General features: G+C 46.3%; 9 protein-coding genes, 1 long non-coding RNA gene and 1 other non-coding gene across 18 annotated transcripts; 7 read left to right on the forward strand and 4 right to left on the reverse strand.

Annotated features, from left to right (window-relative positions):
* Positions 1-6857: 6857 nt before the first annotated feature.
* Positions 6858-35884, reverse strand: LOC135914075 (ornithine decarboxylase-like). The gene is made up of 5 exons (XM_070532024.1): positions 35544-35884; positions 22644-22797; positions 15492-15592; positions 13612-13931; positions 6858-6987 (listed from the first exon to the last, which is right to left on the reverse strand). The coding sequence occupies exons 1-5, from the start codon at positions 35859-35861 to the stop codon at positions 6984-6986; spliced, it is 897 nt and encodes a 298-aa protein (XP_070388125.1). The 5' UTR covers positions 35862-35884; the 3' UTR covers positions 6858-6983.
* LOC135914046 (uncharacterized) lies at positions 29842-103258 on the forward strand. Its single transcript, XM_065446786.2, has 3 exons — positions 29842-29979; positions 69898-70001; positions 100921-103258. The coding sequence occupies exons 2-3, from the start codon at positions 69936-69938 to the stop codon at positions 102709-102711; spliced, it is 1857 nt and encodes a 618-aa protein (XP_065302858.2). The 5' UTR covers positions 29842-29979; positions 69898-69935; the 3' UTR covers positions 102712-103258.
* On the reverse strand, positions 48069-160062 carry LOC135914055 (ornithine decarboxylase-like). 7 transcript variants are annotated; one of them, XM_070532021.1, is made up of 12 exons: positions 159992-160062; positions 130498-130566; positions 66944-67112; positions 62246-62335; positions 61699-61795; positions 61488-61564; positions 61132-61298; positions 57764-57898; positions 56089-56254; positions 53829-53982; positions 50929-51032; positions 48069-48506 (listed from the first exon to the last, which is right to left on the reverse strand). In XM_070532021.1, the coding sequence occupies exons 2-12, from the start codon at positions 130563-130565 to the stop codon at positions 48159-48161; spliced, it is 1575 nt and encodes a 524-aa protein (XP_070388122.1). In that variant the 5' UTR covers position 130566; positions 159992-160062; the 3' UTR covers positions 48069-48158. The 7 variants fall into 7 exon arrangements, with proteins under 7 accessions (XP_070388122.1, XP_065302866.1, XP_070388119.1 ...); XM_065446794.2 differs by lacking the exon at positions 159992-160062 and adding an exon at positions 132640-132785; XM_070532018.1 differs by lacking the exon at positions 159992-160062 and adding an exon at positions 132640-132785 and having other exon boundaries at positions 130498-130627.
* LOC135913412 (uncharacterized) lies at positions 107319-109480 on the forward strand. Its single transcript, XM_070532017.1, has 2 exons — positions 107319-107359; positions 107469-109480. The coding sequence occupies exon 2, from the start codon at positions 107563-107565 to the stop codon at positions 109282-109284; it is 1722 nt and encodes a 573-aa protein (XP_070388118.1). The 5' UTR covers positions 107319-107359; positions 107469-107562; the 3' UTR covers positions 109285-109480.
* Positions 135376-135558, forward strand: LOC135915095 (U2 spliceosomal RNA). The gene has a single exon (XR_010568511.2). It is a non-coding gene; the product is annotated as a U2 spliceosomal RNA (small nuclear RNA).
* Positions 149416-191526, forward strand: LOC135914080 (uncharacterized). Of its 2 annotated transcripts, XM_065446821.2 has the most exons (11): positions 149416-149620; positions 150251-150400; positions 150508-150570; positions 176459-176548; positions 177409-177477; positions 178160-180132; positions 181954-182592; positions 183054-183154; positions 183623-183686; positions 187141-187311; positions 190425-191526. In XM_065446821.2, exons 2-11 carry the CDS (start codon positions 150328-150330, stop codon positions 191109-191111), a joined length of 3930 nt encoding a protein of 1309 aa, XP_065302893.2. In that variant the 5' UTR covers positions 149416-149620; positions 150251-150327; the 3' UTR covers positions 191112-191526. The 2 variants fall into 2 exon arrangements, with proteins under 2 accessions (XP_065302893.2, XP_065302903.2); XM_065446831.2 differs by lacking the exon at positions 177409-177477.
* Positions 191527-199736: 8210 nt separating this feature from the next.
* LOC135913422 (uncharacterized) lies at positions 199737-203764 on the forward strand. Its single transcript, XM_065446004.2, has 2 exons — positions 199737-199995; positions 203123-203764. Exons 1-2 carry the CDS (start codon positions 199759-199761, stop codon positions 203705-203707), a joined length of 822 nt encoding a protein of 273 aa, XP_065302076.2. The 5' UTR covers positions 199737-199758; the 3' UTR covers positions 203708-203764.
* A 4632-nt stretch (positions 203765-208396) lies between these two features.
* LOC135913434 (uncharacterized) lies at positions 208397-210468 on the reverse strand. Its single transcript, XM_065446010.2, has 2 exons — positions 210112-210468; positions 208397-209266 (listed from the first exon to the last, which is right to left on the reverse strand). The coding sequence occupies exons 1-2, from the start codon at positions 210416-210418 to the stop codon at positions 208530-208532; spliced, it is 1044 nt and encodes a 347-aa protein (XP_065302082.2). The 5' UTR covers positions 210419-210468; the 3' UTR covers positions 208397-208529.
* Positions 210469-211778: 1310 nt separating this feature from the next.
* Positions 211779-218628, reverse strand: LOC135913446 (uncharacterized). The gene is made up of 3 exons (XR_010568014.2): positions 218331-218628; positions 217610-217699; positions 211779-212409 (listed from the first exon to the last, which is right to left on the reverse strand). It is a non-coding gene; the product is annotated as an uncharacterized lncRNA (long non-coding RNA).
* Positions 218629-223706: 5078 nt separating this feature from the next.
* LOC135913452 (uncharacterized) lies at positions 223707-225415 on the forward strand. Its single transcript, XM_065446022.2, has 2 exons — positions 223707-223900; positions 223982-225415. The coding sequence occupies exons 1-2, from the start codon at positions 223757-223759 to the stop codon at positions 225092-225094; spliced, it is 1257 nt and encodes a 418-aa protein (XP_065302094.2). The 5' UTR covers positions 223707-223756; the 3' UTR covers positions 225095-225415.
* Positions 225416-229221: 3806 nt separating this feature from the next.
* On the forward strand, positions 229222-234940 carry LOC135913464 (domesticated amidase effector 2-like). The gene is made up of 5 exons (XM_065446027.2): positions 229222-229336; positions 229678-229779; positions 230243-230328; positions 233255-233523; positions 234799-234940. Exons 3-5 carry the CDS (start codon positions 230277-230279, stop codon positions 234901-234903), a joined length of 426 nt encoding a protein of 141 aa, XP_065302099.1. The 5' UTR covers positions 229222-229336; positions 229678-229779; positions 230243-230276; the 3' UTR covers positions 234904-234940.
* Positions 234941-249350: the final 14410 nt, after the last annotated feature.

The raw sequence follows: 249350 nt of genomic DNA on the forward strand, positions 1-249350 counted from the left end.
AGCTGGACGCCGCAAATACGGGTTCGGGAAATGTACTAGGGGACATTCTTTCACGTGACCTGAGCCCTAGCCTGCCAGGTCCGCGTCAGAGACAGGGTCATTGTGCCTCACTCTTTCCCTGTTTGAGCACATGATGAACGTATGTTTAAGGCCACTCCATCCTGCGAGGAAAGGGCCCCATAATCTCCAAATTGGCGGGTGGTTATACCATTCTTCTCCTAACGCCGGATTGGGGGATGGCGACGGAAACAGGACGACAGAGGGGTTAAAAGAGGAGGGGTACGCTTTATGAAAACGGTCAGATACTTGTACGTATCTTATGTTCAGTATTCCTGCGTAGTTCTTGTAAGAAATTTGATTTATACGTGTGTGTTTAAAATGTCCTAGATGTCACGGCGAGTAGCACGTTCCCTCATTCCTCCCCGGTGACTGAAGATCTCACACCTTCGGACCCCCGGTTGCAACAACTCAATGGGAAGGCTAACGTGCGCAATTCTTTCGGTGAAACCTCATGACCTCGCTCATTCGACAACCGCAAGTCGAACTTTCTCCCCGGCATCGGCGGTGACCTGCAGCTTGTGCTGCCCTCTGTTCGCCACTCTGTCGAGTCTGGCGTTACCTTCAGGCCGCCTCACGTTTTGGAGCCTCAGACTGCAAGAATTCCACGTCACCGTGATCTAGTAGCTCAGACGGAAACAGCAGTGAGAAGGTACTCAACTAAGATGCCTTCTCGAGTACTTGGAAGCAAGGCCAACCTGTGTCGCTATAATGTAAAGACATTCCAAACTGTGTTTATTCCATCACTGCAATCCACGATTGCTCAAATATCTTTCGAGAAAGTGCCATTGAGCCTGTCTGTAACGGACGTTACGAAACCCGCTAACACTCCTGAACTGATATGACGTGGGCGCACTGCTCATGCATGATTAGACCAAACAAAACATTTTTTTCCGGTCCTACCTCTTTCTCACCAATAGCCTTTGGTTATTGCTCAAAACCTTTCTGGGCTGCGCCCAGTTTGCCTGTCTGTCTGTCGCGCGACGTCAGAAAGCCACGAAAACTCACCCCGTCACAGTGACCTGTACGCATTAAAGGTGCATCACTGTTCCGAACATTGTAATCATCATTGTAATTTTTGTAATCGCTGAAAACTACCCGGTTCCTTAAGGACTACAAGATGTGTGCCCATCAATCACTCCAGCCCTGGCTATTTGCTGCTGCCGGGGAGAACGTATTCGTTTGTGTATAACACAAATTGTTGCGTGGTGGTCTGACATTGTCGAGCCATTTCGACACGTATTCGACATCGCTTTGGCAACTTTCCTTCACTGAGGTTCCGTTTCTGCGGTTGTAGCGACACTTTTGTTCTTCCATTGCTCGCCGTCCTGGTTTAGACCAACCACCGCAAGCAAAGTAACGGGGTAATGGGAACGAGGTCAAACGCGGACGCCCACGCCCACATTCCATCTCCGGTTAACTTATTTCACTTCCCTAGCTCGACACTAACGAATCTCTCTCCACTTCTGCGGGTTCATTACCTCTTGTCAGCCAAATAGATAAGAGCCTGTCAAGGTAGTCAATGCCTGTTTTAGGCTTGTAGCGCAGCTCGGAAGAGCAAAAAAGGAAGGAGGTAGGGGTAATCAAAGGGAACGGAAAACAGAGTGAGCACTAACTTCCAACTGACAGTTTATTTCGTGACACAAGACTACTTATAGACTCGGCAAACCATATGACATCAGGAGATAACAAAGAAATGAAGCAACAAAACCGATAGTAACCAAGTGGTAACATATTCAGACAGCCTGTGACTGCAGTCGGAGATACGCCAATTCATTGTTTGATAATGATAATGAAGGTGAGCTTACACATGCATGGCCCAGACCAATGATAGCCTTTGCTTCGATGATTTCCCTTGTGAGCTGATTACGACTGCGACCAAGAATGACGCATTCCTCTAAGACAGTTTCGCAACCACACGTTTTGCAGTGCTGCGCGAGAAACCCCCCAGCTGTAATACAATTCTTGGCATTGTAACCATGTTCGCGCAGCCTGTCATTCAGACATCGGCCAGTTTGACCAACGTAACGTTTTCCGCACTTGAGTGGAAAACAATAAACGACACAATGTGTGCACTTAACAAACTTATTTTTGTGGTTCTTGTCACAGGAAAGAGGAGCTACCTTATTGGGATTAGTGAGTTTGCAAATCCTCATTAGCTTGTTAGGGGCAGAAAACATTACACGAACGTTCGCTCGCTGGGCGATTTTCTTAAGATTATGTGAGACGGTGTGAATATAAGAGATGACGCTAGTCCTACCCCTAGTAGTTACAGGATTATCTGCGTGCTGGTTGTCTTTTCTACGCTCTCTTAGAATTCGTTCTGCTATTGACACTTGTAGGGACAGAAGTGCTTATCGCTGTTGGCTGTACCTAAATCAGTCTTGAGATGGTATTTTTCGCTATAATCAGAAGACGTGTGCTTTCTTTGGTCCTTAGCTCAGGGAATACAAAGGAAATCCTCACACATAAATATAATATTGGTGTGCCCTCCGGGCGTAATGCCAAGGGGTGTTAAAACAGTCTACATTACGTAAGCTAGTCGACTCGTTTCGAAACCTGCGATTTCTATTTTGATGCATGGTGGTGCATGTTGGCCTTTATGGGTGGAGCCTTTGTTCTTATCGAAAGCTAATGTGGAAGAGAACTGATATAAGGCAAAACAACGCCAAGACTACAAGCTTAATATATGCTGGCAGGCTTAAAGTGTCACTAAAGAAAGGAACTTGAGCTGTAGCAAATGACCCTCCTACGATATCTAAGAAGCATGCCTCACCATCGGAAAAGGTCTTACAAAGCCGGAAAAGACGGGATAGCATGGGAGCGATCGCAACACCGCCTTGAATTTCCCACACCAGGTTTCCGTGAGACCATAAATTTTGCAAGCGCCTACTTCAGCATGGTTATTTGTTATCAATGAAGATCAACTACATTATATCGTAAAAAAAAAGAAAGCTGACGGCTGAACTTATCAAGATCCACGACTTTTTACATAAAGCCAAAGGCCCATATCGATAAAAAAATAAAACGTAGTTTGAAATTTAGGACGTCATAATGAAGTACTCGTGCTCGGGTTTCGGTGAGAAACTTATGAAATGAAACTTTCAGCTTCATATAATTCTTGTTCTAGTAATCAGCCTATTAACATGAAATTAACGAAAATAGCGTTTTGAAAGAATACTTCAAAGTCTAAACAGATTGTGCCTTTAAGAAGCGCGAAAGACGGGCGTTAAATCACATCAGTTATGTGTATTAGTTCTTGAGAGTAACATTGGCCGCACAGATACACCAATACTGAGAACCCGAACCATTAATTGGCATTGAACTTGCGTATATAAACCTATGGGATTTGCAGTTTTTGCTCTTTGGGATATGTTCTTTGATATAAAATGCGTCCATTTCATGTCGAGTATTTTAGCACGTAAGTGAAGGTCAAGTTACTCTAAAGTACAGCTTGTTAAACTGAATATTGGGATCTGATGGTAAGTGCAGCTATGTTTCATGTTCATCTTCAGCTTAAGTTTGCTCAGAGTGGTTTTTCAATATATTGCAATCGCATGCGAACGAAGAGGCGATTCGGAAAAAAATCCGTTGACTGCCTTCGTGTATGTGGTTATAGCAGTTTTATGATGTATGTCGTGAAGAAAATGGATATATTTAGATTGCACTATCCTACTTGCAGTCAAGTCAGTAGAAGAAATTCTTTATACTGAATGATGCTAAGAAATGTGCTAGTGTTTGGCTGGACACATTTTGATCATAACTACTGATCAGGTAGCATAAGTAGAAGCAGTGCTATTAATATTGCATGTATCAATCAATTACAGCGCAATTTAAGACGGAACGCCACAAGTTGCATTGCAAGAGCAACTTTTTATTGAGACCTGAAGGTGAGTAATGCATTCCTTGACGGCTACCTTGACGGAACACGCAATCCAAGGTTCAATGTGTATTGTATATTTCATAAAGATAGTCGTAATAAGAAGGGTCAACAATCATTACAGCTGATATCACCTATACGTTCCCATTTGTGCGTAAAAAAGTCCCTTTTGAGACCTTTCTCCGGTTGTCTATATCCGTTTCGCAGGGTTGAATGCTCTATCACTTGATGGACAGAAGACACTGCATCTGGTGTGACAATGTAGTGGACCATCTAGAATCCAGTGCCGTTGAAGCCACACGCAATACTTAGCGTGTAAGCCCCCCCCCCCCCCCCCCCCCGTTGTCCATTAGGAGCCACTCGTCGACCTTCACGTCAAAGAACAGTTCTCTAGGCTCAATGACCTCAAGCGGGTTACAGGTGGCACCCCACAACGTGGTCAACACATCCAGTTTTCTATCTCTTGGCTCCTGCAGTAATGGCAGACGAAGCGACCCAGACAAAACTGTCACTTTACATTCGTACTTAATTGTGCTGTGGGTTTCAATTATCGCGTGTAAGAAAAGAGGCTCAACAGGATTGAAGCGATGAACAGTGTTACCCGAGATGTTTAACATGAACAAAAGCAAGTACGCGGAAGATTTAGCAAGGGTGCCGTGAAGCGACTCTTGATCTTGAAGAGTAATATCACCCATCATATTAACTTGCGGTTTGTGCTACAACAGCATCTCCCTTATATAGGACGTATTCATACGACCAACGAACGCTCACTCTGGACCACAAATCAATTAGGCATTTTAGCTTCTTCTGCCATTATTCTCTTGTGTGTGTTTGGCTTCTAAGCTTATCGTATAACGTTTTAAGCACTAAAAAATTATGAGGATAGCGAAAGAAACCCGAAGAACAATGTGCCTTCCCGGTCTTTCCTTAGCGGGAATTACGTCACACAGTAAATATCAGCTAAGAGAAGTTGAACTTGTTCTAAAGCACATTTGTAAGCTTGCGGTACGCTGATGAAATAAAAAAAAGGTTTTAGCTCAACGTAGGACTAGCATAAGAACCGTCTCGGTGTTCAACCACTTCAAGGAAATGTGAGCGGCGAAACAAAACTAGTGCGTCAAGGTGATGCTTGGAAAGATTGGTGGCAGGTCGTTTGCGCAGAACTCCTTCTTCAAATGTTTCGTGAAGCAGCGAGGTAAATGTATGTTGGAAGGCTGTGAGGCTTTAGGATTCGTCTACTTTGATTTACAGAAATGACTTTTCATTATACTTAGCCCATCTACCTGAATATTCACGGCTACGACAATACTAAAACAAATTTATGCGAGCGCTTAGTAGGCTTCGTAACTAAACGCCGCCCCGGAATTATACTGAAAATTAGCACAACAATAAGTACGTTTATTACGTTTTTCTCAAACAATAAGTAAATTTCAACACTACATATATTATAGTTGCCGTGAAATAATAAATTCACCTGAAAAAGCTGTGTTTTTGACGGCTGATGTGAACAAGAATTTATATTTCCATATGCGATTATTTTTTTTGTGTATCCACGCTTAATAATACAAACTAAGTAGGTCACATTTCCATTTAAAAAGCCTCTTAAACTTTACTATGTGTTCTTTTATATTGATTTTAGCTGCGGAACCTGTTCACGGCATTTCACATGCCTTGCTCATTCATTCCCAGTGTTAAACACCAAAATTACCCTATACAAGTTATAATGATTCCACCGGTCATGCCCTTCTCACTTCGTACACAAAACACACTGCCATTATAACGCTTGATGACCAAGTATTCCCTAAGAATTCCTGGATGCAATTTGCGCTGCAAAGCTGTATAGCAATACACAGACGAAGAAATCCCGGTCCCACACATATACAGTATAGTGCCCTCTTGCTGTGTCTCATTAGAGCTCTGCAGCACCCACACGCAACCTTTTATAGAAATTCAGCTTTGTACATCGCTCATTGAAACACCCCAGTACCTCCTAATAATGGGATTCGATTCCCGTATTTCTTTTCTGCTGGATTCGACCTTCACTGACTAACGTCTTATTACTTAAACTAGGAGCTACTTAAGGTAAATTCCCTGAAAATTTACATCGCTACAAAGCTGATTACCTGTTGACCTCAAGTATTATGGTTCCGGTGGCTCATTCAATTGAAGTTGCACTTGGAACATTTTTGTTTATTTGTGTGCTGCGATGTTTATTTATGCAGCTGTGAAAGCTGTGTATAGTAACACGCCACGTTAACCCAGTGTCTAGATGCTGTGCTGCTGAGGTCGCGCCTTCCATCCCGGCCTCGATGACCGGAATTTGATTATGCGCGAAAGGCAAGAACGCTCGTGGATTTAGATTAAGGAGCGTGTTAAAGAACCCCAGGTGGTCGAAATTATTTCGGGGTCTGCTAATAGAGCGTACTTATAATCAGTTCGCGATTTTGATCTCATAACTCCAGAATTATTTTTTTTTCGTGGAACTAAGTGCAGCAGTAAGCTCATTTGCGACATCAAAGCCAGATTATCTAAGCGAAGTGTTTTCTTAAATGTAATCCAGCCCTTAATATGTACGAGTAAGAAAACAAAAAGTGCCACCTTCATTATCATAGCTCTACCACAGGAATAGGCATTAAAATGTTGATTTAATGCCGGATATCATTCGGGATCTAAATTGTGAAGCGCACAATTACTGAGCAGCAATTGTTTGCTTTGAAATATCACTGCACAGAAAATTAAAATCAGGGGGAGTTGGTGTGTGAGAGTGCACATTCCATATACCTGTGAGAATGAAAAAAAAACAGTTACCATTCTTGCTTAACAATTTCTTATATCTGTAAACCAACCAGCAATACAACGCTTGATGCCGATTTCATGTGCATTATTTCTTACACCAAATGCTTTTATTTTCCTTGAAAAGCTTCTATGCACCCGCGGCAACCGCACGTTGCTGAGGAGTGGACACTGACGTGGCGGATACAGTGACAGATGACACGGCTTTCCTCACTCTGCACGGAGCATCTGACGAGGAGGACATCGAGTCTTGCTAACTGCAACGGCAGAAACGCCCAGGAAAAGTGCCAAGGTCGGTGTGCTGCACACGCTGACAGCGGTGGGAGGATGTATAAATCTTCGATCATGGCTTGTTTCCTGAGGAAATGCACTATTCCAATAATATGCTTACGCACACCAAAACATGAAATTCTGTGTCTACATCGAAGGCATAATACATTACGTGCCTAGATTGTATGCGGATAAACAAGTACTTTATGTTTGCACTTACTTTTGGGCAGCGCCTAACCAAAAATTTTTTATGCGTATCCGTAGTAGGTATAGCATACTTATTCAGAGTAGCAGTCATGATGCCCTTTAATACAATGACACGCCGTAATAACATTACCTTTTTTCTTTCCTTATTTTCACATCTGACGAGATTCATATGACAAGCACCCGAATAATATTCGAAGCTTTTGAACCTATTAGTGGGCTTTAAAAAGCTCGTTCCGGAAAGTTGCGAGCACGAGAGCTTCAGCTCTGTTCAAGATTACCCATAAGCAAAAAACGTATAGACAGGATCCTGATTACACAAAGACTGTTCACAAAGCCATCCAAGGAAACCTTTCATTTTTGGAGTACTGGCAACCTGCGTAACAGCCTTTAGACTGGAGTGGGTCATAGAGAACACCAACAGCGAAAAGTCTGGGGAAAAAATGACACGCACAACCCAGGTCATGGTGTGGACAATTAAGAATGCAAGTAATGCAATGAAAACAATATGACTGGAAATGCCAACATACTAAACGACACACAAAAAAATAAAAGCAGATAAATAATTAAGCGTCAGACCACGTTCTAGACTATTTCATAACAGGAGATTAAAAAAGGGATAATTTTAGCACCTGACGCAAGCCCTAGAGGATATCGACCCTTGGCTGAACATACATAACAGGTGGTGAGTTGTATGTCGACAGGAAAACGCAACTGAAGTCTTCATTCTAGAACGCTGACGTTCACGACAGTGGCAGGAAATAAATGTAGCAATGCAAAACAACATGATAAAAGTGGCTCATTCGAAAATATAAATATAAAGAGGACAATGTGACACGCGTTCACCATATTGACCTAGCAATGCACATGTTTCACAAAAAAAGGTGCACAATAACTTAAAGCAACTGGGTAACGTGACAGACATGAAGCACTTTGAAGTCCCAATGTCTGTCCTAGTTCAAGTTACTTCAACATCACACGCTTAAAGAGCGCCAAGAACCAGGAAAGCATTTCACGAACTATTAATTTACTAATAAAGTAACACTTTACTAATATCAAGCGAAACTATGCGTTAACCCTGAATAAAAGCACAGCTTTCAAGTCACGCTTCCGCGCTTAAACAATCAATAAGTAGGATAGAAACCCAACAACACTCTTCCTGAGGTACTTCCCGGACAGTGGACCAGTTGAACTGCGGTTGCGACGCACAACCAAAGGCATCGCAGAACTCTTCGAGGTGCCGAATTGATATGGACAGCCTCAGCCCAACATCGACATTGTTCAACTCGAAAGTCTGGCCGGAGTGGAGCAGGACAAATAACAGCAAAAATAATTGACTGGCCGAAAAGCTTTCGAGGCCGAACGCCAGCAGCATTCGGTGCCAGATCGGAGTGGTAATGGGACGAGCCATGGAATGTAGCGATAGGAGGAGGTGTTTGCGATCAGGTGCCAGGATTCGTCCGAGGATCTCTATCATACAGTACGCGTTACCGAACATTTGTTGACCTGTCCTGAAATTCCAGTTCTTTTTGCCGGTCAGCGCATTCCAGAGAGCGTCGGCGAGCAGAATTGCCAGCACATGAGGGTTGTTGACGCCAGCGCCGTTGACACCGCCGCCGTTGACTCGGGTACGATCACCTCTGCGGGTGGCGTCGAAGTTAAGGAGCGTATAGACGCCAGCCGAGATGACGATATGGTTGCCGCCCTGCTGACGAGTGCGTCGAATAAGTTATGTCGGAACCTGCGCAGCCCTCCGAGACCACGCGCAGCGTTGCTGCGTCTCACCTGATAGAGTGAGAATAAAACTTCCTTACATCCCTTACGAGCGCAGGTACCGGTCTTGTATGTGGCTAGATGTTCTGTTAATCGCTCATAGAGCTGGTCTGCCTAAATCACACTTCCTGGCTTCATCTAAATCATTTTAGCAACACTACTGCGTCAAAAGAGTTTGAGGAGACACATGCATCGTGCTTGTACGAATATCATCATAGGCCTTTACTGACGCAGCCACCTGGGTAGGCCCGTTTCAAAACGCGTAGGTGCCTTGAATTTCGGATCCGAGGAGAGTTCTGTACAACGTGTACGCTGTAGAGAGTGGCTGTAGTTTCCAGCATCAGTGTGAATTTCTCTGGCCCTACGTCGGGTAAGCGGAACAAGTGACTAGGATACTCGAGGACTGCGATAATGTTCCACTGGAATCCGAAATGCTATTTTATTGAGTAAACATTCGAAGCGTATAACAATACGTGCACAGCGGCGGCTTTGTCTCGAATACTATACTTCGCTGTGTGATTGGTATTCTGCACATAATTTCTTCCTTTTTTTCAATCAGTCCGAGAGGTACCCACGATGCGAGTCCTGGGTTTGTGGCTACAGAGCGACGGGAGAGCACTACAGACACCCAAGACCCTCAAATCCACAGCCAACAACATAGCCCAAATGATACGTCGCGTGACGTATCGAAAAGCGGGAATGCGAGAAGACGATACCCTAAGGCTCGTACAGGCCTTAGTGGTTAGTCGAATAACGTATGGCTTACCGTACCAAATCCTGAACAGGGAGGAGGAAAAGCAGGCTGACCCAATAATCCGAACCGCTTTCAAAGCTGCTCTGGGCCTGCCTAAATGTACTTCAACGGAGCGCATGTTAGCTTTGGGAGTGCGCAATACTTTCGACGAACTGAGGCAAGCCACCCTGATGCGACAGAGGGAGCGCCTCAGCTTCACAAAAACTGGTAGGGCAATATTGGCTAGACTGAATATCCCAGCATACCCCATTTATCTCACAGAGCAGGCCGTATCTCTCCCTCCTTCAATGAGATCCAAAATTACAGTAGCCCCAATTCCAAAGAATATGCATCCAGAGTACAACAAAGAAAGGCGCAAAGCACGTGCACAACACATTCAATCAGCCTACTCTAATAACCATAGGTACAACACGTACTACACGGACGCAGCTCTGTATGCAGAGGCGACCGGGCAGCGCTACCAAAGGAGGTACGCCCTGGCAGTCGTGAACACTATCAGCCAACAGCATATTACCGCGTCGGCCATGGCGGGATCCCCAACCTCGGCTGAAATATTATCAGTGGCGATCGCACTCGCTCACGCCGAGCGTTCGCAAAGGGACTCGCTCGTGGTCACGGACTTCCAGGAGATATGTCGCATGTTTCTCAAGGGGCACGTGACTGCACCTAGCCTCGCGATAATCCCCAAATCCTTCAACCACCATCATCGCCTACTCTGGTGCCCGGGCCACGCGGGGGTACAGGGGAACGAAAAGGCTAACGCGTTAGCTCGAGGGTTCACTAACCGAGCGACGGCGTCCTCTTCTAACCCCAACCACCCGCACTACCCCTCACAAAATTCCACCAATTTAAATGCCAAAGACATCCTTGCTCATCAGCGTGGAGTCCGAAGCAAATACCCGCCGCCTCAACCACAACTTAACGGGGAAGAAGCCGCCGATTAGCGTAAAATACAGACCGGGGTGTTCCCCCATTTAAAATTGCTAAACGCCATGTATCCCACTCGGTATAGGGCCAACGGTCCTTGGTGCGGTGGCATACCTACACTAATGCACATAACCTGGGAGTGCACTAAGCACCCTCATAGGCCAAATACCAGTAGGACAATGGAGCAGTGGGAGGCACAGCTCGCCCGCTCCGACCTGACAGGACAAAAGTCCTTAATTAGCCAGGTCAGGCAAGCGGCAGAGGCCAGTGGGGCCCTGGACTGAGAGACTCCGACCACCCCTCCTTCAAACCTTTAAAATTACAATAAAGTTTCTCTCTCTCCTTTTTTTTGCTCTCAAGTAGGCGTGAAGAGCCCTTGCCATCCTCACTTACAAATACGGTAACGTACTACATAGATGTGCTAATTAAGTCACGTGATTGAAGCGGGGCGATAATGACCGGGTTTGCTAATATTATTTTAGAGCGATCAATAATTGTTCAAGAAGGAATGCCGCTGAAGTCCAGCTCTGGCTCAAGCAGGATTCCTTGTTGGTTGAGTGTTGATCACTTTCAAACCTCCGCTTACTGAGTGAAATTAGGTCTTTCTCATTAATTCTACTTTAGACATACAGAGTATTCCTAAGGAAATGGAAACTGCGCCTCTCTATCATGGAGAAGGTGACTTGAGCATCGGCAAATACAGCGTCTGCGACTTTGTGAAATAACTGCTGCACGAGAGTGCCTCGATCTGGACAAGACATTCCCTTTTTGTGCATTGTCTATAGAATATTTAAAAGATACTTCGATTGTGTGTAAGTGTGGCGGTAAGTAAGCTTATGTTTAATTTGTATGCTTTATGTCCGCTTTCCGATCTTCATAAAGTCAAAGTGCCATTGGGAAAGATGGTAAGGCACGCTAAGAAAATGAACAGTCTTTATGATTTCAGGTAGTTTGGTTACCTACTATGCACCCCATTCCCTTACCCCGGCTTTTCCTTCCACCTCTTGTGGAGTATCCTGGGCACGCCAAGCCTGCGCGTTTTGCCGGACGCGCTCGGCCTGTCTCCGCTTGCGTCACTGCTCCGTCTTTATTGCTCGGCGCTCGGCCTGCTCAACCTCTAGATCGCAAGACCAACCCGGTGCGTCTGTAGCGCACAAAGAACCCGTAGCAACTGCCAGAGGAGATCGACACAGCGTGCATCCGCCTACCCGGCTCCTCCTCGACGCTTCACTTCCTTTCTTAGGTATACTTTGTGGCGCAAAATGCACTTCTTGAAAAGAGACAGAAGAAGGGAAGACAGTCCCTTTTCATGAAATGTATTTTGCGCCGCAAAGTACACCTAGGAAATATAAGCACCAACTTGCCCAAGAATAAGTGCTTTTGGAAAAGCTCCTTTCTCCTTTCCCGCTCCGCTCAACGCCACCTAGATTTTCCTCTAGGTGGCGATGCTTTGCCGCTCGTTCGATGCGCTATTCCATGCTTTCCCCAGCGCGCCATTCTCTTCTCCACCTCCAGGCGCCTTGCACCTTTGGTGTTCGCTTCTCTCGTGGCGACACACTGTTAGGTATGGACGGACACCACGAGCGATACATCATCCCCTTACCTCCTACTTGGTCGGGCACAACGGGTGATACGTCATCCCCTAACCTTCTACTTGGTCGGGCACCGCGGGTGATACGTCATCCCCTTACCTTCTACTTGGCCCGACCCCACGGCGCCGAAGAGGTCATTCACCCGACCTTCTCCCAGGATTGATCGAAAAGAGGATCGACTTCTCGTTCCCGTGCTCGGTAATGCAGGAGGAGGGGCCCTCTCTTTGTGCCTGTCACGTGTCATCAACGGAAGCAAGATCCCGCCCACACTTGTAGAGAGCCTATTTAAGGGGCTCCGAAATGTACTTTTGATATACTTCATACTTGATACTTCATGCTCTTCTTATTTTCTTTCAACTACCTTTGAATAAACAGCGCAAGTTTCGCACTAGCAAATCGTCTCGCCCTTGCTCGGTCGCCATGGTCTACCGGATGCCTGCAGCCCGCCGACAACGCTACGCTACTGAATAAGTAATGTCGGTCGAGCTTCGTTAGGCAGGCGTCGCTACTTCTCGGCAGCAGTACGGTACGCTACCCTGGAGTACGCAAGAAACTGGTTGCTAATGGAGGGATCGCCTACAAACGCAACAAACTGGTTGCTAACGGTGGGATCGCCCCTGAAGTGCAATAACACATAATGTCGCCCATTTCACAGATGGGAGATGTACGCTGGCGTGTAAAACAACCGAAACTGAACGCCTTAAAGCGTGCCGTTCGATAACTTGGACTATCGGGACCTACTAAGTAGCACGACTGCGTGTCATTAGACCAACTACTTCAGCAGCAGGAGCTGTGTTTTTGTTTTGATACATCACCGGCGCCACCTTGAAATCTAACTAGCGAAGTCTTGTCGATCCGTTAGCCGTAGACCACGCCAGAACCACGACACAAACTAGCTGCTACATTCACGTCTTTATGCTTACCATATGTAACAGTGTTCGGAGGATATACTATATAAAATGCTTCACCTCTGCACGTCTTTCTCTGTAAACAAAGGTCCTGTCAAACCGAACATAATTATCCGGGCTCTTTAGGTTTCCTTTAATGGTGTTCTATTATATAAACAAAGTGTGGCATCATGCCACTAAATAAAGAAGCGAACGTTGCGAGACACGAGATAGGAGCGACGTCCTTGTTTGCAAGGCTTGCCTGAACCTACTTCGCCGACAAAAATGTTTTTCTTGATGACGTGGAACATATGGAACATAACGAGAGCTTCAGTCTGCTATTAGTACATCAAGTAAAATGAAGTGGGTGTCGCGATCTGATCAGTTTTAGTGCTGCATGTATTGTAACGAAGTTCGTGCGGGTGACTGCTGGAAACACCTTGACGTCACATGATTGTACAGTAATTCCCCTACCCAAGTTCTGGTTTGTCCAAGAGAGGCCTCATCTTGAGAGCTTCTTTTGGCTGGTGGTAGCCACTGCGTATGGGAGAACGTTGAACTGTTTCTTTAACGAGGTTTATGGTCGAAGGTGCTGCTATGTAGTGAACAGGGGGAAATCCAATTCCGTTGAAGCCGCTCACAAAGCTCAACGTGTAGGCGCCCATGTTGTCCATCACGAGCCACTCGTCGACCTTTACGTCAAAGAACAGCTTCATATCATCGATGCGGTCTAGGGGGTTGCACGTACCACCCCAAAGTGTGGTTAACACATCCATGGGCCTCTCCCGTGGCTCCTGTAGTGCCAAATACAAGAAAGGGCAGAAGGACCTGCTGTAAGAAGTATGGTTCAAATATGTCTTTCTACATCAGAAGTCAGTCTTAACGCTGCTATCCTGTACCAGTGACATGTTGATCGTAGGATAAATGAGAAATTTTGCACAATGTTTCTTTACCAAGGTGTAGACACCAATAGGATGAAGGGGATGTTCTAGTTACACTGCGTAAATTCAGTAAAGCTTTATAGATAATGTCGGTGGAGGTTTCTAGACCTAAGGTAGAAATTAGGTCCTTTATATATCCCTATTAAGTGTTGTCAGGGACAACTGTTTATCTTTCAGTGCTGGTTACGGTATCGTTTTAGTTCAGCGTACCTTAAGTTTCATCAGTATTTGAACCAGCGAAATATCTTTTGCTGTTAGCAGGTGTGCTTAATGTAAAATTATTGAAGTATTTTTGGATTCTGTTTCTTTCGTTAGCCCACCGCAATTCGACAAACATTTTCTTGGGCAAAGGCCGCTTCACTTGCCTTTCTCAAGACTGCACGAAAACCGTGAAAACTGCCCATCACGATATGATGTTTACAGAATGATTATGCTTCATTAGGCCGAACAAACGAAAGAAATTCGTTCCTGGTTCTACTTATATGTCACCATTAGCTTTCTGAAATTGGTAAAACTGTTTTCGCGCCTCGCCTACTTCGCCTGTCACTAGACATCACAAAACAGCGAAAACGCGTAATGTCAACTTGACGTGCATACATTACACTACATGGATGTGCAAGCAAAGATTGACTTTTTCCTAAAAGACAGAGAGTAGGGGCCGAGTTCCGAAAGGGGTAGAACACGGCTGCCTTCCGAATGCCCTGGCACTGGCTGCTCGGAACTGCCAGCGAGAATCGATTTCTTAGCGTGTAACAAAAAGCTTGCGTGACACTATAACGTTTTTTGCCCCCTTAACGCGAGCGAGCGACATGGTTCCTCCAAATTTTCTTCGCGAAGCATCCGTTCTAGCAGCATTTCTGAAGCCCCGTTGCACCCTGCAGCAATAATCGGCAAGAACCACCGCAAGCTATAAGCTAAAGGAAGCGGACCAAGCGGAGACGCACACCACCACTCGCCTCACCCGATTATTTATTTTCACTGCGCAAGCTCAGCCTCAGTAAAACCCTTTCCTGTTCTGTCTGCTCCTCGCCGCTCGTCAGCCAATTAATAAGTATGATGCTGGCACAGTAGTAAATTCTATTTGCCTTGAATACAAACAAAAAATCACATCTTATGAACGAAGAGAGCGTTTGATTGGGCTGTTAAACCTAACTTGCGTGTCACCGCCCGTTCTTGCGCTGGCAGTTACGTAAAGTTGACGTCAGGAAATCGGAATAAAATCAGAATGGAATAGCTTACGTTATAACGTCTCAGGATTTAACATATTCGCCGAGTGTTTAGCATGTCGAACTTCAAAATTTACTCCAGTCAACCAACATGGTAGGCAAGGCGTGGTTGGTTTCGAGAGGGTTAACTTAACCAAATTGAATGCCAGAAATGTCATAACATGCGTTTGTTCAACGCTAAGCTTACCTCAAACGGCATTATCTTCACGTCTAGGTAGTCGCAGAATGGAGGAATACAGTTGTTCTTGCTCTCATTGAGAAAGACGTCCTGATGTCGATGAGAAACCCCTGTTTCAAATATAACGGAAGCAATACAGAGTAAATGAGTTTATTTTGATGAGCCATCGCGATAAAAAATTTGGCGAAAACTGCAGAAGCGAGACATTTCAGTTCTCTTCTGGCGTAGATGTGCAACCTCTAATATGTGGCATGCCCGGCGTTGCTGGTGCAGGCCAAACTTGCAGTCTACCACTCCATTTGAATCTACCGGCTAGTTGTGAAAAAGATAACTGTTTTGTTGGACATGTTTATTTATTTATTTCACGTACTTTTAAGGCCCGAAGGCGTTACAGAAAGGAGTGGAGTCAAAACAAGAAGTAATGCAGTAAAAAATAAAAAATACAAACAAGTATTAACAAAAAATTTACAAAAGATATTAACAAAAGGCATTCTGAACGGCGGTTTTGAAGTTTGTAGGGTCGGTGATGAGTGCGATTGAGGCGGGAAGGCGATTCCAGTCCGTGCTTGTCCTGGGAATGAATGAGTCACTGTACCGGTTAGTACGGCACAATGGCACCCCGAATTTAAGGCTGTGGTCAGTGCGGGCAGAAATATATGACGGAGGGGTAAGAAGGGTCTCTTTTAAAAGGGGGTTCAAGTGAAAAACTTTGTGAAAAAGGGAGAGACGGGAAGATTTGCGGTGTGACGAAAGATCAGGTAAGTTAAGAGTTCGTTTCATTGAAGAAATACTTGCATAGCGAGAATAATTAGATAATATAAAGCGTGCACTGCGGTTTTGAATACTTTCAAGAGAAGAAACTCAAATGGCTGAAGCATATGGAAATCCCAAATGGCTGAAGCATATTCCAATTTGGAGCGAACTAAAGTTTTATAAAGAGTTAGCTTCAGGGAAGAAGGGGCAGAGCTAAAATTACGGCGTAAGTAACCAAGCATGCTATGAGCGTTTTTAGTAACATAGTCAATATGCGAGTGCCAAGAAAGGTTATTTGATATGTGAAGGCCGAGATACTTGTAAGAGCTAACTGACGTCACAGGTGCACCATTAATAAAGTAGGTGTGCGTGGCAGTGTTACGAGATATACGCATGGCCTTGCATTTATTTGAATTTAGTTGCATGCACCAATAAGAACACCACTCAATTACGCGGTTAAGGTCGTCCTGCAGCTCTTGGGAATCTGAAGGATTAGTAATTTTACGGTAAAGAACACAGTCATCCGCGAAAAGCTTTATGGAAGAGGAAAGAACGCAGTTCGGAAGATCGTTAATATAGATTAGAAAGAGAAGTGGACCCAGGACTGACCCTTGAGGAACACCTGCTGGTACGTTAGAAAACCGAGAATTACAGTTATTAGCGTTTACAAACTGCGTCCTGTTAGAAAGAAAGTTTTTTTATCCACTCGAGTACATTTGCGTCCAAGTTAAGTTGAGACAGCTTAAGCAGAAGTACATCATGGGTCACAGAGTCAAAGGCCTTCGCAAAATCAAGAAATACGCAGTCAATGTCGGTACCTAGATCAGAAATTGCAAAGAGATCATTAGTAAATGTTAAGAGCTGTGTTTCACAGGAAAAGAACTTACGGAAACCATGTTGACAGGGGTTGAAAAAGGAGTTTGATTCTAAAAACTCATCCAAATGTGAATATATTATATGCTCAATAATTTTACATGAAATGATGTTGTCGCTAAACCTTCGCTAGCGATTCATATTCCACAGATTTTTTTATGCCAATTTCATGCTGTTACGTAATTAATGGTTGCTCCAATAAGATAACATTTTGCGTCGCACAAGATGTAAACCTCAGCAATGTTATACGTAGAGGTTGAGCGCAGCTGCGAGTGGTATCTCATCATGTACAGCGACATGAATTATAAAAATCGGCTACGATATAATTATATCATAGGGAGAAAAAATACCCCAACACCTACAGTCACATAATTACCATCATAATGAAACTAAGGCCCCACTTTAATTATCGTGTGCTCCTGAGAATTCACAGTCATTGCAAGCACGTAACACTTATTTTTAGGAGATTTGTTAGTGCACCCAACTAATGCGTCCATGAAACTGAGACCAGGCCAAATCATTCGCGTGCGGCAAATGCGAATGTTACCGCGACGCTGCACAGGAAGCAACTACTGTTCGGCAGCAGAAAGAGCCCCCTGCCTGGCGTAGGGAGAATTCACACACACACACACGCTGAAGATTTGGCCTATGAAGGTTCCCGGTACGCTGCCGTAGGGCGGCTCGACGTTATCCTGGACCGGCGCTCCGTGTAGGTCGATTATGCAACTTGCCTATATCAGTGAGGCAGTGTGTGAGAGAGATTTATTCAATCATGTACAGGTTTGCGTGGAGGCATGCCTAACCCGCTACTCTAGATGAATAGGACGAAACAATGAAAGGATGTGGACAGTTCACAACAAAGAAGCAAGATAGTGGTTTCAGGTGTAAAATTTTACCTGACACACAATCAGACTGAATTAAGTGATTTGAATTCATGGGTTTTACGTGCCAAAACAACAACTTCATTATGAGGCACGCTGTATATTGGGGGAGTCTGGATTCATTTTGACCACCTGTATATCTTTAACGAGCCCCAAACGCCCGGGACCCGGGTGTTTTTCTATTAGGCGGCAAATGCTGATATCTGTCCATGGGCTAGCCAGTAAGACCTGCGTCAAAGCTGCTCTTCAAATAATGAAATTCTTGTACTTCACGTGCCCAAAACTATAACGTAGTTATGAGGGGTGCCATGGTTCGGGAGTCTTGATTAATTCTGTGCACCTGAGGATCTTGATAACGTGGACCCGATGCATGGCACACGAGCGTTTTTTTGCATTCCACCCCCGCCAGAATGCGGCCACCGCGAAAGAGGTCGAACCTGCAACCTCAAACTCAGTAGCCCAACGCCGTTCAAGTTGTAAACTGTTTTGTTTTGTTGACCATCTTCTGGCAAATTAAATGATGCGAATTGACGGGTGGGCCATTAAATATCTTATGCTGTTTGTGTCATTTCTTTCAGAAACTTCTGCAATTGGGAAGTAATTGATAACCATTGCCCTCGTAGCACCGTTGTAGCACCAGGGGATGTTTTGCCTGTAAGGCCGCGCGTTCTATACCTATCGCTTCGGGCTCATTTCTTTGGGGTCAAAATACAAAACCGCGGGTGTACTTAGATTTATGTGTATATGTGTTACAGAAGTCAAGGTGGTTGAAATAAGGCGTTCCTCATAATAATATCAAGACGATGAGCAAAACGAGAACAACGTGAAAGCAGAGGCCGACATTTCGACAAGGGGACTTCTGCTCTTCAAGGCGACATGACAAGTCTTCAAGACAAGTCCACTTGTCGAAACGTTGGCCCCTCATTTCAGGATGTTCTCGTTTTACTCATCGTCTGGAATTTCCATCTACCGCCTTCCCCGTGTTTTCTCATAATGGTATCGTGATTTCGGCGCAAAAATGCCCCGAAATCTTATATACTTAACCATTACCGATATTCGTTGCATTAAATAGAAACGATAAAAAATGTCCTTCACGACGTATCGCATAAACGCCTCAGCAAGTCGCAGCTCTCTATTAAAGAATTACAGCCCGTAATGCTTAGAAGTAAGAAAAGGAAACTAAATGTGAGATCTTTGCGTCCCTAGTACCACTAAAGAGAAAAAGCAGCAAGCTGTAATTCCGTTTCGGAAAGCCTTTGAGTTAGGCCAGCTATTCGTGATCTAAATGGCGGAAGGCTTGAACACTGGATCATGTTGCTCTTCCTTGAAATGCTACTACGTAAAAAATTGAGAAACGTGTTAGAAGGGGAGCTGTGAGGATGCCAGTTACACTTTTTTAAATAGCTTTTTTTGGAATTTCATAAAATTGTTAAATGGCAAAAAGACAAAAATAGAATCCCTTAATTGCTAACCCAAAATGCTGATTTTACGAGCATTACATTCTGCACGAAATGCTGATCTGTCTCTCGAAAACCTTTCTTTACACTCGCACGTCCACCGTGCACTACCGAGGAGTAGCAATCGACATGTCGGACGCCCTAGCAGACGACGTGGTTTCGCCACATCCTCGGCACGTTTGCCTGCACGGAGTAGGATGTGAGCAGGACACAGAGTTTTTTTTTTTGTATAGGAGAGCTTCTTTCTCGTATTTTCCCGATCACTGTTCGCATGCGCGAGTTGCGAGAGAAGCCTGTACCTTTCTTTCTCGAAACCTGAATTTCCCTAGGTGCTGCGAGCAGTAGTGGTACTACAGCGAAGGACACACTTTGTTCCGTGTGTCCCCATCCAAGCAGCACTACGCAACAGCGGATAAATTTTGGGAACTGAATTTTGTCTCCGTTCGCTTTATTTGGCACCGCAAAAAAAAAAATGCATTGCGTTCATGTCTGGGAGTTCTTCGGTTCGACTTGCGTTTTCAATAAACCTTTACTTGAGATATCAATTATATCGACACTTCAGATGAATATCCGCAGTCGTCATTTCTATGGCCGCGATATTCCGCATAAAGTACATGTGCGATAACATCACGAAAGCGCGCTAATAACCCCTACACTGAACCCCTACACTGGAAACTGCCTTAGGCGTGCGTCAGCACCAACGAAAGGATTAGATAGGTTTAGCTAGATTCTTAAAGTCATTTTGGCTCAAACCGATGTGTGTATCATGGTGTATTTGCACACAACTGATCAACACTAACGTTAGTGCTTGTGTTCAGAACGCGTATGCCGTAGGCTGTATGCAGAACGCTGCCCTGTCTCCCCTGCAGATCCGATTGAGCTGAGCGTGACAGAGCGTTCATTTGGCTACGTCGGTTTTGCTGCACACGCACTACGTGTCGTTCGCGTCTCTGGAGACCTTATATCCATCCACAAATGTGCCGCGCCTGCGTCATCATTCCGTGACAGCAACGCGGCGATAGCAAAAGCGCGCCTTCAATGTCCGTATAATTGTAAAACTACTCGCAGTCATAGATGTCACGGCAGTCTTGAATCGGAATGGGAGAAGCTACTTTGCATTGACAACCGTCATTAATGAATAAAGGAATGGAGAAAGCAATTACAGACAACACAAGATTAATAGAAAAGTTGGGCCGCTGTGCTTGTGGGCTGAAAACCCTCGAGAGAGGAACTACAACCGTCTGGTTCTCATTCTGCATATAATGAGCATCCTTGAGAGCGCAGTCTGTGCCGACAATGCTACATAGATTTGAAAGTGTCCGAATGACGATGCTGTGCCTTTTCGCCGAGCATGATCAAGCGCCTCTCTCATTTCAGACAAGAAGTGATCGTCCTGCAATGAAAAGTAGATTAGAGACTGTGAAGGCGTCTCTCGAGTCGCAAAACACGATCCATTTTTTCGTCGGCTCCGCAGTCACATAGCTCGAAGTGATAAGGGCGGCACAAAATGCTGTTGCCCTCCTTAACGTAGTGTATGAAAGCTTGAATATTAACTTGGGATGGGGGGAAAGCCACAGCTGTTCATGTTACGGTCGCAGTAGCAGCGTTCATAGAAATAGACACACAGCTTCTGTACTTCTGGTACAATAGTAGGAGGGAATCTTTAAAAAAACTCAGTGCCCTACCACTCTGTGAAGAAGGATGAGGAGCGATGCTTTGTATGTGGGCCCCTTAATGGAGAACTGCGCCTCCTCCATGGGTCGGCCCGGTATTGCACAATCTTCAGAGAAACTCACCTATGGGGAGCGCTTAACGCTTGCTTCACCTCCGCCGCTGGTCAGCCTGGCATTGCACTACCTCCGGTATGGACCCACGTGTAGGGAGTGCTTAACGCCTGCTTCACTTCCACCGCTGGTCGGCCCGGCACTGCACTACCTTCGTGATCGGCCCACCTATGGGGAGTGCTTAACATCTGCTTCACTGCCACTGCGGGGAAAAATTTCTGTTGTCGGACGCCGAAAGTAGTTCAACGGCGCGTTACAAGTACCCGAGCCCACAAGGGCAAGCGCCATTGAGCTTGGAATCTTTCTGCACTATAACCAGAATCGGCCCACATGAAGACCTTTCTTTTGACAGACGCCGAAAAAAACTACACTAGATTAGTCATATACAGCTTTCGCTGTAAGAGCGAACAGTGATAGTTGAAGAGAAAAGAGCACCTGCCTTCATTGATTCAATCTTCTGCAACCTCATTTACTGCGACAGCAGTAAGCTATCGCTGCCAACGCGGCTATCTTTATATTGCTATTGTTTCTTGAGCAATTGCTTTAAAACGCAGGCTGGAATGAGTTAATTAATCCAAACAATGGTGCTTACCAACTACCGTGAATTTGCTAAGAATCGGACGGTTTTAAATGTGTTGTTTCATAGATAATATGTTATCGAGAACTTTTTTTTTTTGTGGTGTGCCCAACGTTGTTCGTGTCCGCTAAAGTATTGTTTATTGAGACTTCCGAGATAAATACAGAAACGCCGTCACCATCAAAGATTGCGTGGGGCGCGAAATCCGGCCTAAGTTGGCAAGCGCAAATTTTGCGCGCTTCCGCAGCGAACTCTCGTGTCCAACTTGCAAATGCGCTGCCGCTGGGTTTCGCATTCGGGGGGTACGCAGCAAAGCTTTGTTTTTCTCCGATGGATAACGCGATCTGACGACGATGATGGCCGTTGTTGTCACCGTCTTCTTTAGCGTAGCAGAAATGACGCCCGAACCCACGAAGACAGGAACCCCAACTTAAGGGTTTTAACTGTCGCGACAGGAAAATTGACGATATCAAACCACCGCCACTTGCATCGCGCTCTTTAATAGGAAGATCAGGGAAACTCTGGTGCGCTAAGGCGATGGCTCGCGTTAGCCCGAAATGTTTGCGTACAATACGCATTCGCTTGCTACAAGAAAACGTTTATGCCGTTACGCAACACTGATTTGATCGTGCGTTTCTTTAGAATTCAGATTTTCCCGTGCGTTTTGGTGCGTCAACTATATTACACGTTTTCAATAGTTGTAAATGCAGTATTCCGTGAAAAGTTGTTTCGCCTACGTGTCTTTGTTACTCACTTCGTCCTTAGTTTCAGCTGCAGGTTAACGAGCCCCCTCAGTCTCGCACAACGCTGCCGACACGCGGCGCTCCCACACTCACCGTCGATTACTACGTCACTGCGTCTCTTGCCAATGACCCTCAGAACGAGGAAGTAAGCAGATGTGCAGAAGAACTGGCCCGGCTCCGCGATGATCTGAACTCCACTTGTTTCCGGAAAGTGTTCGTCGATTGACCGCTGGATGCACTCGCAGATCTGTTTCAGCAAAAGGAATGCACAGTCACTATGCAAGCTGAACGAATGCTACACAAGGCATTTGATCAGAGGATTCACCACTGCACAGTTATATGCTCACACGCCAGAGCGAATGTGCCATGTAGATAAGATCAGAACTTTTTATTTGGAACGCAGCCTCCATATTTCTCATTTCCTATAAGTACTCAGCTCGTACATCATTTTATGTATTATTGAAAAAATAATAGAAAAATGTTGATGCTATATTTAGCTCACAAGCTTTGCGTAATTACTTTTACACTATCACACATTTATATATGTTTATAATTTCATTCCTGTCATGCATCAACTTACTAGGTAAGTTGCAAACTAAGCCAAGAAGCGCAGAATATATATATATAACGAAAATAACCTGCATAAACTTATGATCGCCACCCATAGCACCTGGAAAACCACCTCCTAGGTTCAGCAGCGTCAAAGGTTTTCCGATATCTGCTGCTATGTCGAACACGATCCTGGCCTGCTCTATTGCTCTGCTAAATCTCTCCGGGTACTCTCGGAAGGATCCCACGTGGAACCTAGATTAACAAGTACAGTTTAAGAATCATGACAATGAAAGACACGGCATTCCCGATTTCTTCCCATTATGCTGCGCCAAAATACAGAATACTTCAAATGTTCTACTCAGCCTGCCAACTTAAAATTCTATGTAATTTAAAAAAAATGGCTGTGGCTTAGCTAAGGTTAAGCCCAGGATGCGAAGCATACGAGCCTTTATTTTAGTTGTTGAACCACTGTTTAGCCTGGTGAACTGCTGTTGCTTGGCTATATTTGGTTCCGCTAGACGAAGAAACAACTCATGCGTTACTCTGCTTCGCCTTCAAGAGTGGAACGCGACAGCGTTCCCGTCGACCCGCCAAGGGGTGTAAGACAATGGGCTACGGCGCAGCGACTACGCGCCCCGCATTGGACGCGGTGAGCGTTGAGCAACGCAGCGTTCGGCGCGGCAACGAAATGTGCGCCTGAGCAAGCGACGCACGCCTGAGCCTTAGAAACAGCTCGTTTCTAAGGCAACACCGCATTCACTAGAGGCGCTTTTGTACCGCTTTGAAGCATCGTACTCGTGGCTCAGTGGTAGCGTCTCCGTCTCGCACTCCGGAGACCCTGGTTCGATTCCCTTCCAGCCCATCTTACAAGAGTTGAGCTAAAGCCACCTAGAAAATCAGTCTCTGTAGCACGCCGCAACCTTCGCTTCTCATTCCAACGAGCAGCTCTGTCTCCAGGAGGCATCTCACCTCGTGAGTGTCTAGCAGAGGCAAGCGCAGCTGCTTATATACCGCCGCGACGCCGCGAGTGACGGCGCGAGTTGGAGCCCCGTTTCTCCTCTGTCGTGACGTCACGGAGTCACGTGGTCAGCCTTGAAGGCGACGCCGCGAGCGACGGCGCGAGTTGGAGCCCCGTTTCTCCTCTGTCGTGACGTCACGGTGTCACGAGGTATTGAAGGCGACACCGCCGCGCCTGAGGAGCTGGGTTCAGCTCCAGTAATATGCTTCGCATAAAACATATAAGTTTACTCGAATTGTTGTGTAGGTAGCTTAGACTGCACTCATCAAGGCGCCGCTGCCTGTTGACATTGGCGCAATGTTCAAACCATCCACCACGCCACCACAGGTAAACGAATGGAAAACATAAGGCCCAAACAATGAAATGTTCCTTTCCTTCGAGTGCTTCCTAACCTTACGTGAAGGCTCCATACAGCGAAGCACCGATGGAGGAAGCAAGCGTACTCTGAAAGCTCCCTTCACTCGTCCTTACGTAAGGAGCGGTTGCCGCACGCCTGGGTTCGAGATTATCTCTTAAAAAGCTTTACGCGAACCCCATTATTCTATAAAAAAATGTTGTAACGTCGCACAATCTTTAAATTGAAGAGGTAATATACAGAATCGTGGACGCTTTCTTCTAGCTTTCTTTACTAAAGTTTAAAATTAGCGCATTACAGTGCAAAACTTGATGTGCTCCATCAACGCTGGCACGCCGGCGTCGTGCAACGCCTAGCAACGCTTTCATGCCGCACGCGTGACTAAAACGAACATGCCTGGGCAAGACCACGATGGGCAAGGCGTACCGTGCTCGCGCTTCTCCGCAGGTGGGCGACAGCGCGCATGCGCAAGCAAATGTCACGTGGTTAAGCAGTAAGGTGAAGCGCTCGTTCAGGGCCAGGAGCGGCGTAAGGACGCATGAAGGTAGCTTTGGAGCTACCTTAGGCTGAGGATGCACCAAGGAAGTCTTCACCGAGGGCCCCTCAGTAAGGAAGCTTTCAGATTGACATAAGGTAGCCTCACCGCAACGAAGGTTTCCTTACTGAGGTAAGGAAGATTTCATTGTTTGGCCCTAAATGTCCCCGATGGGCTTAAGATAGTGCACATAAAATTTGCCACATCTCGCACAGAAAAGAATTCGCTACATAATAAGTACTGCGTAAGGTGGAATTCAGATATGGCTATATACATACACGTAGCGTAATGTTAGGAGTTAATCTCCTTCGAAGCGTGTCACTGAAGGGTACATAATGTTTTTGAGGAGTCACAGGTTCGTGGCGCCTTATCACATTGCTAGCCTGTCGCTGTTGTTTTGGGCGCTCACACAACCTCTAGTTTAGCCAGTGGCCAGATCTTGTGCGCAGCGCAAAATATGGCACAAATATCGGCGTACTCGTAAACTGTGTCACTGCTTCGTTTCCTATCACTGACGCTGTTGCTGGTCGCTAGTGTTAATTACTTCAAAAGGTGCCGGATACATTTAGAAATTTCAAGCAGATTAAGGTAAATTCCTTGCAGCATGGCTTGCCTTGGATTAACTTTAGGACTACTTACTGCGATAAGATCCAACAGCATCTACCTGGCATCTGGGATGACGCTGCACACTGCGTTTTGCTTGTAAATTTACGAATGGCATTGGCTTAATTCTCCCAATTGGCAGTAAACCGAACCACAATAAGCTGCTGAGTGACAACACAGAAAAAAATCACACGGACCCCTTTGTCACTCGAACACCTACACGACAACACTTTGTCACTTGCGCGAGGCATGATTTGTGTATGCAGGCCTAATATTCAGATGTCTCTGCAAAAGAGGACACGAAATCATCAGAGGTATTATGGAAACACCTTGTATCCTCCTGAATTTCCTAAACAGCGACGGGTTTTCGATTTATTGTTCAAATACCTGACAGAAATTGGTCAAATAGGAAAGCTTTAAGAATTGCATCCTTCCTATACAAAAGCATAAGTTTACCCGCCATGTCACCTGTAAAAATTAGTATCAGGTCCACTCGGACATTTTATATTTATTTTTATCCTTTTTTTTTTCTCCCACTCTTTTCTGGAATCTTTTAATCCCATTCCCCATCCCTATACAGAGTAGCATGCCAGCGGTTATATACGCGCCGGCAAAATTGTCTGTTTTTCTAATAAAGAGCCCTCTCTCTCTCTCTCTCTCCTGAATTTGGTTTTCAATTTATCTTCCAGAATGGTGCTTTAAATCTTAAGAAATGTGGCTAACTATACTTCCTCACATTCGAATTTCCTTTCACTTTGTATCATTAGAAGGTTTCACAGTAACCGATTATACAATAAATGCATTTGAAAGTGAAATAAAGGATCGACATTTTTCAGCACTTGTTCAAATAAAGTGAACAAGTGTGATCAAGCGTACGCATTACTCACGTGACCCCGATTACGTTGCAATTAAGGTCAAGCGCCGACTTTAAAATGGGCCTTGCATCGTTCATGGAGCAGCCGAATTTGCAACCCTCGTCGTCAGTTTTTATTCGAAGAAGCAATCTGGGGAGGAAGTAACAGTTGACAGAGTACGATTACACTTTTTCTGAAATCCCGATTTTTATGGTCTGTGGAAGAGCTATGGTCGACCAACTGCATCAGTTGGTTCTATTTTGTTACAGGAAATATTTCCCGAATTCGGACGTACGCTTCATATTCTTCATTTGACATCTACTATGTTGAGAAAACATATGCGCTTCCAAGACGGGGCTAAATCAGTATTGCTGGGGGAGGCCTATGTTCTGCAGTGAGCACAAAGAGGATGATGGTGATGAAAAATGGCAGCATATGTGAAAAGTTATAATTTCAGCCATGCTTGAAACTGATTTTTGTCACCGGCGCTTTAAATTAGATAAGTGAGTTGCTTTCGGGATGACTACTTCGTAAATATTATTGACATAGGTATTGCTGTTACATCCAGTGTAGATTAATGGGATAAATCGTAGTATGAACAAGTCTTTAACTGGCCTTCTTGTCTTTGACCTTGTGCAATTCCTCGATGCAATCAAAAGACATCAGTGTGACGCCCTGTTCCTCAGCGAAGTTCATGTGAGATGTGCTTTTTACAGGGTGGGCGTAAATAATGCGATCCGGATGGACACCCATTTCCAGAATAGTCCTTATTTCGTTCTGATGCAGAGAAAGAGCACCGTTGGTGAACAATACATCGGGGAACAGTGCATGGGTCATCATTACAGAAGATGGACAGTGTCATGCATTGCTAGCAATAAGACATACAAAAAAACGTAAACGAAGAAAAAATCGCACGTGTTTTTAAGTACGGGCTAACCTGAAAAAAAAAAGGTGCAAAGAACGAGATAATTGTAGGAATACATTGCACCAGCTCAATAATACCGGACGTCGCCACAACGTCATTTTGAATTTTACGCTTTTTCGTTGCATTGCATGCGATGGGCTATTTCGTTCTAGGAAAATAAACAGCGTAGCGTCTGCACGAGGATGTAAAAACTGTATGAGATAAATGGCAGATGGATTAGCCCGAGTTCGACTACTCTATCATGCTACTCTGCTTCAGAATAAATGTAAGGTGAGATAAAGATGGTTATGCATAAAATGTCGACAACACCCAATGCTGTCCTACACGTGTGATAGGTACGTACGGCTACCCACGGTTTTACGGGTACCTACGGCCGCGGCAAACGGCACAGTTTGAGGCGAGGCCTCGCCAGACGACAGATTTTTGCCTCTTGCCTACAACTTCTTTGGGGGGGAGGCAATAAAAAGAACGAAATACGCTTTGAACTGCATACTTTAAGAATTAAACCCCATGTAAATGATTCGAGGCCTCTCGTCTATCTGTTGTCTTTCTTATTTCGCAAGATTCAATTGACATAAATTACATTCAGACTCCACTTTGGAATGAGGTTCACTTCGTGGTTGGTCAGGAGAACTTCATGTGATGAATAGGCCATTACTATGCTTGTTACCCTCTCTCTCCCTTCTTTCTACCCCCTTCTCTGTTCCCCCAACGTAGAGTAGCCAACCGTACTATTGACTGGTTAGCATCCCTGCCTTCCTTCTTATCTCGCTCTCTACTGCGCTCAGCTGCATGTTCGCTTACTTAACACATTTATTTGTGAGATCAAGCGCCGTCCCCCTTTGGATTTGGTTATTGAACAAAAGGGGTTGTTCTCCCCAAGGAAATGTAAGGTTCCTATGTACAGGCAACATAGAGAAAGTCACTCGATGAATATTTGCCTTAGCAATTTCTCTATCCACCACGCATTATAAGGTCAATCACCGATTCGTAAATTAGGAATTATACTCTGACATGGACTCGTCCTTACCGTGTTCGAGCAATCAAAATTCACTCCAAGAGAAGCTAGCACAGCCACAAGGACGGGGTCTGTATTTGTTTTGATTGCTGGAAAGCAAGAAAGAGTGGAAGTGCAACGTAAATACTCCCATGGTCTCCTGGCAGCTACCACGCCCGGCCAAGGTGTGGTAGCTGTGCTACTAAAATATTTTACAAGGTTGACAGTTTTCATTACGTGGATACTCTATACGATGAAAGTAGCTCATAAAGGGTCGAGCAGCTCACCGTAAAAAGGCGTCACGCGTGGTAAGTTCTGGCGCCAGAGTTCCACCTTCTGAACGATGTCTCTGACATCACAGACGAAAAATGAGTCGTCTTCTTTCTCTGGCAAATGAAACGTTCGGCGAAATGCCCACGCGCTTTGGTATAACATATTTATCGGCTGATTTAAAAATTCAAGTTAGGCTCATGCGATAGGCCACTCGGATCTTCCATACATCTCTTAGCTCGGTTGGGCTAAACGACTCCCACCTTTTTATACAGGGTGTTCCAGCTAATTTTGGCCATAAATTTAAAATGTGCTGATGCACCCTAAGACGACGCCACAAAATGCAAGTTACTGACTATTGTATGGAGCAAGCCACACTATTTTTTGTATTCTGCTTAATTGCATAATTAGTCAAGCTTAATTAACCAACTTCGGAAGCAATGAAGTTACGAAAACATTTCTATTAGAAAGTGGTAGAGCGCTTTGAAAAACGACCGACTTGACATTTGTTCATGCACCTTTAAAAGCCTTTCTACTTGCTTTTGTATGAAGAATATCTTTAATCACACCATTGACATATCTTCTTCTCGCTTTTGTTGAAATAACAACTTTAGTACTCCGTCAAAAGGTTTTTAACTTTGGGTAAAAAATGTTTTATTATATACATCATCAATATATTTTTTTTGTCTGAATGACATGTATCCTCAGTACGTCAACAGCTCGTACCGTCTGCCAACAAATATTCAGAATGGGAAGTAATTGAGAGTTTTTGATACATTTTTCTAACAGGCATAAATGCCGATATATGGCATACTCAGGAATGCTCTTTGTTTTAAATCACAGTTCAAATCCCAGTAGGTGGCGAAGTGTCGATGGAGTGCTACTAACATGTTTAAAGAAATATCTTCGCAAACTGTTAGAACTAATCTTTTTCATGGTTGTACTGGACTACGTGAACGTGCGGTGACTTCAGCACACTTCGAGAAAATTTGCCTGCGCTGCACCACCTGACCGGTGTGATAGCGGAGTAGTGTGCAGGCCCGCGCACCAGTTCCACAGCTTTATCACGCCGTTGGGGCTGGTTAATGAAAGGCCGATTTACGCTTAAGTCGTGACACCACCCGCTTGCCGCACGCGTGCGGTCGTGCGGAAAACCGCACATTTCGCCGGCTAGTTGACACATCTTAGTGTACACTGTGCTCGCACATGCAGTGTAAAGCAATATATGTGTACCAGTCTGCGAGCGTACCGGGCGAAACCCCACCTTAACGCGCCCTCCTATCGCAAGGCCACCAGTTAGCGTTGCAACGACATGATCAGGTCAGTGCACTCCGCGATATAAATAGTACACCCTAAGCTGGAACACGTCAGCACAGTAGCGCCACGATATTTGTTTAAAAAAAAGAAAGAGAGCTGAAACTCAGAGTAACACGGCGCTGGAACGTTGCCGCTCAAACATCCAAAAGGCTGCAAGATACAGCTGCTGCTGAGGCAGAGCAAGTGTTGACCTGAGGAAGCGCACAGGTCAAATGCAAAGAAAAGCTGAACTCTTTGCAAGTGATACCTTGCCGTGAAAAAGAGAATGAAATTAGCCGTACTGTATAAAATTCTATAGCTTTGTTCGCGTCCCTTATTCGCGCGCTCTCGTCCCTGCCTCCTACCGATGGCTTCCGCACATTAAAGAAAACTAATAGGACGTTGCGTCAAAGTGAAGGTAAAGTAACTATGCCAACTGATATGCTTTACGGCGATGGTTGCTTGCTGTGTGAAAAAACAGATCGAAAAGGGATAATTAAGCATTACTAATATTCAGTGCTTTCGCTTCATAACACGGTGACAAAATTCCAAGCTCCGACAAGGTTTCGCGGTGCCCTTATGACATTCGTAATCATGAAAATCCAGGTACCAAGAGCCAGGATATCACAGGCCATGCTTTTGCCGTGGTTTGGGCGTCTGAAAACCACTGACGTCACAGCCGCCACGCTTTGGACATCTAACCATAAAAGTACTACTACAATAGATTTGAGCGTCATTCTGCGCTGGGTGCCATGCAGCAAATTGTTGTCTTTGAAAGCGCCAAGTTCTAAAGGATATTTTTGCGGAAAATATAAATACCGCACAATTTACCCTATATGATTTTATTTTTCAAATTTTATTACATTTGCAGAATAGAACTCGATTTTATGAACAATAATTGTCTTTAAAGATAAAATTATACAGCCATTAAGCCGGCTGTCTTGTCAGGTTCATTTTCAACCTCGGCAGCAACGTACATTCCTCCCTCTGAGTGCAGTTCCCAGAAGGGGATGCACACACAAAGGCCCGCCACCCCAGTAACCTAGAGGTGATGAATGTCTTGGTGTCATTCAATACTCGCAAGGTAGGGGGTGAGGGTACATGCAAAGAGGGGCTTTAGTTTGGCGGTAGTCAAGGCGAAACGGCTGGGTTGGAAGAATGCCACATGACTCTCTCGCGCATGCGCACACATTTTGCAGTGGTCCTAGTCGAGGCAAACAAGGAGACCATCGCCATCGATATCATTTCTTTTGCGACGCCGGCTTGGCACGGTCGGAGTGATGTAGGTGTTTTTGGTCGTGTATTGTAGCAGCAATCTAGATATTTTTGCTGCTGTTTGTGCTTATGCTCTGTTGTGGCTGATTGATCGATACACGCCAACCAGCACCGTGCTTCCGAAGCCCACGGCGCTTTCTTCGTTACGTGATGTGTACGTTTTTGCGCCTTCTCTGCCAGCCGCGATGCAGTGTCGTGTAAAATGATAGTGATTTAATATACGCACTGCCCGTGTTTTAAAGTGCACACTGCACAAGTAGCTGCACAAGCTGTTCCCCAAGACAGCACTGCACCGAAGTTTTGTCTGTCTATAGATTATAATAAAATGTATCTTATCATCATCATTATCATTTATTGGTCCTTAAAGACCCCTGGAAGGGGCATTACATAAGGGGGGGAAACATTGAACACAACAACGCAGGTCACTAGCAAACATTGTCACAATCAGTGATCAGCAGGGTATATACAGAAAAAAAAAAGAGTACAAGAACCCTTTAAGCATATACAAATATAAAAATAGCAACAGAGGCAAGCAGAAGAAGACAATAATTTCCACATCATGTTTTTAAATAGGATGTCAGCAATTGCCGGAACTTAAATGGATCGCGTTCTATAACAATATGATCTGGTAATGAATTCCATTCTTCAATTGCAAGAGGCAGGAATGACTTGTTAAATGCGTTAGAGGAGCCGTGCAGAAGTAGAATGCTCATGGAGTTGAAAAGACGGCGTGATGTTCGGAGAGGTGGTAGCAGAAGAGAGTCCCGAAGCGAAGGAAAACAGAAGTATAGTTTATGAAATAATGCCAAACGGGCGATTTGTCGTCTGTGTGTCAGAGGCTCGATGTCAAGCGATAATTTTATATTGGTAACGCTGGAGTGAGTGTCGTAATCGGATGAAATATATCGGGCTGCACGGTTTTGAATGGCTTCTAGGCTATCGATTAGATAAGCCTGATGTGGATTCCAAATTGGGGAGCCAAATTCTAGTTTGGTTCGGACGAAAGTTTTGTAAGCTAGACTGCGAATAGAGGGAGGGGAGAAGCTGAGGTGCCGTCTGATAAACCCAAGTGATTTCGATGCATCAGCTGCAATCTTCGCGATGTGCTCGGACCAGGTGAGTTTGCTGGAGATGTGAATTCCAAGATAACGGTAAGATTCGACTTGAGAAAGGGTGGTTGAGTACAACAAATATGCGTAGCTGAGGTTAGTGCGCTTGCGTGTTACCTGCATGTATTTACACTTTGATACATTCAGCTTCATTAGCCATGTCGAACACCAGTCTTCAATTCTGTCCAAGTCATTTTGAAGCAATAACTGATCGTTGGATGTGGTTATGCGGCGGTACAAGACGCAGTCATCTGCGAAAAGACGAATGCTCGACGAAATACTGGAAGGAAGATCATTTATGAAGATTAAAAACAAAAGTGGGCCGAGCACCGAGCCCTGCGGGACACCAGAAAGAACTTCAGTTGTGGGCGAATGAACATTATCGATGACAGTGAATTGACAACGACCGGATAGAAAACAACGGATCCATGTTAATATCAGCGGATCAAGACACAAGCATGAAAGTTTGGCTAAAAGGCGCTCATGGGGTACACGATCGAAAGCTTTCGAGAAGTCGAGATATATAACGTCCGTCTGAAATGAGGAATCTAAATTTAGGTGAAGATCGGTTGTGAAATGGAAAAGTTGGGTTTCGCAAGAGTAACCGGGTCTGAAGCCGTGCTGGTTTGGAAAAAAGAAGCTGTTGGAATCAAGGTGAGATGCAACTTGTGAATATATTATATGCTCCAGTAGTTTGCAAGCAATGCATGTTAGTGAAATCGGTCGGTAGTTAGAAGGATCAGAGCGGTTACCTGCTTTAAAAACCGGTACTACTTTGCTCAGCTTCCAGTCGTCTGGAAGTGAGCCGGTAGCAATCGATTGGACGAATATTATTTGCAGAAACTGGCTTGATATGTCCTTGGTGCATTTCAGTATCTTAGACGATATATTATCCGGTCCAGGGGCGCTGGAAACTTTGAGCCTTTCAATAAGTTTTATGATACCATGTGTAGTGATGATAACGGGCGGCATCTGTGAAAACGGAAACTCAGATAGGGGAAGGATACTTAAGGTCGGTTCATTAGTAAAAACTGAGGAAAAGTAAGAATTCATTACATCACTGCGTTTGTCTGGTGGAACTTCAGAACCGTTATTGCTAACCAATGAGATGTTATGTGATGACGTAATGGCGGGAGTTAAAATTTTCCAGAATTTTTTTGGATTGGAGCGAATAATGTCCTGTAGATCCAGATGATAAAATTTTCTTTTTGAGCATCGCAAAAGTTTTGTGTAATCGCGAAGACAACAGAAATACTTTTCCCAACGCAAAGCGCTAGCCGAATGCTTTGCTGCTCGGAAGAGTCGTTTCTTTTTATTTGACAGTTTTCTGAGGGCATTAGAAAACCAGGGTCTGCTGGCATCACCTCGAATGCAAACAAGGGGTACATATCGGTCAACGAGTGATAACAATTTTTGTTTGAAAAGCAGCCAATTTTCATTTACTGTTCTGGAAGTGGAGGACATGCGGAAGTAATGAAAAAACTTGTCCAGCTCGATGATAATATTCTGAATGTCAGCCTTCTTATAGTCTCGTATATATTTGACTGATGGTTGACGAGTAGGGATGGGTACGGACAGTTTGAATAATAAGGAGCAATGATCGCTGAAACCGGGAATGCATGATAATGACTGAATGGATTCAGGGTTCGAAGCAAGAACAAGGTCAAGAGTATTGTTTTGGCGGGTTGGCATGTCAACTATTTGTGCAAGATTAAAGGTAAGAACTAAATTAATAAACTCTTTCGATTGGCCACTGTGCGCCGATAAGTCGAGCCAGTTAATGTCAGGGAAGTTGAAATCGCCACAAAGTAAGCACCTCGCGCGGGGATAGCGGGCCTGAAGGTCCAGTAGAATTGAATACAAATGGTTAACAAATGAAATGTCGGCGTCCGGGGCACGATAGCATGCAATTAAAATGATTGTACTGGAAGGCAGTGTTAATTTCAGAGCAACAATTTCATGATTACTGATTGGTAAGACACAGAAAGAGGGCACACTCGACCTCACGAAAACAAGCACACCACCACCCCTCCGCCCCACTCTGTCGCACCTGTACACCGTGAAAGATCGCACACCGTGTAGCAACTCATCATTCGAGATATCAGAAGTTAGCCAGGACTCAGTAAATATTGCTATATCTGTACTGCTATCATTTAGGAAGGCTTCAACAGCGTCTTTCTTCGGCAAATAGCTTCGAATATTGGCTAGAAGAACCGCCAAATTATGACAAGTCGGTGCGAAGTATCTCCCGCAGGGTGGCTGCGGTCGGGGGCGTGGCGGCGACAAGTAAGCGGGTGACGGTTGCTATAATTGCACTTCCTGGACAGAATTCGTTTCGGAATTGTATATGAATTGTCTGCCGTTCATGGTGAGCTTGTCGAATCGAATCTTAAAGTTAGTGCTCCTTTCTCGGGCGTAATTGAAAAGCATTTTTCGGGCTGTTTGCACGCGTGTTGAATAATCATCACGAATTGCATAAGACGTATCTTTAAGCTTAGGTCCCGCTGATAGAATGTTTGATTTAACTTTGAAACGCCCGAATTTCACAACTATAGGGCGCTTTTTGTCTGCCTGGAATCGCCCCAGCCGGTGCGCTCGCTCAATGTCGTCAGGATTTAGGTTAATGCCAAGTTTCTCTGAACAAAAGGAAATAATCTGGGTCTCGGACTCTGCCCATGTTTCGCCTTTATTATCCTTTATTCCGAAAAAAATCAAATTTGACCGGCGAAGGCGATTCTCGGCGTCATCACATTTGTTGGTAAGAGCTTTGATTTCCGCCGAGAATTTCTCAATACTTGTTTTCAAGGCGCAAGAAGACGAGTCGTTCGATTGATTATTCTCGACAACTTTTTCCAGTGCGTCGACACGCGAAGACAGGCGGCCGACCAGACCTTCTATATTAGTTTGGGCAGCGCGGATTAGCGAAAGTTCTGCGAGAACAGTGGTTTGGGACTGCTCCAGGCGGGAGAGTGTGTGTGAAATTGAAACAAGGGATACAAGTTCGTCACCGTTAGAAGGGCCGGGATTCAGTTCCACATCCCCTGACATGACAAGCAAGAGAGATACCAAATTGACATTGAGGCAAAAATAACATGAAAAACACAACAATCTGCGGTAACAATCAAGCAGGTCAGAGGGGCATGACAGTGCGACCAAAAAAGGACTACTGGTTCGGAGGCAACTATCGAGAGGGAGGTAACTAACCTGCGCAAAAAGGAGCGGTTTCATGACCTCGTTCGTCGCAGCGGCATGCCCCGAATGGCCCCAGAACGGAAGCGGTATTTGTAGGCAAGGCAAAGCTGCTGAGGTGGCAGTACTGCGTGGTTGCCAGGCGAAGAAATCGACTGTAGCTGGATGCGGAGGATTCAGCCAGTCTTCTGCTGCTCGGTCGCCATCCACAGGAGGCTGTGTAGCAGCGTCATCGGGTTGACCAGCGGTGGCGGGATCGATGAGGCCGAAACCGGAATGTAGCGGAGCAAGGGTGCATAGCAGGAAAGCCTGCGCAAAAAGGAGCGGTTTCATGACCTCGTTCGTCGCAGCGGCATGCCCCCTTCCTTTCCATCATTTTTCATAAGCATATTGTTTTGATATTCTATTTATTTAAGTTTAGTATGCCGCATTTTGGGTAGGTTATTATTGCGCGAACTGTAATGACGTGAAATGTATTAAGAACTATTTTCTTACATGCTTGAACTGCACCGCGTCATGCGGTCCGCTTGAAGTTGCTATAAAGACGAAACGTACAAACACTACCTTCTCACAGTGGTCGCGATGGCTTAATGTGGGGTAAATATTGTCTGATCATGAACCCATTCTTTGCTCTTTTCTAATCTGGCTGTACAGGATGAGAGGTAGTGATGTATTTAGCGCATAGTTTCACGGTTCACAATGACATAGTTGCACCGGTTAGACAAGTGCGAATGTGGTGACTGTCCATGTAAATGACTTTTTGAGTGAGTAAGTTATTTATGCAGACAATTGGGTAAGGAAACATATTGGGAAACTGAAATTAGTGAGGCCACAGCTTTGGGGGGTCATAAGAATAGTTTTAGAGTGTTCCATCTTTTGCGGAAACGACCTTGCAGACTTTACTAATTTTAGTAACATGCAGCAAACACAACACAGCAAAGGATATGCACTGCATTGTGTGCCCCATCCTTGCCATTTCCCCGACAAGTGTACAGCGTTGTTTGCTACAATTTTAGCATTCATGTGAACTTGCATGTGAACCTTGTTAAAAAGCTGTTCTATATATGTGATGCGCCAACCTGAACATGATGTTAACACTGACCATCTTGTTTCTGTGCAGGGTTCACTCTGCAAACATTCTCAGAGACATCAGCTCTGAATGTAAAAAATACGTTATCATCGATGCAGGCTAGAGATTATGCGACAGCTGCCATGACGTAATCAACTGAGTAATTCTTATTTAATCTTTTTATAAATTTCACTATTACATTACAAACATTTTTAAAAATATATTATTGTGGGAATAAACTTCTTTTATTGCGAACTTTCATCTGTCTTATACGAGAATATTGACACATAGTGACAAATGTTTACGCTATGCTACTAGGTCGTATGTAGGACAAATGTTACTAGAGGGTTAGTAAAACGTGTGTAGCAAGTACATAACCACTTGCAAGTAAAATATTGCCACGCTGTTTCTATACAGCCTAAAGAATTGCGTTATTTGACGGTTACTAGAATGTTTTCAGACCATCTACGAACGTGTTTCAATTGAAGTACCGTGGCCAGGCCAGTTGTTGGCAGGATGTTACTAGGTGATTGTTAGGAACTTGACCGAACGTTTGCGAACATTCTTCAATTGGAAGAATGTCAATATAGTGTATAAAGAAGCTCTTATGGAGCTTCTTTATATACCATATTGACATTGGTAATGGGAATGGTATGGAATGGCACCATGGGAATTGGTATGGAGTTGGCAGAACGTGTAGAAACATCCTTCAATTGGAAGAATGTCAATAGCTGGTTGGCAGGAAGTTGGCGAACGATATATCAACATTCTTCTTTTCAAAGAATGTTACTAGTGTTTATAAAGATGAATTTTCATAGAAATTTGGTAAGAAGTTTAAAGATATCCTATGAACACGTTAATATAGGGAGTTGGTGGCCAATTATTTCTACGGGGTTGGAGCGTTGTTAAGATGTATAAACACAGTTGGTAAGACTTCGACTGACTGCTGGTAGGTTCTAGTAACAATAGTCTAAAGACGGTCTAAAAAATGTTGATAGAAATTTTATAAGGGTTAGCATAAGGGTTACTAAGGGATAGCATGTGTTACCTGTTTCTGCACAATATGACGTGCCACTTCTTGAACTGTGCCTCCCGTGAGGATGAACGTCTCACCGGTGCCTTCACAAGACATTCTTGCCTGCACAAAACAGATTTTAACATTAGTCAAAGTGCAGGTATTGCAGAGTATGGATATTACGGAGCACTCGAAGAAAACTCAGAGCCCAAAATCATTATACATTCCTCATATATGAAGCACACAGTGCACAGGGGTCGATATTGTGGCTTTATAAACACGACATAATATCGCAATAAATTGTCCATATTTTTGTGACAAAAGAAATAAATCTTTTCCGAGTGGCACTCCGCCTGCGTTATCACCAGTTTTGGCTGGTCTTTGGCATGTAATAATAAGAAAGAAATGGAATGGAATAAAATGTATCGTTACATTTCACTTGCTCAAATTTGCTTTTCTTTCATTATCAAGTGCCTATAGAAACCAACGTCATTCTGACGATGGTGCCTTTGCGGCACAAAGAGATATCACCAAGTTCTGGAGTATTCAGATCCTTTTCAGCCGGCTGGAAAAAGAAGTATGCGATGGCTACCGGTATAAATTTTTGATCATTTCTGAGTACGATGAATCTACTAAGAAAACGAACTGGCCTTCAATACACGCAGCAGAAGTTTACGACGTCACCCAAATATGCTGCGAAAACCTCTAGGCGGTGTCTTAATTATTCCTCCCCCTAGCGTTTTGCTTGCAATCAGCTACGCGTGTAGCGTGCGAAAAAACGCTGATGGTTTTAACTCATCGGCTATGCCCCATGTTATCTATTGATCCAACGTCCTTCGAGATTACATTGAGTGTGAACATTATGACACTGAATTCCAAAATGGCCTTAAGAATGGTTTACAATTAGGAATTAATATATTATATTTTTTTTGTTTCCTATTTTCATAACTAGCATTACCGGAGGTTCCATAAGGACCAAGCTAATTTTTTTTGGCTTTTGGCTGCTATCTTTTTCTTGTCACTGGTTGCGAGCGTTTTTACAAGTTTACGCTTTTGTAAATGACGATGTGTACCTTGTGCCTTTTTCTTTAGTGCGTGCGTGCGTGCGTCTGCGTGTGTGCGTGTGTGCGCGTGTGTGCGCGAGTGTATATGCGTGTGCATGTGCGTGCGTGTGTGTGTAATAATACGCTTACTTGTAGCGTTAACTGTATATTTGTTGTACACTCCCTGCATGAATGCTTGCTGCATTTTTATTGGTGTATTTTACAGGGTATGCTACCTATTTACTTTTAAGATAAGGGGTAATATTGCGCTTACAGCGCGTCTCCCTGTCCTGATAACTATTTCTTTAATTATCTGAACGTGTGCTAACGCTGTGCCATGACGACTCCGAATATATAATGCGTGCGCCACAATTAGGTACGCGACATTTGTCGAGCCCGTGATACAAAATCTTGTCGCTAATGGTTGTAATTAATACATTTACGTTCGAATGGCAACATGCTCACCTCCGGCAAGCCATCGACAGCTTAAGTAATGCGCCATCCTTACCATGTGAATTCCCGGCGCGTGTCAGCTATGACGCACAAAGGCTGGCAGAGGGCACGAACTATCGCTGCTTGGAATGTTCGAAAAAGTACTGGAAACTACAGTGCCGCCAACTTGCGTGCTTGACAATCTTCTAAGCATGCGCAAAGGCTCAGAGGTGAGCGCTGGTGCTATTATGTTTCTCATGCCTCAACGTCCACAGAAATACGCGTGGCCGATCATCGAATAGGGATTCTGCATGTACAGAAAATGAAATCAGTGTTTTAGTATTCGTTCGTGAAGTGGAAGCGCGGTAACAGCGTCTCACTCAGGCTCAAACAAGTCAAAAGGAATGCGTTGAATCCTAAAGGTTTTGTAATTACGTTTTGGCACGCAGCTTCGCGTGTCTGCGAATTCAAGCCTGTTGGCGCAGAATTCGATTAAGCGAACCAATAAGACCACGTTCTACTTACATAAACAAAGTGCACGACGAGTAGGAATCGTGTTGAAGCGTGCAGGCAAATGGCAATATCCTCAGTGAACTACATGTGCAATATCCACTACGTTATGGCCCGCAAAAAATTACGCAAGCCTGACACATACTATGCTACGAGAGACTCGCGACTACATCGAGGGTAGCCGCAGAATGTTGGTCTGATGTTCTCCCTCCCAATTCGATGAATCTATGTCGATATTAACCTGTAGTGCTTACCGGACGGTATCGAGAGGAGTTTCTTGTCCTTGCTGAAACTATGTTGGCATAAGAAGGCGCAGCAGGTTATGGTGATAAAAATGCCGTGAAACGAGGTCGCACTTGCCACAAAACTTAGCTCAAGGCGTTTGCAAAATGAAACAACAGAGAAAATCAACGGCGCCAACATGCCTTCCTCGCCACTCCGCAGACGCCTCTCAAGCGAAAATGGCGCTTAAGCGCGACTGTAAGCAAACGAAGCCGGCGCGAGGGCCCACGTGATGCCATTAGGCCAATAGCGACGCGGCGTCGGCCTCGGCCCGAGTGCGCGAGGAAGAGACGGGATTCTTCAAAGCGTGGCACCACTTTACGAAGTTTAAGGGGCATTAGGTACACGCAGTGGCGAACGGCGGCGGCTATGCGTTCCGGCTTGGACAGCAGCACATCATCGAGATCAGCAGCCACCCAGCCGGCGCTCTGATTTCCTTGGTTCTTTATTCTATGGCCCCAAAGGGGTGGCAATGGAAGATAATAATAATATTTGGGGTTTTACGTGCCAAAACCACTTTCTGATTATGAGGCACGCCGTAGTGGAGGACTCCGGAAATTTTGACCACCTGGGGTTCTTTAACGTGCACCTAAATCTAAGCACACGGGTGTTTTCGCATTTCGCCCCCATCGAAATGCGGCCGCCGTGGCCGGGATTCGATCCCGCGACCTCGTGCTCAGCAGCCCAACACCATAGCCACTGAGCAACCACGGCGGGTGGCAATGGAAGAGGAGCGAAGAGAGCAAGACGCGAGCCGGGCGCGAGAGATGGCGCCAGGAGCGCGCGCAGCTAGAGCAGCGCGCTGGCCCCGCCTACTGAGCTAGTTACGGCGAGGCACAACGGCGACGCGAAACGCAGGAACAGGCGCCAAGGAGCTGCACTCTACAATGCTTTTAGAAGTTTTCCAAAACTTCCTGATCTTTGGTTCACTTTATACAGTATCATGGGACTATCACTCGGAACACTGATGGTGGGATGCAGCCACAGGAATTTTCACCGTTTCATATAAGATTACTAATGCAACGCGTAAAGATTGCTTTATTAATATCTACGTTTTTCTTCATAATTTATTTATTTATTCTTCATTAAATTATAAAATTCAAATAGCAGAAAGACTCGTTTATCAACAATATTGTTATTATCCAAAATTTACCTCAAACCCACACTTCACACTGAGTGTCGGTCTAATTTTGAAGTTATATTTTTTTCATGCGCGCAGAAGGCCCTACTCGCATTACAATAAGAATCCTCCGGTCTACAGGCTGTTGTGCCATTACCACCAGCCCGGATTCCGAATCTACAAGATGCAGAATTTATCCTGCGAACGCCCTTTGGACAAACCCGGGGCTGCCCCGAAAGGCACAGCGCCCTAAACTCTCCCTTGACAGGTCAACATGCTGAGCCGTCAGGCAGCGGCCTCCTGAGGAGAAGCATCGGCAAGCGACATGTCCAAAAGTGCAACAAAGTGCTAGACAGCCCGGCGCCGCATTTCCTTTTGCCTGGAGGTCACCGCGCGCGGCAACATTGAACCGGATGGCCAGCGCGGTCGCTGGTTGGACCTCTCGGACGACCGTGGAGTGCTGGCTTTGTATTGGGCCGTTTGAGTGACAATGGTTTCTCGGGGCTTTATAAGCCCCGACGCCGCCGCCTGGAGAACCGGATCCGCCGACCCACCGGGAGCACAGTGCCGCTCTCGAGTGGAGTGAGATGTGTCACGCGTTGCAGTCTCACCGGACGTCGCCGTGCGGGAACAGTCGCGTTTGTTGTGAGCTCTCGGCCCCCGTGCCGATCCGATCTTGTCCTGTATAATGACCTGTATATAGTGTATAAAGTCCCTTTCGTTATTCTCACCGACGCCTGACTCGGAGTCTTCGGTACCAACGCTCTGTCACGAAACGGGTGACGAGCGCTACGGGACCACCTCAAAGTCGTAACAAGGCTTTCACGATAAACTTTAAGAATGCCGCCCCCAACCATTATATAGCGTACGCGGTTTCTTTGAGCTCGTCACTCTTTTTCTATCGCTCTACTCCTTCCTGTGTCTTTCTCTTCCTATCTCCCTACTCCTTCCCCGGCGCAGGGTAGCCTACCGCTTCTACCTCTGGTTAAACTCCCTGCCTTACTACGCAACCTTTTTTTTTTATCTCTCTCTTGAACTTGTTCCTTCTTCTTCCTGTCTGCTAAAGGCTTCCAACATTATTGCACATTTTCTTTGAGTTAAACTCCGTCTCTTTATTGTCTTAGTTTGCACATGCATTTGTTGGCTTATTATAAAACTCTGTTCTTGGCCAATCCTTCACAGTGGCTTTGTGCTATGTACCAGGAGCGCCACCTTCATTGTAATCTGCAACCGAAGCCTTAAGCGACTCACCGAGGCTGAAAGGCGAGCGCTCTTTAACACAGCAACTACTCCCAGTTTGTTGCCGTGTCGCAGACGCCATGCGAATTGCTACTTTGTTGAGCTGCGAGGAGATTTAACCTCTGAGAGAGATAAAGCCCTTCAAAAGTCTGACTGAAAAGCGAGAGGCCCTTAACAAGGCAGTTCTTGGGGGTTTATTGTGCATCAGCGTAGGCTGAATCAGTGACACAGCCACAGTAGGGTTCCCAAAAAATCTTGTGTGTGCTGCAGGGAGTGTATGGGCGCTAGGATAGAAAAATGACGCGAAGAAATAGACAAATTACATTTATTCGCGCATTAGAAAGCTCACATTCGTATGTGCGAACTTCCCTTAAGAATTATTCCCTCTTTCCCCTACGAATTATTCGTAGGGGAAAGGGCGCATCTGCTCTATAAACGCTGTTTGTGCCCTCCCCCTCCCCCCTCTACCTGTGGCGCCCGAGATGGTCTCGCACCGCTCGGGCCCGGCGTGCATGTGGATGTTTGGGATTCTCGAGTTAGCCTCATTATCGTACCGTAGTGCTCCCTACGAAGAGAGACAGGTTGCACCATGGTCAAAGGGGTTACATATTCTGCTTTCTTGCTGCCCGACTCTCTTCACGCCATTTCGGGACCTTGCGCGTTGGGTGAAGGCGGGCCATAGCAAATCAAGCGTGAAATTTATGCAACAAGATTGTACAAACCGCAGTTCGGGTTTGATAGAACACACCTGCTACAGAGTGAGCTCTCTCAAATGCGACCATTCCTGCTTGGATGGACAAAGGTACTGCCGAGCTACACCTCTCTAAACGCGGTGCGGCAGGGTAAATTTAGCTCCGAATGCGTCATGCATAGCGCCACAACAGCGCCATCCGTTCATGTGCCGCATGCATGATCCACTAATGGGTCCTTTATTCTACAAAACGGTGTCAAATAAAGAGCATGACCTCAGTTCATGCCCTCAACCACTTACGTCGTTGATTTATGATACAGCTAGGGGGAACCCAGCTGTGTAATCTCATAGTTGTCTTCGCTCCACATTCGTAGTTGGCCTAGGCTGGTGAAAGGTGGTAACAGCAACTTGGCATCACTATATATTTCTGCCCAATTCATTGCATGCCATCCCGGACACTGCGTTTCGACCGCAGAGGCACCACATCTGAGGAAGCGGGAAATTGCTGGAAGAAATTGCACACTTGTAGGCCGTTGAGCACACTCCTGATGAGCACACGTTTAGGTTTGATGGATAATAGCGACTATGGTTCAGTGGGTTCTCACAAACGCGACCACCTCCGCTCGAATCAACAGACTTACTGCCCAGCTATAACTATTTTGAACGCCGAGTGGGAGGCAAAATTGGTCCTCGATCACGTCGTGCGTCCATGGTGCCACAACGGCGACAACTGTAGTGAAATATGCATGATCGAGTAATGGCTTCTTTCCACTACACAACAATACGAAAGTAAACCGCATAAGCCATACGGTTGCAAATATATTAGAGATAAAAGTATAAGGTGCTTTAGTTACATACAGTTTAAGTAAGGAATTCATCTGAACTATTATAAAGCCGCTTCAAGTCTAGAAACGAAAAGATCTGAGCACATTGTATAACTGGCTTCAAAAATGAATATTTTTCTTCCTTCTGCAGCAGGCCTTCCGGCCCTCGTCATGTCAGCCCGGGCGCGTCGTAATATTCACGAATACTGTGTAATTCATTCTGGCTGGCCCGAATTGTGTCATGAGCTTTGAGAAGTTTGAAAGAACCTAAAAGCTGGGAGAACCGTGTACGATACCTTCCTGGAAGCAGCCGAGAATAAATTGGTGTGGCGGCGAGAGCAGTCCTGAAAACGTTCAGTTGATTTAACAATGGAATCACCTTTGTCGTTCAGCGCTGAAAACGAACCACTCGCCTAATGTAAAGTTGTGCCATCTGTGCAAAGCGCCGCTCTCATTAAACTCGGCTGCATGTCATGGAAGACGCAGTTGGCCCGCTCCGGCTAAAAGCATAGGGAAAAAAATCAGGCTTGCGAAATGCGGACAGCCAGGCCACTGTGCTAGGTGCATGAACGCACTCATCTGGGCTCGCACATTAAAAGCTGTTTTTATGGACTGTTTACCCCGAAAACCAGTCACGCAATGAGAACGCGAAAAGTCGACGACCTCGTCAGAGCCATCGCCAACTGCGATTATTTAGAGGAAACAGGTGCACACCGCAGGTACGGGTTTCGGAAATTTGGAAGGGGCCATTCTTGCACGTGACCCCAGCCCTAGCCTGCCAGGTTCGCGTGGGATAGAGGGTCATTGTGCTCCACTCTTTCTCTGTTTGTGCACAGTGATGTGCGTGTTTACGGCGAAGCTGTCCTGGGAGGAAAAGGGCCACTAATCTCCAAATTGGCGAGAGGTTATGTCATCCTTCTCCTAACGCCCGATTGTGGGAAGCCTACGGAAACAGGACGACGGAGGAGTTAAAAGAGGACGCGGACGCTTCGCGAATAGGATCGGCAACTTGAACGTATCTTATGTTCAGTATTCCTGCGTGATTCTTGTACAAAATTTAATTTATACGTGTGCGCTTAAAACGTCCTAGATGTCAGGCCAGCGCCACGTTCCCTCACTCCTCCATGGTGAATGAATATCTCACACCTTGGGACCTCCCGTCGCAACAACGCTATGTAGAGGTTAATGTGCGCAATTCATTCGGTGAAGCCTTATGGCCTTCGACAACTGAGAGCCGAACTTTCTCCCCGGCATAGGTGGTGAGCTGTGGCTTCTGCTGCTCTCTGTTCGCCACTCTGTCGAGTGCAGCGTTGCCTTCAGGCCGCCTCGCAGAGTGGAGCCTCAGACTGCAAGAATTCCACGTCACCGTGATCTAGATGGTCAGACGGAAACAGCAGCGAGAAGGCCCTGAACTAGGATGCCTTCTCGAGTACTTGGAAGCAAGACCAACCTGCGTCGGTATAACGTAAAGCTATTACAAACTGTGTTTATTCCATCTCTGCAATCCACGATTGCCCAAACATCTTTTGAGAAAGCCCCACTCAGCCTGTCTGTCACGGACGTCACGAAACCCGCTAACACTCCTGAACTGATATGACGTGAGCGCACTGATGATTATACCGAACAAAACATGTCTTTCCGCCTTTCTCACCGTTATCCTTCCATGATTAGTCAAAACGTTTACGGGCTGCGCCCACTTCGCCTGTCTGTCACGCAACCTCACAAAGCCACAAAAGCTCACCTTGTCAAAGTGATCTGTATGCATTAAGAATACATTATTTATTTCTAATAAAACCGAGCATTTCCGTAATCGCCGAAGACTGCCCTATTCCGTAAGGAATAGAAGATTCTATTCATTACGGAGGGGTACTTGCTGCTGCCGGGGAGAATGGATTATTTTGTGTATAATACAAATTTTCGCATGGCAGTCTAGCGTTGTTGAGCTCTTTCGACACGTGTACGACATCGCTATGGCAACTTTCCTTCAGTGAGGATCAGTTTTTGCGGTTTTAGCGGCACTTTTGTTTTTCCATTACTCGCTGCCCGGTTTTATACGAGCCATCGCGAGCTAAGTAAGAGGAAACAGGAATCAAGCCAGTCGCGGACGCCCGCGCCACACTCCTCCTCCGGTTAACTACTTGCACTGCCCTAGCTCGGCACTAACGAATCCTTCTCCGCTTCGGCGAGTTCCTTGCCTCTTGTGAGCCAAACAGACGAGAACCTGCCTAGGTAGGCAATGCTACTCCCTTTAAAAGCAAACAAATCTGACGGCACCTCCTAACGAGTAGAGCGTTTGATTGGGCTATACAAACAACGCTGCGAGTCACTGCCTGATGCTACATCGAGTAACGTCGATTTGACGTCAGGGGATCGGAATTAAAAAAGACTGTAATAGTTTTACGTTATAAGGCTCTTGGTCCCTATACGGTATTCAAGCTGGAATTGTCATTTTCCTCGGAGAAGGACGTCCTCATGAACAACTTTTCACCGGTACGCGCCATACTATGCATTTTACAAATATAACAGAAAACTTCCCTTCTAACTCTATGATGTTTACTTACTGCTGATATTATGTATCTTTCAGTTGCACAGAAGTGCTTATCGCTGTTGGCTGTACAAAATCAGTCTTGAGATCGTATTTTTTGCTATGATCAGAAGACGTGTGCTTTCTTCGGTTCATATAGTTCAAGCAATAGAAAGGAAATCCTCACCTTTAAATCTAATATTGTTGTGCACTGCGGGGATGATATCATTGAGTGTTTAAACTGTCCACATTACGTCAGCTAGCCTACTCATTTCGAAACCTGCGATTCTTTTTTAGATGCACGTTGGGGTATATAGACTTCTATGGGTGCAGTCTTTTGTCCTTGTCAAAAGCTATTACGGAAGAGAAACGGATATAGGGCAAAACGACGCTAAGACTATGAGCTCAACATATTGTTACGGGGATGTTGGGAGTATAGACTTAATATATTCACAGTATATATACAAGCAAAGTCAATGTGGTGAAGATGGCTGACCAGCAACAACACGCAGCAGCCAGCGTCTCGCGATCTTCTTCTTCCTCTCTCTCTTCTGTCATCCTTCCGTGACAATATGCTGGCAGATTTAAAGTGACATTAAAAAAAGGGACTTGAGCTGTAGTAAATGACCCTCCTGCGATATCAAAAAAGCATGCCTTAGCATGGGATAACGTCGTACAAGCCGGAAAAGACAGGATAGCATGAGATCGATCGCGACGCCGCCTTGAATTTCCCGCACCAGGTTTCCGTGAGACCATACGTTTTGCAGGCGCCTACTTCAGCCTGGTTACTTGTTTTAATAAAGATGAACTACATTCTATTCTAAAAAAAGAAAGCTCACGACTGAACTTATCAAGACCCACGACTTTTTACACAAGGCCAAAGTTCCATATCGATAAGAAAAGAAAACGTAGTTTGAAATTTAGGACGTCACACTGAAGTACTCGTGGTCGAGTTTCGGTGCGAAACTTGTGAAGTGAAACTTTTATCTTCATATAATTCTTCTTTTAATAATCAGCCTATTACCATGAAATTAACGAAAATAGAGTTTTAAAAGAATACTTGAAAGCCTAACAGATTGTGTCTTTAAGAAGCCGTGAAGACATGTGTTAAATGACATCAGTGACTTGTGTTAGTTTTCGAGAGTAACAAAGGAAGCAGGGTAGCTAGGAAAAATTAATGATGCTCCTCATATCTTTAGTAGGCTACATATACATTCACTGCACAGATGTGCCCTTACTGAGAAACCGAACCAATATTCTGTTTTGAACCTGCGTAGATAAACCTATGGGATTTGCTGTTTTTGCTCTTTGTGATTTGTTCTTTGATATAAAATGCGTCCATTCAATGTAGAATGTTTCAGCACGTAAGGGAAGGTCAAGTTACTCTAAAGTACAGCCTGTTTAACTGCATATAGGGCCTGATGCTAAGTGCAGTTATGTTCTCATGTTCGTCTTCAACTGAAGAGACAATTCGGAAAAAAATCTGTTGACTGCCTTCGTGTATGTGGTTATAGCAGTTTTATTAAGTACGTCGTGAAGAAAAGGGATATGTTTAGATTGCACTATCGTAGTTGCAGTCAAGTCAGTACAAGAAATCGTTTATATTGAATGATGCTAACAAGTGTGCTAGTGTTGGGCTCGACATATTTTGATCACAAGTACTGATCAGGTAGCATAAGTAGAAGCAGTGCTATGAACATTGCAGGAATCAAACAATTACAACAATTTAGCTCGGAACTCCACAAGTTGCAATGAAAGAGGAACTTTTTATTGAGATCTGAAGGTGAGTTATGCATTCCTTGACGGCTACCTTGACGGAACACGCAAGCCAAACTTCATTATGTATTGTATATTTCATCAAGGTAGTAGCGATAACACGGGTCAACGGCCATTACAGCTGAGGTCACCTATACGTTCCCGTTTTCGCGTCAAGAAGTCCTGTTTGAGAGCTTTCTCCGGTTGGCTGTATCCGCTTCGCAGGGTTGAATGCTGTATCACTTGACGGACAGAAGACACTGCATCTGACGGGACAATGTAGTGGACCATCGGGAATCCAGTGCCGTTGAAGCCACACGCAAAGCTTAGCGTGTAAGCCCCCATGTTGTCCATTAGGAGCCACTCGTCGACGTTCACGTCAAAGAACAGTTTTCTAGGCTCAATAACGTCCAACGGGTTACAGGTGGCGCCCCATAACGTGGTCAACACATCCAGACTTCTGTCTCGTGGCTCCTGCAGTAATGGCAGACGAAGCGAACCAGAGAAAAGTGTCACTTTACATCGGTATTTATTCGTGCTATCGGTTTCAATTATTGCGTGTAAGAAACGAAGCTTAACAGGATTGAAGCGATGAGCAGTGTTACCCAGATGTTCAACATGACCAACGGCAAGTACGAGGAAGATTTACCAAGGGTGCCATGAAGCGACTCTTCATCATGAAGAATAATACCCCATATCACATTAACTTGCGGTTTCCACTACAACAGCATCTCCCTCATATAGGGCGTATTCATACAGCCAACCAACACTCACTCTGGACCACAAATCAATTAAGCACTTTAGCTTCTTCTGCCAATAATATCTTGTGTGTGTTTGGCTTCTAAGCTTATCGTATAACGTGTTAAGCGCTAAAAATTGACGAGGAAAGCGAAAGAAACCCGAAGAACGACATTTGTCCTCGTGTTTCCTTAGCGGGAATTACGTTACACAGTAAATACCAACTAAGACAAGTTGAAGTCGTTCTAAAGCTTATATCTAAGCTTGGGGTAAACTAATGAAATCAAAACATAGGTTGTAGCTCAATATAGAACTAGAATGAGGACAGTGTCGGCGTTCAACTGCTTCAAGGAAATGTGAGCGGCGAAATAAAACCAGTCCGTCAAGGTGATGCTTGGAAAGACTGGTGGGCGGTCTTTGCGCAGAACGCCTTGTTCAAATGTTTTGTGAAGCAGCGAGAAAAATGTATGTTGAAGGGCTGCGAGGCTTTAGGCTTCGTCCACTTTGATTTAGAGAAATGACCTTGTCTTATCACTTAGCTCATCTACCTCAACATTTGCGGTTACGGCACTACTACAACAAATTTATATCAGTGCTTTGAAGGCTTCGCAACTAATCTCTGCCCCGGAATTATACTGAAAATTATCACAGCAATAAGTACCTTCATTACATTTTTTCTCAAACAATAAGTACATTTCAGCACTCCAAATATAAGAGTAGCCATGAAATATTAAATTCACCTGAAAAAGCAGTATTTTTCTGGCTAATGTGACTAAGCATTCATAATTCCATATGCGATAATTTTTTTAGTTAGCCACGTTTAGTAATACTAACTATCTAGGTCGTATTTCGATTTTAAAAAAGCCTATTAAATTTTACAATGTGTTCGCTAATATTCATTTTACCAGCGGAACCTGTACACGGGGTTTCACATGCCTTACTCATTCATTCCCACTGTAAAACACCAAAATTGCCCTATACAAGTTATAGTGATTCCACCGGTCATGCCCTTCTCACTTCGTGCACAAAACACACTGCCATTATAACGTTTGATGACCAAGCACTCCCTAGAAATTCGTGGATGCCAATTTGCGCTGCAAAGCTGTATAGAAAAACATAGACGAAGAAATCACGGTTCCTCACATACACAAGCTAGTGCTCTCGTGCTGTGCCTCATTCGAGCTCTGCAGCTCCCACACGCAACCTTTTACAGAAACTCAGCTTTGTAGATCGCTCATTGAAACACCCCATTACCTCCTTATAATAAGATTCGATTCCCATATTTCTGTTCCGCTGGATTCGACCTTCACTGACTAACGTCTTATTACTTAAACTAGAAGCTATTAAAGCTAAAATCACTGAGAATTTACTTCATCACTACAAAGCTGATTACCTGTTGAGCTGAACTATTATCGTGCTGGTGGCTCATTAAATTGAAGCTGTGCCTGAAACGTTTCTGTTTATTTATGTGTTGTGATGTTTATTTATGCGGATGTGAAATCGTTTGCTCGTGTGTGCTTGTAGATTTGTGCATGATTGTTTGTCTTTGTATAAAGGTACCTAATTTTTTGTATAGCTTTTCCTGGCTTCTGCAAACTTTTTGCTTTTTCATGCTTCTTAATATTACCAGCAATCTCACCTCCACAGTCTTCCCCTTAAGAGCCTCCTTCAGGTTATACTGGTAACGTACTAAACTTTATGCAATAGTCATTTCCCCATCTGTAAGACCGAACGTCCACTGATAAAGCATCGAGATGTGCATAGGAAAACAAAATTGTACGAGCACATACAGAAACATCATACATCCTGCCTACCGATGAGAGCATCAAATGCTTTAGTCTTACACGAGCGGAAAACAAGCCGCATTTGTTTTTTTTTTATATGCTGGTCCAGCGCCATGGTTTGACTCATGTCAAGCGCCCTTCTTTAAATGACACGGAGAGAACGCCTAAGAAAGTTCACTAAAGATAATTTTTGAGCACATCCGGATATTGGACAATCAGAGAATGTTTTATTGTTCGTCCATTTTATTATATTTTGTTACATCCAGTATAACTTTAGCGCTTTCTGTTCGTCTGAATAAAAAGAACGTTTTAACTTGGTTTGCTTGCACGACGATCGTGAAATAATCGAAATTTCCAGCAGCTAAGGAACTCACCTCTAAGGGCACGATATTCACGTCTGAGAACTCGTACAGATGACGGGAAACGCAGTTGTCTCTGCTCTCGTTGAGAAAGACGTCTTGGTGCGCCTGAACGACACCTAGAGCACAGAAGAGCACATATTTGCTACAGATATTTCCTGAGCACAAGCCGTAGTCGGGGGCAACGCACTGACCTTCTTAGTGCGTCCAGGCACGTACCCAGGATCTTTGTTCGAGGGGGGGGGGGGCAACCCAAGGCAACTTCTATGCAAATGAGGGGTGTACTTTACTAGTACAAATGTGACTAACATCCACCATTCGCCATAAAAACGCGTACACCCACAAAAAATAAATGAAATAAGGTGTAGTTTACAAGTACGCCTGTGGGATGCACCTCTCCTTTACTTGGCAAACAAGGAACTACGCCAAGTGGACTTGCGCAGGGAAAAAGCGCAGAAAGAACACTGCCAAGAACAAGTAAAGAAGCCAAAGTGTAAAATAAAGATTACTAGAATACACCTTAAAAAAACAGCAGTTGGCAACCAAGGCACACAAACCGCGCGGAGTTGTGTTACTTCGCCAGCCAATCACAGAAGCGAACAACATCGTTGTCAGGCGGCCTTTTCAAAATGGCGTCGTACTTGATAGCTCAGGAGCGTCTGCTATTCTTGAGTCTTTTCATCGGCGGAACCAATGAGGTGTGCAACAGACATGGACAAAGTATATGGAGGCTGAGCATTTCACTCTTCAAAAGCCTGCAGTGCCGTTCATTTCACTGTTGAACCCATTTTACTTATGAAACTCCACTGCCAACTGAAGTCAAACTTGACAGTGAATAGTTGCAGCAAAGCAAGCGTGTTATTTCAGTTCGATAAAGAATTAGGCTTTGGCCATTCCACTATAATAGGCGAGGCGAAAGGTATAAAATTACGCGCTAATGAATTTATGCTTGTGGTTACCACCTTACTCGAGTAAAAGGAAAAGTTTGCAGTAAAGAATGATTTGCAGCTCGCGGAGGAACAGTGGCTGGCTCTTATGAGGGCATGAGCGGAGCTTCACTGGAGATTTAATTTGTATCCAACTATAGTAGCGTTTTTTGAATTAGCTCTGGAGGAATTCTAGAGAAATATATACTTGGGGAACAATCACAGTTATTTCGGATCCCTCGTTTACTGCTCTGCCAAGTGAAGTGCCACAACCGACTCGTATTGTTACTTAGGAAGTTACGTAACGATGCATGCCTGCTAGTCCCCTACAAACGTGTAGGGCGCAGGATGGTGCAATTTTACACATACTGCGCCCACCGCGGAAGGTTAGAAAAATACCTACATAGGCACAGCAGAGAAGTGGCCACGTTAGGCGGCTCGAATGATAACTGTAGAAGCGTCATTCGGAACACACAGAACTGTTATCCACTTCCTTTTTCTACTTCCTTTTTAAATAAAAAGATGTTGATCCATAAATATTTTTATAAACAACAGTTAAACTTGTTACTTTTCGCTTTCCCTTCCTGGTTGGCTGTTGCCATGGCTGTCTGCCTTAGTAGAACGCCTCATGTCTCAACTCCTTGTGACTCTTGCTTCCAGTTAGCAATTTTGCACGAAAATAGGTCTACAATTACGGAAAAACTAGATGAGATAACAGGTGACAGTCATACTGCCTATGACTTTAAGGTTATTGCAGAGTTTGATGGTGGACGCTGTCTCGTATTATTTTATTTTCTACCTTATCTAATCCATGTCGCGCATATGTGGTTCCGAGAATCTGTCATCGTCACGGCGAGCCGTTACTCGAGGAAATAATGAAGCAAAAGGAAAAGTTAAACACAATTGGCATTTTCTCTGGTCGCAACTCGTTCCACGTGCGTATAGACTAGCTGACCCTGCACGAACCGAATCCCATACCTGGTCCCTGGATTAGTCTAAACAAAGGAAGTTGAACTAACGAAGCAAAAGCGGTGCGCGTGAGAGTCGAAAAGACTATGACAACTGAATACATCTCGAGTTAATCGCGTGCGCAATGAATCGATGAGGAAACTGGCTTTCACACCCCAGGAGATGCCGATAATACCGCCATCCAAAAGGAGTGAGAAAGGCAGCAAAATGTTGACCACCGAATAGCTGTCAAGTTTCAACATTTATTTGGTGGCGCTTTAGGAATGTGTGGGAGAAGTGGCGGCGTGGGCGGGGAGAGGGGGGTGTATGCGTGTTAAATTTGGGGGGGGGGAGGGGGACCGGGCCCCTCAGAGCCCCTCCTTGGGTACGTGCGTGTGTGCGTCTCTCTCCGATTGGTTTCACGAAGGGTGCGTTCATATGAATGACACTCACAAAAGACTTGACAGCCTAAATCTGAACACAGGGGAGGTGATGAAGTACAGGCGCCATTCGCGGCTAGAAGATGAGCTGATACTACGTCTGCTAAACTCTGGCCTACAGGCCGAATAACAGCTCGACGTGGTCCGATGTGGCAGCACCCAACGGCCCTAATGCTGCCAAGGCTGTGTCATACTAGAAAAGTAATTCAGCAGATTAGCTATATTTCAATAGCTATGAGAAAATTGAGTCGTTTCATCATAGCAATGACTTCTACAAGTCATTGCTGAAGTGTGCACGTTACTATACGCGGCTGCACTGCCAGGTCCGAGCCAACAATTCGGCATAAATTACGGGACATGTCCAGCAATTCTCGCCTGCGTCCGCTTAAGAAATACACTGTCGACAACTTGAAAATTCGCGTTTAGTACTTAGTTACGTAAGGCAGCTTTTAGAAATGAAGAAATTGTGTGATTCTAGATGAGTTGTGGTTCCGTTATTCTGATATAAAAAACAATGTGAATGTCGAGTTTTGTGCAAGCTGTAGGTGGTTGAAGAAGTATAGGCGTTCACCGAAAATAAACAAAGAGGCTGGGTACTTACTGTCCACAACAATATCCTTGCGTCTTTTGCCGATGACTCGGACAGCGAGGTAATACGCTGACGCCACGAAGAACTGGCCTGGCTCAGCAATGATCTGCACTCCACTCGACGCGGGGAAGTACTCATCGGTTGCACGCCGCACAGACTCGCACACCTGCATGTGAAGCTCAGTGTTGCGATGTGAATGTCGGCTGCATTGTTTCTGTCAACATTGCCCTATCGCTATTAACACCTTCTTTTGGAATATGATATTGCTTCAATAGCTGTACAGAGCTCTCATAGAATTACCTGCGCCAGTCACCAAATTTGTTCAGAGGAGTCAAGAATGGTGGATTGGGCCTGGGACACCTTTTTTTGAGGCAGATTGTTAACAGGTTTCTTTTCCTTCGCGACGTCAGCGATCCTTGTTGCGCACCGCATGCCAAGTAAGGCTAATCTAATCTTCGGGTTAAATTAGCCTAATATAAGGCTAATATAATCTTCGAGATGGGAGAAAGTATGCTCTCAAGCGCGCAAAGCACACTCTAGTGCGAGCGTCGTCTGCTATGCTGTTCACTTTAAGGGAATGCATCCCTTGCTTATCCTGCGAATCATAGGACATGCGCGACTGTGATCTGTCGTTCAGGACTTGCTTGGAAATTTTCGTTCGTTTTAATGGGCGCGGGCATGCGGTAGGAAATAAGATGAAAAACAAAAATGGAAGTTTCACAGCGCATGTGAGATTCTTATCACCAATTTGCATTAACGATGCGGCATCACAGATAACAAAGCCAGGACGTGAGCGCTCTTGAAGCGACGAGCTCGGCAGACTACGCTCGCCGGCTCACCCTCGAGTCTGGAGTGTGCTGCGCACGCTTGCGCGTACTAGCGCCGATCTCGCCCCTTCTATCCGTTAGAGGCCACTCACACATTGTGTGGTCTAGGGTGCCTCGATGTAGCGCGCCGCCGTACAGTGTGGATGGAGACACTGCCTTAGTGACCGCCATATTGGGGCGAGCGCAGATACGGCGGACAATGGAGCGTCAGCCGATATTATTCTTGTTTAGCATGCGTTTGCGCCAGCAAATTCAGGTGTATAAAGGTCTTGCACATTTACTCGCAATCCCAAGCGCTTCTTGCACACAGAAATAAAATAGCGTATGCTTGCATGCATAGATCTCAGAGGAAATGACTACTGTGCAGCTAGGGCCGCGTTGGCCAACTGGGATGCTCCAACCGATGAAATACTTGACTAGATTGACTGCGTTATAAAGGAACGCATTTCGGTGCTTTCGGGCATGAGAGTTAAGAAGGTGCATAACATGCAGTAGGCTTCAATTGTGTCTCTTTTCACTTATGCCATTTTCCGTTCAAGAAAGATGCGTCAGTCGCGGCGGCGATAGCAGCAAACGTGCTCGGCTGTCATCGATAAACAGAATGCCTGCCGCTCTCGGCCTAGCTCAATTTAAAGACGGTAAGGAAACTTCGATGTAACATGCCAAGGACAACAACAAAATTCTGGAACCCGACATAGTCGCGCGTGACTCGGATGAATCGAGATAAATCTGGTCGCAGCTCGCGTCACCGAAAAACTGATAATGTAGCGTGCCGGACGTTTAAGAGTGATCAAACAAGCAAAGGCAAGCTTTGCGGCATTATTCTAACCAGACAATGCTGGTACCTAAAAGCCGACAGGTGCAACACTCTTATAAGAAGCAGCATAGGTGTTGTGGCTTACCTCGCAGATCTTAGAGTTATCATTCGCGTTCCAGTATTTACGCCTCACTTTCGCCTGCCATACTTTTCTCCATTCCTTATCCCGTGGAAAGCGAAAACAGCGCATGCCTTTCGTTGTCGAACCGGCACACAGTGGTACACAACACCCTGGCATGCTGGTTTTTGCGAATGAACACAGTTCAATCGCCCAGCACCTGGCGCACAACACAGCAGGTTCGCAGGTTCGCAAACTCCCCAACAATGCTGCTTTACCAACGCTGGAAGGAGCGGGCGCAGCAAGTGACTCGCCTCAACATGGTGATGGCGGATCAATGTGGCGGAGCGGCGCCGGCCAAAAGGTGTGTCCACCCTGTACGGCGGCGCGCTACATCGAGGCATCCTAGTGTGGCCCGATGCTCGTGCAATAATATAAAAACTTCGAGAGACGGTACTTTATCTGCGTATAAAGATAGTGTAAAAGGGGTACGTAATGCCTCAAACTTTCTGCTGCAACTTGTGAAAGAGAAGGACAGGTAATAATAAGACATGGTAACGATGACGGCACCTGTTTGTACATGTAGATGCTGCGAACTCCGCCGGGAAAGCCGCCTCCTATGTTGAGGATCGTCAAGGGCATTCCAAGCTCCGATGCCATATCGAACACAGCCTTGGCCATCTGTATAGTGCGAGCGAAGATCCGCGGGTTCTGGTAGAAAGCTCCCACATGGAAACTGTGAGAAGAGGCATCGACTTGTCTATGTATTTCTGTAAAACACTGCACGACTACGAAATGTAAAAGTGCCTATTGATATTTTTTTATGAATGCGCTTTGTTTCTTGCATTACTGCAAGTAGCTCCTTGTCTTGCTCCGTGGCGATGTGGAAATTGCGCGAAAATTTAGTGGCTCCTATTCGTTGTTTCTAACAGCATGTAACTGCGTCTGGTAATTCTTCTCCACTTCACGAAATCGGTATTACTGTTGTCAATCATGAAAACATAACGGTGCACAAAGAGAAAGGTAGGCAGGCATCATTTTTTTTTCGAAAAGATCGCCACGCTTAACCGGTTCACTAAGTAGGAAATATAAAGAAAAGATAAGTGGAACTCTCCCCATAGTACAACACTTTACAGGCAAAGTGTGTGCACCAGAAACGAGTGTTAAATCTGGTGCTCGTGTAGAACTCCAGGACAACTGTTCTGGCTTCGTATCGACTTGAACACCGGCCTTTGCGAAGCAAGACATTATAGTAGGTCTATTTAGTTAAAGGCAGTGCTTCTGGAACTTGCAGAACAGCACGGAGGCGACGTCTGAAAGTTGCGTTAATGTGACACGTCTATCGGCAAGTGCGTTCGCCTAGCCCTTTGTGCCCAGATTTTGGATAGCGCAGTTAAATCTTTAAGAACTTGCATGTTATACTTCATCTAAGGAACGGTGCATATCAACAGATTTCTTTATTTATTTATTTATTTATTTATTTATTTATTTATTTATTTATTTATTAATTTATTTAATTATTTATTTATTTATTTATGTTTACAGCATTCTAGACCAACTTATCAGCGTCCACAATTCTGATGAACTTGTTAGTGCTGTCTGTCAGAACAAAATAAGCACCAAAAGAACTGAAACAAAACTAAACGCATGCGAACGTTCTGGGCGTTCTAGTTAAGGCAGCAACGTTAAGATGCTAAGCAAGGCAATGCAACGATTTTATTCTAATAAACGTATTCGAAGATCGCACGCTGACAAAAAAGAGACGAAATAAAAATTTCTAATTGAGATTCTTTCTGTCACTTCTGTCGTAGAACACGGTTTCCGAGCTCACATACTTGCGTCACATACGCCAAGGCAAGGCAACGTTGCTTCACGGAAATCTTGCGGTTAAATTTTGGGGTAGAAATGTCGATAACTCATTCATCATGCACAAGCATTCATTACAACATGCAAAAGATGAGACTGAACAGGCAGCTGCTATGAAAGTTCTAACTGAGATCTGGAAACGCTTGTACACAGAGGCCGAATTGAGCGGCGAGATTAGCACGGCGCAAATGTCTTGTAACATGGTACCGAACATGTTCTCTTGGTGTTGGAACTATATGTAACATTATAGGTATTATTGCTCCTTATATGAACGTCTTTTGCCCATGTATAGCTTTAATCAAAGCAATTACAGAATCGCGTGTTTGCTTTTCTTCTCATGAAAGAGTAAGGAAAGAAATAACACGCAGGCATCACTCACCACACACCAACCACGTTACAGTGAAGGTCTCGAGCAGTTTCCAGAATACATCTTGCTTCGTCTACGCTGCAGCCGTATTTCTCATTGAATGAAATTTTACAACCTTCGTTGTCGCCTTTTATTCGAAGTAATAGCCTGAAAAGAAGCACTGGCGTCAGATGCCATTGTTTCATCGTTTAACTTGAGCGGGGCTACTCGCTACGTTAGATGGCCCGAAGGACCCTGGTGGTACATATTAAACGCGCAAAGTAAAATTCAAGAAATAGTTCGAAAAAAGCTTTATAGACAAAGAGAGCATGGCACCTGCGTTGCAAGATCTATTAAAGGGCAAGTACGGAGAGCGAAACGCAAAGCACATATTCACACACACAAAAAAATTGAATTATTCGCAAAATAATGCGATAGAAATTTACAATGTGGAGCGCACTATTGTCTAACGTGGTCGGCCAATGCAAAACCGCATTTACGAACGAGATTTGTGATTCGGTCCCAGGTTATGGAAAATAATGATTTAGTAAGGTTTCTTAATAAACGAGTTTCTATAGTAAGCAGCCTAACTAACAGCTCACTCCAAAAAAAAAAATAGAATTACGCCCTCACGATCTTATCCTGTCCCATTATAATAATCGCCATCGGTCTTGTTTGTGTTTACATTTCAGAGAACTTTCGCTCGCTGACCTCTTGTCAAAAATGCCAGGTCACTCTAATAGCTGTGAAGTCTTGGAGTCTCACTGGAGAACCTACCACCACGGGTTTGAGCTCAGTGAGTCACAGGGCCGCGTCAGCCGTCGCCCTCTAGCGCCGCTGCGCGCGAGCTCAGACCGCAAGTGGCTACCGAGCGACGCATGCAAGAACACAGTATTGCCCTGGGTTAACTGATACGGTTTATTGTATCCGACGGCACCCGACACTGCACAAACTCCCGGTCCCGGGGCGGCGGGGGACCAAAGGGTTCCCACACCAAGGACGAAAATTACAGTCAGGGGCACCTATAGCACGTCCCTGCGAGAGCACAGGCTCAAGCTGGGACGTGCCGCTAGGAAAAGTCCCGGCGGCTATGCTACTTGCTCTCGCGATAACCAATGGGCCAACGCGGGAGAGCTCGGGAAATCTCCTTCGGCTTGGGCCTCCGATAAGAGAGGCTCGGCATGGTACGACCTCGCGCGATCACTAGGCACCCGTTCATCGGCTTAGCATCCGGACAGGATCAACATAAGGTACGTGCTCCTCGCACGGGCAAAGGCACCGTGCGTGAGCTCAGTCCTAGTTACAAAGGTGTCGGTGGAGGAAAGGAAGCATGTAAGTACTGGGCGCCGTCCCAAGGGAGAAGAGACATGCTAGCGCCACGGGAGTCACCGCCAGGAGCACCCTCGTGACGTCTTAGCCCTGCTCTCACCGCGAACCATCGGGGAGTGGAGCGCCACCGCTGACAACTGGTTCGGAGCGACGAGGGAGTGAGGCGTAGGGACGGCAGAACAGGTGAATGCACCCGCGCAATGGCGCATCAAATTCCCCAAATCCCCACATAGCGCACATTCCATTCGTGACCGGGAAGTAGTGGACGTGTAGCGATATAGAAAGGAAAGGCAGGCCACACAGATGACTATTATTGCTTGGGGACAACATAAGCCTTAAAGGGAGCAAACTCACTCAATAGTGCTGTCGCCAAGGTCGTGGCTACTTGTGGGTCATCAATGTGTGCAGGCACCTAATTCGCAACTAGTAAACCTGCTCAAAAATTATTATTTGTAACTTATGAAGGTTTGTACATCTAGGGCCCTATAACGTAAAAGTATTCCAATATGGTTTTATTCCAATCTCCTGACGTCAAATTTACGTGACCGCCGACGCAAGCATCGGGTGGTGATCCGCAGCGTTGCCTGAACAGTCCAATCAGATGCTCTCCTCGTTTATAGAAGGTCACTTTTGTTTGCTTTCCAAACGAATAACATTGCATACGTTGAGCGGTTGTTCTTATCTAATTGGCTGACAAGACGCGAAGAGCACGCTCAACTGGAGAGGTTTGCGATGGGGCCGAGCAAGCGCATTGAACATAGATGACCGGATGAAGAGGGAAGTGCTGCTTTCTGCTATTGGTCCACTTCCCATTACTTAGCTTGCGGTGGCTTGTGAAAAATCGGAGTGGCGTGCCACGGACAGTGAACAATGTCGCTATAATGGACCCTCAGCAAAGAGGAGTTGGCAGAGCGATGTCGCATACGTGCCGAAAGGGATCGATAACGTCACACAGCCGCGCAAAATGTTTTGTTACTCGCAAATATACCTATGGCTCTCCGGTAGGTGCGAGTAGCCAGTGCCTGAACGATTGGCGGCAGCCATCTTCTATTCCTTTCGGAACGGGGCGGTTTTAGGCTATTCACAAAAAATCCTGTTTTGTTCGGCATATTAATGCATCTTCTAATGCTATCTTGTTTGATCTTTCACACTTGTGTTTTGTTCCAAATGCTCACTCCTGCCTAAGGCCTGGTAACAAGGCTGGCAGTACTTGTAAAGTAAATAAATAAATAAATAAATAAATAATATCTTTGACGCGTGCACGTCACATTGACGCGGTGAGTTTTTGCGGATTTGTGACGTCGAGTGATAGGCAGGTGAAGTGGGGGCAGCCTGAAACCTTTGGACCAATAGCAGAGGGTTAATGGCGAAAAAGCGTCGAATCAGAAATGATAATTTTTCCTTTGTTCGGTTTAATCACGCATAATCAATGTGTACACACCCTGTCAGGTTGAGAGCTATCGTGGTTTTGGTGACGTCGCATGACAGACATTTAAAGTGGGGGTGGTCGAAAAGTTTTCGACCAATCACGGAGGGCTGGTCCCAGAATTGGAATAGAAAACTTTGGAATAGCTTTACGTTATAGCGGCGCTGTCCCCTTTCACAGATACTTAACGTTCGACACTCGTCCAGATTAATCCTCGCCGTTTTGTGGCGGGAACCGTAACATGAAGTTTGAATTTTAGTGAAGACATTTGCAACACTTACACAATTTACGTAATACAACTTTGTTTCTTATTTTTCTTGAGATGTATACGCATGTGTTTCATCGGCCTACGTATGGATTACAAGAGACGAAGTGACTAAAGCTTGCCCGGTGATTAACAGTAGCAATTAATGATCAACATGAAGTGAACTACGATGTGTAGGCTGGTGTGTCTGGAATGGTGCGTCTAAAGGCGGACGCGGTTGTGTTTGCGGAGTGCCCGAACTCTGTACGTTCCTCACTGGCGAAACTACAAGGAAAAAGTCCGCCACATAACAGCAGTGGTGATTACAGGTACCATTAAATCACGGTAGTAGAGTTCCGGCCCTCTTGGTGCTAGAGTGTGAAAGAAAAGTGTTATTCTTACCTGGCGCTGTTGTCCTTCATTTTGTGCAGCTCTTCGACACAGTCGAACGTCATAAGTGTGACGCCGTTTTGTACAGCGAACTTTATATGGGACGTGCTTTTCACAGTTTGCGCGTAGATGATGCGGTCTGGGTGAACACCGATTTCAAGCATAGTCAGTATCTCTGGCTGAAAATAAAATTACGTCCAATTGAACAATGGATGCGTAGCACGGAAGTGCCGATGACTAGTGATAGTTCCAAAACGCACATACGAGCTATCAAAGAAGAGGTTGCATCCTGACATATGAACAGCTTGCGTGAACTATATTTCGGGTACAAAATGAACTGGCTATAACTTCGGGTATGTTTCACTCACAGTGTTTGAGCAATCGAAGTTTACTCCTCGGGCGTTCAACTCCGCGAGTACCACAGGGTCTCCACATGCCTTTATGGCTGCAAGAGATAAGTACAAGGCTGGAAAGGATACCTCACCTAGAAAAAGCCAGCCATAGCAGCAGTGCTTAGCTTTTGCGATAAGAATATGTGCTTCAAATTGTATATGCTGTCAGTCACATAAAATGGCGTACCGTAGAATGGCGTTACACGGGGCAGACACTGGTGCCAGAGATCCACCTTTCGAATGATGTCCCGGAGGTCGCAGACAAAAAATGCGTCATCTCCACCCTGCAATAGATAAGATCGAATGGTTACAGAATCATTTACGGCAAAGAATGTTTGCATTGGCATGTTTTACCAGTATCGCACAAGGAGCACTGTGGCGCAGCTCTTTCAGCAACGCCAGAAATGGCTGCTTGTCTCTGTGTCTTCTTCCATGATTTAAACCTGAACCATCTGTTGCAAACTTGTACCCATGTCCAGCTAGTCATAAGGCCTTATGCATAGAGATCTTTGAATTCAAGTAACATTAACTTAACCGTCATTTCGGTGACTTAAGGTGCTGTGAACATGGCCAATTTCGGGTCAACTAACCTTTCCAGACCTTGGTCTTTGATTACGTTGCAGGGCACATCCCATCACGGAACATTTGACTCAACTTAACTTACCGTCTAAATGAAATACATTCAGATTTTGCGAATGGGCTCTATAGCAACAATGCATGTTTCTGTTATATACCTGCCTTTGGTAGATTTCTCGCGCCACTTCATAAGCAGTTCCACGGCTAAAAATAAGCGTTCCGTTCTCTTGATGTTGGTGTCTCAGGGCCTGCGCAGAACATGACGAATGCTTAGCAAGAGACAGTCAAAAGGCAGAGCAAGAGACAACTGAGCAGCGTGACACTAGTCGTGGCCAGAACACATCTATGCAGCATCTTCTTGCTCGTTTTTTCCCGTATCACTCGTAACGCGTGTCATCATGTTCATGCGGCCCTCGGCCAGCTAAAACAATAGCCGTTTAATGTGGTGCACGTGTACCCTCTCTGATTCAATATATCGCGAGGTTGTTTCCTAGCCGCATTTCAGAGGGTGCAGAATGCAATAACGTTAGTGTAACGGTTGCTCTGAGTACACATAAAAAAAAAACATATTGTCGAAGCTGGACTGTACCCCTCGACTTTTGTGGCTTAACTTCTTTATAAAAATAATCACAGCGAAAGGACGACCTAAATACTGGCATCATTAACGCAAGTATACGTGTATATCACATCGCCATATTTCTTAGTGCTCGTATTAACTATACTTTATCTCTATCGGAGAGCCGTCATTCATAACATTTTTACTGCATCGTGTAATTAAGTTGTTCCATAGGTTAACACAAATGGCCTGTCTGATTCGCTGGTGGTATTGTTCGCACGAAACCATCTGAAGCGCAAATAATATTGAAACATGCATATTGCTTGTTGCTTCTGGACGATGCACGTGGGCGCGAGACAAAGACGACGAACACTGTCTGGCTCTCGAGCTGTCGCCTGAACTGGTCGGGCGTCAGGTCGTGAGACGAAGCAGGCAACAGGAAAACCGAGGTTTGCAAATCCTTGATGACAACTGCCTGAATTAGAGAGATCGCTGGAGCGGGCTGGTCAATGGTGACGTCAAGTTGGCGTCAATGGAACTGCGCAGGACCTGTAGCCTAAAGCTCACGGCGAACTATACGTGTGACGTGCTCAATTAAGGGCGGTCAAGCGGTAAGGTCGACGCAAGACGACGTCGCGGCCGTGTTAGGGAGCCGGGAGAACTGTGGAATGACGCGGCGGCTTTTGGCGAGCTCAAAGCGGCGGCATTCCTTGACAATGACATCGATGGTGCACACATTGTTGAAGACCAACAAGTTTAACGCGTCGTCCGCGATCCCTTTGAGTACGTGGCCGACTTTGTCAACCTCGGGCGTTTTCTCGTCGACTTTCCGGAATAGAGCGAGCACGTCTTGTATGTACGAGACATACGATTCAGTAGAAGACGAAACTCGGGTAGCAAGCTCTTTTCTAGTAGCCAGCTGCCAACCGGTGGGGATTTCCAAAGAGGTCGCTGAGCTCCTTGAAAGTATCCCAGCTAGAGATCTCGTCCTCGTGTGTCCGGAACCAGACACGAGGAGTTCCGCCCAAGTAGAAGACGACATTCGCTAGCTCATACAGGCTGAGCTAGTCCTCAACGTCGACATTATCTTGGTTGCAGAAAATGCCAGGATCGCGGGGAATAGTAACCGTAACGTACGTTGCTATCGGGGTCGCAGGAGTAGAAGCAGACGGGGTGTCGTCACAGGGAGCTATGGTGGAAAACAACGGTGTGGAGCTCCATGGCGAGGACGAGGAACGGCACCCTCCACCAAAATTAATGTTGTCGCAAAGGAATCCTAGGAGTTTACGCGCCAAAATCACAATCATATTATGCGGCACGCCGTATTGGTGGGCTTCGAAACAATTATGACCACCTTGGTTTCTTTAACGCGCGCCAAAAGCCCGGTTCACGGGCGTTTTTGCATATGAAGAGCGAATCGTCAGAAATCTCATGCATACACGAGGGACATTTTATATCCTGCGTAACTTTGTGCACTTGAAGGGCTCTAAAAGTAAGCGCTTTCTTTTGTACTCTGATCCACGACCCGAAAAAAAGCGTTCTTTTTTGTAACAACAGCGATTCATAACAGGAGTGATCTTTTTCGAAAAGCTGATTCAGTGGACACTGTACATTTGGTTAGAGATCCTGCAGTAGACTACATTGATAAGACGCCTTCGCAATCTCTAGCTGTTTCATTGCATAAAAGGACCATGGTCTAAGCTCTCGACTTGACAGACTTCAGCTAATTAGGAGTTTCTGTCCTTTGGGTTCAACGGTGGTATGTTTGCAAGCCGGAACACAGTTGTTTCTCGTTGTTTGCATTTTAATTCTGGGCCTGCCTGTCACGCTATAGAATAGATCTTGATATACCGAGAAATTCACGGATGCAATTAGCTGCACTGGACATGACGTGCCGGTAGAGACGAATCATGGTGGGAACACGTGCGACGACGAACGCTCCTCGTATTGAGCAAGTGGAGGTAGGGAATTAAAGTTGGGTGGTTTCTTTTCTTACAGATATGTGCTTCAGTCCCATAACATTGATGAGTACGAAAGATAAATCAAATGTTGGAGATAATTTGCGCTCACTTGAAATTAGCCAACACAATAATTGAAGCTAAGTAAGAATTGACGAGCGCTTGCGTGGGGCAGTTTTCGAGCGCCACCAAGTGCCCCTGTTCATCAATTACAATTCCCTCGGGGTGGTCTGTGGGTGCCTCGAAAGAAACAAACGTTACTAAATCAATAAGGTTAGTGTCTTACATGATTTTTTTTTCATTCTTTTTGCCTGCTATGTTCAGCAGTCCGCAAGTATTCTCAGAGTGCAGCAGGCGCCGAGAAAGAAGAAGTGCATAGTTCAACAAAAGAACGTATGTGTACGCACTACGTAAGTTTTTTGTGCATGGCTTATTCCAGTAAAAACATGCTTTTCAACAGGTGAAATAAATGCTTAACTTCGAGTGCACACTGTGCACTGTGCCCTTCAACTTCCCATCGTTTGTGTTCACTTCATGGAACTTTTCTTCAATTTTTGGCTCAAAACCACCGAAGGGCCAGTTTGACACGTGCTGTACATGCTATGGTATAGCGCCATAGGCCAGATCAACCTATGGGCAAGACCAACAGAGGTCGCCGAAAACGGCTCACGACAGGCGACATTGCAGCTGTCGCCACTTCATACATATGGTCAGTGTAACTACACGACGGTTACCGCTGCGCAAGCACTATGTTAGGCTAGCATCTGCCCTCAGCGACAATTTCAACAGAGTCCATATTATTGCTAGCTTAATCGCCAGCTGCCTGTAAGTGCAAGCGCCATGGGCTGAATTGTGTGCGACTTCCGCACCGTTGTCCACGCTGCATTGTGCACTGGCCGCCTAAAGAAAACATCTCTGAGAATAGATGTGTACGTAAATTGGGTGGTCAAGTCACCCCACGCCTACCAAATGGGGGTAATTATCGTGCTCCTTTCAACAGAACAGTTGGCTTATTATTTAGCCAGGGATGACGCCAGGCTAGAGCTATATATCTGACAAAACCATACGTTGCGTATGCTAGTATTTCATACTTAGGAAAACAGCGCAAAACAACAAAGGACGAAGAGCAGAACTGGAGAGACGCAGCGCTGAATAACAACAGATATTATTATTCAAGCACGAGAGTGAGCAGACCGCTAGGCTACATGTGACAAGAAAAGGGGGGACGGGGTGCTAGAGTGATACAGATGTGTACCAAGGGATTCCATTTCTATTTTGTTCAGTGCAACAGATGGTGTCGCGACCCACTCATCACATGACTATGCATGAACATTGCTTCCGCAATCTCGCCTGCCTATATCAGGATGGGGCGGCTATCATGAAGGGAGCTGCCGACATCTTTCATGTTGTGTTACTTTTTACTATAACTGATGCATCAAGCTCAACTATTTATGCGTCAGTGCCTTGATATGGTTGTGCGGTCACCGCAATTCGCTAAAGGGGCGTACAAAATACCAGGGATGTGCGAGTGTGTGCCATGCTTTAATCTTGTGCCATTTCACCAAACGAGCACCTTGGCGGGGAGGCATGACATTACACATGCATGTTCTTCCATACTCGCTTGCCTGCCAATAAATCAAGTTGTAGCCATCCTGCAGTCATAATCGCGACGACTGTAGAAGATTACGCCATAGAATCACGAGCGCGGTATTTATTTACCCTTACGCTTACGCCTTTTTTAGAGCGAAAAACGTGTAAATTTCTTTATGACTCACACCTTCACACTCATAAAGGGAATAAACATGTGACTTATCAACAAATTTACACATTTTGTCACTTTCGAGTTTGCAAATTATAATTTACAGTTCACGCTGCATAGTCGCACATTATAACGGCCGAAATAGACAACGCTCTCCTAGCGTAGTCTTCTGAAATCATCACGATTCCTACAGCAGGCAGGCAGAAGTTAAGTGGGCAAATTAGCAGGCACACAAGCGTCAAAGCACACTCATGCTCAATGCTATGTCTCGAGAATGTATTTTGGTTTGTGTTCGCAGATGCCATATTATTTTGTCCACGCCTTACCTTGCAACAAGCCGCCGTGGCTGCACTCATATTAAACTGAACTTCTGTGCCTCCATGCAGGTTTCAAACCAAAAGTTACCACAGCCATGACATATGCCCAACAATGAACTCGAAGGTGGGACTCAAAATGCAGGAGGCAAGGAAAAGCTTTGTGACCACTGTAATTGGGAGTCAGCGTGACAGGTCTACGAAATATTTTTTTGCAGCACATGAAAGTTCAGGTCACTGTAAGATTGAGGATATATACTTTCACGGACCGAGCTTAGAGTTGAAGTCGGGCGCCCGCCGCCTGGTGCCTCCGAGAACTGATCCTGGCGTGTTGGCCTCCAGACACCTGAGGTGTGACCGTTGCGAGGGCGCCATTTCAGCAGTGTGTGAGGTCCCATGTAACTGGTCCCAGCTTGTCGATCCTGTCGCCACGGTGACCTGAAAACAGTACCAAACCGACTTGTTTATTTCGTTTCTGATATAATGGGTTGCTGCAGCGAGACTGAGGTGGGAAATACTTCAGCTACTCCGTGTTGCTCTGGTGTGCAGCAATAAATAATTTTTATGCAATTAATTATTCATAGAAGTGATTTATAAATAAGGAATTCAGACAGAAAGTTTCGTAAACATCTAACGTATAGAAAAAGCTATGAAAAAAATTGAATTGATAGGATGCACCTACAAAAGTCAGAGTTTGGACGTAAGATACGTCCGCACTGAGGTCCTCTGGTTCAATTTTCAATCAGCTGTGGTATCCTTACGTGAATCGAAAGCTCAGAAAATGAGTCTCTGCATCTTGTCGTCATCCGAATGCGGCTCCGTTGACCGGTAGTCTACCCCCGTCACCACTGAATGAACAAACTTTATTGCAGGTCCGGCGAGGAAGCGACCTCGCCACGCACCTGGCTAGTCCCACGTCGGGAGCGGCAGGTATAGCCCACCGGCCCGGTCGCGGGCACGCCGGAAGGGCAGGATTTGCTTTTCTAGAGCGGGTCTACGCAGAAGCGAGTCCCACTCCTCCTTGATGAACTTGGGGTATGTCGACCCGCACTCCCAGAGCATGTGAGGTAGAGTGGAGGTCTGGCCGCAGGACGGGCAGGCGTCGTCGCGATACACGTCGGGGTAAGCCTCGTGGAGAGTGGACAGACGTGGATATGTGCTGGTCTGTAGAAGCCTAAGCGAAACGGCTAGCGCCCTATTGAACTTGGGGTGAGGGGGTGGAAAAGTCGGCCGTATCAACTTCTAAACATTCAGTTGCTAACTAAATTAACAAGCATGGTGTCAGCGCGCACACCAAACATGAACATCTCACGCTCGATGACAGCGTACACTCGCTGCTAAAACGATGGCGTGAAGAAACGCGGCAGCAGCAGCGACCGAAGTGATGTTCGCGCTGTCTATCGCTTCATCCCAAAGTGAGTGCCGACATTACACAGCACGCACAAAGCTACAAGTCGCCGACGCACGTCGACCGCCTGGACTCCACCCCAACGCAGACCACTCTCAAGATAGGGCCGCGCGATCGCGCGCAGCCAGGCCCCGCGCACCCTCAAGTTCCAGCGATCGCCGGAGAGGGCGAAAAATCAACCGCGGCGTGTTCCAGCATGAAGCGCACAAGTCAAGCCACTGTAATTTGGTCGCATACTTTAATTTGTGTAATGTATCCTAGGGGCGCTCAACGTAGCTAAATACTCGATCTATAAATGTACATATAATGATCGACAAACATATTTGACATGTCATTTTGTTACAAAATAAGTAGACCGTTGTTTTTAATGGACTTCTGTTATTATAGTTGGTGTTTTGTTCCTTGAGTAAAGGTTTTGAGACCTTACTGACGTCTGATATGTAGCAGCACACTGGTATCCATTGCAGTATGTCCCGTTTATGGATTAAAATTGTACAGCGGTAATATTTGTGAATGTTGTGGGTAATGTTGTAGCGGTCGTTTTCTTCGAGCAGCATCACGCATGTTCGTTTCAATTAGATACCAATAATTTCAGGCAGTTTGTGCGTTCAACATTCGATATCCGCCACCAAGCAAACGTGTTTAAAGACGGTGAATTTCATCAGCAACGGCGTTTCATTGCCATAACGGCTGCATGCACGGCTTCCGTCGTCAGTGATCTTCTTGATTTGGCCGCGTAATGACGCGTTGCTTTAAAAAAACATTTGCTAGCTAGCATGAAAATTCGCCGCTGGAACCGAGCACAGTCCGTTTGGAAACAACCCACGAAAATGGATTATCCTTGCAGCCTCTGGGTGTGTGCACCAGTGAGTAAAAACGCACTGCTTCGCATTTTCAACGATGAATTTCTTCACGTGCGAGGATGATAAAACAGACTCCTGTGATCACTTCTTAAAAGTGGCAAATAATAATTATAGAGTTATTGGTCTTCTATTACATTCATTAGTAAATGGCGCGAATAACGGGACACAGAAATGAGGCATATGACACAGGTGCTGTGACTGTGTCGTGCGCTTTTTTCTCTGTCCCGTTATTCGCGCCGTTTACTAATGAATGTAATTGAAGATCAGTAACTCTATAATTATTATGCAGTGCATTTTTTTTCTCACTGGTGCAAACACCCAGAGGCTGCAAGGATAACCCATTTTCATGGGTTGTTTCCAAACGGCTGGTCGGAAAGCGGAACGGAAGAAAACGGAAGAAAAAAGCGCACGACACAGTCACAGCACCTGTGTCATGTGCCTCATTACTGTGTTCCGTTATTCGCGCTGTTTGCTAAAGAATGTGTTCGTACCAACAAGCCCGGCTAGCCACTATTTCGAACCTCGTCAAACGGAATTCAACTAGAGCTCTTGTTATTTTGCCACGTCGCTGAAATTTCAAACACGGAGTACAGCATAAATAACGAATAGTTCTGACTGTTTCTACATAAATGATACGCTGCTATATGCTGACTGCACATTAGTGAAAATGTACTACCGGTGATAGCTGGATTAATTGCATTTGGTACATTACAATATTACTGTGCTTATTACCCAGTAGCTGGCAAAAAAATTCATCTAATCAGGATTTCACTAAGCACAGCCCACACAACGATACCAATGAAACGAATAAACACTCAAAGCGATGTTGTTTGTGTGAGTATGCTTTTCTGTCATGGAGAATTTTGTACACTGTTCTTAGTCATATATGAATCACAAACTGGCCCACACTTCCGTCATAGTAATTCAGGCTCTTTTTTTCTTTCTACTACAGCCTCCAAGACGCTGCTCATATTTGTCCGCCCATTTGGAATGTATTGTCTCCGGGCGTACAAGGTAACAGTGAATGTGTCACCACTGGGCCAGAATCCTCACAAGGTATGTTTCTGAACACTTCACCTAGAACCATGATTTGCTCATTTAGTTGTCTAACTTTTCTTCACCATTTTTTTTCCTTGCGTGTTTGTCATGCGTTCATCATTTATCTTTTGAGGAAGAAGGACAAAAGAAGTATTATCGTTCTACAAGCTGCCCACGCCAAGCCGTAAGAAGCTCAACAGTCACCATAATGACAGCAGGTCCTCTTGAACTATGTGCCTCACCATGAAATGTTGCCGAGCGGCAATGCTAAAATTTTACACACAAGCTTACTGCATTTAAGGGCGTTTTATGAAAACCGGAGAAGTAACATGTTGAGTGCCAACTTGTTTCTTTCCAAGTCGTTATAGCCCCGATGACTAGAATAGAAACAATGCAGCAATTTGCTACTTTTTAATTCACAAACTATGTCGTCTTGTCTATGCAAATCAGCTTGGTGGACATTACGACAAAGTATCACATGCTCCCTCACAAACTTAACTTCTTACATGAAGGTGTATATAATTTTAAAACCTTCAAAAACGCTCAATGCAATCTTGAAGAAATTATACTTCATCTTGACTTAAATCCTGGCAGTCGCTCATCAGTTTATTAATCCATCTTTTATATAAAGCACCCTCAGGGCCATATGTTATCAAAGAAGGGAGTAGTTACAAAATAGTAGAGTAAAGCCAACACACAAGCAAGTGAAGTGAGTTCTAGTAACGTAATGATTATTTTGGGTATACAATGTTAGATAATGTTTTGCAAAAATTTTTATTGGTGATGGCTAGCAAACATGAGGGAAGTGGTTCCATTCCTGAGATGTACGGGGGACGAAAGATTAAGAGAAAGACTTTGAGTCACATAGATCAATTCCTACCTTACTGCGATGATCAACGCGGTTTTAAATGCACTGAGGCCGCAGTGTGAAGTCGTCGCGAAGTGTTGTGCAATGGAAAAATTTAATGAAATAGCGAAAGACTGGTGACATTGCGGCTGTTAGCGAGTGGAATATCTGCTAGGTTAGTTTTCATTGAGGTGCACGTGGCATGGTTACAATGAGAAAGAATGAAATTAGTACAGATAAGTGATTAAATTAACGCTACTAAGATCCCATATTGCAAATGCATATTCAAGTTTTGAGCGTAATATAGTCTTGTAAAGCTGCAGTTTCGAAGCCGACGGTGCTTTGGAAACGTTGCGCCAGAGGTACCCGAACATCTGCTTGGCATTGTTAATGACGTATATTAAATTGTTGGTCCAAGTTAAGATAGTTGTAATGTGTACACCCAGATATTTATATGTCATGGTGAAATCTAATAGAACATTGTTCAGATGTTAAGGGCTAGGATTAGAATTAGGTCTGGATACGCGCATTATTTCACATTTAACTACAAAAGGCTCATGTACAGTTTGCATAAAATCAATAACTAGGCTAGCCCTGCACCATAAGAGATAGCTAGAAAAAGCAAATGCACACAGCCAGCCTGCTCCACACTTCTCAAACGTGACAAATCACTAAAAACAATTTTTCTTTCTCTTCAAACAGCAGATGTCAAACTTGAGCAGTGTGTTCCCAAAAACGTTTTCAAATATACTCGGAGTAACTTTGGCTTAGCATTCACCTAATCAACAGTGGACGACCAAGGGAAGCCTCAGAGTAGAAACTTGTCTTCGTGAAGGCTCTCACAAATATGTTTGCTTGTTCAAACATTGGCTCCAGGCTGAGGCTTGTCTTGTTCACCTCTGTTACTCAACTGATCTGTTCATGTCCTTGTAACCTTTTGCATTGTTTGAACACGCAAACCGAGATGTTTTTCAAAATGAAACTGTAAATTGCATTTTACAAGGATCCGTGAGCATTACTTTGGCATACTTATATGTTTATTTAGTGTCCTTGTTTATACCCAATATTTGCAGAGGTCCTTGTAAGCACTGTTGTCTCCACAACGTTCCTCGCTTTCCTACGAGTACTCCACTTGTGTCAAAGGCTTTCCTGCCGCACCTGAACACTAAATGGGCAGCAGAAATATCAAGAGCAGATAATGTGTGATCTAAAATTTAGCATAACGTTTTTTACCCTTACACTTCGTGCCACTCGTCAATGTGTTCTGAAACCAATGGGACATTGCAGCTCGAGTTTATCTTGCGGAAAATACAGCTTTGTCGAGCAGATTTTATGTTTCTTTAATATAGTTGAAATCATTGAACGCAGACAATATACTATGAAACACGTGAAGCAGCACTGTACGCAATACAAGTACGAGGGTAGCCCAGCATAAATATCGTTGTCTGAAGTTTCGTTCTCCTGCTTTGGCTGAACACGATGAGAAAACTCAATTTCAGCTTCCAATTTTATTAAATAGATAGCTATCTCTGTTTCTGTGTGTTGTAAACTCAGTGACTGACAGCATTAACTCCTCCTGACCTGCGCGAAAACTGTAGCATGTACGGTTTCATTCACCATGACAATAGATGGTGTAAGCTTACTTGTTTGAAGCGTTTTTGCCAGTTGAGGCCTGTCGGTCAGCTGGCGATAGAATGAAAAGATCTGTATTCAAATCACGAATACTGCCTCGAAAGCGGTAACGAAGTGCCCAAAACCAGCTAGCTGCAGCGCGACGAGCCCCGACAGCCGCTATGCCGTAGCGGCCATACAGCTCACTACGTAATAATGATGATATGAGTTTTGATTTTGCTATCACCATCTCTCCGATCCTATACTTTAGCTCACAACACCACCGCTACTTTTATGTTGCACTGTGGAAGGCAGTTTCTTCTCTTATCTGCCACGTGAGCAGTTGGAGCCGGAGTAGAAGGCCACCCTCCTCCCTTCCCTCCCCCTACTTCCTCGCAACGTTTGGTTCATCGCGCGCCTCGAAAGACAGCGCGTTTCCTCTACGCTCCCGCCCCTTTCGCGCGGGCGAGATCGAGCCGCGATCATTGTCTCCCCTCGCACTCTCTCACTCGCACATACAGCGCAGGGCGCGCAGCGACGCTTTTATCGCCCGTGGACTTTACACGGAGCCCCACGGCGATGGCGACGCCGACGATAGAAATGTGCTTGGAGTGAAATGTGCTTGAACCTCTGAAGTAATTGACTGCAGCACTGGCCCATTTTGTGCTTACGTTGGACGTGATGCATTTGAGAAGGGTGTACCGGCCTTACGTTGCTCTACCAGTGCCTGATGGGGTGGTACTGCCTTATGCGATAGATGACGCATGATTTCTGGGGACAATGCGATTACGCTAGTGTCTGCGTTTCGAACTGCGTCTGTCACGACGGATGAATGAGGCAGCCGGTCTGTGGGTTGAATTGTCCTGCAGCATTTACCGAAGGACGCACTTTTCCTCCTTTGTCTTTAGTTAATCATTCGATGGTGCTTCCGCCCCGGAGCAATTTTTACATCTAATATTAGCAGCAGAGTCACTGTCATCAATTTTGTGGGGCCAACTGCACCACTGACAAGTTATTCCACTTTTGCACCATGCGCTGACGTGCCCCAGCTCGTAGCACTGGTGATATTGTAAAATCTGCGGCTCGTAAGGATGCGCGGGATGTCTGACATGTCCAACCTCGACGTAAGCTACTAGAATATCAGAATCAAGTACTACACCCAATGTAGCGAGGCTGTCCGAAGCGCTGAACGATCACGACTCGGATTGTTGACGCTAAAAGCATCTCAAGGTCAGCACCACAGACGTCAACCTCTACGTCGTATATGGCGCCAGTCGCTGTTCCTTTCCCGTGAGCAAAGAACGAGCGCACTTAGATATATCCTATCCGTGTGACGACCTTCAGCGTCTCGAGAATAGTCTCGTTTATCACCTCCACTGAGAGTATGTGGATCTCATTTACTTGAGCAGGAGCAACTGGCTCGAAATATTCAGTTAAGGATTACCTGTTAAGGAATATAAAGTCTGTTGTGGTAGTGGGCACATAAGCAATCGTGAAAGACTGTCTGTCGCTATCCATCTCGGGCTACGCATCCTTTGAATTTGACATCCTTCGCAGCTTCGTTTTCATCCGACAAGTGATGAATGTTGTGAAATCGGCCTCCCATTCTATCTCTTTCACCGACGAGCTGCCAGAGGATTTAAGAGGAGCTGGTGCGACGTCTACGCGGTCACCCATCTTCAGTCCATCAGCAGGAGATCGGCCCACGACCACGGTGTTTTCGTGGGTGACAGTCCCCATCACGAAGGAGGACATCCTCCGTTTGGTTCGATCAGGGGCGTGAGGAATTTTCGAAATTACAAAAAATAGAGAGTGATCCAAGGCACACGTATGCCTTCAACTCCCTCCTTCTTCCTCTCCCCTACACCCCATTCTGCTAGAAGTTCGTACAGATAAGAAAAGGTATTTTTTCAGCTAGCGTGCGCGAACGCACATGCCCACTGAAATCAGAGTGTTTGAATTTCGGCTATATTTAGTATTCAGAGAGCACTGCCCCATTAGGGCTTCGATCACCTGTGCCCAAAAGCATTCGCCATTCAAAATAACTTTACATGTTTACTTGTGCTTGGAAGCTGTTAGCCACAAGCTTAGCAATAAAGCACATGGTAACAGATTTGTTAGCCTAAATTTAATATCTGGGGAGGCTGCTGAGTGAAAGATGGTGTCCTTGAGGGAAAATAATTATTTGTATCGGGTTCCGGAGCTGGTGCGCTTACTTATGAAGAAAGGTGAAACAGCGCACTCAAAAATAACGCACTGTGCCACAAGCACACTAGTCGAATCTCGTATGGTAAGTGATCTGCAATCTCAGACTACTTGACCAGCTTTAAGACGACTACACTGTATTGCTCCACTTTACTAGATCAAATCCTATTCTACTACGTTCCACTCTGAAATTTTATCTCGGCGGCTCCTATCTAAATGCATGGGAAAGGAGCAAACGCTTTTTTCGTAAACCACGTACTGTGCCGACTTTAATGAGACTTAGTGCACTTAAAGGAAGAACTGTCTAGCGAATACGCTAAGTGCTTTTGTTAGGCCAATAATATAAAAAATTCAAAATAAAAAAGAATACCGAGGAGTCAGGTTTCCAACTGTGTAACTCGGCAGTGAAAAGCTAATTAGAAATTCCGTAAACTGCGCCTACATCTAAAGCGATCAAAACTTATGTATTATGCATCGCTCGGATGTATATAAATAATTTGTGAGTAATACTTCTGTAAAACGCGTGCAAACATCATAATAACTTAGACAAGCTGCAAATTTATGCATCTGATTTTACCGCTTCAGATGCTCCAACAGATACAGTTTATAGAACTGCGACATCTGTTTTTGATGCACAGTTACACATCTCTAAACTTCTTGCTTCCTTATTAATTTTTTTAACTTTGCAATTTTCGGCGATTTCCGCCAAACATTTTAGGCTCTACATCATAATTGCGCTTGTTACAGTGAGTAGAATTTAACTTTCTGTCCTAAATGTAACAAATTCAACTCGGTGAAGGGATTGTCTATAAAAGCATTTCCCCATTTTACTTGCTTTGAATAAAAAAGTAAAAGTTGACTGCTAAGCACGAGGTCGCGGGATCGAATCCCGGCCACGGCGGCCGCATTTCGATGGGGGCGAAATGCGAAATCACCCGTGTACTTAGATTTAGGTGCATGTTAGAGAACCCCAGGTGGTCTAAACTTTCGGAGTCCCCCACTACAGCGTGCTTCATAATCAGAAAGTAGTTTTGGCACGTAAAACCCCATAATAAAAAATAATAAAATAAAAAGGAAACGTTGGCCCCGTACTAATGCTTCCCTTAACCGAGTTTGCAATGAATAAGACTTTGTAAAACTCACTTGGAATTAGGCCGTGACATTTGGGTTGTGCTTGAGACAGGAAATATAATCGTGTGTAGTATGCGCAGCCTGTTTTTAAAACTTGGCTGCCTGGAACGACTGCCTGCCACCACTGTCAAACGGCAAGATAAGTGCACCAAAGTTGTCGGTTTGTTGTTTGCGTAAACTGCTGTAAAATGTTGTCGTAAAGTCACAAATACAAACAGTGTATAATACAGACTAGAACTGGAAATTGGAATTGCGGAATGAATACGTCAGACGACATGCCTGTCTCTTTAGGTCATAAACCTGTTCTCTTTTATACTAAAACCATTTCCGTCTTTATTTCCTGTTTTATTATGCTTAACCTTTAGGCTGCGGTTAAAGGTACGTAGGACGTACTCCTCAAACTCTCTTTACGGGTACTTTGGCGGATCGAGCAGTTTCTTTGTGAACGTCTGACATGTCTCGTTGGTTTCGACGTGTTATATGTTCATATATCTCGAGCTTAAGCCTGCTAAACAGCTCATACGCGATGTTCTCGCGTCAACGTTCTTTCTGGGTGTGTGGCTGTGAAGCGTGCCTATAGTAATTGAAGCTGGCCCGGGTCGGCGTGCTCATCATTGTTGCAACAGCCGCACCTGCTTCCACAGCTTTGATGGGTGCTTTCACACACAGAAAAACACATTCCATTCTGTGCCTCTTAATGCGATACAATGACAATGTGTTTCCCGCCAATGGATCAATAATGCAATTAAGCTCCGCAACCGACCCGCTTGTATGATTGGTAAAAGTGCGTCCGTGTTGCAGCAGCTGTATTGCAGCTATTAGACTGGGAAGGTTTAGGAGTGAGGATCAACGGCGAATATCTCAACAACTTTCAGTTTGCCGATGACATTGTACTGTTCAGCAACACTGGGGATGATTTGCAACAAATGATAGAGGACCTAAACCGAGAAAGTGTAACAGTAGGGTTGAAGATTAATACGCAAAAACATGTAATGTTCAATAGCCTGGCAAGAGAACAAGAATTCATGATTGCCAGTCAGCCTCTAGAATCTGAGCACAAGTATGTTTATCTAGGTCAGTTATTCACAGAAGACAACAGTCACGAGAAAGGAATTCACAGAAGAAAATAATTAAGTGGAGTGCATACGGCTGGCATTACTAAATCCTGACTTCGAGTTTACCTCTGTCGTTGAAAGTAAAAGAGTTCTCGTCGAACTGAAAACGGCAGCAATCGTTGATATTAGGTCGAAATACAAGACAGTTATATGTGATCTACAGCCATCACAGCAAATGGTTTATGCAAATACTCTAAATTGTTGTACAGCCGTTACACTGAATGCTTTGCTGTGTTTGGAAAGAAAATAGATGCACGTCGACTTCACATGTGGCGTAAAAAGAGGGAGGTCAATCATGATGTTCAAACAAAGTTTAAAATTGTCGGTCAGTCACGCTTGTTGCAATAACGTTTTTATTGCTTCACTCGAACGTGGTAGATCCTCGACACACACTCGTAAACGTGCTGCGATACCATATGCTCCCGGTACAAGCGAGGCCTTCGACCGCGTACGTCATTCATTTTATGTGCACGTTGCAGATGTCAGCAAAACAACGCCAAAACACGTTTGTAAATGCAAAATACAAGTTTCCAAAAGAAAAGTAGGCAGGTGTTGTCTATAATATTCCTCATGGTCACTGCAATCACGTCTACACCGGCGAGACGGGTAATATTCAAAGGCTCACCCAAAAAAACATTCTTATGATGTTAAAAAACAAAAAGTGTCGCCTACCGCTCTTTTCGAGCATTCTGTGTCGAAATGACACAATACTGACTGGGGTAGAGCGCATGTGCTAGCCGCTAAAGGAAATCTAAACTGGCGGCTTCATCTCGAGTCATAACTAATCCAGACCACTGATGCCACGCTGAACCGCAATGACCGCAGCTTCCATCCGTTTATGCCCTCTGTTTGCGCCGACTATTCAAACGCACTTAATGGACTCCCCCTTTCGTTTGCGTTCATTGTGAACAAAGCGCCCCAGCATGGAAGCCGAAAAGTCTTGTTTTCGTATCTTCTTAGCGCTTGGTCGGTGTCCGTTCTACCGTTGACTGCTACTTCTTCTACTGCTACTGTTGATGTTGTTGAAGATATCATCCTTCCTAATAGCACAAGACAGTATTCATATAAAAAAATGGCTGTTATGTAGCCCCACCTGTGCTACCACTATAGACGTGCCAATGGCCCGCTTTATTTTCTAAATACTTAAGCAGTGGAACAATCAAAGGCACCTAAGTATTCTCAGTACAACAAATGCACGAGTATAGGCCTTCAGGCGCATGATTCCTATACGGATACAGCGAAGCTTTCTATGCTTTCACTACCGGGTTTTGGCGCAACTGCTCGTCGATTTCTTGCTGAGAAAAGTGGGCTGGTCCTGCATATAATGAAATAGTAGACATTATTAATGTGGCGAATTGGGTGTGTTGGTAGATATTTGAAAACGTGGCAGCGCCACGGATGAAGACAGGACGACAAAGACGAGCGTTGATGTCTTAACGCTTGGCCACCTTTTTCATATTGTGCAATGGCGTATGAGGGTGAGGTATTACAGCTACCTTCTGCCCACGCTTTGCGCAAGCTTTGCATGCTTGCGGCTTTGTGCGCATGTTATTGATAAGGCCCTCAGCGACGTAAATGAGGATATGCTGTGGATACCCGTTGCTAAGTGACCTTTCGGCTTCATTATTGAAGGTACCTGAGATACAGTACGGACAAGACTTGCCAAGAGCGTTCTTTAAGCCCAAGGTGGAAACAGCTAGTTTAATAAGCTTAGTGTGGGCGGCCTTGAAACGCAGAAGTGGTTTGTTGGCACGCGCCTCATAGCTCCAGTAAAGCACAGGTAATCTTTCGTTGAATGCGCAGGTGTAGTGTATGAAATTCCTTTAAGGCACTGAAAATTGCACGTTGGCCAAACTGGGAGATGTGTTAACGATAAATTAAAGCAGCATGCAAACAACGTAAACCATGCACGCGAAAGAAAATATTTTGAAAGTTGACTGGCAAGTCATTGTCCGACATGCAAGGGCTGTTCGCCCAATCTTGAAAACACTTCCGTTATCAAGAGTAGTAAAACGCATGTGACACGCGAAATCGTAGAATCCGAACGGATCTATAGACTTGGGGAGGGAGGTATCAGCATTGCCTCCATCACGCTTGTAGACAAAAAGTTGTTATATTTTTGCATGCGAACATGATAACCCTTGGCTCCTACAGCGCGTATACATATTTTCGTGAACCATTCACAATCATGTTGTTGCAAGTCGGTGCTCGTCCTAGCCCTGTCTCCGTCGGTGTCTTTCTTTTTCGAGCTGCCACCTTTTCAGACGGTAAACTGGCCCGAGCTTGGAGACGGCGCGATTAAATGTGGGCCGATCCCGCAGACTGCGAAATCCCTGGTCGCGTGGCGGCCATTTCAGCATATAGCTGATTTACCGGGCCGGCACGTAAAATTGATGCTGCGAAACGTGTTCGAGCATGCGAACATTTATATTGCATCCAATCATAAGCGCACATGCAGTGCGTGGAATAGGCACGACAAAGGAGAAGACGTACAACCACGGAGCGCTACCGCTAACCGATTTTGTTGCGGCTAGATGAGCACTAATATATAGACAAATTCATAACAAAATCCAACAAAGCAGAAACACCAGATAGGACGCCTCCCTTCACTTTGCATTGCGTATACGAGCACCATTTCTTTGTCGAAATTAAAGAAGTGTCACTCATACACCGAGCTGCTTCCCGTCTTCTTGATGAAGTATGCTTCTAGCGAGTTTCTGGGGTGACATTCCTGCTTCTTCCTCGTGTTTTTACCTCTCCGGTTTGGTTCACGTTCGCAAGATTTACAATGGGCTGGCAGATACAATTTTAATTATTTTTATCTACCATTTATTTTAAGTAGCTCTATCATTTATGGAGTGGCCCGTTAGCCCTACATAAACTTTAGTGTATGTCAGAAGGGTTTGAGGTGTCACCCTTTAGCGGCATCATGGCTTCATGTGTTTCACCTGACAACTTTCTTGTCTCGTGTCCGCAAAATATGGAAACGCAGTGGATCCAACATGCGCGCGGCAGAAAGACAAATGAGTTTAATGCTATATTACCTTGCAACCTTCTTCAAATTCGATTGACACTCCGTGCATGTGGTATCATTTCATTTCTTGGTTGAGATGCCTGAGGAAATCATGGCCAAAATGTCAGGGAAAAATCCCGAATGTCATGGTCAGAAAACCCTTACAAGCATACCTGATCAAGAAAGCGGGAGACAGCTGCGTCAGTGATTCTCCGGTAATATTATGCGACAAAGAAATAATACTCATGCGCAATGCAATGTGAAAGATGGCGTGGTTAGGTATGATGAATCCGTGTAGATATCGGCGCTCATCAAGCGCAATAAATTCACTTTGTGATTTATGGTAGCGCTCTGTTGTCCGTGTTCTTTTTTTTTCTTTTTGCGGGGTCGATTTTGCGCACAATATGCTTGTGTTTAGTTCTTAATATCACCAACCAACCCAACGCCACTTTGTATTGGCATTCAATCAGCCACTTCAAAAACTCTTCACTTTACGCAGATATCAGAAGCGCGTTAGATCTGCACAATTCTGTAAATTGGAATTTAGTATTCACAAATGCAAAAATCACCCACCCGAGGCACGGAGAGTAAAGATATTCTGGGAAGGAGCCACCAAATGCGGACAATTGCAACTACTACGCGTTATATCCGATCATCTGCCGGACTAGCATGCAGGTGGCCCGTTACCGTTCGTTTTACATAGACCTACTGTGGCAAGAGCGACGAGTGGGCACTTGCACGCCGAGACTCGTGCACGTATTTTACAGCGCAAGCTGTTGTGGGCTCACTCCAATACTAGTTTCGGTTAGCGATGGTGTCCGCCACCGCCACTGTCGCCGCCGATGTGGGTCGCAGCTATCGCCTAGCACGCGAGAACTCACGCGATGCCACAGGCGCGCCGCGTAGCGTCGATACTGTTAAGAACGCTAAAGTGCAAGTTTCGCCAGCCACTCGCGACAGGGACGGCAACTTTCCTTGGCGTTACGCTCTAGCCTCGTCGCCATTGGGACTGAATAAGTTCGGCGAAGTAGGCTTTGTGCCGCAACACGACACCGCCTACCCGGGTCGGCCGCGAGCGGGGGAGATGCCGCGTTAACGTCGTCTGCGGCTCCTTCCCACGCGCCGTCCGAGACGCAAGACAAAGGGGCATCCGGCCGCGCTGCGTGGGTCAGCCCCGAGTTGTACGAAGTCCATATGACATCCGGACCGTGAACCTGTGTGTGTGTGCGCCTGTGCGCGTGTGTGCGTGTGTGCGTGTAAGCCGTCTGTGTGTAAGCCGTGTGTGTAAAACGTTCGTCCCGGGGACGAACGTTTCCGTCACTTGGATATATGGGGGAGGACCGAGGGTTTATAAACCGCTGTTGTGTGGCTGCTCAGGACACTCTCTCAAGCAGTCATGTTAGACTGACACCTCTCTCAAACAGTCGTGTTGGACTGATGTACTTTCTCTTGCAGTCATGCTAGACGGATGTAGATACTGTAAATAAACCCATATTCCTCGTTCTCGATTAGAAGCAGTCCTTCTCTTCATCAACGTCCTCAGCGTGGATAAGTAGAACGACGGCATGGGCCAGCTAGCCTCTAATTCATGCCCGACTCCAATCTTGACAACGGATCACGAGCGATGGGATTGAGCACCCAATCCTGACAATACGTGCTCCCTTTGCATTTCAATTACGTATTATTGTGCCTATAAAGCAATAAGTATCAAAGCGATTCGCGTTTTGATGTTTCGTGCACGCACACACAACTTACAGAATGGGAGGATTCATCCCTTGAAAGGGAGAAGAATGTCGCACGTGTACTGCGGCAAGTACAATGACGAAAAAAAAAAGGCATATCCCCAATTAGAAGAAACATTACGAACAAGAAGAAGAAGTCACTAGTGCTTTTTTACTTATTTAATAACTAATTCACTTGATTTCTCGATCATATGACCACCCGGTTCGTGGCTTATCCCCAGAGGGGGTTTGTATCATTATTTGAGGCTTCACAATGATCAACAGTCCGTTCTTGTCACTGTTCCTGCAGACTGAGTATTTTAGACCCTCCAGTTTCCATTTGTATCGTATCGCGACACGTATCAAGGGATGTGACATGTGTGTCGCGTAGTCTCGCTACCTCTGTTACATCTTCGCAACGCGTTATGGCGCGTCCTCGCAAGGTACGAACCTTTGTTTGAAGAAGCGACTCGTAGAGCTACGCACGCAAAATGCAGCAGGCAATGTCGGGCTCAGCATACCACTGTGCAGAAAGCAGCAGAAGCCGCAGGTCACCGCCAAGGCCGGGCGGACAGGTCAGTTCATTTTCGAGAAAACGACGCAAATGGTCTTCGCCACAAGGACCCTGAAGTGCGTATCGCCGAAAATCAGTCACGACAGCTTCGACACGAGCAACCACACCTAAGTTCAGCCGAATATGGGGCCCGACAGCTTCGCCGCGAAGACCCTCGCGTGCGAGCAGACAAAAATGAGAACCGGGAGCTTCGCCGTATATCATAACCGTCAACATAGACGTAATGGACGTGCTGGTCAATGGTGCGGTTAGGAACCTCGCCCACACTGAGGTAGACGAGTCGGGACTCGCAAACAGACTGGCTCAGGTTCGACTGTAATGCCACGGGAAGACTGGCACGGCTAAAGGCGGCACCGTTGCGCAGTTTACTAGGGAGCGCGGTCCGGCCCGAGTGGTCAGCAGCTATACAACGCGCGGTGACCAAAACGTTGCACCGTAACGTCTACATAACATGTCGCTACACGCAGTTTCTCGTGGTTCAGACTACTATAATAATGATTCATAAGTCTGAGGGTAGTACATATACTAGCCTTGTTTACGAATACAACAACCATCCTCGACCACTTCTCCGACCATAAGGGACACCTGCGTGTGTTTCAATTTATGTATGGAAACGAAACAGAGACTTTCAATAGACTTACCCACTGAAGTTACCGTGTTCAATCAGTTTACGATGGTCTCCCATGGAGACGCTCCTCCAGCTTTCGCTGAGCGTGCTGCGTGTGCCACAGAGGCTTGTGACTTTTATCACGGCCGAACAAGCGACTAGGCTTCACAGATGGACTCACATTCGGCTCGCAGCACCATTTATTGCTTATTTGTAAATTGTCTCAGTATCTGTGTTTCTCTTATCTACTTTCAACAAAATTAAATAGAAAAATAAAAAATACTGAGAGGTAACGGGGGCCCTCTCTGGAGTTAGATGAAGGGGATGGAAAACACGCTTCGGTTGGCTGTACCATGTGACGGTCGCATGTCACACAATTATTATAACTTCAGGCAGTGAGACAAGAGGAAATAATGGCAGAGGAACAAAGAAACGGGCGGAAACACACCTGTGTCTACATTACAACTTTCCACCTACGCCTGAAATACGTCATCAAAATTGGTATTCGTTTAGAGGGGTCAGCAAATCGCTATGTTCGTCTGTCCTGGAACTCCATGAGGCCTAACGGATATACAACCATGAGATCAGTAGAGTGTTAGCTTGGAAAGGTAATGATGTAGGTTATGTCACAGCAAAAACTATGACGTCCATAGGACATCCACGACATGCTTCTAAGCTAAGTCTGCTCCTAGTTTCTCTGCATCCTTAAGGCTTACAAAATTCTGAATGCGCATTTAACTCAGTGACGTTGATGAAGACGAGTAGCGTGCATTTGGGCCAGCATAGCAGGTTCAAGATTGATGCATGTGATTGTTTCCAGAGCAATTTTTATTCGCCAACGCCTGCGCTCCCTCTAGTGTAAGCTCACAGCTGACATCAGTGAGGATACGGCCCCAATAAACATTTGTTCGAGTGCCTTAAAGGTCTGCTATAGTGGGGAAAAAAATGAAAAAACACGTGTATTCAAGTTTTGTAAATGTACTGCATACTCCCGTTTACATTTCAAAAAAGGAAGTACCTATCATGCCTTGAGCACACATCTGCGTAATTATTCACCTTACTACGAAATTCGTTTGTAAAATTATAGGCTCCACAGGAATGACGCCAAAATCTGTGGGCGTATGTTTTGCCACTCTAATGGGACTCGATATTAATTTTGCTACCCGCTAAAGTTAGCGGTGTATTTTTGCCGGCAACTATTGTGTCTGTCTATAAACAGCAAAAAAAAATTACACCTCTCGGTACCCCTTTGGAGCTATTATTGTCTATCATGAAGTTGACAATCTCTTCTCTGTAGTAATGTTCGCCTTCAGAAAACGTGAGTTCATTACATAAGGCATGGCCGCTGCTACTCCTGCGCAGTTGTTGACAAACCATCTCAGCGTATTATACTCGCCGGAGATTGCCTTGCACAGCATAATTATTTCAAGACTTATTCTTCTGCTCTCATGCCATCGAAGGGGGAGAAATGCAGGAGCAAAAGAACATCCAATTAAATTGGGAGAGTGAACTATGCAGGCGTGATTGCGACACCTAAATTAAGAAGAATAAAGGGTACATGAAGCGCTATCACTCAAAACTACATTTTGATAGCGCCAAGTGTGCGAACACACACAAGCACATATGACTGCAGTCCTTGTTTTCACACGGGATGGGTGGTTTTACTTTTCTCACTCACTTACTTTCTTTGGCGTACCTACGTATGAAAAACAAAATGAAAACCATCAAGCAGCATATTTTGCATTCATTTTATTGAGGCTGCAATATGTTCGTAAAGGCAGCCTAAACATGTCTCTTCGAAATCAAATGTCTTTTTTTTATTTTTGTTCCGTAATCTCGCCGCATCTGACAGTGTGGTTTTCTTTTTCCTTTGTTTGGCTGGGTCTGTCAGAGGCCTCTCGCAAGTAATGACGATAGCAAGTAGGCAACCACTGCAACCACTGCAACCGCCACAACGACTGTGAGTGAATGATAAGGGAGCGCGAAAGGCTGTCTCTTTAGAACACAAAATTTTCCACGTCATTGAAGCGCTCCAGTTAGATGACAGTTTGACAAACACTCCATTAATTTATTAACACAAGAAAAAACAAGAGTTCTTTATTTGCATATTAATAAGGTTACAAATGGGGATTATACATACATACAGAGGGAGGTCCCATAGTCAACAGACTGTACAGGGGACCTCCCATTACAAGTGAGTAGGATATATAAATACAAAGCAGCTATATAAAAACACAAAAGACACCATATTAAGTTTTCTTTTGTTCCTTCATTCAAACAATATTGCTTGTGATGCTGTTGGTCGCTATTAATTCTCGTTTAGGTCACAAGCGCTAAGAGAGAGAAAAATTCACCGACGATTACGATACTTCCTAATGCGAGACTTGAGCGCACACCCCTATACGTGTTTTCATTCCGCAATATATTGGCTGGCACGAACAATCTGTTTCGCGTGGCATGTTGCAAATGAAGCGAAGCGTTGCGCTCAAGTATAATGATAGCGGCGAGAAGAGTAGGCGGTCGTCGACAATCTGATCTGAAGGTCAAGAGCGTCATCTTTCATGCAAGACTCGTCGAAAGTTCCAGTGTAATCAATGGTGCCGGCGTGTCTTCCAGAAAGTACTGCACAATTCGCATCGCGGGTACCATCACGCTGCAAATATCATTGCCAAATCTCGAATTCTCGTGCGGCATTCTGTCGTCCTACACACCCTTTCGCCATACTCCCCTTCTACCCTCTCTGCCTCATGATTTCATTGCAGCCTCCTCCTCAACATTCCTCCACGCGCTCTCTTCTTTCAACTCCCGCTGCGCTCCACGTTGACTTTCTCCACATTGACTTTCAACTTTCGTTGAAATGGGCGGCTAAATTTCACAAGTATCTGTACCTAAAAAGCGCGGACACAGAATGGAGGAAGAGGTCAAGAAAGTTGGCTGCCAAGTACCAGGTAATAGAAAGTTTAGACACGAGACCAGACGAAAAAGAAAGTGGGAGAAGGAGGGACATCGAATTGGATGCAAAGGATGAAAACGAAAAACACCGTGAAGGTTTTGTATGAAGCAAAACTTGTACAATGACACGAAAGGAAAAAAATTATATTATGGGGTTTTACGTGCCAAAACCACTTTCTGATTATGAGGCACGCCGTAGTGGAGGACTCCGGAAATTTCGACCACCTGGAGTTCTTTAATGTGCACCTATATCTAAGCGCACGGGTGTTTTCGCAATTCGTCCCCATCGAAATGCGGCCGCCGTGGCCGGGATTCAATCGCACGACCTCGTGCTCAGCAGGCCAACACCAGACCCGAAAGGAAGTGCCTTTCTATTTGAGGCTCGAGCTGGTTGCCTGAGGACAAAACATACCGCAGCAAATATTCGCAATAAAATGAGCCATGTGTATGCTGCAGAAAACATCCGGAGACCACTGAGCACATCCTAATGGCATGAGAAGGAATTCGCCCAGTGAGGCCAATGCGCAACGCACGTCTTCCAGAAGCAATTGGATTTAAGGTGGACGGAAGCATCAACCGGATAGGCAAGAGGGATTTAGAGTATAGGAAAAAAAAGCAGGCAAAATATTCATACGACCGGATCATGTACCGGCATAGGTAGCGGTACAAGGTATAGAAGTCTCGAGGGGGAAAAAAGAGGTTAAGAAGACGTATACAAACTGCTAGAATGTAAAGCATGTATAGCATACCTGATTAAATCAAGCAGGCTAGGTGACTATTTGTCACTGCATCTTCTCAAAGAGAACGCCAAAAATTTGGAGGACCCTTATGCTTCCCCTTTATGAGTGGAACGGGATATCATTCAAAGATCCCTGACTGCCTCTCAAGCTTCCCGGCAACTGGAGCGTATGTAACCGTAATGTCTACTGGGATACGTTGGCCACGAACGCTACGCACGAAAGCGGGCTGTGTGGTAGAAACGCGGCCTCTTGCTTGGGCCACGACGCCGGACTCTAGACGCCGTTGCGGGCACCGACGCCGAAGCCGGATTTTCTGCGACACGGGCTCCTTAACGCTCTCGCGTTAATAAATCATCGTCATCATCGTCTGGTTCTGTCGGCCGCCCGGCTCCTGTGAATCGTGCCCAAGCGTCACCCACGCGCTGGCTTCACACGCTCGCTCTAACGATCTCCAGATCTGCGAAGGAGTCCTGCCACACTTCGCTCCGTTTACAACGTGCCACACGTGACCGATTGTACGTGCCAGCCAATATATACCGAAATGAGAACACGCATTAAGCTGCGCTCAAATTTCGCATTAGGGAGTATCGTAATCACCTTAGGGAGTATCGTGATTATCGCATTTGTGCTCGTTTGGGCGGTCGTGTGTTTCTCACTATTTTCGGTTACGCTGTCATTTATGAAGCAAGTATTGTGCTTTGTTGTCTTACTCGGCATTTCGTGTGCAGCGATTTGTTTGTATGATGTTAACTTGTAGAGCAGCCTGTGGCGTAGCTAGGTTGTCTGGCACCCGGGGCCCATATGTCTTCTGTCACCCCCCACCCCCACCCTCGGGTGTAGTCTGGAAGGCGAGAATATAGACAATTTCCGGGCAGTGGGGGGTGGGGTGATATTTCAGCCCCAGCACAGCCGCCTTTGACGCCCCCCCCCCCCCCCATTCGCTTTCGTTCCCAGAGATCGCTATTCTAGCTGTTATACATGCTGTTTTATTTTCGGCACCAAATAGCACAGGGTGCTGCACTGATAACTTGTGATAGGTGCATTTGCACATCTGCTGTCAAACTGTAATGCAAGGTTTGGCAGCCAATACAGATAAAGCTTTAATTAGCGATTTTAGAAGCGGTATTGCATTTGCAAAATTCAAGCCTGACAGTCATATGTTGCCCAACAACAACTTCCCAAAAATCGTCGTAGGTACTACGGCGTGCAGTATTTTGTATCACCCTAGCCCTGAACCCAAACGAAAATTAAATTGCATGTCAGTGACGCTGATTTCCCCAACCTATCAGAAAACGCCACCTGATTCCTTGCTGCGCGGGCGCCAATGCTTTGACAATCACGAGTTCGCTTTATTCTTATCCATAAAGCCTTTCTTTATTTGCTGCTATTGGTAAACGTGGTAATCCAAGCTGCGGTACCGCCACAAGATTAGAAATGGAATAGAGCCCGCTCCGCGTCGATTCCTGGCGTCACCATGCAAAAAAACGAGAAGGCCACCATGAAGCCCGTGCCAGCGAGAGCTTGCGCTACTGTTGGTCTGCACTCGCAATGGAGAGGATAGAGAGATCGACGTCACTGGTGCGCTATTTCATATTTCTTTCGGTACTGCCATACTGGGCCGCCGGCAGTGCCAAAGTACTGCATGCTCTAGCACCCAGGATGATTTTGCCGACAGAAGTTTTTGTTGAGTTCATGATATGAATTTGGGTCCTCAATTCCCGAATTGCAATGTTTCCTCTATAATTACTAATTAAGCTGTTATAAAAATTATTAAATTAAATTAATCATCTGGCACATTTTTCTCGATACCGAATTCCTAGTTGTCACAAAGGGACATAACCTGATAGAATACCGGGGGACATTCTCACAAAATTCACCTTTTTGTAAAATTCCATGTAACTGAAACAGGACACTGTATTTGTGGCATGAAGTAACACAACAACAGGAGGAGGTGGAGGAGGAGGAAAAAAAGAAGGAAGAAAAGGAAGGAAGCTAAACCAGACGCACGTCCAGTTTGCTACCCTAAAAAGGGGAAAGTCTTTAAGGGAAGAAAAGAAAGGAGAAGGAGGGAAAAAGGTACTATCAGTGTGAATACGTGCGGATGTCCATCACTTCGCGCCTCTAATCAGTCACTGAGGCCAGTAAATTTCATGAAACTTAGCAGAGCCCGCGTCGCTTTGTGAGCCTGCGACGCGTGGTGCCATGGTCCAAGAATCTTACCGTCGTATTCAGAAATACATCTTGACTTGAAGCCCATGCTTGACTTGATATAAATGACGCCTGTTGCGAACGCGCCAAAGACACTCATTGCGTTTGTTTCGGTGCGTTCACGACAGGCGTCATTAAAATCAAGTCAAGCATGGGCTTCAAGTTAAGATGCATTTCTGAATACGGGGGTTAGTCTCTGAAAATGGTCTGCTATCTAATCGGTTGAGTATTGTTCGAAGAACGTCGCGTTCGATCTCATAGAAATTATAAAAACGCAACACGTTCCCGATCGTCTCTTCACATTTGCAAGAGTAACAAATCGGTATGTTGGTCATTCCAATAAAGAATTAGTAGGCTTTCGTAAAAGCCACCCCTAACCAGAAGCGGCACAGTAAAGTTGCATCGCGGCGAAAGTTCGATGGAATCTGCAACCTCAATGTAGGATCCAGCCGATGGAGACGGCCGTTAAAGATAATAGGAGTGTTCCACAAAGTTTCAGTCTTGGTTTGAGCAAGTAAACGACCCTTTCGCAGCGTCTGTCCTTGATAAGGGTGTAGGAAGTGTCTAGGTTTCTTTATGGACTGACCGGGTGGCATCATCAGCAAGGTCATTTCCGACGATGCCACAGTGCCCAGGAAGACATTCGAAGATAATGTCATGCCGTTTATGAGAGCTTGATGGAGAACCTCTCTGGTCTCAAACATCAGTTGTTCATGGGTCATGCGTCCTAAGGCTGACATCAAACTCTGAACGGCTGCCTTGGAGACCGATCCATTTTCGAGGTTTGGCTTGTGCGATTCAATTAAAAGCGGTACCCAGAGCGGCACGTTCTGTTGCCGTTGAGCTCGTTATATGGGACACCTTCAACGTATATATATATATATATATATATATATATATATATATATATATATATATATATATATATATATATATATATATATATATATATATATATATATATATATATATATATATATATATATATATATATATATATATATATATATATATATATTTTCATCCACTTTAATTTCCATTAATTTATCATTACTTTATTTCATTTATTAGGCACATGCAATTTCCCCTATGGTGTACTTGGTGTCAGTGTTTGTTGGCTTCTCATTATATGGCTAATAATTATCGGGTCCCTCGGTTAACCCCCTTTCTTCTCGTTTATCACATAACGAGGGTCTCGAATCCGGCAACATTGATGCCTTCAGGTAGCATATGTGGGTTTATTGACCAGTTGCCTTCACCCGAAAAGATCACGTTCTCGTGACGCCTGCGGCAAAAAAGACGTTCCACGTCCGCCGCCAAGGTCTGTGAGTGGGGGCGCTGGCTAACACTCCCAGGGTTCTACTAGTACACATAAATACCCAAGAAAGTGGATGGGGAAACGCCGCCGCGGTAGCTCAATTGGTAGAGCATCGCACGCGACATGCGAAGGTTGTGGGTTCGGTTCCCACCTGCGGCAAGTCGTTTTTTCATCCACTTTAATTTCCATTAATTTCTCATTACTTTATTTCATTTATTAAGCACATGCAATTTCCCCTATGGTGTACTTGGTGTCAGTGTTTGTTGGCTTCTCATTATATGTCTATCTATATATATATATATATATATATATATATATATATATGAGGGCCTTAAAGCGCACATTACCCAGTCATTATATTGCTGTTTTGCTAGTAGAAAGACATCAAGCCGTATTCTTCAAACTTGTTGCGACACATCAAGTCTACCTTCCGTCGGGCTTTGTCCAGCAGCAAGACCACTTACTCCTATGGTGCCTACGACAGTCAGAAGTACGCCTCATGATTTCGGGAATAACAAAGACCCGTCATGTGTGTGATTCCCGAAATCATGAGGCGTACTTCTGACTGTCGTAAGCACCATAGGAGTAAGTGGTCTTGCTGCTGGATAAAGCCCGACGGAAGGTAGACTTGATGTGTTCGCAACAAGTTTGAAGAATACGGCTTGATGTCTTTATTATTCAAAAGACAGCGCAATATAGCAGGGACAAAGACAGAGAAGACGACAGGACGAGCGCTAACGTCCTGTCGTCTTCTCTGTCTTTGTCCCTGCTATATTGCGCTGTCTTTTGAATAATGATGATACACGAACTAGCCCGGCTTTCTGCTTTGATTGATGTCTTTCTACTAGCAAAAGAGCAATATAATGACTGGGTAATCTGTGCTTTAAGGTTGTCAATTGTTATATATGTTAGAACCAAGTAGTTTCTAGTAAGCATGAGTGTTGCATGAGTCGAGGCGCATTATGATGGTCCAAGGCATGTTCGTAGAGGATGGCCTTGCAAACTGTTGAGGATAGGAACGTTCGTTTTACATATTTTCGCCAAAACCACGCAAGCTTTACCGTAAAGAGCCCAGAAACAGGGCTCTGTACAACTGCAGCATAGACCTACTGACATGCCCTAGGTTTTTCCGCTCAAGAACCTCAATAAATGTGCAATCGAAATTAGTCTCCGCTCCACGTAGATGCAGTGGGGGCTTCATGAAAGGTCCCTGTCAATAATTACACCTGAGAAGCGGTGACACTTTCGGTATTTCATACCCTGGCCATTGAAAGAAACACGGTACGGTGCCATGGGTTTGCGCATAAATGCGATTAACGTGCATCTTACTTTGGACACATTCAGGCATTGTTTGCGGAGATACGAACAAGTTTGGGTGGCTGCCCGCTGAATTATTGCGCGCGCTTGAAGACGAGTCCCCGCAGAAGGCCAAAGACAAATATTATCAGCGTATATTGGTAGTTGAATTGTCTTGGGTTATATTTCAGCAAGGCCAGCCATAGTTGGGATAAAGAGAATAGGGCTCGATACACCGCCCTGTGGGACGCCACCATGACAACAACAAGATGGCAAAGAGATGGTTAGCTATTACTAGGAGACAGTATTCTTATTCAACACCGCGAAACTGATACAAAACTAATACAAACTATACAAAACTGATAAATGGAACACTGTATACATACTGACGACGCACAAACCATGGTGGGACATGAGCGCACTGCACGAGCGCCCCGCACATGAACCGTCCGGCTAGCCTTTACGCCCAGTCAAGCCGGCATATGTGACAGACACATACAACCCCCCCCCTCCACCTGGCACCTAGCACCCGGGGCCCACGGCGCCCCCCCCCCTCCGTTACTATATTACTAAGAGCAGCTGAGTTTTTCATTCGAGAGCGCTTAGTGGAGGCCACCAATTTGCTCTTCAAGCTCATTGTCATGTCGCTATGGCTATGCGAGGCGCCTATTTAGGGACGTTGTAATTAAGGCATTAAGAGCAGTATCATGCTAAAAGTTAGAGACGAAATGTTGCTTTTGGGTGCTGGCATCGGGATCGGCCGTCATGCTTGAAACTAGCAAGTTTTGCAGGATGCGAAGAAAGGCGGGACTTGCTGTGTCTGCGCACGTTGCCTATATCTCCTGGACAGCCGTCATCGTGGTATTTCAATCTCCGTTTAGCAAGAATGTTGCAGACAAGAGAACTGACAAACTGAGTTTTTGTTAATGTTCCTTACCAGCACGGTAGCACATGAGATGAGAGAAAGTGCCCATCCTACTTCCTTGCCGTGGGCTATAGCGCACTCGTAGAGTATTAGCCCCGAGAACGAACACGAGCGGCGCTGCGAGCGCCGCTCGCGTGACGTCAGGGCAAGGACTCGCGCCTGTCGTCTGCTACAGTTCGGGCGTTGTCCGGGCGCTTTCTGCGGTGTTTTCGTTTGTTCGCCCTCGTTCTCTCTGCTTGTATACTTATGGTGGTCGTCTCAAATATATTTTTACGACGTCTTCCTTTGCGAACATTTATTCAAAGAGCTAATTTCTTAGACAACAATGCAGCTCTCGAAGGCAACGCTACAGTGCCAGCCGAAGCGACGCAGACCACCCCATCGTGGGTTTTTCATACGCGGATAGACAATCGCAAAAGCATAGCCTATAGGAATCCAGTTATGATACCATACCTCCCGCGGTGCAACAAGTATTTCAGAAAGCTGGCTATATATGAGTTCTACAGCAGTTACGTTGATTTTATGCCGCTAAAACAGGTTTGCTGACGACGAATAGTTCATGGTACAATATCGAATTTTTGCATTTCCTCACAGAAACGCTCGGCAGTAGCACGGGGACTTAATAATACTGGAGCTTAGATTCTACACGCCTCACTTGCTTCTTTAACTGCTTGTCAACATTAGGCGGTTCTTCACGTGTTTATTTTTTTAAGCGGCGGAAATTTGAAGTAAAGTTAATGAAGGCTTACGGCTATTTACAGAGTACAAATAGGAATGCACCAATATATATTCCCTTTTCCGTGCTACACGTTCAACTCACCTCTTTAGAGCGCGTTTGTTAATGATTAATAATGTATGCTATGTTCCTCTTTTTTGTCTATGTTACCAAGTGTATATCATTTATTTATTTCAATGCCGCAGTGTGTTTTGCATTGTTATTGTGGAAATATTTCACTGTCCTTTCATATATTGTATAACTGCAATTAACTATGTAAATACTCTACATGACGCGCCGTCGTGTTAGCAGCCATGAGCAATTCGTTTTTTTGGAGGCCTGTTTCAGAGGGGGATGAAAGTAGCAGCAAACTTTTTCATAAGAAATTCGCGCCTAACTATTTTTTTGCGCATTAATGAATGGCCATATTTGAATAGAACAACACACCAGAGTAATAGGAATCATGATGAGAGCTTCGCTGGGCAGTGTCTTTCTAAAATCAGATAACATGTTGACGCCAATTACCAAATTTTTCTTCCACGTAAAATGCAATGCCTCTCACAGCTAAATACTAAAGGAATGTTAAATGTTTAGCGAAGCATCATACACAACTTCGCGCGTTGAATTTGCAGATATTCTTTTTTTAGTCAAAATTTACCGATAGACACGGCGCATATATGCATTGCAAAACCTAGTAGACCCTTTAACGCTACTTAGCTTGCGATATCCAAGCCGCAAAGTTTCTCGACTCACACGCTTTTGAAGAAGAAACTGTGGTTAAGGTATGGCAGCTGAAAGAAGCCGACGTATTCTTCAATACGTACGGCTCGAGCCGCCCATGCCCCAAGCATACACGAAGGGAACGAGCGCGCGCGGCAGCCGAGCGAGCCGGAGCGAGCGGCGTCCTGGCCGTGACGTCACTCGCGAGAGGGCGCCACTCCTAATTCTCGGGGCTAATTGCGTGAACCACACCGTGCTGTTATCGCTTGCGATTCAGCTTCTTCGATTGTGTTTTGGCCCCTTTTATCCCACTTGACTGGTATTTCATGATCTTAAGAGGAACTTTGTGTCCAATATGAGACGGCCGAATTAAATTTTTTTCGGAGCCTCGAATGCTAGCAATATATTGCGCTGCTTCCAGCTTTGTTCTTGTTATAGTTTTTGTAGTTCGCGATCGGATACCGCATATACTCTATGTAACTCACTAATGGATATTGCATTCGTGAGTCGTGAATCCCCTTGGCGTAAAATATCCTGTTAGTCCAGATAGTCACTATTTTTTGCTGTTTGTGACTGGTGACGGTTTCTACTCTGCGCGGCCTTGGCGGCACTTAGTCGGCTGCCTACCGAGTTCGTGCGTGTGCCATGTGTACGCATGGAGTTTCGGAAGCACTCGCGTGGTTTGTTTTTTTTTTTATTTGTGCGCTATTCGTGTACTTCAAGCAACACGGCATCCACTGTTCTTGTCCCTTATGCAACAAAGTTTCCAAGCATACGTTAAGCAAGAGAAACCTCTATTTAGGCATTTAGGCATCTCCGCTCATTATGTAAGTTGACGGGTAAAAGAACATAGCATTTGCTGCTTAGAGTCCATGTAATATGGGTTATTTGCACAGCAATTTTAGCCATGTCATCGGGGAATTTATTTGCGCATGTTTAATTACATATATTGGCCCCTACCTGAAGGTTTCAATAGAAAATGTGATGACAAGGTGACAGAGTGCCAATAAATGCCGCAATATCGAACTAATGCTTGGTAACTTAGCGTGTTGTTTTGAATGGTAGTAAGCAGGGGACAGGTGGCATAAACTGTGATAAAAAACTGTGCTTTTAAAGGCACTATGTGCTTAATTCTTGCTCTATTGCAATATGCCAACTGAACGTTCTCATTCAGTCTATTGGCATCAACATAGTGGCCCCTGGTCAACGGGCGGGAGAATATGTTGATATACATTGGGGCATCTCCCCTCCTCCGCTTTAAAGGACATCCTCCAAATCGTTTAAGAAATGCAAGCAATCAGATTTCTAGCACAGGGAGGGTGAGTGAAGGCCGTTTACATTGTCATTACACAGTTGAACTGCTTACTATACTTAATGTGGAATCTGCATATTGTGTGCCCATTTCATTGAACAGCCTATTCGAAATAATTTCCGCAATACATTTTTATAGTCAGCATTAGTTATGTTTATTTTTATGATCTGGATACAGTGTTGTAGTTGCATATTTTGTGCTCATGCCCCTTTCATAAGTCATAAATTTTAGCATATCTTGCACATTGTAGCTTAAGTGTGCTGCGATATGTCTATAACAAGCGGCACAAATTTGAGTGTGAGGCCTGCCCGTTTATCTGGCAAGCACACCGAGAGGGAACACTTAAAGTTCAGTGCTACCAAGTGAAGAGTGAGCGCATACATGTGTCAGAGATGGTATGGGGCAAGTCGTTGTGGTGAAGCCACTGCATCTGGATTCAAAACATGTCAACTACCAGCGTAGTGCCAACTTTCGTGTCCACTTCGACGAAATGGGGCTCCAGTGCAAATATCTGGGCATACCTGTCGAGGGCAGCAAGTGTGTTTACATTCAAAACATTTCAAGTACCAACATGTACGTCAGTGCCATTGCCAGCGGAACGGTAGAATACAAAGTAGGGTGCTCCCAAGCTGTTCATCAATCGAACTCTGCCTGGACTGTGTGCCCGATATCATGGATGTGAAAGGGGGGCTGGGGTGAACTGTTAAATGATTTGCTTGGGGCTACATGTGTGAAAGCTTTTTGTCAGTCAGAGTGCTTTTTACAGCAAAGCTGTTAGCATTTAATTGGTCGGCATTACTGTGGCCGTGTCCGTTACCAAACATGTGTGCCAATTGCGGCAGCAGTGGAGGGCCAGAGGCAATGGCTCGTACCCGTGTAAGGCAGAGGCTTCACCAAAAGCGCACAGTGCATACATTCTTTGGAATCAGGGATACCGCATACTGAACAGCGTACCCCTCAATAAAGAACAAGCTCAAAACAAGCTTCCGAGCCACATAACTGATAAGGTGGGCCTGGTAAGAATGCGAAGCACGTAGCAGTATCCGCATACTTTTCCCGGTAGCGATTACTGCTGCGCAAGCTGCCGCGGCGATGGCAGCTTGTGACGTGGGAAGTGACGCCCCTAGCCTTTCGTATATGGAATAACCAGCCTAGCACCTGATTTCAGTGTTGTTGCAGCACCGCTGCGGGCGGCGGCGTGCTGTCAAAATTACCATCCCTCTAAAGCAGTAAAGCATTGCACACCCTCGCAGCAGTTGTAGCGGTGGTGTTAAACTGCTTCGCTGGACATCCACTTTCGCAGGGCCGGCATGGCAAGCCAATTTCCTTTTTCTTTACTTTAGGAGACTGTAGATGTGTGCAAAGCATGCTAATGCATTCATGGGTTTGCGAATGATTCATTACAACCTTATGCCTGTTTTTGCAAGACTGGTACATATGTGCCCTTTGTACAATGCTGTTTATATAAACCGAATCGTGTTTATTATGACCATTGCCCGTTGGTTACTGAAACGCAGCTTCCTGTGCATTCCAGTTAATTCCCAGGTGTACACAAATTTCTAATATTGAGGCTTGCACATTTATTTCTCGTGTACTAGTGTACTAATATTGTTTTAGTTATGTAGCGTTACCCTATCTCATCGTACTCTGCATTACAAGGGTGCTCACTTTTTACACAGATTTCCTTGTTTGAGTATTCTATACTGTCTTTGACTTGATTGTTGTTGTCTTTTAGCTTTTTGGTTATTTTAATCCTCTCACCATTACTACATTTGATGTATAGCACAGGCAACATTTTCAATTTTGACATGTTCCCGCTGTTAGATTTTTATCAGAGGATTGACTTTTAATGGCATGTGTCCTTATTTCTTATTGTGCTCTTTTCAAGCTTCTAGATTATTGATAACATTGCTTGCAGACAGCTACCGTGCGATTCAATGTCGTATTTTTATTCTGCTTCTTGGAGTTGCTGTGATATGAATTTCTAAATTACTCTAGTCTGTTCATCTGATAGCATGTGCCCTTTGCTGTGCAAAATAAGGAACTTTAGCACACTTAGCGGTGTTGCTGTTCGTCATTGTATCTGTACTTATGAATTTCGTTTATGCATGTTCTAGTCATTGTTGATGAATTTCTAGCTTATTCAGAATTGTTTCTGAGAGCTCTAGACATTCTTGATGTGCTCTTATTTCGATTTACCTTGCATTTCTCATATATTTTGCTCAGACCTTGCATAAGTGTTATATTTGCAATGAAGTGTTGCTTTGTGATAAGTTCATTTCAGGCGCTCTTGTCACAAAAGCCCTGGCCTGGCCGATTGTCAAGACGTGCCCATTTCTTAGCAGGATGTCATGCCCATTTTGGTTGTAAACATCGTCGCTGCAGACCAAAGTTGGCCCTGCGCATTCATTTTCGTGGACATGTTTCTTTTCAAGTGACTTGGTCGAGGATGCGTCGGCCCCTATTGGCAACAGTACTTGGCATTGCGCCAGGAGCTCAGTAGCACTAGACGCTGACGCTTCGACTCATTTGGAAACCGCGAAAACAAGCTTCAGACTATCGTAAACCTTTCAAGACTACTGCTAGACCAGCTTTTTGATAATGTCTTAAAAGCGTTTAGAAATAATATACGAAGAGCCCTGGCAAAGGTACTATTTGTGTCTTTTCTAATCCTATTTCAAGACCAGCCTTTCCACTACGTTTTGAAGAGCTGTTCTAGATCGTCTGAAAAAAGTTAAGCCGGACAATAGCAGACATATACGACGTTTCAACAACGTTGTCTTGCTCGTGTCTTCTTTAAACTCTTTGTATCGTCTCGCATAAACGCTATAAAAACGTTATGTATCTGTTTTGTGCTGCCTGGGTAGCGGCTACCTCTTCGTGCCGCCTCCCACAAATTAATAATTTTTTTTCTAATTTCTCGGGCATTGATTACGAAGAAGCATTTTCCAAGCGGCTTTTCTTTTTCTATAATCAGGCGTACACTCATCATTCCACCAACAAAACTGGTGCTTTTATCTTATGCCATGGCAAATTCACTTTGCTTCCGGAAACCCTCTAGAGCCGAACAAATCATTGTAGTGATTTGCTTGCCACTGGGATTGGCGAGTTTCGAAACGGCTGAATGCAAGTGAGTCGGAAATTTATTGTGGCTCACAAATATGCGTGGTTGCCATTTTCAAGATTTTATTGGACACATTATTTCGAATGATCCAGGAAGGTGGTCGCTTTTGATTGCTGTGTCAACCGCAAACAACGACGACACATTGAGGCCAGCGCTACGAAATATTAAATGTAACACCGAGTGAATTTGTCCTTTAGTGCGTGCCTCCTAATCAGATCGTGAATTTGGCACGTAAAACGCCATTATTTAATTTTAAACTGACCTTTAGCGAATGTTACATGTCCTATGTTCTGAGATGAAAGATCGACTATCAATAGTCCTCTTTCATAGTAGCTTACCGCACAATTCGGTTTTTAGCGTCTGCGACGCGTGATACGAATTTAAATCCTCTGCAGGCAATATTTGTACAAGCAGCCACAGCCCTATTAGTCAACGCGCACTTATTTGCACACCGATGGGAAAATAAGCATCGATAATTGAAAACGGATGATACCATTGGAGACAGAAATCTAATATACCAGACTTTAGTAGTCAGGGTCCATCATTTGACAATATATTTTTTTTTCCTATGACAAGCTTTACTTGAAACAAATATCACCAATCCACCACCTCGCGAATGTTGATCTCATCGGAAAGATCGAAAGCCTTCCAAATTAATTTTTTTCGCTAGTGAGAGCCAAGTTTCTTGCAAAAGTAAAACATCTGTATTTAGTTGACTAGATTGTGAAAACAAAACTATTGAAGCTGAGAATACTGAGCGAGAGTTCCACTGTCATACTTTTAATTACCCAGTGGTGTTCAACACATAGTCGAGTCGACTACCACCTTAAGGACACTTTATTCAATCGTAGGCGATGGAGAACTGTATATTCATTTTGTCCTATTGATCGCAGAAATTGGGGATCCCACGCGCTTCGGAAGCAAGAGCATCAAGTTGCATATCTATGAAGCTAAAGGAATGGGTTTGAGAGTAATGAGAGGGCTGGCGGAGTAGTGCCCATTGGATGGTCTGTATAGATGTAGAAACCGCGTCTACTTCGTCGCTAAGCATTTTAGGTGTGACGCTAGGTAGCGACGACTGTAGCTGTACGTTTCAGTGGATCTTCCACACATGTCTGGTCTGATGACCTAAACACTAGACCTACCCGTCTGAACGATCGCCTTAATGTGGTTGGACATGGTGTTAAGTTCCTTCTAAACAGCTTGTGAGTTCGCGAGTCTAAAGGAACCTCCATTGGTCGGCATGAGCATAACAGAAATATTGCTGACGCCACTGCGAAAAAATACGTCTAGAGGCCATTCATTAGGTGGCAGCGATGCTGACCAGGCGGATCGCACTTAGCTAGGGCGATTGGTCGACATCAGTGCCAGACGGCTGATGCGAGAAATGCAAACAAACTGTACTAAAGTAAGGTTAGTTAGAAACCTGAAACTTCCCGATATTTATCCAAAACACTACTGCAGGTCAATGTAGTTCGTTCCAAGTAGTTATAAAATATCCGTGAAAAACGCTTCCTCATCCTGAAAGTAATATAACATGTTGTAACGGCGTGACTATAACCTCCAAAGCAGGCGAAGAAGAAGATGGGCTCACGTGCAGGCAGCGTGAGGATAGAACACGCCAGTGCGCTCGACTTATCGGCTGCTCCCGAGATGCCGCTGCAGCATGGCTGGCCCGCCTTAATGGACTGTGGCTACGACAGCTACCTCTTCGCACCGCCTTGCCACAATGTATACTATAGAGATCGTAGTATCAGACTTTCTCTATATATAGGCACACGTTAAGTACGAGTATTAGTAATGTTAATTCCGCGACCGCTGACCCCTAAAAGGATGACATATTCACAACGAAACAAAAAATGTTGCCGTTTGGCTACAAGAAATGCTTCCGAAAAATTTAAAAAAATTGAATATACGAGTCGTACGACAACCAGAGTAGAACAATTGCTGCGTAGTGCAAATAACAACAATAGATACATTACTGAACAGCATGAAGAGCCCTCATAAACTCATTAACGAGAGAATAATAAGCAGAAAGCAAGGATGCAAGTTTCGCAATCAAAAGAAGAGTTCGAAGAATTTGCACACTTAAAAACCTTCTGTCTGTCTAAATGATTATTTTTAAGCACTCCAACAGTTGAGGCATTGTTCCATTACTTAATCAAGAGCTAGCTGATAGAGCAAAAAAAAGTATCATGCAAAACTTGTTCTCAGTGCGCCACTAAGCAGCAGTAGAGATGGTCTCACTTCTAACCACATATAGAGAGTCCTTTAAAAACCTTGTCACATAACCGTTATTATAATTACAAGAATTCAACAGGGAAAGCTCACCTTTAACCACCTAAAGAATCCTCTAAAAAACTTGTCACGTAACTGTTATTGTATGGGTACAAGAATTTAGCAAGGAAAGCTCACGTATTGAAAAACAGAGAGCAAGAACGATCAGCTCTATGTGACAAGGGCAATGATCGCCGTTGCCTCACCTATTCTGCTATATTAGAACAGTGCCGTGCCTGCCGTACCAGCCTCATTAGTCGCACCTTGTTGTCGTTATTGTCAATTTCAACATCTGGCAGGTACCCATGCGAGGGAATTAGCCAAGGTTTGCAATGGAAACGAAGCAAAAGAAGACGAAGTTAAGAAGGTAGTGATGTGTCGAATGTGCCGAAGGCTGGTTTCTCGAGCTACACTGCTGCTTATTTGGTCTACTTTCTTTCTGCTGGTTGTCTTCGACTTGTGGTTCGTGAAGTTCATGCCCACTCTAGCGAGTATGACTGTACTTTCCGTTGGCTACCTATTCCAGACACCCGGCTGCTCGTTCCCGCTCTACAACCCTTACCATTGGTCGGTCTCATATCAATGGGAGACAGTGAGTGCCACCGACGCCACGTACGAGGAGATGTGCTCAGCCCGCAACCGCACGGTGATCTTGCAGGAAGGGGGCAAGTTCAGCTTGGACTCAAACGGCCTTCTTCTAGCTTACAACGCTACAGTACAAAGTATTAAGTGTCACTACCGCGTAGTGTCCAGAGATGAAAACGCTAGTATACCGGACATAAAACCTGTTCTGGGCGCAGTCCGATCGTTGCCTTTCGGTGAACCGATTGACGCAGAGTACGTGCAAGTGTCGTGCGAAGATAGCGGGAAGCTGCTTTTCACCGAATACTTTCTAATTCCTCAGCCGAAGCAAGCAATGCAGGATGCTGACGAACCGCAGGCGGACGGGGCTCCAAATACCCGCCAAATGAGTGTGCTACTCCTCGGGATAGACTCAACCTCCAGGATAAACTTCAACCGCCTCATGAAGAAGACCCGCAAGTTCATCACTGAAGAACTAAATGCTTTCGAACTGCTTGGCTTAAACAAAGTCGGCGACAACTCGTTTCCCAACCAGCTTCCGCTTCTCTCAGGATTCGCTGGTCCCGACGTCGATAGCTTGTTCAAACGCTGCAGCTTTGATTCGTTTCCTCTCCTGTGGAATACGTTTAAGGGTGAGGGTTACACAACGCTGTTCCTCGAAGAAATGCCGTATTATGGTCTCTTCACCTTCCCAAATTACTTAGGATTTATCCGACCACCAACAGATTACTACCCTGAACCTGTCTTGCGAATGATGGACGAGAGAGGCGGCAGCGACCGTTTTTGCGTGGGTTCCCGCTTGAAGACGAAAGTCCTGATCAGATACCTGGCCGATGTGTTGAAGATGAACATCGACCGCAGCATGTTCTCGTACGTCTGGCTTTCCGACGTAACCCACAATAGCCTGAAAGGAATCGAGATCATAGACCAACCGCTCGAAGAATTTTTCAGGGAACTTTCAGACGCTGGCCTCTTCGAAAATACCGCAGTTCTTTTTCTCAGCGACCACGGAAACCGCATTGGTCCGTACAGAATGTCCGAGATTGGTCGACACGAAGACAAGACCCCCTTCTGTTTTATTATACTACCCAGGCGCTTTCTCGAAGAGTATCCGGAAGCGGTAGTTCAGTTGGAAGTCAACCAGCGGCGTCTGGTCACTCCCTACGACCTTCACGCTACGCTGCTCAGCTTATCCAAGCTGCCCGCGTTCAACCCGGAGCCAACAAACAAGGGCCTTAACCTGTTCACTGCAATACCACCGCAAAGGACGTGCGCGGACGCTTTCATAGCTACCGAGTTTTGCGCTTGCACGGATACCGCGGGTGAGACCCTGGACCCAGGAATCATGCTGTCGTTCTCCCGTTACGCCGTTTCCTACATCAACGCGCTGGCGACGCTCCACTTTCCGGGCAAGTGCGTCGAGTGGTACCTCGAGAGCGTGGACGAGGCGTCCGCTCTCGGTGGCCGCGTCGCCGGCAAGCTCCTGCTCCGCGTGCAGCTGACTGTAACGCCGACGGCGCACTTCGAAGTGTACGGGACGCTCCGCAACGCCTCTTCAGAGGACAAGCACGTGGACTTCGTTCTGAGGTTGGACAAGTACAGCAAGGAGACTACGTGTTTGCCCAAAAACGCCTGGCAAAAAGTCTGCATGTGCAAGCCGGAGTTGCTGAACATTTCGACGACGTTTCAGCCACCTGACTCGGCTAGTTTCGACGGCGTGGCTGGAAACGGATAGGAAGGTCTATAGGTGCTCCGAGTTCCGGCGTGATGCCCTCCTTTAGTAAGATAGTTGCACAATTTCTTTCCCCGGACAAATATATCGCTGGTTATTGAAATTTCTTGCAATATGTAAAGAATTTAGTTCCAGTTATGGGAAGCGGAATTAGCACAATGAATTTTACGTTTCGAAGGTATTTAAACCATTACCGAATTGCCTGGGCAGTCTGCTTATTGACCATTCGAGAGAACAAGAATTCAGACGTCGTAAACACTGTGGCTACTCAAGAAGCATTCTTCGATGGATGTCGACTGCGTTAAGACACCATCTCCTTGTCAAAGACGAAAGCGTAGAAATAAATACGTGCAATTCTAATTAAAACTTGTGTTTTTATTCAAGAAGGTAAAATGTCGCACTGATTGAAGCTTCATGACATGGAAGTAATTTACTGATAACCCGAGCCATTGCACAGATCACAGCGGGCAGCTGGCCCTGGTTCATATCCAAAATAATTTTAGATAGGCACAACAACAGAGCTTTCTATTGTGAAATGCCGCATAAGAAAACTGAACTTTAATATCTGTCGTCATTATATCGCCATTTTCTTTGTAATAAATTATATTTCTCGATCTGTTGCAAATTTTCGCTGTTTGGCGCTGCGTAAACAATGTATATTTTCTTATTTGTATGATCAATGTAAATGACGGTTGAACACGTCCAACTATGCGTTCTTGTATGTGCACGTGTCTTTTTTTGTGAGCGCGGGCGCCTTTCGTAGGAAGGGAGGCCTCAATAAGTTAAAGTCGGTCTGGGCCCCACTCATGGACACCTGGGGTTCTAGCGCTGATTAATGAGGGGGATCCGCGGACCAAGCCCAATCCGCATTGCCGTGGTTTGCATGGCATTATATATATATATATATATATATATATATATATATATATATATATATATATATATATATATATATATATATATATATATATATATATATATATATAACATGTGAGTAAAGTTTCGTTCGTCTCCGTCCTCGCTTCACCGTTGGAACTTGAAGCTTATCGGACGATGATCGGCAGTTGTTGATCAAACGCAGGCAGGAAACGATGAGGTCAGATGTACAAGAAATATTTATAGGCAAACTTTTCTATATACATGGCAGGTAAAACAAATACATTACAAACTTGAACAATTGAGAAACAAAGTCTCACTCTTCTACTGTCTCAATGACTGTTAGAGCCCAGACTCGTTTTAACGTACATAGTACGGAGGCTCACTGATCTATCAGCAATCCTGATTTCAGCCAAGTCTGAGGGACAGCATGTCGTCCCGATTTTTATAGCCCAAAATATACAAAGAAAAAAAGGCGGTAGGGCCGTTGGCCCGTCCCACAGGTTCAGTTGCCAATCAGAGTTAACCGTTTGTTAAGCCGCAACCCACAGGGATGGGCTTACTCTTAAAAATAAACATATTGGAAAACAAAGCTCTTTTCCTTCTTCGCCAAAACTCCGTTGCCCTCTCATTTCTCCGTAGTTAGTGACGGGCTCAGCAAAACACGCCAGGCCCGAACAAGTTATCGCTAGACCATTTCAAATCCCAACGGCGTCTAGGCCGCAAATATCTCGGAAGCAGAGGCATCGACACCACGAAGTGCCGCTGTACTCAAAGTTTGGCCGTGTGGGAGCCGGATGGCCCTCCTTGTCCTTCAAACTTATTGTCTACAAGACAAAGTTCTCCGAGTGCGTGTTTCCAAGACGCCGTCATCCGAATGCACTCTTTACGCGTGCACCGCATTCCTACAGCGTGCACGGTAAGCTGGCCTTCGACACCACACAGGCAGTCGCGCCCAACAACAAGGCTGGCGATTACGTTCCGGACGCGTAGCAGATTAGGTCCATGCTCACTGCATGCGGCACGGGGTCAGAGTTGCTAAGTCCTTCTTAACCTCGGCGGCGCCTCCAATTAGTCAGGCACTGGGGCGCCAGACCCACAATACCTTGTACAGCGGTCCGTTTCAAGGCTGGTCTGTGTGACCGTCGGCGGACTGTCAACATCGTGCGCACTATACCGACTTCCCGGAATCGGCACTCGCCCGCCTGGCGCCTGCCGCGACGCGTCACCTAACCCCGCGTGTTGCCTGTGACCCCACATAACACAGCAACTGTCGCCCCGCTGACATGGGGGGAAGTGAACCCCCTCTCTATACACAAAGCACGAGGCCGATTCGTGACACTTAAGAACACGAACAATCAGAGCGACCTTACAATGTGTTCCGCGTAACTTGTGCCAAAATGTTAAGATGTGCAAGCCATGTAGCGGGACAGAACCAAGGTAACGATGTCTGCCGCCGATAGGAGCAAGTCCATCTAATTACATAATTACTTATTAATTAGTGAACCTCTCATGTATTATTTTCCTAGCAAATGCGCTAATGAGAAAATTGTAGACTAGCCGGAAAATTTATCTGATCCAGCTTCCTGTTGCGCAATAGGGGCTACACAAAAATTTTTGCAATTCCGGAAGAGCGCCCTCGAAGCCCTCGTTCAGCAAAAAAGCAGCAGATCCAACGAGTTGGAATCTACGTACAGCAAAGCAGTGTGTGAGTGCACAAAAAGTCGGAAGACGAGTTTCCTTGCTCCCTATGGTTAGAGCGGCAAGCAAGTTCACGTCCCTCTTGGCAATCAGCGCGCCCACTGACAAAGCAGATGGCGCGGCAAACAGCCAGTCGAGCAAGCCGTCAAACGCGAGACGAGCCCCTTTTTACAGCGAAGCTGTATACCTCTACCCTTTAAGGAAACTTTCGTGTCGTTAGCGGAAAACTCCCCATACCTGGCCTGATCGTGGAGATAGTACAATACCGGCCTGAACCACGGCGGAGGTCAAGCAGGCGATAAGCCCTACCCATACATGGACCTATCCCGAAGACAGTGCAATGCCGGGCTGACCTGCAGCGGAGGTGCAGTTCGCCATTAAGGGGCCCACATACACAGCTTCGCTGTTCATCCTTCACAGAGCGGAAGGGCACTCATATTTTTCTGGTTCTCTTTTATTCTTTCTCTCGCACGACCGCCGCCGCCGCTGCAGCGGATGCTTGGAGGCGTTCATCATCTGGTTGCGGTGTAAGGAACCTAGCGGCGCGCGTCTTCCGGTGTGATTGGTTAGCCTGTTCGGCTATAGAGAACAGCCTCGCAGCAGCACCCACAGTCGCAAAAACCCGGCGAGGTTCGAAAAAAAAAAACAAGTCTCGCTTTTAAAAAATCAGGAACCAGAGCAGGAAGGTAGGTTCCGAGCCGCCCTGCGGTAGAGGTGCACCAACGAAGCCTCCACCACTGGTGCGTCAGTAAGAAAGCTTTCAGAATTGACGTAAGACGGCCTCACAGCAATATAAACTTCCTCGCTAAGATAAGGAAGGTATCACAATCGGGGCCTAAACCTTACGACGCCCCGGAGGTCTCGCGCGACGCCATGTGCTCCTCATTGAGATGCCGTGTGTAAGTACTTGACGTTCGGCTAAAGACGCGCCCCGCAACTCGGTCGGGTGAGAGCGCTCACTCCTTTAGCTGCGGCACTATTTTACCCGTGGTGAAGTCTATCATCGAGCACCGATCACCACGAAGGACGAGGCCGAGCTGCAACGTGAGCCCCTGCCACGCCTCCCCCCCCCCCCCCCAACCCCGAACGAAATTTCTGGCTATGCCACTCGCTGTAGCCAATACATTTAAATCATTATTCACCTTAAACTTAAGCCTGGTGTGGTTGGTATGGGTTCCAAGCCATCGTGGTATATATTTAAATGAAACAGCAGAAACACTTGCGCGGACGTCTCTAAGATGGGCCAGTTATGTCCGTTATGCCTACTTCGGATTATGTCACTGCGGCTAGGTTTAGAAAATTTTCACTTTTCCAAGATTCTTCAAAACTGAAAACCCAAACGTCGGAATTAAGTCACGTGCCATTTTCATGGGACAATAAATGGTGTATCACACGTACATTAGAAATATCCATAACAAAATTACGATACTGCATCCCACCTTTAAATCTTTACCTGTTCAGGCCTGGTCTGCACCGTCCCTTTTGTGTCCTGCCTCAGGAAACCGAAAACATTGATCGCATTCAAATAGCATGCCGTCGATTTAGAAATCAAAGGAAGAAATGAGAATTCTCATTCCGAAAATTGGGTATTTCTTTAACTACTCAAAATATCCTCTCCTTCGGGGCTTCTTCTTTGGACTTTAGCCACAGGAGCATCTGTGTGGCCATTTGCGGCTATCTATGTGACACAAGACGGCTACCATGTTCATTCTCGAAATCAATAAATGGATAGATGATTAAATGGCTGATTGTGTCTTCGAGATTATTTTAATACCACCCAAAAAAGAACATAAAATTTGCTGTTTATATATGATTACAATTTTTATTATTTTTATATCTGCCACGTAAATCTATTTCTTAATTAACATGAACGTTCATGTTAATTGAAGTATATGTACTTCACCATAATTTAATATTCCGTTTAGGTTGTTCTCTCTTCTCTTCCCTTTAACGTTTAACCTTTAAACGCCGGCTTAATTCTTAATTAATAACCCTAGTGGGTAAGCGCCACAAGTGAGGAGCAAGCAAGTAAGCAAGCTTGTGCCAGTAAGGCTTTGCACTGGAACCTAGTTAGGTGAGGCCGTGAAAACTATGCTAACATTTCGCTGTAAGCGACGTTTAACTTCATGCTCATCGTTCACTCGCTGCGTTGTATTATCTCTCTGTGTTTTGTGCTCATTCAGAACGCTCAAGTGCATCCTCGAGAAGATAAAAGCCGAAGACGAAGAAGAAATTCTGGCCGATGGTTTCTTCGAACTTCCAGGGTGCGTGCTTCCTATGTACGACCTTAAACGCTCGATCATCGGCGATGGCTCTGAGATAACCGACGCCGAGTACGAATCCATGTGCCTCGCAAGAAAACCGACTGTCATAAAGCAAGACGAGAACAGGCTAATCCTTCAAGACAATCGCCTTCGTGAAGGTTACAATGTCTCGGCCAAGGACTTGCGCTGCTTTTATCGAGAAGTGGTGCGTAACACGAGCTGCCTCGTTCCGGACACCAGCCCTGCCCTCAGCCCGCGCAGGCGCCTGGTTTTCGGGCGGCCATTACACGAGGAATACGTTCAAGTGACTTGTGAGGTGGGAAAGTCTGTGCTTTTTGTGGAATATTTTCTTGTCCCTCAAGGGCGAGAAAGAGCCGCGTCCTCCTCTTCATTTGAAGCAATCGCAGCTCAAATGAACATTCTCATTTTGGGCATCGATTCCACTTCGAGCCTCAACTTCAGGCGCCGCATGGCACAGACGAGACTCTTCCTAACGGAAGAAATGGGGGCTTTCGAGTTCCTCGCTTTCAACAAGGTCGGTGACAGTTCCTTTCCGAACCAGATCTCCCTCCTCTCTGGATTCGCGGCTAGCGAAGTGGAGGAAATGTTGAAGCGAAGCAACTCCAACGAGGTGCCCCTTCTGTGGAATGTGTACCAGGCGATTGGTTACACGACGCTGTTCTTGGAAGAAATGCCTCACTACGGCCTGTTCACTTATCCCAACCAGACAGGGTTTAAAGTAACGCCAACCGACTACTACCCAGTCTCTATTCTACGCCTAATGGATGAAAAAGGTGGAATCGAGCGCTTCTGTATGGGTTCCCGTCTTAAGACCAAAGTGCTTATTAAGTATCTTGGCGACGTTCTGAAGCTGAATGACAACTCGAGAACCTTCTCCTATGTCTGGCTGTCGGACGTGACCCACAATCACATCAAAGGAATAGCGATCCTAGATGAGCCACTCTTCGAGTTCTTCAAGGGCCTTTCAAACAGAGGCGTTCTTGACAACACTGTCGTGCTCTTTCTGAGCGATCACGGCGCTCGCTATGGATCTACACGCCGCAGCGAGCTCGGAAGGCACGAAGATAAGACGCCATTTTGCTTTCTAGCTCTCCCGAAGCGCTTCCTCCGGGAACACCCCGATGTGGCTGCGAGTCTAGAAACAAACCAACGTCGCCTTATTACCGCCTATGATCTGCACGCGACGCTTCTGAGCCTGTCGACCTTGCCATCGTTCTCGGTGAATCCCACGCGTCATGGTCTCAACCTATTTGCTAACATTCCCGCCAACAGGACCTGCGTCGATGCGTCTATACCTCCGCAGTTCTGCGCATGTCGTGGCACTCGCAGTCAAATGCGTGATCCCACCGTGGCGCTAGAATTCGCCCATTATGCCGTCGCCTACATGAATGTCCTTGCCGAGTTCCACTTTCCAGGGCAGTGCCTCGTCTGGCGACTAGACCGTGTGCAGAAGGCCTTTCTAATCGCGAACCGCAATTCCAGTGACCAGCCCTTTGTGCACGCCACGCTTCATGTACTCTTACGCACGATACCACTTGCACACTTCGAAGTGTACGGAAGCCTTCCTAATGCTTCGACATCTATTGCGTCGAATGGGTCGCCACCTCGAGTGGATTTCGTGCAAAGGTTGGACAGATACAGCGAGTGGACTTGGTGCCTGCCCAAGAGTGCATGGCAGAAGATCTGCATGTGCAGATCTCGCGCCAGATCTTGACTCACGAAGTGTACGAGGTCGCAAAAAAGCCATGTACGTTGTTGTATATGTTATGTAAGTATGCATATAGATATCTATATATGTTGCGTGTATGCGCCTTTTGCTACGAACTATTAGCGGCCACGAAGTGAACTTTTTTCATCATATACTCCCGAGCTTGAGTTTTGTTGAATGACCAAATAAAAATACCCAAATCATCAAAGCAATGCGATGTTATGACATGTTAAGAACTGATAGTTCCCAGTGTTCTTTCAGTGTGCTGCTTTTGGGCAAAGCCACACCTATCGATTTGCAGGAAGAATACAGAAATATTACTGCGCCAGCAAGAAACTAAAGCTTTGAAACCTGGAGTAATCATAGCCCTATTACAAATCGTGCAGGCTGATGAGGTAGTAAAAGTATTGAACATTCGAAAATATGCGGCAAATATACGCAATAACGAGCATAGAAGAATGTCGCCTACATCCTGTAGAGCACGGTCCAGATAATGCAGCGCAACAAAACACGGAGACGAACGCAAACCTGCCCGCATGGCGCCTTTGCCATGGTACGAAACCTACGGTATTCTGGGCACTATACCTACGGAGCAAGACGTGTGAGCGCACAGAACAATAACAAAGCCGCCATTGTGGCCCAAAAGGCGGGGCCACTACAGCGAAGAAATAAAAAACAGCAAAACAAAGGAGAACCTACTACGTCATTTCCTCCACACTTTTCTCCCAGCGCGCGGAGAGGGTAGGGCCTCTCCTCAGTCTCCTTCCGCCATGGCCTTGAGCAACGCCAACTTCCGGCTTCCCTTTAGCTTCACAAAGAGTGACGTCAGGGCCTCTCCTTAGTTTCCTTCCTCCGTGACTAACCGTAATTCCCACGATGGCTGCAGAGCCTGCAGTGTTCTTTCAGTGTGCTGCTTTTGGGCAAAGCCACGCCTATCGATTTGCAGGAACAATACGGAAATATTACTGCGCCAGCAAGAAACTAAAGCTTTGAAACCTGGAGTAATCATAGCCCTATTACAAATCGTCTATTAGCCCCGAGAATTAGGAGTGGCGCCCTCTCACGAGTGACGTCACGGCCAGGACGCCGCTCGCTCCGGCTCGCTCGGCTGCCGCGCGCGCTCGTTCCCTTCGTGTATGCTTGGGGTATGGGTGGCTCGAGCCTTACGTATTGAAGAATACGTCGGCTTCTTTCAGCTGCCATACCTTAACCACAGTTTCCTCTTCAAAGGCGTGTGAGTCGAGAAACTTTGCTGCTTGGATATCGCAAGCTAAGTAGCGTTAAAGGGGTCTACTCGGTTTTGCAATGCATATATGCGCCGTGTCTATCGGTAAATTTTGACTAAAAAAAGAATATCTGCAAATTCAACGCGCGAAGTTGTGTATGATGCTTCGCTAAACACTTAACATTCTTTTAGTATTTAGCTATGAGAGGCATTGCATTTTACGTGGAAGAAAAATTTGGTAATTGGCGTCAACATGTTATCCGATGTTAGAAAGACACTGCCCAGCGAAGCTGTCATCACGATTCCTATTACTCTGGTGTGTTGTTCTATTCAAATATGGCCATTCATTGTTGCGTAAAAAAATAGTTAGGCGCGCATTTCTTATGAAAAAGTTTGCTGCTACTTTCATCACCCTCTGAAACAGGCCTCCAAAAAACGAATTGCTCATGGCTGCTAACACGACGGCGCGTCACGTAGAGTATTTACATAGTTAATTCACAAACACCATAGTAGCAATCACCTGAGAGAAAAGTTTCGTTGTTAAGATCGAGAGCCACTCAATTGAAAGTGACGAAATGTTTCATAGTGGCCCTCAGTAGCCTTTATCGACAATATGGCACACCCCTGATCACGTAACGGTAGCAATCGACTGTCCGTATGGCGAGGCACGCTATGTTCGCGAAACCCATCAGTTCACTACAACTTCGAATTAAAACCATAAAGCATTTTTCACAGCGCCAACTGGAATGGCTAAAGTATTCTCGAGCTACTACACCGCAGCTTAGATTGCCTAAAAAAGGAAAATTCAAGCACCTTCTGTCTCACGATGTCTCGATCCAGCGTTATTTAATTATACAAATGGATAACAATTCGCTTCGTCGGTACATAAATTAAGGCTAAATTAAGTTTGCTCCAATCCAGCCGCAAACATTCATAAAGAAAGCACCACAAGCCTTGCATATACTTTCACTTGATTTCTGACCCTCCACCGGGGGAATTTCGATATCTTGAATATGTCCCATACTACTAGTCATTGACGCTTCGACGTCTTTCTGGCTGCAGCTATGCGGTCCAGCAGGCATGCTTCACTAAAAAAATTGGGCCGAGCAGCCTGTGTCAGTTCGCCAAACAGATTCGTCATGTATATTCCTCAAGCAACAAGCACCAGTAAATTTCTCAAGTGAGTTTGATTTGATTTGATTTATTAATTTCCATTTACACACACACATGTGCAGAGGAGTGGTAAATGGAGGTGGATGAGGGAAAAAAGCCGCATAGACGCGGCTTGAGGTAACCTCACCCCCTTAGGTACAATATGGCTGCATGGGGTAACACATCAAACGCCATATAAATTACATTTATATAGTGGCCATAAAACATTGCAGTTATACAATATATGGAAGAACAGTAAAATATTTCCACAATAACAATGCAAAACACACTGCGGCATTGAAATGAATAAATGATATACACTAGGTAACATAGACAAAAAAAGAGGAACATAACATACATTATTAATCATTAACAAACGCTCTCTATAGAGGTGAGTTGAACGTGTAGCACGGAAAAGGGAATATATATTGGTACATTCCTAATTGTACTCTGTAAATAGCTGTAAGCCTTCATTAACTTTACTTCAAGTTTCCGCCGCCTAAAAAAAATAAACACGTGAAGAACCGCCTAATGTTGACAAGCAGGTAAAGAAGCAAGTGAGGCGTGTAGAATCTAAGCTCCAGTATTAGTTAAGTCCCCGTGCTACTGCCGAGCGTTTCTGTGAGGAAATGCAAAAATTCGATATTATACCTTGAACTACTCGTCGTGAGCAAACCTGTTTTAGCGGAATAAAATCAACGTGACTGCTGTAGAAGTCATATATAGCCAACTTTGTGACATACTTGTTGCAGCGCGGCAGGTATGGTATCATAACTGGATTCCTATAGGCTATGCTTTTGCGATTGTCTATGCGCGTATGAAAAATCCGCAGTGGGCTGGTCTGCGTCGCTTCGGCTGGCACTGTAGCGTTGCCTTCGAGAGCTGCATTGTTGTCTAAGAAATTAGCTCTTTGAATAAATGTTCGCAAAGGAAGACGTCGTAAAAATATATTTGAGACGACCACCATAAGTATACAAGCAGAGAGAATGAGGGTGAACAAACGAAAACACCGCAGAAAGCGCCCGGACAACGCCCGAACTGTAGCAGACGACAGGCGCGAGTCCGTGCCCTGACGTCACGCGAGCGGCGCTCGCAGCGCCGCTCGTGTTCGTTCTCGGGGCTAATGGGAGCTATGCTTGTAGCTCCCATAGACACTAGCACCACTGTTCCTACTAGCACTTATTTTATGAAACTCTATTGGCGGCGAGGAGTTACGGAGTCGCCCTCTATCGGAAGCGCCTCGCTGGCGTAGTATGAGGGATCACGTGGCGCGCTCCTCATAGGTTTTGCTGTCAGCGCTCACTGAAAACACCACGCGCGAGCTCTCCCGGACATTTCTGTAAGTACTTTCGAAACAAGAGAAGTTTCTTACTGTCTAAATAATAATCTTGGGCAAACTGAAAGCACACAATCGTTTACAGCCGCTATCTCTTTACCGAATACGTACAGTGAACGCCACTGCGCGCGGTCGCCGCGATGGAGTCTCCCGAACCGGCTTCTTGCGTGAAAGGTAGGTAAACGCTGAGAGCAAACTATGTGAAATATGTTCTTATAGTGTTTGTATAACTAAACGGAGCGTAATAGAATGAAGCCTGAATGCAGCGATCGCGCAGATTCGCAGCGACCGACTGCGCGTCTGCATGCTTGTCCGCGCACTGTTTCGCTTTGTGCGCGCGCGCGTTTTCGCACCGTGCCATGAGCTTAAGGCCGCAGAATATGAGCATTTGACAGTATACAAGCAACCATTGTTGCGTGGGCGCTATCAGAGCTGTTCAAAAATAATTTCATTGTAGAGACTTCGACGCCTACGGGACTGTGATGTGCCGTCGCGACGATTCAATCTTTTTTTCTTCTAAATTCTTTGACCTTTCAATACTATTTCTCGAGTTGCGTCGCACTGTATGTTTATCGGCGTTCTCAGCGTGCAATTTCTCGCTGCTCCTTTTTTGTAATCCAGTGCATTAATTCATAACACAAACATGACCATATGCCATGCTTTCTTTAAATGTGCTTCTTACCGCTGCCTTTCCACTCCACTGAACTTGCCAGTATCTATAGTATCGACAAGTTCATAGACTAAACCGTCATGACATTAGTCGGGCAGCGGACTCGGGCGAGCGTCTCAGTGTACGTTTCCAGAACATCGCAGACCGGGCGCCGTAGCAGAAATCTTCCTTGCGTCTGTGCTTGCTGCATACCCGAGTTGTAGCCGATGACTGTTTACCGGTTTTATGTTTCGCGAGCCAAGCTTCACACAGCTTCTTGTCCTGCGGCTACGTGCGAATAAGGCTGACACCGGCCTCCGTTACGTGCGTCCGGCCCTGCGGCACCGAGCAGTAGCCTACCATGTCGCGCGCCTTCAAAGGCAGCCACTACCAATTGCAGTGCTTTCAAGCGTTGTAAAGGAGACACTCGAAGCGTGAAAATTTCGCCACTAAATGAAAACCGCAGCGTACGAGGGAATTTAAGCTCGTTTTCAGCTCGCTTCGGCGCGCCCGAAGCAGCCGACGCGGCCGCTATGTCCACGTGATCCCTCCTAGCACGTCACGCCGACGGTGGCGCCAGCTTTTCTAGTGGTGGAGCTCGAGGTCAATACTTGAAAGGAGGGCTCGAAATCGTACTCTCTCAAAGCACTGCTTCGCTGCACCATTCATAGATGGCGCTACCATACCGTTATGCGTGTTTGTTGTTAGAAGTTGAGACACGTTCGAAAAGCTGCCTAGAAGTCGGCAAGAAAGCTTCGCTTTAAAATATTTGGGTATTGATGCTGAATATTTTTTTGTTTTCGTAATGAAAAGTCAATATTGAAGAAAATTTAAAAGTTAGACATCGTGATACCCCACACATTTCCCCTTGTTTGTTCGCGATTTTCTCACTACTCGTCGGGAGCATCAAAACAAGCGCGCCTTAGAAGCGTTAAAAAGAAATGCAGCTTGCAATCCACTTTAATTACCCGTATTCTATCTGTCTTAACCGTTTACCGTGGTAGTTGAAGGTTGGTCACGAGTGACTCACAAGCACCGTGTCCATTTTCAAGGTTCTTGAGATTGTGATGAACTTGCTGCACCATCTAGAATGCAGTCTCGAAAGTGGTTGCTCTTTCTTTCTTTCTTTTTTTCTCGTATAGACGCAATATTTACCGAGCGCGCAGAGATGGATGACTGGAATAACTTCACTAAAAGGTCCTGCGAGCTACGGGGCGCAAGGCCCCATAGAGCGGCCTACTCCCACGTTGGGACCGGGAGCTTTAGCTCCCTGGGCCCCAGTGACCACGAATAAGGCAAGCAATTCGGTAGCTAAGCTGTTGTTGTTGCCTCAGAACATGCCTAGTACCCGCCAGGGGAATTAGCCCCACTGGAGGTAATGCAAAGTCCACAAAACAAAAGACAAAACGGACTAAAAAGAAAGCAATAAAAAAAGCATTAGGCAACTTGGGCATTAAAAATTTTGAGAGGCCTTATTCAGAAAAAGAGGAAAACGAATAACGTACACCATGGTCGCTACTCTGAATCACGCACCAGCATCGTCCTCGCGGTACTTCTGCGCCTTCACATGTAGATTTAAATCCTCCTAGTAGCAGTGAATCTGAGGACAATGTCAGAGCGTAATATTTTAATTAGAATGACAGAGACCCTCTAAACTAGCCCACACCGTTGTCAGATGTTCAGCGGCGAGTTTCGTTTTCTGACTGTTGACAATTGGCTGATTTATTGCGTCGAACGATGTGTAGAGACGAGGCAATTGTAAATCTTCCTTTTGCAATGTTTCTACAGCATATGGCGCAGGTATGCTACTGCCAGCCCAGCAGAGTGTAAATGTTTGCACTAGGCAGGAAGCATTTTCACAGCTAACGCCCATTGTTAGTTATAACATTGAAACTAGAACAGAGAAACATTGAAAGTTGTTGAGAAGGTAATCCTTTAGGAGTACTGTTGTGTTCTTCGAAGGTACGCAGTAGGTATTTTCGTAAGACGGGAATTCTGTGCCAGTTGTCCTTTGTTGTTATAAATCATACGAACAATCTGAATATAGTATAGATCAGAATAAGATATAAGAAAATAATTTTAGTAGCAATAAATAAAGCAGGCAAGCAGCCTTAATAATAATATTTGGGGTTTTACGTGCCAAAACCACTTTCTGATTAAGAGGCACGCCGTAGTGGAGGACTCCGGAAATTTTGACCACCCGGGGTTCTTTAACGTGCACCTAAATCTAAGCACACGGGTGTTTTCGCATTTCGCCCCCATCGAAATGCGGCCGCCGTGGCCGGGATTCGATCCCGCGACCTCGTGCTCAGCAGCCCAACACCATAGCCACTGAGCAACCACGACGGGTCAAAGCAGCCTTAGGCAAGCATTCAATGAAAGGAGCAAAATCAGTCATTAGGCTGATCAATATTAGGTGTCCATGAGAGAAGATTAAGCTATATCCCGAGAAACCTCTGCTTATGCAGTTGCTTCCGGCATTCCTCATTAAATCGTAATTTTAAAATTAATTAAATTCCATGGTTGTACTATACTATAGTTGTACGTGCCAGAATAATGATCCGATTATGAGGCACGTGACAGGGGGGGTCTCCGGATTAATTTGGACGATCCGGGTTTCGTTAACGTGCACCAGATGCACGGTAAGCGGGTGATCTTGCACTTTATTCCCATCGAAATGCGGCCGCTGCACCCGGGATTTGATACCGCGAGGTCGTGCTTAGCAGCGCAAAGCCGACTCAATCACGACCAAGCAATCCCGGTGTGTTATAACGTACTCTTATATTGCCACTGGCGCATTTCTAAATTTGACTTAACAAAATATATTCCTTGAATACTGAGCATTAAAGCGCTCCTGAACCACCCATCGGGATCGGTCAAAAAACAGACTCCGCCGATAGCATACGCTCTTGTGAACATGTAAGCAGAGTTGTTTTGCAGTCGTGCGTGTTGTGTGGAGCTCGCAAGCGAAGCGCGTATAGCCACCTTTCTCACACGCTCTCTTTTCAACAGAAGCCTTCCGCCTCAGTCTTTTGTGGGCACTTTATTTCTCAATATAGCAGATTTTCACACGCTGCTACTATTGGGCAATAGCTGACATCAATTAAAAAGGATGTTTGGATCAGTGCTCGTCTTCCTACTGTCACTTTGTATATTTATTGACGAAGTTTAATAAACCCGTTGAAGTGAGCGAATATCTTTTCGAATTTCGATGATAATTACGTACTTTCGGTAGAAGCTGACTATCACCTGCTCACCCTCGGCCGCAGCCGCCCGAGTAGGGGTTAAAATTGGGCCGCCCCGCTCATCGAGGTCCTGGCCGTTGGGTCTCGCGGATTGCCACTAGTTTTGAAGATTCAACTAGCCTCTAACCAAGCGAAACTTAAGGTCAAACCACACTCACGCTCGCCAGCGCGCCCTAACTCCCGGCTGGTCATGGTTAGACGCCTTGGAAGACTTCGCTTCGTGTTCAGCTAATGATAGCGCTTCAAAATGCGCAAAATGGATGTGGCTACTATTCGTCGGTGAAGCATGGTGCAGCACAAAGCCGCTCCGCACCACGTAGAACGGCCAGGCTGGAGCATAAGAGCGCGAGTGGGCACTCAAGCCCTCTGCGGCACAAAGCAACTGCTGCGCATGCGCACTACAGTTGCATGTAGGTACGGCCTGCTACGTAGCCTAGACACCGCGGCCGCCGCGAGGTACCACGATGAGTCCGCTGAATGGCTGGGCGCACTGCGGCTCACGTGGGCTCACTGAGGACAACCGCGTTCGGCTAGGTAGAGTTACTGTATACAGTAACGCTACATTTGGCGCGTAGTAAGCGCCAGAATCGAAAGTAGTGCCGTCTAGGTGAACATCCAAAATGAAATTTGAACTGCGCGCAACAGTGACGTTCAGAAGGCGGAGTGCTGTCCGCACGCCGCGCTCCACCCTAGCCTTCGCAAGGCAAAGTATTGAAGAAGGAGCGGAAGCACAGCGAAGAGGGCGCTTGATTACCGATGATTCCTCTTCTGTTGATCTCATTGATGTACTTTTTGCGGCTGTGTATTTCTTAAATAACCAATTTTAAGTTCAAACACATTTCTGCACTTTGACAAAAAGTTGCGGTTTCGCCCGCAAGACGAAGCATTGATCATAATAGCAAATTGTTAAACCGCTACACGGAGTGAGGATAGTAGTTTATCGACCGCATAAACTTGTAAGCATGCGCCTACTAACTAAATTAACACTGTGAAGCATGGTGTCACGTGCGCACTAGCAAACACGAACCCATCTCACTCGATGACTGCGGACACTCGCTGTCAGAACGCTGTTGTGAGGAAGCGCGGCAGCAGCAGTGAGCGAATTGCACCTCGTGCTGCCTCTCGCCACAGCGTCAACTAAGCGGCAAGCACACAATGCACACGCAGATATCAGCAGCCCTCGATCACGCCCGACACAGCTGCGGCCGGAGTAGAGCGCCCCCTTCCCCTACGCCACGGTGCCTTGCGTACGATGTAAAACAGTGCACTTCCTCCCTTCGCCCTAAATCGAGCCACCATCGTCGGCTCACCCTCGCACTCTTTTCCTCGCACATACAGCGCACGGCACGGGGACACGGTGTTATCGCACTTGAATTTACAGGGACCATCACGGTGACGCCGACGGTGACAATGACGCCTATCGGATAGCTATATAATGGCTATCGCAATAAAGGTAGCTCAGGGCCCCTTCAGTATTATTTAGCCAGTGGGACAATGCAAATAAAAATTTGATGGACTTTCTATTTCACTGCATAGAGCACAAATTCATCATCCATGAACGATTCCATTTGAGTAGTGTGCCGGAATTCTGTTATGTAGTCAATATACGGAAGCAACAATACCGGCCCGAAAATACGTCCCTGGGGGACGCCCGTTTTAGTACATATATTTTACCGTACTCTAGTATTCAAGCAAAAAATTGGAACCTTAACCACGAGTAGCCTTTGAAAAGTTTGTATGACTCCATCAATTCCTTACGCTATCATACTATAAAAAGTACAGTTCTACAGCGTCTTTCTGAACTCAGCCTTTTCCTTCGAGACATACCTATACCAATTCTAGCACTCTCGGAGGCCGGTCTCCCAAATGGAAGGACGATCCCAGGGTACATCAGACATGGAAATCCGAGTATACCATCATTTGCGAATGGAAGTGCGATGATATACATCAGGCGAGAAATACCTCACGTCACCTTACCAGTGCAAGACCTTTGTTCTACCTTCTTGGAAGTCGCCGCTGTGCAAGTGTGCCTAGGAAAACGAAAACTCAGTGTGGTGTCGGTGTACATAAGTCCGCGCAGGAAGGTCTCCATGGAGGCGTTCATAAAGGACCTTTGCATTCGTTGCCCCTCTCCTATAATAATCTGTGGCGACTTTAACGCACATCATTCGCTTTGGGGAGATAAGACTGCAGATTCCCGAGGCAAGGAACTTGTCACAGCCGCGGATGCTGCTGACTTATGTATCGCGAACGATGGCAAACCGACTTTCTTCAGGCCACCAGATTCATGGAGTGCCATAGACCTCGTTATCCATTCTCCAGACCTTGTCGTATCGTCAACAACGGCCCCAGACAGGATGGGCAGTGACCACTTTCCGATCTTCACGAACATCCCCTGGTGAGCTGTTCGCAGATATGCTGCGGAGCAAAAGAGTGGCTACCTCAATGTTGAAACTGCCAGATCATTTCCCTACTCCTGATTTGAAACTAAAGAACCTCTGCGCAGCGCGTAGCAGAGCGGAGCAGAAACTAATGAGAAAAACGGGCCATCCATCTGCGAAAACTGAATTCAACAGGATAAACGCTGTCATCCGTCGTCACACCAAAAGGTTAAGACGATGTTCAATGGGCTGCTTTCTGTGAGAGTTTATCGGCGTTTACTCCCATGACAAGGATATGGGGAGTAATGAATAGCCTATCCGGAAAGATTCGCCTGCCCAGGCCATTCGAAGCACTGGCTTTAAAGCAAGGAAAAGATTTGCAAACCCTTGCAGAAGATTTTGCAGACGTCTACACATCTGGCAGATCAGCAGGAGTATCGAACCCTCTATTGTCTGAAGCATCGCATACCATGGATACGCCGTTCACCTTTCGTGAGTTGGATTTGGCGCTTAGCAAGTTGAGAAGACGCTGTGCTGTGGGTCCCGATTCGATCAGCAATCAGATGCTGACAAATCTGCCATATGAGCGAAAACAAGCACTTCTGGACATATTTAATCACGTCTGGAGCACAGGAGAGATCCCAGAAGCATGGAAGACAGCATGGGTGGTGCCAGTGCTCAAGTCGGGAAAGGATCCTGCAAACCTCACCTCATACCGGCCAGTATCGCTAACATCATGCGCATCAAAGTTGATGGAAAGACTAATATGTACGAGGTTAACATGGTATCTCGAGCAAGGAAATAGACTGCCATCATGTATGATTGGATTTCGTCCACGGCTGAGTGCCCAGGACAGTGTCTTGGATCTACTGAGCCATATCGAGCACCATCGCGCAGACGGCCTTTCCACACTCGCCATCTCGTTGCCAAGGCATACGACTGTGTGCGTCATACAGGCATCATCAACGGACTCCGAGCCATGGGCGTCTCGGGAAATGCTCTTCGATTCGTCCATGAATTTCTCAGGGATCGATGTGTCCAAGTTAAGCTCGGAAGTATAATGAGTGACAAGCGACGAATTTCCCTCGGCGTCCCACAAGGAAGTGTCCTATCCCCCTTGCTTTTTAACGTTGCCATGGCCAGCCTTCCAAATGCCCTGAAAGTAGGTCGAACGGCAGTTAAAATGTCCATCTACGCAGATGACATCTGCATTTGGATCTCGGGGTACCAGCACAAACGTTTGGCCCGAATAGCCCAGGCCGCAATCTCCACTATCGATCGCCACTTATCGACGCTTGGCCTATCTTTATCAGCAGAAAAATCGGCCTTCATGCTTTCCCCGGGAGTGAGACGCAAGTCAACACGTCTGACGCTGAATATCAGAGGGCATTCAATTCTTCGTGCAACTCATGTTCGATTCCTGGGCGTCACCATCGACAACAAGCTGCTATGGCGTGGTGCGGTCGAAAGTGTTGTGGCTGCATCAGTGCAAAGAATACACGCACTTCGTCGATTGGCAGGTATACGTTGGGGTAACAATCCTACATCCATGCTTAAACTGAACGCTGCACTGATAACAAGCCGCATTCTCTATCAGCTCCCTCTGATATCACCGTCATCGAGTGAATTCGAGCGCTTGGAGGCAGTGCACAGAAAGGGACTTCGCTTGGCGATGGGAGTTCCAACGGCGGCTTCAAACAAGAAAGTCACTAATGAGGCAGAGTCTCTTCCACTCCGCCTCTTGGCATCTCAGGCCTTGCTGACGCAGCTATTAAGGCTGGGCGAGTCACGGGCAGGCACGGCGCTTCTCCGGCGGCTAAGAGCAAGAACTCGCTCACATTTCCATGCGGCGCTGAACACCTTCTGATTTTTAGGATTGGAATGGCCTAAACGAAGTCGCCTTGACCCGCCATGGTCTTTTCTGGACGTTACCTGCAGCCTCAATGTACCCCACCTACCGACGAAACGCACCATTTCAACTGCCGAAGCCACGTTCATTGTGCTGGACCACTTGAGCACTGTGTTTCAAGGCCATCTACAAGTGTACACAGACGGTTCGGTGTGCGCACAAACAGATAGCTGTGCAGCGGCATTCTGCATACCATCCCTTGATGTGTCATGGTCTGGCCGACTGGATCGCGTAGTTTCCTCTACAATAGTCGAAAGTGCCGCAATCACCGCGGCTTTGCGGAAACTACGGGCCTTTTCTGCACGAGATGTCGTGGTGCTGACGGATTCCAAGTCAGCATTGCAGAGATTACATCGGGGCCTACCTCTAGAGAAATTTACAAGGCAGTCTCTGGCACTGATCGACGACCTAACGAGCAAAGGATTTAACATAAGGTTTCAGTGGATTCCATCACACGTAGGAATTGATGGGAACGAGGAAGCTGACGCTCTGGCACGCCTAGCGCTGACATGTGTCCCAAAAGTGAAAGCTCCAAAAGCCTTTCGAAACCCTAAGGGTGCAATCCGCCTTCACTTTAGAGAGATGTTCAAGAATCCACACGAATCCTGTGTGACTCATGGATTTACACGTGAACAAGCGACGCTTTTATACCGCATCAGGACCGACTCCGCCTACACCCCAGCTTGGTTATTCAAGACTGGGCTTCGCGCTTCCCCACTCTGTGTTTTCTGTGGTGACATTGGCGACATCGAACATTTCATTTGGCTGTGCCCTCAGTTTGACACGGAACGAAAAGTAATGGTCGACAACCTACAAAAAAGCGGTCTCACGCACAGGACCTTTGAAGATGTTGTTTTCCCCGGAGGGCCCGCGGCATTGAGGAAGAGAGCGCAACGACTTCTGATAGCCTTCCTGCGAGACACGGGGCTCATCGACACCTGGTGACACACCACTGATCTGAACTCGAAGGAGGATCAGGCGGAACAATTGCCGGCTATGTATGCCAGGCTAACCCCGCCTGCTTCAACATCACCACCACCACCACCACCACTATAAAAAGTACCATGGTTAGCCAAATCTAGAGCATTATGGGGGTCGAGAAATGTCCGAATGTGTACACTTTTCCATTTAAACTTCCTATATGGCACGTATTATTTTTTTTACGTTCATTCTCTCCCTCTACTGCTGTTTTATTTTCGCGGGAAATATACGCATGCATCGTGAGAGTGACAGTATGGAATACTTGTCTAGAAATTTCAGTGGGCAGACATCGCTTTATTACTGATGAAAATACATCATCCCCCCTTTCCCAGCTTGTGATACTGTGGGAAGAGAGCTTTTATTTCAGCTCTGCAGAGCGCCTGCCCGCTGCTTACTACGGCATTCACCTCATCGCATCTGTCGCTGAAACTGTTTGCCGCGTGCTTTTTTTAAGAGCCCGCATTTCGATGCATATATTCTTGTTGAAAACTTAATGACAGAGTGGTTACGTCCTCCTCATCGCCCTTGCCCAGGTTGCAAACTACAGTCGCGTGATCAAAAATAGAAAGAAAATAATTCACACAAATTCCAGCAGCACTGCAAGAATGCAATGAAATCACAACGCTAGGTTGCTTGGTCTCACCTGCAAGATTCCATATTATCCTTCAGTGCCTTTTCGCTCCGTGCATCGCTTCTGGATTACGAAGGGATTGAGTGCTTTCTTGATTATCTTGCTGACAATCGCCGTTTAGCGCACGGAGTAGCATATATAGGAGAGCCGACTCTGGCACTCGGCAATGCGTTTGCTCTGTTCCCTCAGGTATGACACAAAGCCACTCGACCTCTTCACGCGCGGCACCGCGATGAGCTACATGCCTCTTCTGCTCACCCTCTCCACATGAAGCATTCGCTAGTGCTACTCCTCTTCTCCACTTCTCCAGGCTGCTAGCGCAGATACAGCGCACCCCGTAACGTCAAAATTGGATATTAGCAGCCAGCCTAAGAACCGGTTCTTGGGTGGCCGAAGGGGACCGCATAGCACACGCAAAGACAAGAACGAGGTTGCGTGACAATCTGATCGCAAAACAACGCGGTGCACTGCTCGGTTGTTTGATAAGTGTTCCAAACTTAAACCGATCGATTTCATTTGGTATACTCACGTACATTAGGCGGTTGTCATGCCAGGCTATTGAAGCGGTACGCTGCATATCGTTTCAGTCGTGATTTGAGTCTTAATCTTGCGCATGTTCCTTTTGCTGTGTTTTTTATAACTCAAAGGTTGTCTTCGTAGCGCATCTGATGTTTTTAGGTTGTTAAGCTCATTCCATGTTGCATTAGTGAGGTCAAGAGCTGTTTTGCTGTCGAGTGAGAGTGCGATATGGCAACGCAAGAAGAAACTACAAAAATTTCGTATTCATTAATGTTCCTAAGAGCTAGCAAAAGGATAAACATCCGCGATGGTTTGTTTGCAACTAATCGCGTGAACATGCTGTGGGGTGGATACATTGAGAGCTTCGCGTGAAATAATAGCTTGCCAAATTTAATATGTTATCAGCTTGCACCGTAAATTCATCCAAATTCATTTAGCAGCTGTTCAGCGAGACCTTTAACCAAGGTGATCGTGGCAAGCGAACGGCCGCACGTGAGTGTCTGCGGCGTAATCCGAAGCAAACAACGAAGATTTATGCACATTTTATATGCTACAATCGACGGCACTGCGCAAGCGCATGCGACGAAGGCTAAAGCTGACGACAAACGAGGTGGTGGTGGTGAAAACCTTTTATTAATGAGAAGGCCAAAAGTAAAAACAAATTAAAAAGCAGCGTTGTGGGCGGCCTTCAGGCTGCCGGTCTCCCGCCGTGGCGTAAGGAAAGGAACGCGTCACATCTAGCGGCTGACATGGAGTAACCCCAAGTACAAAAGGGGCGAAATTGCTGCCTCGTCGCATCAACAAGGAAACACTGTTATAAGAACATACAGATCTTCAAGGCCAACACAGAACGTTTTCATCATCATCATCATCATCATCATCGTCAATCAGCGTTTAGCTGCTGGCCTGCAACGGGAGACCGGCAGCCTGAAGGCCGCCCACAACGCTGCTTTTTAATTTGTTTTTACTTTCGGCCTTCTCATTAATAAAGCTTTTCACCACCACCACCTCGCTTGTCGTCTGCTTGTTGTGGACTTACCAGGATATCGCGTGAGGTACCTGGCGTCGATGCGCAGCGTGCCACCTGTTGGCGCGGTGCAAATTAACGGCGAAAATGCTAACCTTGACAAATACCACGATGTTTGTTTCAGTGAAAGTTCGCCTTGAGTTATCCTGCTGCTCCGTGAGCCGATGTCGCAATGTGAAAGAATGCAGTTTCTTTTGCTGGCGTAGACAGTCGAAGGAAAGCGACTCAGCATGCAACGCTAAAGACCGGTATTTGTGCTTTTTCGTCACTGCAAATGTTATGCGCGAAAACAAATTCAAGACTGCTGGTGAGCCTCCTGCCAGTCCCATGCCTACTATATTTGTTTCCTTTTAATTTTCTTTCCTTTCAGAGATGTAGTTCAGAAGTAAGACTGGATTACCAAATACTCAAGTTATTACACCAATGCCCGGCCACTGAAGACATAACTGGAAAGGTTAATGGCTTTCTAGATCGTTAAAAATGGTCTCGTCTGAATATTCTTAAAGCATATCGAGCACTCAATGCGAGCCTTGAGCAATTTCCCTTCCACCTGTCTTTATGTACGGTTAACATGCTTCTATCACAATTTATCTGCGAAAAGTGTTGCTTCTCGACGAGAGTATAAGAAACTTGAGTGTTTGTTATACTCTCGAACGCCTGCATATAAGCTTCGCCCGTTAATCACTGCTTTTCCGTTTTTCTGGAAAAGCAGTGATTAAGTCTGTGTTTAGGGCTGGGGAAATATGTAGCAAAAGCTATTTTGTAACTTGAAGTAATAATTCATTCTCTTATATGACTGCTTCAAGCACCTGCCATACAAACATATTAAAGCGAATACGGATCACCAATCAGACGTAGCCAAACAGTGTTCATTTCTCAGCCTAGGATGTGTTTCGGTTTACATTGGCCTCAATTCCATACACGTCAAATTAACTTTGCTCAAACAATTTTTGATCCGTCGAACCTTAGAACCAGGGAGATGAATCCCATGTGCTGCGCGGGGAAAATGCTCTTCACATACAATTTGACAATATTTTTCTAGGTAATGCAAAACACCCAGCAGTCTTACCGAATGTGAATTGCTACGTTACAGGATTAACAAAATTTGTTGCTGGACTAGTTGGTTCATGCTTAACAACTGAATAATGGCAAGTGCAATTCCAAGACGAGATAGAAGATAGGCGCACAAGAACAGGACAAGCACTAACTCGTCCTGTTCTTGTGTGTCTATCTTCTGTGCCGTCTGGGAATTGCGCATACCGTTATCCAGTTGTTATTACAGGATTATTTAATAAAATCATAAACAAATGTGGTCATAGCGTCTGATGCCTCGTAAAACGAAGAAGAGTGTGGTATTGGTATATTCAGTCCTCTGGACGACTGGCCATTTTCCGACCGGCTTTCAGACTTAGTGCCCATCTTTCTTGAAGAAATTTTAGTGACAGTTGTGGCTCTTTGCAAATTGAACCTATCAATACATTATCCGGTCATTGTGACGGATTAATTGCCTTTGTTTACTTCGCTCAAAGCCCGTAATGACGCGCACATTTTGCGAGTGTTTAAATTATTAGTACGTAAACTCATAACTAATATGTATTTGGTCTAGGTACCTGGACATACGGGCCTAGTCATAAATGAAACAGCAGATTCATTGGCGAAACCGTTGGCCAATCATTCAAATCCTCCCTGCATCAGCTTTCTTCATAGCTGCAATGTTCAGGCGGCAAATGATGCCGCGAGAATTACCTGTACCATCTATATCAAGTTTATTTCATTTTAGACCCTCATTGCGTCCCTCGACAAGCAATTCATGTCAAACGAGCACTGAAGTAGCTATTAGTACGCTAGGTTGCCGCATACCCTAACTAAATTTTTATTTGCATAGTGCTGGTCTGGCCCCCTCACCAATTGGTCCTTTGTGCAAGGAAGATGAGACCACAAAAGATTCTTTAAATTTCTCGTCGGCTATATATCAGTTTAAGAAAACAAACCTTAGAAAAAACCATTTGCCTTCTTAGATTAGGTACAGGTGCTCAATGTTTACTATCCTTGGGTGCCTCTACTCTCGGGCATGGCGGCAGAAAGATTGGTGCTGCCATCCAAGATTTTCTTTAAGGAGCAATGAGATATAAACTCTAAAATTGAAGAATTGAATCTTCCTTTTGTTTCAACCAAATTGAGTTAGATATTTTTTTACGGTTCATCGTTCTCATGTAAGTTTTCGTTTTCATAAGATTTTTCGCTCCAATCTCCATCTTTCGATTCTAATTTAGCTATTACAATATTTTGTCATCTTATGTAATACTCCACTTTCACGTATACCCGTACCTCGGCCAATCCCCCAGGGTGAGTGCCTTCCAGTATTTCCAGGGATCTGCATCTACATTTACTAACGGGTACGCTGCACTTGCTCTGCTGTTGCCTCAACACGATTGTGATGGACAAAACGCAACAAGCCGCACTAGCTTCATATTGTTGTCTTTTTAATCCCTTATATCACATTATATACCATAATATATTTTAACACAATTATATGAGCATGAAAAATCAGTAGTGCTTTATACCTCAGTTTATTCGGCTATATCAAAACATTAGTGGAGAATGCCAAACTCGCGACACAGAAGATGTATTAACACAAAGGTCGTAGTATTATCACTCGTCCCATACTGGCATATCGACTGCACTGCAAAAAGCGCCTGTTCTTGTCCCGCATTTCTTCTTGCAAAAATTACGGCACTATTCCTGCACATTGAGAAAACGGCGAAATTCCGTTATATTATGCTAGGCGCGTGAGCACCGTTTGAAGAGACAGGAAGATCGAAAGGACGCAGCAAATGAGCGACAGCGCAATGCCGCAGGACGCACATGCACTGTTTTACCGCTGCCTGCCCCGACAAGCCTGGGCTCCATTGAAGCAAATAGTGCAGAAAGCGTTAACGGGTGGACAAGTGAGCGAACGTGCAAGCGGTGGCGGCAACAGGTGTCTATTTTTTTACCTCTTGAATGGGGGTGTAGGAGGTAGGGGGGGGGGGGGTTGCAGGGGAACCTAGTATTGTTTATTCTACGTCTGCCAAGCAGCTTCGGTTGGATGAGTACTCTTTGAGCTTGCTAGCATTAGTAAAGTTGCGTTTGCTTAAGAAACATTGGCGCTAGTGAAGCTAGCAACGATATTTTGTAGTACAACCTACGTGACGCCGTGCTGAGCGTCAATGTCGCGTACCTCGAGACAGGGTTGGCAGTGATGGAAGTGTTTTCGGATTGTCATGCTGTGTCATTGTTTGCATAGAGCAGCCAAAATAGCCTTGCGTTACGTTTCCTTTCTTTAAAATTCCATTAAACTGTGGCACCACGTGCGTTCTCACCCGTTCCTTTGCTTTAGGTACCGCACAGCGTATAGCTCGGTGTCTGCATCCCTGATTTCTTGTACTTGTCGTTAATGTCACGTAGGAAAAAATCATGAGAACTCGCCAGTTTCAGCCGACAGAGCTAGGCAATATGTTCGTCATTTCGCTAACAAATACAGTTCTAGAAAAATATCTTACACCTGTGCCTCCTGCTTTCGCGAAATCGAGGATTTTGCTGCACCAACGTGTTATATTTTTCGCATTTACAGAAAAAAATGTCAAGGAATGCAGTTGTTTAGGCTTGAACACTAATGATCGATTTACTGGAGTTATGATGAAGCCTCTATACTAAGGAAATCCTTGCGCCTTAAAGGAACTTGTAATTTCGTTCGTCTTATCGGAAATCCAAATTTCACATTATTGATGGGAAATAAACTAGGTTTCTCACTGTAGCTTAACCAAGACTTCAGCGTAACACTGTTCAACAACAAAGAGCTCAGTGCCTTCTTCGCAATATCAGCTGCCTGTGTTGTATCGATGAAGGTGCCTTACATACACATTATGCTATTTCATCGGGTTTGCTCTGCAACAGCGGAAATTTTACTATATTGTAGCCTGAAATTACAGATGTCTGTATATAGTACGGGGATGTGCAGTAAATATGATGGCGTCTTATTGCAGTGCTGTGGAATGAAAATACGGACGTTGGTACATTTTTACGAGAAATAGTTGGCAGCCGGGGTGCCTGTCGAAGTCCAGTAAAACGAAGCGCCATCTTTTACCGTGTGCCTAAATCACTGTAGTTGCGTTTCGAGAAAAACAAAGGCATCAAGACAAAGAAGATGGCTTTGCTTTGGCAAGAGAAACAACAGTGAAGGTCCCGTTTGCCTACACAACCTAGCAGCCATGTCACTATGGCGCAGACTATAATAAACCAACTTTGGTAAGCATTTGACGAATGCATTAGGTGCGCAAGTGTTCCTTCATTACGCCTTTGCGGGTTGCAGAGTCACTGCCCCCTAAAAACGCACGACTGGTAAAATGTTAGGATTCATTTCAATCGGTTATGATCATTTCTGGTCGTCCACCATTCACGGCCTGCCGATAACGGTAATAACGTGGGCAGGGCGGCGCTAGAGCCCCTCACGAAGTGCGAAAAGGAGTAACATTGGAATAGAATTGCTACATTATAGCGGCCTACAGCCCCGCGATAAGGCAGCAGTTGAGGACTTCAACTGGGACTGTAATAATAAAATGAATGCTGCCAAATTGAAAAGGAAATAGAAAGCTGGACGCAAATCGGTTTTCACCACGGCCGCTAGGATTTCAAGCTCAACACTGGCAGAAAATCAGTCAAGAGAAGCTGGACACGTTAAGGTATAACCGAGGCTGAAACATGACTGACGCGCGTTGCACTTGTTTCTCGAGCATGTTAGCACACTTTTGCAACTGCCCATGGGTAGCTTTGGCAGTTAACAGTGATTCGATATCGTCTGCCTTTGGTCTAGGCCAAATTTGAGGATTTGCTGGCATTGCGAATAGAGCTCAGCGTTGACGTTGTGTTTTGCCCTTTTGCCACTGAGATACTCCTTAAACTTCCCTTTAAATTATCTTTATGGGTCTGTGTGCGATAATGACACACAGTACACGTGAAGCGCTCCACAAATCCGGCTTGATACCAGCCTCCGCTTGTCAGTGTCCAACTTATATACAGCGAAATCACGACACGCACTTGACACCTGTCGGATAGCGAGCTTATTTATTTACGAAAGCTTATTTGCAGCAGTCAGATGTTTTTATGTAAACCTGCTTCACGACTCTCCGAGAAAGGCATGTTCAACAATGGGGCCCTTTTGACGTAGAACCATACCAGCTGCATCTTTCACACCCTTTCCAGAAAGTTTATTAGCCTATTACTGTTTTTTTTCGGCGCCTTGCGTACTCTATACACTGAACTTATGGCCGTACAAGTTTTTCACTGTTTATTTCGCTGACGCAGACTGCGCGCTGTAAGATGTATTGCGTTGAAGCTGCTCTCTTCGTACAGTTTACTGTCATACTCGTTGATTTAAAAAGACTTCAGCCATGCCAGAAATATATATATATATATATATATATATATATGTGTGTGTGTGTGTGTGTGTGTGTGTGTGTGTGTGTGTGTGTGTGTGTGTGTGTGTGTGTGTGTGTGTGTGTGTGTGTGTGTGTGTGTGTGTGTGTGTGTGTGTGTGTGTGTGTGTTTGTGTATCAGAGAGGCGGAATCGGAGGGTGGGGACACCTGGGATCTTCGCATCAAACAAACCTGCCCATTTCTTCAGTTTCATTTGCCGGCAGGACGGAATACTTCTCAAGTTAGACTCCCCAAAATTAATGCATTGCATTTATTGAAGGAGAATTACCACAGTGTTACAATCGTTTCCATCCCTGTCAATGTGTTCCACAAGTCGCAATCATTTTGGGATAGAATCCCCAAACTACTGACACGTGGGAAGGGCGTAGGGTACATTATTCAAGCCAACTCGCACATTTCGCCTTGTGTGCATGCAGAAACGGCATGAACCAGGGTGAGCTACGAACATATATTATCACGCCATCGCGTCACACTTACACTTTAGTGATTCGAAATTTGATAGTGATGAATGTGCCTTTTTAAAGTAGATCTCAAGCGGGAGAGAAAGTGTCTGGAATTCATGAATTTCACGGTACCTTTGCCAGCTTCAATGATTGTTATATCAACACAAGTCTTAGGCGCAAAACAACCAAATTCTCGTCAGTCGCAATGCAACAGACCTCGAAAAAAAAAGATAATGATTTACTTACGTGGGAAGTGCGGAGACACGGACAATGTTCTTCAGCGTTTTAGGAGAGGCCCGGAAGGGGGCTGCCATGCTGCGCAGTATGGACGACAACTTAGTACCGTAAATGGCTCGTGTAGGGCCAATTGCTGGCACTGCATGAATGGTACAGAACGTGATTGCCGTTTTAATTCAACATAACCACCCATCGCAGGGTACGCAGCGGGAGCAGTGTCGTTTTTGCTGTTGCCTGGAGCTAGTAAACATATATGTAGCTGTCCACAAGGAATACTGCACATGTACAGTCGACCAAAAAAGTTTACGGACCATGACATCTGACAAAAAGCTGGATATCTCCTCAGCCTCAAAACGCAGCCTGGTGTTCCCATTTCCAGCCTTTAGTGGTATGTGCGCACAACATTCGGATGCCCGGTTTTACTGGCTGATTTTAAAGGCTACGCGTATATTTAGAATTTTCTGAGATCTCGTGGTCCGTAAACTTTTTTGGTCGACTGTACTATCAGCGTCAAATGAATCTTGAACAGCGGAGCGCGTGGCCCAAGCATAAGTGAAGGCTTGGCCGCACTGTGCGATTCCCGTCTAGTGAGATAATCTCGCTTCTGTTCTGGCTCTTACCTTTGAAAGGGAGAAAATGAAAAATAAAAATGAAGCTAAAATATCGCAGTTTACGGCGAGTCTTGTAGCACAGATCGCCGAAACCACAAGTGCTGTCGGCGCGAACAGCGGTGCACTCTTCACTCTTAGAAAAATTTACACCTTTGGGGCGTATCTTGTCCCACAACAATAATCGTCATCCACACGGCGGACCGCCATAGCAGACGGCAGAGCAGAGCAATTAGCTACACTCTCGGCCAGAGTATCATTATCATTCCGGCTCCAGTCCCACAAAGCCGGGAACTGCTCAACGAGAGATAAAAAATGAAAAAACCTCCTCGTCATTCCAAAATGACACGGTGTTTAAAAAATATACCTGCTGCATGCACGTGTAGGGGGAACGGCGGACATGAAACGACTGGCTTGACTGGCTTTTGCTGAGCCGAAAACTAGATTGGATTTGGCTGAAGACACTCTTTTGCTGGACAACATTCGTTGGCTACGCCAAAATCGCTGCGGTTTGCACGCGGTCCGCCGCCAAAACTGAAGCGGGAAAAGCCTCGGCGATTTGTTGGACCGCGAGGGCCGCGGTCTTGCGCGGGCCAACGGCGGTACGCACGAACTGGTGACGTCCTATCACGTGATGCGCGGACCGCGGTCCAAAAGAGCAATTTGGTCCGTCCTGTGGATCGGCCTTTACTGGGAAGTACCGGACTCGCCGCGGTAAAGAAAGAAAATGCGGACAAGACTGATGACGAGTATCATTCCATGGCAAAAAGGTGTAATTTTGCTTAAGAGTGTGCGCGTGGTGAAGTTTGCACCGTCATCGCAAGGTAGCTTCACCCACGCGGACCGCGCGTGCGAATTAAAAATTAATGTTTTGCCTTAATAAAGGAATTCCCCAGGGTTTGGCGCATCTGTTCGGTCGGCTTCTCACCGAGTAAACTGGGCCGATCCCGGATATGTAATTTCGTGTGACCCGTGGTCGTTGTGGGTCCCGTGGAGGCGTCACTGCGTGTCACGTCACTCTTTTCGCGGGTGTAGGCTGCACTTGTCCTTCCGTCGTCCTTAGTCAAGTTTATTAAAAATTCCGCTCCGCCGCTTTCCGTTGCATTTCGAAGCAGCTGACGCTCTCTTTGGCAGTCTTGTCCACGTTATTTTTTTTTTGTCATGAAACTATAGGATGCCAAAATGGCGTGGAATGTACAGTAGCGAAACAATATCAAAATAGGAGTTGTAGCTGAAGGGAATCAAGAGACTGACTCGAATGGAAGATGTGACAACACAATAATGGACAGCCTAAGTTAAGATGACAGACTATAAGGCGTCCACTTCCTTCGCTCTCACCAATTTCCTGCGCAGTTCTCAGTCTTTACAAATCATCATTCGCCCGTTTAACGGAACATAAAAGAATGAGCGAAAGAACAAAAAAAAAGAATATGGGCAATTGGCACGTTCAGCTTAGTGTTGCAATTTGAACTCTAAACTTCTGCGAAACACATTTCAGCTGTCTTTCACGATGGCTTATCACAAAAAAAGACACACTGCTCACAACTTGGGCCCGGCGACCACTGATGACGTCGACAGGCGCACAGTGCGCGTTCTTGCCGTCGAGTTTCCGACACTAAAGGCTTCTTCCACAGCCCACAAAAGAATGCAGAGTTGCGGCGTGCGCAGCTTTGCCAGGAGCACAGCCGACACTTATTTAACCACTTAAATTTAGCAGGCTCACCCCAAAATGGCAAAGATCTGCTACGAACATGCAGCTGCGGCGCTTATATTCCCGGTTAGTTTTACAAACACAAAAATGTGGTAATCATTTTCAGGCTGGTGACTCATTCCAATAGAATGTGCCCGTATCTAATAGGGCCTTCAGCCTGTATGCACATGTGTCAAAGTGGTTAAAGTTGGTTTACAAAAGCAACTAGATCCTAGGACACGCGTCGCGCTAGCTCCTGCACCTGCAGTCACAAAAGCGTGGCACCACTGTTACAACAGCGTCACTGACCAACTCATGATCTGTAGGATGTGCTCGATTGACAGATGTCACAAACAGGGTTACATGCACACGCAAGCTACAACACTATAGCTTTGCGCCTGCTGTCCCATTCGCTCCTTTTAAATTGTGGAATAAAGCTTCGTTCGTTCGTTCGTTCGTTCGTTCGTTCGTTCGTTCGTTCGTTCGTTCGTTCGTTCGTTCGTTCGTTCGTTCGTTCGTTCGTTCGTTCGTTCGTTCGGTCGGTCGGTCGGTCGGTCGGTCGGTCGGTCGCTCGTTCGCTCGCTCGCTCGCTCGCTCGTTCGTTCGTTCTTTCGTTCGTTCGTTCGTTCGCTCGTTCGTTCGTTCGTTCGTTCTTTCGGTCGGTCGGTCGGTCGGTCGGTCGTTCACTCGTTCGTTCGTTCGTTCGTTCGTTCGTTCGTTCGTTCGTTCGTTCGTTCGTTCGTTCGTTCGTTCGTTCGTTCGTTCGTTCGTTCGTTCGTTCGTGCGTTCGTTCGTTCGTTCGTTCGGTCGGTCGGTCGGTCGTTCACTCGTTCGCTCACTCGTTCGTTCGTTCGTTCGTTCGTTCGTTCGTTCGTTCGTTCGTTCGTTCGTTCGTTCGCTCGCTCGCTCGCTCGCTCGCTCGCTCGTTCATTCGGTCGGTCGGTCGGTCGGTCGGTCGTTCGTCCGTTCGCTCGTTCGCTCGCTCGCTTGCTCGTTCGTTCGTTCGTTCGTTCATTCGTTCGTTCGTTCGTTCGTTCGTTCGTTCGTTCGTTCGTTCGTTCGTTCGTTCGTTCGTTCTTTCGGTCGGTCGGTCGGTCGGTCGGTCGGTCGGTCGGTCGGTCGGTCGGTCGGTCGGTCGGTCGGTCGTTCACTCGTTCGCTCGTTCGTTCGTTCGTTCGTTCGTTCGTTCGTTCGTTCGTTCGTTCTTTCGTTCGTTCGTTCGTTCGTTCGTTCGTTCGTTCGTTCGTTCGTTCGTTCGTTCGTTCGTGCGTTCGTTCGTTCGTTCGGTCGGTCGGTCGGTCGTTCACTCGTTCGCTCACTCGTTCGTTCGTTCGTTCGTTCGTTCGTTCGTTCGTTCGTTCGTTCGTTCGTTCGTTCGTTCGTTCGTTCGTTCGTTCGTTCGTTCGTTCGTTCGTGCGTTCGTTCGTTCGTTCGGTCGGTCGGTCGGTCGGTCGTTCACTCGTTCGCTCACTCGTTCGTTCGTTCGTTCGTTCGTCCGTTCGTTCGTTCGTTCGTTCGCTCGCTCGCTCGCTCGTTCGTTCGTTCGGTCGGTCGGTCGGTCGCTCGGTCGGTCGGTCGGTCGGTCGGTCGGTCGGTCGGTCGGTCGTTCGCTCGTTCGCTCGCTCGCTTGCTCGCTCGTTCGTTCGTTCGTTCGTTCGTTCGTTCGTTCGTTCGTTCGTTCGTTCGTTCGTTCGTTCGTTCGTTCGTTCGTTCGTTCGTTTGTTCGTTCGTTCGTTCGTTCGGTCGGTCGGTCGTTCACTCATTCGCTCGCTCGTTCGTTCGTTCGTTCGTTCGTTCGTTCGTTCGTTCGTTCGTTCGTTCGTTCGTTCGTTCGTTCGTTCGTTCGTTCGTTCGTTCGTTCGTTCGTTCGTTCGTTCGTTCGTTCGTAAGCAGGGCCGCCAGGTGAGATCTAAGAGTAGTAATTAACGTGACGGCTTTGTACAGCACTATCACCTTCACTTTCTTCTGAGCAATTCTGGAACGGGCCACGTGTGCGGCGACGTGTGTGAGCTCCACGTTACGGACACAAAATGTTTTTACTTAGATCTGTGCTAAACGAGCATGCATTCTTTTTTGAAAAAATAACTCCCGATTGCTGAATCGAATAACTAAGTTCATGTAATTTCTAATAATTTGAAATGTTTGTCGGCGTGGAAAGGCAAGAGAAGTTGACTCATACCCTTTCAACGAAATGTAACACTGCTAAGTTTAAACGTAGGGGAAGATGTCGGTACATTGAACTGGGCTTCACGCATGTCAGTAAGGTGTGAAAGGTGAAATTCGTTGCAGTGAAAAGAAAAACGAAAAAAAAAATCATGAGTCATTCTACTCTGCGAAGATGGAAAACCAGTGAAGCTGTTCAGCATACGACACTGCGGGGACACATAATATTGAGAAAAGGTACGAACTCATTTACCGTGATTTTTATATAGATTCGCGTGGACGAAGGGACCGCCGCCCCGAGGAGCCGGAGGAAAATAGACACGCGGGATGTTTCGACGCGACCGCCACCACGAGAGAACGGAAGGAAAGGAAAGTGGATAGGCATGCGCTTAGAAGGCCTACAAAGAGAGTGCAGTGCGAACGTGTACACATGGCCGACGCGGGTCAAACTGCAGTATTTGTTGTTACCAGCTTAAAATCTGATACGGGTTCTATTTGGATCCAAGATAGTAACGTTATTTTTGCATGCTGGCAAAGGGCTTCAAGCCTGCTTCCCCTCCGCCGTGGCTCGGCCTGGTATGCGCTATCTTTAGGATCGGCCCATGGTTCTTGCACATGCACACGGCAAATGCACGGAAGCCTAGCCATAAACAGCTTCGATGTAAAAAAATAGGATTCGAAGATTGTACTCGGCTCCTGTGACAACGTCAGATGCTCTACAACTGCTTTGAATGTGTCCTGGAACATGGTCGACCCGACTTGAAAAATTAAGAAAGGCTGGTCTAAAACCAGACCTAACTGAAAAGTATGACTGTTGGGTGATGGACAAGTTTGCAGAGACATTGCTGCATGCCGTTCTTGCGCGACGCAGATTGCGAGCGTTTATTTAACTTTCTCTTGTTGTTTGTGCCTTGCGGAAAATCCACCCGTAAAAGAAGAACGCCAGAAAGAAAATTCGAAGATAGTTGCGGTTATCGCACGCAAATGGTGCAAACATAATGAGGAGCAACACATCGAAAAAGATAAAGGTTCATGTAGAATAAAACCTGGTCACAAATCACTAAACCACCTCAATCTGGGGTATTTCTTACATAGTTGCGCGCAGCATGAATTAAGAAAACGGCTCCTCGTATTTTTGAAGTTACTGTTTTGTTTGAGCAACACCAGTGCCTCCTATAGATCAAACGAAAACATATTTGCTTAGACCAGAGGTAATGAGGGCAGCTGTGTAAACGAGCCTAAGTACGGTGGTTAGTTGAAGTGGCCGGCGTAAACTCCTCAAGCCAGCGAAGTCGTTGCACGCGGCTCAAATGTTTACAGTGTACCCGCCTACGAAACTATCAACTGTTGAGATGTTTTGAACTATGTTCTTGAAAGGAATACGAATTCAATTGTATTGAATTCTGGCGTTTTGCGTGACAAAACCACGATTTGATTATGAGGCACACCTTAGCTGGGGACTCCGTATTAAGTTTGACCACCAGGGGATCTTTAACGTCCTCCGAATGCATGGGACACGGACTTCTTTGCATTTCAGAAAGGAATACAAATAACTTAACAGACAACAGGTGTGAAGTGCAAGATCCGCAAAATTCAGACAGCGTTATTTGTATGGGAACTCCACTCCCTAGCGGGATTGGCCGACGGCCCATGGTTGGAAACTTCTGGAGGGAGACCAGCTGCCAGCTATCACGGCCAGCCATAGAAGGGAAAAAGTCGGGCCAAGGTTGCTTACCAACTACGACGGCACTTGAGGAGCCAAAAGACGTGGGACCGAGGTTGCTTTACGACCATTCTCCAGGGTCGGCTGCGACAGGTTGATGTGCGAACTGGGAACTACGTCGTGCCGAAGTACGTTGCCAACGTACTGTATCTAGGTGCATTCAAAAGCAGTTTCGCGCGTTTTAACACCAGTGGTTTCGACCCAAGCGGCTTTGAGGCTTTCTCTTTCAGTTTCCTCTTATATTTATGTTTTCTCACATTTCCTCGAATTATGTTTCCTCGCATGTTCAAATTACAATCCGAAGTTATCGCGATTGCAGCTCATGTGTGCATTATACTTTACAAATTTCTTGATGAAATTTACTTTAAAAATCTTCAGTTAGTTCACTAAGCCACTTGCACTTGGACCTAGAGGAAGACCTAGACGAATGAGCAGCGACGCACGCGGTACTTCCTCACACATGCGTGCGCGCCTAACGTGTGAACAAAATGTATCTGTTCTTCACGCGCGGGCACACGTCATGTGCTGTGCAAAAGTTCCTGACATGTACGTCAAATGTATGCAGCATGTCCCCATGATGTCCATCACGGACATGCAAGGGAAGCCCGCGGGACAAGGAAAACCCTGCCAAACGGTCATGTGAGAGACGTTTGTAGTATATCCATGTCCTGGCAGTGCATGTTCTTCAGACATCCATAGGAGGTCATAGTTGTAACTTGGACGTTAAGTTCGATGTAGGCCCAGACATAAGCCTACCTACACATTTATTTTCGTGCGCCGTGCTAGGTCAGAGCCACCTAGACTAGGAGAAGGCCTCGCACTCCTTCCGTGACGTCACCACACTCAGCCCATCCGCCTCCGCTTGAGGTGCCATCGAAAGAAATATAAAAGCACAATACTGCAGTATGTTCGAGGGTATACCTCCGGAATTTGTTTGCAGCCAGTATAAATTTAGCACCGGCCTGATTTAAGGAACGAAGACAAGTTCTTTCCACGTCTTTGGCATTTGGCATTTGGCATTTGGAGCCACGCTGACAATGGCCCCGATACGACAAATTGCACTGCAGAATTTGGCTCTAGAAAGACGATGCGCCGGAAAAACATATTTCTCTTTTCAGTCTGTCGCTGACAGCTGTACAATTCATATAACACATTTTATTGGGCATTGGTTTCCACTATCACAAAACGACATTCGAACACACAACACTCACATCAATAAAATATGACATACATCAACCTCACTAGCTTAATAAGAAAAATCTGCTAAACTTCACGATGCAGAATAATTAAACAAATTTCCACAGAAATCAAGACAACATAACACATAGTTCATACATTGTATGTATTCTAGCATACATATTTGCGAAAGCAGCACACATCATTTTCACTTAAGGGTAATCAACTTTCTCTTTTTCCCATTATTCTTTTCTTTCTTTATCCTGTCGTTTCTGAAGGCTGCGTAATTCTTCAGCAGAGTTTTTACTGCTGGATTAAGGATGTTCTTTAACATTGACTCTTGACTGTGACAAGTTGCACAAGTTTCAAACTCTTCACTGTCACAGAGCAAATACTTCATCACGCTTAGAAGTGCAGCTCTCTGATTACTCTCTGCATGAAACGTATTCTCATATTCTTTGCCTGCAATATGTTCTAGCACACTCTTGGTGCACAGCACCACATGACCGACACATGGCTCTGGAAATTTCAAGCCACTTCTGCTCATATTATCAACCAGCACATGCTCACTGCATTCAAGCTCTCGCTCAGTAATTGTGAACAAATCACAGCAGTCATTGCAAGGCTGGCGCTTCAAAGCAGCATCGGCACAATAGCCAGCGCTGTACACCGATGTCGACATGCCTTTCTGGGGCTTCTTTAGGTCACAGCTTCTTAGCTTTATGTTATATTTGTCAATCAGCATTTCAGCACATGTCTCTTTGCAAGTGTCAGTGGATGCTGGCATATCAGGCAAGATCAGTGTGTTCTGGAGGCGATCTTTGCCTCAGCTTCAAATACCTGTGTGATCGACACATTGTAATGGGACACACAGAGCTTCCGGTACTTTCCAAACCGAGCTTCGAGGGGATCGGTTTGAACTTTTTCAAGGAGAACGTACGTAAAACCGAGCTCCTCCAAACAATATCTTGGCACCTCGATCAAGGCGTATGCGGAAAGCCAGAGAGCTGAGTCGGTCTCTTTTGTTAATGCACCTGTATGCACACACCTACTTTCCCTGTCGTCGGGTCAGGTAACAAATGTGTCGAGGAACTGCAGATGCTCACCATTGATTTCCCGTACTGGCTCTTGCCCCACATCTCTCACTCTCTGTCCCTTATGGGAAGTCTTGACGTTGACGATGCTCCACCATCGCACAATGAGGTTAATGAAATCAGCAGTACCATCTGCAAGCGTCAGATGCAGGCTTTCGCCTCTTATCCTCAAAGCAGATGAAACAAAAGAGTTAAAAATTTGCAAAGCAAGTTCCACGTTCTGCCTCTCAATATTTGTGGTATTCAAAGCTTTTTACGTTAGCCCAAAAGCCGCTTTCACAGTATTAGTTTGTTCAGCCTCATGAAGCTTTCTGAGTGATGTGAATGAAGCACCCTCCATTTTCTTACTTTCTGTGGTTCCACAGGGAAATGGTGGGTAATATAGACACTTGTCAGGTTTTTTTGGTTTAGCCATTTGTTTCTGATACATTTTAGCAAATGCACAGAGTCAACAATATGAAAGAGTGGCTGCTGCGGATTAGCTCGATAGGGGTAAACAATTTCGAGCTTCTGGGCCTTAGTGAACATAGCCATTACATTCCGGTTAATAGAATTATTATCTGTGATGACTGCAACAATATGAAGGTTCGCTTCTTCAAGTCTCAAGACTACTAATTTACAGTTTCATGCAGTTCCTCAGCAGTAATTTTGGACACTGTAAGGATGTGTTAATAAAGGGAAAATCAGACTCCACCAGTTCGTAGCAATCGCTGTGTGCAATATCTTTGAACGGTGACAGGAGAGACTTCACCATAAATACATGCGCTGTCTTAGCAGGTTCAGAACAGCTCGAAGCAGCCCCTGTTATGCTGCCACCCTCGTATTCGAAAAACTGCTGTAAGTGTATTGCATCTACTATTAATGTTGCATTTCTTTCATCAGCTTTCAGCAGACTTGCCCTCCTTTTCATATGTCTTAGGAAGCCCTCTTCATTTTGCTCCTTTAAAGGACTGACATCATGTGCACCACAGACACGCTTGATTATTTCAGTATGAGGCAACACCGGCTTTCCACTGCTCCTCAAAAACTTGTAAACATGCAGTGAAATAGTGTACAAAATGCTACACAACACCAAAAGTTCCGCAGAGTACCAAACAGCATTATTCCTCTTCATGAGGAGATGACACTGCTCTTTGAGGAACATCACAGCGCCCATCTTTTCGTCCTCCAGAAGGTCTCCACTTGAAATGTCATCACAAAGTGAGATCACCAATTTCAGTGCACCCTTTCCTTTGTCCACTTGTGGTGGTTCTCCTTTAGTGCAGTGGTCCTCGACATCAACCAAGAGCTGAAGAAGCACGCGGAAATCGTGGATATGATCCGGGATCTCAAAACACTTGTCAGATGTAAGACGAGCACCTCTCCAAAACACACGCACAGACATATCCGACGACACAGTCGCTGACACCAAAATCTCGGGAGCATCTGTTGTCACTTTGATGTGAGCAAAGATGTACAGCTGTCGCAAGGTACCGCTGTCCAAAACCTTTTCTCTCCTAGCTTGTACAGGCGTGAACTGATGTCTTGGAGGCTGTTAACTTTGTTTTCTCATTCCTCGTTCGCGTGCGCTTAATCTGACTAGTTTAAGGTCCTTTGAAGCTGTTCGCTCTCCACACGTGTTCGCTTTGCGTCAGGGTCTTCTCTCGACGTGCAAGAATCCAAAATATATTGCGGGCAGTCGGGAAATATCGTTGGAATGGCATCAGGCGTAAGCCGGGTGAGATCATTTGAACCTCGATGGTCCGTCCGTCGCAGTCCATGTATTTATATGTTGTGCGTAGGTGCTCGGGCTTGAAACGCCGTTCGCAAACCTGTGTTGTGCCATCACCACAAGCCCGCATTCCGAATCTGCAAGATGCGGAATCTATCCTGCGAGCGCCCTAATTCTCCCTTCACAAGTCAAGATGCTGAGCCGTCAGGCAGCGGGATCCTGCGGGAGAAGCCTCGGCGAGCAGCAGGTTTGGACGTGTCCGCGAGTACCAGACAGCCCGGCGCCGCACCTCCTCTTGCATGGAGGTCACCACGCGCGCGAACTTTGTACCGGGTGGCCAGCGCGGTCGCTGGTTGGACCCCTCGGACGACCGTCGTGTGCTGACTTTGTATTGCGCCGTTTGAGTGACAATGGTTCTCGGGGATTATAAAAGCAGCGACGCGCTGCCTGAAAAACAGGATCCGCCGACCCACCGGGAGACAGTGTCGCTCCCGACTGGGGTGAGATGTGTCACGCGTTTTCGCCGGACGCCGTCGTGCGAGAACAGTCGCGTTTGTTGTGAGCACTCGGCCCCAGTGCCGACCCGTTCATGTCCTGTATGATAACCTGTATATAATGTATAAAGTCCCTTTTGTTATTCTCATCGACGCCAGGCTCGGAGTCTTCGCTACCAACGCTCTGTCACGAAACGGGTGACGAGCGCTACGGGACCACAAAGCCGTAATCGTGGTGCAGCGGTGCAAGTTCGTAACACTGGTGGCACCGGTTGGGTGTCGTAACACTGGATGGCAGCTACGGGATTGACCGGCATCAGCTACCTCGGCGCGGTGAGTGCCTGAAGTTTACCTCAAACACCAGACTTTCTCTGACACAGGTTATAGTAGCTTAGGGAAGGATTTGGTGTTGCATTGTGATAACCTTGTGTGTTTCAAGCCTAGTAAGAGTGTTTTGAAAACCAGGGGATGCTGAGGGGGTAAACAGGGCAGTGTGTGAAATACTTGCATATGTCTTACTAGTAGTGTTATAGTAGCGTACGGCAGGTATATTCAAAAAGGGTAAACAGCAGGAGGACAGTGTGAACGATGGAGAAGCACAAGGTGAAGGAACTTCTCGAAATTTGTGAGGAGTTGGGCATTGAGTTGGGCTCAACCAAAAGAAAGAATGCGATCCTTGAGGTCATGAGGACTGGGGACGTAACGGCTGAGGAAGCCGCAGAGGCCTTGGCGGGTATCAATGAACGTCGGGAAAGGGAGGAGAAGGAACGTTGCGAGCGGGAAAGGAGAGAACAGGAACGTCGCGAAGAGGAAAAGGAGGAAAGGAGAGAACAGCAACGTCGCGAGGAGGAAAAGGAGGAAAGGAGAGAGATGCGTGAGCACGAGCTTAAAATGAAAGAGTTGGAGACCCGAAATAGCTCGCCAGCGCCTAGTCTCACTTCTGATGTTCCAAGAATACGCGATCAACTTCCACCCTTTGTCGTCGGAGAGGATATGGCCAAATACCTCGTGAAATTTGAGCACGTGTGCGAACGGAATAGCATTGAGCGATCCCTCTGGGCACAGAATCTGTTAGCGTTGCTTCCTGGGGAGGCATCAGACGTAATAACTTGCTTATCGAAAGAGGCGTTTGAGAGCTACAGTGATGTGAAGGAAGCGCTACTGCGGAAGTACAAATTGTCGCCCGAAGCTTTCCGGCAGAGGTTCCGGTATGCAAAAAAGGGTAAGGAGTCGAATGTTGACTTCGCGTTTCGTCTAAAAGCCGACCTGGTGGAATGCCTGAAGGGCGAAGAGGTTTACGACGACCGCGACAAAATTGTCGAATGCATCGCGTTGGAGCAGTTCTACCGTTGCATTGATGAGGATGTCCGGCTCTGGCTGCAAGATAGGCTAAAGGATGTTAAGCTAAACAAGGCAGCAGAGTTAGCGGAAGAGTATTACACACGCCGCAGCTTGCACAGCAAGGCAGTGCGCGTAGAAAAAACTGATAGGAGAGATTGGTTTTCCGGGAAGCCCGACGAACGGAAGGAAATCACGCGTCGCGAGTTTCGGGACGACGAGTCCCTTCCCAAAGAAACTGTAAGGGAAGGACAGAAGGCATCTCAAAATGATGACGATGGTCCGAAACAGCGAAACGATACGACGCGTTCTTTCGAAAAACGGAAACCGTTAACCTGCTACAATTGCAAAAAGCAAGGGCACATCGCTGCAAGCTGCCCAGAGAGAATTGCTTTTGCAACGATACAGGAAACTCACAAGAACATACGTCTATTGGAGCCCTATGTGCAGGAAATTAAGGTAAACGGCAAGAAGTGCCGAGCACTGCGGGACTCTGCAGCAACTATGGACGTTGTTCACCCGTCTTTCGTCTCCTCGAGTGATTTTACTGGAGAGTGCGTTAGGATACGGCAAGTGGCCGAGAAGGAGAGTGTCTGTTTACCGATCGCAACGGTTATCATTGAAGGAGAGTTTGGGAAACTTAACACCGAAGCCGCTGTGTCAGCCGCCCTCCCGGAGCAATTTTCCTACCTCTTCTCAAATAGCTCGGAGCAGCTGCTGAGGGATCAGGGCAAATCATTCTTTGCCGACGTGGCGTACATGGCCCCCACGCGATCCAAAGCGCGCCCGCTGTCGAGGGAACTTGACTTAGCGTCGGTGAGCGAACAGCGGTGCGGTACAGGGACCGATCAGGGTAACTTGAGTGGCGAGCAGTCACGGGAGAGGCAGAGCTCGGACGCTGGCCTAGACGAGCGGGTCCTGGAAGTGAGTGGGAGTGACGCGTACAGTGCTAACCGCGATATAGACGCGACGCCGCAATTAGGCGACGCGGGCTCCACACTCGCTCCGGTTTCCGCCAGCCGGCAGGAGCAGGCTGCAGTTGAAAGAGAAAGTCTGATTCGCGAGCAACAGGAAGATTGTTCACTAGCCGATCTGAGGAAGAGCATCAAACGGGGAGTGAAAAAAAAAGGGGTTTCATTTGGCAAGGAATCTGGCTTATTGTACCGCCGCTACACGGATAAGCAGGGTCGCAAATATAAGCAGCTTCGGATTCCGCGAAAATATCGCCGGGAAAAATGAATGACCTCATTTGCTTCCTCAGAAGTATGTTTTCGGTCCAAGTGATTTCAAGGGGACCATTCTATTTGTAATTATTATTGCTGATTAATAATTGTTTCTATTTTGTTGTGTTGTTGATTTGAAAACTGATTGTTTGAGCCTTGTGTGCTAGATCGTACACCTGCCTCTTGTTGCAGCGGGAGCAAAAAGAGGGATAGCAATTTAGTTAGGTTGATTTGAATTATGGCCTTGTCTGGTGTTTGACGGGAGACAGAGGGCACTTGTTCGTGTTGGGTGTTGCCTTTTGCCGGTCGGTTTTGCAAGCTGCAGAACGACCAAGCGGGACCAGTGGCGAGAAGCAAGGTCTTAGGAACGACCCGAGCGGAGCTGGTCAAGGTGCCTTGGCGACGACGCGGTGAGCAGAGCTCCTGTCCTGGCGAGTCGGACCTGGGCACGTGAAGTTACCTGGCGTCCCGACACTGGACGTGAACTTGGACGAGCCTGACGAACGTGCGCGCCTGGCATCCGAGCCACGTGGAGGCAGCTCGTCTTCCCGGCGCCTTATCTGAGGGCGGGGATGCTGTTGTGCCATCACCACAAGCCCGCATTCCGAATCTGCAAGATGCGGAATCTATCCTGCGAGCGCCCTAATTCTCCCTTCACAAGTCAAGATGCTGAGCCGTCAGGCAGCGGGATCCTGCGGGAGAAGCCTCGGCGAGCAGCAGGTTTGGACGTGTCCGCGAGTACCAGACAGCCCGGCGCCGCACCTCCTCTTGCATGGAGGTCACCACGCGCGCGAACTTTGAACCGGGTGGCCAGCGCGGTCGCTGGTTGGACCCCTCGGACGACCGTCGTGTGCTGACTTTGTATTGGGCCGTTTGAGTGACAATGGTTCTCGGGGATTATAAAAGCAGCGACGCGCTGCCTGAAAAACAGGATCCGCCGACCCACCGGGAGACAGTGTCGCTCCCGACTGGGTTGAGATGTGTCACGCGTTTTCGCCGGACGCCGTCGTGCGAGAACAGTCGCGTTTGTTGTGAGCACTCGGCCCCAGTGCCGACCCGTTCATGTCCTGTATGATAACCTGTATATAATGTATAAAGTCCCTTTTGTTATTCTCATCGACGCCAGGCTCGGAGTCTTCGCTACCAACGCTCTGTCACGAAACGGGTGACGAGCGCTACGGGACCACAAAGCCGTAATCGTGGTGCAGCGGTGCAAGTTCGTAACACTGGTGGCACCGGTTGGGTGTCGTAACACCTGCGAAACAACCAGCGCCGTCATATTATGAACACACCTTGACGCCTGCAAAACTGTGACATATGCTTACAAATCTAAGCGCGAGATTTGTGAAAAGTGCATTTTACTGCCATTCAATGAAACAATATACGCACGCGAGCCCACGTGGTTTACACGTGTAAATAAATGGTCAATTGAAAACGTATTTATATAACAATGGAATGTCGTAGTTTGCACTAATACACTTTCATTGTACATTGTTTATATAAATCATCACTGCACGAATTGAAAAGTGAGACAACACTTACCAGCGAATCTTTCAGTTCTCCAACGTCGACATCATCCCGTCGCATTGCCCACTGCCATTTTTTTTTCTTCGTTCGGCATCACTTGGGAATCCAAACAGCCTGACCGTTGGCTCGTTGTCGTAGTTTCCTCTACAGTTTGGCACACAACATCGGCCCATGACAACGAACAGACCGCACGTGTACACAGAGGAATAAATGCAAAAAAAGCGAGCCGCGTGCAGCGACGTTCTCCTGCGGTGTCTCGACGGCCAGGATATGCGCGTCACGTGCGTCGCGTAGCACCTAAAGCCCCTTGATAATTTAAAAGTAGCGACACTCTCCTCCTCGCGGCGCTTTCCTCCTCGATTATACTCCCCTGCCGGCTGCGCAGGGCACACTTTGTCTCCTGGGCTTCCGCGGACGGGCCGCAGCATTCTATGGAGGCGTGTTATTTTGGGCCAGTGGCGCGGCCCAGTTGTGTTGGAAATGTTGACAAATGCTGATAATGCTGAAGGCAACGTTTATGAGCCGGTTGGTATTTCCTTAAAGCCGTATGAACGGGGTATATTGATGTAATAGGAGCTTTCAGGCGAGTTGTATACTCCGGACTATTTTTCTGCCGCATGATACGACGCTTTAGATTGTGCGTCTGATGTAGTATTGCTTGGGGCACATCCCTTCGTATGTGGCTTATTAAGCCAAAGCCTTAGATATCTCTTTCAAGGGCGCGTTGTGAGCTACAGAAGATATCACGTGACCAAAGGAAGGCCGGAAGCCAACCGAAGCATGTGCAGCCATATATAAGAGATGATACTGATCAGCAAAGTTAAGTAATGATTGATTAGGCATTGGATTAATATGAATTAAGGTGTATTAAGGCGGATTAGAGGTGTATTATGGAGAATTAAGGTGTAATAAATTCGATTAAGGTAGATTAGACTGAATGAAATAGTATTAAGGTGCATTAGGAAGGATTATGGTGGATTAGGGGGATTAAACTGAATGAAGAATTGCAGTGGATTAAGGAGTATTTGGGCCATTTAAGAGAATTAGGCTGGATTACGGTCGATGGAGATGGATTAGGGTGGACTAAGGTGCATCAAGAAGGAATGCGGTAGACTAGGGTGGATTAAAGTTAACCAAGGAGGATTAGGTTGAATTAAGGTCGATGCAGTAAGATGAAGGTGAATTAAGGTGGATTAAGATACATTGGGATGATTAAGGCTGATTAAGGTGCATGAAGGATTAGAATGAATTAAGGTTTATTGCAGTATTCTTTACAACCATAATCCTCCTTAATATACCTTAATCCACGATAATCGGCTTTGATACTCCTTCATCAAGCCTAATTCAATTGAATCCACCCTAATCCACCTTAATGGTCCTTCATCCTCCTTAAACCTCTTTCATATACCTCAATCCTTATCCATGCACCATTATCCTGCTTAATACAGGTCAATGACCCTAATACACCTCCATCAACCCTAATCCACCTTAATCTACCCTAATCGACCTTAATCCTCTCATCCACCTTAATCCTCCTTAATCCTTGTTAATGTACCCTAATGCACCTTATTCTTCCTGATCGGTCTTAATACTCCTTCATCAACTTAATTAACCCTAATCCGCTTCAATCCTCGTTAATAAAGTCTTATCCACCTTAATTGAATCACTAATGATTCATTACTTGGCTAATCATTCTCTTATACAGGGGTGGACATGCTTTGGGTCGCCTCTGGCCTTCCTTGGGTCACGTGATATTTTCTGTTCACAACACCACCTTGAAACAGAGATCTAAAGAGTATCGCCTTAAAACTCTAAAGATGCAATGTGGACTAGCTAGCGCTCTCCACCTGCAATACCACGGGTATACTTGCCACTAATTTTTTCACGGATTACATTCGTTGCGTCTGACTGACGCACACATCGACGTAAGCTAGAAATAATAGAGCTTCTACAAGCCGCTATTTCAATTTTCAGTAAAACAGGCAGCGGATCCTAAGAATCGCGAGAAGTGCCATTAAAAGGCTGTATCTTCGCACATAATTGTTCTCCGCGGAAAGCAGAATCTATAGTGCTGCCTTTTCGACTGAATAACAACAGTTTGCGACGTACGAGGTGATGGAGCCGCCGCAGACTATTAAGCATACTAAGGACAAGCGCATTCTTACGCAACGTACAAATTGCCGCAACAAAACGCTGGTGAGCAGGCCGGAAGAATGAAAAAAAAATGCAGCATTAGGGGGTGCTTTGCTGCGAGCAATAAGAAAGATGCCTCAACTCGCAAACAACAGTGTTCTTGTTGGAACAAAGTTCGTTTGGCCAATGTTATGCAGCTACAGCTTCCTGCGCAAGCCGTCACGCTTTGCTTGTGCCATCACAAAAACAGCATAACCATCTTCATGATTCTTGCTGCAGTTATATGCACTGCAGCACGGCATAGCGCTGCCACATAAAGCAGAAAACACAGCGTACAGCGTTCGCTACGCCAAGCTAAAGTGCCGAGCCAACCGAGCTGAGGAGAAAAATGGCGCGAAGAAAAAAGAAAAACACATACAAAACGCAAGAACAGCGCGTTTCCAGGGGCAACGGCAGGGAGACCAATCGTCATGCAGAAAAAGTGGGGGAAAACTGTTTGCCGCGGAAGGACACGCCAGGGGCGAGGAGGAGACGAGGAGGTCTCGCGGCAACGGCAGAGTTCAAAGAGTGGCGGTACTTTCAAATTATCAAGGGACTTTAGTAGCGCCTAGCACCTAGCGCCACCTGGTGCTCAAGGATATATACCTCATAGTCTAGGTTGTTCTGGCTAGGTTCGATGTAGGCGCAGACATGCACCAAGCTCAATTTGTCACAGGTCATGCTGGGTTTAATGCAGGCCCAGGCATGGGGCCACCTACAAACTGTCATGGGCTTTGTGAAGTTTGAAGTCGGCCAGGTAGGCAGCGATGATCGATCTTAGGTCGGCACCCTAATAATTTGCCGATCTAAGGGCGGTGTCAACCCCAAGAATTGCTCAAGCGAAATGGCCCAGCGGGCAACACGTGGCACGGTTGGCTACCATACACTTGCCCGACATTGGGCCGAGCACGCTTTTACCATTGGGTTGCTCATCTTTGCAGGTGATTAATTATGTGTCTTAGCTTAATGAAGCCTAGCTGCGGCAGTGCTTTAAATCGTACTCGAAAAGAAAACTCCAAGAAACACGAAATGTGTCAGCACAAAATTGCGCGACTTCACTGAATTCGCCTGCTTTCGCACATGCGACAACAATACGTAACTCGTTCATTGTCTGTCCGTGTTCGTATTTGCCTCGTATTTCACGCGACCTGAAAAGCCAAAAACGATACGACACGTCATATACGTTGTGCGTTCTCTCATGACGGCAGAGGGATAGAGAAACCGAATTAGACTCTTAGGAACGAGTCTTAGAAGCAAAAAGGTACATGTATTTATGCAGCGTACTTTATTTCGTGCGCTAGCTATTTTTCCATTTAATTTTTTGTCATAAAACAACTGGAAGTTAGAAAACTACAGAATGATAAGCAACCAATTATGAATAGTGAGATGTGTCGCGGTTCTATCTTAGCAGCCCAAGTTGATATTTATGTATTCATGTGGTGTGGCAGGTAAACAATCGCGACACAGTACTCGGGCATTCTTTTTTCAAACTGCATGGCATAGCTATAGTTGTAGCTCTGTTTTCTGCAATCCTGGAAACGGCTGCTAATGGCATGGTAAAAGCCGTTATAGGAGGCCACCATGTGATAATCTTGTCATAGCTCTCCCGTCACCTAGCTTAATGGTGCAAACATTCTCCACGGATTTCAATGTTTAGCAAATGAATGCGTGGTGGGAAAAGGTAAGACATTTCTACTGTTATTCTGCTTCTCAAGAAAAAAAAAAAGAATGGCGTTTGAGAAGAATGCTAGAGAAAAACGCAACAGAACAAACAATATTTTTGCAGCGACGGAAAAGGAACCCAAAGGCGCGAGTGGCCAGGCTTGAGAAGCACAGTGTATGAAGGCTGTCCTTTTGTCTCCTCAGACCGCTCGACAGGTGCGATCTTGAATGGAGGTCTGATTACGAACGGCAACCAAATGTATGTAGCTTCTGTTTTTTTTTTCTTCAACCAGCCCAGTTGGCTCTGCTCTTCTATACAAGGGGTACCTTTTCGTTTTCTGATGCATCGTCGATTAGCCCTGCAGCAAGTCTGCATGCATTCAAGCAACACCTACACGCCATGTAAAACCAAAGCTTGCTTACTAAGGTTTACCCAGAAAAGTAAAGGAGCTTGTCTAGGCCAGCCAAGCGTATGAGGCGTCATTGGTTGCCGCTCCCCTTTCTTTCTGTTCTCTCAGCAATGTACCACAACGTTTCCTGGGCACCCAACGGTAAGATGGCTGTTGTTATTTGCATCGCTTTAACTGCGGTACCGAAAGAGCTCAACCTATATTTACGAGGCTATTAGCAATAACTGAACGAAATTTTGCTTATCTTTTCAACTTTGCCTACAAAATGAACACTACGCAACCGTTCTTGCTTACACGTTTGAACGAACGATAAGTGTAATATTTGTACAACTTATTTGCTTCGAGCTTATTTAGGCGCGTAGAAGTGGCCGCTGTTGCACAAACGTTCGAGTGCTTGCAAGGTTTTATTATGGACTGCGTCGGTTCTTCTCAAGGGAGAATGAACTTCTTTCTCCTTCATGTGAGATAATTCTATCAAAACTTCCAAAAACAGTATTTTGCTTTGATGAAATATGTTTCTTGAGCGCATACACTAGATTTTACTTTTCAAAGTTACGCATTTCATATAATAAACTGCTCATGTGTATAACCTGTTTGCAACCGCCATAAACCACTTTCATCAAATCTGCTACAGCAGCACGCTGCTGAACATGAACAAACATGTCAATAGGAGGACTTACAATACAGTAACGAAAAAGTTATCATTTCCATTGAACTGTATTGAAATGTATCTTCTACTTTGAAATAAATCGTATACGGAATCACTCGCAGGCAGCCACTGCCATACTGGTAACAACCAAATGTGCTGCAGCCGATTTTGCTGCACAAAAGTGTAGCTCCAGGCAGGAATGCATGGGTTCACCACCGGCCTGCTGCTTCTGGTAGCGGCTCTCAATTGGGGCAACAATATTTCGCTGGCGAGTGAGTACCAAACCACCAAGCATGCGACTTCTTTAAGCACTAAGCTAAGTTTGATTAAGGATCGATACAACTCTTAGAGGCGATAACTTGTTCTTTTTTTATTACAGCTCCTTACATTAAGGACCATGGGTTACACTCCAATGTGACGCTCGAGCCACAGAACTTGTCAGGTATGGTCTTGTGTATAACAGTTTTTTTCAAATCCTGACATTGAGTATTTACTGATGAAGTTTTTAGCTGCACTGAACGTACGTTCTTGAAAAGAACAGGGAGTGGAGTATAGAGCGCGTCAAAAAAGTCTTCTTCTTGCAAGACAAAAAAAAAAGAAAAGGCCCACAAAAGCGCCAGGTGCCCAATTCGATGCTTAGTTTAGGTGCGTCATTATGGTGTTCGCTCCGTGAAGAAGTATAACAGTGTTACTTTGCCATGAACAAATTAAATTTAAGGAAGCCTAATTGTTTTTTCTTTATGTGGAGAAACATATGCCTTATACGGACATGGACATTTTGGCTTGATTATCTTAAAAATTCTGAGACAGACGATATATGCCCCTGGTTTGTTTAACTTAAGGACGTTTTCGGTGCGATAGGTAAATATATATTATGTCGCCCGTAAACAATGCAACCCGGTTGCATTGTACACTAGCTGCCTGCAGTTTCTGCCAAACTGCAGCGTAATTTTATCTCCATGCCTGCTGCCACATTTCTTTCTTTTTTCGTTTCACTGTGTCCTACACATATGAAGCACTAGCCATATGTCCATTTGAGAGAAATCCGATTGCATAGAATTATATCCTCGTAAAGCACGCACTAAATCCACAGAACTTGCGTGGTAATTTGCTAGCAAACGGATGGTAATGAGTAAAGATTTTGCGAGGAATAGAGAGGAGAGAATAAACTAAAGGAAGAGAGCTTACCTAGCACTGAACCCGGCTGGCTACCCTGTACTGCCAAAGGACAGGCATCATGAAAGTATGTGTGAAAGTATGTGTTGGCATGTGTGCGCTGTTAGAATCACGGAATAGAAAGAAGAAGAAAAGACTAGAAGAAAGACAAAAAGTCAGGTGTTCAGTGCACTGGATTGGCCAACGTATTGGAAGTTCTAAAATTTGTGTCACAAATTACTAACTCGTGGAGCGACCGTCTCGCAAAGCGTCTCTCGCATGTCATGATTGAATACTGATGGCACTGTGAACCGCATAAGTCTGTTACTGTATGCACGTTCAAAGTTTCTTCATAATGCTGCGAATACTCTTAACGTTGTCCTGGAGTTCGCTGGAGCTCTTACAGTGGAACCGAAATTCCCCCAACGCTTTCCAGATATAGTGGGGTGGGGGAGGGAGCGATGGGAGAATTTTAAAGATGATGTACGATCCCATGAAAACACTTCTACTGCTTTATATTATCACTCGGAACGTAACGGCTGTCGCCATTACATCTTGTTCTAGCTCAAGTGTCAAGAGTTGCCTAGCTTGTCTATTAACATGATAAAATTAAGGGCCCCACGTCGCAGAAAATCCGGCGCTGGCGTCCCGCATTCCGCGCCCAGCGTCGACCGTTTTTTCGCGGAAAACCATTCCAAACCACTCATACTCAACACCAAAGTTGCTCATACATTGTCCTTCATCCTTTACAAAGTTATTCCTCGAAATTGTGAGAATGACAGCCCACAAACACATGTCATGAAAAAGAAAACGCTGGCTGATCTCATGCCTTGTGGGAATCAAACGTTATGCAAAGCAGTGTGCGGGGAGACTCCCAAGTTAATGAAATGACCATCAGAGCACCAAGATGTAGGCGGCTGTCTCATGACCTGCATCACACGCATGTCGTGACGTATCATTTATGTTCGTCGTGCACGTTTGTCATAATATGCAAATTGCGCAAAAGTTGATCTCGTTTCATATGTCCAGCGCGAAAGGTCTCGTAAGCGTTTTTCTGCAGCTTTATTCTTAGATGTGAAAGGGGCATACGATAACGTATACATGAGGCCATTCTGGATGCTCTTGCGACGATTGGCCTAGGTGGTTGTCTTTTTGTAGATTGCAAGTTACCTATCTGCAAGATCCTTTCTATGTGTTAACTGACGACGGCCCAACTACGCGACGCTATACCAGCAGGGGCGTTCCTCAAGGCGGTGCTCTCAGCCCGACGCTATTCAACCTCGAGATTGTTGGACTTGCTGATTACTTGCCAACTACCATCAAAATTTCAATATACGCTGACATCTGTGTCTGGACTTCGGCAGTCACAGGTCCTCAGTTATGTGCGCGGCTTCAAAGAACGGCAAATTCGACAGCGAGCTGCTTGTATAAACAAGGTCTAAGCATATCCCCTGAAAAATGCGCGTTAGTGGCATTCACACGCAAACCGATGATGCCTTATGTCATCTCAATCAATGGGCGGACCATTTCCTATGTCAGAAGCCACAGATTTCTTGGCGTAATTATTGACCAAGACATCTGTCGGAGCCCCCATGTGCCCTACATGAAACGGCACCTGACAGCAACTTCTGAGTTGTTTGAAAACTTGGCAGGAAAGACATGGGGAATGTCAGTAGACAATGCTGAAACTCTACGGAGCTCTCTTTCTCGGTTTCTTACGATATAGTCTACCTGTACTGAACAACACCTGCAAGACAAATATTCGTGTTCTGCAGGCAGCCCAAGCTCAAGCACTCAGAGTTTGCCTTGGTTTGCCCAGATGCACGTCAACAGAGGCAACTATTGCGATTACTCGAGACCATCCATTGCAAACTCACATTACGGTGGAAGCCCTGAGAGCGCACATCAGACATTTTTCACGTCCTCCCTGTCACCACCTTGCAACACTACCTTCAGACAAGCACCAAGCATCATTCTCTAAAAACTATCGTCAAGTACAATGACAAACTTTCCTCCGGCTTCACCACTGCATCTAAACCATCGATACCCCTTTGGTGTCTTATCAGCCCCGCAGTCCATCTCAGTGTAACAGGAATCGGGGAAAAGTCCGAGCTGTCGTCGCCTGTGCTGAAACAACTGTCTCTGCTTCTGCACGAGAGGCACGTGGACAGCGTACATATTTATACTGATGGTTCCACAAACATCCAGTCTTCGTCCGGTGCTGTGGTTGTCCCAGTAAGAGTATTACCATCAGCTTTACCATCAGCTTTAGGGCTGACCACCCAAAGACATCGACATCTGTGGAACTAGCTGCTCTTCGCGCTGCACTCTGTTTCGTCAATGGCGAACCACCTCAGCGATGGTCAATCTTCAGTTACTCAAGGGCAGCCCTACAATCTCTGCTATTAGTTCTGTGTCGCGGGCCATTAGAACAGCTCGTATTCGATATTACATGCCTTCTCCATGCATCACATGAGAAAGAACACCACGTCACGTTTCAGTGGCTGCCAAGTCACTGCGGCGTCATAGGAAATGAAGACGCCGATAATGCCGCTCGGGCAGCTCTTGAAAACACACAGGAAGAGGCCATATCACTTTCACGGTCCGACGCAGCCAGCAGACTTCGAGTGCTTGTACAGGAGATCATGAACTCTCTATGGTGCGCACCAAGCAGCCAGACCAACCGGAGCGACCATCAATACGACCTGCCTTCTTTGATGCATCTCTGTATGCCAACTGGACTCCGCCAAAAAGAGGCCACTCTGCTTTATCGCTTATGGCTAGGGGTGGCATTCACGAAATCTTATTGATTTCGCATTGGAATGTCCGACACCGCTCTCTGCAATGCCTGTCTTTGCAAGGAGACGCTAGAACACATCTTGTGCGGCTGTCCTGAATATAATGTTCAGAGCCAGTCCCTGGCGTCCGTTATAGCGCACCTTGACAATAGACCATTGTCAGTTAAAACGATTTTCACATATCGCCGACAGAAGACAACGCAGCTGAAGGCGACGAAGGGACTACTTCGGTTTTCGAAAGAGATGGGCTTGGACAAGCGGCTGTGACAGTGATGTCACATACCACGCAAGAGTGACGGACTGTAACTGACGATGTATGTGCTGTGTTATGTGCTCTCTCTGTCTCGCCCCCATCTTTCACCCTCCCCCATCCCGCTCCCATGTGTAGAGTAGCAAACCGGTTGAGCTAAACTGGTTAACCTGCCTGCCTTTCCTTCTCCACTCTTTCCTTCCTTCCTTCCTTCCTTCCTTCCTTCCTTCCTTCCTTCCTTCCTTCCTTCCTTCCTTCTTTCTCCACTATTTACGTCATGATGTAGGGTAACTGCAGCCGTAAGGTCCCTATATAAAACACGTTTACAAGGTAGCAACACTCAATGTTCTTTGCACCGTCCTCCTCACTCTTCCGCTTACTCTCTTTTCTACTTCATTCGAGTCTTTGATTGGTTAATTGCTTGCACGTGATGTGCTAGATGGCTAGAAGAAATGTTTAGTATATTGCAAGAGGTTCAATATTAGTGCGCAGGCACTAATCATCTGGCCCGATTTTTGACGGAAGAAAAGGCGTAGTCCTAGCCAAGACGACAACGTCGCCAAGACATAGGCTCCCTGCACTGAAATTTGGCTGTACATGTCGGAGCCACCTTGCAGCGGCTGTGAGCACCCGAGAGTAGGCCCTCACCGCCATTTCACCATTGTTCGTACTTCGGTCAGGCCCCCCTGAACAACGTTTATAGATACTTTTTTAGTTCCGGAACTGCGCCTTCCCAGGCGGGCGTGATTTCTTCCTAGGCGCTGAGAGGGCGCTGCGGTCGCGGGTTGCGCGGTTCCGGCGGCAGCATTGACGGCGTGTGCCGGTCGGCTGAACTAAAAGTTGCGGCACAGTTGCGTGTTTTCTGTGCACGATTCTTTTAGCCTGCGTTTGTCTTCACCCCTGTGCGAGAACCTTGACCTTGCAGTGCGCTCGGTTTGTGGGGCTATCGAACAGTGCGGCCGCGGACGGAAGCATTTCGTAACTCTGTCGATACGCTGTGTTTTCTCTGATGTGCTGGGCTTAGCGCAATGCCGACCTGCTACGCACCTGGCTGTACGAGCGGGTACAAAAGCAACACTCAGAAGCGTCACTTTTTTGCACCGCCATTGGATCCGCAACTTCTCAGCAAATGGAAAAGAGCTATTCCCCGCGCGGACAAAGAGCTGAGCAAAACGTGCAAGGTTTGTGACCTTCATTTTGACGAAGCCAATATTTCGAAGACGTTTAAGCATATTATCAACGGTGAAGTCGTCGAGATCGACCGGGCATACTGGGCATTAAAGGAAGGTGCAGTCCCCGTTAACTTTCCCAACCTTCCCAGTTACTTGTCGAGAAAGCAGACTCGGCGGCGGTCTCCGAAAAAGAGAGCTGCAGCATCTACGCACGATGTGACCACAAACAAAGCACACTTGACCACGGAGCGACGTGAGCAGCTGACTAACCAAGAGGCGCCTGTTCCCCTGCAGTGCACCGATTTTGCTCAGATTGTCGAGAATAGTGCGACAGTTCGGCTCCCAGCCAACTGGACAACAGCAGTACTCGAAGAACCAGGGCAGCGTCGGCAGATTGTTTTTTACGTGGCCGGAATGAAAGCGGGGGCGTACACAATCCTGAAGAGCGTCGTTGTACGGGACGATATCACCTATGTTGTCCACGCAAACGGGAGGCTGCTCCGACAGTCGTCTTTTGATGTAGAGATTCGTTCTAGATCTAGAAGCCCTGCTGCAAATTGTACACAACAAACAATTTTGCCTAGGCTGCTCTTGCAGTGATGTTGCCACCAGCAGAGCAGGGGTGAAAGTTGGAAGCACATTGTTCCACAAGGACTGCTCAGTTTTGACGGACGCAGACAAAGGTGTCTGCAATATGTGCGTCACTTTGATTAAGAGCCTGAAGAAGAAGATATCTACGCCAGCAAGGAGGAAGGTCCCTGTCGCAGCTTGTGTGCTGAGGAAGCGATTGATTCGCGCCACTGCAGCACGTGAGCGCAAAAAGCGGGAAGTGAAGCGGCTCAGCGAGAAGCTGAAGGACACGTTCACAACATCCCTTGACGAGCTTCTGCACGACCTGCCTGAAGTACAGAAGGTCGCCATTCGCACAGCAGTCATGCAGCAGGCAGCAAAACCATTGTTAATAAAGTTCCTCTTTTTCCCATTTTGAAAACAGTAACTGCATGGATCATGCTCATACAATCGCTGTGTACTGCGTGTGCATCGCGATACACATGTATTGAGCAAGCCAATGTCGAATATTTCTTTGAAGTAGAATGAGCGTGGAGAATTTCGGATGGAAGAATACAAGTTAGCACTCGATGGCTGCGAGTTGCGCAGTCGCTGAAACGGACAGCCAGCTCTTGAGGCGCATAAATTCAGCTAAGTGGATCTCTGCGCGTATCATAAAGAAAAGAGTTGTTCCGCATGGCTCTGAGGAAATATCATACGTGCTGCAATAGATTCGCGCGATTGGCATGGGTAGCGAATTCGTGTGCACGCTTGACAGCCACTGATGCGCGAACGTTCATTTAAAACGCTGTTAATCTTGATATTTCCGCCACCGCTCAAAATACCTGGGCGTACACATTACTCCTTGCACAATACGGCCCGTTTCAAATAAATCGCGAACTGGAATAGCCGCAAAAAAATGCCGAGCAACTTCCCGAGAACAGTTATTTCTTCTGCAGTAGACGGCCAGAATTGGTGAGAACCTGAGATGCCGCAGCGGAACGCTGCCTGCTAGCAGACGACGCTCACTCTCCTAGCGCAACCCGTAACCGCAGCGCCACGGTGGCGAGAATCGCGACAGGCCGCTTTTTCTCTATGGGCGAGGCGGAGAGATACGGAACTAAAAAAGTATCTATAAACGTTGCCCCTGAAAGCCTCCTTATCTACTTTTGAAATGGATTCACCGCGGCCTCTTGGCAGCTTACACGCGAAAAGGGTCAACAAAAAATTCAGTAACCTTCCACTCTATGAAGAAGGATGGCCTGCGAGGCTGTGTATGGAGGCTCCTTAATGGCGAACTGCACCTCCGCCGCGGGTCGACCCAGTATTGCACTATCTTCGTGATCGGCCCACGTATGGGGAGTGCTTAAAGCCTGCTTCACCTCCGCCGCGGCTCGGCCCTGTATTGCACTATATTTGGGTTAGGCCTACGTATGGGGAGTTCTTCAAGCCCGCTTCACCTCCACCGGGGGTCGGACCGGTAGTGCACTATTTTCACGTAGTAGTGACGGTCAAGAAAACAGTAGAAATAGCCAATGAGCGTTGGTGTACGCAGCTACTTGGTCAGTCCTGAGCCAGTCCGGGACGAGAAATCGAAGATCACACACTGCGAAGTACATTTGGAGGACATACAGGGTGACGGACGTTAACGTTTAAGATGGTGGCAGCGGTAGGTTGCGACATATGCGAGCAGCTGTCGCTAAGGCAGCAGCAGCCACCGCCATGTTGCGTAAGCAGCGGCGGTGGGGAAGGCGGCCGTCGGTGCCGCCGCGGATTCCTTGACCGCATTCTCGTGCAAGCTCCCGCTGGCGCTCGGGACGAGCAGATTCCATCTTTCGATTCGGCGCGCCGCACAGAGACACCTGCCCATCGCCTCTCCTCCTCGCGCCTTCGCGGCCTCTCATTGGCGGTCCAAAATGTCGCAGACATCGGTGGTCCAAAATGGGTCTCGATGTCTTCGATTATCTTAAAACCACAATTTATAATGACCGACACGTTTCATACGAGCCCCGCAAAAGAATTTCGCCGGGGCAGCGGCCGCCTAGGTGTTTCGCGGAACTGACATGGTGGCGCTGACAGTCGAGCCGATCACTACGCCACCTAACCATTGAAGGTAGCCTATAGGACTGCGTTTCATCACGGAGGAAGGAAAAGTGCAGGAGGTAGCATTATGTGACGCAGCCAGCCTTGGCAAGTGAACGTTCCGTGAATTAGTAGTGGCCCAACAGGTGACCTCTTGCATCGAGATCACGGAACAAGAATCGAGATTTGCTGAGACGTTCGGTTCCCAGTAGCTATGCCAGTAGTTTTTATTCGGTGCGTGTTTGATCAGCTGCCCTGCCGTGGCTGTACCTGCAGAGCGGGAGCATTTAACCCAACCGCGCACTTTGACGTGCTATTCCGTGTTGGGCCGCCAGCTTGCCTTCAAACACACTGTGGTAAGCTCCCTCCTATCTTTTTCCTTCCTCTGTGCATTGAACCTAGCAATGCGCACCCTACCTCCGAAACTGAATGAAGTCCCGGGACTCATCCAGTTTCAGTTCATTCATTCAGACACACGCTATAAGCCGAGAACAACACGCTCTGGACATGTGAATGGTCAGACGGCGCATTTGAAGAAATGGTCCAATGGGCTACCGACATCGTCGTGCAACACGTGAACGCAGCGGGGCTAGAGTGCTCTCAGCAAAAGTCGGAGCTCCAACTGATCCGGCCAACCGACAAGAGCAAGCACAAGTCACCTCCACCTCACATCACGATACGCGTAAACCGGCACGCCAGTCACTCACGTCGAGCACGTGCGAGTACTAGGCATTATACTACAGCAGTACCGGCGGAACGGCATCACTATAGACTGGCTCCAGATGACGGTGAACTAGACCACGAGGTTGCTGCACATAGTGAGCGAGCGTAAGCTAGGCATAAGGAGAAGGACCTGCTCCAACTCATCCAGGCCTTTGTCGTCGGCTGTCTGACCTATGCACCATCATACATACAGTTACAGAATACAGAAGGAGCTCGTCTGGACTGCATTATACGACACGCATACAAGGTAGCGCTCGGCTTTCCAAGACACACATCTATCGAGAAACTTCTTCAACTGGGAGTTCACAACACCATCGAAGAACTCATTGAAGCACACCGCATATCACAGGTTCACCGTTTGCAAGGTAGCAAGACAGGCCGCTGGATCTTCGCTCGAATGGAATCCAGGGAACGAAGCAGCCCACGAAGCCAAGGATTCGTCGGCCGAGTGATGGGCGTGCCGGAGCCGGATACTCATATCACCACATAACCTAATATTACCGTCTTACACGACACACTAGGCTCGCACCATACAGTAAGCTACACAAGCGTCAGGAGATCCACTGGCGCAGGTTACAGACACACAGAGTTAGTCCGTATTGTCACCTGTGCGGTGAGCTAGCTATGCTCAGTCACATCCTCTGGGACTGTGTGGAGGACCTCCCTCCCCCGATCACCTGGCCTTTGCCTCACCTACATCGTGGGAGGAAGTGCTGTTTAGCTCCATCCCGGACGTACAACTCCGAGCTCCGAGCTGTGGAGCGAGCCTGAAAGGATGCCGTCACGCATTGCTTGGCGGCCATCTGGCCTTCCTGACGAGGCCATGAACTAGCTCCCCACTCTGACGAATAATGTTGTCTCTGTCTTTCTCCATTCGTTTTAGAGTGTGTTGCCGCAGCTGGCATAAAAAAAGCACACAGTGCTGTAATCTCTAATCTGAATTAGAAGCTCCTTCCAGCTCCGTGGAAGCTACTGGCGCCTCGGACAATGAGGAAGGCAAACAGATCAAAATGTTTTCGTCCGCGTTTTGTCGCCTGCTGCCGACGCCTGTGGCGTCGTAAATGTTTGCAGCCTCCGTCTTTGCGCAACAATACGCAAATAGGGCATGGTAACTGATGTCAAAATTATATTCACCTTGTGGGGAGCAAGCACCTGTGTTTCCGTACCTTGCAGCCGTGGCTCTGCTACACTCCGCTATGAGACAGAATATACTTCACTGAAGGCAAGTTTTTTTGTGTGTGTGTGCTTTTTTTTAGTGAAACGTCAATCGCTCGCGTCGGAGCCCCGAAACAGCTGTATGATTAGGCTGTCGGGGCCGTAGAGTTTCATGTGGTCGGGACGACACGCATCCGGACGCCGGCTTCGGTGACTATAAGAGAGGTCACCGGCGTCGGTGACGCCGGTGACTTCCCTCATACCTCAGCATCGTCTGTGTAGCCCTAACAGTGTCAAAAGAAAGAGCTGATCTCAATAGCAACGACAAATCATACCTGATGTGCTGCCTCAGCATGAAGGGAGGCTAAGTAATGGCCGACTTCATATTTTGCTTCTTTCCGGAGGAGCAAAAGACAAATAACAAGCGTGCATTTAGATCGAAACGGGCGCTTGCGAGGGAGCATGCGAGGCACCGTGGCTAGTGGTGTAATATATAAAACATGTACAACGTTGTTAGTTGGACCACACGCGTTATACTTCTTATACTGTGCCTCATACGTTGAACTACGCAACTGCTTATACTATATGCAATTTAGTTCTATCAAAACATGCATGTTTCTATTCGGCGTGATAACTCACGCCGAACAATTCTTTTTTTTTATGCACGCCCTCATTAGTTTTGACCCATCTTGGGGGCGCTCCAGTGCAGTTCAGGGAGAAGGAAACCAGCAGGAAAGGAGGAGTGGCGCTACCTTGAAAACTCAGGAAGAGAACCTTAGTGTTGAAGCAATGAGCGACAATCTTATGGGCATCATTAAGGAGTGTGCAATAGAAGTCGGTGGTAACTTCGTTAGACAGGACGATGAAGCGCATGGCGTTTTTTATGTCTTTATACAGCATCCCAGTCAGCTATCGCAGGAGACGAAATATCTGATTAAGAAACGCCAATGTATGAAAGCCTCTAACCCTACCGCTAGAGTAGAACTGGCAGAACTTTCCAAGTTAAAGGGCCCCTGAAGCGATTCGGACAAATTTTGTAGACGTGTAGGGTACAGTTTAAGTAGAACATTCGCACAACAATTTAAGTGAAGTGGTAGGTATTAACGGAGCTACAAGCGATTACAAGTTACCCTCCCCCCTATCCATGCTTTTACTCCTCAACTAGTTCGCCGAGCGATCGGGGCTAAGCTCCGCCTGCACTGGTTTTGCGTCACCACGCAACGTCACATCGTCCACTTCCGGTTGTTTTGAGCCCGCCCTTGCCCGCGCGAAACCTCTCTGCTAGCCGCTTGGCCATCGACCCCAAGCGAGAACTATCGAAGCAGCTTGTGTTGCGAGCATTCTGTCGTAGCGCCGAACGTGTCTGGTATTCCGGTAATCACACATAGCTGAGCTTTTCGACGGAACAGTAGAGGCATAAACTCACGCTGATGAAGGAACTTTAGCGTAGACGTACGTGAGCTGCCTGATCATTCATTCTCCGCTGTCCAGCCTCCCGTTGGCGCAGAGCTTAACCAGCCAAAGAAAGAGCTAATATTGCTCTAAACAAGTGCAAAACATTTTAAACATTTACAAGAGCAACATGTTAACGATTACACTCCTGCGAAAAATTTACACCAGCAGCAAATAATACATTTTGTTACTGCTACTGTGTGTGGTTGAGCCCTATGCCACCAGATGGCTGCACCGTGCAGACCATTCACATTTGCGATTCTGTTCATCCCCCTGAAACTAAAGCCCCTCCATCCACGCGCCACCGCCGCTTTCTTAAGTAGCGCCAACCTTTGTTGTGCGCCGCCTTTTCCCCTCATACCAAATCCGGTTCCGGCATTTCCGCTTCCTGCATTTCCGGTTCTGGTGTTTCCGCTTCGTGGAGTTGCGCTGCGGGAATGTCCGCTTTGACTGCTGTTAGACGATGGTGAGACGCCCGCGCGTGCTTAGCAGAGCTGTGACAGTCACCATACGAAGAATGCAAAGGGGACAAGCTGTTGTATTCCGCTGAAGTAGTAGCTCGCGGTCGCTGTTTTCAAAATGCACGAAACGCGGCAGGGGTCTCCAAGCGCCGAGGCACTACGTTCCACTGTACGTTGGCTCTCGTGGCACAACCCGTCGCAGGTTGACGCGAAGCAGCGAACACGATCAGATCTCTGATTACAATAGGCGGTGGTTCTTCGATAGAATAGTCACAGTTTAAACCCCCTGGTGCAATGAAAGCCTGTCCATCGACGCGAAAGTAAAGAACGCTAAAAAACATAGCGTCACTTCCACTCGGAACAGGAAGCTGTAGCTAAGTAAGTTCCGCGTGGCGCCGGAAGCTAAGGGGGTGAGTGGGAGAGGAGCGTGGAGGAGGAGGAGGGAAGGTTGGCGGTACTTAACCTGGTCGGCGGAAACGTGTATGGAGGGGCTTTACCTGAAACGACACGCAAGGGGAAACGGCCATGCCCTGTCTCCTTGCGCTTGCGTTAACCCTAATACCGGACTCGCGAACCGCTATTGCGTTAGTAATCTGACGCTACGGCCGCAATCGCGCAAATCCTGGCGCCGATCGGATAGCGGCAGCCCGATGCGCTGCAGCCAGTCCGCTTGTCTACTGGCTTCCAGAGGGACACGATGTCGCGGCTTGACACATTGCCAATTGCTACGTTTGCAGTCCACAACGCAACAAAGTCGAATCATAGCGCTCGCGGAAAGACAGACCGACACACTGACGGCGGAGCTCTCGTCAAAGGCGGAGAACGTTGAAACACAAGCAGACGACACTTGCTGTGTGCCGGAAGTGCTTAAATGTACTGAAAAATTGTTCTTGTGCTTTCTCTTTATGTTACTTTCTCTTTATAAAAGCAAATAACTAACATTCCAACTATTACGAACATCATTTGTTTAATATAAAGTTGCAAAAATTATCGATCACGCGCCCTGCTCTGCCAATCGGACAGCTTGCCCAACTGACGTCATATGGGCGAAGTCCGTCATATGGGTAGGGGCGGCTTAAAATTCCGCCGAGCAGTGTGCTACGATCGGCAGCAATGTGCATTTTTACAGCCTTATAATAAATTACACGCTTTACGCGGAGCAGTTAGATGTGTCAATTAATGATCAGAATGACCTACTCTAACGACTCAGCACGTTTGTAGAAAATTGTCAAAATCATTTCAGGGTCCCTTTTATCAACAAGCGTAAGACAGCTGACATAGGGTAGTATAATATGGATAGAATAAACATGCTCTTAGGAACGCAGGAAGCCTAAAAGCAGTGAATAAGAAACTAGGAATAGGCTAGAATCAGATGTATGTGTTAAGAGACAAAGCCGGCAATATCATTACTAATATGAATGAGATAGTTCAAGTGATTGAGGAGTTCTATAGAGATTTGTACGGTACCAGTGGCACCCACGACGATAATGGAAGAGAGAATAGTCTAGAGGAATTTGCCATCCCACAAGTAACGCCAAAAGAAGTAAATAAAGCCTTGGGAGCTATGCAAAGGGGGAAGGCAGCTGGGGAGGACCTGGTAACAGCAGATTTGTTGAAGGATGGCGGGCAGATTGTTCTAGAAAAACTGGCCACTCTGTATAAGCAATGCCTCATGACTTCGAGCGTACCGGAATCCATAAAAAAGGGGATGCCAAAGATTTCAAAAATTAAAGACCGATCAGCTTACTGTCCATTGCCAACAAAGTATTTACTTAGGTAATCGCAAATAGAATCAGGAACACCTTAGACTTCTGTCAACCAAAGGACCAGGCAGGATTCTGTAAAGGCTACTCAACAAATACCATATTCACACTATCAATCAGGTGATAGAGAAATGTGCGATATATAACCAACCTTTATATATAGCTTTCATTGATTACGAGAAAGCGTTTGATTCAGTCGAAACCTCCGCAGTCATGGAGGTATTACGTAATCAGTGTGTAGGCGAGCCGTATTTAAAAATACTGAAAGTTATCTATAGCGGCTCCACAGCAACCGTAGTCCTCCATAAAGAAAGTAACAAAATCCCAATAAAGAAATACGTCAGGCAGAGAAATACGATCTCTCCAATGCTATTCACAGCGTGTTTACAGGAGGCATTCAAAGACCTAGATTGGGAAGAATTGGGGATAAGAGTTAATGGAGAATACCTTAGTAACTTGGATTCGCTGATGATATTGCTTTGCTTAGTAACTCAGGGGACCAATTGCAATGCATGCTCACTGACCTGGAGAGGCAAAGAAGAAGGGTGGGTCTAAAAATTAACCTGCAGAAAACTAAACTAATGTTTACCAGTTTCGGAAGAAAACAGCAGTTTGCGATAGGTAGCCAGGCACTGGAAGTGGTAAAGGAACATATCTACTTAGGGCAGGTAGTGGCGCGGATCCGGATCATGAGACTGAAATAATCAGAAGATTAAAAATGGGCTGGGGTGTGTGTGGCAGGCATTCTGAGATCATGAACAGTAGTAGGTTGCTATTATCCATCAAGAGAAAAGTGTGTAACAGCTGTGTCTTACCACTACTCACCTACGGGGCAGAAACCTGGAGCCTTACGAAAAGGGTTCTACTTAAATTGAGGACGACGCAACCAGCTATGGAAAGAGGAATGATGGGTGTAAAGTTAAGGGATAAGAAAAGAGCAGATTGGGTGAGGGAACAAACGCGAGTTAATGACATCTTAGTTGAAATCAAGAAAAAGAAATGGGCATGGGCAGGACATGTAATGAGGAGGGAAGATAACCCATGGTCATTAAGGGTTACGGACTGGATTCCAAGAGAAGGGAAGCGTAGCAGCGGGCGGCAGAAAGTTAAGTGGGCGAATGAAATTAAGAAGTTTGCAGGGACAACATGGCCACAATTAACACATGACCGGGGTAGTTGGAGAAGTATGAGAGAAGCCTTTGCCCTGCAGTGGGCGTAGCCAGGCTGATGATGCTGCTGCTGCTGACGATGATGATGATATGGTCGGTATCGTACTCGCCCCCTATAGCACCAGTTACGAAACGCGTAAACTGAGTAAAAGTAGGCGTTTACGACACAGTCCCTTTTCTGTCCCGTGATCCCCCTTGCCGATCCTTCAAGGTATGTCGGCCCCACTAATACACCAGGAAACCGTAACCTCGCCTATTGTGTAACGTGCTGATAGTACAAGCGTTCATCGCGTTTATCTTGCACCAGTCACCTGTTTCTGGCTACTGTCAATGTCCAGACCCTTATCGTAAAAAGGGGTAATAGAGACTCAAGGCAAGGCAAAAGAACCGACGTTCAGGCCATCAACGTTGCACCTATCGTGAAATTACGGCCCATTGTTCAGAATGAGTGAACTTTCTTTCTTTCTTTACGTTCAGAACAGACGTTTTAGCTTACGTCCAGTCTCTTGAAGTGTCCGTAAGCTCTTTCAACAATAGCATATTAGTGAACTGTGTAAAAGCTTTGCAAACAAAAGGCACTTCTGTACACAGGCAACATCATAACGAACTGCCTTACGCTTCTGTCAATTTTAGAATAATTTTACAGACAATATGAGCAAAAAAGTTTTAGCAAACGCAAACAGCTGGGGTCTTCTGACACGTGTAAAATATTATTTTTCCGTGATAGGAACATTCCACGGCTACGTTGTCACAACTGTCACACGCGCAACACGCCCTCGATGAGCAAAACAGGTGTAAAGAACTTGGCAGTGTGTTTACGGCTAAGGCATCTGAAATTCTGGGCAATGTCATGGCGCATTCCATTGTCAGAACGAGAGCGGACGCGAAAAGCAGAGAGGGACCAGAGCAGTAGCGCAGTGAGAGGGCGACCGCTTGCTCCCTTCCGACAGCAGGTGCGAGTGTGCACGTGTATCACAGAGCCAGATGGCAGAACCGATTTTTGCAACTCAGCCGCCATTGCTCCCACACACGGAGCCAAAATCTACGGAAACACAAGCAAAATTATATGATACGTGCCTAAGGTCACGTTCTTTCTTCGCACTCCTCTTTCCGCGTAGGAGTAGTTCCAACTGCTCTCGACTGCTCTCGTAATCGCCAAACTGCTTTTGTTCTGCCATGGAAACGCATCTACTTTCGGGGCGCCTTTGAATGCTCCTGTTTGCCCAATGTACTGCTCCATTAGAGAGTTTTAGCATGTCCGTAAATGTAAGGTCGTTTGCAGAATACCGGGTTTCCGGAGAGATGTACGGCAGCAACAGCTCTGGTAGCGACATCTGGTGACGTAGTGCTTAACTATATATCATGCAAAATGCCGCGGGGCTCTATAACGTAAAACTATTCCAATATGTTTTTATTCCAATCCCCTGACGTCAAATTTGCGTAACCACCGACGCAAGCATCGTGCGGTGACCCCCAGGGTTCTCTGAACAGATCAATCAACCACTCTCCTCGTTCATAGGAGGTCACTTTTGCTTGCTTGAAAAACGAATAACGTTGCCTACACTGAGCGGGTTGCCTTATCTAATTGGCTGACAAGAGGCGAGGAGCACGCTCAAGTGGAGAGGGATTTGATGGGGCCAAGCCACTGTATTGAAAATAGATAACCGGACGAAGAGGGTGATGCCGGTCCGCTTGCCATTACTTAGCTTACGGTGGCTGATCGAAAATCGTGGCGGCATGCAACTGAAGGTTAAGAATGCCGCTAAAACGCATCCTCAGCAAAGAAGATTTGGCAGAGCGAGGTCCTAAACTTGCCGAAAGTGCTTGAAAATGTTAGACAGCCACGCAAAAAGGTTTATTGTACGCATATAAACCCATGCTTTCCGGCAGGTGCGAGTAGCCAGTGCGTGAGCGACCGGCGGCAGCCATCTTTTATTCCTTTCGGAACGGGGCAGCCTGCGGCTTGTCAGAAGAAAATTCCGTTTTGTTCGGCATATTAATGCATCTTTAACGCGTACACATCACTTTGACGCGGTGAGTTTTCGCAGTCATGTGTCGTCGCGTGACAGGCCGTTGAAGTGGGTGTAGCCCCAGAACTTTTGACCAATGGCCGAGGTCTAATGGTGAAAAGGCGTCGAATCAGAAGTAACTATTTTTCTTTTGTTCGCGCCAATCACGCATAATCAGTGTGTGCGCGTCATTTAGAAAGGGAGCTATCGCGGTTTTCGTATCGTTGCGCGACAGACAGCTGAAGTGCAGGTGGTCCAAAAAAGTGTTTGACTAACCGCGGAGGGCTGATTGCAGAATTTGAATAGAAAAGTTTGGAACAGTTTTACGTTATAGCGCCCCTGAATATTCTACTTCACTGCTGGTGTAAAGCGTTGGTAGTGACGTGGTTGGCAACGTGCAGTAACTTTATTACTCTTTTAGATGATAACACTGACGCAACAATTTTTTTTCATGCACATTGTAGTTGGACAGAACGCCGCAACATTTCGCTAACAGCTTTGCTCCTGCCCTCCAACGCAAACTTGAGAAAGTTAATGCACGAACTAAAGCTCTATATTCTCGCTGCGCTACAGTATCTTACTGGGTCTGCCCTTGTCTCTCCTACGGCTGGAATAGCTTCTTGGCTCCTCTTCCACAGGCTACACTTTGGAGAAGGCAAGCCACTGGATTTTTTCCTTCTTCGGGTCACTTCAAGACGATATGAACAACAGCTTGCTTTCACCCTTCTTTTTTTTTATTGCGATGAAGGCTTGCCATTAAGGCATAATTCTTGGAGCGTATATTTGTATTATATGTGTGCTGTGAGGCCTGTGTTGTGTATGAATTGAAGCAGTGTTTTGTGAAATCTGTTGTCATGTATCCAGTGGTCATAGCTGGTTGTCACACTGTAGCGGAGGCCGGCTTGCAGTAGGAGACGCGAGCGTTCCGATTGTAAACCCGTACATGTCCATATTAGGTGGTATGCATCTGATTCCACCACAGGAACGGAGCAGTATGGACATGTAGCACCCCCCTTCTTTTTCTCCGTGTCATTTTCACGGCTTTCCTGCGATTAAGGTGTTTCTATCAGCTGTCTCACACTCTTTGTAGCCTACGCAAGTGATTCCGCGTGCTCTCTGAAGCCCTCAGATGAACCATGCAAACCCCAAGAAGAACGCATGATCAGACGCATGATAAATCGCAAGGAGTATCAAGTTGGGCTTGTTGATGAGGCATAATTACAAACACGAGTACACAACACATGTAGAAGAGACAATTCAGATAGACACAACAAAATATTGAGATGTTACACACAGTGTGAAGCCGGTTGCCTCATTGTAGGGTTCTAGAACAGACCCTCATGCGCAGGGAGATGTGATGCCCTAATAATAATAAGCTGAATGTGAACTGGAGAACATGTCAAACTGTGATTGTGTCAAATGTGCAAATAAACAATTATTCTCCCTGGCCCCGGCGGGGCACACTTCCCATGGCAGCCCGCAGCAGTCTCTCCGATAAACAGTTCAGTTGCTTCCTTATGAAGCGTTCACCACCCCGTTTTCTTTTGGCACATGCGTAACGCCGCGTTACCTATCCACGAATGTACATGTATACGAGGTAGCTAAGCTTCCATAGAAGCCCATGCGTTCAGAAAATGGCGGTTCATCAATGGTTTAAGGGGCTTAGGGTCATCTGTGAGAGGACGGTACTATTCTGGTGAAAAACAACACAGGTAAGGTCGTATTAGGTAAAAAAAGGAGTGGCGTCATTTCTTTATATTCCCACGGTCGTTTCTTTTCTTAAGCGGTGCTATTATGGTGGTTTGTTTCAGCATCCCCCACCACGACATGAGCCTCCTGTGGACTAGGCATAAGAAATTTGAAGATCTACTCAATGAGTGCTTTAAATCGATGCCGGCTTTTCATATCCAAATCCATATTAAATGCGGACACATCTTTAGTGGTAACTTGAAATTTAAGCGCACCGCATTACTTTTGCTGCGAGAATTAGTATTCTGTGCGTTCGTGATCTGGACATTAACTTGACCTTTGATTAGCATTTACTCCACAGTCAGCTAAGCACATCCAGCCACGTGCAACATATTTTTTTGCATTATTTCATGGATTCTCAGGTATGTAGGGAAGTTATAACAGCGGAATGTGGCTGCACATTGCTAGTTAGTTTGCGTTGGAAGAAAAGTAATTGCTACTTATGCCAGAATTTTAGACAATTGTTGGATGTGATTGGCTTATAAATCACAAAACAAGAATTATATAGTGTGGCATACAGTGCGCACCACCTGTGGCAATGAAAAAGAAACGTGTTCACCAGCACCATGCTATCCCCGAAACCTTGCACATGACAATCACAATGCGCGAGCAACATATTGATGCAAAATGATTCAATACTATAGCGACTAAAAAACATACGAAAATGCCGTAACGTGCTGCAATAACCAGAATATAGACACAGCTTTCGCTCAATTTTGAAACGTTGATTCGTGCCTTGCGTGTTTGTCATAAATATAAGGCCTTATTTAAATTTTTGATCCGCAGGCAGGTGGGAACCATACAGATTCAGTTTTACAGTATATCAGGAAAAGAGATGCGTGTTCAAGTTATGGGGGTGGAGGGGGGACACTTTATACAGTTAAATGCCTTTATAACGAACTGCTTGGGACCACCGAAATTATTTGTTATACAAGTAACTGCGTTGTGAAGATCGCGCCCCACAGTGCTCCCAATAGAGCACGCTATGCGCATTCAACAAGGGGTTCACAACGTACACACATTCTGGCAACATGTCCACACAGGTGGTTGGGTACAACTCAACAGCTCTGCTGCTGCAGTCATCAACCCGGCAAAATCCGAAGAAATCAAATTAAAGCTTTATGTGTGACCACATCAATAGGTGCAGAACTTGCGGCACTCCATGCTGCACTTGATTTCGTTAATCAAGAACCACCGCAACGATGAACAGTCTTTAATGACTCCAAGGCAGCCCTTCAGTACATACAAAGCCCAATGCGCCACGGACTCAATGAATAACTGGCTTCAGAAATTCGACAGGTATATCATCGCAGCCATGACAAAGGACACAACAAAATCTTTCAGTGGCTTCTAGGATTGCAGCATCACGACACCGACGAAGCCGCCCGATCTGCACATGAAAGTGGTCAACGTGTCTTGATTCTGCTTTCGCGAACAGGCGCTGCGGCTGGGCTGCAACTGATGTTTCATGAATGTACTCTGCCCCTGTGGGACTCGAACGTTTTCGCCATGTGTCATTTGCGTTCGTTGTCTCCGGACATACGGATGCGCATACTATCTGGACTACCACGACGTGAACAGACCACGCTGTTTCGTCTGTGGCTAGGCGTTGCATTTACGAACTCGTATGCCTTCCTTATTGGAATGGCCAACAGCCCCGCGTGCGACACATGCCACAGCGATGAGACGCTCGCACACATTACCTGTATCCGCCCATGATATAGTGCCCAGAGACAAGTGATCTGCAGAGTACTGTACCAGCTGGAGAATCGTCCAATGTCATAACTAAAAGCTTTAGGTCAGTGCTCCTAAAGAACATCCGTACTGAGGGCGTTACTCACGTTACTAAGGTTCCTGCGGTCTACCGGCCTTCACGATAGACTTTAGAAACGCCACCCCCTAACGCTATACAGTGTCAAAAGCGTGGCAGTTTGGGCGAGTTGGTATGTCATGACTTCTTTAGGCTTGTAGCGCAGCTCAGAAAGACCACAAAGGAAGGTGGAAGGGGTAATGAAAGGGAACGGAGAACAGATTGAGCGCTAACTTCCAACTAATGCTTTATTTCGTGACGCAGAGGCTACTTATACACTCGGCGAACCATGTGACATCAAGATATTACACAAAACCAAGCAACAAAACTGATAGTAATCATGTGACAACATATTCAAACAGCCTGTGGCTGCAATCGGAGATACGCCAATTCATTGCTGGATAATGATAATGAAGGTGAGCTTACACATGCATGGCCCAGACTTATGATAGCCGTTGCTTCGATGATTTCTCTTGTGAGCTGATTACGACTACGACCTAGAATGACGCATTCCTCTAAGACAAATTCGGAACCACACGTTTTGCAGTGCTGCACAAAAAAAAACCCAGCTGTAATACAATTCTTGGCATTGTAACCATGTTCGCGCAGCCTGTCATTCAGACATCGGCCAGTTTGACCTACGTAACGTTTTCTACGTTTGAGTGGAAAACAATAAACAACACAATGTGTGCAATTAACGAACTTCTTTTTGTGATTCTTACCACAGCTAGGAGGAGCCTTCTTATTCGCATTAGTAAGCTTGCAAATCCTCATAAGCTTGTTAGGGGCAGAAAACACTACACGAATATTCGCTTGCTTGGCGACTTTCTTAAGATTATGTGAGACGGTGTGAATATGAGGAATGATGCTTGTCCTACCCCGAGTAGTTGCAGGATTATCTTCGTGCTGGTTGTCTTTTTTAAACTCTTCTAGAATGCGTTCTGCTACTGATACTTGTAGGGACACGGGATAACCAGCCTGCGAAAGCCGTTCTCACTAAGGGGCAAAGCTAGACGAAACAGTATGGTTGCACGAGTTTTTCAAATCATTATTTAGGCAAAGCTTGGCAATGCCTCTCTTGACCAACTTAGAATGAGCAGAATGAAACGGAAGAAATGGTTTGTTAGCATGAGGTTCATAGTACCAACACGCGTGAATATCCGAACAAGCTAAGCGCATATCCAAAAACCGCATGGTGTGATCCTGTGAGAGCTCGTAAGTAACGTCAAGGGGCGCAAGGCATTCTTTGACTTTTGGCACTACCATGGTCTCATGGTCAGCCGGAGAACACTTAATACAAAACAAAAAATCGTCCACATAACGAAATATTTTTAAAACATTAGTCTGAGTAAGGTTCACTGACATGGCGACATCTAGGCTACCTAAGAATAAATCACTGAGGAGCAGGGCAATTCACGAACCGACGCATACTCCGTTTTTCTGCAAATAGATGGTGTCATTTCATGTGATGAACGTTGACGACAAATACAAGCTCAAAAGTTCTAAAAATAATTGCTAGACAGCCCAGCATTATTCTGAAAACGGGTGACACCAAATTCATCAATTGTCTTCGAAATAGCTGGCAGCAGGTCATTGTGCAGAATAGAATAGTACAGGTCTTCCACATCGACGGAGAAGACTTGAAAGCCTTAATAGGAATTGTCCTTCAAAAAGTCGATCACTTCATCGGAGTTGCGATCACCCTGCTATAATCCCGATACCGGGATTGCAGCATCAATAAATAAATAAATAAATAAATAAATAAATAAATAAATAAATAAATAAATAAAAACGGGTCATTCACGGATAAAACGGCTAGCTTGGCTTCCAGAAACAGTGCGACAGACTTCTGCCACGTGTCCTTTTCTGAAACAATAACCCTCAATGCGACGCCAGGTTTGTGCGTTGTCGCGCAAAAAAAAAACACCTCAAGGTGATCTCGCTTGCTGCTGGAAATGTTTTTCAACATTCTTTCTGAGTTGCGTACAAGCCTAAAAAAGCTATACAGTGTACGCGGTTTCTTCGTGCTCGTCTCTCTTTCTCTCTATATCCCCCTTTTTCTTTTTATCCCCCTTACCCCTTCCGCCCGTGCAGGGTAGTCAACCGGAACTACCTCTGGTTAACGTCCCTGCCTTTCTCATGTTTTCTCTCTCTCTCTTTCACTCCCCATTCCCCTACCCACGTGTAGGGTAGCAAACTGGACTCAGTCTGGTTATCCTCCCTGCTTTCCTTCTTCCCTTCTCCCTCTCTCTCTCTTATCTCTCTCTTTCTGAACAAGAGATAATCTTGATTTAACATGTATTCGAGAAACTTGGTGAAATAAGTCACTATTTTTTTTCGTGCACACTTCGTCTGATGGAATGTGCGACTGCTGCTGACCTTATGGCGCAGAAGTTCAGGGCACGCTCAGCGGCGAGTCGTGGGCGCAGCGCAAGTTACAGCTGCTGCAGATCGTCGAATGTCGCTCGCGCCTCCCTTGCCTTCAAAGTTGGCCATTTCTTTACACAACCCCGTCCTTTCTGTTCTATAGATCACTTTGTAGGCGTACTCCGTCATCAGTTACGACATCGTCGCACCGTCATCAACTACGGCGCATTCGTCAACCGTTACAGCCGCTGATGTTTTACACCAAGTAGAGTGCGAGTTGAGCTCTTCTTGGAGCAGTGCAGGGGGACATCGGCATGCTCTAGAATTGCGACACTGCCGTTAGTGCTAGCGCAGAGTGCTGCTCAGGGGCATAGGTTGAGGGATATGGGGGAACCGCTACGGCTGCGTTCGTTGTAAAGCCGCAGTTAAGCCCTCGGGGACGCCTAAACTACTTTGTTGTACAGGCGAATTCGTCGTAGTGAGCCTCATTGCGGAGACAATCACTACCCATATGCAAATTAGAAATTCTGTCGGGACCTAATGTATCTTTCATTTAGAGGTCATTTCCTAATAGTAGCGTTCGTTGTAGACGGGTTCGACTCTATTCCGCCTTTTTTCGTTATCGCAGGAAAGAAGAATACGCTCAAACCTTGGCGCAAGCACACCTTAGCAACTTATTTGGCGTTATGCGCACCTCAAAACCTGCTGTGCGCTCTAAAACGTTGTAGTGGAAAGTGACAAGGCGCCTGCAAGAAACACACAAATTAATAAATCATATGAAACGTGCCATGATGAAAATGGAAAATACGAAGCGTACGATAAAAGAACCAACTTTTTACAAGTAGACTAAAGTCTCCCTTATGCAGGAGAAGCTTGTCGACTAGACGTACCCCCTGTGCACCCTGGGCAACGGGCCTCAGGTGCTCTTCATGTGCAAGCCCGCGGGTCACTGCAGTAACACGAAGACCACTGAAACCGGCACTTGTCCGTTGTTCCATGCTCACTTCACATGAAAACTTTTCAGTGGACACTTTGAGTCACCATGTAAAACACCTCGGAAACGCCGCACTCAGCAAGCGTAAAATTCGCCCCGCCAGAATTCAGAAAACTCACGAACGAGCAAAAGACCCAAGCATACTACGAGGGCGTCTTGTAGAAGAGGAATCTTACGAGCGTGTTTTCCCGCATCAACGTGAACGCGTCCTTTTTCTACCAGGGGCATATACAAAATGATATAATATAGTAATCTTAAAATCAAAGAGAATCGTTTTTTTCTTTGTGCATAACATATATTTAAAACTAATTAAGATGAATTTTGTTTGAATAAAATAAAGTTTGTCGCGTTTTTCTTAAACGATGTACTTTTTTTAATAACGTTTGTTCTCTACTCACCTAGTCACGCTTCAATCGCAACTCCCGTAAGCCCCCTTCTCCATGTGGTTGAACAATCGGTTCTTCGCCATCAAACCACCGTCAACTCTTCCGAGGCAGAGTTGTTGGCGAAAGCCAACAGACACTAGAGTGACTGTCGATGACAATACAAGAGGACTGGCCATATAGTAAGGGATGGAATTTCGCAACCACCCAGACAAGAGCCAGACACTCGCTCTCGGTAGTGGAGTAGTTTCACTACGAAGGCGATAAAAGGCGGCCGTCGTACGCAATAACCCGGTCGTGACCACGCTGAGCTTGCGCCTACAAATAGCGGATCAGAGAAAAGAGAAATTCGCACCGTATAGGGAAGACTCCTGAATATATCGTGCATACGAGACACGGCGAATTTGTTTTCTCTCTGATCCACTCTTAGTAGGTGCACGAAGTAATGACGCAAGCCTACTCTCCCTCGGAGCAAATAGACCCCGTGCATATCCCATTACCACTTCCACACTCCTATTCCTTCCGTTGATGTGGTTTGGGCGTCTATCCACATATGTGTATCGTGAATTCTTAGTTCATGCAATTATTCAGGTAAAATTAATTTTCATCTTATTAAGCTCAATGTCGGCCACAATAACGTGTGCCTTCCATCGTCCGTTTAGGAAGTATGAGGCATTTCATAAAGTTATTTGTGTATGTCGCCAAAGAACCCGCTGTAAATGAGCAACGCGAGCGCGCGTTTTTATCGTGTGACGCAAGGCGAACGCGCCGGAGCGTGGAGACCTCGGATGCCACACACGCAGGCTATCAAGCGCACACTTGCTGTTAGTCGCTTATTGCCGCTAACAGTCCTCTTTGTTGTTTACATCTTGGAAACGCAACCGCGGGCATAACTTTTGGAGCGATCACGTCCACTTGAATATGGACACTCGAAACAAGACATCATTCATGTCCACCAAAAAGAAAAGAAAAGAAGAACTCTTGTAGAATTGATGCATCTTTGACAGATTCTTTCCAATCGCGTGGAAAAAAGAAGAATATGTGCATATTTGTAAACGCCACACAAAAACACCACCTTTAACTCTTGCGCACGGTGACAGTTAGTGGTACTGCTTGGGTGTCCGTTGTGTTTGCTTCGTACCGTCGGAAAGAATGCGCAGTAAGTCGGCGTCCCTTCGTCTAACTTCTTTCGAACCACGCTTAGCAGCAGTGTAGCAATGCGCATGGCCACCATAGAAAGGCAGGAAAACATGCTCATGTACCTTCAGCTTTCGACACTTACCTGCGTTTGAACTATGAGAATTTCAGTTCAAGATATGAAAATTTATCTTAAAACTTACTGACCTCCAGCCGGCCCCCTGCATATACTTTGTGATTGGCTGAAATGCATAGTGTATTGCCTTCTACAGCGAAGCTGTATACCTCTACAGTCCAACGAAATTTTCGTGCTGTTGTAAGCAAAAAACTCCCCATACGTGGGCCGATCCCGTAGATAGTGCAATGCCGGGCCGACCTGCGGCCGAGGTTAAGCGGGAGTTAAGCACTCCCCATACGTGGGGCGATCACAAAGTTAGTGCAATGCCGGGCTGACCCGCGGTGGAGGTGAAGCAGGTGTTAAGCACTCCTCATACGTAGGCCGATCCCGAAGATAGTGCAATACCCGCCCGACCAGCGGCGGAGGTGAAGCAGGCCTTAAGCATTCGCCATACGTGGGCCGATCCCGATGCTAGTGCAATGCCGGGCCGACCCGTGGCGTAGGTGAAGTAGGCGTTAAGCCCTCCCCACACGTGGGCTGATCTCGAAGATTGTGCAATACCGGCCCGACCCGTGGTAGAGGTGAAGCAGGCGTTAAGCACTCCCCATACGCGGGTTGATCATGGATATAGTTCAATACCGGCCCGACCCGCGGCGGAGGTGAAGCAGGCGTTAAGCACTCCCTATACGTGGGCCGATGCCGAAGGTAGTGCAATGCGGGGCCGACCCGCGGCCGGGCTGCAGTTCGCCATTAAGGGGCCCACATACACAGCTTCGCTGGTCATCCTTCTTCACAGAGTGGAAGGGTGCTGAGATTTTTTTTATTCCGTCAAACCTTCTAAATTTAAGAGGCTGTATAGCAATGAACCCAAAGCGCAAACCGAGGTCGGCAAGGATTTGGCGCAGAAAATTCTGTCGATGTATTTCCTTACGCTTAATTAATGTAGTCAAGTGAGAATGTTTTGACGCGTTAGTGAAGCCCATTTTCCGCCATGCTTAGTAAATGTTGATCTCTGACAAGAGTCATCGGTGCAGGTGGGAGTTCCGAAGGCGAGGATGACGACTGGGAAGAGCATCACGAATGGACCTATGCGGAGCTTGATGACGACGAGGAGAGTGGAGAAGGTAAGATTAGAAATTCAGGATATAGTCGCTATACTGGAGGTTTTATGGGTAACTTTCACAAGTCCTAGAGTGCATACCATATAAGCCAAGCAAGTGTTCTGGCTTAAATAAGTGTCCATGCTACATTTAACAGTAGGTCCTTGTCCCATTTTCTGGCACACGAAGCAACTTTCGCGGAAGAAGTTCTGCGTTGTTGACCTATTACAACCAACCCGGCTAATCTTATCACAGAGAAGTCCAGTACAAACAGGACATCAATTACACAGATCGTAAGAACTTACAGACGAGGCGACCTAGACTTGAACATAGGGTAACGTACAGGCCTCCTTGTCTCCCTTCATCCCCATCCCCTTCTTTTTCCGATGTAGACAACGTGAAAGCATTTTTTCCTTAACTTTATGAAGATGGTAGTGCAACAGATAGCTTCAATAAATAAAACTACCGATGCCATGCCCACCTATAAAACAGCGTCTTACACAGACTTTGAAGTGCCGGCTGAGAGATTTTTACGTGTCTTTTGAAAGCCTTTCTGCTACGAACAAATCCATTGCATTAAGATACAAAGCTTCAAAGAACTTAATGGTAATCACCAGCAACGCTCAAACAGGTGGCGATGCGTGGAATTATGAGTTGCCGCTACTGGATTTAGTTATTAATACCTTACAAGAAAAAGCCCAGCCCAATGACGTGTGATTTACGCCCGCCCGCCTGCTCTACAATTTACACAGTAATCGCCACTGCGGCCGTAAATTTTGCATGTAACAGACTCTAGTAACCACTGCACTATAAAAATTATTGCCAGTGGAATCTGCACGGCACAGAATGCAAGCAGCAAGCACTTTTCACCTCAATTTTTCTAGGTAGTTACAACAGCGCCGCCTTGTCTCGCTCACGGAACTATAACGGAAAGCAGACTTCTGATAACATCGGTAAGAGAAAATATCTTGCTTTATTCTGCATTCAGTCAGAGAACCCTAAGAATACCATATTCAACCACAGAGTTCATGACAAATTTCAAACGGTGAGTTTCCGACCCCGATAAATAATTATACGTAAAATCACCTAAGGCGATTTCTTCAACTCTGACAGTCTATCACAATCGAAAATACGCGGACAAAGAGGCCGCGTGCGTGAATGTAAAGCCTACATCATCATATGCGGCACAAGTGTACCTTTAGGACAGGTTCGTGAAGACCGTTTAAGCATTTTCCAATAAAAATATCTCGCCAAACACCTATTCACCTAACACCTATTCAGAATCCAACTGGGTTGACAGGTCAAAGCAGTGTTCTGAGCAACTGGCTTATCCTGAATCCTGAACAAAGTAGTGACTTCCTTTAACGTTCTTACCTCAGTGGTAGTTCGAGGTTGTTATTTCTTTTATTATTACTCACAAAAGAGAGTATTCTCATACAATAGAGTTGCTTATATAGTGCGCTCAGGAAACTCTCCACATAATACGGCCAATTTATAACTGAAGCTCTAATTTCTCCAAAATGTTCAACGATACCCACCACGAACGACTGCAGTAGCTCGAGTTCAGTATTAACATTCGGTAATAATTCTCTTCGTATTAAAGCAAAACTAATTTCTTATCTTCCTATTCTGTAGGGTCTGCGGTAGGTGCGAATACGTCATCAAGCGGTGGCACCAGAGCAAACATGAACAAAGAAAAGAGAAAAGTTTTAGCGTCTAATCAGCAGACGAGCATCAAACGTTCCAAAGCGCAGAAGAAAACTTCGTACGCGAAGAAGACATCGACGAAGGCCTTTGCGTACAAAGCACAAAAATTGACGACGAAGAGCCCCAGAGCAAATTTTGTCCACGTCGGCAACCAACACTTAGATAGACCAGCTAAGTCTCCAAGGAAGAGCCCAAAGACCATGAACAAAGAAAAGGGAAAAGTTTTAGCGTCTAATCAGCAGACGAGCATCAAACATTCCAAACCGCAGAAGAAAACTTCATACGCGAAAAAGACATCGACGAAGGCGTTTGCGTCCAAAGCGCAAAAATTGACGACGAAAAGCCCCAGAGCAAATTTTGTCCACGTCGGCAACCAACACATATATAGACCAGCTAAGTCTCCAAGGAAGAGCCCAAAGACGACTGTTTCCTTGCGCTATAAACGTAACGAAGCACGTTATTATAAATGGAGCGACCAGTCGGGCAGGAAGCTGACTACAGCCAGTGTTTTGAACAGCAGAAAGCACAAAAGCGGAAAGGAGATCCAAGGCGAAGTATCCAAAAAGGCCAGGAAAAATTCAAGTTCGACGACAACCGGGAATAATTCCTCCTCCAAGAAATACGCAAGAAATAATACTGAAGGCAGCAAAAAGAGTGTCACAGCAAACTGGAAATCAAAGGTAGCGGGAGCATTCACAAGCAAACGAAGCAAAAATGTGAGGACTTATCCAAAGGAAGCACACCACGACAGAAGCAAGAGTTCACGTTTGATTAACTTCACTGGAAGTAGCAATAATGGAAGGGCATTTGAGTCCTCTAGTTCAAACAGCACTGGCAGAAACAGAACTAAAAGTTCTAAGGTGAAACGCACAGCAGTGAAGACATCAACAGAAGCTGTCCCAACGAAAAGATATCGTGGTAAAATTGAAAACATGTCTGCAAGAGGAGAAACGCACGCTGGGAGAAACCATTTAGGCTCGAGGTTCACGGTAGGAAGCACGTCCACATTGTCTGACTTCGAAAGTTTGAAAACTACTCAAAATAACGTTTATAAGCAAAATCATGTCGCGAGTTCGAAACTGGTCACATCCAAAACTTTGAAAAGTGATGACAATAAATCAATGAAAAAGTTGGTCCCTGAAGCACCCCAGCAAGCACGAGGAAACTCGAGCTCTAAAAGCAACGCAGGCACTGCTAATACGCAACATGGGTCACGAAGGAAAACACGTAAGAGTGGGAACGTGTTGGTGGATCGACCGAACGCCAATCAAAGACTTGTATCCTCGAACTACCAAGGCAACGACGCAAAAAGCAAGCTTAGAACAGTAGCCAAGAAAACACTCAGCAAGAGTTCAGCAGCAGCTAATGCCTTATTGGAGCTGAAACAGCCGCAGACCAAGCCATCACCTCAACGTGGCACCCGGCACGCCTCTGTTTCTTCATCGGAAGGTGGCACTCACGTTCGGAGTCGTGTATTCGGCCCATTGAGTGAAGGATATTTGTCTCGTGTTGTAGACCGCAATGGCGGCAACGGAAGGCGAGTGGGCCACAACACAAGCGCCGGAGCTATAACAGACATCCGCGGAACGAGACACCGCACTTATCTCCCTTACAACGGAAGCTCATGGTCCGGCTTGGGCGGCGCGCTTGGGGACAACAGATCCAAGCGCTCGTGGGACCGGTATCTAGCGGGTTCCAGAAAACGCCGGAAAAAAGGGCGCTCCATCTTTCGAGTGCGGAGAATCCTCCGCAGGAGAAGGAAACGTAGAGGAAGGCGCAAAACTTTCGCACAGCCTCAAGTTGAGATCACCAAAGCCCGTGACAAAGAACAAGCTTCAAGTCGCGACAAACTTGTTGCTGGCGCGCAGATTAGGCCAATCAAGACAGTAACTCCTGGACCGGTAAGTGGTCTTGGTTTAGCTATGTTTTTATTAGCCCTAATTTAAGTTTCTTGTAACACGTTTGATTGTGTATGACTGCACGCAGCACCAATACGGTCTAAGTATGAAGCGAACTTATTTAGTCGGACGTGTCTGAATGCACTCCTTTGAAATTAATTTAATATAGAAGCCTACAAATCATAGGAAATTACAGGTACACTTATCAAAAACATAGATTGCTGCGTGATATCATACTTTACCACTTTGTTTAGTGAAACCACTAGTTTAAAGGCGTTACATATAAATATGCACAAAGTCTAACGTTGCTCCTGGCACAATGATGGATAGAATAAGAAGCTGAAGCTGTAACAGTCTACACCGTGTAAGTAGCACTGGAGCGTAAGACTAATAATAAAAGACGTCTATAGCGCAAATGTAACCAAAACAAAAGTCGCAGTTTCACACTAAACGCGAAGCATCCATTGCGATAGCGAATTAGTAAACAGCTATACGAAGTAAGGATAACAGCTTTATCAGCCGTATAAACTCGCAAACATTCGCTTATTAATAAATTAACGAGCATTATGTCAGCACGCACAGGCATACATGAACACATCACACTCGATGATCGCGGACATCGCTGTTAAAAACGCTGCCTTGAGGAAGCACGCCATGCAACAGAGACCGCAGTGGTCTTCGTGCTGCCCATCGCTTCAATGCAATCTGAGCGGCAAGAACGCAGCACGCACGAAGGTATGAGCCATCGGTGCACCTAGACTCGTAACAGATCGTGACTCGTCCCGTAAGTAGATCGCTTTCAAGACAGGGCGCACGTGGCCACGCAATACTCAGTTACAAATTAAATTATGGGGTTTTACGTGCCAAAACCACTTTCTGATTATGAGGCACGCCGTAGTGGAGGACTCCGGAAATTTGGACCACCTGGGGTTCTTTAACGTGCACCTAAACCTAAGTACACGGGTGTTTTCGCATTTCGCCTCCATCAAAATGCGGCCGCCGTGGCCGGGATTCGATCCCGCGACCTCGTGCTCAGCAGCCCAACACCACAGCCACTGAGCAACCACGGCGGGTAACAATACTCAGTTGCTGTCGCAGTACAACGCCGCCCCTCTCACTGCTGTCCCCACAGAGGCTTCCGCGCGACGGAGGACGGCGCGCTTTCCCCTTGCTTTCCTCCCTTGCTCGCGCGGGATCGAGCTGCGATTGTCGGCTCCCCTCGCAAGCTTTCACTAGCACATACAGCATACGGCACGCGGCGACGGCAAAAATGCGCTGGTAGTGTCCATATAATTGCTATCGCATTAAAATATTAATGTGTAAATGGTAATTGGGAACGAAAAACTTAACATCCTCCACGATACACATAACTATAGCAGAACACGCACCTAATTTTTTTTTCCGCACAGTATGTATCCCCTAGAGAAGTCCCACGCAATGACAGTTGTCGACTTCACAGCATGGACTAGGTCGACGTTGTCACGCGTGAGCGTATGGGATAGTAACCAGCAAAATATGTTGTGCCACAAACTTTCACATGCCAACGTGTGCCCTTCTAACCACTGAAGGTATCGCCCACACAAAGCGTAAACACGCACAGTGGACCGGAACAGAAAATAGTACGGAAATAAAAGAAATAAGCAGAACAATGGCGCAATGTACGCTTGTTTATTTTTTACGAGAGTGTTTGTTTTAGCGTTACTTCTGCTTCAACACTAGATGGTGTGCATTATTTAGCTATGCTGTCTTCACAGCTACATCGCCTTCTATAAACTCGCACCTATAAACTCTTTCAATTATTTTTGCTTTGTCCTGTAATTCCAGAGCAACCCCGTGAAACAAGTGCTCCAGGCACCGCTGCACAATGACCGTTCTTATGGTGGAAAGTTGTCTGCGGTCACATCCTATGTAAACCGATCCAGGCTCCAATTTCGCAAACCACCCAAAATCACAGCACCTGCCGTACTGCCGCTAGAGCCGCCAAACAGACGTAAGCCCGAGGCTAGCGTGGCCGAAAGAATCACTACTCCGAGGAAGTGGCTGAAAGAGTTAGGAATACACAGTCCACAAAACGAAAACACTTACGTGTTGCGACGGAAATACCTGCAAACCCTAAAAGTACCTTCAAAAAAAGTAACCTCCGCACAGCGCAAGAGACTTCACCTCCAAATTTCATCTAACGGGAGTGCTCCTGCGATACTACCTGACATGAACATCGCGAAGCAACCAAGCGATGAGGAGGGACCCAACTTAGTCCTTCGACAAAGGAAACGGCATCGTGCACATCGCCACCTCCGTTGTCGCAGCAGCCCCGCAGCGCAAACGGGAGAAGCTGGGAACTTTGTGGGTGGCGGTCTCATGTGGTTCCCAGCTGCATCATGCGTGGCTTCTGGCTTGGATTGGAACTCGGTGCACAGCACCGCCTGCTTGCACCAGCAGATCGCATTCGTGCATCGGTACAAGGTGAGAAGCCACTCGCTTACTTGCACCTGTAGTGTCGAGGACACGTCCGGGCTCTGAGGTACCGCTTTGGCAGGCTCACTTTGTAGAACCTCCAATTTTTTACCAATACATCGGTTCTATCTCAAATTATTACTTGAAGAAAGCCTCTTTCATCCGAAGCACTTATGTGAATACCGAGAAAACCCGATTAGAGGAGGCGCAGATGAATCTTGTTTGTGTAGAAATGGCCGTATTCTTCAGATTAAATGTTTTGGCGATCGCAAATGTAATGCCAGCATGTATTTCGTGAACACGCATTGAAGCAGAAGCGCATACTACAACGCGCCACACGCAAACCTTGAGGTCACCCTAATTTAAAAGGACGCCATGATATATTTACCATGTACGAAGCTCTTTATTCTTTTGTCTTTATATGTTAAGCGTTCATGCCGTAATACTGCCAAAGGGTAAAACAATTCCAGATACTTGCACCAGCCCTTCCTTCTGTAAACGAGAGCTACGCGCCAGGATTTTGTGGTTCCTACGTTCCATGGAGCCATGTCACGCCTCATCATGTCACCGAGTAAGCTGTTACAATTGCTTCTGTTGCCCTAAATGTTGATATGAAAGTGTTCAGTGCCTGCAACTTCCTAAAAAGCCCGTGTACAGTTATTCCTTAACTCTTCTGTTGTTCCTTTAGCGTAAACATAAAGCAAGTGATCAAATAACATCTGCACCGAAGATACGTAGTTGGTGGTAACTATGTAGAAAAAAATGACATTTATGAAAGCAAATGTCTCTATGAAAACACGTTTGTATACATACTTGGCCAGTTACAGAAAGAGTTTTTATCTCTCTTATAAGTGCACTGTTTGTCAATAAGTTCCGAAGGAATTTATCGTGCGCGCTTTCAACAGGAAACTGCTTTCTTCAGGATTAACAATTTACGAATACATACTATCAATTTCATGTGTGCCAAAGTGCATGCATATTCTTATAACCAACAGCTGAATCTTCCTTAAATTCTTCGATTATGTTTGATTCCCTGCAGCTTACTGTATGATGGCAACATCGTCTCAGGTCTTTCGCTGCACAGTTTCGGCTTCATTAATCCGGTGAGTCTCACTTCGTTTGTGATTGGAAAATCCTGTTACCAATTCTTCATCGATACGCCCACAATAGGCGTCAAAATTCTTGCAGATGCATTGGGTTGCTTCAATTTCAAATGATTGCCATTAGGAAAAGATAACGCAAAGATTAGCAGCAACAAAGACAGAGAGAGAGAGATGGGTTGATAGATAAAAAGCAAGCCTGCTGACCACACTGTAGCTGTCTAGCGCGTGGCTCACACCGTAACATTGGTCAGCAGTGGAGAAGGAATGGAAAGAAGACAGAGATAGGAATGAAGAGACTTCCCGGAGCTGATAGCTCTGCTAGCATAAGATGCTCTGTGAAAACTATCATAAGAAACCAACACTGACACTAAGGACAACATAGGGGAAATTACTTGTGCTTAATAAATGAAACAAAGAAACGATAAATTAATGGAAATGAAAGTGGATGAAAAAAGATTTTACCGCAGGTGGGGAACGATCCCACAACCTTCGCATTTCGCGTGCGGTGCTCTGCCAGTTGAGCTACCACGGCGCCGTTTCTCCATCCACTTTCTTGGGTATTTATGCTTCCTAGTAAAGCCCTGGGAGTGTTAGCCAGCGCCACCACTCACAAACTATGACGGTGGGTGTATAACATCCTTTCTGCCACAGGCGTCACGATTACGGGATCTTTCTGGGCGAGAGCAACCGGTCAATTAACCCACACTTGCTACCTGAAGGCAGCAATGTTGCCGGATTCGAGACACTCGTTATGTAATGAACGAGAAGAAAGGGGGTTAACCGTGGGGCCCGATTGGTATTACTCATATCATAAGAAGCCAACAAACACTGACACCAAGCACGACATAGGGGAATTACTTGTGCTTAATAAATAAAACAAAGAAACGATAAATTATTGGAAATGAAAGAGGATGAAAAAAGGGTGCCGCGGTAGCTCAACTGGTAGAGCATCGCACGCGAAATGAGAAGGTTGTGGGATCGTTCCCCACCTGCGGCAAGTTGTTTTTTCATCTACTTTCATTTCCTATAATTTATCGTTTCTTTATTTCATTTATTAGCTCAAGTAATTTCCCCTATGTTGTCCTCGGTGTCAGTGTTTGTTGGCTTCTTATGATATGACTAATAAAAAACGGGACCCTCGATTAACCCCGTTTCTTCCCAACTGTGAAAACTAGACACACCTAGTAGAAATGTGGAAAGCAACAGGCAAGTGCCGCTGCGCCTGCTTCCTTGCGGTCTGCGTATCCGGCTATACCTAGCCAACATTGGGGACACCGTCAATCTTGAAGAGTCCATGAGCCTGGCTGGGGCACGATGGGCCTAATGTACGCGGGCAGGTCCATGCGACCAGAGGAGGCATACCACTCTGTCGACTGAAAGACCAAGTTGAGATATTCCCTATATACCACATACGAAACAAAACGTGTTGTTACCGAATTCGGTATGTAAATAAAACCATATGGGTGGTGGTATATAAATAAAGCCACAATTAAATAATACATAAAGATTGTATACATGGAATTACTTATTGAAACGCACACACGTCGCACCGAAAGCCGAATTCTAGGCCTACCTTGACCCCCCCAAAAAAGCTAATTCCGAATTCGGACGTATCTTGAGGGGTTTCTAACTCGACAAGGGGTAGACGCATACAAACGGGACCGGTACCAAACGATTTGTCTTGACGAGATATATCGGAAAAGATGGCTAGATTAAACTAATCACATGAGCGTAATTTCTGTGGCAGATGGCGCTAGGCGTCATTGGCGTCACATCATTGGTTTCAACATTGGTTGAAATCTGGGCGAAAACACTCGTGTACTTAGCTCTAGGTGCACGTTAAAGATCCCCAGGTGGTAGAAATTTCCGGACTCCTCCTCTACGGCGTGCCTCATAATCAGAAAGTGATTTTGGCACGTAAAACTCCATACCTTTTTTTTTGCAATATGTACAAGTGACATGTTTGTGAGCTTGTTTATCATATGGGAAAATAAACGTACAAACTCGTATTTCCTTTGGTGTACCTCACTTTAATCTCATTCATATCGATTATAGTAAACGAAGCACCTAAATACGCTCGTACTTCAACGTCTTGCAGACGGTGGCGGCAATTTTTTGTATGAGCACCAACACCGTATATATCTTTTATTCCGTGTCTCCTCCAACACCGTATAACTGCCATAGATCATCTATTGTAAATTTACGTGAAGAATTCTGGTGACGCGTGAAACGGCCATAACGCATCTTACATATCATAGCGCACGTCTGATTCGTGTAATTGTGCGATAAGAAGACGCTGTTTTCGCTGGTGTCGTTTTGAAGTTGAAGGGATGCGCAAGATTTTCCGTTGCACTGCGAGCAATGCATCTCTCACCGCTGTCGCCTTTATCGCGTGGGCAGCAGCCACGCTTACATAAGAAATTTCGAACAGCATAATTCGCGGATACCTGAAAAGAATATTTGCCATTGCATCCGATCAGATGCTATTTCTATACCCACACTTTTGAAGCTCCACACCAAGAACGAACTGCCAAATGTGTCTTCTAATGTTAGCGCATTCGTTAGCGCGTACGCTTCTGAGATTCATCCAACGAACTGACTTACCTGATATCCGACTTGAACCCGTCAGGCAACGGCCACATGTCACGTCAATGATTCCAGAGGAACGTATGCTAAGCCGCTGAGATATTATGGCGACCAGCCTTGTCGTTATTGTAGTTATCTTCATCGTTCGGGTGCGAAGTATCGTTCATTAGTTTAGTCACAATCACGCGAAATGACAAATGAAAATCAAACCTCTTGGTTCCCCCTCTTCGTCCCGCTTCATCATGACCTTAGATTCTTGATGGCGGCTGTCTCCTAGTAAATCGACTGGGCCTGTATGATGGGGCCGGTGGAATCGCTTGCTTCTTGGTTACTTGCCCTTAAATGTTTGCCCGGAGCCGAAACGTTACACTTTCAGTGCACAATTTCTAATGAGCCGTTTATACATATAAAGAGGCGAGTCAACCGCGTTTGATATCGATGACAAGAAATTCTTGGGTGCTTTAATATTCTGAACCGCTCCACATTTTTAGATTGCAGTACCTGCAGGATCGGCACTTTATTGTGTGTGTTGAGAAAAGCCATACTTCCAGTTCCGGATTTAGGCAGGCGCGGTTTCAACTAGCACATAGACGTTTCATTTAGGTCTTTCATACAAAATGCGCGATGGCAGTTGGAAAGTTGCGACCGGATACCCAAATCACGAACCCCTAATTAATTGTCTTCAAAAGAAAGCTCTCTGAAATATACCACCATTCAGGTGGTATATTTCAGGGATATACCATTCAGGGATAACGCCACTGACTAAGTGGCTGCATCGCTACCGGAAACTTTACACGAGCAGCTGGAGTACAAGTAATTTCAACTCAACATCGAAAACGCAAGTTCTTTGAACATTCTTGATGTGCAGGGAGGCTACACATTTGAGGTGCTTCCTCACACGGAGCGGATCATCCTTGTGGGAGTGCCATTTCACCGCAGGGCTCTCAGCCTATGCAACCTGAAGCCCACGACATTGAGCCTGCTGTTCACTGGGACGGGTTTACGAGATGGGCATCAAGGCATGCACCGTTTTGGTCAGGTAAGCTGCATTTTGACGAGGCCTGTTTTAGACATTATCTCATCTAACGCTTGTGGAAACCCGAGCCCATATCTAGTTAGAGCGCTCATTCTTTAGGATTTACTGCAAGCGAACCACATCACTGCGATGACAACTATATGGACAGTCCAAGCGCATTTCCGCCGTCACCATTGGCGTCGCTGTCATGTTCTATTGAAGTCCAAGTTCGATAACAGCGTGGCCGCGCGCAGTATGCTGTAGGTAGGAGTGAAAGCGTGCGGGAGTGAGCCGAGGATGGTGGCTTGATCCCGCGCGCGCAAGGGCGCAATCAGGGAGGAGGCACGTCGTCTTCCACCGTGCGCAAGGCACCGGTGAGGGAGGGGGGTTTGAACTCCAACGGTGGCTCTGTATAACGCAGCTGAGCGCACCCGCGCGGGCCTTATCTTGAAAGCGATCTACGATGACTAGTCAGCCGCGCAGGCCCTATCATTAAAGTGATCTGCGATGAGTACAGAGTCTAGCCTGCGATGAGTACAGAGTCTAGGTGCACCGAGGACTCATAGCTTCCTGTGCGCTGCGTTCTCGCTGCTTTGTTGTCGTTGAAGCGAGATACAGCATGAAACTCAGTTTGCTCGCTGCTGCTGCCGCTCTTCCACACTCCAGTGTTTCGACAGCGTGTGTACCTGCTCATCGAGTGAGTTGTGTTTATGTTTGCCTCTGTGCCCGTGACAGCATGCTTGTTAATTTAGTTAGCAAGCGAATGCTTACGTGTTCATACAGCCGACAAGACTACTATCCTTACTTCTTATAGCAGCCTACTAATGTGCTATCGCAATCCATGCACTGCCTTTCGGGCTAAATTTCGACTATTTTTGTGCATATTGTAGTACGAAGCCACGGGACATATATTTGAACTTAAACAGTGGACCAAGGCTATATAAAAAGTACCAAATACATATACATGCGTGAATGCTTATATCATGGTGGTAGTATTAAAAAACCGTCGAATCACGTTTTGTTATTCCCCCTACGCCACGAGGGTCCCATTCGAGTCCCGAACAGCTGAAGTGAGAGTGGAAAGGGGGGGGGGGGTGAGGGAACAACATTCACGACAATCTTGATATCTCATGACAAGGTGCACTCATGCAAAAATCTACTAAAAAGGTCTTTATTTCACTTTGGTCACCGAAAATTATTTCAATGTATGGTACTATTACAAGGCCTGATTACGATTCCATGATAGACTGTGTAAGCGCCACTGAATGGGGACGTAGAAAGAAACAGATACACAGAGACAGCACTACGGATTCATGGATTCAAACCAGCTTGCCCACCAACGTGTTTTAAACAACTGATTACGATTTTTCCTTCTCAAGCTAATATAGCGAAAATAGTTCTTAATGCGTTAGCATTATTTGGGCACTTCACGCACATGATAAGCACGCAGTGTGGCACAACACTGGGTAGTTAGTAATCAAACGGGTAGCGCATCGGGCTGTTGTGCTGAGGTAACAGGGTTGACGCACTTGGGTCACTGAGTATGTGGTAACGTGAACATACGTGCCGCTCTTCAACGACCCTCTTCCACGCCAACATGGGTCACTTAATCGCGGGACTGGGTAGACACCGCTATTCGACAAAACTCTTCGACGCCAACTTGGAGTACTGGGTATGTGCCAATCGGTCTGCGCTTGTCCCCAATGAACCTTTTTGATTTCAACTTGGGTCCCTGGGTATGTGACGGTAGGTATTTGTCACTCTAAAATGAAGGTCTTTGACGCCAACTGGGGTTACTAAGTATGTGCCACTAAGAATTTGCCACTCTTCAATGACGAAAAATATCTCTTAAACTTATGCGATGCTGAGTGGAAGGAAACAAACCCAGATCACAAGGGTTCCTCAAGGACAGCAACCTGGCGCGTTAGCATTAGCACGCTGCACCACAAATGCACTGGGCATGTGCCACTCTTAATGATCCTCTCACCAGCTTTGGTCACTGAGTATGTGAGATCAGTCTGTGGCCAAGCAAGGGAACAATTCTAAGGGATTGCAGGCAGCGTCACGCCACGCTTCTCATCTCGAAGGCCACGCGAGGCCTTCCTGGCAGTGCCACTAGATGGCGCAGCGTGTCCAGAAAGAAGCGCGAGAGGACTCCGATTGCTGTATGACGCGTTCATGAGTGTTCATACGCACCGGCCTGCCATGCATTTCGGAGGCCATGCGTGGGCTTCGCGGCGGCACCTCTAGATTGCTTGTGTATGTTACGGAAGCGCAAAGAGGAGTCCCGCTGCAGCACATGCTTCATACATAACTAGTTTACATGTTCGCAATATATTGTGTCCACGTCGCTATACTAATTCAAGGCTAACGCACTAACATCGACAGTCACCGTAAGGTGGTTCTGTAAGATGGCTCTGTCGTAATTTTTTGTAATCTCATTCGGGTGGCCTTGTATCTTCTGCGTACCAGCTAGAAGCTGAATGCGCGTGAGCCATCTATGACACATCTGTGAGCATGGCTCCCGCTCTTACGTCCTCCCTCTACAGGCTTGACCAAGGAGGTTAAAGAAAAACTAAAGGAGTGGAATGTCCCGTAGCTTCGTACCAGGAAAGGTGAAGCCAATGCTTGCCCCTCCTTTCCCCTGAAATAGAGCCTTATCGGGTGATCTCCGCTTCCAGATTTAGGAGTTTGGCTCTGCTTTTGTAATGGTAGACTAATTACAAAATAAAAGCTGGTTGTTTCCAACGAAAATAATAACTGCTTCTGAGTCTAGAATATGGTCTTCTCAGTACAGTAAGCCAGGATATTCAGATTTCACACTTAAACCAGTAATACAGAGATAGACGTAGATAAGTATCTGTCTGGTAAAATAAGCCGTGATTATCCAAGTAGGTTGATTAACTCGTGGGAAGTGTGCGAAAAGCGCGTCTTCACCATTTGTTATCATTTATGTAGAGTTTTATCGTGTCCTCCAGTGCGGCTTCACCTTCGGGACATCGTTTTCGCTCCAGCAGTTTTTCTTTCACCTCCTTGGGCTCGACGTTGTTTCACTTCCTAGCTGCCAGAACACTAGACAATTCACGAAACAAGGCAATGCCAAAGACTTACTTAGCGTTCCCATGTTTTCTATGCAGATTTGCAGTACGCTCGAGGACTACGCAAAGATGAACCCAAACAACCTCTACTGGGGCTTCCCCACTGTGCCTGTGAGGACAATGTCTGTAGCCGTCCGTGTACCCGAAAGGAGTACAGATACTACTATCACACCCGTCTTGCCCATAGCCTCTGAGTCGGCCGAGGCGTTCACTCAGAGAGTGTTCATGGAACCATTGGCTTTGTATCCAGACGCGCCCGTCGATTACAGCGAGGCGCACACTGATTTTCTTGAGCCCGTCGTGTTCCTCACTAATTCCATCGAGCATGACGACGACGCTATTGACGAAAACGTCGTTCCGCCGATATCTGTCGAAGAAGTCGCGGCGCCTGTTGTCGAAGGTGCCGCTCAAGCCGTGGACGTAGTTGCCGAGAATGACGGCTTCCACAACATGATTGAGACGCAGAACAGCGTCGAAGTTGTCCATCCCATCTTTGATAATGAACAGAATGACGTGACTGTTGGAAATGAGCTGGCGGTGGACGGGCTGTCTGCCAACGTGCCTACCGAGGACGTTTACGACGGCGTAGAAGCCAAAGCCGATTACATCGGCTATGATGCAGGACTCGATTTAGATGACGTAGATCCCGCGTACTATCAAGACGTTGCTGAACCCGTAGTACACGTGACAGAACAGATGCTATCATTTCCCACCCCATCACTGTAGTTACATGACAGTGAATTCCGAATGGGTGTCCCGGACGGAGTTACATTCCCGCTGATGGGCTCCGACATGGCCGCGTAGTTTGTAAAAAAAGTGAAAGCTTTTTATAAGTTCTATGACGACCGCTGTTATACGTCCACATCTATATATCGCTAGAATATTGATTCCATGTATTGCCCACGTGCACCTCTTGTGCTTTGGTAATTAACAAGAAAATCGGATTCCGGCCTGCACCTTGGTAGACCATGCTTATGTGATAAGTGCAAGTTTCAGCTAACGAGTTAAGGAAAAGCCATGTTGCCTGTCTGACCTGCCTCTATTACTGTAAATTTCAGGTACCGACGTTCATAACTACTACAAACAAGCCCAAAAATATTTCTGAAAGTAGAGAAATAAACATAGCATGCTTTGTCAAGAATTCTGGTTCTGTGTCTTTGTGATACAACTTTCGATCATTAGCCGCATATTGCATATCGTAAGACGAGCCTTACGAAAACTTACAAAGACGACGGATAGCGTAAGAGTTGTATTGTTGATGAGAAAAGTGTGTTGCTAGTAAAAAAAACTCGAACATGAATTAGTACTCGTGCACAGCAAGTCGAATCTCAGACAATAGACTTACTAAACGCCGGCTACTTGCAACCGCTGACGGTTACCACGTCCAATTCACGCAGAAATGAAACACATTAAAAATAAGATTTTCTACAATGTATTGAAATTGTCATTTGAAAATATCCGAAATTATCATTTGCTACGCATTATTAAACCAAAAGTGCCGAATAAAACAACGGACGAAGGAAGGCGACACGGGACAACCACGTAGGCGCACTAACAACTGAGTGTTTTATCTCTTGACAGAGGAATAAATAGCTGCTGCCAAGAACCAAAACAACAAGTATCCTGTTTTCGTTGTGCGATGTAGATGACGGCAATGCTTTGTCTTCTTTTTCTTGTTTTTTTTTCTTTTTTTCTCCCACACTGCGCTGGTGCGGCGCGCGGTGAAATCGCGTGTCCTTCCTTCGTTCTGAGCCGTACTGTCGTTCGTTTTCATTTTAGTTCACTTTACGGACATTGGCCAGCCCATAGAGAGAGAGAGAGAGAGACGAAACTTTAATTTCCACTGGTGTGGGCTGCAAGCCTGGGCCAGGCACGGCCCCACTGCGCTTAGAGGCCCGCTAGTCCATGTCGCTGCAGCACATCTGCAGCACACGTGGGGGTGGTCTTCTGCCGGTGCGGGTCCGTCACGCGCAGGGTGGCCTCCCATTCCTCCCCTGTGGAGAACACGCCCCGCCCCCTATCTACTATCCTGCATCCACCCGGGTGCCTTCACCACAACTTGCCGCTTGTGCTCCCAACCCACCGCTACCCTAACACACATCCTTATGGAGTGCCCGGCTGATGTTCCCCCGCCGGGCTCGGAGACAGCCCAAATATCCCCCCTACGAGACCACGCTGCGGGGCTGTCTTTTTTTGTACGCCCCCTACAAGACCACGCATACGGCTCATTCATACAGGTCCGTCAGGTAAACAGCCTTGCTGCAAAAAAAAAAAAAGGAAAACACGGAGATACATTGGTTTTATAGTGCACCAAAAACATACGGGAGCGTTACACGATATATTAATTAACGTGCTTATAATTTCCTCATTTTATTTCTAACACAGAACAATATTAACGAGCACGAACAAACGCAGACGTTCTGCACGGCCAGCAAGAGTTTGCAGACGCCACCCTTTCCATTACCAAACTCAAAATAAAGGCAACGTCAGCAATCACTCAAAGCAACAACAACAACAAAAAAACAAATGGACATCGTTATCAAAAAACAACGGAGGCAAAGTCAAATGCTACAGAAATAAATATTCGAACCTCGAGGGCATTTCCGAAATCACGTCGTGCGAAAAGAATAGAGTAACCTGATTACATCATCTCATGAAACGAGGCGCTGACGTCAAAAGTGTGCCCTAATTGCTCCTAAACAAACGCCGAAGACTTATGCGACCTTGCAGGTATCACAGCCCGATTTCCAGCGAAGCTATACTTTTCCAGCATTAGCATAGGAATTTCAACTGACTGTAATTATAAACCAAACATTTTAAAACGTTGCCCGCACATGACTGCTCACATAGAGCGCTTTTCTCGTGTGTTCTCATGTGTTCTACCTTTAAAGGAGTAAGGAGAATATGAAAACCTGAAATAAAAGAATAGAAAAGTTCCGAAAGAATCGAGAAAAAAAACAGCCTTGAAAGAAAAAACAACAGCAAATGTGGTTCGCGGCGCATTTATGAAAGATTTCTGATATCCATTACATCGCTTTTGTCCTGGTAAAGGAAGAAGGTGTTTCGTCGAGTTTCCCAGAACAATCAACGAAAAACATTGCAAACGTGTGAAAGATTGTTTAGCTGATTACATGCCCGATGCTTGCATCACCTGCAACTTTGACGCAAAACGGCTGCCTAATGTAAAAATATTTTTGGGGGAACCCGAGGGAGATCGTCATCCTCCCTAAAACATTAACTCACATTCAACATATCTAGTAAACCGAGCATCTCACATGGACCATAAGAACACGCAGCTGACTCTAGCTGATTAATTTTATTAGCCGGCAGCAAAATAAGATGCGTACCACTGTGCCAACACATGGTATTGACTAGTCGGCATCGGTCTTGTTGACAAATGGTATTTCAACGTCACTGTCTTCTGCAACTGCAGTGTTTTCACCCGAAAGTGTATCATTGGCTGAGAACATCGTTGTGCCAGCGTCGGTAACATAAAATTTGCGTTGAACATCGGAGACCTCCCACTGAGGCGCAGTTCCAGTCCTTGTCCTGTGATGCTCGGAAGATTTATTGAGCACGCTAGGTCGTCGCAAGGTGATAAGAGTCCACGCTGCAATCAACACAATGATGAAAACGATCAGCACACCGAGGAAAGCCATCTGCAGTGACGTCACGTCCGAATCAGGCGGGCCTTCGGGAGGACTTACGTAGTTCTCGACCATGTACGCTGTCTGAGAGCTGGCGTCCTGCCCGGATGAAGCCTGCTGCGGGGCCTCCGGCTGCTGAGTCGTCGGGTCCCACAGCGATGGGCCCAGCATCTTTCCCCGCATCGGGAAGCGCCGGTGACGGAAGTAGCTCAGTCGCTGGTCGTTGAGGGTCTTGGCGTTGCCGCCTACCCCGTGCGACTGGAATGTCTCTTGCACCAAGGGCTTCTCGTCTAGGGGCTTCATCTCATCTGCTGGTTCCAGGTCGGCGTTCTCGGTCACCAAGCTTCTTTCCTTGCCTTTTTGAGCCATCGACTTTGGCTGTTCTACGGGCGGCACGCGCTGCGGTCCCTTGGGCTTTGGTGGCCTTGTATCAGCGGCGGGAACGTTAACGGCCGGCTTTGCCAGCTGTTGTGCCGTCAGTGGTAGTTGCTTGGGCCGAGGTGTCGAGGCAGCAACTTCAGGGAGAGCGGCCGCAGCTTTGAACTTATTCACTTCTAGCGTCGCTTTTGCTCCTGTGGGATCCGGTTCCATCGGGCCAGCTTCTGAAGGTCGACGAGGCTGACCACCCTGGACGATCTCCTTCGCTTTTTGTGTGGCCATTCTCGGTGAGCTTTGGTGGGAATAGCCTACTGTCTTACTGGCACCGCAAACAGCTAGTGCACCTGCAGGAACAGCAGAACGGATGCCGGAAACGGGCCAACTTGCTTTTCTTCGTCCTTCTCCTCTTCTTCTTTCGCCTGCTCCAGTGGATGAGGGTCCATACAGAATACTGTATGGACATGTGTAAACGCATTACCGTGAATTTCGAGAACTAATTCCTTGCCAACCATTTTATCACTTGTTACAACTAATTGGAATACAACAAGAAAATACATTGGTTAAAGAAGAGCGTTTTCAAAACAGGCATTTTTTGCAACATAAAAGCACAAGAGGGCGCTATCATTCTTAACACTGTACTGTATGCTATTACGCTCTAGGCGCATTTACACAAAGCACATTGCAAACTAGTAGCTGTAGTGGAATCATACGCGCACCGTCAATCATGACGCTGACTTGGGTGCGACTAGGCTGCTTATTTCAGTTGCATTGTGCCCAAGGTCTGCTAAACTACCGGAACCTGTTCCCTTTCCATTCCTCCACTGCTCGTGGCACAATAAATTAGGCAAAAGTATGCGTGAGATCTGTTCTGTTAGATGAAAAAAAGTGTTTAGAGCAATGGGTGTGCTGGGGGGGGGAGGGGGTATGAAAAGTGAAACAAGTGGAGTCAGAGAGAAAAAAATTATTTCCATCTGCTGCTTTATGTAAATGTATACCAGTATCTACGTCACGGAGTATTACGCCAATATTTCTAGCACCATGCCTTAGCTTTCTCAATCACGGCTGACGACCTTGAGTGGGGATGCAAGAACCATCTAAAGAGTAGGAGTGGTATCATGATTTGGAGAGACAGATTTTATTCGAGGAGACACATATAGGCTGGTCTGAGCCACACGCTACTCCGTATCGAGGAAAAGAAAGAGGAAGAGAGGTTAGTGAGAGAATAATATATTTTAAAGCGACGCTTTTCTTTTTTTGCCTCACCCCGGCCTTTCACGTTGGCGGGGTAAGTATCAAGCGGGGACGCTCGAGTTTTTAAACCACGAAATTTTTACAGAGAACGCTTGAAGCGGTTGATGCGCCACTTTTTCTTTGGAAGTGCCCTGCCACAGAAAACATGTTCGAGAAGGCACCTTCCTCCAGGAGCAATATCACCTACTGACACGGTCAGCCTCCGGCCGTGGATTTGTGGCCCCCTTTTTAGTTCTCTTCTTTCCTATGTCGTGGATTCCGGCCTGCATTCCCTAATATAGGAGATGCGGGACCGATCTGGGCCCGGAGGCCATTTGTCTACTTCTGCAATAAACCGGCTGAAGTACTTGATGTTTAAAATAAAGACGTTTCTACCACCAGCGACAAAACATTACCACTGAGCGCTTCTCTGTTCCTCCTAGTCAAGGAATAAATCACGATTTAAAACCTACACGTATAAGGGCAGGTGATGTTACCCTCTAAAGCTCACAGAGATCTCACTGAAATAATGCACTCGATGTTGTTATTGTTGCCTGAAAACATACCTTGGTTTAGTTTGATGCCAATGGGTACGACTCAACCCACTACGCGGGTTGGCAACGAATCCGGCAGAAGTAGGTAAAAATGCGAAAACCTAAATAGAAGTAATATCACAGGGCGTCATGGCCAATCCAACTAGGCGAAAGGCACCTTAGAGAAGTCGTTTTCATTGCACGTCTAATCCACGACATTCGATGCTCCGCAGTTCCGCAAGAAATACTCCGCAGTTCTCAGTTCACCGAAATAACACATTTAGTAGAAGAAGCCAAAAAAGACCTGTAGTAAAGCTTTTACCTTAGTATTGGGCCAACGCATTCTCGTAAACGAAACATCAAATTCTCTTGCTAAATACAATATGTTGTGCCGAGGGAGTCTCAAATGCTCAAAATTGAACTTCTTCAATGCACACGGCTTGGATATTCCTTTAGGAGATAATTTTTTTTATCTTGCAGCAGTGATGTACGCCGAAGGTCGTAAGAGCCTCAGCACCGAGCCTTGAAGCCTGTAAGGATGAGACATACAAATACCCAGACAAAAAAAAATATTTTGTATTTAAATCTGCAAAACAGATGAAGAATAAGCATTATCAACTCAAAGAAAAATATTTGTGGAATTTTTTTCAGCAATAGGGAGAAAACCCCAGGCATGTAACTGGAAATCGGCTTCACGCCAAGCCGCCTAAGGCTTCATTTGGAATTTATACAGGAATCCCTCATCATATCTGAGCTATAGGTGTACATTCCATTTGTTTTACGTCACGTGTGTGACACCAGTGCCGCTGGAGATAGATAAATAGATGAACTTTATTAAAAGTATAATCAGAAAAACCGCTAATGGTCGGGGCCCCTAGTCCGGGGCTCCGCTGGCTCTTGTCATCTTCTCAGCTCTCTGTAACGGCTTGAGCTGGTCGTCGAGGGCCGAGCTGAACAGCAGTGCCTCCCATTGCTCCCTCGTGGTGTTCGTGTCGGGGTGTTCCATGTTGTGTAGTGTGCACTCCCACGTAATTTGATAAAGGGTTGGTATGGCCCCACAACACGGGCATTCATCCCTGTAGGCTGGGGTGTATGCGACGTAATATGTTTAGGTTCGTTTAAGTGCCTGTCTGGAGCCTACGCCAGGCAGTGGCATGTCTTTAGATTTTGATGGGGTGGTGGATATTGCAAGCGACGCCCTCTTTCTCCTCTGACAGTACTTTTAAAAGAAAGCGAGCCGCATGCCAAACTTCTTCGTCCCGTGTTTCTGCTCGAAACCAACAAATGATGCTTGCTGCCTATCTTTCCGTGTGGGCCGAAGACATTTAGCTAGAAATTTCGTACTCATTCGACAAGGAAGAATTTTCTGGTCTGTTGCCTGCAGGCAACACTGGTCTATAAATTGCTCAAAGGTGCCACCGCTTCGTACTCACGAAACGGCCAGATCGGTTTTCTTGGTCTTCACTTCACAAAGGGCGGTGCCTCCGGACGCTCCACTTTATATAGCAGCGATTTTCGATCGTCAAAGGAGTGGAAGTGCACGCCACCTTCCTGCGTAGTCAAACAAAATAACTATGGAGGCACCTAAGCAATGCTTACGATTAACAAATGTGCGAGAATTACTTGTATCTGAGTCAAGAAGCTGATTTAAGCGTTACGTCGAAATTCTGCCGACTATAGCGCGGCTGCGTTGAACGTGCATCCTGTTTGAAGCTCCTACGACGAGCACGGACGTGCCGCAGCGTAGAACCGAAGGCAGATTCCTGCACACGAAATCTGCCGCGTCCGTCTGAGGCAGATTTGGCGCCACGTATGCGCACGCTATATACTACGATTTCCCTGTCGACGAACTGCACAGCGCACATTGCTTGCGATGCCACACCGATCTGGCCCAACCGACCACCAAGCGGCGTACGTGCGTCGATTTGACATTATCAAAGAATGTGTTTGCAGTTGCGTGCATGCCGACCAGTGTATACCATAGCGACCACAAAGCCACTGCGGCCATCGTTACTAAGTGACAATGAGTGGTGCCAATAAAGTCTTTCGCACATGTTTTCTTACCAGAATGTTTACAGCTCGGCTGGTCATCCACCTTCACCCCCCCCCCCCCCCCAACCAGGACGGAATGGCCTTGAATAGTTTTCTAATGCTCGTCCCTGTGGCTAAACGTTCTAGTGTTGACGTATATAGTGCTTGTGGATTGGGAACCTCTGCCGTGCCGTGCAGTGACCAGCTGCAGTGACCTCGGGCTATCGTGTGTGCTCGATGGTTTTTACTGAAGGCTTCGTGTCCTGGCGTCCAGATTATCGTGGGGCGAGGTATTACGTCGAGGCGCTTGAGAATATCGCGTGCTTCTCTACGGAGACGGCTGCTAACTTAGGCTCTACATGCCTCGACAATCTAAGATGACGTGGAATTTCTCATCCTGTCGCGAAATCGACAGGGTACACCAAAATTCGACGGATTTCTTGCCAATCTCCCAAAGTGGTTGTGTGCCAAAGCTTTTGTACGTAAAAAAGACGAGGAGGTTGCTTTTTTGTTTCATTCATATCATTTTCTGCTTGAAATTCATATAAATATTTTTAGATATATATCTCGCCGATCCCCCGCTATGGATGTAAGGTACATAAACCTAGTAGCGAAGCTGCCATAGGAGCCTATGCTTTCAAAACATGTCAGTTCATCTGCGGTTCATGGAGTTTAGCGCAATCTGCGCGAGGACGAAAGACTTCCGGCGGAAGAAAAAATAATGGACGCCATATCCATAAACAACAAAAGTGACGTCATTTTGATGTCAAAGGCGCGAAATTTGTTTTGGCAGCCTGCCACTACAGCTGTATTACCCGCCATTCGACTTGATGGGAATCCGGAGCTTTCAGCGCGGAAAGCGATGCAGTAAATTGCCTGTCGTACGGGTGTCGAAATCGTACTCCTACACAGAAGATACTTTCTTTGGCGGACGAAAGCGTTTGCTGCCGAGTGCTGGACCCATCGTCGGACGCCAAGACCGTCGGCCAGGCCAGCCGCACGAAAACAGCTGAAATAAACAATTATCTGGAGGTCGTAACTCACAACTTCTCACTGAAAGTTGAAGAAACGATGAAACCGCCGATGCCATCAAATTGAGACAAACGTCCACACGAAAAATAACACAGCATGTGAGGGGGGCGTATTGTAAGAGGTGAGCTATACGAGCGCGCCTTTCTGCACACTTCAAGAGATGCATTGCATTGCAGGTGATAGCGACGATGGGCGCTGGAAAAAGGTATTTATTGTTAATGATAAAATAAAATAGAGTTGACTTTACTTTATTTGTCACGTATATATAAAATTTATTAGTAATTGTATTTTCGTTGAATGAATCAAACTGTCTCGCTTTAATTAAAAACGCTTTAGTTTTCCTTTCGCGATGTTTGTTCCCTCCAAGCATGTCGCACTTCAATCACTGCTTCCATAACCCCTCCTGCTGATGTCCGTTACAATTGTTCTGAACCACATTTCGCCCGAATCTTCGCGGCCTATTTGGATCGACCTTGGTGGTTGTGTACCATGACTCCGACATGTTAAGAAGACGAAGAAGATATGGACAAGACACAAAAAGCACGGATCAAGGACTCAAGCCCAAGCATCTACGTCACGCCGCCAACAAATGTTGTGGCTGAGACGCAGAAGCAACCGTTATCCTCACAGCGTGAAGCGCGGAGTGCAGCACCGACAAGCAAGAAGAGCAGCGGTGGTATTGAAGCCGTGCCCCGTCCCGTATGTGATCCTCCAAAGCTCGGGAGCCAGGATACTCTGGTGCCCGCACAGGCTGCAGGAGTGAGTTCTTTTTTTGTATGTGTTCTTCATACTTTAGCCTCATTCACATTTCAGCAACTAATTTCATGGTAACTTAATTCGTCTGACACGATGACGAAAGCCACGTCTTAAATGTCTGCCGAAATTTCAGAAACATCATTGCGCCTCGTGAAGGCATTTGCTTTTTTTCGAGCACTCCAGAAAATGCTTGCTGCTACTCAAGTTGATTTGCCTGTACGCCAGCTGCGCCACATTGCGTCATAAGTAAGCCATGGTACTGCAACGAATTTTAGTGTATGTAGAAGACATGGGCATCTCCTCAGTGGTGGCCCAATGTTCTGCACGGAAATTCTGAGCGCAAAATTCGGCAGATTCACGTAAGACTGCTTACGTGTGGGGATGCGAAAGCATTATACCATTATTAGACCTCGGCACACCATGGACGCGCTCATGTTTGCACTCATGACGTGCCGTCACGTCTTCCCCATTGACTGCGTCATCATGTGCCCAGTGACGCATGCGCTAGGCACCGCTTTAGTCAGCCCTAAACGTGGGGCCATCATCTACATCTACTTAGGGCAGGTAGTGACCGCGGATCCGGATCATGAGACTGAAATTAAGAATGGGCTGGGGTGCGTTTGGCAGGCATTTCCAGATCATGAACAGCAGGTTGCCATTATTCCTCAAGAGAAAAGTGTATAACAGCTGTGGCTTACCAATACTCACGTACGGGGCACAAACCTGGAGGCTTACGAAAAGGGTTCTGCTTAAATTGAGGACGACGCAATGCGCTATGGAACGAAGAATTATGGGTGTAACGTTAAGGGATAAGAAAAGAGTAGATTGGGTGAGAGAACAAACGTGAGGAAATGACATCTTAGTTGAAATCAAGAAAAAGAAATGCGCATGGGCAGGACATGTAATGAGAAGGGGGTATAACCGGCAGTCATTAAGGGTTACGGACTGGGTTCCAAGGGAAGGGAAGCGTAGGAAGGGGCGGCAGAAAGTTAGCTCGGCGGATGAGATTAAGAAGTTTGCAGGGACAACATGGCCACAATTAGTACATGACCGGGGTAGTTGGAGAAGTATGGGAGAGGCCTTTGCCCTGCAGTGAGCGTAACCAGGCTAATGATGATGATTATGGTCATGATGATGACGACGACAACGATGATGATGATGATGATGATTATGATGATGATGATGATGATGCGTGGAGCCGTCGTGGCGTCAGGAAAGCCTACTCCTCTCGCACCCTGGAGGCCCGAATTCGATACCCGCCCAGACTGAAATTTCCGACGTATTCTTTTCAAAGCCATTAATTTACCTTTTTTACAATAACCTCCCTCCGAAATGCGAGGTCAATTCGAGAATTTTTGACATGTGTTTACGCCTTGCGCCGTCGGCCATGTTTAGTACCATCTTTCGGCCACGCCGATTAGGACGGGTTTACGCCAATATGGACATATGTATGCTTTCGCATTAATAAGCTCTGTTAGGACGGGCTTCACGAGCACTAGTATATTGACAAAAGGCAAAATAAATACTCTGAGGCTTGCAATTGCGGGAGCGTCAGTAACTGCTCGAGCGAAAAAGGCGCAAGACGGAAAATAAATGGTTACAGCACACTATAAAGGTTTTGTCAGTCAGCATTCCTTCCATGTTATTGTATCTGTTTCGTTCTCCTTATACCCTCTGCTCACATAAAGCCCGGAAAGATATACCTCACAAATCAAAAGTAGTTGACACTCGCATGTCCAATTGTATATGTCGCACAGAAAAGTCTTCGTGATAAATTCAATTCAACTTTACCTTTGCCTGATTACAAGGAGGGAGCGGTTACATGGACGCTACTGCAGTTAGCAGCTTGGCGTAGGCGGTCGCTCCCTGCTTCTGGCAGCAATGAACAGCTCGAACAAAAAATACCTAGAACAAGGTCCTTATTTATTTTCTAAGTTGTCTAAAGTATAATCTTTTTAAACTGAGAGCGCGAGCTCGGTAGAATTACCTTTTGTGAATCCATATTGAATCGAATTAATAATATGGCGCTCAATAAAAGATGAAAGGCGCTTAAGAATTATCTTTTCAAATCCTTTCGAAAAAGTAGGCAAAATAGGTGCAGGGCAGTAATTTGATAGTCCATTGTTATCGCCTTTCTTTTCAATATTGAACTTACCTTGACGTGCTGCTTATTTTGTGGAAACACCCCTGTCCATAAACATATATTGAATATATGCATTAAACAATGAGCAAGTTCATGTATGGCGAAATTTACTGGCTTAATCTGTATTCCGAAGTCATACAGAGCTTTGCTGTATTTTAGAATGCTGAAAGTGGCAAGAACCTCACTTTCAGGTACGAGATGCACAAAAATAATTTCGTTGTTACAAAGCTTGAGGTCGATAAGTATGGCTGCCTGATGAAGAATGCGCAACAGAAAAAAAAATTGTTAAAGACGTCTGATGGTTCAGTTTACACGCCATTTACCACCATGTTAGTGATCTCTAACTGATTTAGTCCAGAAAATTGAATTGAACGTATTCACTCTAGGCCCCGAATTCTGCTTAGACGAAGTGAATTGTGCGCAATAATAGTGGTTTCTTCGCTACGCCCATAACTTTCGTAAGTTGATTTCTATATGTTTTGAAAATGTTAGCCTAGTGGGACGTCTGGTCTGCAGAAGAAAAGCTTTTTAAAAATGTATATTCCGTTTTTTTTAAAATTCCGCTAAATAGATCAGGAGTGATCCATGGTTAGCAAGCTTTTCTTCATCGCTTGTGTGTTTTACACGGAAAAGAAGCATTGCAAACAGCGAGAAATTTTTTCGTAAACTTATCATACGTGACTTCAGGATTTATTTCGCTGAGTACGTCACTCCAGTCCCTATCAGCTAGTCGATCTAGGAAATTAGAAAAGGTAGCATGGTTGACTGATATGGTTGACTGCTCTATAGGTACGTCGTTATGACTTTTTTTTCAGCAGTGAAGTTCTGCTGTATGGGTAAGAAAACTGGCAAGTGGTCGCGGATAGGAAGGCTTATAACAGCCGATTTTAAGCGGTGTGAGTCAACGTTTCTAATTAGTAAGGATTTGAATTGCTGAACACTATGCTCTCTTTTGAAATGTTCCGTTTCATTTCCTTTCTTTCGCAGCCTTCTCCGAAGCCAAATCCGCAGCCACAGCCGTTCATGGTCGTGAGGCCAGCCGGCGGCTCCGCTGTGGCGGACACTTCACCAGATAGCTCAGGATCGGCGCGCGGCTCAGACATCGCCACTTTCTTCTGCACGCTCGTCTATCTCTTTGTGATGCTGGTCGCCGTGTTTGTCCTCGTTTACCACCTGTTGAGCAACAGCCGACACCAGGCTGGGCTATCAGATTCGACCACGTCGTCGTTGTCCACGCGCGGCCGTGCCGACATCGAGCTGCCCACGACGTTCACGGTGATCGCGACAAAGTCGTCGCCTCGTGGGAGGCACGTTCATCGGGTAAATCACTCCATGAAATTTGACGACTACGCCGGACGCCGGAAGCACGCGACCACTGCCACACCGTGGCCAACTGCCACGCAGAATGATAGTGCGCCTGGAGAGGAAGACCAGACAACAGCCATCGCGCGTGACCACCCGGTCGGCCGACAACGCCGGCTCTATGGCATCATATCTACGATCGCTGGAACGCCCTCCGAGGGAAATTACGAACTCAAGTCCCTCTTTCGGACCTCGAACCACCACACCTGAACTGCGTTGTATTTTGGGGGAAAGTTATTGTAGGAATAAAGTTTACATAGAAGTAACTTCAGGGTACGCGCTGCTCCATTCACTGGGTGTCACATGTATAAAGTGACGCAAATGATAAATGGCGGGCAATGAGATGAATTCGTAAAAAAAAAGCCGTCTATGAAACTACCTGCGTCATCACTTAATTGTCCGTTTCCATTTCGCACTCTTTTGAAACCGAGAATGGGGGCTGACTGTGGGGTCCCTGCGAGCTGCTTTCTAAATCGTCAGTTCCGGTTATGCGAGGTTCGAGCCGCCACACGTGATGCTACTCTTGCAAGAACGCATAACTCTGTGCTTGCGGTATTTCCAGTGTTCCGCCGCAACACGCCATTCAGGGTTGTTATAGAGCCCAATCTCCAGTGCCTGTAGGCGGCCGTCATATTATTTATTATGATGAGGATAATAACGCGGCCGCTGCCTGGAGACTGCGGTAACGACGAGGGCGACAACGGGTTGCAGCAGGTTTGCTGTGGTCAGTTTCCTACGGTGGCGGGTTCAGAAGGCGCTGCAAACTTCTCGTCTTCTGTGGAGGCCGGTTAGTGTGTCTTCTCCAATGTGATCACATTTCACATGACAGAATTATATCGCGGAGATATTTTGGCGAGGGTATCCTGCAGCATCGTCTTCTTCCCTGCAGCAACAGCGTCGTGCATGTAGTTCGCCATACCACGATGGAGATGATTACAATAAACTAATTTTGATATGTGTCCTATGGGTTTATTTAGCTATCGCCTACGTGTTTACATGAGTCTTAGCTATGAAGCGAACATCAACGACATGGTCTGTATAGACTGCATTCTCACTGACAACTAACACACTCAGTGTCCTAACCAATTAGTGGGTCAGTGCAGTGTGCACGACATTTGTGCACGAGTCAGGGCAGTGTGCACTACATTTTAAATCCCCAGTGCTCTTAGTTACAGTCGCTTTATTTGTTTTCCTGTCACATTCAATAGAGAACATTAAGTGATTTGCCTATCCATATATGGCATCGCTGAAGGGCGCACTAGCTTCGTGAGGAACAACCAAACACGTTTGTCATGTAGCTGAGTGTGAGCCCGCCGTGGTTGCTCAGTGGCTATGGTGTTGGGCTGCTGAGCACGAGGTCGCGGGATCGAATCCCGGCCACGGCGGCTGCATTTCGATGGGGGCGAAATGCGAAAACACCCATGTACTTAGATTCAGGTGGACGTCAAAGAACCCCAGGTGGTCGAAATTTCCGGAGTCCTCCACTGCGGCGCGCCTCATAATCAGAAAGTGGTTTTGGCACGTAAAACCCCATGACTTAATTTTTTTTTAGCTGAGTGTGAGCGTCGCAGAATTACAGCAGGTCAAGCACCCAGATGTCGCAGGAAAGAAAATAAAAGGGTCAAGCTAGGTATTGACGCGTGCCTAGCCATTTCTGTGCACGCGTACCTGAATGCGGCTCATTCATATGCGTCATAAACACAGGATGCGAAAACCGTCAAGTTCCGTGCAGTCTTGTTACACTTGCAGTAACGCAACAATCAGTGCGCAACTTACAAAGTCGACACGCGCCATGATCGCTTTCTGGTTAATCCTCTCTCGTAGGTAAACCCCGTTTTGGGGAAGGGTTTCTGTGACTCTGGTTCTGGATTCGTGGTCCGAAGTCGGGCGACCCTCGAAGGGTCCGTTGCCAACACCATCGGAGCGCCTAAAATGTGGTAGCTGGCGCTATACCGGGGCGCCGCACTATGAAGGCTAAGCCATTCGGAAAGGTTCGCAGCACTCCGCCCACGATGATACCATCTAGCCGGACATTGACCCCGATGCTGTGCCTTCGCTTCCGCATACATGACGCAATGACGGGGCACTCGGAGGGACAAGTCGGTGCCGTTCCCATTGAAGTGGTCGGACGCTGACTCTTTGTAGCAATTAGTGGAGCTCTGACGGTCGTTACCAGGCCCTGATGGTCGTTACTCCTTTCACAGAATGCCAGCAGTTCTATGACCATCGCGTCCAGTCGTAACAGGGTTGAACACCGTGTGCTTTTTACCCGTCGGGGTAGCTTAGTGGCTATGGTGTTGCGCTGCTAAGAACGAGGTTGCGGGATCAATGCCTGGCACGGCGGCCGCATTTCGATAGGGGCAAAATGAAAAAAAGAAAACGTGTACTTAGATTTAGGTGCACGTTAAAGAAACCCAGGTGGCCAAAATTAATCAGGAATGGCCCATTATTCAGGGTTGTGGCACATAAAAACCCGTTGTTTTTTTAACTGGTGGCTTCTCGTTCGAAAAGTCAATCAAGTCGATTTATAATAAGGACGTCGAAAGGCCATAAACGGCAGTGTTATTGTAGTCCCGCAGTCTATATAGAAAGGCAGGATACAAGTTGTCGCGTAGTAACAGGAACAGCACCAATAACCACAGAAGCAAATTTGCTGGGCAAGAAGTTCTTTTTTCTCTTCTTTTAAAAGCCACTATACAATGGTGATTCTTTGTGCAGCGAATACTCATCACTCAAACACAAGCTTCTCGTTTCTCCGTAAATATACCTCGCATGGCTGTCTCATGAGCAATTTCCTCTTTCGCTGGTTGCTGGTGTAGTGGCACAGTGCCGCTAGACGAATGAGTTTTGTACATCCCGCTTCCTATAATTTGCGGAAAAGAAACAACTTAGCAGGAGCAGTAAGAGCAGATCTAAATAGGTCGCAGTATCGCCCTAAAGACGTAGCATCGATCGAATGCGACATGAAATTTTTCCACCGCTATACGAAGTAAGGACAGTAATATTATCGCCCGTATACTCTTTTAAAAATTGGCTTACAACCTAAATTAACAAGCATGGTGTCACGCGCATGTAGGCAAACATGACCACATCTCACTCACTGACCGTGGCCACTCGCTTTAAAACGCTGGCATGAGGAAGAGCGGCAGTAGCAGCGAGGGAATTAACCTTCGTGCTGTCTCTTACATTAACGAGAACTAAGTGGCGAAAACACAGCACACACGAGGCTATCAACCCTCTGCTCGCCTAGACGCTCTACCCATCGCAGATCGCTTTCAAGGTATACGGCCCGCGTGGCCGGGCTCAGTCCCTCCCCCCTTAGTGGCTTGTGAGGGATGGAGGACGGCACGCTTCCTCCTTGCCTTTCGCCTTTGCGCCCGTCAGATTGAGCTGCCATTCTCGACACACCCTCGCATGCTTTCACTTGCACCCGCAGCAGACTGCGCGCTACCAGGGCGCTATCGATCTTGGAATTTATAGGGAACGTCACGACGACGACGGCGGCGGAAATTTGACTGGAGTGTCCTATAAATGCTATCGCAATAAAAACACTGCAACAAGCCAAATTGCATTGCATGTACAATAATTTTCGCCGTCTTCCGCAGTACCAGGCAAAAGGCGGTACCTGGTGTCGAGGGCAGCTGCGCGGCTGACATTCTCAATACGAGGATATAAAAATCCGGTCTACAACCGGTGCTGCGATTTTTTTTTTCTGATCCACTTGTATTATATGCTCTTCTAAGTGAAGCTGGCGCTTGTTTCCTGTGGGTATTGGTGATTTCAGTGTTCGGTTTTCAACAGCCGCACTAATTGTCTTACCACTACAGTGATTTGGCAAATCCGAAAGTTAAAAGGCAATTCTCCCGAAAATTTGCGGCAACTGCCGGTTCCGCAAATGGCATCCAGGTTCCCGTTTTGTGCTTTTCCCATTATCAAATTATCAACATAATATCTGTGCGACTATACCCCAGCTGTGCAGTGGTAAACTTTCACATTAACAAGAACATCAGCCACGATGCAAGGCAACACAGATTTATGGGCCGATGTTAACGTAGCGCTGAAACTAGACCGCGGCGTCCTGACTCGTAGTTCATAACGCGTATGGAAGGCACGCTTCAATTTGCTGCGGAATCTCTACCCCGATGGCGAAGCAAGGGAGAGCATTATGCTTCGCGTGGCACACGTTGACCCGAAACAACAAGCGACCAGGCAACGCGCAAACACGCTCTAAATCTATATTGTGAAAACCCGCTGCGGTAGCTGAGTAGCTTTGGCGCTACGCTGCTGAGAACGAGGTCGCGGGTTCCATCTTGGCCGCAGCGGCCGCACTTCGATGGCGGCGGAAGGCAAAAACACTCGTGTGCTGCCGTGGATTGGGTTCACGTTAATGTATCCCACGTGCACAAAACTAATCCGTTGTCCGCCACCACTGTGTTCCTCATCATCAGATCATGGTGTTGGCCCGTAACAATTCAAAATCTTATTTTAACTGTACTGCAGCATAGCAGTTGTGGCCCCCGCGCAAGAAGGAAAGAAGGTACTTCAAGTGGTAAGTGAATGTAAAGACCCTCGCTACATATTTTACAGAAAAGGCATCGATGAGAAAACTGCAAACTTAAAGTTGGTTGTTCGTCTCAAGACTACCTTTCTCCTTAAAACTACCTTTCTGTTTCGTATTCGCCGCTGCTACATTCTAGTGGTGAGCTCTCAAGTAACACACAAAATGCTACCACAAAAGAGCGAGGTGCGTCTTAATCTCGCTTCTTTGAGCCTTGTGTATTTCGCAGCATGGTTCGACCATACTAGGCCAACAACACAGAGACACTTTACTGATGAAATTTGATGTCCTCAACAGAACATCGACTACAACTTAGAATGCTAATCAGAGCGAAGAGTCGAGGTGGAGCGGCACTCCACTCACCTGACACTCTTGTATCGAGTTTCAGGTAAGCGGATGTTTTATGGGCTTAACACGCTACGCTTGAGCTTTTCGATATCTTTATACGCTATGCAAAACATTCCTACAGACCATTCAACCAATGCGCCGGACCCTATACTGCTTAAAGCGACTTTTTCTTTCAAACGCCTTGACGCTACGCGTCCAGTCCCAATTATCGTTGTGGGTTCTGTTCGAGTCACCCTCGCCGCTCGCCGGTAGGGAGGCGAGGTACCGAACGAAGCGTTGCTCTTCGTCGGGCGACGTGACGACGGGCTGTGACGCCATGGCTCCGTCTTCTAGACCACCCCCTCCCTCCACGTCGGCAGTACCAATGGTGACTAGGCCAGTCCCGCCACCATCCACACTATGGGCGTCGGGACCATGCGGAATTGCGCTAGTTATCTTGCCCCTTCTCGCAAAGCGCAGTGGTCCGGTGGCGAAGCCTTCTTGCTCGTACTCTGCGGTGGTCGTCAGCCGCTCCAGGGGCCTGCGCGTTCGCGGCAGCTCCTCTTCCTCGTCGTAGTCGATTGGTGTCATCTCCGAAGGCTCGGCGTACAGACTGCGGAAGAAATAGACTAGCACCGCGGCGATAGTTGCGACCACGACGATCATGTAGATGAATACGCAGGCAACGGTGCTGTCCACGCTGTCGGTACCGTCTTCGGCGTGGCCGCCCAGCACGCGGATGCCACCGGCCACAAGCTCCAAGGACGGAAGCCTGTCCTCAATGTCTTCTCCACCAGCAGCAGGCGCAGCTACCGCTAGAGGTGTAGAAATGGCGACGCCTTGCGCTGCCGCTACTGCTGGCCGCAGGCCACCAGCAGGCGCTCCTTGAGGAGAGAAAATATGCAGATGGTTAATAAAAATAAAACGCTACGAGATTCTGTTGCGTTCGACCGCAAACGAGATGTACTGAAATTAGGCCCCCGAATGTCTCGACACATGTGCTTCTCAGTGTGAGTGTGTTATATACAATGTGTTGTCACCGTATTGCGATGCGTAGAGACCCCTCATTCACTTGCACTGGCATTCCCTCTGCAAATGTTTGAGATTCAGCTAGATGAAATCTGGTGGGGCAAATGGCATGTCGCATCGCAACTGACCTTTCACTTTCGCAGAAAGTCGTCTAATGCTAGCAATGCCCTGCATTGCTTGCAACATACTCCACGAAGCGAGCTCACAGCAAAGTGGCACAACTATTGGACTCGCGGCACGTACGTCCTACTCCATTACAACATCCTACTATTCCGTTGCTTCAACAGAACTGCCACGATGGAAGTAATACAGAAAGCCTGAATGGGAACATAGTAGTCATGGTCCGGAACATTTCTGTAGATAATGGCTTTAGTTATACTCAGTGACATCCTGTGGTGACTGTGTGCCCCACCGACCGAAAGAAGGCATTACGCGAACACAAGTTTGAATTAGGAACACCGCCCAATGGCTATCGCTATTGCAGCTTGGTTGAGAAAGTCGGCTTTTGAGTTGGTCTTCCTTCATTTGGCTTGCCGAGACTACGGTTGCGTGACTTATGACCTGGCAAATACCAGCGTTTACAGCCCGATGGTCAAACAACTTTCCGCTTCACAGAATTTTAATCTTCGGACATTAATGGGCACGTTTTTGGTACCCGTAATGTCACAGGGAATGACTAAAACATCACAGATAAACTCACCCATTCTCTGAAGTGTAGGAGAAAGTGGGTCAACCTGCACGGCTATGTTACGCCCTGTGTCTGCCATTTCACGATGTTCCAGCGGGGCTGCTGCATGTGGCGGGTCCTGGAGCTGCCGTTGTTCATGCCTTTGCTTCTTGTTGGTGACTGGCGCGGCAGATGGTGAGCCCAGTCGTACATCCGCGAGGGCGTTCCTTTGGACGGTCGCGTATTGCTGCGCCTGCGCTGGTGAAAGCGGGCTACCGATGTGCGGTTCCTTAGGGCTGCTCGGCAGCTGCCATCCCACGGCGACTTTGCGATCCGCCATGTTGCTACGACTCTCAACTTCGTCTTCGTGTCCCAGAACGCTTGGAGAACGTTCGCATGTAGACACTGATTACGATGACGATTCGAATACCAAAACACCGAGGCTGATCCTTATGGCTGCCAGCCTTACGACGTAATATAACAATCATGACTTCGGGGCGCTGTTTATTTAGCAGCTCTACACTTATTCGGACAGCCAAAGGCATGCCAAGAAAAAAACCTGACAAACATGTCCTTGTTCCTCCTTCCCGTTAAGTCGCATATTGTTGCGCACTGTATGACAGGTATGGAACACAATATAACTTAAACGCATTTTAAAGCGATTAACTTATTATGATACCTCGAGCGTTTTCCGTTGTTTCAATGTGCATGTCTGTACCCGTTTTATTCCAACTTAGCTTATTGGCTAGCCGGTGCCGTCGGTCTGGATGTCTTTCTTGAGCACTTGCACTTGCTTGCCTTACTTTTGAGCGTATGTTCCGCGTAACCTCAGAATTAATGACTGCAGTGTTTTTCTAAGCAATTTGTTTTCGTGTAATAAAGAAGAAAAAATTGTATTCTGTGGTCTAATGGGTAGAGAATCAAGCTGTTGTGCGGAGGGAACCGCGTTCGAAACAAGCTATTCGACTAACTTGACTCACTGAGAATGTGCCACAGGCTATGCGCCGCTCTGCGATGAACCTCTTTCAAGCCAACTCGGGTCTAGCTATGCGCCACTGGGCATCTGACACTCCTCATAATATTCATCATAATAAGTATAACGTATAATACATATTACCAAGCTTGTACACACCCATCATTATGTAGATGATGGCTAATCACATTAACGTTGCCGATCTCCAAATTTGGGATGCACTGCCTTTTTTTCTTTTGTCTTATGTAAATGAGACAATTATAAATGTGTCGGCATCATGCGTTCTCGACATATTTGAACGACTTACATTTTGTGCTACTCAGCTTAGATGTCTGTTTGTTCCAGTAACCTCCCCTACCTGTTGAGTACGACTGGCCACTAAAGTTTTCGCGTCAAAACACAAAACACTGCATAGTGACACGCTAGTTTTATTCACTGCGTAATCGTGAGCTGAAACATTCAGTAACTAAATACCAGAATTCTGGCACAGCAAAAGACGATGGTCGAGAGAAGCAACGTAGGCAGGCGCACACTTCCCAAATTATTTACTTCTAGAACAACATAGATTGTATATGCAGGTGTACAGCAGGTGCGCAACAAGCACGATTAAAAAACGAGCTCCCACAAAGTTAAAGTCCTTCCTGTGGACTACAAGAGAAGGTTCACTTACCTGTTTTTTTTTTCTGTGCCACGATTCTGGTAATTAATGTAGCACCAACTAGCCCAGCAACATATTTTATTGAATTAAGCAACTACTACCAATATCTACAGTACTCTCATCGATGAAAGCGCAGACTACATTTCGTTCCTCTCCCACGTTATGGAGTCCACTCGTGGACGTCTCGAGAGTCGCTCACGTGCAGTTATCGCCTTGAGCCAGATGGTGAGACTTCGGCGCATTTTGTCGATGTTTGTTCACTCTCAAGGCCGGTATATTCCATCTTGAGACTGCACCGATTATTTCGCCTCAGAATGTGACGACTGACCATGACGAGGGCATGCGGGTCCGGTTTTTCACCACCCCGGTACCCCGTGGCTGTACCGGAGACCCTATAGTTGGTTCCAATGGGTGAGACGTCGAGGGCAATACTACCTTCTTCGTAATTGTTACCAAGTGAGCCGTACTCCTGTTACTTTTAGCTCTCTTGGCTGAGGCGCTGGTAGCAGGGAGTTGCGACAGCGACGATACCTTTAACTCCTCCGTCACCGCTACGTCCATCGTTGACGCCGCTCTCCTACGTTTCGTGAAAGCCGTCCACCACGTGATATCGTTGGCTGCAGAAGGACCAGACGAGGGCGATCTCTCGAGGGTCGCGGAAACAAGACGAGGACCCTCGGGCTGGCCTCCCAGGTAGTACCTTGAGTGAGGAGAACAGCGCAAAGTTGGGATAACACACGTCGATGGCAACAGAAAAACTGTGTAGTCGACTGACCTAGACAATTAAAATATCGACGCGCCAGCGCTAGAGGGAATCGCCGCTATTTGTCAAAAGTAGGATACCGCAGTATACTTACTTGATCGCTTGACCGCAGCTAAGCATAGCACATTAGAATGATAAACTAATGGGCTCGTTGCCTTCAAATGCTATCCATACTTACGGTCGCTACGAATACCATATTTTTTGCATTAATGGGCCAATACAGCCCTCGGTAGGCTAGAGCTTGAAATTCTCCATGGGCTCACCAAAAGAATTAAAGGCTGTGTCATAATTGCGCAATCAATACAAATGCTTTTTCCTGTACAATGATTAACCTTTACCCACTGTCGTTAGCTACCAGTATTATTTTAGGCATGAAACACTTTTACCTCCCGTTGACGGTGACCTTCAAGTAACCTTGAGCCAAAAGCCAGAGCCCTTATCCGAGCACTCAAACGAGAATATCCGGGAAAGTTGCGAGAACAAAACGATATCCTCCCACCCATTGTACAGGACTGAATTTCATACGCTAGTTACACCCGCTCAAATTACAAAAATATTCCTTCCGAATTCTTCTTAATGTTTGTTCACCATATCACTCAAGCTGTGACCTCTGGTACGCTGAAGTTTTATTTGTATTTTCTAATAGGCAGCATTTACAAGGCAATTATGGAAAATTGAATTTGCTGCACATCTACTGCGCTCGCCGAGCTGATGGGTGGTGCATAGAGTTTCATATTGTATTAAACTCTGTGCTGTGGTGTATCGCTGTAAGCGTCTGGTGTGCTGCTTTCACGGTGGATGCTTTGCTTTCATGGAGAAAGGAAAAAGGAGACAACTTAGGAGAGAGCATTACGTCACGCAGCCTGCTTTGGCAAGCGAACGCTTCGTGAAGCCAGCCCTGAGACGTTTGCTCACGCCTCCTGAATGCGTTTTTCTTCTTCTACCCGGGCAGTGTGCTCTGTCTCCCTGGCGTCTTTCGCTGCCTGTCGTGCCGCCTTCAGCCAGTTCTCTTCTTCTAGATGGGCATCGTCCACATGAACCAGTGCACAGTGTGGCGTAGTGCGTTGTGATGTGGTGGGGTGTGCCATTGCAAACATGCACTACACCCACTTTAAGATTGTGGCTAGTATCATCTCCAACAAATTTGCTCTGCCGGTTGCCATTTCATGCTTACATCTACTCTGGATTACGGGAGAGAGAGCAATTTTTTTTAACTGGGCGATAAGCCGTGAAGCTTATTCACATGCATTCATGGTCTTGTACGCGCTATAGGGCATCTCTCACCGGCTGCTTGCAGAACTACTGCCCGTGGTCTTCGACGCCGTGAAAACGCTGGCCTATATCAAGCAACATAAACATCTGAACATTTTTCAGATGGTAGTGCAGCTTTATTTACTGCCTGGAATGACAACACTTACTGTAGCTCCTTAACTTGGACCCCCTTTCGTCAAATACGTCGAGCACCTTATCGCAGGAAAGAGAATCAGCGTCGATCATGTTCGTAGACGTATTTCTCCCCCAATGCAGTCATACTGTCATAAGGCAGAAAAAAAGATGTTTTGATGGCTTTCTCAATGAACAAAGGAGCGGAAAAGAGGTCGCGCGGACAGTGAGGCTATCTTGGTTTATGTTTTCCTGTATGTCCGCTTGTAACCTGCAAACATGTGTAAATAGACATTTTCTCGCGACAACACTTAAAGGGACACTAAAGGCAAAGACTAAGTCGACGCGAACTGTTTAAATACCAACCCAGAAACATCCAAGCGCTTGTATCGTGCAAAGAAAAAAACTTAGTTTACGAGAAAATCTAAAGCGTCCGAATGCCTTTTTCTAAATTCAAATTTCCCGCCACACGTCATCACCACCCTTTGTCGCCTGCCGTCGGTGAGTAAAACGGCACCCGACAGACGGCGGCACCGAGCCAAGACAGAGCGGCGAATCCACCGCTGCAGCTGCTTTTTGGTCAAGTGGCGTGGACCGTTCGGGCATCCCGCGAAATCACATGGAAGTTGAATTCTCTGCTTCTTCCAGTTTGTGCAAGTTTCGCGAGCAAGGAAAACCGGCACAGCACTATGCGACCAGGAAAGTAACGCGAAAGCGTAGGCGGCGCAGAGTCGAGCGCAAACGAAACCGTTCGACCGCCCACGTCGTTGTCAACGGCACTTTCAATTAGTTTCTTTTTCTGAAGATGAAATAGAACTGGACAAGCAGCATTTTATTTTATCTTATAATTCAACACAAGGATGTTTTCTGCAATGATTAGTTGAGCAGTAGTGACACAATTTAACTAAGGAGCGCTTTCGTCATCGGGCTAGTGCTTGAATGTCCCGGGAGGTCCTGCGTTTACCTCAATTTTTCTATTATTAACCCCTTGTTCGCAATAATATTGACAGCTCAGAGATTCTCGAGCACTAATCTATCCCTTCAGCTTGACTTAGTATTTGCCTTTAGTGTCGCTTTAATGTAAAAAAAAAGAAAAACAGCAGCAGCGCAGTTTTAAGACAGATTTATTTCCCGATTACGGACAGCGCGTAAAACATCATCATCATAACTGCAATGACGATGTGTAGATTTTTATGGCGCAAGGGCCAGGTATGGCCAAAGAGCGTCAAGACGATATTTTGTAGAAAGTGAAATGAAAAGAAGGTTAGTGATGGGACGATAGACGAATTTTTCAAGTGCAAGTATGTAAGATGGCTGTAAAGGCTCCAAAATTCATTAGTTGCATCAAAATTCCTAAAAGGTACATTCAAGTAATAACTGCGGAGATGTTTGTGACATGTTTTATACTGTGATGTGTCTGTGATAGTAATAAAAAATCGATAAGGGGTTTAGGTCGCGTTTAGCTTTGGTGACATGTTCAAAGGACTTTCATAGAGCATCGCAGTCTCCACACATAGTTTACAGTCAAGTGATTGGATGGCGGTACTGTTTGTTACAAGTAACTATCGCAGCTACAGCTTCTAGGAAGCAGCGCGGCGATTTAGTTTCTTAGATGGATAATTGGTATGCGCCTACATCATATAAAAACGAAAAAAATAACGTGCCGTAGTGCTTAACAGCCGATTACTACTGAGGAAGTTTGAGGAGTGTAGGAGAAGGTTTCTTTAATATGGTGGAGAAAAGTGTTATGGCCTTAAATTTTCTCTTGCAGCTTGTGGCTGTATATAGGGTGTAGTTGTAGGTTTCATTGTCTTGGTCTCGCCGCCACTGTTCCCTCAGTTTCTTACGCAGGTAGGATTTGACGTCAACATATGGGATGCGGGAAATTCTACTAAAACGTTCAACAGCTGCCGCTTCAGCATTGCTACGGCCTCCATATCACCTTGTATGCCTCGATGGTCAGGTACCCATCAAATTATAATGTTTTACTTGGCTGCACATGCACCGTACAAGACAGAAAATAACTCATTTAGTATTACGCTCTTCGTTCTTCTGTGCGACTTAAGGGTCTTGACACTACTGAGAGAGCCTGTGAAAACGATCGCTTTATGGGGTTGTGATTGTGCAATATGCTTTAGAGCAAGTAATATGGCGTGCGCTTCGTAAAACTCGTCGAGCCGTTATCCCGGGTCCCTATCTATAGAAAGTGCTCCAAAGAGCAGTGTTCCTTGAGGCCAATGGTGCACAAAAAATGGCTGTAGCTTAGCTAAGGTTAAGCCCAGGATGCGAAGCATACTAGCCTTTATTTTAGTTGTTGAACCACTGTTTAGCCTGGTGAACTGCTGTTGCTTGGCTATATTTGGTTCGGCTAGACGAAGAAACAACTCATGCGTTACTCTGCTTCGCCTTCAAGAGTGGAACGCGACAGCGTTCCCGTCGACCCGCCAAGGGGTGTAAGACAATCGGCTACGGCGCAGCGACTACGCGCCCCGCATTGGACGCGGTGAGCGTCGAGCAACGCAGCGTTCGGCGCGGCAACAAAATGTGCGCCTGAGCAAGCGACGCACGCCTGAGCCTTAGAAACAGCTCGTTTCTAAGGCAACACCGCATTCACTAGAGGCGCTTTTGTACCGCTTTGAAGCATCGTACTCGTGGCTCAGTGGTAGCGTCTCCGTCTCACACTCCAGAGACCCTGCAGTTCGATTCCCACCCAGCCCATCTGGCAAGAGTTGAGCCAAAGCCACCTAGAAAATCAGTCTCTGTAGCACGCCGCAACCTTCACTTCTCATTCCAACGAGCAGCTCTGTCTCCAGGAGGCATCTCACCTCGTGAGTGTCTAGCAGAGGCAAGCGCAGCTGCTTATATGCCGCCGCGACGCCGCGAGCGACGGCGCCCCAGTTGGAGCCCCAGTTCTTCTCTGTTGTGACGTCACGGTGTCACGTGGTATTGAAGGCGACACCGCCGCGCCTGAGGAGCTGGGTTGAGCTCTCGTAATATGCTTCGCATAAAAACACGCAATACTATATATCACTTCTAGCACACTGATAAGCATCATAAGCGCATGACTGTGGATGCACAGAGTAATCGCAGTCGTGCACTTGAGGGCGTGCATCTAAATTGTCGCCCTGCTCCTTCCTCCAGCCCATTGCTGTTATGGACGTTTCGTTGCGGTTAATTTCACATTACGGCCCTCTCCGAGGCACGCCCCGGTATAGTACATTAGGCCTGCGCTTATTTATCTTACATTACGTAATACCACTGCTACATTGGCCAGCGTTCAAGCGCCCGCCATTCACGGAAGCTATCGGTGTGGTTTCAAGGCGCTCGCCGCAACGAGCCAATAGTGAACAGCTAGCGCGTACGTAAGCGTAGCTTTGTATACGAACCCACAAGTTTGAAGAAATATTTCATATATGCAATTTAGCGCAGCTTCGGTTCCTGGCTCGACATTTCATTTCATTTTCATTTCATTTTATTTCAGCATTCTTTTTTCACAGCAGAAAAAGAACGCTAGGGCAAGAACAAAAAGCTGCAAAACAGCAGCTTGACTAGGTCCTTGCCCCTTTTCTTGGCAACAGGCACAGATTCATACATGCATTCAGAGTACATATAATATGCATATACACACACTCATACCAGAAAACTTCCTGTTAGTTCGACAATGAGAAAGGGAAAAAAATTGTGTGTATGCTTTTCATAAAATCACGCATACGTGAGTATGGCACTCCGCAAGCACATCTGAAGTGTGTAGTACCTGCCCACGACAAGCAGCAGTCCACTTAACGCCACGAAGTAGAGCACGCACAGCAGGCAGGGATCCCATTGTTCAGAACGCCGCCAGAACCTGCCAGCAACGTGATAAGAGCTTCTTGAGTGGATACATATTTAGAACAGAACTGCGCGAGTGGTTCACCAGTAACGCCTGCAAAGATATGGATAAGCGATACGAATAAGAGACACGGACATGATGTACGCTAGAGGTTCTGGCATAGAGACCCACTGAAACAAGGGCAAGTACATTTATTTGCGGCTATCAGTTATACTTGTCGTAATCCTATTAAGCGCACTCCAGTATGAAGGTTGCTTCCAGCGATGTACAGTCTCACCTCTATAGTGTGCCAGCCGACTCCATCCTGCGGCTGCAAACTTCCTCACCTGATCATTTGCTCCTAACCGTGTCTGCCTAAGATTGCACTTTGGTTAGCTTGGGATCACTTTTGTTAATATTGTGAGTGTATCAAATGTAAAGCCAAAGAACTACTTCCGCGAACAGATGCAGTCATAGTTCTTCGGAGCTTATTATGTAAAACATGAGGCATAAGCGATACAATTAACAGAAAAAAGGTGCCGTCCTTCATATTAAACAGCTGATATCTTTAGACCTACATTGGCGCTAATTGACTCGTGCTTCTTTCGCTCGGCATTCGCGCTGTCTGTGGTGATTTGCGTATCCAGTCAAAGACGACAGCCGATACCTGTCGCCGTTGGTGCTGCTCTTCGCGCTGCCAGCGGTTCCGCCTCCGCTGCCACCTGACATGGCGCTTGATTCCGGCGTTCGTGGTTGGCCGTCGGCCGTTGGTCGAGGTGGTCGAGCTTCTGCTCTAGCTTCGGGAGGCTCTCGAGGCACCGCGGCTTGCCAAACCCGTTGGCCTGGCTGCTGAGCAGGTGGCTTCAATGTTGGAGGGCAACTGACCGGTGACGCTGGCATAATGCAGATTTTTGTGAGGCGGTACCGAAGCCTTGCTTGCTTGTTTGTTCCTCTCTTGTGGCGCTTACCCACTACGGCGGATTGGCCAAGAAGCCAGCGGCTAAAATTGAAATGTTAAAGGGAAGGTGAGTGAGTGAGTGAGTGAGTGAGTGAGTGAGTGAGTGAGTGAGTGAGTGAGTGAGTGAGTGAGTGAGTGAGTGAGTGAGTGAGTGAGTGAGTGAGTGAGTGAGTGAGTGAGTGAGTGAGTGAGTGAGTGAGTGAGTGAGTGAGTGAGTGAGTGAGTGAGTGAGTGAGTGAGTGAGTGAGTGAGTGAGTGAGTGAGTGAGTGAGTGAGTGAGTGAGTGAGTGAGTGAGTGAGTGAGTGAGTGAGTGAGTGAGTGAGTGAGTGAGTGAGTGAGTGAGTGAGTGAGTGAGTGAGTGAGTGAGTGAGTGAGTGAGTGAGTGAGTGAGTGAGTGAGTGAGTGAGTGAGTGAGTGAGTGAGTGAGTGAGTGAGTGAAAACCCTTATAGAGTCTTTCAATAGTTTCGCGGTTACGAGGTCTCAGGGGAGACAGAAAAACTTCAACGGAAGATTATATCGGGATGAAGTATAACGTTCATGTTAATCAAAAAATTGATTTACGTGGCAGATATAGAAATAAAAGGTTCTTGTAATTATGTATAAAGAGCCAATTTTGTATTATGTTTTTGGGTGGCATAAGAATAATTTCGAAGACACAATCAGGGATTTAATAACCTACACAGGTATTGCCTTAGAAAATTAACATGGTAGCCTTCTTGTATCACATATATAGTCGCAAATCGCCACGCAGATGTTCCTGTGGCTAAAGAACAATGAAGAAGCCCCGAAGGAGAGAATATATTGAGTAATTAAAAAATACCCAATATTCCGAAGGAAAATTCTAATTTATTCCTGCGATTTCTAAATTGACGGCATACTATAAGAAAGCGATCAGTGTTTTTGGGCTCCTGACAGTTGGACACACAGGGTACGGTGCCAGCCCAGACCGGTATAGGCAAAAATTTAATGGCAGGATGCGGCATTGTAACTTTGTTATGGAGATGTCTAATTTACGTGTACGACACCATTTATGGTCCCATAAAAAGGACAAATGGTTAAATTCTGGCATTCAGATTTTCAATTTTGCAGTATCTTGGATATGAGAAAATTTTCTAAACCCTGCACATTTGCATAAGCCGAAATGGGCATAACGGACCTAGCTGGTCCATCAAGAGACATCCGCGCAAGTGTATCGGTCATTTCATTTAAGAATATACCACGATGGCCTGAAACCCATACCAATCGCACCAGGCTTCAGCTTGAGGGGGTTAATGATGTAAATATATTGGCTACTGTAGTGTCCGAAGATGAAGTGAGTGATTTGCATACTGACAGTGAAGTAATCACTGTAACCGCTGTTGAATAATTTGATGGAAGTTTTCGAAGAGCTAAGATAACGGTTGATATAGTTCAGCCAGAAATATGGGTGTGACATCCAGAAGGCATAATGCATGTGACCAGCTTGAAGCTTCCGGGGAGAACGGATTTATTTGCGCGTAATGAAATTTTTAGTTGGTAACATAACATTGTCAAGCCCTTTCGGTACGTATACGACATTGCACAGCCAACAATTCTTCGCTGAGTATCCATTTGAGCTGCATTTTTAACCTTCCAGTTGCACGTCGCCGTCATGTACGACCAGCCACCGCGATCTAAGCAAGGGGAAGCGGGCCAATGCCAGACGCCGCACACCTTTCCGCCTCCAGTTATCTGCTTTCACTGCACTAGCTCATCCCCGCTGAACCCTCTCCACTTCTGCATGTTGCTCGCCTCTTGTCAGCCAATTGGATAAGAAAAAGCAGTCAAGGCAGGCAATGCTATTCGCTTCGAAAGCAAACAAAAAGTGAGCGCCTTAAACAAGGAAGGCGTTTGATTGGGCAGTTCAAATTGCGAGCTGTGGGTCACCGCTCGATACTTGCGTCGACAGTTACGTAACTCTGACGTCAGCATACTGCAATAGAAACAGAATGGAATGGTTTTACGTTACGGAGCCCCTGGTCTCCACGTTTGCTATTTCCGCGCCCTTAGATCCGCTTCTGGAGGTTGGGAAGCTTTTATTGTTGTTTTAATAAATGTTTCAACAAGAACACATTAAATACATTTTTATCACCCACTATACAGGGTGTCCCACATAACTTGAGCCAAGAATTTAAAAATTAAAGGCACGTCGGAAGCGAATGGAACCGAACGCATGCTATTCGCAATAGCCTTTAGTAACTCAGACACTTTTTTTGCTGTCCCCATAACTCACTAATTAATTAGGTTTATTTACCGTACTTTTTAGTTATTCGCAGAGGACCCCAAGTATGATACGCAGATTTGTAGAGCACCTTCAGAAACCACCGATAGAGTTGTTTCCTTTACGATACGTCTCACGTAGTCCATTTTTCCGGGTTGCAAGGAAAACCCGCGAAATATGCAAAAAGCCACGTGACGGAGCGCTTGCGCAGGGGTATCGTGTTGCTCTCAAGCGTACGTTTGGTGAACAAGGTCGGCTCTCGTCGGATGACGGTGAAAATCATGCTCCTGGCCGAGCGCTCACGATGAGATCAAGAACGCCCTGCCGCTTCCTCGTCGCCATTCCCGATGCAGCCGACCTTGTTCACCGAACGCACGCTTGAGTGCAGCACGATACCACTGTACAAGCGCTCCGTCACGTGACTTTTTTCATATCCCGCCGGCTTACTTTGCAACCCGCAAAAAAGGACTACGTGACACGTATCGTAAAGGAAACAACTCGATCAGTGGTTTCCGAAGGTGCTCTGGAGATCTGCGAATCATATACTTGGGATCACCAGCCAATAATTAGGAAGTTCGGTAATTAAACTTAATTAAATTGTGACTTATGGGGAAACAAAATAATTGAGTTACTATAGGCTATGGCAAATAGTATGCGCTCGGCTCAATTCACTTCCGACGCGCCTTTTATGTTTACATTCTTGGCTCAAGTTATCTGGAACACCCTGTGTGCTTTTCGCTATGATAGGATAGTGTGGATCTCTTGAAATTATAACACCACTCGCACTCATAGCTGTCATCCTACATTTCGCTTTTTCCGAGGCAGTTCTTTTACTTCCAGGTTACACAACGTGCTCTCCGTTTGAGTATCCATACCAGGACAGAGCCAAATGAACGTTTGCCGGGCCGTATATCATTACCTCTGTAATACAAAATGATTACCCTGTTAGTGTATCCCGATTTTTTCAATTCCCCTCTTCACCTACTCTGGAGATGACACATGTAGTATTGTGCCTCCACGTGGCACAGTACAGTACTACAAAACAAAGTAGTGTATAATATTGTCCTGCCGTATAAGAGGTAAGCAGGGGCTCTAAGAGACAACCAGATTATGGTGCATTGTAGTTTCACTATTTATTTCTACTTCGGTAAATAAAAAATAAAAAAGGACATGTTCATAATAACAGAGACTTTATGCGTATCCGCTATTCGGGCAAGCGGGTGCGGTTTGGGCGGATTGCCGGATGGTCCGGGGCGTAAATGTAAGCGGCCGGAGCATTGCAGCCGCCTGGTGTTCAACCAGACAAACACGGACCTAAAATTGCAACCTACTTTATCCTGCTTCGCTGCTGGTGCAAATTTTCGGCAGCAGCGTAATTGGGTTCACATTTACGCCTCTGCCGAAAATCTACGCCCTAGCTATATAAGAAGAATATAGTAGTAGTCTCTGTGTTTAGGTGGTTGATCTTTGCACCACCAGCTGGCGCCCCCAATCTGGCCGCTCACGTCTACGCCCCCGCTCATCCGGCCAACCACCCGCGCTTGCCGGAATACCGGATGCACTTAAATTCTATAATATCAATAATAACTGCGTTTAAAATTTCAGTTGCCGTTAATCTCAATCGTTTTCTTTACCTTACGTGTTGCTGTAACATTAATTTGTTTTCTTATTTCTTCTCGTTCATGCAAAGCTGACCACTCTATCACAAATTATTTCATTTAATTTATGATTCGTTTCTGTCCTATATTGATTTATATTTTTGTTATTACCACACCATTTTCAGTCTACCTCCCACAGCAGGTATGTGCCATTGTTGCAGCAATCATCGTCATCATAATCATAATCGTCATCAACACCAAGCACTATAGATAAACTAAATGCGCCTGCATGAAAAAATGGCTGTGGCTTAGGTAAGGTTAAGCCCAGGATGCGAAGCATACAAGCCTTTATTTTAGTTGTTGAACCACTGTTTAGCCTCGTGAACTGCTGTTGCTTGGCTATATTTGGTTCGGCTAGACGAAGAAACAACTCATGCATTACTGCTTCGCCTTCAAGAGTGGAACGCGACAGCGTTCCCGTTGACCCGCCAAGGGGTGTAAGACAATGGGCTACAGGGCAGCGACTACGCGCCCCGCATTGGACGCGGTGAGCGTCGAGCAAAGCAGCGTTCGGCGCGGCAACGAAATGTGCGCCTGAGCAAGACACGCACACCTTAGAAACAGCTCGTTTCTAAGGCAACACCGCATTCACTAGGGGCGCTTTTGTACCGCTTTGAAGCATCGTACTCGTGGCTCAGTGGTAGCGTCTCCGTCCCACACTCCGGAGACCCTGGTTCGATTCCCACCCAGCCCGTCTTGCAAGAGTTGAGCCAAAGCCACTTCTCCTCTGTCGTGACGTCACGGTGTCACGTGGTTTCATGGCGACACCGCCGCGCCTGAGGAGCTGGGTTGAGCTCTCGTAATATGCTTAGCATAAAAAGCCGCCGCTGCCACACGCTCTCATCGTTGTCGCCCTGAATGATGATGATGAAAAACGTTTATATGCTCTATTTTGCAGTGATTTTTGCGGCATCAGATGGAGTCTTCCATCTTCTCTCCAGGGTCGGTTCCCCTAGTCCAGGGCTCCGCTGAGGGTAGCTGCCCTGCGTGCACGCCTTACTAGTCCTTGTTGGACTTTCAGGGTGTCGCTGGATAGCATCCTCTCCCACTGTTCCGCACTCGGGTTTTTTATTATGGCTAGCTCTTCTGTTTTCTGGCAAGCCCATGTGGTATGATATAGGGTTGGTTTGTCTCCACACCAATGTGTGTGGTTCATAGCCACAGTGGGGTACTGCCATGATTCGGTCTGACTTTGCACTAACGCGCGGAAAGTGAAGACAAAGAAGAACAAGAATCATGGCCGACGACGGCGATTTCTCAGTTTGTCCGGAAGAAATTTATCCGCCCGAAGGAATCGCACCACCGTATCATCGCAAAGCTCCTCATGGCGACGAGCAGAGGGACCCGAAAGAGTTGCTCGCCGTGCAGCCACCTCCAAAGGTACGTGGGTCGCTGGTCCATGAGCCCTTGCACGGCGTCGCCCAGGAACTTGCACTAAAGCATGTGCCTCCTGCCCAGCAGCAATCTGGCGCACCACATGTGGCGCAAGCCAAGCCACTGACTAAATACGCGGCGTCTCACCACTACGACGAGGTCCACCATGCTCTACCTGACGTGACACAGGCACGACTCCAAGCGCTGGCCTCAACGTGGAAGCATGAGGAGCACGGAAGCACTCATAAAACAAAGGAGCCGCCAACAAGTGCTGCAACACAGGTCTCCTCGATAGCGCACAAGCCTGTACACCGACTACCAAGCGGCTGGAGCACTCCCGTCCAGCAAGCGTCGGCGGTTCCTGGAGGAGCTTCAGAGGCTGATCGGAATTCAGGTCAAGGGGCCCGTAGAACGTGGCTGCCAGCATCGTCGTCGTTGGGACGCCGCAGCTCCGTTTACAACTATCACGCTGACTCCGTCGAGGTTCATCAGGCGCCTCAGTCGCACCTTGATCGCAGACGGAGTTCATTCGGAAATATGGACGCGTGGGCCAATACTGATTTGCCAGCGCTGCAGGCGACGGCCGGCCTCGAACCAGCCGCCCAAGCCAAGAACGTCCGCAGCAGGAAGATCGACCACTACCTGGGTAGGGCTCCGAGGCCGGTTGTTAGCACCACCTCGAATGTGCTGACTACGTGCGCCTCGATGGCACAGGCGTGCGGCCTCGCTTTTATGGTGCTCGTGGTTGCCGCCCTCTGCGTCGCCGTATTTTACATGCTCGATTACAATCCTTATTCAACCTCCACCAGCTCCATCATTGAACCTCCAACAGAGAACTCGTATGGCTTACACCCCCCTACTATGCATTTTACGCACGCGACCGAGGCTTCCGCTACCCCGGAATCTGCCCTTGAGAATAAAGAGCTCGCCAATCCACAAACTACGATGCCTTACTCAACAGAAGTCACCGCAGGAGATGGAGACATGAACACAAGGTCGTTCGTCACTGCTGCCCCTCGTGCCGGCGCACCGATGATTATGTCATTCAGCATGTCAACCTCGGAAGCAGTCACAACGGCGCCACAAGGTTCGACAACACGGGAAGCACTTACACGGAACAAGACGTCCCAACAAAGAATGCAAGCCCTGAAACCAGGACTGGTAGTCGAGGACCTTCACCCGGTAGGAACCGTGGAATGATTTGACTGTTCGAATGTCATGCTCATTCATTCACTGAATGGGGAATAATAGCAAGGTGCCTTTTGTTTTCGTGGTCAACACGCGCGTATTGACGTGACCTTCGGCCAGTAAAAACAGTTTTCAAGGACATTATGTTTATGTTTTCACTACGGTGTTAAAACCTCGGTGACAGCACATTCCCAGAAACTGAACTACTAAGCATAATTTGCCGTGTTGCAATAGCATTAGTGTGCTCCTCGAGCAACGTTTGCGGCACAACGCTCACGTGCGACACAGTCGAAGTGTTTTCCGGTTTTATAAATAAATAACGGTATTTTATGAGCTGGAAAAGTGGATGCAGCTTGCTATATACGCATTAGCATGTTGTTCATTAAAGCTTACGCACCAAGTATAGTTGCTGTCAATACATGCTCACTGCTGTTCCTTTCGGAAACACATTTATCACTACCCCTTCGCGCTTCAGAGAGTTCTACCACCTGGTTTAGTGCTTCTCGTTGAATTTCTGACAGCGCATCCTGATTAAATGTGGCAACTCATTCTATTCACGAGCTTGCCGAGAATCTTTTGGCGCTTTCTTGTCGACGAGATGTAACGAATAAAGTGAGCCGATAAACTATTGCCACCTGGATTATGTTGCTTGAAAACTCAACGCCATGCGACCTTGCTCTCATTTAAATATACGTTGCAAGAAAGGTCACCTAAATATCCGATGCAGGAATTACTGTTTACCATGCTGCAAATTTCAAATCATCTTTCTTTCCCATTCGCTGCACGATGGGTGAACATGTCTTTGTAGGGCAATCAAAGTTTTCAGAATGAGGGGTACGTGCCTCATAATCATATTGTGGTTCTGGCACCTAAAACCGGTCCAGATGGCATTTCCAATAGGCTGTTGAAAAATTTGGACGATGATTCTATAAAATATTTAACACAGTATTTCAACTAACTCTGGAAAAGCGGTGATTATGCGAAGGAATGGAGAATTGCCAACGCAATTCTTATTCCCAAACCAGGCAAGCAACTCAATCTAGATAACTTAAGACCCATATCGTTAACATCATGTCTGGGCAAAACCATGGAGCATGTCATACTCAATAGACTGACGAAGTATGTAGAAAACAGAAATGTTCTTCCGCATAACCTGATCGGTTTTCGTCCTGGACTTTCGACTCAAGAAGCAATGCTTTTAATTAAACATCACCTTATTCTTACTAGCCCGCAACATACGAGAGCTCTCCTAGGCCTAGATGTAGAAAAGGCCTTTGATCGCATCAAGCACAGGGCCGTATTGGATATCCTCTCGGAGATGGGATTGTGCAAGCGATTGCACAATATAGTCAAAGCCTTTCTCGGTGGCCGTTCTGCTTGTCTCAGGTTAGGATAACTCCAATCAACAACCTCGAACTTGGCAATCGTGGGACACCACAAGAGTCTGTCCTATCTCCCAGGTTATTTAATTTGGCCATGTCAAAAGTGGCTCGAGGTCTCGCGCATATTGAGGGTATCCACTTTGCAATATATGCAGAATGTAACAATCTGGAGTGCCGAAGGTAATATGGGACAAACAGAGACCGAACTACAGGAAAGCATTTATGTAGTGGAAACAATACTTGAGGGTATGGGACTGAACTGCTCTGCTAAAAAATCGGAACTATTGATACTACGGAGCAGTAAGCGTGGGCGCAAGCCGAACGGATATATCACAGAGGAAGAACCCCGCATTGACATATGCGCCAAGAATGGAGAACCAATCAGGCAGGTGGAGACTATTAGAGTGCCAGGACTTCTCCTGCAAGCGAATGTATCTAACTGCAGGATGATACAACATATTTCTAACAAGTCAGAAGAAGTCATTAGGCTTCTGCGTAGTGTTACCAACAAGCATAAGGGGCTAGGAGAAGACAGTGCCGTAAGATTGGTACATGCATTCGCATTTTGCCACTTCTCGTACGTGGCAGGCATGCAACAATGGACACAGGCTGGTAAGAACAAGCTAAACGCTTTAATCAGACGACTTATAAAGACTGCACTAGGACTGCCCATCAGCAGGGCCAATGATAGCTTACTGTGCCTAGGGCTGCATAGCACACTAGAAGAGAGAGCTGAGGCTCAACAAGTGGCCCACCAGGAGGGACTAATGGGGACACAACCTGGGAGGGTGCTACTTGAAGAAATTGGCGTAGAAATTAACAACCACACCAACGAAGGAGAATTATTAACACAATTGCAAGTGGGACTACGAGAAATAATAAAGACGACCCCGTTTCCTAGGAAGATGCACCCGACACATAACCTCGAGAGATGGAAGGCAAGGGCGAAAGCACTCCTTCAAGACATAGATCAACATAGGCAGCAGGCGGTGTTCGTTGACGCTGCCTGGGTTAAAGAATGATGCGTATACCTCCGTTGTTGTAGACACTAAAGGTAACATACGGGATGCCATCACCCTTTATACCAAGGACCCAACAGTAGCAGAACAAGTATCAATCGCCTTAGCCATCCGGACTAATCGGTGGACACATATTTACAGCAACTCTTGAACAGCCATACGCAACTTTGCTAACGGATATGTGACACGGATAGCAACAAGATTACTAGAGAAGGTCAACAGTGAGAGGATTGAAATCCGCACATCTGGGGGTGGTGGACGGAGCTCGGAGAAACCTCAATGAGGTGGCAAATGAAGCAACACGAGGACTTTCTAGCCGTGCTCTTCAAGACCGAGCAACTTACACTTCACGCGAGGAACACAGAGATCAATTATTAACATATAACGAAATCACGAAGCACTATTATTTAAGCAGAAGGGAATACCCATTGCCGCATGGTAAGCTTTGCAGAGCCCGAGCGGTCACATTACGTTTGCTACAGACAAGAACATACCCAAGTCCAGATTTTATTAACAGGATCTATCCGGAAAGGGAAACTCAAACCAACTGTAATAAGTACAATGGCTATATTACTCTTGACCACATGCTTTGGCAGTGCCCCGCGGTCTTCACAGACTGTGACAAGGAACAAGAATGGTGGCGGCAGATGCTACACACTGAAACACTCTCTCCCATTACGGGCGGTCCAGAAGGCCCGCGATGTAGCTAAAAGGCTCAGCCTTAGAGTACCAACGTGGGAGCAGCCCGCATCAACCTAGGGTTGACCCTTCAGGACCCTATAAAGTTCTTCATACCATACCATATACCTAAAACCCCTGATTTTTTTTTTAAATGAGGGGCGCAATTCACACAGCTTTTTATTTGTGAGAACTGTCTGCGTCATTGGCCCACCACCCTAATTATAGTGATATGTTGACAGAGGTTGTTGGCTGCCGGCTATTCTCACTTGCCGCTGCAGCGCGCGAGCAGCTTTGCGAGCCCATATTTAGAGTACAAATGCTGAAAGGCGTTTTTTTTTCGTCTTTTACACTGACCGCACGCCTGCGCTAAGCATAAGAACGATTGGACAATGGATGTTTTTAGCCATTTTAGCATGTGAAGTATTTTGTGAGTGTGTGCAAATATTCATTCAATTTGCACCCTCAAAGTTACAATTTGCGCTATCAATAAAGCCAACACAGTGCTTCTTTTGAGGACAGCCGGGCTCCTATTCCACACACTGGCAACAATTGTAAAACAATTATTCAAGACCTAGCGACACAGCTGCACATATACATTCAGAGTTAAGCGCTGTCAAACGAGGAAATACTTTGCTATCAGAGAGTACTTGCAGTGCAGCATTTGCTAAGCACCCAAGGAAATGCGAGAAAAAGAATGTGTAAGAAACGTTCGCGACTCCATGAACGAGGAAGCGAATGAGGGTGGATAAGTGTTACGAAAGCTGAATTTGCCGAGAGTCACTGAAAACGTTTTAGGGTGCCGGCAAGTTGTCTCTACACGCCCATCCGGGTTTTCGTCACGTCTTACGTAAGATGGTCTCGTTCGAGCCTTCCACGTTGGCTTGCGAGCCTTGCACTTTGCACGCAAGGTGGCTCGTTGGACGGTGAGGACAAGGTCGGCAGTCTTATGGCGTGACCCACATCAACTAACGCGACACGCAGGCCCAGAAAAAGCTGCACGCGACGTGTTTGCACAACTGCTCTGTGGCGCTACAGTAGAGCTCGCTCCTGCTTCGAGTTGCAGTCGCGTCCGCTGGTCAAATACGACAAGAAAACACGCCGAACCATGTATACATCATTCCGCGACCTTCGAAGGCCAGCTTCCTTGAATGGTGCCTGTTTTTATTGAACGGGTACCGTATTTTTCGACTCTCCATCTGATTTTAAGATTATTCCGGGCTAACGCTGCGCTGATGATCAGCGCCGCTGATTAAGGAACTTGCGAATGCAGTCCATCTCGTCCTGATGCAGGCAGGTGCAGTTCTGCGCGTATGTTTAACGCCGGAGGGTTGTGAATAAAAAAAAACTGACAAGAAAAGTAGATGCGTGCTTACTAAAAAAGAAAAATGGTCGATGAGTCCACACTGCTGCTGTTGTGACCGGCGGGCAAAGCTAGGCGCTATTCTGCGACTCAAAGTATTCCTTTGTGCGGTCACTGCCGTCTGCTCACTGTTCCTTTCGTTTACCTTCTCAGGCATAAAACTACGGCGTTTCTTCGACGCCCGAGAGTTGGCTGGGATTATTTGACTGCACCGAGAGGCGTGCTTTGCGACAGTGCTGCATCGACGAAGCAAAGGTGAGAGAAGCCAGTCGCATGGTGACTATGAGCAAACATTATAAGTATCATAATTTTCTGCCTGAGAAAACCATACATTTACACTAATACCTTGATCTTTGTTCATGGTCGCTGATTTCGATGGTATAACAAAAATGCTACGCATAACGCAAAGATAAACTCCGATTTCAGTTCCGAATGTCTTGTGCCTACACTCTGGTTCTTTCCTGGAACATTATAGTAACATACGTCGTTACATGGCAAACAGTCTCTTAAAGTTGATTTCGCCTTGTGGCGCACGTCACATGCTTGCATTACGAAGCTGGCCGCAGGCAGGTTAGCAATAATTACACGAATAACACGTCTAGGTTGTTAAACATAGCCGCATTAATATAAAAGATGACGCAACCTAGCTATCATGCTCGTGAGGTATCCGAACAGGTTGTTTAGATTTCTTTGTCGAATCTAAAATTGATTTATGCAGGCCAGAGTATCTGCGAAAGCGTAAGGAGGCGGCGATGAAGGAATCGGTGCTCCTCGCCGCTCTTCTTCTTCTGGGCATCGTTGCGGGTGAGTACGGAAGAGAATCGGAATTTAAGCTAGTCTAGTGTCCCTTGTCTTTTGACCCATGGGTCAAAAGCAATAATGTGTTTGACGACCACCCTCGGGGCTGTATCAAGCAATGTTTTATGCTTGAAATCTAGAGTAATATTTTTGTAAACAGCGTTAGCACAGTGTAGAGCTAGCGACACGCAAATGTACCTACAGCCTAGTCCTTGTGCTTATAATGAAATGACGGTCATACATGTGCTGTGTCGCACACACGTCGAGCCAGCTAAGCGTACGCTGTTAGAAATATTTTTTGTGAAAAAGAATAACACCGAAATGTTTTGTAATTTTTGTTAGATATGTTTTCTCTTCTGTTTTCTGTTAGCTTCTTTTTCCGTGATTTTACCAAAATAATTTGTTTATGTGTTTTTCTGTAATTTTATAGAAGAAGAATTATGACAGCTTATTTCATGGAGGAAGTAACATTTACTCCCCTCATAACTGCAGCTTCCATTTAATAGGAAAGAGTACTAAATTGTAACAGATCGTACGTGCACAGATAAGCGCGCTACGTAGAGCATATGAGATGTAACCACAGGCAAGACACCTTGTGCCAGGACACCTGGAGCTATAGACGCCAAGATGCCCGGCACCACACAACACATGCAAGAATGCACTCTACGGTTTTATATAGCCATACCGTGAGACACGTGACTCGTTCCGATTGCTGCTGCACCTAATTTAGAAACTATTACCAATCGGCTCACTCATACGAGATCTGTCTGCCTACACTTACGTGGCTGACGAAGCTGCACACAAATGTTTATTGAGGATAACGCAGAGACGAAGAAAACTTATTTCGCTCACAGATGGATGAGTACTTTTTCCCTGGTTTTCAATACGGTAAGTATGGGGGACAATTCTGTTAAAATCGAGGGAAAATTCTGGGTTTGACCAGGAACAAAAAAGAAAGGCAAAATAATTTGTTTCTTCCAATGAGAGAAATTTTCTGCAGTAAAAAAAAAAATAGGAATTTTTCGCTTCTTTGTTATTTCGCCTTTATTTTTTAGAGTGCAGGTTATAACGAGCACGCAAGCTTCGCTGCGCATTCACGCGCCCCCCTCGTTGATGACGTCACCTGCAGATGGTAATGAAACTGACAATCGGGAACAAGCCGACCACATGGTTCTGCATATGTTGGCATGTTGGTGTCGTAAAAGAAGAGCACAAAGGCCGGAAAGAACTCGCCTCCACGTTGTAAAAATTATAATTTCGTCGGGCTATTTGGAGCATTATGCCGCGCAAAGCTATAAACATGAAGATATTATGCAAAAGGGGATACCCAATTCAGTGGCACGCTTGTTCTTTCTGAAATGTCTTGTGTTACCCTGCTCACAAGCGAACGCACATTGCCAAAACATTTTCTCTTCTGATGCCGAAGATTCTTGATGCGTATAATGCTGATAGTTTAGAGCAATCACGGAAGATAGCAGCAATCAGATGTTTTTTTTTTTTTTCGCGTGACCTCAATAATACACGGCGCAGGCTCCAAATGACGACGAAACCTGCGCAGAAAACAGGGTTTGCAACACACTCCACCTCAGCGCGTGCAAGAATGCTCTATTGTTATTTTTTTTACTTTAGTCTAAATGTATGCTCTCCGAAACAACTTGCAAATGTCCACAGTACATTTTAGAGCAAAATCCGCAACTGACACCCATACAAATGCATTATCCTGCTTCGGTTGCTGACAGAGCCTGGTTGCATTTTACCTTGACATCGATTTCGTGTACTTTGTTAATCTATTTTTGTTTAACGAATAGGGTATTGTGCAGTAGTAAATGTAGATAGTTATGTTTCTTTTTTTTGTGGAGCCATAAGTCCACTGAATGCAATGGCTAAAATAAGCGCATACATCATTTGACAGCGCAATGAACACAATGGCTAAGATAGATGGATATGTCATTCGTGAATGTGTTATAAAAGTCGGCGCGTTTGGTCAATGCATGTTTGCAGCTAGTAAATTTAAAACGTCACGCCTTAGAGTGGCTGCGCAAGAAAAAGACCACACAAAAGAGTAAATTTACAAAATGCATCCTTGACCTTTTCAGGCCACACAAGGCCAGACTACGCGCTGGTAATTTCATGTGGCACACAGGCCGTATTTATTCGTGTAAGGCCGGCACCCCAACATTGAAGTGGGAGAATTTCAAAGAAGAGAGGTTTCACTAAGCATCATGCGCATACTCGAGTGCTGGTTAATTCCCGCAAGCCACTACAACATGGCACTAGTACGCGTCCGAAAATTAGAAAAGTTCGTCGGCGGCGAGAGTTTGGATTATATTGCAGACCAGTATGAGCGCCGTTCAAGGCATCAGTGAATAAAACCATAAGCTTGACTCCTGTAAGGCCCAAAAACGGTAAATATCTCCAAAAATAGGTGCGGACTTTACACGAGTAAATACATATAACCTTCGGATATAAATATATATATATATATATATATATATATATATATATATATATATATATATATATATATATATATTTGCTGAGATACTAACTGACCCAGCAGTAGCCAGGATAGGCAAAGGTAGCTTCGCCCTAAAATACGCGCCGCAAACGGGGGTCCCTAGTTAACTTCTTGTGGGAAAGTAAGGGACGCACAGCCGACGTCGAGATACGCCACCGCTCGGATATAGGAATTCATCGACGATCACACAGCGCCGGCACCAGAAGACGATAGCGAGAACGTACAACTGTGCATTGTGAGTCGTCCATTTGGATTTCATTTCGGACCGATAGCAAAGGCTAAATTATGACTTTTCTGCCCCCTACGTTCCCCTTCCTATTAGAGCGCTCTGTACTCAATGATGACAATCAGTACTTATTCCTTAAGTGTCACACTTCTCTGGTAACTCGTGCCGCGCGTAAACTGTTCGTGCAGCCAGCGAGGCCATCGAGTGCGTCGACCCGCAGCCCCTCAAGGGTGACTGGGTGCCCAACGCCGAGAACAAGAAGCAGTGCGTGATCCTGGTCAAGGAGAAGTGCACGGGCATGCGCGACGTTCCCACGGACAAGTGGCGTCGCGGCAAGCAGGTGCGGACCAACTGCGACAGCATCCCGCGATGGACAGCCATCGGCTCCTTCATCAATAGCGACAAGTTCAATGGGCATGGCGCCATCTTCGAATCCTGTGACACGGACGGCATCTGGGTGAGCAGCATGACAGGGGTGACAACATAATTGCTTCGCACCTGTTAGTCTAAACCTAAAAGCTATGCGCTATGAAAGGCACCATATGTGTTTAATGGCCTGATATAATTTAGACAATAGTTGTGTTATCTTAATCGTCCAGCACATGGTTAGTCCGCCGGCGCGTTTACAGCCCTCATCGAAATGCTGCTGCCATGACGGGCATGCAGTCCGCGGATCTGTTAGGCTAAGCATGCAATAGAATACCATAACAACACTCTACTATAGCGCTGCGAGCATTAATTTATAACCCATGTAGACTTGGGACAAGTTGAAATCGTCATCCCGATCTTTCAACCTGCGATAATCTAACGACGCTACAAAACTCGCATTACTAGGACCAGCCAGCAAGGAGACGAGTAGAGAGTAATTGCGCGCCTCTTGAGCTGCATGAAAATATGTAAATTCCATATAGTAACCGTTGGCAGCACTTCTCTATTTATGCCCGGTAATGATTTATAAAAAAAATAAAGGTTGGAAGAATGCCGGATTCAAGTGTACAATTTATTAGCATCACTTCATCTGAGAGAATGTGCGACTGTAGCAAAGCTTACTGCATCGAGGTTCCCAGCATGCTCCGCAGAGAAATGCAGCAGCTATATAATATATACACAAAGTAAAGCTGAGATCGTCCGATGCCGCGGTCGCGTCCCTTGCCCTAAATATTCTAGGTTCGTTTACAGCACTTTCATCACTGTTGCCTTTGTTGATATTCCCATACGCTCCGCCCTTGATGACTTTAAAGATGTCGTCAGTCGTCAGTTGCGCTTACAACATTACGTCATCATGAACTGCGACGTAGTCGTCAGCTATCGTACCCACTGTGATGCATGATAACAAGCAGTGTACGAGTTGAGCGATTCGTGGATCAGTGTAGCAAGAGTACTATACTGACATCGGCATGTTCGCCAAGTGCTTAGAGGAGAGCGAACCTCACCGACGTCAGCGTCAAAAGCAGTGAAGGCACCGCTATACGGCGGCGTTCGCTGCAAAGCAAACCAGCTGTCGCGGACGCCTAAATTACTTCGTTTTACAAGGAAAATTCATTGTAGTACTCTTCATTGCAGGGGCGTTCACATGCGTATGGAGAATTTGAATTTGGGCGGGAAAAATATCAATCCTTCATAATGCAGGTCATGTGGCTGTAGAGGCGTTAGTCTGTCATTTCTGGCACGTTTTCTTCCCAATTATTTTATGTATCTTCCATCTCACAGTGTAGGGTATGGGTACTTCCAGGTGTACGACCAGTGGGACGCAGCTCCGGTGGACCGACGCAAAGTTCCCTACGGAGACTCTCGGCCTTACTACAACGGCGACAACTATTACATGATCGAGTTGTAATAAGCTACCTCTTTCGAATACACATCTTCGAGCAGTGTACGAGAAACAATGTCCTCAACGCACGCACAGAACGAAGACATTACGTCATAAGTACCTAAGATGTGCTTTTCTCAGCCAAGCAATGTCTAGATTGTGCAGTTTTACCATTTTATGAATTGTTGATTTAAAGGACATACGCGTACCCACGGTGGTTGCTTATTGGCTATGGTGTTAGGTTGCTAAGAACGAGGTCGCGAGATTGAATCCCGACCGCGGCGGCCGCACTTCAATGGAGGCGAAATGCAAAACCACCCGTGTACTTAGATTAAAGTGAGCGTTAAAGAACGCCAGGTGGTCCAAATCATTCCGGAGCACCCCCCATAGCGTGCCTCATAATCAAGTCGTGGTTTTGGCGCGTAAAACCCCTTAGTCTAATTTACTAAGAACAGACGCGAAAGCAGCCATGCATCAAGGCACATAGTACATGGTTTGTATATTTACTTACTTATTTCTCGTGCTAGCCCACTGTTCATGAGCGGGTCGTTCATTAGCGTGTATTGTGGATTTTAACATTGAACACATAAAGCCAATGTATGCGTATTAACTAGTTCGTATCTGAGATACCCTATCAAAGAAATTTCCTTATCAACCAGAACTTCTTGAGCATTATCTCAATAGTGAAGTTGTCACACTTTTAGACTATGGAATCAGCATTTATAGTTCTGCTGCCTCTGTTACTACGTAATTTTTGGAGTTCATTGTAGCGAGAAACCGTGGATCGAATTCGATCACCCGGCGCTCTTCCGCAGAGCCTATTGAGACAGCTGGCTGCCAACACTAGCACATACCTCTACATGAGTGACTCGAGCATGAACATTAGTCTCACACGAAATTATTTACTCAGTTAATCTGTCGATTTTGAATTAACAGGCGAACGAATTTAACGTGAATTCATGATGATATTCTGACAAAGAGGGTGATTCTTTGGCGTAGAGTTAATATGGCAGAGATGCTACCCCCGTCGCGTAACTTAGCAGACGTTGATCATAGCCACTAAACCACCGCGTAAGATCAAGATTACGACAAAAAAAAATGTAAACAGCGAGAAAAAGCATATTAGAAGACACTAATGGGCAAAAAAGCGGAAGAGGCAGCGTGTGCTGTGTACGGGAGCTCAACGTGTACACATTCCTGTTTTTTTTTTCTAAATCACAACAGGAGCATGTCATGTCCTACACGGTTATAGGTGACCTCGCAATCTGACTCTGTTATAATGTCTTCTAGAAGCATGCTTCCACATCCAGAATCCCACATCCAAACGCTATGAGATATCGAATGTTGCACGAATTATACAGACATGCACAAAGGGCTCTGCAAACGAATCCACCGACACGCCGAAGCTCAGATTTCCCACACCGAAAAAATTTCGCGGCCTATATATTCAAGGAAATGTTAAGACATATTATTGTCTCATTCCTTCCGAAAAGAAGTCGCACATTCACCCGTAAAGCGAAGCATCAATTGCAATAGCAAACAAGTAGGCAGCTATATATGACGTAAGCATAGTTCACTGACTAACCGAATTAACAAGCATGATTTCAGCGCGCACAAGCAAGCATGAACACATAACACTCTATGAGCGCGTGGACACTCGCTGTCAAAACGCTGGCATGAGCAAACGCGGCAGCAGCAGCGAGCGAAGAGACCTTTGTGATGTCCGTCGCTTCAACGAAAGAGCAGCGAGAACACAGCGCGCACAAAGGTTTGAGCCGTCTTCATCCCCCTTTCAAGATACGGCCCGTGCGACCACGCGCGCCCGTGCAAAGTACGCACTTGTTCGCAGAGTAATAGCCGCCCCCCGCCCTCCTCCTTCTCACGCTGCCTCCCCGCTCTCTTGCCTATCGCGCGCGAGATTGAGCCGCAATCATCAGCTGCCCTTGCGCCCGGGCGCGAAATACGCAGTCGCTGCCGAAGCACAACGCCGCCCCCCACCTCCCTCCCTGCCATCCCTCCCCGGCCTTGCGCGAGTAGGAGGACAGCGCGTTTGCTTTCTGCTTTTCTCTTCGCGCACGCCAGATTAGGCAGCGATTGTCGGCTTCCCTCGCGTGTTTTCATTCGAGCATGCAGCATATGATGCGCGGCAACGGTGTCATCGCCTTTGGACATAACGTGGAACCTCACGGCGACGGCAAAAGTGCGCCTGGATTGTCCGTATAATTTCTATCGCAATAATACAAGATTCGGCAGTTTCGCCCGAAGACTGAAGCATGGACAGCTATAGCAACGTTTATACTACTTTGCCTGAAATCCTCGAACGGTGTTCCAACAATACCCGAGTGCGACATGCTGGCGTGAAGCGGCACGCAAGGCAACTGCTACTGGGCAGAAGAAACAGCGCCCTCGCCGCTACCAGGTGTCTCACAGCTCTAGTGTATAGGCCTGTGGTGGCAAACTGCGGCATAGCCGCATGCTGGCCCTCGTTGGTCCAAGTACGGTATGCGACTTTCTGACATTTGAACGCCCCCTAACACCTCCCAGCATAGTTCTGCCTCTAAAGACCAGCTTCGCTTACGTTCTGTAATAGACACGGCCACAGGCAGCCAAGTTTCAAGGTGCTTGCTTCACGAATCGTAAAGCACAAGCAGAAGCACAATGAGCAATCACTGCATGAATGGCATTCAATGAGTCCACTGTGTACGGTGGACGAAATAATGAAAGCCGAAGTTAGCGCACAGCTATACGAAGTAAGGGTAGTAGCTTTATCGGCCCTATAAACTTGTAAACATAGGCGTACTAACTAAATTAAGAAGCGTGGTGTCCCGCGCGCACAAATAAATATGAACACATCTCACTCGATGACCGCAGAAACTCGCTTTCAGAACGCTGCAGTGAGGAAACGCGGCAGCAGCAACGGGCGAATTGATCTTCTTGTAGCCGCTCACATCAACGCGAACGAAGTCACGAAAACACAGCGCAGCGCGGAATCTGTACCCGTTGCAGATGGCTTTCAGAGTATACACCAGTCCGGCCGGGCGCGCGTGGCCGCCTGGGCCGGCCGGTGTAGCACGTGCCCCCCCCCCCCCCCCCTCCTCCCTGCCCTCCCCCAGCAACACTGTGCTTGACAGACGGCGGAGCGCTGACTCCCCGCTTTCCTTTGTTACGTGCGTGACATGAGAGACCTTTAGCGTGTCCGCTATTCCGGCAAACCGGGGCGGTTTGGCCAGATTACCGGATGGTCGGGGGCGTAAACGTGAGCGGCCAAAGCGGTGCAGCCGCCTGGTGTTGTAGAGCTCAATCAGACAAACACAGAGCTAAAATTGCACTAACCTACTTTATTCTGCTTCGCTGCTGGTGCAAATTTTTGGCAGCGGCGTAATTCTGTTCACAATTACACCGCTGTCGAAACCTTACACCCCAGCTAAGGAGAATATAGTAATTGGCTCTGTGTTTAGGTCATGCAGGAAAAATAGCTACGAAGAGAAAGGTGGCGCACGGTAAACGTTTGTGGACATAGGCGCCGAATAGGGGGGGCTCCGGGGCCCGAGCCCCATCCGGAGATTTCCTGGGGAGAGGGCTGAGCCTCACCTCATCCCCCCCCCCCCCCGGGCGATGGCAAAGCCCACTGCTCCACCCACACACACACACCTAAAGTGCCATTGCCAGAGCTTTGTCACCCACATTATTTGAGGTTTTTTTTTCTCACTTGCCTCGACCTTTTCACTTGAAATTTTAATGGGGCTAATAGCTTACTGCATCATTATTGGCGCAGACGTGCACGGCTTGTAATTCACACTTTCGCTTTATTTCTGTAAATCCTGGCGATAGGAGGACCAGCGCACTAGAAGCACCAGTGGCGGCTGCCTCATCCATATTTTCTCACTTCAACATTGTTTTAAATTTCCACTGTAAACACCAAGCACATACAGAATATATTTAAATATACACACAGGACAATGTTTATTATATTTTTGAAAGAGATGGAGGTAGCCAATGAAAAATTATTGCTAAAGGTATGGATAGCCTATGCCCCCAGAATGAATATGTTGCTGTATGTTCACGACGCTTTAAAATGCTTCGCGTGCGTTTTTGACCATGACTTCAGTGACACGTTCGGCAGAGTCTTTTATTGACGTCGTGTGAAATGCACGTGAATGTTGTGTATCAGTATTGCTTCTCTTTGCAGTAAGCAATGCTAGCGACTCATGAGGCAAAAAAAAACATTTCTAATAATTTACAACATTTATTAGGGATGGAAACATCGTCACTTGCAGGCAAAGGTCCCAAATATATACAGGGTGTCTCAATGACCTATCATTCACGAAGACTGAAAGAAACAGCAATGCGTTACTCGAAGAAAACCTAGTGCATATTGTTTGCAGTACAGTGGAGTAGCTGCCAGTAATTATTTCCTTACTGAGGATTTAATTAGGTAATTGTAATCAATGATCTAACTCGAGACGTAGTATACTAATTATCAAAGTGTCAATGAGGCATTTGAAGGCACAGCCAAGGGACATCTAAATGCGGTATTTTCAGCAACGTACTAATTGCGTAGTCATTTTTTTTCCGACGAATAAATAAACCCCGCGAAATATGAAGAATACCGCGAGGCTGCACTACCAGTCGGATCATAAAGCAGCGCCCTCGAACAGGCTCCCTCTGAGTCATAAAGGACATAAAGAAAAACATCGTGATGGATCTGGTGCCTTATCTGCCGCGCCCCGGCCGAAGTAACACGTCGCGTTTAGTGTTGGAAACAAGCTGTGATTGATGTTGTCTTAGCGTATATAAAGTGCACGGATGTTTTTTTTTTTTGCCAGAATGCCTATCACCACAAAAGCGAATTGACAACGTCAGGGCAAAGGTTTAAAGGTGCGTTTTGTTTCGTCCCACTGGTCATGTATTTCTCTATGAGCACAAGGTAAATATGATCCTTGCCTTGGGAGCCGCAAACGGCAACAAGAGGAAGGCCGAAGATATATGTATCAGTCATGGAAGTGTGGCGCAGTAGACCAAATGCATCGACTATCATCAGAAATTATGAAAATCTGAGACAAACCAGCAGCTTCAAGAAACAGCGGCGGAGGATGTTTGAGCCTTAGCCTACACACGGATGTTTAAGCATTTATGGCCTAAAACCCACATGCTAGCGTGCGGGACATGGCCGCCCAGGTAACAATTTTTAAGTCAACAGTTTGGAGTATTCTAAATCACTCGGCCATTCTCCCGTACCTCCTTAACCAGCACAAATGCTTAGAAGATCGGGACCTGTAGAATCGTCTAGATTTCTCAAATTGGGTCCTCAGAAAAGATGATAAGTCACCGGACTTTTTGAGCAACATCATGTGCACAGATGACGCCAATTTTCACAGAAATTCCTAGGTAAATTAATATAATGCACACTATTGGAGGGATTCTAATCTACCCTGGGTAAAGCGCAATCGGCACCAGTACCAGTGGTCGCTAACTGTGTTGTCCCATCGGTCCCAGCTTCTTCGATCACACACAGACTGGACAGAGTTATTGGACGAAATCCTTGAAGGAGTTGTGGATGAGTTTCCCAGCGAAGTCCCGCTGTCACGTCTTCCACTTCTGTGGCATCAACAAGATGGGGCGCCAGCACACAGCAGCAGACGAGCACGAAACTGGCTATATGCGGCTTTTCATGCGCCATAGATTGGAAGGCGCGGGCGTGTAAATTGGTCGGCTAGCTCACCTGACCTCTCTCCGCTCGATTTCTTTCTTTTGGGTTATGCGAAAGAACGTGCTTACATTATCAACACGGACGTCAGATTAGTTCAAGGCAAGGATAATGGATGTCTGCCGTAGAATTACGGCGTCGGTCATTAAGAAGGCCACTGGAGATGTAATAAAGTGGTCTCAGTATACTGCGTAGCTGCAAAAGACCTATTTGAACACGTCCTTTAGGCTGGTGTTAAGCGTAGCTAACGAATTAATACATAATAGGGAGTGGCGTAGCAACAGGGGGGGCCGGGGGGCCGTGGGCCCCGGGTGCAGGGGCGAGAGGGAGGGAGGGGGGGGTTGTCATATGCCTGAAGACACCCCTTTTTCCGCCGGCTTGACTGGGCGCAAATAGCAAAGAATGCTCCGGTATCCAGTGGCCCGAGCTCATGTACCCGATGCGTTGCGCCGCAGAATTGTCGGCTGCTGCTCTATCAACACTCCATGAAATTATTGCACGAATGTGCGGGCTAAGAAATTTAATTCCCGAAATGGTCGCTAAACTATTCGCCTTAGCGGAATGTTTCATGTGGGGTGTGCCGTGCGTTCATGCTGGGAGCAGGAGTCGCTGAACATACAGTGAGGCGTTGAGGCTCTTGGGTCCCTCTTCCGTTCAGAACACGCAGCGAAGGCGAACAGACAGCAGCAAGAGGGCGTTCAACCAGCGCGCCCGGCGCTCTCCTTTGCGGCGAAGCGTTCGTTGAGAGCGACGTTGCATAAGTGCGGCCGCCAAAAGTCGCGAATGGGATTCTCTGGATCGTCTTCAGACTCGGTGCGGCCGAAGAGTTGGGCGGCGTATGACTCGACAGGCTATGTATGTAGTCGCGGGCGTCGCGATGTTCAGCTCGCTTTTACTTCCCCTCTCCCGCTCGCTCCGAGAAGTCGCTGCGAACCCTGCCGTTATGTTTCACGCTTTCCTTCTTACCCACGAAAGTTTCAGAAAACTGTTGTTATTGGGTGACTTCATGTCTGTGTCAGCTGTGCAGAATTAAGAAAAAAACGTGAATTTTGTAAGGATATTTCCGGATATTCGATGAAGTTATGTGTCTGTGATTACTAAGAACTCGGTAGCGTGGAAAATATGGCAGGTAAGTAATAATCATATCCCTAATATTCCCCTAATTAGCGCTTATAGAGGAAGTACTTCAATTCCAGTATTGAGGATTCAGTCATATTATTAACTCAACAAAAACTTCTTAAACAAAATCGCTTTGGATGCTGCAACCTACAGTACATTGGCACTGCGGGTGGCACCTAGTATGGCAGTAGCGAAAGAAATATGAAATAGTGGACCAGTGAGGTTGATCCCTCAACCCTCTCCATTGCGAGTGCAGACCAACAGGTTTCGCTGGCACGGGCTTCATCGAGGTCCTTTTTTTTTTATGGTGACGCCAAGAATCGACGCGAAGCGTGCTCTATTCTGGTCCCCATCTTTTGGTGGTACCCCAGCTAGGATAATCACGTTTGTCCGTATGGCAGCAAATAAAAACAAGGCTTTATTGATCACAATAAAGAGAAGTCATAGTTGTCATAACATTGGCGCCCGCGCAGCAGGGAGGCAGGTGGCGTTTTCCGTTTTTCTAATATGGTGGGGAGATCAGCGTCACTGAAACATAACTTAATTTTCATTTTCGTTCAGGGCTGCCCACAGCCAAAATACTGCGGGCCATAGTACCTACGACGATTTTTGTGAAGTTGTTGTTGGGCAAGATATGAATGTCGGCCTTCAATTTTGCAAATTGCAATGTTGCCGCTAAAATTGGTAATTAACACTTTATAATCTTTTTTTTTACTTGTGACGTGCGCCGTATTTGCCACGATGCCTCATTTGGATTGGTTGCCAAGCCTTACAGTCTGACAGAAGATGTGCACATGCGCTTATCACAAGTTATCAGTGCAGCACACTGTGTTATTTGGCACAGAAGAAAAACAGCGTGTATTGGCTTCGAGCTCCACCACTAGAAAAGCTGGCGCCACCGTCGGCGTGACGTGCTATTAGGGATCACGTGGACATAGCGGCCGCGTCGGCTGCTTCGGGAGCGCCGAAGCGAGCGGAAAACGAGAGTTTAAGTTCCCTCGTACGCTGCGGTCCCCATTTAGTGGCGAGATTTTCCCGCTTCGAGTATCTCCTTTACAACGATTGAAAGCACTACAATAGGTAGTGGCTGCCGTTGAAGGTGCGCAACATGGTAGGCTGCTGCTCGGTGCCGCAGTGCCGGACGTACGCAACGGAGCCTGGTGTCAGCCTTATTCACACGTAGCCGCAGGACAAGAAGCTGCGTGCAGCTTGGCTCGCGAAACATAAAACCGGCCAACAGTCATCGGCTACAACTCGGGTATGCAGCAAGCACAGACGCGAGGAAGATTTCTGCTTTGGCACCGGGTCTGCAATGTTCGAAAAACGCGCACTGAGACGCTCGCCCGAGTCCGCTGCCCGACTAATGTCATGACGGTTTGGTCTATGAACATGTCGATGCTATATATACTGGCAAGTTCACTGGAGTGGATAGGGAGCGGTAAGAAACACAAAAAAAAACCGCATGGTATATGGTCATGTTTGTGTTATGAATTAATGCACTGTATTACAAAAAAAGAAGCAGCAGGAAATCGCACGCTGAGAACACCGATAAACATATAGTGCAACGTAACTCGAAAAATAATATTGAAACGTCCAAGAATTTAGAAAAAAAAAGAAGATTCAATCGTCGCGACGTCCGGCACATCAGTCCCCGTAGGCGTCGAAGTCTCTACAATGAAATTATTTTTGAACAGCTCTGATAGCGCCCACGCAACATTGGTTGCTTGTATACTGTCAAATGCTCATATTTTGCAGCCTAAAGCTCATGGCACGGTGCGAAAACGCGCACACGGTGAAAGCGAAACAGTGCGCGGACAAGCATGCAGACGCGCGCAGTCGGCCGCTGCGAAGCTGTGCGATCGCTGCATTGAGGCTCCATTCTATTACGCTCCATTTAGATATACAAACACTATAAGACCATATTTCACATAGTTTGGTCTCGGCGTTTGCCTACCTTTAACGCAAGAAGCCGGTTCGGGAGACTAAATCGCGGCGACCGCGCACAGTGGCGTTCACTGTACGTATTCGGTAAAGAGATAGCGTCTGTAAACGATTCTGTGATTTCAGTTTGCCCAAGATTATTATTTAGACAGTAAAAAACTTCTCTCGTTTCGAAAGTACGTACAGAAATTTCCGGGAGAGCTCCCGCGTGGTGTTTTCAGTGAGCGCTGACAGAAAAACTTATGAGGAGCGCGCCGCGTGAGCCCTCATACTACGCCAACGAGGCGTTGTTACTCTCTCTCTCTCCTATAGATGGTGACTCCGTAACTCCTCGCCGCCAATACCTGCTGCATTCGCGACTTCTGGGAAAGAAAGCGAAGGAGGGGGGGACCCGGGGGACGTACGCGGTGTCCTAGGCGGCTGTACTGGTGCTGAAACCCGGAAATTGTCGATATATCCTCGCCTTCCTCGAGTACACCCGGGGGGGGAGGGGGGTGACAGAAGACCTGTGGGCCCCGGGTGCCAGACGACCTAGCTACGCCACTGATAATAGGGGCACACTAAAATCTGATTTTTTTGTGTGTGTGTGCAGACATTCCGATTGCGAAATCAACTAATTTATAAGCGGTATATTTACTTTCTTGAATGCATCGTTCTTGCCTTTTCTCTACACGTTGGTCGCTTCCCGGTCTGTTTATTTCGCTTTTATTTTTTGACAAGAACCTGTTCTTGCAGCAAGTATGCACGTTCATGAAAAGTAAAGTGGTTATTTTAATTTGGCTTTGGTCCAAGCAAGTTTCTGGCGCGAAATATAGCTTCGCGCGCACTCTTTCGATGTGGTACGAGTAATGTCGGGATTTTGAAACATTCTATGCATATTACATTGTTTTTCGCATTTCGTGCGTGGTCAGAGCGGCCCTTCGGCCACGTTGACAAGGGGCTTTTGCTATCAATGTGATCAATCGGCCTTGAGAGGCGGGTAATAAATGTGACGTAGAAATGAGAGGAAGGAATAGCTGCGAAGCCGCGAAACGTGCTGTTGGTGCTCCTTCCGTACCATTATCAAGGTGATGCGCTGCCTCTTCGGGTTTGCGACAGGCAATTCAGCTGCTTTCAATCAGCTTTCCTTTTGCTTTCCTTTTATTCCCTTTGCCCCTTTCCCCAGCACAGTATACTTACACTGGCTAACCTCCCTGTCTTTCCTTCCCTTTTGTCTCTCTCCCTCTCTTCAATCAGCTTATTTGAGGGCGCTACTTTATCATGCGGCTGGGAGCGCACTCCGGTGGTATTTTTCATACTTCGTGAGATCTCTTTGCGAGTCGGAAAAAAATTGCACGCGATTAGTACGTCGCTGAAAACAAACACCGCATTTAGATGTCATTTCGGGGTGCCTACAAACGCTTCAGTGACACTTTGAAAATTAGGACAGTACTTCTCGAGTTAAATAATTAATTAGGATTACTGAATTAAATCTCAATAACGAAAGAATTACTGGCGGCTTCTCCACTGCACTTGAGACAATATGCACTAGGTTTTCTTCGAGTAACGCAACTGCTCTTTTTTAAAGTCTTGGTGCATGATAATTGCGGAACTCTGTATAATTCACACAGTAACAGAAATGAGGCCAAGCCGGATTCACTTGAAATCAGAATCAACAGCAGTCATGCGCAGGAGCGCTTACACTCGGTCTCACAGAAAAAAGAGAGAGAGACTGCAGTTTGGTCGGAAACGCGAAGCAGTATTAGTGATAGCCAAATATGGGACAATTACACGAAGGAAGATTACACCACCGAGAGGACTCGGGCTGTGAAATTGAACTGTCTCCTACTATTAGGTCTTGTATATACTCGTATAACGTCATCACTTCAGCGCTCGATTCTCCGAGGTCACACAAAGTTTCTTCAAGTGCAAGAAATATACTTACGTATACAGATATGTGGCTTCTGGAAAGGTGGCCAGGCCCCAGCCCCCCCTCTCACCCCCCCCCCCCCCCCCACTCCTGAAGAATGAGAACTCTCCGTCTATGTTTCTGGATATGCCAATAGCAACACGCAGCACTTAAAATTTTCATAGCGAGAATACAGGCTAGAAAAACAAAAACAATTTTCTGTTATCACTGGAATTCCAACGTTGTATCGCGTGATAAACGTGAGTCGCCAAATGTCGGTATACCGCAATGCGGGTTGTACATTATCCGTTATTTCATTTGATTTTCGGAATCGCAGCTTATGTACACGCCGGTAAACCCATAGCAGAAACATGCGAAAACGAAAAGACACAGCGAGTTTTCGTCAACATTAAAAGGTCTGCCTAGTTCGGGACGCCTTGGCTCGTTGTCTAACAGTTCACTGTAAAGCAACGATATTCCCATTTTAGGAGTACGGTGACTTGAGCTGGTTGGTATGGATTCTTAAATGATACAGCGCAAACTGACTATGACGATCACGATCATGATTCCTTATTTAGTGGCACAAACCGATTGTGTGGTATCATGCTGTTAAATAAGGAATGCTCATTAGTCATTTCGTCCCTCCTCTTCGTCTCCGTCTTTTGCGCTGTAGCAATTATGAAGGATTTTTCAAGCTTACTTAAAATATTTCACAAACTTTTGCAGTTTGAGAAATCTATATGATTATTGCAACACGTATAAGTGACATCGAGTGCATTTTGGAATGGTTGTTTTCTTGCTGTTTTTTTTGTAATGTGTAGAATAATAATAAACAGCGTAAAATTGATTTTAATGCGCACGATGCTGCAAAACGAGGTCACATTTATTAGATGAGATTCACAAACTTATATGCGAACGGAAAAAAAAGCTATCTCCAATTGGCACGTTACTTCATTGGAATAGCTTAATTCCAGGGTAACATTTTCGAGGGTGCGAAAGGCTTCTTTTCCGATTTGCTACAGAAGCAACCCTAGAATATTCCGGGACGATGCATATTATTGGAGAGAGGAGAAGAGCATCGTCTGTGTGACATAGCAAGCCAGAAAGTCCACCTGTCTGACGAGACGTCATTAGAGAAAGCCTCTTAGTTCTATGCTTTACGATCGCTTCTCTTAAAGGCTTCACTTATCCGGCAGCGTTTGGGTAGCTGCTTGAATTTCTGCAAGCGATATTTCAACCAGAAAGTTGTTCGGTAATAAGGTGGGCTCAGAAGCTCTCCAGGAATTTGTTTGCCAAATTTCACATCACTAAATAATAAATTAATCAACGATTTCAAGATTTGCACAGGAAATCGCTTTTATATGGTTGTGCTTTCAGCTATAATGTTTTGCAGTCGTAGAGTTTTGCAGTTTTTCTGTACTACACTCTCAATAAGGCGGCCTATTTTTGGTGATGCTGCTTTTTGCTGTATTTCGTTACCGTACCCCTTCGCTGACGAAGTTAGACAATTTATTAGCGCAGTCTAGCCCTTTTTTCTCCACTTACCATGAAGTTAGGCCGCTTAGATGTCAGATGTTTCTGCAGAAATTGTAATTAAACCCTTATAAATATTATTTTAGAGCCTGTTTGCTTATACGTGTAATTAACAAGATTGGTCAACAACCTATGCATGTACAAATTCAATTTACAGATGAACGATATGCCGTAAGTTATGATACCACGCTAGGAGAGCGTGACGTTATTTGCGAAATACCTGTCATGTGTGCGGCATGGAGGTTTGGTTTTTTTTTTTGCCTTTTCTTCGACCACGATGGGGAGGAAGCCGCGTACAAGTACATCATTACTCTGCGCTGTCATTGTTTCTGACACAAAATAAAAAAGGCGTTTAGAACAGAGCACGCTACAGGCCAACGGACAACAGACCCTGTCACAGGCCAATGGTAGACCATTGCACTGTGACAGGGTCTGTTCTAAACTTTCTTTTGGTTTATACATTGCGAGAAACAATGACAGCTCAGTAATGTTCTGTTTTGTAAGTAGTTTCCAACCCGTAGTGGTCGAAGTAAAGGTAAAGAATCAACCTACATGACGCATACGGACAGGAAACTCACAAGCAACGTTGCGCTTGGCAAGTGCACCATTCTAATTAGACCGAACATTGCGATTACAGAAGCTGCACTTGCCGGGAAGCGTGAGTAGCAGCCAAGGATCTTTGAATGCTTTCGCGTTCCACTCTTAGGCGAAGCTTAAGCGTCCTCCGATTTTTTGCTTGCTTACGGGGGTATGAGCCATTGCTGGTGCTGATAGATTCTTGTTTTGAGCTTGTTTATTGGAACGTACGCTATCCTGTACGTTCTATGTGAGCGATTAGTATGCACTGTTCGCTTCAATTTGTCGAGTGCTTCAGCCTCTGCATTACAAGGGGGATAAACAACTGCATTAATGTTTGCTTAGGGGGGGGGGGGAATGCGCAATTGCTGATGATGATAATTTTTGTTCACTGACGGACACGAAAGATGCGAAACACCGAGAGGCTACCAGCTTCGCTACAAAATGTTTGAAGACAACGCTTTCAACGGTTTACATGATTCAAATTTCACGTTAATAGACAGTACACCCATGTGACGTTTGCTCAGCGTTAGGAGATTAAAATCTAGTAAAATATGTTTACGCGTGAGAAAATCGCGTTTTATCACCATGACTACATGCGAAATACATTGTGATCGTGCGTATCATAGGAGCCCTATCTAGTCGTCTGCTTCGGTTAAAAAATGCGCACTAACCGAGGCAAAATATTCGCCAAGAAGCATGTGCAAAGAAATCAAAAGTACGTGAAAGGACACTTCATCTTTCCTAGCTCACTCACACTCGTAACTGTTCATACTGCATTCATATCAGAGCTAAACGTCCGTTTTTCAAAGCTGTGTAGCCTAATATGTAAGCGTTCTTATTGACCTGGTAAGAAAGCCAAAAGACGCTGTCCGCACAGCACACGAACACCCCTTATTTTCCTCTTGGTACTGCAGGGTACTTTTATATCAGATATTCTGGGAGGATTCTCTTTTCACGTGTAGCACGCCAAACGCTACCCAGCCCCCTTTTGCAGCGATTCAGGCATTCGGCAGCACGCTGAATGCGTCGTGTGACGTCGGTGCCGGCAGCTCCATCTCGGTTTCCCTGCGCAAGCTAACCGCCGTAAAGGTGTGCGACTTATATCGCTATAATAAGCGCAAAAAGAGATATCCCACAGCAAATAACGTATGTCTGAAAGGAGAGAATTGCTACACTTAAGGTTACACAAAGCTCCCCTTTTAACCTTAGCGTCACTATTCTATGCAAGCAGTTTTCTTTTTTTTTATCTGTATGCAGAGGACCTGTTAAGTATTTATTACTGCGACTTTGGTTAAACTCACGATATGCGATGCTATCGAACATTGTGCCGTCGCGCGGCAATCTGTGCACGCACATGACATTCTAGCTCTTGGGAAAAAAAAAAGAAAGCAAAGATAATGCAGCGCGCACCGCGAGAAGTTGCTAACGCTAACACGTCCGGGCACATTCTCCTGTCGCAAAGTGACTGGGTATCATAGCAACTCAACTTCTTTTCTCGTACAAGCGCAACCTTCTGTCTGTCTTACAATGCCAGCTGCAGCCACGTTTGTCCCATGACACCATCGTGTCAGCAAGCCCTACGACCATGAAAATCAGGTGATAACTGTCGAGTAAGTGACGATTTGCAAGCAGCTCTAACATTAACAAGTTTCACAGAGGGGAAGAAAATAAATAAGGGATAAAAAAGAAAATAAAAGCGCTATAAAC

The sequence above is a fragment of the Dermacentor albipictus genome, chromosome 1 (genome assembly GCF_038994185.2).
Source record: "Dermacentor albipictus isolate Rhodes 1998 colony chromosome 1, USDA_Dalb.pri_finalv2, whole genome shotgun sequence".
In the NCBI taxonomy this organism is placed as follows: Eukaryota; Metazoa; Arthropoda; class Arachnida; order Ixodida; family Ixodidae; genus Dermacentor; species Dermacentor albipictus.

Bases quoted from the DNA above. Each gene is read 5' to 3' on its own strand.
- LOC135914075 (XM_070532024.1), bottom strand. From the start codon at position 35,861: ATGAAACCGCTCCTTTTTGCGCAGGCTTTCCTGCTATGCACCCTTGCT. The intron at 15,593-22,643 runs GTGAGTGTGGGA...TATTTGAAACAG, and splicing joins CAGTGACGTAGTAATCGACG to GGGTTTCTCATCGACATCAG. The intron at 13,932-15,491 runs GTAAGCTTAGCG...TTGGCACTACAG, and splicing joins TGAAGATAATGCCGTTTGAG to GAGCCACGGGAGAGGCCCAT.
- LOC135914046 (XM_065446786.2), top strand. From the start codon at position 69,936: ATGTATTGTCTCCGGGCGTACAAGGTAACAGTGAATGTGTCACCACTG. The intron at 70,002-100,920 runs GTATGTTTCTGA...TACCTATTCCAG, and splicing joins TGGGCCAGAATCCTCACAAG to ACACCCGGCTGCTCGTTCCC.
- LOC135913412 (XM_070532017.1), top strand. From the start codon at position 107,563: ATGTACGACCTTAAACGCTCGATCATCGGCGATGGCTCTGAGATAACC.
- LOC135914055 (XM_070532021.1), bottom strand. From the start codon at position 130,565: ATGGCAGCCCCCTTCCGGGCCTCTCCTAAAACGCTGAAGAACATTGTC. The intron at 56,255-57,763 runs GTGAGTGATGCC...CTCTTCTCACAG, and splicing joins TGTAACGTGGTTGGTGTGTG to TTTCCATGTGGGAGCTTTCT. The intron at 51,033-53,828 runs GTAAGTACCCAG...TCTGTGCTCTAG, and splicing joins CAAGGATATTGTTGTGGACA to GTGTCGTTCAGGCGCACCAA.
- LOC135914080 (XM_065446821.2), top strand. From the start codon at position 150,328: ATGCATGGGTTCACCACCGGCCTGCTGCTTCTGGTAGCGGCTCTCAAT. The intron at 150,401-150,507 runs GTGAGTACCAAA...TTTTTATTACAG, and splicing joins CAACAATATTTCGCTGGCGA to CTCCTTACATTAAGGACCAT. The intron at 180,133-181,953 runs GTAAGTGGTCTT...CTGTAATTCCAG, and splicing joins AGACAGTAACTCCTGGACCG to AGCAACCCCGTGAAACAAGT.
- LOC135913422 (XM_065446004.2), top strand. From the start codon at position 199,759: ATGGACAAGACACAAAAAGCACGGATCAAGGACTCAAGCCCAAGCATC. The intron at 199,996-203,122 runs GTGAGTTCTTTT...TTTCTTTCGCAG, and splicing joins TGCCCGCACAGGCTGCAGGA to CCTTCTCCGAAGCCAAATCC.
- LOC135913434 (XM_065446010.2), bottom strand. From the start codon at position 210,418: ATGGCGGATCGCAAAGTCGCCGTGGGATGGCAGCTGCCGAGCAGCCCT. The intron at 209,267-210,111 runs GTGAGTTTATCT...TCTCTCCTCAAG, and splicing joins TCCTACACTTCAGAGAATGG to GAGCGCCTGCTGGTGGCCTG.
- LOC135913452 (XM_065446022.2), top strand. From the start codon at position 223,757: ATGGCCGACGACGGCGATTTCTCAGTTTGTCCGGAAGAAATTTATCCG. The intron at 223,901-223,981 runs GTACGTGGGTCG...CCTGCCCAGCAG, and splicing joins CCGTGCAGCCACCTCCAAAG to CAATCTGGCGCACCACATGT.
- LOC135913464 (XM_065446027.2), top strand. From the start codon at position 230,277: ATGAAGGAATCGGTGCTCCTCGCCGCTCTTCTTCTTCTGGGCATCGTT. The intron at 230,329-233,254 runs GTGAGTACGGAA...CTGTTCGTGCAG, and splicing joins TCTTCTGGGCATCGTTGCGG to CCAGCGAGGCCATCGAGTGC. The intron at 233,524-234,798 runs GTGAGCAGCATG...GGGTACTTCCAG, and splicing joins GTGACACGGACGGCATCTGG to GTGTACGACCAGTGGGACGC.